The 223,367-nt window shown below is 38.2% G+C and overlaps 4 protein-coding genes across 8 annotated transcripts; 3 read left to right on the top strand and 1 right to left on the bottom strand.

Annotated features, from left to right (window-relative positions):
• Positions 1-3,250: 3,250 nt before the first annotated feature.
• NOP14 (NOP14 nucleolar protein) lies at positions 3,251-30,864 on the bottom strand. The gene is made up of 18 exons (XM_086747366.1): positions 30,430-30,864; positions 28,284-28,418; positions 27,237-27,378; positions 26,539-26,684; positions 25,970-26,107; positions 24,345-24,467; positions 22,390-22,521; positions 20,747-21,059; positions 19,365-19,495; positions 19,076-19,161; positions 17,341-17,476; positions 15,356-15,457; positions 14,352-14,505; positions 9,599-9,758; positions 8,642-8,789; positions 7,550-7,668; positions 5,504-5,659; positions 3,251-5,153 (listed from the first exon to the last, which is right to left on the bottom strand). Exons 1-18 carry the CDS (start codon positions 30,625-30,627, stop codon positions 5,054-5,056), a joined length of 2,619 nt encoding a protein of 872 aa, XP_086603492.1. The 5' UTR covers positions 30,628-30,864; the 3' UTR covers positions 3,251-5,053.
• Positions 30,865-31,275: 411 nt separating this feature from the next.
• On the top strand, positions 31,276-75,948 carry GRK4 (G protein-coupled receptor kinase 4). Of its 2 annotated transcripts, XM_086746497.1 has the most exons (16): positions 31,276-31,450; positions 41,991-42,077; positions 42,752-42,864; positions 48,788-48,865; positions 50,059-50,159; positions 51,478-51,570; positions 53,014-53,077; positions 53,857-53,997; positions 56,691-56,881; positions 62,455-62,492; positions 65,045-65,134; positions 65,671-65,879; positions 66,720-66,857; positions 67,481-67,618; positions 69,765-69,887; positions 71,411-75,948. In XM_086746497.1, exons 1-16 carry the CDS (start codon positions 31,399-31,401, stop codon positions 71,462-71,464), a joined length of 1,710 nt encoding a protein of 569 aa, XP_086602623.1. In that variant the 5' UTR covers positions 31,276-31,398; the 3' UTR covers positions 71,465-75,948. The 2 variants fall into 2 exon arrangements, 1 of the variants encoding a protein (XP_086602623.1); XR_015258408.1 differs by lacking the exon at positions 71,411-75,948 and having other exon boundaries at positions 66,720-66,865; positions 69,765-69,885.
• A 3,433-nt stretch (positions 75,949-79,381) lies between these two features.
• On the top strand, positions 79,382-166,336 carry HTT (huntingtin). Of its 4 annotated transcripts, none has more exons than XM_086747801.1 (67): positions 79,382-79,535; positions 84,995-85,078; positions 85,510-85,630; positions 89,295-89,354; positions 91,345-91,424; positions 91,868-92,006; positions 92,252-92,393; positions 93,807-93,985; positions 94,486-94,690; positions 95,557-95,604; positions 98,850-98,930; positions 99,347-99,711; positions 101,576-101,699; positions 101,984-102,102; positions 103,232-103,343; positions 104,758-104,898; positions 105,566-105,724; positions 105,811-105,908; positions 107,258-107,397; positions 108,241-108,304; positions 108,720-108,820; positions 110,061-110,207; positions 111,257-111,377; positions 111,599-111,675; positions 113,954-114,105; positions 114,546-114,748; positions 115,521-115,647; positions 116,355-116,482; positions 117,178-117,288; positions 117,851-117,928; positions 118,595-118,818; positions 119,380-119,458; positions 119,593-119,754; positions 120,681-120,736; positions 121,557-121,705; positions 122,231-122,367; positions 124,370-124,486; positions 127,403-127,525; positions 128,063-128,301; positions 129,168-129,310; positions 132,677-132,884; positions 134,277-134,418; positions 135,666-135,845; positions 137,347-137,523; positions 137,782-137,858; positions 139,047-139,170; positions 140,802-140,924; positions 141,785-141,998; positions 142,188-142,333; positions 142,811-142,988; positions 143,271-143,363; positions 143,945-144,132; positions 145,408-145,534; positions 146,722-146,822; positions 149,096-149,250; positions 149,624-149,763; positions 149,932-150,014; positions 151,580-151,710; positions 151,892-152,021; positions 152,790-152,945; positions 155,207-155,397; positions 157,125-157,239; positions 157,462-157,675; positions 157,820-157,925; positions 159,282-159,444; positions 160,157-160,317; positions 161,274-166,336. In XM_086747801.1, the coding sequence occupies exons 1-67, from the start codon at positions 79,435-79,437 to the stop codon at positions 161,485-161,487; spliced, it is 9,273 nt and encodes a 3,090-aa protein (XP_086603927.1). In that variant the 5' UTR covers positions 79,382-79,434; the 3' UTR covers positions 161,488-166,336. The 4 variants fall into 4 exon arrangements, with proteins under 4 accessions (XP_086603927.1, XP_086603926.1, XP_086603929.1 ...); XM_086747800.1 differs by having other exon boundaries at positions 139,047-139,185; XM_086747803.1 differs by lacking the exon at positions 89,295-89,354 and having other exon boundaries at positions 139,047-139,185.
• A 12,828-nt stretch (positions 166,337-179,164) lies between these two features.
• Positions 179,165-219,879, top strand: MSANTD1 (Myb/SANT DNA binding domain containing 1). The gene is made up of 5 exons (XM_086747327.1): positions 179,165-179,180; positions 187,861-187,953; positions 202,145-202,409; positions 209,744-210,028; positions 219,087-219,879. The coding sequence occupies exons 1-5, from the start codon at positions 179,165-179,167 to the stop codon at positions 219,325-219,327; spliced, it is 900 nt and encodes a 299-aa protein (XP_086603453.1). The 3' UTR covers positions 219,328-219,879.
• Positions 219,880-223,367: the final 3,488 nt, after the last annotated feature.

Here is a 223,367-nt window from a genome sequence, read left to right as displayed (position 1 = left end):
TTTGCTTGGGTTTTTTTTTGTGGTTTTTTTTTTTTTTGTCAAGACAGCCCCCGTCCTCGTAAATTAACAGTTTAACTGGGTATCTCCTACCTCAGCCCACAGCCGTTCCTTCCTGCGCTGAAGAGTATTTTAGTGAGAACACTTACTCCAAGAAGAGAGGGATGTTCTTTCGTTAGTTGCTACATCGGTGCGTTACAGCAGCAATTAGCTGTGGTTTTCCTAATTGGAAAGTCCCTGGTATCTGACAAACAGAAAAAGGTAGTTGCAAGAGGCATTAACTCTGTTCCTAAAACAAACGGCTCCCTTAAAACAGGAACGTTTTTAACACGGAGAACATGGATACATTTGACAACTGATAGCACTGTTCTGCATTGCTCTCCCGTCCAGCCGGGTCTGCTGTCCAGGCTGCATAATTAAAATGCGAATATATGGCTGCAATCAGAGGAAGCACAAGTATCTTCATAGACTTAAATATATAAGGATCTGCCAACAAAGTGCTTAAAGAAAATTAATACAGGTGTTGGAAGGACTTCTGGCTCCCTTCAAAGTAATACAGTCCTCTCGTGGATTGGATTTATCATTATTAACACCCAGATGAGCACCTTTCACTCAACAGTGACATCTCTGTCATGCATTCCCAGACAGATTAGATTTGGAGGCGGTTATCTAAGCGTAACATCAGGATTAACCCACCAGCCAGATCGAAGAGTCAGCTGCTACTCTCTTGCTTACCTGAGCATTCTATATACTCAGGTTGGTGTGAGAAAAGGAATTTTGTAGACATCGTACATACTCTGAAAACGGAACAATTACACAAGGATCGTTGCTGACTTGCAGGCAAACTTTTGCTTTGAGGTGCTGCAGAGTAAGCTTGAATAATCACTTAATGTCTGGAAAATATACCTAGAAATATTCTTCTAGCTCTGACTCTTTGTATGTAACTGACTAGGCACCATCTGAATTCAGATGCATTGAGAAAAAAAAAAAAAATCCAGCTTTTCCTGTTCCTAAACCTACCAGCTTTTGCAGATCACCGAGCCCAGTGGTGTTATTGCAGTCAACCATGTCATACAATTCCGCATGTGAACACATCGTGCTGTTTCTAGAACTAGATATGTCATTGCCCATCCCTGTCCCAGTGGAAGACCAGTCCAAAACCTTGAAGGTCTGATAGATAACAACTTAAATTTAATTTTTAGACTTAATTTATTACGTGTTCTTTTTTCCTTACATCAGTTTTTTTTTTTTTTTACTCACATAACACCTCTTCCACTCTGGCTTTTACTTCCCTGCTCTGCTAAAGAGCAATAGTTATAAAATATTGTTTGGGTTAAAAGGATTTAATGCCATACAGGGTCTTCATCTTAGTATTTTGTACTCAGCCAGTGTTCAGACTGCATAGAAAATTTTAGTTATACAACCCAGACCTAATTTAGTAAAAAAAAAAAAACAACAACAAAAAAAAAAAAAAAAAACAAACCCACAACCAAACCTTTACAACTAACCAGTCATTTTAATTATGCAAGATAGCATAGTGAATACAACTTAGGACTGAAAAACTTTGTTAGCCTTCTGTCTTAGAACAACTGACAAAATGGGGAAGATCAGTAGAAACATGATGATCATGTCAGTGAACATCAGGGGACTGCTAAACTCCTCTGGACCTTCTCATAAACAGACAATGTACTGTAGCTCAGGCACCAAACTCACGTCAGAGACCAAAAGGAACACATCTTGCGGGAAGGCTTTGGCCCCTTGAATAAACAGCACCTCACAGTCTCAGATTACAGAAAATATCATTATGATAAAGCTGCCAAATGTTTTATGTCATAACTTTTGTTTATCTTTTTCCAAATGCCCAGAAGGCACGTTAGAGGAAAGCAGCCCCACCAGTTCCTATGGCTGAACAGGCTGCACTGCTGAGGATACCAGCCTCTGCCCAGCCTGCTGAGCTCAGGAACAGCCTCAGTACCTCCATACAGCAGAAGCTGATGGCACAAAGTGATGGCTTAACACTGAATATTGTTACACCACGGTACATGGTAACTCCTGCAAGCCACAACTGAGAACATCAAACTGCATACCGGCTTTCAACTGACAACCAAGAAACACCAAACTGACGAGGAAGCTTTTCATGCTGTCACAAGTATGGTAATTTATGCAATTTCTAGCTGAACAGTTTTATTCTCACCCTATTCTTTACAGTATTCATATTCAGGGTAGATATTCTCTGGGATAGCTGATGTTGACAAATTACTTTGAACAGTTAGCTGAACTAAAGGCTACTTTCCTTTTATTGTGTCTCATGCCTTGATTGTAGTTACAAGTTTGTTTTTCTTTTTCTTTGCTAATTAATAACAGATTTATAACTGATAATAGATGTGTCAAAAGGCCTATTATGACAATTTCTGGTTTAACAGCAACATGAATAATTGTTGAATGTGATTGTGTTCAAGAAACTCTTAAGAGAAAGGGTTTGCTGACTCTCAAGCTTGCCTAAGCCCTTTGTAGTCCAAATGTCCAGACCCTCCTACCACCTTCTATGATGTCAGAGCACCACCACTGCCTAGCTACTATGACAGTTAGGCAAAGGCAAAGACTATTTTGATTATTAAGCCAAGGCAAGACTAGATAGTCCTGCTTTTCTAGTCATCTAAAATACCATGTGTTGTCACCATTAATCCCAGGTTTATAATATTAAATCTGATTTTAAATATTGACAATACAATTTGTAAAAATGCACACAGTGCATGATTTCAAATAAAGCTACTTTCAATCTGGTATTAAACAGTCATGAAAGTTTATCGACTGAGGCTTCCTTGTCCTTTATAGTTTTTCACTGGCATTGCAAGATAGCCTTTCTCATTCTCATCTCAAAAAATGTCCTTTCCCACAAACAGTACAATGCCACCTTACTTGTGTCTCTCCCTTCTTTCTTTCTTACCTCCCTTACTGAGGAATAACAGCTGCAAGTGGTACCAAAAATCACTGCCCTAGAATCATGGTGCAGCTGTCAGTCTCTCTGTGATTTCAGTACTTTGCTGGATAAATCCTCTGAAGCTACTTACTATTGGAAAAATAAAGTCAGATAAATAAACAACTACTTTTTTGACAGTTTATTTGTGCAAAGAAGAAATCTACTGGGACTATAACCCCAAACTGAAAGTGCTGATTTATAGCATGAAATAGGAAGTTAGCTCCTTCCTCATTACTTCAATCTTAAGTTCTTGGCTTGAACTATATAAAAAGGTTGTTTTTTTTTTTTTTTAAGAAAAAAAAAAAAATCTCCATACTGTGCCAAAGGAAAATAAAATAGGAGGTATACTAATCTTCTGAGATTCCTTTGAAATTTCAGGAGATGGCTTTACTGATCTTGGAAAGGTTAATTGAAAATATATTTGTTTTCAAAAGCGTGAATAGATTTCAAACATAGAAATACTAATTTTTACATGACATGAGTATCTCCCCCATGCATATTTAGTATCCAGCCCATTTTAACACTTAATACAAATGGTTTTGCAAGCCAAAAAAGCTGATGATAATCACACATTACTTGCATTGCAGCAATCCCACCAAGATTCAATAAAAGTCTTTTTCTTTAAATAAAGTGCTTTTCTCTTTTAAGAAATATACATAGGTAAAACTTTAACAGAACTTACCTTACAAAGATAGTTTTGTCATTAGAGTTGAAATGTAAGCTTAAGGGTTTCACCTCATCCCCTCCTAGTTTTAGTCCTGCTTCCTTTACAAGTTTTATTTGAGAAAAAAAAAAGCCAAAAAACCAAAACCTGACAGAAAAAAAAACAACCCCCACAAACAAAGAGAACATTCAAAGCCAGTCTGAAACAACCAGGTCTAACTGTTAAATCAAGAGTTACTGCCAGCATTGAAGTCTTTCTCCATGAACAGTAGGTAAGCACTACCGTGTCTGCGTTACCTATTGGCCAAAACACAAGACTTCAGATCCAGGAACAATGTTTGAAAATGGAAGAGATTTGGGGGTTTTGTTTGTTTGCTTTTGAAAAGAGCCATGGCCATTAGTTCATTCTTTAGAGAATGTTCTTTACAGTTTCATCTTTAGTCTGAAACTGGAACATATTATGAAAGGGGATTTAATTTTTCCTAAGAGTTTCCCAATAAAATATTACAATTTTCTTCAATGCATAACAACTGTGACTGAACTTATCAAATGGGTAGATTACAGTGAATACCCGAATAGTGAATCTAGTTCAGAGTAGCACCTTTAAATAACTGTGATGCTCTTTACCTCATTGCAATGTTTCTTCAAAAATACCGTATTAAAAAAAAAAAAAAACAGTGCTAGAATTATTTATTGGCTCTTTTTGAAGAGCAGATTTTTTCCAAAATCATGCTAGTCAGTTATCAGTAATTAGACATACATGATAAAATAAGTGGAAGAGAGTTGAGGATTTAACTGTCCACTTAAATCAGTTATGAATACTCTGCGAAATTCTAGTTAACCACTCTAGATTATTAAGAGCTTCAGAGCTGTGCTCAATTCCAAACTTACTGAAGACATGAATGGACATACAGCTTTAACAAAGAACTTCTGCCTGAAAGCTGATTCCATTCCTTCACTGAATATATGAATTAGAATGTCCCAACGCCACAGACTAATGAAAATGTTACTGCTTAAATTGCAAATATACTGCCACTATGGGAGCTGCCTGCAATTACTCAATATTAAAAAGATAACAAAAGGTTTCTGCTGTACAATTTTTTTCTGTGTGTAGTTCAAGTTAGGCTAAAACCTTGTCAGACACACCTAAGAATTCTGATTGTTTATCCAAATATTCTCTAGTATTAAAAGAAACAGAAGTATACCACATAAAAAGTCTTATTTTTATTTTTCTTATGAAAACTTGTGGATTTTTCCAATAAGCAGGTTCACTTTTTCCAGACAGATCCGATGATGTTGTCTCCTCAAAAAGAATGGATCCAAATAATACAATTAAAATCTGTTCAAAAGCCATAGGATTGGGGTGTTTTATATGGCAGTAAAAACAAAGTTTCTTGCTGTAGATAGTCCCAATTAATTTTTCCCTTTTTTCCTTTTCATTGCTTTCCATTCACCTTCCTGTGTAGCAAGGCTACCAAGAAGCTCCTTCACTTTTCTTTTCCTGGCTGAATCTCTGTAAAACAATCAACATATGAAATATTTCAGAAAGCTTGTATAAGGGAAAATAAGTAAGCTTATTTAGACTATCATTTTTATATTTATAAAAAGCTCTCTAACTCTTAAAATTTACCAACACACACTTTAAATAAAAACATTCTGCATATTCTTAAACTGGAGAAATGAAACTGCAAAGTTGAAAGGACTTAACATGATCTCTCTTGAAAATGTTTGTTTTTCCCCAAATTATCCAATTTTCTTTATTTTAGTATGGTTGATCATTATTCTCAGTCTTGGCTCGCGGCAAAGAAATGAACACACAGCAGAACAACCCCAAAACTGGTGCTGAAACAAAGGCTACATTACCTCTCCATGATTTCTGAAAGTTGCATTCTAGCTAGAAACTGGTTATCTTTCCGAATCTCACGGATGGCTCCTTTAAGTTCACGTTTATGCTTCCGAATCAACTGCTTTCTTTCTTGCTCCTTCTTGCTGCCTCCTTGCTTTCTTCCAAACTCTAAACTGAAATGGGAATGTATGTGTGAGCACAGAACACCTTAATAAAACCAACTTTTTAATGTTTAGAATAAGTGAGTTTTTGTATGAATACTAACTGAGTATTTTAATTCCCCACATACGATACAATTAACTTGCAAAACAAGGAGCTCCTCAACAAATACACTGGAAAAACACTCACCAGACCTTCTAACTGCATATCCCCATGCAAACGACAAGCAGACAACACTTAGACTTCAATCCCCCGTATGTAGTCTGCAATTTGAACAGACTGACAAAGCTGGAGTAGAAAAATAAAGGACATCTGGAGAAAGATGGAATCTCCCAATAATATTTTAAAAATTTTCAGACTTTCTCTGCAGATGAATTCTACAGAAAAATTCTGCTCAGTTACTTGAGAGTAAATGTGTACAGCAGAGGAAAGTTGTCCTCTTCAATTACTAGAATAAAGCAGACTACTTATGCCTCTGTAGATAACCAACACAGCTAAGTAAGTCAGCAGCCAATGTAAGGCAGACTTCCTGAATCAGCAAACTGTTCTATTATCCACAAAACCAAACTAGCATTATTAAAATTGAATTCTGAAACAGGATACAAAAATGCACATGGTCATTGCAAGCTCTGTAAAAACGGGGGAAAAAAATCCCATGTTTTTTGTCGTTGCTAATGTTGGAAAGTAGAAAGCTGCTTGGTTGGGGGAAGGAGAGGAATGGGGCAAGTTAAGTATGCTTAAAGGAATGCTTAATCTGATTATTTGTTATGATCTGTGATGCAGAGTACAGGAATAGTCTGCCTTATATTTTGCAATGGTGAAGCATCCATCAAGTACTTTCACCATCCATCCTTACCTTCATGTAGAATCATAGAATTGTTTAGGTTGGAAAAGACCTTTAGGATCAAGTCTAACTGTTAACCAAACACTGCCCAGTCCACCACTAACCCATGGCCCTAAGCACCGTGTCTACACATCTTTTAAATACTTCCAGGGATGGGGACTCAACCACTTCCCCTGGGCAGCCTGTTCCAATGCTTGACAACCCTTTCAGTAAATAAATTTTTCCTAATATCCAATCTAAACCTCCTCTGGCACAACCTGAGGTGATTTCCACTCATAGTATCATTTGTTACTTGGGAAAAGAGACTGACATCCACCTCACTATAACCTCCTTTCAGATAGTTGCAGAAAGAGATAAAGTATCCCCCCTCAGCCTCCTTTTCTCCAGGCTAAACAACCTCAGTTCCCTCAGCTGCTCCTCCTGAGACTTGTTCTCCAGACCCTTCACCAGCATTGTCGCTCTTCTTCGGATGTGCTCCAGCACCTCAATATCTTTCTTCTAGTGACAGCCCAAAACTGAACACAGTATTCAAGGTGCAGCCTCACCAGTGCTGAGTACAGGGGCATGATCACTTCCCTACTCCTGCTGGCCACGCTATTTCTGATACAAGCCAGGATGCTATCGGCCATCTTGGTCACCTGGGCAGGCCAAAGTTCATATATAGTTTTCCGTGTAGTTCATATACATATCAGCTACTCGCTGTTGTTCTTCAGACCTGAATGCTTAACAGAGCATCCGGTAAATCGCCTGACTAGGTAATAACAACCACCTCTTTTCATTTTTAAATGTATTAATTTACACTTTATTATATGGGCATAAGTTGATTTCCAGGGCTATTTTTTCCACAAGATAATATTTGCTCTATTTCTTAGAATTCCTCCTTCCTTTTCCTTTCCCTCCCAACCACCCAAGTAGCTGGTCCCTTGTGATTTGCACACAAAATCTAGCAAGGAAATAAGTGTTATCTCTTGTATGTTCTGTCTTCTGAATCCTTCCAGCTTGCTGAAAACCTTAACGTTTAAATACACTTTTCTTTTGCATCAAGTGTGGCTTTACTTACACTTTTACGATTTTAGGTGTATACTGTTTCAACGGCACTGGCTTCTTTTTCTCACATATCAGTGGGGTATAGTGTTTTACTTTATTCTCTAGCTCTTTCAGAGCAATGTGATACCATTCCTGAAAATGCAAATAAAATTAAAATTTTAAAAGCATATCAAAGACACCATAATTCACAAGCTATTGTAAATTACATCAGCAGTAATGTTTCCCTGGATGTTATTCTTCTGAGTAAAATCACTGCTCTTCATTAGCACATTGCTAACACTGAAATACCGTAAGCGTTCCAGGATGAATAATTTTTAAACGCTTTTGGAAGTCTATTAAGATGGGATCACGGACAGTAAGAAAGGTCTGCAGGTTGTTTCACCTAACAGAAGAAAAAGTAAGACTAAAGCGAGTTTAACTCAGACTCTACCTTTCAGAGTAATTTTAAGAATGACTGTTTTTTCTTTTTCTTTTTTTTTTTTTTTTTTTTCCAAAAAATATAGGCCATTTTCCATCACGTATGTTACAAAATCTTGTTCTCTAAGGATATTTCATGATGCATCTTTGAGGAGAGTACAGTTCTGCTACATTCAGAAGAGATAGATCAAAAATTTGAACCTCATTGCTAGAAAAATAAACTGCCCTGTTTTAAGTAAGGTAGCTGAGCAGGCATATTTATGTTAGGTTTACTTAGATAGTTATAAATATTACCTCATCAATCTGGTACATGTATTTTGTTGTACCAATGTGTTACAGATTAATTACAAAAGCACAAGAGCAACTAGATGACCAGACTACTATTCTTATAATTTAAGTCACTCATGGAATGTTACATTACTAAAAGCTAAGTGCTATTCTCTTAATTAGAGGTCAAAATAAGATACACAATGAAAAAGTATCTTTTCTAGATCTTCTCCGCTCTTTGTTTTTTCCACAAAAACATCAGTATGATTTTTGAAGAGCACAAAAGGCAAATGCCTGATCCTTGAAACAAAATCTCGTTCATGCTTATACATGGTTTTTGTCTGTTTAAGTACAGATTAAGATCTCTGAATTTCTTAATAAAACAATCATATCAATTATTTCAATCTTGAGGAACACATACCTGCATTTGTTCAGGATATTCATTCACTGGCACGTGTTGTGTAAGAAGTATTCTAACAGGATGCATTATTTCATGGAACGATGGTAAAGGCTCATACAGAGATGCACATTTTTTAATAAGGTCAAAACACAGGGCTAGACACGATAACCTGTTAATGTACAAAAGAATTTAATAATTTCACTTGCAAAAACTGTAGTGAATTTTCAAATAAAATGAATAAAATTAATTAAATTTGGGAGCATTATCAGTATCTGTTAGTAAGACTGACTGACAGAACCAGTTACAAGTTTGTTTCTAGCTGTTAATTCAGACTAAAAATTTCACTCCCCTACTAAGCACATACCCAAGAAATCCATTAGCAACAAATCTTTGTGTCAGTGGACAGAGCACAAGCCAGTATGGTCTTTGCCACTTCTGCAGAGAAAGAAGTTTTTTATACTGGTTCTAAAAGTGTTCTGGTACTGGTTCTGAAGTTCTAAAACTTTTTTGAAACAGAACTAGTTATTTTGAGTTTGAGTTTCTTTTTGAACATCGTAACATCGAACTCAGCCCTGAAATAAGTTATACCATAACACATGCACAAGGTGAAAAACGAGGCAGAACATTACCTAAGTTTTACTACTTAAGTGACACTTTCTAACATAGTGTTTGTATGTAAATACAGTTATTTGCTTCTGAAGTAGTTGACAGTTCAAAGAACTGAGCACCTCCTCTGTCTCTACATCATCCAAATCAGTTCACAGTTGTACTGAAAACAAATGGAAGGGCTGAGAACCAATAAGTGCTCTGCATAATGTTCTGGCAAATGATTAGCAATTTCATGTGCTACAGTGTAGTATCATAAAAATAAAGCAGAACAACTCACTACTCCTGTTTTTACTCCTAAAGAGCACTCTCACTGAGATTACCCAAAAGATGGTCTGTTCAGAATTTCTTCTGTTCACGTTCCCTTCATACCTGATATGATTAATTTCTGTTCTGCTGGCTTCCTTTAATCTAGTCACAATACTCAATGGCAGATTCTGCTTCTGCCAGCTTCCCAGATCATTCTTATCACACACCAAAAGCAGTTCTAAATTTTTCCCCACTGGTGTAAATGGATGCACTACAGTATAGCCTAAAAAACAAGAACAAGTACCATTAAACAAGATCAATTCTAAGCATTATTTCTGAAGGAAGACAAACCAATAACTCTTTTTACATTTTTAACCATATTGCCTTAAAAATACTTTATCAGTATTAAATTTCTCTAAAATAATGGAAAACACTGGAGCATGGGTACAATCATAGATAAGTGCTCTAGCCACGCCACCCAATTCACAGAATCCAAAGGCAGGGACTAGGAGAATGAAGTACTGCCCACTGTAAGAGAAAATCAGGCTCAAGACCATCGAAGGAACCTGAAGTCCATGGGACTTGATGAGATGCATCTGAGGGTCCTGAGTGAACTGGCAGATGAAGTTGCTAAGCCACTCTTCATCACATTAGAAAAGTCATGGCAGACTGGTGAAGTTCCCAGTGACTAGGAAGGAGAAAAATAACCCCCATTTTTTTAAAAGGGAAAAAAGGAAGACCCAGGGAACTACAGGCCAGTCAGCCTCACCTCTGTGCCTGGCAAGATCATGGAGCAGATCCTCCTGGAAACTATGCTAAGGCACATGGAAAAGGAGGTGATTAGTGACAGCCAACATGGCGTCAGCAAATCATATCTGACAAATCTGGTGGCCTTCTACAATGGGGTTACAGCGTTGGTGGACAAGGGAAGAATGACTGATATTATCTACCTGGACTTGTGCAAAGCATGTGACACTGTCCCACACGACATCCTTGTCTCTACATGGGAGAGATATCAATTTGATGGGTAGACCACTCAGTGGTTAAGGAACTGGTTGGATGGTCACACTCAGGAGAGCTGCAGTCAACAACTCAGTGTCTGGGTGGAGGCCAGTGATAAGTGACGTCTCTCAGGGGTTGGTATTGGGACCAATACTATTTAACATCTTTGTTGTCAACACAGACAGTGGGATTGAGTGCACCCTCAGCAAGTTTGCAGATGACACCAAGCTGAGTGCAGTGGTTGATACTGTAGAACAAAGGGACGCCATCCAGAAGGACCTTAACAGGCCAGAGAGGTGGCCTGTGTGACCTTCATGAAGTTTAACAAGGCCAAGTGTAAGATCCTGCATCTGGGTTGGGACAATCTCAAACACGGATAAAGGCTGAGCGATAAGTGGATTGAGAGCAGCCCTGCAGAGGAGGACTTGGGGGTACTGGTGGATGAAAAATGGAGTATGAGGCAGCAGTGTGCACTTGCAGCCCAGAAACCCAACTGCATCCTGGGCTGCATCAAAAGAAGAGTGGCCAGCAGGTTGAGGGAGGTGATTCTGCCCCTCCACCTGGCTCTTCTGAGACTCCACCTGGAGTACTACATTCAGCTCTGGGGCCTCCAGAGTAAGACAGACATGGACCAGAGGAGGGCCATGAAGATGATCAGGGGACTGGAGCACTTCCTTTGAGGACAGGCTGAGAGAGTTGGGGTTGTTTAGCCTTGAGAAGAGAAGGCTCTAGGGAGACATTATAGCAGCCTTCTAGTATCTAAAGAGGGCCTACAAGAAAGATGGGGAGAAACTCTTTACCAGGGAGTACAGTGACAGCACAAGGGCTAATGGTTTTAAAGAGGCCAGATTTAGATTAGCTATTAGGAAGAAATTCTTCACTGTGAGGTACTGAGATGATGGAACAGGTTGTCCAGAGAAATTTTGGATGCCCAATCTCTGGCAATGTTCAAGGTCTAGTTGGATGGGGCTTTAAGCACCTTGATCTAGTGGAAAGTGTCCCTGCCCATGTCAGGGGAAGTGGAACTACATTGATCTTGAAGGTCCCTCCCAACTCAAACCATTCTATGATTCTATGGGGAAACAGAAGACATGTAGGTACATGTCTGCCCTGTGAGGAACAGAATGCACAGTTAAACTGCCAGTGAGGATGAAGTATTGCATACACTTAAGAGGAAAGGGCAGGAAAAGGACTTGCCCATGGAGTTACAAATAGCAGGCTTTGACCAGAAAGTGGTCAAGCAGCACAGTGAGCTGGAGCACGTAGAGTCCACAGCTGCAGCACATCACTGAGCCTCTCCTGTGATGTCTCAGCAGGGGCCCTCTGATACATGCTGTAAAATCCTCTCCCACTCTAGCTAAGCAGTGTTAGAACAAGAATAGCATGGAACACGGAATACATACTGGGGAATCGCATACAGAAAACACTTAAGAATCACTGTGCTTCTGATCATAAGCTGATCTGTGAAATGGTACTTATAGAGCAACATGAAAGAAGCATCTGAAGAATTTCATGGCTAAGGGAGAAAGTAATTTGCAGCCTCTGTGCTGGACCTTTTTTCTTCTTCATTTTCCTTACGTCCTGCAAGCTTACAATGGAACTTATTCCAAAACTTTTTCAAACTGTAAGTTAAGATTAGTTACATGCTTTATAACCTGTACATGCCTCTTTACAGACAGGCCAGAAGACAGTATGTTTAAATAACGATTCATAAGGTTTGAGACCCAAAGCTGTAAGATATTATGACATACATACACATACACAAAATCAGCAACTAAGATATCTTAGTTTTTTTATCTGCTTTACTTGTGAGAGGATAGCAGATCTCATTAATAATTCCATTAGCTAAGGCTATCAACACCAACAATTCCTTCCCACTCCCCCCACCTCCAGCTTTTCTCCTTTCTTAAAGTAATTGCTTTTTAAGTCTAAAGCAGACTGTATTTCAGTCTTTTATAAAGTTGTATTTCATATACTTTCTTCCTGTGACAAATTTAATTTTATGAGCTTGATCCATAAAACAATAAAAGTTCTATTTGCTGATTGTACTTACTGTCTGAATTAAACCACCAAAATTTTTTTGGTGTGACAGTATATCAACATTCCAGAGAACTGAATGTGTGCTCATTTTAAAATATTCTGTGTTGACAGCCTAACCATCACATTTATCTGTAATACTTCCACCATGAATACTTAAAAACATTACTGGATATTTTGGTAAGTTCAAGACATCAGTACTGACTGGAAAATTCTCAAAGAGAACACTGCCTCTAATGTATCTTTTATTGAGCTTTTCCTCAATAATAACAGAAGCCAACACCATACAAACTTAACTAGCGCAAAATTACTAACAGAAATACAAAGGAAATTAAAAGAAAAAGTGTTTAACACCTGATCATCAATTACCACTAAATATTTTAAAATAGCTTCTTATCTGATTTTGAAAAATCTTATATTTTAACTGTACCAAAAACCTTTGTAGATCAAACATTCCTAAGAGGCTACACACAGGAGAAAATACTTTAAGTGCTATGTAACCCACCCACTCTGTAACCTCTTTCTACCTCCTTCTAAGAGTTCAGCTGTCTATGTTCTGAGAATTCAGGGTTTAGCTCTGATGCAGCCCAGCTGTGTAACCTTGGCTCACACTTCAGAGGAAGCTGCTAAGCTGTGAGAAGCAGCTAGGAGAAAATCTGTAGGGTACAGCCATACAAGACAATAAAGGTGAAACTGCAGTGCTTAAGCTTATTGAGAAAGCTATTATTAGTAGCTCAAGAATTTAAAAGAAAAAAAAATGTCAGCATAGAAAGGCATAAAAATCCAAAAGGGAAAAAAAAAAAAAAAAAAAAAAAGGAGCTGTAAGAAAACCACTCATATTCCAGATGTATTGGAATACTACAGCAACAGAAGCTGAACCTTCCTCACCAGACTGATGACTACCTAGAGAACAGAGACTCTTCTTATCAAGACTGACAAGCATATTAATATGTATTAATATGTGACCTGCAGTTCATTAAATCACAGATGTCTTGCGAGTTTGCGAATAACTTAATTTTTCAGTTGAGAATATCCTGCCTGCAGAGTCTCTTCACATATGCTAAGTGACACACAGAGTAACCCAGACAGAGATATTAACACATTAATTAGTTACTATGCTCTGACAAAGCTCCTCATAAGTGAACTATTATCACTAATCTTGTCAACAAAACACCCCAGATGTGGAGTAACTTTAAAGCTAGAAATTAATCCAAAATAAGAAGTCAAATAAAGAAGACAACTGGTAAGTAAAAATCATTTGCTAGCATATGGATCAAATTGAAAATTTTATTCTCTCTGTTGTCTGTGCAAGTTGCTAAGTTTACAGTTATGTTACAGCACAGACTAATCCTGCTTGTGGGGACAGCTGCCCTCTGTTACACTACAACAAATCCATGTCAAAGAAATAAAAAGGAGAAATACCAACTTTGTGATATACTTCTCTTATTCATCTCGGTGACACGGCTGTGAGCTGAAGAGGGAGGGTATCTGCAGCATTAGCTGCTGCCTCACTGCGAAGACACAGGGTACTCATTGGGAATCCGTTGGGGACTGTGAGTTTCAGAGCACAGTCCAATCACACAGTCTATTTAGAACAACAATATCGAAAAAATACTGCACTGTGACTTCATTTCCTTTAATAACTTCAGTTCTTTCCTTCCTGACAACAACACTAGAGGATCTAGTTCATAACAAGATGCCCACGAATCAAAGTTGCGTATGGCTAACCTAGCAGACTATTTTGGTCTTTCGTTCAAAACAATAAATTCAGTGTGAAAGATTTTTATTGAAATGTTAATATTAACATTTATTACTCATTTACTCTACACAAACTCACCTTGGGCTTGTTTTTTGGGTAGAGATATGTGAAGTACTCCAAGAAGAAAATTGACGAGTTCTGGTACAAATCTTCTGGAGAGAGATACGTATTCCAGGAACAAACAGCATATAAATAACCCTTTAATAACATCCTGTAATGTTGTGATGCGACACTAAAAGAAAAAACAAAACACAAAATACTAATAATTAAAAGTGTATATATCACAAACAATTATAAGATCTCCCCAAAAGCAGACATATTTAATAAGTTGTACTTTTTAAAAATCTGTCAAATTACACCCTTTGTCTTTCCCTTGCCCTCTCTAAAGAGTATATGCAGAATTGAGTAAGAGGTCTGTCAGAATTGGTTTAGCCACTAGAAGGTGCTAAACCACAAACAATAAGTTCTTTTTGCTTGCTCTGCCATCTGACCTGTTCTTAAGTTTTAGTCCTACTTTTTTTGCTCTCCAGTGCCTCATATCCATCTTCAGAAATGAACCAAGAAAATATAAGGCTCAGAGCAACCTGGATATCTGACAACAATAGAACAACTGGCTCAAGACTTTTGAAACATATAAACAGGATATTTGCATAGAAAAATGAGGTATTTTAACTGCACTGCAATGTGTTCTATTATGCACATTTTCAAGGAAAACAAATACTCTTAATTTTTAAGTAAATATCTTTCTTAAGTAGGAAGAAATGCAATATATGGAAGAGAAATCACTAATGAATGATTTCAGACTGCATTCAGTCTGTTCTATTAGTCCTGTGTAATTTGCCATAAGGAATTCTTTTGTGACAGCTTGAAAAAATGATTAGATATGGTTTTGTGAGTTGGACTGTACTCTGCAAGGGTTTTTTCCTCTTCACTTTTTCTTCCAATTACTGTGACTATACTAAACACAAAGCTGTCCTTGCAGTACATTTCCAACATATACATTAATGCTAACACATATTTTTGGAGTCCTAGGAAGAAGCAAGGAAATGAACATATATTCTGAGATACAACATCAGACATACCTTAGTAAGTAGCTGACTCATGTACATAAAAGCAGGTGTTACAACTGGATGCCAGAAGTCAGAAGTTGGAAACAGCAGAGATGTAATTTTCAAATAAATAATCTGATAGCACATAAAACAGAGGAAGGCAAAATACAATAAGACATTATTCCCAGGATCTTGACTTTACTTTATGTAACTGACGAATAACTGCCATGTAGTGATCTAAAAATACTGCAATATATATAATTTTGAGAAAACGGATATGATACATGACCTATTTATTGAGATGACTGTTTAAGTTACATAAGAAAATGGAATATCCGTTATAGGTCTAAAATTGCACTAATTCAATGAGGCAGCTGAAAGAACAACAAAGAAGGAGCTATGTCCCCCAAGCGCATTTACTCTGTGAGGAAATCTGACCCCCTTCAGCCCACCACAATCACATACACTCATACCACATAAACAAATGAGCAAGTGGCCACGAAGGACCTGTGACACCTTTCAACAGGTCCTCAACACAGGCAATTAAGTGACCAGGATCCTCAGGCACTGGAACACATCAACAAATAACGGGTTGCAGCCAAAAGAATGGAACAGTGATTAGGTGTGCTTTTATTGAAGGGGACTGACCTCCTATCAAGACCATAAGGATGTTAAACATCAGTTGCAAGGTAATTCTGAAAATTATCTAAGTGGATATTTACATACTAAGCTAGATGCAACTAAAGTTTTCGTGTTTCAGCTCTCTTTCTCTCTATGAAGTTTGTCTTAAACAAATATTCTCCTGAAGTGTTTTGGTTACTAAATACCACAGCCCAAATTTCAGGTTAGATTAACTATAGGCACATACAAGGTCTACTAACGCAACTGGTCTAAGGAATGTTCATTCAAACTAGTGCTTTTAGAACAGGAGCATGATATAATTCTACCCTAAAAGATACGGATGGCTTGAAATCTGAAAAAGTCAATTGAAGTGAATGAAAGTCAGAAGTGTGATTGGTGTCATAAGGGTGACAGTGACAAAATAAAAAAAAAAAGTTTAAAGCTCTCTACAATACATTTCCTGCAAAATCCAAAACTTCCTGAATAAAGACTCTTCAAAAGAACTCAATATAAATATTTTCCATGCTGTAAGAACCAAGACTTCTAAGCAAATCCTTCAGTCTATTTCATTTCAACAATCTAGTTGTTCCATTAGGCAACACTGCTTCATCAAGCTGGGAGACAAAAACCGAGTAGCCTCCTTTGAATTGCTGACTTACGATTTATCTTTGAAACTTTTTGCTACAATAAACAAATACTCCTTTTCCATACACTCCATTCTTGAACTCCCTAACAGCTATTTACCTAGCCACTGAAATAAGGAGTCTGTTCACATTTAGCATGGCCACCGAAATTTTGAAATATTACTAATATAAGAAAGAAAGGTCAATTCTGAGTTATTAATTTAGCAATTACCATATATAAAGTACTAAGAAATGTTGTATTTTTATATCTATAATAGAAATTGTTATTTTTGTTAATCTAGGAGACAGTGCACTTCTATGGAGCACTTTTTTGAACATTTGCACCTAAGCAAATTAAAGAAATCAGGACATAACTGACAGTATCACTTCTTCCTAGAACTACCCATTTAAGTTTCATGAGGAAAACAAAGAACGTTCTGCTACGAAAACTGGAGTAGCAATTTCAAGATCTTTTTGCTTTATTAATATTACAGAGTCACACTTCTATTCTGAAGAACGTATCTGGAGGGGGTTTGCATGTTTGGGGTTGTTTGGTTTCTCTGGATTTTTTGTTGTTGTTTTGTTGGGGTTTTTTTGTTACAACTTATCTCCAGAGAGACAACTCAAAATATTGAGAAACTTAAGAAGTCAGATGCCAATAATTCACTACATACTTTGAAATATAAAATTAAATGTAATGTCATCTCGCATTTACTGGCATTTCTGTAGTAATGGAAAGAACAAGGTATTTTCCTAGCAGTATGCATTCGTTACCGTGTCTAAACCTGGAAATGTTGCACGGCCTTTGACTTCAATTACTTCTTCCATGTCATGTGCAGCATCTCGAAGGATAAACTTCATACTGTCACTGGCTGCCTCAGGAAACATCTGGCAAAGGTTGTACAATGGCCTATTAACAAGAAAAGTAAATCATGATCAGGTTACACCATCGATGTTAACAGAAAACTGACTTTTAAAGAGCCTGTGTTCCATCTAAATTATAACAAATTCCCTGAAACAAATTACTCTTTTTTAGAAGTAGCCACTCAGTATACAGATTATTATTGTAATACTTTTAGTTTACAGAGACATGTATTTTTCATTTGCCTTGTGAGATAATATTTGATTTGGTAATTTCTAAATAAAAAACAATTACAAATTTTAAAATACACTCCCAAATCATCTGCTATGGTTAAAACATATGCTCCTGAATCTCCTAACTCTTCATTTTACTGCACTAAAGTATGCTGGCACATATTAGGCAGCCCACTACTCTAAATACTCTTGGGCAATGTTAAACAATATGTGAGGCAAAGTGGTTAGCAAAATTATTACTTAAAACAAGAAAAAAAAAAACAAAACCCAGAAAGTTATGTCAGCTCCTGGTCTGTGGTGTCTACAAGGAGATGCAGTCAGGAATCTGCATCTGTTTGGTCAGAGTTTTTCCAGTATTTTCAGTTAAAAACATCGGTAGTGATATTAATAAATCCCAGTTCTAGAAAACAATCAAAATGTGTTTACGCTTTTTAACAAAGCCTCAGTATATGTGACAGTATCAACAGGCCAGTGCTCTTGCTGACAAATGTAACAGAGCAATGAATGCTAAAGCTGTACATAAGAGTTTTAAAAGTTATTTATTTCAGCATGAAATAAAAAACACATGCTGAAAACTATATACAAATAACTCACTAAGAAAGTTGTCTAGCCTGCAAAGTCAAGATAGGAATCAGACTAATTTGGGTTGGAAGGGACCTTTGGAGATCATCTGATGCAACCCCCTGCTCTAAGCATGGCTAACTTCAAAGCTGGATCAGGTTGCTCATGGCTTTGTCGAGTTTTGTGTATCTTCAAGGGTGGAGATTCCACAGCATCTCTGGGAAACTTGTTTTAATGTTCAGCATCTTTCCTGTGAAGACTTTTTTCCTTACATCTAATTGGAATTCCCCTTCTTGCAGCCTGTGTCCATTGACTCTCATTCTTTGCTGTACACCTCTGAGACAAATTTGGCTCTCTTGTCACTATAACTGCCTGTCAAGTACTTGAAGACAAGAATGTCATATCAACAACTTATTGTTAAGTGTTTATCTGGAACTTTTGTTTGAGCTTACTATAACACTCTTTAATTCCATTTTCATCTAGTTCCCTGAGGGAATTCACAGACTGGAAACCCATAGGAAAAACAAAGATTGCAAAGCTTAAAATCCTTAATCAGCAGTCCAAATAACTTAATATACAGAAGAGTGCAGGCATACGTATTTATCCCCTACCCATGAAAAGTATTTTGCAGATCAAAAATTACATTCTGAGGTTTTGGAAATGTCTTGGTACAATTAATAGCTCAAGCGATACATGAAACAAAGTTAAAACACTATAGAGCTGGAGAGTTACCAATTGACTACAATCCCTACAGAACTATCTGAAACAAACAACATGCTAAATGCTTTTACTCTAGCTAGCTTTTGTCTTTTAAATCATAAAGGAGCAGAAGTCCATAGGATTTATTACTTACAGGACCAGTTTGTCAATTGTTCTGAGCTCCGGTAAATCCAGAGTTGCTAACTCCCCAATATACTCCAAAAGGAAGCCAACCAATTTCTGCAAGAAGCATAGTATGTTAAAATTATTAGGGCTTTTTTTTTTTCATTGTACATAAACAGCACAAAAGAACAATGATACAGAAGTTAGAAAATTAAGAGTAGTATGTTGATTCTACTGCTACTCACAACACAGAAGCATGTATGTTTTATAGTGTTAAATTTTAAACCTTGAAACAACACAAGACAACAAAACCCTCATACTTCCAACTTTGCTTTGTTTCCCACTGCAAGGCTTGGATGATTGCATTTCTGAATTCTCTCCAGTATAATAAGCTGTTGTTCTATTGTTCTTCCAGCCAGTAAAGACTTAAATGTCTCATAGGACTCAGGAACTAGAAATTAAAAACAAAAATTGACTAGACAAAAATCTCAGACTTAACATATTCAAGTGAAAATCTAACAAATTTTCAATTTGAGCATGTTAACATTCAGAAAAAAAGATACCATACAGCTTCTAAATAATCACCTTTTAAAAACTAATAACCTATCAGCATATATGTAACATTATATCTATACGAACATAAGTCAAGAGAACTATGTAAGTGTTTTTCAATTAATCCTGTATTTGCTGCCTAAGCTAAGCACAGCTATGTTGACACACAGAATTAAAGTTAAGTATACATTCAACCATAAATGTACTTTAATACAATTAGCTCTATGTTTAATTCATACCTAACTAGGTTTTGTATGAAGGATATTAAGAAAAGTAAGAACATTGCCACTAATAGAAAATAACTAAAAAAAAAAAAAAAAGCTAAAACCTGGCATACATTTAGTCTTTTGTGTAAGTCCACATGCTAGAAAACTTCCTAACTCGTTAAGTTTTCCGAGTTATTTTAATGTGACTGCTTTCTGATTAAAGCAAAACCCGAATGCAATTTAAAAGGCTTCGTGTAACACAAGTTCTCATTTTGATGGAAAAATGCAAGCACTTCAGGAAGTTGTTTGAAAGGTTGTTTAATCTTGCGACAGATAGTTTTGTTAGAGAAATCTACACTAGGACAATAGTTAGATGATACTATGTACTTTAATATTAATGAATGTTCTGTGTACTATGTGCAATGTGACGCCTCCTTCCTCTTAGGCTCAGACCCAAAAGGACAAACTTTGAGTGTCTCTAACAATACTGTGATGTTACATCACAGGGATTAAACCTCAGAATCCTGCTACTCCAAGCATCTTCCCTGACAAAAATGTCAGTTCAAACACTAGAAAAAGTAAAATACTATTCTGGCTTCCCTTATGCAAAACCCTAGCGCTTTGGATTGGATGTGTTGGTGGCCTTCAGAAAGGAGTACAGATCTTCTCATTTTTCTGCCCAGTATTTACCTTTCAATTCTAAGGCTGCTTGGAGGAGCAGAAACAGCTCTGGGATGAAACAGATCTGGTTCCCACTGCTCATAGCATGACTAGGGCTGATCACTAAGAACAGCAGTTACTGGCTACTCTTGGAATAGAAGACAACTATAAAGCAAAACTTCATAGGATGAACAGGAATACATAAGATCCTACAGGGCTGAGAAAGAGACTGGTTATAAACCCCCTAAAGACAACAGAGATCTCTGGATGAGTCCTTTGCTTACCAGCAAATGTATAGGGAAGCTCTGATTTGGCAGCTTCAATTTTTGGATCTAGTTCCTCCACGTTCTGTGATTGATTTTCATTTTTCTCATGTTTCTTCTGTTCTTTATTCTCTGTAGCTTCCTCTTCACTCTCAAGGTCAGATTCAAGATCAGAGTGGCTATCTGCAGCACTATCCTCCTCATCTTCACTAGCAGATTCTTCCTCATTTTCTTCTTCATTCTCATTATCTTCCTTCCCACTTTCCTCCTCTTCGTCTTCCTCCTCATCTTTTTCCTCCTCCTTCTCTTCATTTTCAATATTAATTTTTCCATCCTGTCAATAGGGACAATAACCCAGTTAAAACACTGATAAAGTAACAGCATCTCACCGGAATCACCATGCAAATCTATTAAATACACGTGGACAGGATCTGAGCCTTGCTACCCTGACCAAGCAGTGAATGGCAGCAGTGCTGGCCAAAAAGGGATTTTAAGGAGATAACATGCATACAGATCCAAGAATAGTAGGGTATTTCCAAGGGGCTGTAAGAAACTGGAAGAACAGGAAGTAGTATATTAGGACTAAAAGAATCAACACAAAAGTAAAAACTACTAGCAAATGACATGAAAAAAAAAGATCAACATCACTTACAGAAGCATTCTTGATTAAAAAAAATGCTGTTTTAACACATAGAAGGAATATATATCAGATAAGTCTTTGTTCTCATCTTGGTTTCATTAATCATCAGTTTAAATTCACATTCACAATCTGTATTCTCCTGTTTGAGGACAACAGCAATTCCCTTGCTACTTACGTGTAAGAGGATGACAGGATCAGTATGCACACACATGCACCACAGTCAAGGTGACTCACTACATAAGCTGTAAGGTTATATTTCTCTGCCACCTTAATCAAGCTACTTCATAGAGGAAGGGTTCTTTCAGAAATCCACTCATCTTCTGGCTGAAATTTGGTGGAAGCTGTATCAAATACAGCAGAAATTTTTAAAAGGACTAGAAAGGCTAAAGCCCTATCTTCAGCCCAATAGGCTAACAGCACAGAAGGCTACTATAATAGCAGGAGTATAGTCAGTAGATTGAGGGAAACAACTATTCCCCTCTACTTGACACTTGTAAGACCACATAAAATACAGCGTCCATTTTTGGGCCTTCAAATACAATAAAGATGTCTATAAATTGCAGCAAGTTCAGCAGAAAGCCACCAAGATTGTCTGGGGCTGGGACACCTGCCCTGTAAGGAGAGATAGACCTAGGCTTGTTCAGCCTGGACCAAATAACTACTTTCCAGTATCTACAAGGGAGACCACTGAGAAGGCAGAGCAACACTCTTGATCAGGGTCCACAGCATGATAATGAGAAGCAACAGCTCTAAGCTGAAACAAGAGATGTTCAGACTGGATACAGAGGGAAACTTTTTCACAGTAAGGACAGTCAGTGGAACAGGCTGCCTAGCGAGATGTGCAGCCTCCGTTCTTGGAGATTTTCCAAGAACAGACTGGATAAACCTGAGCAAACTGGTGATCTGAGAGCTGACTCTGCTTTGGGCAGGAGGTTGGACTGGAGGTCTCCATAGAGGTCACTTCCAAGCTGATTTTCCTATCTTCTTTTCAGAACTCTGAAAATTCGGAAATTTTAAACCTTACCTTGTAAGACAATAAACGCCTGTCATCTTTATCCAGGATGAAGCCATCAGCTAGATCATCAGCTGACACGTGGCTGGGTTTCTTCTTATTCTCCTGTTCATTGATTCCACGCATTCGACGTAGTCGATCTGCCTGTGTTTTAGAAGAAATACCACACACAGAAATGAGCCATCTAGATCCATCAGGTAACTACACCAGAATGGAAGAGCCCTCAAACATTACAGCTAAGAAAATCAAAGGAAAAAGTTAACTGAGATTACTCAACAAGTTGATGAAAGTTAAAAACAGCAACTTGAGAAATTATGGGCAAAAGTTGACGATACCTTATTTTTTGTGGGGACTGCAATCTCATAAGGGCACACACACAATTGGATTAGCTTATTTGGAAGGCTTTTGTCCTGGTTTCAGCAGGGATGGAGGAGCCCCATGTTGGGTGCCAAAAAGACTGCTGTGGTTTAACCCTAGTCACCACACAGTTTCTCGCTCACCCTCCCCCTCCCCACCAGGACAGGGAGAGAACTGGGAAGAAAACTCATGGGTTGAGGTGAAGTCAGTTTACTAGAATAGCAAGGGAAATAAGGATACTACAATATACGAAATGAACAATGCACAATTTCTCACCACCTGATGTCCCAATGACAGATACAGCTGACACACACCATCCCGAGCAGTGATCACGGAAACAAAACCAAGCAGCAAGCAAGGGAGCCAGCAAACAAGGGAGCGAAAGATGCCCCACCCCTCACCCCCAGACAACCCCGACTTATAGATTGAGCATGACGTTTATGGCATGAAATACTCTCTTTGGACAGTCTGGGTCAATTATTCTGGCTATATCCCTCCCAGCTTCCTGCACCTGCACATTAGCGAGACCTGGAAAGCATCCTTGGTCTCACTAGCAACAACTCCTAATATCAGTGCGTTTATCAACATTCTTCACATACAAAATCCAAAACACACCAGCTTCTGAGAGGAAAATTAACTCCATTCCTGCCAAAACCAAAACAGCTTTAAAACTGGGTTTACCAGAAACATTATATTCTCTCATTTTAAAATTTGTTTTGTTTATGAGACAATGCATCCTTACTAGTAAATGCAAGCTTCTAAAGTGTTCTATGATTCTGCAAGTGTTCTACGATTCTGTGTGTCCCATATTTGTAACAAATTTGTAGTAAACACAAGCATATCCTAAGTTTTTTAAGATACCTATCAAGTCTATTTACAAATTTAGTGTAACATCTGAACCAATCAATTACAAAAGGATTTCCACCCAGGCAACCAGACAGACTTTGCATCAAACAAGATGACAAGAACAGAAAAGAAAAAAAAAAAATTTCCTTCTCTTCTGCTACTGAGCTGTTCTAAGGTAACCTGAAGGTATTGAATCCCTGCAGTCCTAAATGTGTCCCTGGTATACCAAAACAAAAAGAAAAAAAAAGGAAAGAAACATTTACCACATTATTCGATCTTTCTGTAAGACTCAGAGCTCCATGTAATAGAAAGAGCACACAACACTTCCCAAGAGAATCCTATTCCTCTGCAGAGCAAAGCTATATAGATACTACCGCTTGAAGACTCTTGCAACATCAGAAGAAAATAAATGACTTGCCAGTGTATTAATTCAACTGCTGTGCAACATGATACTCCCCCTTACTGACTTACAAGCTCTCAACTCTGACTAATGTAGAACATTTAAAGGCAAATTAAAATGATATTGCACTTTTACTGAAGAAAGATAACTCATGTTACAAACCTCAACAGTCATGTACTAAGCCTCTGGTTTATTTTGTTGTAATATCAGATTGCAAACAAAACAAACAGAACATTTTCTGAATTCACCCTCTGATGAACTGTAGTTTAGTACAACCACTTTCAATCTAAGGTCAAGTAATCAATATAAGTGGTCACTCCCAAAAGACAGGCCACAAAAGAACCTAAAACCATAAATGGCATACCTCCAGCTTCTGGAGTCGCGCCTGCTCCTCTTTTGCCAATTCTTCTTCTGTTTTCATCCTTTCTGAAGGTTTTGCTTTCATCTCGAATCCAAGTTCTCGAACAATCATATCATACTCATCAGGCTAAAGAAATATTTATATAGTTGTTTATTATCTTAAGTTTTATTATTCTGCTTTGCAGCCACCCCTCTGCCAAACTAACAGCAAAGAAATAAGACTGTGAAGATACAAGGAAAGGACTGTTTCCAAAGAAAGCTGCAAGAACATTCAAACTCAGTATTAAGACAAGGAATATAATGAACACTTGAATAAAAATTCTCCTGGAATTTCCTCCTCCTTTATTTAAATTACTCAGAAGTTAAAAACTTACAAATAGTATCTTAAAAAGTAGTTTACTTAGAAATTGAAAAACTTGGTTTTTAATGAATAAAATACCGTTTTCTAAAAAAGCAGCTAGAATTAATAAATTTGCAGTTTACATTTCACTTTATACTGTCAGACATGAGATGTCTGTCTTGAAGAAAACAAAAAGGGATGCTGATATGCAGTGAATTTAAGGAGCATACTTGAAATGGTCACTAGCAGAGGGTACATCGGAGTTGTGAATAGGACCTTCCTGATACCTGCTTAAGTTACTAAACCAAACAGCTTCTGTAAAATTCAATTCTAGGAATTTTTCTTCTTACACACAACTAGATAATTTTCTCCAATTCAACATTGATGTTACAGAGCATTACTAATTCACACTTTGCATCCATGACAATTCTTAAATTGAATCTACACATGAAGCAAGGGAATCTAATCTTCCTTTTCACCAAATTATGATGACAAAATTTTTGTGTAAAATACCACATTACCAACATACTAGAGTATTCAGCATGTCATGAAACATCTTAAAAACAAAAATCAATACAGCAAAATATAGACTTTTGATCCAGAATCTTCTGGTTGTTATTTGAGATCAGTTTTAACATAAGACCGGTTCATCAGTTTGATCTTTCAAAACCTGAATTCCACTGCCAAGGAATAAATGGATATTCAGAACATTTTGGAATATAATATAAAATTTCTACAAGGGCAAAAATAGCGCAACACATTACAATATCTATTCCTAGATTTAAAAGTTTATTTCCCTTAGTATAAAATATGAATGACAGGAAAAGCTTTGAGACTATAAGATACCTAGTCAAAAGTTAAATATTTCATTCCCTTTTTGTAGGTACAGTACCCAATTTACAACAAGGCAACATCTGTTGTCAAATAAAAGCTGTTTTATCCAAGGAACACTGCAAAGGCATTCAAACTAAATCAATGTTCTCAACAATCTTAGTTCTTCAAGAAAATGTATTTTTCGTAAAGATAAGTTGTAGCTACAATGTTGTCAACCTTCAACCTCTCTTTGATTTGCTAACTAATGAAAAGCATTTGGTAATTATCAGATAAATAATTTAAAACCTATATTCCTTCAACTAACCAAACTGTACTAAAACTGTAGCATTCCTACAATGTGAACTGAAGCAACATTTTATTTTACAAAGTCATGAACTCTGTCTTATACTTCAGCCACTACGAGTCAGAACCACAAGTTATTAGAACAAAGGAAGGTAGTCTAGCCAAAAGCTTACCTTGGGTTTTTCTGCTTCTTTGTCCTTTTTCTCTGACTTTGGGGTTTTGCGGGCAATAAGGGTTTGGATTTCCTTCCAGTCATTGTCAAGCTTTTCTGTGAGTTCTAATGCACTTTCTCTCCGAGTTTGCCTCTCTTGCTAGAAAAAAACAAACCAGAAACAAATGCAACAGTTACGTTCAGATGAACATGACACAGCATTTACAGCATAAAACCGAAATGCTGTCTTTCACAAATGAATAATTTCAAGTATTTACCATTTTAAAGGTGTAAACATTCTTTGTGGAAGAAGCAGCATAGAGTTATGCTGAATGGCACAAGGGTTGCATATAGAAAACAAGTTAGGAGCCCACAGAAGGGGAGATAAGGGGATACAAAAGAATGACAGATATTCAATGCGTATCCTAAAATGCCTACAAAGCCAGACAGACTTTATTCAAGGAGCTTGGACTCTTCTCCTATACATCTATCTCCTTTGTTTTCTATGCCACTACTACTTTAATCTGCAAAGACAGAAACTGTGACAGCTTCTTAATCATGCTCATTTATACTTCAGATTTAAAAACTCACCTTTTCTTGTTTAGATTTGGCTATCATCTCTTCTATGAGTTCCTTCCTAGACTTAGGTTTTTCCTCCTCTTCATCTTGCTGCCCACTTGATGCTTTTTTACGAAGGAGGCCTCCACCCCCTCCAAAGTGAGCAGCAGTTAACTCAGCTAGGGGAAAAAAAAAAAAAAAAAAGCAGATTGTGAATCCTTTTCAAGTCCATACATGAGTGCTGTAGTGCTGCCTCTGGGACAGTATCTCCCTATTCTTTGAGAATGGAAACAGTATTTAATCAACCATGTACTATTCCCATCTCTATGAAAACAGACACTCCAAAAGAGACAGACGTTAGACACATCATTTACACCGACAAGCATTTTGTATGAGGTAGGAACGAGGTTTTTTCAATATTTTAACTAGTATTTAGGTGCAGAGCAACCAGAAAACTCACACTTCAGATTCTGCCCAAAGGGCGCAAAATACAGGTATGTATGCTGAAAAGCCCACAGATTAAAGAAGCCTACCAGTTAGGTAGTTCTACCTTAACATCTGCTAAAATCCAGAGAGCTGTTGTGCGTGGTTAAGTAGTAATAAAATCTGGCTTAAACACCCCAACCAATTACAATTAATTGGTTCTTTCTCACTGAAAGACTGTACTGAACAAATGATGTACATGTACCAACAATAAAACCAGCAGTGGGATACCTGCTGACATGTCTTACCTGACAGCGTTCCTCTTTCTTCTGTGTCGCTGTCACTATCAATAATGTCATTGAGTTTTTCAATTTCTGCCAAAGATTGGCCATAATGAGTCAATTCCTCATCTTCATTAAGATTATAGATATTCTTCTTTCCATAATTTTGCTAAGAATAGTAAAACAAACCAATTAAATAACAAAAGATTTTAGTTCCCAGGCAACAAATGTTTTTTATGTTTTAAACATATTTTTAATGCCAGTGGAGGATATTCTTATTCCAGTGTTCTGATGGAACAGAATACTGGGAGAAGGGCACTACCAGATCAATACTTTCGTTCAAATACATTAAACCTTAAGTGAGTGGGTATGAGGTCTCTCTTATTCTTATACTAATGTACAAATGCAGTAACTCAGAAAACCTAAGGAAGTTTAAATTTTCTCTCTATATCAGTAACATCAATTCTTAATTACTACATTTTGAGCCTAATGAAACAGACTTTAACCTATAGAAATTATCAGTAGAATAAGATACTACACAGTTCTGGAGACTGAGTATGACGAGGCAGGAAGAACAGTACTGCACATACAATTCTCATTACAGAATGACAGCAAGTTACAGAGTTGTTCTAGGCAGCAAATTAAATTGCTGCTGTTCAACAGCTGTACTGCAATTTCAAAGTGTACTTGATAGTAGTTGCCTTTTCCTAATTAAATTCCCAAACAAAGTAACCAAAGAAGGAAAAAAAAAACCCAATCAATCAATTAATCTGCTTAAAACTAGCTTTCTGGAGTATCAGTACTCAAAAAATTTCTGCTTAAAAAGCTGTCTTGCAAACCCAGAGAGTTTTCATGAAAAATTTTGCATTCCCATAAAAAATTGTTTTTTCATAAAAGTTCCAAACATATAAAATCAAGGAGAAAGCATTACCCTGTGAAATCATCTGTTAAGAGGGACACTCCCAACCTAATAAGTCAAGTGTTCCTTGGGGTTTTTTTAGTGGTTTTTTTTTTTGGTTGGTTGGTTGGTTGGGGTTTGTTTTGTTGTTTTTTTTCAAAATTCCTATACTTTACCTGTCTTTCCAAAGTGAATCGTCTGATCATCTTTTCCTCTGGACTTATTTTGGTGTTATATTCACCAAAACGTTTATCTTTAAACACATTTGTCTTTTCCCTTTCTTTATATTCTTTCAGTAATGTTTGGGTACGCTAGAAGAAAAAAAAAAAAAAAGGGAAATAAAATTAAAAGCCAAAGAGAACAACTACTTTCAAAGCCAAAGCAAAAAAGGCTCCATGGTATCCTGGCAACATAATGCTCACACAATATATTCAGAGTCATTAAGTTCTCTTACAAGCTACTTACAGGAAGACAAAATAATGGTACACTATACCTCACCTTTATTTTATCACATATAAAAACTCTGCATTGCCACTGAAGAATTCTGATTCATCTGAAGCTTAGTATACAAGAATAACATCTTAAAGAAAGAAAAAAAAAGCCCCAGTGTCAGCTGAACCTCTTTTGGTCTTGACATCCAAGACATAAAAAACCCCAAGTGAGTACATACACTTGTCTCTGCTTTAGTGTTGAGCACCGGGAGGTTACACATCAAAGAAGTAAAAGGAAGTTCAGCAGACCTGTATGAGGTAGTATGTGCTGTACTAACGGTAGCATTAAGGAGACAGGCTTACTTTTCAGTGCCAGTGATATAATTCATGACAAGCATTTGATTTATCTTACTATTGAAGAAAATCCAAATACCTTAAACTGTGATATTAAGCATTCATAAAGCTTTTTAAAATCTGGACAAATAGCAATGAAGACTGAAAGCTAACTTAGAATTTCATGCTGAAGATATATAGTTTCTAAATTAATAAAATGCTGGCCGTGTTTAGACTGAAAAAAAAAATACATGTTTATTTAAAACACATTAACTGAATCTTACAGAAAGGTACTGTTGCTATTCACATTACCATGAATATACAAACTGTTGCACTGAAGGAAAAGGCTGAATTTCCTACAACAGGCCGCTACAGCCTCACTGAGCACTCAAAACTTTCAGAGGCTGCTGCAACCGATACCAGAACTCAGGTTTCACTGTGCCAGTACTACCTTGTACTTACTTCCTGCACAGAATATATAAATTATCATGCAGCTTAAACACTGTGCATGAACTTTAGTATCTCTTAATACCTTAGATATAGAAAATTGCTTTTGTTTATCAGTTATTTGTTGTCCTCACTGATAAACATTTAAAACATCACCTCTCACAATGCATGCAAAATGATAAACTATCCATTTCCTTTTGCTGCACTATTTTTAAAAAACAACTTATCTTTATAGTAGGTGCTTTAAATTCTGTTCAACAACAGATGGTATGTAACATGTCAGAGACAATTGCAGGGGCAAAACTTTCAAGTTATGCTTTTTTTTCAGCTTTAACAGGATCAACACAGATTTTCACTTCTTTCCAGGTGTGTTTGAAGCAACAGATCTTTAAAAACGCCACTCAAGGATATGGTAGGTTGCTGGAATCCCAGATGCACAGTATGACACACATGCGTTACAGATTTTGGTCAGATAGCTAGTGATGTCAGCACAGAAAGAAAAAGAGGCAATCTTAAAACGGTGTAAGGGTGGAAAAGATACTCTTCTTATATTGTATGGTCATTCTTACCAGAGCAATGAGGATTTCTACAATGCAACTATTTAACCAGTACAGGAAGAGTCATCTGCACGTTTTCCAAATCAATGGCAGTTTCTTTGTACCTACACATTTCTCACTTCATTCAGACCTTAGTACCCTTTCAAGCTTTCACTATTACAGCAATGTTGCACCATTATCAAGAAACTTAACATCCTGGAGCAACCAGAACTGACCAACATAATGAACACTGACAACCACCTGCACTCTGGCCCAGGATTTGTCTGCGGACAACACGTGCTGTTGTATTCTGGACCTGGGTAATTTGAAAAGGGAGCATTCCCACACGTGTGGCAGGCGAGAGCTGCACTGCCGAACCCTGTGGATTACATCAGAGAGAAACATTGTCAGCAGGCTGCCCGACACCAGCTGAGCAATGGGAGGTGACCAGCCGCTCCCCCCGTGCACGACAGAGGTGGCCTCTCTCACCTGAGATGGCTCCAGGCTTCTCACCTCTCCACCACACCTACATCTATGGACGCCATCCTTCCTCCCAACTTATGATAACCTCTTACCTTCTTGATGGCCTTGGACCGTGAGACACCAGGCAGCCCCACATCATTCTTGGTCTTCCTCCCCAAGATGTTAAACTTCTGCTTGTTGATCTTCACCTCAAAAGGGTTGCTCTTGACCATGGCCATAGCGGACTTCACGGGGCCCCTGGCCGTGGAGGGCGCTGAAGCCTTTCGCTTCCGCTTACCCGCCTTCCCCATTTTGGGTCCGGCTGCCTGCGCGGGCGCGCGTGGGGAACGAGAGACTCAGCACTCAGCGTGCGGGGACCAGGGCTGGAGGTGCAAACAGGCCGAACAAAATGGCGCCGGAGGGGGAGACCCCGAACGGCCCCTCAGGTCTGACCACTGCCCTCCGAAACTCGCAAACCCCGCGAAAGCCGGACAGGACCGCAGAGGAAAGAGTGAACCGGTAACAGCACCGCCTGACACCAGCGTGTCCCGGCCGCTCCACACGCGTACCGGGAGCCTCCCACCTCTCGCGAGAGCTTCGCCCACCTATCGCGAGATTTGCCACTCCTCTCCCCTCCCGCTTTGGGGCGAGCCGGGGGGGAGGCCGGGAAAGGCTTGACGCACTACAAGTCCCAGCAGGCAAGAGCGCAGCAGCGCTGGGGCCTCGTCGGCGCCCGCCGCGCTCTGCCTGCTGAGAGTTGTAGTCCCGGGGAACTGGGGGGCGGGGAGGTGGCACAGGCGCGCAGGGGCGGAGCTGGCTGAGGCGGGCGGAGGAGGGCGGTAGAGCCATGGTCGGGGCGGGCGGTTGCTGCCTGCTCCTTGCCTCCGCCCTCGGGGAGGGGGAGGCCGGTGCCGGGGCGAGCAGCGGGTGATGGGGAAGAGACGAGCGCAGCGCTGAGGTCCTGCGGGGCCGGATGAGCGGAGGCTTGGCTTCGCGGCGGTGGCGGGGCTGGAGGAGGGGGCGAAGGAGGCAGTAGGGGCGGCCTCCACTCCGGCTGCCCTGAGGGGAAGGAGCCCCCGACCATGGAAATCGAGAACATCGTGGCCAACACGGTGCTGCTGAAAGCCCGGGAGGGTGAGAGCGGCGGGGGCGGCGAGGGAGGAGGAGGAGAAGGGAGAGGGCGAGGCGGGGCGGGCTGGGGACGGAGCGAGGGGGAGAAAAAGGGTCTGCGGTGAGGGGGAGCGGGGCCAGCGAGCAGGGGGGAGAGGAAGTGATGGAGGAGGAGAGGGTGGGGAGGCTGCCGGGCAGGGGGGTCCGGGCGGGGCGGAGGACCCCTCGGGGGTGCTGGCAGGAGCTCTCTCCGCCGCGGCGGGGCGGGCGGCCGGTCCCGGGCAGTGCCCTGAGGCACCTGCCCCGCTCCTCCCGCGGGATGAGTCTGGAGTTGCTGGCTTGTGGCTTGCTTTAAAAAAAACAAAACAAAACAAAAAAACCCCCAAAAAACTAAAAAACAACCCAACACCCAGCCCTTTCCTCCTTCCCCCTTCGGGCTCTTGATGCAAGTGGTGTTTGTACCGGATGTTTTAAGAAGATCGTTCATCTGTAGGTCTCAGTTTATTTATGAATACATATACATACGGATGTAAAGGGCAAAGTGGCATAAATCTTCTCTGGAAGAACCTTGCACTCTGTCTTGCTGAAATTCCTACCTGTGAAAAACATAGCTGGTGAATGCTACCTGTATTTTGCAGTCAAATATTTTTGCATTAACCTGATATTAAAGTGTGCTGTTTTCCGTTAGAGTAATACTTACAGTTTGATTCCCCAGAACATCTTGACTTGAAGACTTGTCCCCCAACTAACAAACATTTTGGATAGATAATGAAATTTAGCTTAGCACGTGGTTGCTGTTAAAAAAAAAAAAAAAGTCCTGAAATGAGATTGTCGTACTGCTTTTTCATGTATGTAACTGTCCATTAAATGGCCACTTGAAAGCCTCCACAGATTGCCGCTGTACTCAGTGCAAGTATGTTTTTCAGCTATGAAATGTGCATATTCTTTTTGGATAGGATCCTACTTTTCTTAATTGTGTTGAGAAGTCCCATTAGTTTAGCTGGAGCTGTTTAAAGTGAGTAAGAACAACAGAATCTGCCCCTGTATGTTTTGCAAGTTCCTCCAACTCTAAATGGGTTTGGCACTTACGCCATATGTGTATCCAGTTAAATTTGCCTTAAGCAGCGAGAGAGGAAAATCAGCTTTTTGCCTTTGAAGTGGAGTTTGAAAACCAGAACAGTGATCGTGATTTTGAGCCATTTCCCAACCTTAGCTGAAAGACCACCTCAAACTAGAGGACATGTTTTGGCTGGTTTCACTGACGGTAACATGTCTGTGGTGGTGCTGCCTCAATTTGGAGTTTGCATTGAAGTGATCTGAGAAGCAAAGGAAAAGTGGAATCTGGCTCAAAACTTTACTGTGCACAAACCCTCACCACAAAGAGTGGAGTGGTAATCTGGAGAGGCTTTTAAGTGGCTTCTTAATGTCAGGTTGCCTCTTTAGTTAAGGTTTCACTATGTTTAAAATAAATTATAGTGGTAGAACTGACCAAACAAGATATTTTAATGAACTAAGTGAAAGTCTGACAGCAGCTGATGTGAAGAAGATCAGTTCTGTTGGATATGAAGCTTATAAAAGTAATGGTAAAAAGCTGTGACTCTGTGGTACTTTTAATTGGCCTGGGCTCTTTTGTGTAAGCATGCACAGAAATATGATTTCTGGCTTTGAAACTCTACAACTCCGTTGATGAATTGGTAGAAGGTCTCCTATCTTTTCAGGTCTGAGTTCCTGTGTGTGGGGTACTTTTTACATCACATTTTTCAAAATGCTTATTGAAATGAAAGTATTTTCTGTCTGTTGCATGCTGTGGCTGGTCTGGGAATGTCTGGTTTACTCCACCTGTTAGGACCATTCCATAAAATCCCTGTCCTAGCTCTATTCTTATGTGACAGGTAGACTCTAAGGGAATGGAATTTGCAAAGTTAGTATTTTACTGAAATATATTCTTTGCTAAAAAGGCCTCACAGTTGAGACGGAAGAGCAAACTTTCAATTGACATTTTCCTTCCCACATTCCTATTATCTCGTTGTATAGTGTATGGAGAGATGGGACAGCATGGAAGAGTGCACAATTACCGTTTCTCATGGAAAAAGGTGAAATCCTAAGCTAGTATAAAATAGCAGCTTCACTTATTTTCATGTATAGGTTTGAGCCACATGAGTAATTCTTTTTCCAATTCCTCAGTGTGTTAAAGATTGGATAAGAGAAGGTGTTGATGTGGATAAATACTTAAGTTGTAAAAGCAAAAGAAATAATATGTAGAATACTGTGATCTTATTTTATAGTTTTCAGTGTCCTGTTGAAAAATCAATGCAGGATTACCTATGGCTTGCATGGGTCAGTCTCAGTGTAACTTGAGATTCCTTCGTGATGAAGATGAGAGTAGAAAAAGATAGTCTTGAAAGCATCTTGCAAAGTATGTTAACCCTAGAGATATTTAAGCTTCATTTTGCAAATATAGTGCTTGTCAGCATCTGCTGAAAGGGTATGGCAGAGGCTTAATGAGAGTTCAGAAATGCCTGGTAAATAGCACTAAGCCTAAACAAATCATACCTGAGCACATAAACCAGATCTAACAGTCAAAATTATGATCCCATATTTGTGCTCATCATTTTCCTCTAATTTTAGGTACTCTGCTACTTTTGGATGTGAATATTGTTAGGATGTGAACATTATTTGGGTTTTATGTTTGTAGGTGTGCAGAATTAGCACACCTTGAACAGCTAGATTCATGTCTATTGTTTAAATCTGATTTGATATGTAGTAAGTGTGATCTATGTAATTAGAGAGCCAGGAACTAACTAGTGTGCTTAGACCAAATGCATCTTTTACTGCTACTTTCTTCTCCTGCAGAATAAAACCGAAGTAGTATTGCTGTCTATTTCTAGACTAACTACCTTTTCATTAATAGTCTTACTGTTGATTTATTTCATTAAGAGGCATGAATCTTCTAATTCAATTTGCACTACGATAACAACAGTTTATAAGAGTTTACTAGTCCCATTTTTCAGGCCAGATCAAACCCCAGCTTCCTCCAGCCTCAAAACTTGAAATTTTGTCTTATAATGCTATACTCTAAGAGGATTTTTCAATCCTTTGCATAAAATAGATTCTTTTAATAGAAGCCCGTCTCTTTCCAATAGACTTGTAATATCTCAGTAGCAACTACAACACTTCTTTATGTGAAGAAGGAAAGCTATAAGGATTCCTTATCTTCTTTTAATGTGACTTTGTAAACAATCACATGTCAGTTCTTCACACATGTGGGTGTTAGTGATGGCTCATAATATATAACTCTTAATGTACCTACTACTAGAAAGTATTGTGATGACACAAAGTACCCTATGGTACTTTATGGATGAAGGATTAAGGAGTCAGGAGCTGTATTGGGAGTTTTTTCTTTCCTCTTCCACTTTTCCAGTTAACCTGCTTGTGCTGAGAGCTGACCTGTCCATAGAGGGATTTGACTCTGTGTGAAAATTGTAGTGCAATGTGTTCTGGGATTCCCTGTCTCAGTTTCCTAGGATAAGCGGCTTTCTGTGCCACTTACCTCTTTCCTCTTGTCCATACATTACTTTTTGAGGAAAATCTGTATGTGAGAAAGAAAAATGAAAAACTTCCTCTTAAGGTAGAACCCAATGGTGGAACAAGCACAAGTGACTTGGTAGAAAAACAAGAGATTACAAAGCAAACTCAAAATTGATCATATGAGCACTGAAATGCAGCAACTGAGACAGATAGAAAACCAGGTAAGTAGTAACTGATAGTGATGTATGAACTGTGAGATAGATGATGTGAAAGCTTGCAATTTCAGGATCTCCTTACTCAGATTTTCAGGGAAAAAAAGAATAATACACAGCAATATGACTTCTAGTTTTGTGTAAGAGCAGAGGAATTAACACATTCATTTTTTCCTAGCAGAAATATCTTTGAAATGAGTATCTCTTTAAGGACATTGAAGAATTTATCCCATAAATAATAAATATAAACTAGATTATTCTGAAAAAAATCTGAAAGTTCAGAAAAATATTTTTATTTTATATTCACTTTCTCTTTATTTATACTTTTGTCTTCTGTTTTTCATAGTTATTTCAATCACTCTCAATAAATCCTCTGAGTATATGTAAGCTCCAAATTCATTTCAGCATCCCACACATAGTCTGTGATGTTTTGAAGGAAAGAAATTAATCACTGTATGTTTTAAACTGCATAGGAGCCTTGCTTTTTTCATTGCCTAAAGTAATAGTCTCCAAAAATATGTCTAAAGGGTAGATCTGTAGTTCCTTTGAAGTCAATGGCAGTTTACTCCAGCTGAGGATCTGTGCCAAGAGTACGTTTTAAACATACCTGGTCTATTTGCATCCACTTTAAAATTAATTTGTACTGCTCTGGCAGGAGCAGTTTGTGAGTGAGAACTGGGTCTGCTCTTAGGCATATAATATCCTCTGTGTCATGATTGATTTAGGCTAAATTAAGATAATACCTCAAGCAGATTTTCCCCCAAGCCCTTGGTTGTATTGGTTCTGGCCTGTGGTTGCAGAATGGGCAAGACAGTTTCCAGTTGGATCCGTGAACCAATTTAGGGTGTGTGGGTTGTGGTGGTGGTTTTTGGGTTGGGGTGTTGTTGGGTGTTTTGGGTTTGGGGTTTTATTCCCCAAATTAGTTTTCAGAGGGATCAGCAAGCTCCTGCAGATTTGATAATTGCTAGGTGCAGCCCAAGGATGGAGTTTCAGTAACAGAATGGGATCAGAGTTTGGCTTAAGCGAATCCTGAAAGATACTTGTTTCAGAATTGAAGTTGTGTTAGTGTAGCACTCATCACAAAAACTAAGCCGTCCACTCAGATTGTTTGTTTTATCTGTCTAGATTTAAAAAGAACTGTAATAATTCTGCAAGTGAAATACATCCTACTTCTGCTTGTAGTATAAGGTAATAATTCAGTATGGTATTGGTGATGATACATAGGCAGATATCCTATAATGTGTCTGTTTGTAACTTGGAAGAAAATTCTGAGGAGATTGCTCAGGTCACTGCAGTTTGGCTATTGAACTGAACTAAAATCTTCAATTATTTAAGAAGTATGGACAAGTGGGAAAGCAAGGCACACTCATACCCAGAAAGTCCATTCACCGGCAGCAAATATGAATTTTAACGTGAGAGTGCTGTGAATTTTTGCAGTTGCTGTTATTTTTGTCTATTCTTCCCTTATTTGCCTCTTATGTTCTGTTGCACTCCCTTATTGCATTGTGCTTTAAATTGCTGTAAACTCATTGTGGCAGGAAACATGTCTTCCTGTGTTTGTACAGAATTATGCACAATGTCTGCCTTTTTGTCCTTTATTTAATGAACTGTAAGAAGAATGCATGTGGGCATGTTGGAATCTAAATAATTACATTTACTAAATAAACACGAGAGGTCTAGTTATTGATATACACTGGTGCTTTGGTTATTTCAAATGTGGCAATTATACCTAGAGGTTTCACAATCTACTTGAAGGAATTTTACTTCTATCTATTGCAGTCTTGATGTACCATAATGATAAAAAAAAAAATCCTTGTTTGTCAAGGAGTCATCTGTAAAATTGGAGTTTTCTTACTGGTTTTCTTTCTTGTTTGTGTTTGTTTTTTTCTCTAGTAAACCCTGTTCATTAAGTTGTTACAGTCATACTGAAATAAAATGTATACACAGATGTTATATTGTTTGACTGCAAGATTAAAGTAATAACTTCTGGTTCAGATTAGTTACATTTACTTGAGTTGATACAAGACTCCCATACCTAATTTCTGAAGAAGTGCAGAAGCTGTTCAGCATGTATGCACTAGCATTCTTAACGTGATTACTGGAATTATATATACAGCTGATGTGAAGAACCAGTTGTTCAAGTGGTTGTAGCTGTGGGAACAATAAATGATTGTGCACATAAACAACCTGCACAAATGTTCGCGTAGCTACCTGGGGGTTTTAACTGCTTACAGTGTTACTGCTCTAACAGTCAGATGAGCAAGAGAACTTGAGCGTTACCTTGCTGAAGTCCAGCTCTAGGCACTTGAATCCAGGAGCATGAGGAATATTACCTTAAAAATGCCATAACAATCTGTAATCTATTTTTATCTTTTATGTGTTTGTTTACTGAACTGCTTGCATGTTGGCTTCTGTTTGTGTTCCGAAGTGCCTCGGCCTTTGTAATGCTGAACAGTTAGGTGCCTACCTTGTTCTGAAACCTGAATTTTCAGCTAGGTGATTCTGGTAAGCTTGCTGAGAGCCAATTTATAAGTATCATTCTTCTGGAAAAAAAAAAAATCTTTCTCCATACAAAAGAGATACCACTCTGTTAAACTTAGTTGTTAAACTGTGACTAGGCTTGTTTTTCAAGGAACTGAGATGTCAAAAAATGTATCTGATCTGTGCAGTGGAGAAGGTTGCAGAGACCCTGCAAAGCAATACTGTATGAGCTGTCTGTAGAACTGGAAGCATGACAGCCTTCCGCAAGTGATGGTGTGTGTGAACTTGTCTCCTAGCCTGAAGTTAGTTCTACTTCAGTGTTACCATTCTGATCTGAGAACCTGAGCTATTAATTCCACAGTGTTTTGTGTCTCGAAGCTGGATCTTGCACAGTAAAGGCACACCATCAAAATCTGTTACTTAGTGGGCAGTATTTACAAATGTCTTTGTAGGATAAGGCCATAGTTAAACAGGAATGTTTTGATTTTTTGGTGAAAGGTTTTAATCCTTGTTGTGAGTGGTTTGAAGGAAAATGTGTCTGGAAGTGGAAGAAGATTTGAATTCATATGAGTTTAAAGTCTTTTAGGAAACTTCCCTGCAATTTTCTCTGCTGTGGGAAAGATGTATTGTAAGACAGTGTATATACCCAAATTATTCTCATGCATCTCAGCATAGAGGATGTAAAGCTTCTGCATCAATTCTTCTGCATTTTTCATTGAACCAATTGATTTATACAGTTAAAGGCATGCTGTAGGTCATCTTCTTGTTGCAGTTTTATGCTTTCAGAGCTTATCTGGGTGTGGTCTAGTATGACTTTCTCATCTGGTATCTGGCAATCTGGTTTGTGGAATCAGTTTTGCAAGAATGATGTTGTAGCAATCATGCACCCCAGTGCTACGTAGCCATGTGCTTCTCAACCACAGAGATACGTTACTTGCCTTTACAGGCAGGAGAGCTGAAGCACAGAGGTCCCTGAGCAACTCAATGGCAAAATACCACTGTCAGTGTAGTGGCCACTGAATCTTATCACGTATAGTCTGTGTACATTTATTAACCAAAGATAGTACAATGCTTCCCACTATTTTAATTCTGTAGGACTGAATCCAAGTTTTCTTTCTCAAGGAAGACTGACTAATAATGTTCAGTGAACATTGTGCTCAGTGAAATGAGAGTCATGCTACAAATCCTGTCTGTGAGGAAGATCTCTGTGGCTGTGGGAAGTCCATCTGATGACCTGAAAAATATTCTTACTTGTCCAAATCTGTTTCTATACCAGACTACTCTGCTTTGCCACAGCAGGGTTGGGGGTTTTGTTGTTGTTGTTGTTGGGTTTTTTGTTGTTTTTTTTTTTTTTTTTTTTCAATTTATTGTGGTTTCACCGATGAATAAGCCAACCACCTTGCCTTACGTAAGTTTATCAAACATTTCTCTGAAGTTTAGAAAAAAAAAAGTTGAAAAATGAAAACATCTAAACCTCTTTCCCATACCATATCCTAATGTAATAACCTAACTGAATTTAGTATGTATCTTTTTAAGAAGCAAAAACATGTAAAGAAGTAAATGCTGCAATTCTAACTCTAAGAAGTAATTTGAGGAGGAGAAGGTAAGGTTCTCGTGTACCTGAAAATGTAATTGCAGGGTTTCCTCCCTGTAATGGTGTATTGCTGCATCCACCCTTCTCTTTGTAAAAGACGAGTCGCTTCAAGTTGGACATTGTTCTAGCCAGCAATTACATCTGAAAGCCAAAAGTGGTAATTCATCTGAACCACATAGGTCAACCGTAAAGCAGATTAATGTAACGGCTTTGTTGCTGCTGTATTGGAAAGTAAGCTGTTGGTCTTTCTGGAAGAATTTTATCTGAAGTATTTTAGAATGAGATCCAGAATAGGAGCTCTGAAATCAATATGAAGACACTTACAAACCACAACTATTATAATTTGATTTGATACTTCTTTTAAACTGCCTCAGAAATGGAAAAAGAATTCACAATTAGGGAGTAATATGGCAAACAAATTGGCCTTCTCCTATAACTTTTACCAGAAATGTCTAAGTTATCTGTAAATTATATAGGTCATGCGTTCTCTTTACATTATTGGGACATAAAGACTTTTTCTGTGCATTTGCTGTAAATAGAAGAACAGTCAGTTCAGAGAAAAGAGAAAGCATGTTGATTTAGTTGATACTCCTAAGCACTTGATTCTTGTGTATAATTAATAAATTATATGTGGTCTTTATTGACTTCTATAGGATGGTGAAGTCAATTGCATTTTAGCATGTGATCTCTTTTTGTAAAGTGAAGTTCATAATGGTTACATCATAAGCAACTGGCCAAATATTTGGGATAAAATACAGCAGGCTTCCTTGTGTTGGACTTCAAGTATAATGCACCGGTGATCCTCTTTTTTTGGTTTGGGTTTCTTGGTGGTTGTTGTTTTTGGTTTTTTTTTTTGTTGGTTGGGTATTTTATAATTCTTGGTCAATACTGATTGTACCATGTCATGCACAAATGAGTCTTTCTGAGCAGTTTCTAACAGAAGAAATTTAACTTCTATGGACATTGCAGCTTAATGTATTTTTCAGTTGCATGGTTGAAAATTAAGCTGACACCTCTGTTCATTGCTTGTCATGATCACATATTAATCTACAGCCAGTCCTTTCCTGTCCAATGTATGTGTACAGGCTGTCTACATTAGTATTGCTTGATTTTGTTTGTGTTCAGCTCTGTTAGAAATGCTCTTTGCTCTATATGGTTTGATTTTCTTCAAGCATAGATTCAACTTTTTTTAACATAAAAAATATTTTATTAAAATAGTTGGAGTTTGTTTTAATGATGCTGGTAATTACAGCTCCATGTTTAGTTCTGGTACTGCAGGAAGCATGAGGGGAGAAGTAGATTCGATATATTTGTATTAAGAAATATTTTGGAAGGCGAATGACTGACAAAGTAACATTACGAAATAAAGTGCAGAAGAAGGTATTTTAGAGAGTAGGCGTGAGTTCAAGGAGTCTCTGCAAGCCAACTTTTTAATGTTTTGTATTCCTTATTTGTTTACCTTTGTAGTGATACTAGAGCTGAGAGTGTTTTGTTGCAGCAGCACAGTGAGATGTCAGTGCTGCGGGTAGCAAAGATGGTGTAAATTTGACATGAGCTAAGGTGCGCTACGCTGGAGCTGCTCTGACTGCAGCGGTGGAACTGTTCACGAAGCTGTATGTTCGAGTCAAGAGGGGTTTTTAAAATATGTGTTTTATCATTCTGAAGGTGTTAGTTCCTTTCTCCCTAATTTAATTCTGAAAGAGTTGAGTACAGTTTGCTGCTTGGTTTCTATTCGGGTTACATAGGGTAACTCCCTTCCTTTCTCTCCCATTGTGGTTAACAGCACTTACTGTTAGAAAGTTTCTGTGCAGTTTTGCTACTGTTCTGTCATGTGGAAACGCATCTGGGCATATCACTTAGTAAAATCTGCTTTTAAAATATTTTGCAGCACAAAAATTACTCTTCCGCTGAAGTGTTTTGCAATTAAATATATATGTGTGTTCCTGTATCTATCTCTCTGCTTTTTTGATAGCTATGCATATCTTCTATAAATGGAATTGGCTTCTTCAGGTCAAAAAAATGTACTAAAATTCCAATTTAACATAGAAAATGGAGCACAGATATTTTTTATAAACAATAGGAAAAATACTGTAGTAGTTTAAAATATCAGTTTAATATTAGTGCTATGAAATCTGAAGCATTGAAAATATTTGAATTCTACAACAATGAAGTTCTTTCTGATACCTGTATCCTCCTATAGTCCAGAATAAATGTGTGTATTGAGCAGTGCCCACTCATTTATTAGTGGGGTCTACTCTTATTACTATTATTGCCCTTTAAAAAGGAAGGAGAATATTTATGTACAACTTGATCATCCAAAACTGCGTTTAAGAAGCTTGTTCTGTGTATTTTGTTACTCAACTTCAACGTCTTCTGTTCTTCACTATGGTTGAGAGAGAATTCTCAAGTTTTTTTTTTTGTTTCGGTCTTTGATGTTTCAGTTTTGTTGGTAATTTTCAGAATACCTAGATATTTGCCTTGTCTCTGCAGAGATATTCTGTCTGCACAGCCAAAATGTGAAATATTTGTCTTGCACAAGACTTCTGCATTTTTTAGTGTTTCATACAAAAGTTCTTCTGTATCAAGTTTGTTATTGGTTTGGATATCCTTGTAAATGGATTTCTTTCTAGGCATGAAAAGCAGTGTGACAGATCTGTGCAGAAGTGATCTAATTTTATGCTGTTAATGTTATGTTTAATTTTATTCTGACATAGTGTTGTGTTTTATATTACTCATGTTTTTCTTCTAGGCAAACGGAGTGGGCGTAGTAAAAAATGGAGAGAGATGCTGAAGTTGCCACCCATTAGTCATTGTGAAGGTATTAGATGCTCAATCGGTAGGTGTCCTGTAGAATGGTCTGTCTGATTTTTTTGAGAAGGAAGGGTAAGAGTTTGGTGGTGTTAAGTGAAAGGATTCTGTCTTGCTTCTGAATGCCAATTTGCAAAAAAAAAAAAAAAAAGCTGTTAAACTTTTAATGTGATGGAGAATTTATGAGAAGATAAACTTATGGGAAGATAAAAGCTGTATCACAGCTCCTTGTTTGTTAAAGGAAACTGCTCCTAAAGGAAAAATTTACAACACCATCAATCAGAAAAAGGAATCCTGTTGTAATTTGAATGATGTCATAATCTATTTCACTTTTTTTTCAATGTCTTGTAATAATTTTTTAACCTTTTCTGTTGTGATTTTGTATTCCTTCTTTCCAAATAATCTTGTTTGCTTTGGGATCGTTATTTCACAGTATTGTTGCTTTCCACCCCCTAACCTAAATGGAACTTAATCATATCATTCAATTTGTTATTAATAAATGTGATAGTCTATAAGAGACAAATGTGGCTGAAAGTGACTGTTTTACTATTTTGAGGGATCATTGCACATTTTTTGTCTTTGCTAGATATGCCAATGAAAGATCTTCACGTTTTAGTGATGTTTTTCTGACCTGTTCTCAAATGGGAGTAAGGACCATGCTATGACAAAGATAAAGATATATACTTATTATTTCTTTCTCAGAAAGAGACTATAACCAGCTTTGTGACAAACAGCCAATAGGAAGACTTCTCTTCAGACAGTTCTGTGATTCCAGACCAGATTTGAAAAGATGCATTGAATTTCTGGATGCAGTGGTAAGCAGTGAGAAACTGAAGATGGATATCAGTAGGCAATAGCTTATGCTTTTTTGTTTGTAAAAAGTTTGATTTTTGTGCAGGTTTTGGCTGGGATAGTGTTAACTTTCTTCATTGCAGAGTGTGCTGTGCTATGTTTTGGACTTTTGACCAAAACAGTGTTGATAACAAGGATGTTTTAGATATTGTTGAATAGTGATTACACAGCGTCAAGGCCTTCTGTGTTTCTCACGCTGCCTCACCAACAAGAGGCTGGAGATGCACAAGAACCTGGGAGGGGATAAAGCCAGGACAGCTGATCCCAACTGACCAAAGGGATATCCCATACCATTCAACACCATGCTTAGCAATAAAAGCTGGGGGAAAGAAGGAGGAAGGGGAGAAGTTAAAGTTGTAGTGTTTGTCTTGTCAAGTAACCGTTACACATGATGATAAAGCCCTGCTTTCCTGGAAATGGCTAAACCTACCTGCCGATGGGAAGAAGTGAATTAATTTCTTATTTTCTTTTGCTTGTGCATGCAGCTTTCCTTTATCCATTAAACTGTCTCTACCTCAGCTCACAAGTTTTCTCACTTCTGCCCTTCTGATTATTTGAGAAGTCATGGCAGTCCAGTGAAGTTCCCACTGACTGGAAAAGGGGAAACATAACCCCCATTTATAAAAAGGGAAAAAGGGAAGACCCAGGGAACTACAGGTCAGGCAGCATGGCAAGATCATGGAGCAGATCGTCCTGGAAACTATGCTAAGGCACATGGAAAATAAGGAAGTGATTGGTGACCGCCAACATGGCTTCTCTAAGGGCAAATCGTGCCTGACCAATTTGGTGGCCCCTTATGAGAGGATTGCGGACATTGTGGATAAGGAATGAGTAACTGACGTCATTTGCTTGGACTTGTGCAAAGCATTCAACACTGTCCTAAATGACATCCTTGTCTCTAAACTGGAGAGACATGGATTTGACAGATGGACCACTCAGTGGATAAGGAATTGGCTGGATGGTCGCACTCAGAGAGTGGTGTTCAACGGCTCAATGTCCAAATGGAGGCCAGTGATGAGTGGTGTTCCTCAGGGGTTGGTATTGGGACCGCCCCTGTTTAACATCTTTATTCCACTGCCCATGTCACTGATAGAGTGCACCCTAAGCAAGTTTGCCAATGACACCACACTGTGTGGTGCAGTTGATGTGCTGGAGGGAAGGGATGCCATCCAGAGGGACCTTGACAGGCTGGAGAGGTGGGCCCATGCAAACCTCATGAAGTTCAGCAAGGCCAAGTGCTAGGTCCTGCACATGGGTCAGGGCAATCCCAGGCACAAACACAGGCTGGGCAGAGAATGGATTGAGAGCAGCCCTGAGGAGAAGGACTTGGGTGTATTGGTGGATGAGAAGCTCAACATGAGTCGGCAATGCATGCTTGCAGCCTGGAAAGCCAACTGCATCCTGGGCTGCATCAAGAGGAGTGTGGCCAGCAGGTCGAGGGAGGTGATTCTGCCCTTCTACTCTGCTCTGGTGAGTCCCCACCTGCAGTACTGTGTCCAGCTCTGGAGCCCCCAACATAAGAAGGGCATGGACCTGTTGGAGAGAGTCCAGAGGAGGCCATGAAGATAAGAGGGCTGGAGCACCTTTCCTATGAGGACAGGCTGAGACAGTTGGGGGCTGTTCAGCCTGGAGAAGGGAAGGCTCTGGGGAGACCTATTGTGGCTTTCCAGTACCTAAAGGGGGCCTACAGGAAAGATGGGGAGAAAATCTTTAGCAGGGCCTGTAGCGATAGGGTAAGGGTTAATGGTTTTGAACTAAAAGAGGGTAGATTTAGACTGGATGTAAGGAAGAAATTATTTACTGTGAGGATGGTGAGACACTGGAGCAGGTTGCCCAGAGAAGTTGTGGATGCCCCATCCCTGGAAGCGCTCAAGGCCAGGTTGATTGAGCTTTGAGCCTCCTGGTCTAGTGGAAGGTGTCCCTGCCCAGGGCAAGGGGATTGTAACCAGGTGATCTTTAAAGTCCCTTCCAACCCAAACTATTCTATGATTCTGTGATCATTGAGGGGGACTGAGCGAGCGGCTGTATGGGGCTTAGCTGCCTGCCAAGGTTAACACACAATTTTATAAAATATTACTTTTCTCCAAATGTGTCTCTTCACTAATGCTGCATACATGAAAATATAGTGCAATTTACTCTTTTCCAACTGTAAAACTGTAACTTCTGATGAATGTAAAAAATATCTGGCGCTGTTACTTCAAGGAAGATGTTTAATATTTACTATATAATCTCTACCATCTTGGTATGGTCAGAGCTACAAAAATCAGCATGATGGGAATGAGAGAAATAATTTTAGAAAGATGTGCTGCTTGTCTTCTTTACCCTAAAAGGATGTGCATACAATGAATGTTACTTATGATAGTCAGACTTGAAAATGTTGCAACTTGCATGGAAGCCCTAGGATAGACAGAATGTGCTAATTAAAAAAAAATACAATGGAGATTGAAATTTAGGGAACCGTCTATGGAAGGAGGGAAACCAGATTTTAGACTAAGGGGAAAGGAAGTGTTTTATCTTGATACATTTGCATTTGGTATCTAACACTAAAGAATGAAGGGAGGAAGAAAGTGTGCCCACAGCCATGTTTTGTAAAAAAATCCTGAGACAATGCCCTCATAAGGAGGAGGAAAGTAATGAGAAGAGTAGGCAGGCACACAAGAGGAGTCCTTAAGAGGAGAGAATAATAGCTCAGAGCTTTTCATTCGTTGTCCTTCACAGTTAATCCAAGTGCAGTAAGATACAGGCTTAAACTGCGATTGCTGCCAAAAGAACAGTTTTCTTCATCCCAACCACTTTTCTTCTTATATTCAGGGCACAAATGACCAAAGAAGAAGTAGGGTAGTGCTGCTGTTACCTGCGTCTCAAAACACGGTCTCAGAATGCAAGGCAGCTCTCAAAGGTGCAGAGTGTAAGGAAGGGCATGGGATTATTACTGTGCTCCCCACTGCACCGGACCTTTCTTCCTCCTACGAGAGTATAAACAGAAGCACTTGATCAGCTAAAAAGGAACTTCAGTCTCAAATAAATAGAATTGCCTTATATTTGTCAGTGAATCTTTGTGCAATTAGATTTAGTCCCCAAGTGCATTTCACCATACTTTTATGACTCTTAGGAGCTGTTCTAGCATCAAATTCCAGAGATCAGTTTGACAGTTGGAGACATAAAATGGTTTGAATGAAAATGAAGAACAGTGGAGTTAAATACCCTGAAGTAAATGTAAACCAGAGCCTTTAATAAGCATCACACAACTGGGAGACCACTGACAATTGTGGAAGTCTCTTAATGGTTACAACTTCTGTACATATTTTTAATCCTTAAAAGTTTAGATAAGGAGTAGCAGAATCCTAGGCAGCACAAAGGAGAAAAAAAATCTTAGGCATGACTGTAAGGCATGTCTTTGCTCTACCGATGTAATTTTTTCAGGTGATGTTGTCTCTAAGAAGTAACTATGTTTTACACCAACTGAAAATGTTGAATTGTTTTGAAATATGCAACCTATAACGTTTATGTGGATTGCAACACTTCTATGAATTAATAGACTGTCATAGTTGAGGTATTCTGTTGTAAGGGATGATTTCACAATTGACTTTAAAAAAAAAAATTAACTTCCATTTGAAAAATGATGGTGAAGAACTATGTTTGGGAATCCCTGAAACAGAAGTCTCTTCAGAGCCGAGACAACCGGTGACTCTCATGATCTGAAAGTTAGCGAGTTGTCCTGATGACAGAAGTGAGATAAAATACCTACTATCTCTTAGAGATGGTTCCTGAGTTAGCCTGATGCCCTTTTCTGGACGGGCTTCAGCAAGCTTGTTCAGGCTTTTTTTTTTTTTTTTTTTGGGGGGTGTTTTGTTGGTTTTGCTTGTGAGGGAAAGGCTAAGATTGTGGAACTTTTACCTTGGGTTTTGCCAATATATTTTTTAATTATTTTAAATTAATTTTAGACTTAATCTTTCTGAAAATAAACTTTCTGGCATAAAATGCCATAGTCTTAAGAGCCTTGCAGCTTAATTAAAATAATTTTCTAACTCTCTTATATGGAGCAATGTGATTTCAGCAGCATGATTATTTCAGGAGGCCAAAATGGCAAACTCCAAGGTAGTACAATGTTATGTTGTCTATCTCTACTGAATACTAAGACTGGTAAGCTTTAACTCTTGAGAAAGTGTGACCTTCAAGTCTAGAGTTAGCTCGGCTTTACAGAAAGGAGTGTTGTGAAATAATTGAATAAAAGTGACAGAAATTGAAGTGAGGAATTAACAGTTATCCAGTCATCTAGTGACTCATTTCACTAGCTGGAGACAAGGTTATTCAAGTATGAAAAAGAATGGGTGACAGCTCAAACTTCCCTCTTAAGCTCTGTGAGTAACAGAAATTAGTTGACAAGGCTGTCTCTTAAACTTCCTTTAAAATTACAGTATCTGCGTAAAACAGTATGCCTGTTTGTATCAAATTAGTGGCTACTTTGGCATAATTGAAAATGTTAAAGGTGGTAAATGCACTGCTGTGGTCGATTAATTTTTCTGACCCGCTCAGGTTGTTTGGTAGTTGCAGAAGAATTCCTTACAATTAGACTGGTTATTGTGGAATTAAAGTAGCAAAAACTACGGCTTGCAGTTGTTTATGGATTGGAGTACTGTCCTGAAGTGGTTGATACCATAATGTTTCAGCAGAAAAAGATGTTGATGACTTAGCAGTGACTAAGTGTGGGTTTGTTGCAACTGATTGCAGAACTGGAGTTCAGGGATTCTGTTATTTTCAGTATTGTGTGCGTGTGTGGTTCTTGAACGGTCATTTTTCAGTCTTCTAGTTTTCTTTATAAAGGCATGTAACTTCTCTTCTGATTAGTTCAATCACTTGGGACTTTCTATGAGGTTCTTAATGATTGTTGACCCAATATGCCCAACTGTTGTTTTGCATGATGCAGTCCTCCATTCTGGAGGTCTGCCATATATTCTTTGTGCCTAGGTGCCTGCATTTACATTCTGAGATACGAAATAAGTTGAGTTGGCCCAGCTTACGAAGCAAGTGCAGGTTACTGGTTGAGATTGCTCTTTTCTAATTTATGTTTCACCAGATTCTGTGTTATCTTTAGATGTTGTAACTTCTGATATCTGCTTCTAGATTATTCCTTAAAATTATTAATAGTAAGTAGTCCTTGGCTTTTTGAATACCAGTATCTATTGATGGCTTGGGTGTTTGGTTTTTGTCTGTTTTGGGTGGGGTTTTTTTGTTTTTTTTTTTTTTGTTTGTTTGTTTGTTTTTTTTCCCCTGGAGGTAGCTACCTCTGGAGCTCTGTTAAGCTACCAGTTGTTTGCTGCAAAATGCACTATATTGCCCAATAGTCCTTTTCTACATCACAGTACCATATATTACTAAGTCAAAAACCTCAAAATTTTTTATCTATTCAGTTTTATTTTCTCAAAGAATGAAGTAGGGTTTGGTTTAGATCTCAATTGTTTCCAGTTAACATGACCTTGTAGAAAGTAGTGGTTTTATCCTGCTTTTAACCGAAAATGCATGAAGAAAAAGCTAATGATTGTATTCTTATTTATTTTTCCATCTGGATCATTCTGTCATGCAATACTACATAAATACTATTTAATTGTAATTGATCTAATTTAACCTGTAGGATGCAGCTTCTGTAATTGCATTTAGACTAATTGTTAGTTTTTGTATGTTTTCCAAAAGTTAAATTCCATGTGCTTTTTTCCTTAAGACTGTTCTTCATACGTGTTTCACTGTGTAGCCTAAAAATAAGAGCCTTCAATTCCTTTTATATTAGGACATCGTGTTATTCATGATAAAATTTACCTAGCATCATGTAAAAGACTGAAAATTTTGTTCAGAGCTATTTGGCACTAATTTTCAATTCCATTCTTCTAGGCCGAATATGAGGTATCTTCAGATGAAAAGCGTATAGACTGTGGCCTGAAAGTTTTAGAGACTTACTTCACTAATGGGGTAAATATATTATATTGCAAAATATTGTCTCAAGTGTTTTGTAAATGTCAGATAAATACAGATCTAAGTAGTAGCATTGTTTTTAGTAAATTGACTTTCAAATGTCATTAGTCTTATTTTTGTAAGTCTTTCTGAAAGGTATACTTCCTTCTAAAATTGTGAAACTCTTACCAGCTTGAGCATAAACCTTGACTGATCTCTGCTTTTAAGACAACTACCATTACAATTTATTCTCCTGTGTTTTTTAATTAAAATACTGGTCTCAAGTAAAGATTTATTTTTTAAAAAAACAAATGCATTTAGCATTTAAAGAAAACTTATTAACAAATTAACTCAGAGTTTTGTAGTCTGAAGACATGAGAATGAGGAATTATTGAAGTTTTCAGACTTCTTACACACTCCTGTGTGGCCTTGCTTGTTTTGCTGTAAATTTTCAAATTGCTCCAGGTTTTCACAAAGTGAAATGCTGTTTTGTTTTGTTCTGTTCTAGAGCATTCTGTTTTTTGTATTTTGCACGGAGATCATTAATAGCTGACCTTTTGCATATATTAGCTCTTACTGACTGACTTTTAAGCATCTATTCTTTGGTATCCAATATCCTTTTCTGTGGATATGTAACTAGGTGTTTGCTTTCTCTGAATAGATGCTCCTTCTGCTTCTCTTACTTTGGTCATCTTGAGAATACTTTACTCCAAATGAAGGTCTTCCAGATGCCTTAAAAGCAGATAGAATCAAAGTTTGCTGCATCTCTTCTGATAATTTCTTTGGGACTAACATGTCACATGCAGTTTTTGGAAAGGAAAAAAAAAAAAAAAAATTTGGTCTGCTTTGAAAGTTGCCCAGATTCTGTGTGTGTTTCTTCCGCCTTCTATCCATTCTGCCAAACCAAATAGATAACTTGCTTTTGTGGTGGTATACTTATGGAAAGAAAAAAAACATTGACTTGCTGCCAAGTTTGTTTCCCTGGATACTGAAACAGTAAATAACTGCAATAGCTTTCAATGCATTTTTCTGTAACAGGGAACAAATAAAAATTTTGCCTGACTCTGACTTTCTTGGTTTTCTCTTTAGCCAAACCATTTTCCTTTTCCTGTATTAGCAGATTTCACTTCACTTTGAATACAGAACTTTTACTCATTCTATTGATTTACAAAATTACACTCATTGTTGCCTTTTTAAAAAATTATGTAAAGTCTGCAGCACACTTGCCAGAAATACCTCAGGAAACAGTAACTGAATGTAAAGCAAGACTGGAAAAGAACCCTTCTAAGGATCTTTTTATGGACTGTACTAGGTAAGTTGAAAATGCATAGTGCAAAGTTTGAGTATCACAAGAGAAATATGTTTGTTTCTGAGAGAAATGGGAGGTGAAGTTATTACACCCAGGGGTATTCTGAAATTATTGTAGGTAAAAAATTTGGAACAGATTTATTAAAAGTTTAGGTTTCCCTCGGATGTGATTTAGATGTTTGGCACTTGTGGAGCTTTTTCTTTAATGCTGTTTTTTTTGCATAAAATCACACTATTATCTGCTATCAAGTATTCTTTAAGTTAGAACAGTATTTCTTTTTATTATATTCTTACACTTTGAGTGATTTTTTTCTTCCGTGATGAAGGTACATGGAAAAATATGAAGGTATAAACTGGAGCTTGAGAAGTTTCTGAACACAATTTATGGTTCTTGAAAATGGGTTGAACTGAGGCCAACAGTTATATTCTGTAAAGATGACTGATTAGAGGATTGATTGTGATAGTTAACAGAAACAAACACAACTTGGTTTTGTTCTGAAGACATGAGGTGATACTTCAAACAACAGCAGCAGGGAAGGCTTTTCTTGGAGGGATGGTACATATTTACCAGTGTTGCATGTCTTTCTAAAGCCTTGATGTTTCTAATATTACTGGTTCTTCAAGGCATGCTTGATCATGTCTGAAGGATTACAACATGTTTTGTCACTGCTTGGGTCATCTCCCTAACAACAAAAATAAGCATACTTTATAACAGCCTGAAATTATACAATTGAAAGGGATGTGTGAGAACACCTAATAAAGGATCTGTCCAATAAATATCTAAATACAGGTTGAATAACTTGTTTTCCTCTCCCGCTGCCCCCACCTTGGTGTGTTTAGTTGAAGGGGAATGATAAGGTACCTGGTCTACAGTTTTGGATATGGCATTTAGTATTTCAATTTCAAATCCTAGAATAAAATTTTACGTACCAGTCTCCAAAGAATGTATGAAAACTTGTAGGTACTTTCCTGTAAGTAAGTCTCAGAGGCCCTATTTGTGGGGTCGCATGTGCATTGCGTAGCTACTGAGAGACTGATGTTTAGAGGGGCTTAAAGACACTTAATGAGAATGCAGAGGTCAAACTTCCTAGTTACTGTAATTAATGCCAGTTTGGCATTCACTAGTGTTTTGACAGGAACAGCTGTCTGTGACAGGCACTCACTTTGTCAGACATCTGGATTAAAACCATTGTGGAGCACAGTGACAATGTTTTTTCTGCCTAAAGCTTCATTGATATGTTTAATTACATTTTAATAGATTGATAGCACCTCCTTCTCCAGTTTCTTTTTGTATAAGATTGATTTTATTTTCCTGCTGCTAGAATTGTCCATGAATATCTAAGCAGAAGACCTTTTGAAGCTTACCAAGAAAGTGTGTATTTTTCCCGGTTTTTACAGTGGAAATGGCTGGAAAAGTAAGTTTATTTATAATGTTTGCTATAATTTTGCTTTGTGGCCGATTCTGCTTGTCAAGTTAGAAATGCTGTAGAGCCCTAATGAATGACATTGCCTGTCTAAGAAATTACAATCTGAAAGACAAGATGTAAAGGATGATGTTAATGGAACAGCGAGAGAGCCAGTACTCCAATGGAAGTATCTGTCCAGGAGTCTTTAAGTGTTAAATTTATGTTAGGTAAATGCAAATTTATTATCATATGGATATATGTTTGACTGTCAAGTGTGCAGTGGGATACCAATCTTTCTTGGGAATGCTATCATCCTTTATTTTCAAACTTGGTCTAATTAATGGTTAATAAGGAGATTAATCTAGTTTTATAACCCACTGGGTGACTGGGTAACATCAGTTTTTCAAGGTGGTGCAGACACAGATCTAGTAATTACAAGAAAGCAAGATTCGTATATGTCAGAATCTAGCTTGGGCTTTTAAATCAATACTAAATTAATGTCCAAACTTTTGTTGCAAGGCTGAAATTGGTACAAATGAATTCTAATTCAGCAGTACTGGGTATCATGATCATCCACTGAAACACTAAGGTGCTTGAGCGTTAATTTTATGGTTAATTCCAATTATTCAGTGACTTTGACTGAATTAGTAGCAAAAGCCAGGAAGAGAACTAGGGAAGTTACTCAAACAGTTAAATCAAATTCTCTACCAAATGAACCTGCATTTCTTGTCCTGAGAACAAAGCTGCATTAACAATGAATGCTTTGTTTTCTTAAAAAAAAAAAACAAAAACAAAAAAACAACCAACAAACAAACAAACAAAAAAAAAACCCCAAAAAACCCAACCCAGCTCAGCACCATGAAATAGTCCTGCTCTGATGCATGTTTAGGAGTGTTGCAGTACAGAATGGCTGACACCTTTACTGCCCCCAGTTATCTGTTCCTCTTCCACTACACCAATACCTTAACAATTCAGCTCTTGAACTGCTGTTACATACCACAACTCTTCCTTTTTTAAAAAAGCCAAACAAGCAAAGCAAAATCAGAAATGAGTTACCTTTTAAATGCTGCATTGTAAGCATGATCTCATTGAAACACAGCCTACATGTCAGCCTACCGCAACTGAGGGAAACTACTGGAGGTGATAAATTGACCTTTGATGAGAACAGATAAGGCTGTAACCATAAACAGCACAGGGCCTAATTGATCAACTTTTGTTCCTGCTATTGTGAATCTCTGGTGACCACATGAGGGAGCCGATGCTTCTAACCAGAGCACCCCTTTCATTTGCAATTGGCTTATGGTAATATTGTCTTCAGGAGGTCAAGGCAACTGTTGTTCAGTAAGATGTCATAGAACAGGAAGCAGAAAAAGAAGACAGACCTCGAGGTGGGGAGAGGATTATGAACTCTTGTAATTCCCGTTGCAGTAATTGTTTCTTTCTATTAATCAGGCAGCCAGTAACCAAACACACATTCAGGCATTACCGAGTACTAGGCAAAGGTGGATTTGGAGAGGTGAGTACAGAAGTATCTTCTTGCGAGGCAATCCTTAAGGGCAGGGGCGGGGGGGAGTTTAATACAGAGGAGGAGCAGTTTTTTAACTCTTGACTCTAAACAATCTACATTTGACACTTCACCTGGCAAACCGTCCTCAATCCAAACTGTTTTATTTGAATGTGTTCGTTTCAGTATTCTAAGTCACACACAAAATTGGAGAAAACTTCCACTGACTGACAACAGTTGCTTCTGTTTACAAATTTAGTTTGGCAATGAGAATGTGTAGTTTCTACTTAATTGCTATGTAGAATATTCTTGAACCTAATAGGAAAATCTATAGATTTTATTAATTCTGTTTGTAATTCATTGGGCTTTTTTTTTCCCTCTACATGTTTTAACCTGAGCCCTATATTGAAGGGGAAGGAGGGTTACTAAATTATTATTATCTTTCTTCCGCTTGATTATTTGTCCTCTGTCCTGCTTGCCTAGATGTATACTGTTACCACAGTCAGGTGCTTCACCAACACAAGATCCATAGTTTTACTGAACTATTGAACCCAAACAAAAATGAGTTTGCTCCTGTATGATCACTTTTTCTACTTCTGTAACAACTTTGTGACCCTTTAAAGTTGTTTCATTGGTGAAAGCTCTGTACTGATGCTTACAGACGTTCATTTTATGAGAACATTTGAGAGTTTCAGAAAAGAAAAAAAAAAAATGTTCTTTAAAAAAGAATTCTAAAAAAACCCTAGCATCTCTGATACCTTCCTTTTTTTTCTTTTTTTTTTTTTTTTAAGGTGTGTGCCTGTCAAGTACGGGCAACAGGAAAAATGTATGCTTGTAAAAAGCTAGAAAAAAAGAGAATAAAGAAGAGGAAAGGAGAATCAATGGCTCTAAATGAAAAAAGAATTCTAGAAAAAGTGAATAGTAGGTTTGTAGTAAGTATCTACTTCTGATCTTATTCTCAGAAGTTTGTCTTGCTTTGTTTGCTTCATTGCAGTCTCAGGAGCTTGTGGGCACAAGATATTTTTTAATAGATTTAGAGAATGCGTGACTGCTGAGAGAAATTATTGATATAAATGTTTTGTGTGATTGTGAGTAGTTCTGTGCAGAGAACTTTTAAAATCCAATATTGAATTGCTTTTAGTCTGCCTGCTTTATTTCTCACTTAGAACTAAAACATTAGGTTGTGTATCAGCATGCTGATGCCACTGAATTTTTTGTCCTCTGTTTAAAGGTGAATAGATTATTCTGTAGTACTCAGACTCGAATAATCACTTAAATTCTATTTCTGCTGCAGCCTATGACTGAGTATGTTTGCCTGTGTTTAATAAAGAGGATATTCCATATACTTTATTCCATTTTATTTTTCCCTTTTCTGTTTCTCTGTTCTGTCTCTTCTTCCAATGCATTGCGCTCTGTTTTCTTTTGTCTCCTTCTTCCCTCCCATACATCTGTTTTCTTATAATTAATGCTGATTTCTAATTTCATTTTTGGAGGTCATTCATAAATGCAATTACAAAGGAGTGACTTCATGAGAGTCTCCATTTAACTGCCATTAGAAGTTGCATATCCTGCATTTCTGTGACTTTGGATTGTAGAGTTTTTATATCCTTAGGTTAGCATTCGTTACTCTACTACGTGAAATTTGACTAGTATATCGATTCTGGTTAGTCATATTGCTTTGCTGTGCACTAAGGCTTATAGAGGTATCCTTGATGTGAACCAATTAACATAACGTTTTAATAGAAATTTTACAGAATGAAAATCTTAGTCTTAATACTTTAACCTGGTGCTGTCATGTAAATTATGGTCTGTTAGTAGCTCTAACTACTAACCAGTGAAATAACTTAGAATGATCAAAGATATACCAAGAAAACTTTCCCCCAGGTAATGTTTATTTTTTAATTCAATTGTTGTCATTTAAATGTTAATCTTAAATACATTTTGCTTTGTTTTTAAACCCATTATCTGGTAAATTTTCTGTCGCTGTTAAGAGAGGATTTTAAAGTACCTCTATTAGAGGATAGTGGATGTTATTTATAAATATGTATATGTGAGTTTGTATAAAATATGTATGTATGTATTTTCTGATAAGTTCTATGGATTTTAAAAAACCCTGTAGAGTACTGCCAGCTAAAAGAAAATTAAGAACTTACTGGCCAGGTACATTCATGTATTTTAAGCTATTATAAATAACGTTTTTGTATAAATGTGCTAATGTTATTTTCTCACAAGGCTCATGGGCTTGAATTGATTGAAATTAAATCCAGAAATTATCTGAATTGATCCAGAAATTACTAGTTGTAGAGATATGTGAGATAAGAATGAAACTTCTGAGTAATATTTAATCAATCAATAATTCATCAAAGTTGAATTTGAAATCACTTTATAGGATTGAGCATAAGTTATTTTCCTCTTGCCATACAGCGTTGTTTTTTTAATGCAACAGAGAAGAGCTAGGATCTCCAGTAATACTGGGTTGGAAGTGGGGAGACAATTTGTCATGCCTGTGTCACAAGTAAAGCCATTAATAGCCGGACAGGTCTGTTTAAAACCACCACATAGCTACTCAGGGCAAAGGTTCACAATTCGTATATTTATTTCATTTTATTACTTAGTATTGGATTGATGCTTCTGAAGGAAGATTTTGGGCTTATTACTGAATTATAGCCTTTATGTACTTGTACTGCATTTAAAAATATATTTATTGAGTCAAAATAATCCTACTGATTTTTATCTAGGTTACTTAGCTAATGTCAACTAAGTATATGCTTAAATCCCATTACTTTTAGTACAAGTTAGTTAATCTCCATAGGTAATTTTGAAGATCCTGCTAGATGATCATCAGCATAGTATATCTTTTTCTGTTGAAGCTGAGTTTGTAACTTAAACAATAGATGTTAAATTTTGCAGTATGTTACATTGTTTTAAAATTGGATTTTTTTTTTTTCATTTACAAGTCTACTTTAAAACTTTAAATGCATTTTTAAAACATTTACCTAAAACCTGAAGGGGAAAAAAAAAAAGTTATGTTCTTCCTTCCCTATCAGCACCGCATTCCAAATACAGTGAGAAGAAAAGCTATAAAGAGCTATACTAAGTTTTTACTTTTGGCGGGTTCTAAGCAAGGGAAATATGTGGTTATCTGAGGGAGGCAGCGGGAGGAATAGAAACAACACATTTAAACTTAAATAACTTTTTTAGTTTCTGTAATGTAGGCAAACTTCGAGTCTTGTAGAAGTTCAGGAAGATGGTTTTACCATCATAATTCCTGAGATATTAATAAAATAAGGTATATGTGCACATCATCTTTACAAAGAGTAATACATGTGCAGCTGAGGGGCATCATTAATAAATCTATTGTCTGAACGGAGCTCTATGGTATCTAAATAGATATGTCACTAAAGTTTTGTGTGGTGATGTAGGTTTTGTGTATACATGCAAATGAGTCTGAATTCCTTTATGTCTTCAAGTACTCCACAGGAGCTATTCTCTACTTGGCTGTTTTCTTCTTTTTTGTTTTAAAAAAAGGATTTATATGTTGCTTGTATTGGAAAAAAAGAGCTGTGAATCGTATTGGGGTTTATGAATGAATAATGGTCGTCTTCTCCCCCTGCCCCATTTTTAGGTTAGTTTATCCTATACATATGAGACGAAAGATGCCCTGTGTTTAGTATTAACCATAATGAATGGAGGGGATTTGAAGTTTCACATATATAACATGGGAAATCCTGGCTTTGATGAAGAAAGGGCTATTTTCTATGCTGCAGAACTGTGCTGTGGTCTAGAGGATTTGCAGAAGGAGAGAATTGTTTACAGGTGAGTGTCATCTACAGTCACTGTACTTTCAAGTTTCTATGTCTGTTCAGCACTGAATGTATGTATTGTTTTCTACTACACCAAGTTTATACTTCAACTTCACAGTAAAAGAAGAGAAAAAAAAAAAAGTTTAGTTGTCCTTTTCATGTCGTGTCCTTCAGAGTTACAGATCTTATTTGTTGTCTTACTGTTAATTTAGGTCTAGATACTTGATATATTCTAAAACATTATAAAGTTGATTCAAAATTTGTTTGTAAAATTATACATATATGTAAATTATGATTTACAAAGCAAATTCATTAGTAATTCAAATAAATAAATAAGTTTTAGGATCATGGGCTTTATTCCTGCCCACTCTAAAGTAGAAGTTCACAGAAGGCTGTAGAAGTCTCTTGCTGCTGTATTTGTTACACCCAAGAGGGTAAAAAGTCAGTTATAAACCATATTGCCCTCATGCTTCTGTTTTTTTTATTTCAGGTTCCTCCCACAAACACTTTATTGCTTCTGCATTAATGAAACTGTCGGGAGCCTCATGCATTGTACTTGAGATTGTATGATCTTACTGCTATTTTCTATCTCTGTACATACATCATTTAACCCCTGGCATGCATTAATATTACAGAACAAGTGAAACAAAGTGGTGGACTAAGAATGCTTTCTTTATAATTCTGGTGTGTCACACCAAGTACAACTTGCTCTCAAAGAGGATTTAGAGTATAATCTTGCGTAAATTTAATGTAAAGAGTCTTTTTTTTTTTCTCCCCAATATAGAAGACTGACATACACACAGCAGAAAGTGGCAGAACCACAGAGTAAATCCGGCTTACGCTGGTCATTGTATGTGGTTCCCTAAAGAATTTGGGCAATCTTGCAATGTTACACAGTGTGTTTTGGCATGCATGTAGGAGGGAATCAAGGATGAATGGTTTTGCTCATTATTCTCCTCGTATGGATCAGCTACAAGTTAGGTCATTTTACATTGCCCAAGTGAAAACAAAACTGATTGTTTAAAATACAAAACAAAGACCAAAAAAACCCAAACAAAACAAAATCAACAAAAACCCCACAGCCCTTGTGTTTAAGCCTAACTTGTTAGCTATTTGCCTACAAGACAACCTTCAATCACATATGTCAAATCCTCGTGGTGTTTGCCTGTACTTCCAGATCTTGGAGTGGTTGTGGTTTCTTCTGGAGCGATCTTAGTGTCTAGATCTGTGCTTTGTTTACTGCTATTGCATAATCAGTTTCCAATTATTAAGAATTTGCATGGCCTTAAATGTATGAACAAGGAAAAAAGTAGTTTCACAGCCAACTCTGAGTAAAATTGCCTCTTAATTAAAAGAATGGGAATTATTTTTAGTGCCCTGTTCATAACAAAATGAAGGCCCAGGAGACAGTTACCTTTCTGTGTGTTAATAACTGGATAAATTGTAAGATTGGAGGAAAAAGAAGGGCTTAAATTTAATCATAATACCTGAAGGCGTTATTTAAACAGTTCAGTATAGGACATACTAAGCGAGTTCCTGCCCAGTATGTAAACAGCTGAAAAGAGACTCCAATTATACCATGTCAGCTCAACTATGTTTGAGTACTAAAACTAGAAAATGTTTGGATAATTTTATGGTCTCCGTAGAATCACGTTGTCCTGTGCTTTTTAGTCTCAAATTAGCAACTTTTTTGTAGAACAAAGTTTTGTCTCTTTTGCTAACGTTATTTTTTTTTCCTGATTGTCTTGATTTATTTTTTCCAATTGTACTTATTTTTGTATCATGTATTTAGGGGTATAGTTTTAAATTTTCCAGTTTTAAAGTCAAGAAGCCAAAACAGGGGGCATGGAAGTCTTCAGAATGTCACCAATTACAGTGATATGGTACATGATCAAAATTCTCTATCAGGCATCTTAATGGAAATGCATTTAAGCAGCAATACAGTGATTATATACTGTTAGTGAAATAGAAAGCTTGGGAAAATTTGCCATAATTCTTTTATTCTCAGCAAAGAAGTTATGATGACAATCTCCAGCTTTAATGTTGTTGTGAGAGGAGAACATAATGAAGCACACTTTCATTGATTCAATTATTTATTTTTCCAAATTATGGTAACTAATATTTTTCATTCTCCAGGGCAAGAAAATACAGAAGGAATGTTTTTCTTATTTTGCTGTCATTTTGAAAGCATTAATAGTTGTAGGACTACTGAATTTCTGAAATTGGAGCTAGTTCTTTTTCTTGTTCCCATATCTCAAGATCTATTACTGTATTTATTTTCCAGCTTTAAAGGAGGAGTTTAAAACTCTCTTTTTAGACAAATAGCTTAAACTATTAAAGCAGACTTTAATTCTGTAACATATGGTTATATACTGTTTTCTTGAGAATGTCTTTTTGTGGCTATCGATCTGAATATTCACAGTGAAGTGGACTGTAGAGGCACTGGAAGAAGAGAAACTCGGAAGTTCTGAAAACAGAAATCCTCGGTGCAGATAGCAGTAAAATCAGTTCATCTTGTCTGTTTGTTCAGTTCTAGAATGTGCTGCTAGTCAGCTCTGTTAAAATTTTTTAATAAATTCATTATATTTGGGATGTGTTGCCATCAGTAGCAAAACGCCTCAAAGTAGAAAAACTAGACCTAACTTTCCATTAACACCAATCTTTATTGTGTGTTTCATATGTCTTCATACCAGTTATTAGTGAATTCCAAGCAGTGGCTTGGAATTAGTTAGTGCTGTCTGTAGGACCCTGGAGTCAATTGTGCCATTTTGTGAGTGGGGTTCCCACTGGATTAAAAGAACAGGTGTGGAGCTGGGAGGAGGGCCCCACGCTGCCCTGTGATTGAGCCAGTTTGCTTGTTCAATGGGAGCTTGTGAAACTACCTGTAACTTGCCATATGGTGCTGATGTTAGAAAAATAAGCAAGCAGACAGGAACAGGCAGGAGTAGAGCTATTCATCCGTCTGCTACATAGAAAGCCTGATAATACTTAGAGCAAAGTCAGGTTTTGCGTGAGACAGAGTGGGGAACAAGTGCCTGCTTTCCAAAAGGGACTTCATTGCTGGAGTTTTCCTGCAGGAGTTACCTGACTTGTCATGGGTGGCAGCATTTTTTATCAGATAAACTGCTTGAATACATAGATTCTCCCGAACTCACAAACTCAGATAGGTGCCCATAGCACCACTGAATGTGCCTGGAACTTCGACGATCAGGCTGAAAGACCTGTTGGAGCTGTAGTGGATAAAACCAAGTAGCTCTTCGCCTGCCTTGTGCCTAAGCTCAGAGCAGACATCGTTACAGTTAAATCCTCAGAAGGATTTTTATTTAGAAATTTTCTCTGTAAGAAGGCTGGTGTAAGCTATAGCACCAAGTGACTAGTGCTTGTTTAGTCCAATTTAAAATAAATATGTAATCTATATATCTATATAAAATATATAATTTAATATAAATAAATATATAATATATAATTTTCTTTAACTTTTTAAATGAACCTCTTAATTTTGTGAGCTTTGTAGTCCTTCTGCAAGCCTTTCTCTGCTCCATAGGGGAAACCTGCTGCCTCTGCTAGAATTGCATCGCTAGCTCTCCTCCTGAGCGTGGTTTCCAGCTCAAGCAGCCTGTTATCCAGTGCAGGACTAGTGTCGGTGTATTCCAACAGAAACTGTGACTTCGGCCTCTGTCATGGTGGAAGAAGGGAAGAGGGAGAAGGCCGATACCCCAAAGCTAGCATCCCAGAGCTAGAATTTATAGCTGAATGCTTCTAAAAGCTGACTTCCTTCAGAACTGTTAGGCCTAGAAACTAAGAGCATTAAAGAGATGGAATTTTGGCTAGAAACAAGGTTTACTATTGAGTGACCAAAATTGTATCAGAATAGAATTAGCTTCTAATAAACAGCAGAAGTTGCTAGTAAGTATTAGATTTGGCTTTAATCAGCCTTCTTGGAGATGGAACTCCTTAAACTTGTTTACGTATGTTAACCTGCACATATTTTATGGGCTTTCAAGTTGTTTCTACCTAAAGTTTGAGCTGAATTTTCTTTTGCTTTTTTTTTATATTGGTGGGGTGGTTTTTTTGGTTTTTGGTTTTTTGGTTTTTTTTTTTTTACTCTGGTCTCTCCTGATTTCTCTAGTATTGTAATCTCATATCTAGCATCAAATGATTAACATTATGAGGACTGGATAAACATAAAAGTATTAGAAGCAAACCACCTTGCTGAATACTTTATACAGTTAATCTCATGAAATAACGAAAGTTTAACATGAATACACATACTTCAGAGCATCAATTTGTCAATATTTTGGAAAAAATAGCATACAGATTTCTTGGTGAACTGTGTGTGTGTGTTTCTCTCTCATTTTGAATTTGAATTCTGGAGTTGCTCTTCCTAAAATTACTTCTTTTACATTATTTAGTCTTTTCTACTTGTATATGAATAACTGTTCTTGTCACAACAGTGCATAGACCCATATATGTACATATTGGTTTTAATAATTTATTCCAATAATAACTGAATATTTGGCCAAGTACTGATTTTTGCTTGTCCGTTTCTGGACTTATGATATTTATGGTGGAATAAATCTAAGAGACTGTATTGCAGTCCACAGACTTTCTGATGCATATCACAATTACATATATCATATACTTTATATCTTTCATACATATATTCCATGCATATACATATTATATATATATAAATATAAATGTGTATATTCTCAGTAGAATCTGCTAGAGGATAAATCCTAGAAGTAACCTCTCAACAGCTTCTGGTTCAGCTTCAGTGACTCCCCAAATTTTCCTTGGGGTGGGAATCCAAATTATCCCATTGAGTTTCTTCTTTTGTTCTTAAAGAAAAAATGTACAAGAAGATGCCTATAAAATTGCAGAATTACAGCACTGAATTAATTGCCCTTTTACTACTTCCTGAGTCTTATTAGCATTTAATAACTAAAAAAATAATGCACATGAAACTTTGATGTTTATAGAAAAGTAGTAGGGACTCTTAGAAAGCTGATTGCAAAGAATCCTAGCTAGTGGAAGTGCCTAGTACACTTTAGAAGCTGAATGTCCAAATTAAAGGAATGGATTCTGAATGGATGATATTAAGCCTATGCTTACTCTTGGGGAATATTACCTTCTGTTGATATTCTGACAGCCTGATGTGGAATATAGCGAGGTGTCAGCATCAAACTGCAGCAAGCACTGATGTGTTTTGCCATTGTGGAGCTGTATGGCTGATACTCTCAGGAGAAATGTCTTTCACTTGTGAGCACAAATGTGGATGTAAGTTGATGGTTCCTCATAGCAGGATTTAGTGTTGTGTAGAGGAAGCTTCTCATCTATGAAATATGAATTGCTGTTGTTAATATAAATGGGTCAGAGAGTTGGGAAAAAATGGATCTCAAGTTCTGTGGTTAAACTATTTGTATTATAGATCCTCAACTTCACAACTTTTTTTGATATAGGTGGAAACTGGAAAAAATTGCTTTAATCAGAATCAAGAAGTCTTACGTTGCCTCAGTTGCACTTGATGATGGCTAATAACTTTGCCTTTGTATAATTCACACTTCCATTCTGTTTAATTTGTAGAGACCTGAAGCCTGAGAATATACTCCTTGATGACTGTGGTAAGTAAAAATTAAAATTAATTTTGAAATTGGGAATTACAAATCTAATTAATACTGTACTAGAGATCAAAGGGATTTCTTCATGATAAAAGACCTTATTGACAAATGTTAACTTTAATTAATAAAGAAAAAACTGTCCTTTCTTTTTTGAAACTAGGGGGGAAATACTGCATCTTTGGGGGGATGACAATGACGATGTTTTGATGGGTCGATTTCCCACCTTGAAAAAGCTACTCTTCCCCTTTTGATCCTCCTTCTCCTCCCTCCTCTTGATTTAAGATGGCTAAAACTTTTATATGGATTTGTTCTGTGTTTGTCTTTTCTTCAGCTATGGAAACATGATCTGTTAGATGTGAGGCCAGAATTTTATTTAGGGAACTATAATGTATAAGTAATAAAGAAGAAAAAGAAAATCTGAAGCTTCTCTGTTTGTTTTAACATTTCAACTAAAACAGGTCTGATGGTCACTGATGCATATGTGGCTGAAAGGAATCAAGGAAATCCAAACAGTATGAAGAAATGTTTGTAGGTTTTTTTTGTTTTTTAAAAGCCAAATTTTCTTTAATGACTTCATATGAAACTTATCAGAATCTTTTGAATTCACTGTAGAATATGTGCAGCAATTACATTCTTCTAAGCTGTGGATGAATATTACCAGTTTGTTCTTGTAATTGCTGGGTATTTTAGGTAAGGAAAAACTGTTTTTGAAGTCATTAGTGCATTTTTTTTTTTTTTTGAAGTCAGCATGTTCTGACTGATAAATTTATAAAAAGGTGAAACTTGGAAGAAGTGACTTTGCAAGAACTAAAGCTCTGCTAGACATCAAATGGCATTCTTTAATTTTTCTCTCCAGCAATGTCTTGCAAAAGCTGAAGGCTTCTTTGAGGAAAAATGTAGCCTTGCAGGACTGCACTAGAATGCTTTCTTTTTGCCAGGGATTTTCTGATCTTGTTCCAGAGAGCAGAGGGGACTAATAAGAAAATCGCTTCAGGAGCTCAGATCCTGCACTTGAAAAGGAGTTCATCAGAAGTCAGGGAATAGAAGAACATCTGAATGTATTTAAAATAGCACTTGCTGCTCAAGAGCATTTAGTTGTTTCCAACCAGTATATGGAGTGGTACTTGACTTTCTCTGCTCTCTCTCCCCACACCTTGATTATCTATCACATGTAAATAAGAAATTAATATGCTATTAGCTAATATTGATGCTGTAGAGCTTTTTGAATGACAGGATATATGCACAAAGGACACTCAGGCATTGGTGTGGGCTACCCAGAGAGGTGATACAGTATCTACTCTTGGAGGCTTTCTAGACAAGAATTTAAAAAACCTTGAACACTTTGGGCTGACTGCTTTCTCAGAAGGTTGTACTAGAGACCTTCTGAAGTCTATTCCAGCGTGAATTATTCTGTGAATCTGTGATGTTTCTGTAAAGGACAGTGTCCCTGTCCTTATATCCACTATTAGACAGAAGTGTGGGTTTGGTTTGGTTTGTTTTTTTACACCCTACATATGATTGGCAATTTTCTGTTTTAAAATTGCATTGAAAATGCAATTGTCCTTCCTTCTGTCTAGCCTTTTATTAAGAAAGTAACTTATCTGTTTTTAAATTGGGATAATGTAAATACAATTCTTGCCTTGAATTGGCTTGAATCATTTGCTGTTGAGTCTGTCCAGCAAAGAACTGTATCTGTCCATGAGAATGTAAGGGAGGGTGGGGTGAATTTATTCCCATTGCCCTTCTTGGATTGTCTCCCTATCTGAGCAGTTTTGTTCATGACAAATAATAGTCTTCCACCATACTACCTAGACATTATAGGTACTAGAGGAAATGCCATGCATAATAGGAAAAGTAGTCAACTTGAGAAGTTTGGCTAATAAAGTGAAATAGCTGTTACCTACATTAGACTGATTCATGACAAGGGGAAATCCTAATATTGAACTGGCATGTTACAATATAAAGAATTCTAAGTAGGTTATGGCTGGGCTGCTTTTCTTTTGAGGTGGGAGTGGTGATAGCAATTCCAATTACTTGTGCTTAGCATTATTATGATGCTTTGTTAAAAGAAACCTAGTGTGTCCATAGAGGCTACAGTTTTCTCATATATGGAATAAATTGAGTAAATTTGGATGTTTTGTTAGGCAGTCAGAAAGCTAAGTGTTTGTGGTGGGAATACAGAATGGAAAAATACAAGTGTCTGATGCACAGATACAGAATTTGAAATGAGCAGTCATCATTTCTATTTGTCCTAGAGTAGTAGCCTATGCCAAAGCTAGGAATTAGAGTACTTAACTCTTAGCAATTTTTTTTTTTATGACCTTCAGGAAACCCCTTAGATCTGTGCCTCTCTTCCTTTATATATTTAAGGAGAAGTTGAATAATGATGATCACTCCTTTCTAGTTAAGTTAAATAAACGTAGTGCTATGAGTATATTAATCTTTTGATATTTTGGGGTGTTTTTTGATGAGGTATGCTACAGAAATCTTTTGTTTTAAAAGTGATGATACTTTATTATTTGCTGACTATATATAGTTTCTGTTCACATAAATAGGACATATCAGAATTTCAGATCTTGGATTAGCTGTGCAGATTCCAGAAGGAGAAACAGTTCGAGGACGAGTTGGGACTGTTGGTTACATGGGTATGTAAAGTATCCTTTGTTAGTTATATTTTACTGGAAAATTTGCTTCTGTGAACATATGAATGATGTCCAAAGAACCATTTTGGGCCTGGACTAGACATTTTATGGGAAGAAAGGTGGTAGATGTTAATACTCAATTATAAGCCTACTAATAAACTTGAAAACTTAACGCTGGAAATTCCAGCTTTAGGTAGAACTTTAACAAAGCACTTAATTTTTTTCTGAGGTTCAAACAGACTTAGGGTCACAGGTAAGCAGACAAATTTCTACCACACCACATTTCTTTCCATGCTTTGGAAAAACATCATTCTCAGTTTGTAAACAATACTGATCTTAAGTGTTAAAGAGCTTAAATGCTTCTCTTGGATATAAACAGAGTCCTCACTGTAGAAATTAACTTTTCTTCAAAGTACAGAGAGAGGAGTTATGCAAAGATCTCTGCACAGAGCCAAAAGAGTACGTGACAGTTTTTACAATATTTAATTAGTCAATTTAAAGTGAATTGTCATGGGAGTGTCTTTGTTTTTGTTTTGTAGCTCCAGAAGTGCTCAAAAACGAAAAGTATACATTCAGCCCAGATTGGTGGGGTCTTGGGTGCTTGATTTATGAAATGATTGAAGGACAGTCCCCATTCAGGAAGCATAAGGAAAGGGTCAAACGGGATGAGATTGACCGGAGAGTAAAGGAAGACCAGGAAACATACTCAGACAAGTTCTCAGAGGAGGCAAAATCCATCTGCAGGATGGTGGGTGAAGAGACGTAGAGGTTTGAAAATTAAATATCTAATCCTTTTAATGTCTTTTATTGAAAATTTTTCAAAACTGGAGTTCTTATATCTTTCTTTGGTTCAAATGGAAGTTTGTGATTGTCCATTAATTGTTCAATTATCAAACTTTGAGAATTCAGAACTTTTTTCAAGATGAAGGAAGGCTGCATAAATTGATTTTTCATCACATAAATGAAAAGGTACTCCTTGGACCACATGTAATTATAGGTAGAGTACGATAGCATGCTTAGCTTTGATACTGCACGGTGAGAAATGGCAAAGTAGTATACTAGTTTCCTTGCCTAAAAGAGTCTGTACAAGACAACAGCTTTTTTTTTTTTTTTTTTTATCTTGCATGTTCTTAAATTTAATAAGAGACACAATCTATTCCGAAAGCTTCAAAAGTTTTCTTTACTAGTTTTTGCAAATTATGTGCATTACTTAATCCCAGTGGAAAAAAAAAAAGTCTTTATTTTCTAAAAGTAAAGTCTACTGCAAAGTTCATGCTGTAAAATCTATTCAGCATGGCATCAATTAAAATATTTTCATATAACTTTGGGTATAATCTTCAAATGGTCTGCTTTCAGGGATTCTTTTGTCTTCTGAAAATCTTTTTGCTCCTGGAATGTTGTAGTTTGAATTTCCAGTTCATTTTGATACCATGATAAAGTTCATCTAATAAAAGGCCAAGTAACAAAATAAACTTATTGAAAGACATTGTATATAGCTGCTTTTTCTTTTTTTTTTTTTTCTTTTTTTTTTTTTTTAATTATGAGATTATATCATTGGATCAGCTTTTTTTTTCCTGTATCTTTGTAGTTACTTGCTAAAAATCCAGGGGAACGACTGGGTTGCACTGAAGATGGAGCTGCTATGGTAAAGCAACATCCTATTTTCAAGAATATTAACTTCAAGAGGCTGGAAGCTAACATGTTAGAACCTCCGTTCTTGCCAGATGTAAGTAGGTGAGACAGATTTGATTAGTATCTAAAAAGGCAAGAACTGCTATAATTCTATGTTAGCAATCATGTGAACGCCAGAGAAACCTTCAAACTTAGTTAAAGGGGCAGGAGAATGTCATTGTAACTATTGATCGCTAGTTGTTTTGTGGCATTTCATCTGAGATCACAAAACAATTTCCAATAGTGGTATTGCTCTAGGGAGCTTTCTAGCTGATTTCTTAGCCTTGAAAAGTCTACTTCCATAGCTCAGATGCTGAACAAATGAAGATTAGCTTTGAAGAAATTACTCTGGAGTTGAAAAGAGGGTGACAGAAGATGAGTGAATTCTGATAACCATAAAGAAATCCAGAGAAGTTGCATACTGTTTCTGGTTTTGATATTTCTTTTCTGTTACTTGCAGGATGGATGGAATTGCTCAGGTGCCTTATGATTACAGTCTTTTAAGTTTTTGCATTTCTGTTTTGCAGTATAGTGCAATTTGGTGATTAGCAATGTGAAATATAAAATTGTAGACATTTCACTCCCCCTTTGCTCATTGTGAAAGAAAAAAAAAAAAACAAAAACCTGCCAAACCCAAGCCCCAAAACCTTAATGAAGCAATCTTGTATTGTACTGCAGCCACGTGCCGTATATTGTAAAGATGTCCTGGACATAGAGCAATTTTCAACAGTAAAAGGAGTGAACCTGGATACAACAGATGATGACTTCTATTCCAAATTTGTTACGGGTTGTGTCTCAATCCCTTGGCAAAATGAGGTATTGTATATTTCATAAAATATTATTTTATTTGGCACAGCAATATAGAAGATTTAATAAGGGATATAACTACAGTATTAACTTTCTGTGAGATGTAAAGAAGTTTCAGCTTTAGACTTCTTTGCTGAGAGACTTCAGAAAAAGGTTTCTCCTGAAACAGAAACAACTTTCTAAAATGGTAAATGTGCATAAACAGAACCTGGCATTATGCCATCATAGATACAGCATACAGAACAGTATTTACCATCAGTATAACCACATTTTTTTTGTTCTTCTATCACATTATTCAATATTGCTGTTCATAGGAGAGGGAAAGAATGCTGTTCAAAGTATTCAAAAGCAAATAGGCACAGTGCAAGCTGTTTGTGTGTCATGTCTGTATATCAGTAGACAATCCAAGTGACAATAGTAATACAGATCTGCAGATTCACCTTTTCTAAGGTTTCAAAACAAACAATTCAATATCAGTTGAGTCAGACTTTCTCTTAAAGCTTTTTCATCTGCCTAGTGAATGAGTATTCTATTATTCTGCATAGAATACTAGAATTTTGCTACATCTGTGTGCAGTTCAGTCTGTATTTTGGAAATTCAAATCTTATTTCAGGAAGAGCATTCAGTACCAATTATTTAAATTTTAGTTTTTGTTAGGAATGCCTTCCCCCTATTATAAGGTGTTAATAACTTTCTGAAATTAGTGTTGTCTTCAATTTTACTAGTATAGTTTTTTTTTTCCCAGTATGATTTTTTTAACATTTTATTTAAAGCTTGAACATGAAAGATAAGCAATTTCTGAACAACTCAGAGAAAAAAAGTACATTCCCTCTTGTTTCCCTTTTGCCTTTTTTTTTTTTTTTTTTTCATCGCACTAAGAAGGAGATTTGAAAGGTGTCATTTGACATAGAAAGTCTTCACTAAGAAACAATGAACCATAGGCTGTTGGAGAAATTAATATTTCCTCTGCTGTGTTGCAATTCTGAACTTCAGAAGATGATCCAGTCATTAAGCTGCAGTGCATTTCTTAATAACTCTAACCCCACATAGAGGGATAAAGTTGAAAGTAGTTGTGGAATTCTGGTGATTGTAATTCCTTCTCTTCAGTTAATAACTGCAAACTTCATTTTACATTTCTGCTTATTTTTTCTTTTAATTCATGTTACTGAGCTTTCCCTCAAATCTTTGTGCTCAGTCTCTCTAGAATTCCACCTCCTCTCCCGTAATTTACCGAATGTCATGGTTTACAACAGAAGCTCATTTATATACTCTTTTGGTTACATGCCCATTATGATAGATGTGTATCAGTGGCACTCACCGATAAATGACAACTACACGTGGGCATTAGCCACTCTCCCCCTTCTGACCGTGCCGGTTTGTTACATTTTGACATTTATTTTTTCTGCTGTCCTTTCTGCACCTAGTAATTGTGGTTTTAATTACTTTGTTTTCTATACACACAAACACAGATTATTTCAAAATCCATCACTTCTCTACAGAGACCAGTCTTCATGGTAGTTTTGTTTTGTTCTTTCCCTTGTGAAGTATTACCTTCTCTATCTCATTGCCTTATTTCTAATTATGGTATGTGTTAGTTGTGTTTTGATAGACGGTTGCCAAAACCACCAGAATGATGATTAAATTACTGTGGTCAGACATCAGCTGTTTTTTCCCCAAGAGTGCAATTCATTCCCTTTGTAAAAAGTATCCCCCCCAATACTATGCAAGTACCACTATTCTGCATAGAATAATAATTTCTCCTACTCAGTGTCTTGTTTATTAATTAAATTCAATTCAGAGTATAGAGATATTACATTTGTTAGACTAGACTGCTCTGAAATGAGCAGAAGAGATGAAAGGAAAATGAAATTCTTTTTCTAAAAACTGCTTATTACATCATGAGCAGAACTGCCTTGCCAAAGTGAGGGAGCATCTGTCTACTTGCCTGCGTGGCAGCGCGCTCATTGCTATTCCTTAGTTCATTGGGTACACAAGGAGAGGTAATGTGGACTTTGTGCCCTCCTTCGTGGAGCTCTGCGAGTGGTGTAGTTTGGCTCATGAATTTCTAAGTTGTTAGGAGTACCCAGCCAGAGTAAATGGAACTTGTTTGAGAGGCTTGTATGGATATTTCATTTATGTTTCATGTGTTTCAAAGATGATTGAAACAGGATGCTTTGAAGATATCAATGCATATGAAACTGATGGTACTGAGTCACCAGAGAGAGAGAGGTCTCCTAAACCAAAGAGAGGCTTCTTTCACAGACTTTTTAGTGGAGAGGTAAGGGTATTTCTTTTCTTTCATAAGAAAAACACCAATAAGACATCCATTAATTTTTTTTATATTATTTTATGATAGGAAAAACAAGTTGTTCACTGAATACTGAAACTAATGAAATCTGGTTTATTATGGCTTTGCCCCTGCACTGCATTTCAGAAACTGTGGCAGTACCTATAACTCCAGGAGTTTTTCCTCCCTCAGCATTCTGTCTTCCTCTAGTGACTGCTAGCTGTTACCTGGGGAAAATGTAGTGTGTATGTGCTGTTAACAGCTTTCCTAAAGATAGTATTTTGGGTTTTGCTCCTTATGTATTTTGCCAGTTTTTTACTGGGGAGATGACTTCAGAGATGACCGAGGCCTACTCTGTAAAAACTTAAATAAAATTGACTAATTACTCAGAAGTGAGTGTGCTGGAGCAATGCAACCCCTAGGCCTTGCTCCTTTAGAAAGTTTGGCTCTCCCAATGAATCATTCCAGTATATTAACTGAATAAGTAAAAATATCCCCATAATGAATGAGTGTGAAGAAGTTTCACGAAACAAATGTTAAAATATCTTTGGTAGTTTAATGCCTTTACCAAAATAACAACATAATATATGTTTACATAGCTGATAATGCACAGCCTTCTCCTACACACATAACTTCTACACTTAGTAAACATTTAGAGGTATTTGAATTGAGTATTTACCACCTAAAAGACACACTGCATATTGTGCTTGTTTATAGGTCATGAGAAATAGGCTATTTGTCAAGGTTTTCAGTTGAAGATGTGGTACACAATTCTGCTTGCTCAGTATGCCTGCACTTAGAGTGGAATTATCTTGAGAAGCATGAGTATATTCCAGTAGAGAACACTTCTGTAGAAATTACTTTTGCTTTCAAGCAGAAAGGGAATTCTAAAATTGCTAGGAGCATGTCATTAAGTAGCCACAACAGGGCCATGTATTAAAATTGCATGATTTTTTTTTTTTTTTTTGTCATCAGCTGGTAATTCACCTCTCTAAAATTGTACAATGCTAATGGAATGTATAATGGTTCTGTTATTTTTAGGTCACCTTTTCAAATTCACTTTTCCCCCACTTACAGTAATAGAATAGAAGAAATGGTTTAGTGTACTAATAATCTCACTGAGCTAAAGTTAAAGCTTTTGTGTCTTACTGTAGTCTTTTCTGGCTAAATCAGCAGGGTTCATGGTGTCCCAAGATATGGTTCTATGTATTGAGAAACAGTCCTGAAAAAATTAATACAGCTTGAGAGCCTTCAGTTGGTTTTGAAGTAATACGACTACAGTTAATTGTCCTGTGAAGTTAAAAGAAGGAAAGAAATTAAGGTTAAATGAAACTTTAATGACTTGAGATTTGGGGTTATGTTGTGGTTTCCTTTGATATTCCCAAAGCATTTAGTTAGTATGGTGTAAAAAGAGCCACCTCTCACCCCTCAGCCTTTCTGTGCACCGCAAAACATACAAACCAACAAAAAGTGTCAGTTCTGCAGCTGAGTTGTCTTTTTATCTTCTCTTGCAGGTCTGCTTTAAATCTGATTGCAGTGATGATGAGCAGGAGTCCTCCAGACTTTAAATCATTTTACTCTCATCGGAAAGGATGAGCAAACTTTAAATGTTTTATATCTCTGTAGCAAAGTGTATTATATATATTTTTTATCTGAGTTCAAGGATTTTTGTACATTTGTACTTCATTTGTTTTAAGATGTATATTTTCACTAAAACTTAATTGTACAAAAAGCAATGAGTGCCATTTGAGTGAGTGTGTTTCTGTATGTATTTGATTTATCTCGATTTTTTTTTTTTTTTTTTTTTTCTTTCCCCAGTGGAATGAATCTTGAAATACTAAAAGGATTTTAAAGCACAGAGATAATATCTATGGGCATAAATCTAACTTGTCTTTGTATGCTCCTGGTAAAACTCTTCTTGTTCATTAGTATCTTTATTAGCAGTTTTCCTAACAGTAAAATTGCTGTACTGATAAACTTCATAATTCTGATATTATCCGGCAGCATGGCAGTGCTATTACCTAATGCAGCTCTCAAGCAACTACTAAGGAAAAAAAGGAAGCCAGTGCACTGTAGCCAGCTATTACAAATTGCTCTTTATTATCTGGCTCTGTAAAATGTCTTTCTGTATTTCTATGTATGGAGAATTCTGAACATTTAGCTTAATCCTGTAACAAACTGTAACAAGCCCCTTCTCTTTTCTACCCATCTTGCACATCTTCTCCATACAGTTTCTTGGCACAGACGATGCAAGTAGACCTATGTCAAAATGCTATAACTACATTTTAAGTACTTTGTTGTCTTTACTGAAAAGATTTCTTTTTACTTATGGGGACACATTTTTTTTTTTCTGTAAATGAAATTGTTTACAACTCCATATAGGATGTTGTAGTTTTATAATGGGTTAAGAAACAAAGCATGGGCTCTTCTTACTAACCTCTTCTCTGCTTATTATGTTGTAATATGCAGTGTTGTAGGGTTAACAGCGATCACTGCCACTGAGGGACGGACAAAGTAGTATTACATATCAATTTTAATTATGTAAATAATCTTTCCTTATAACCTTTAAAAACTTAAACATTAAAACCTGCCTTTAATGATTGCTTGAAGCAGATGTGGAGCTCATATTGAAATTTTAGTTATGATTACCTGATGTTCATTAGTAAAACTGTTTCCAGCTACTTGAAAGCTTGTCAAACTTCCATTCTTCTGGACTCAAAGTATGTCACACTTTCTTTTTATTTTGTAAAGTTTCCGGTAAAACTATTAATCTGTGTATGAGAATGAATTTAGGGAACACATTTCATTAAGAGCCTCTTCTGTTTTCAAAATTTGAGTTAGGGACTTGAAATATAATGGAATGCTCTTGGAGACATGACTTTTGTTACATATTTTGTTCTGTATTCTGAAGATTTGTCTCCACTGAGCATGCATTTTTTTTTTTTTAATCTCAAATCACTAGGGCACCGACCAGACCACACATGTATTGTACACACAGAACAACTGAATAGCCCTCTACCTCAGAGAGATTTCTGCTTGTGATCTGCAGACCCACTGAAAGAAACTTAAGCTGCTTCTGAGAAACTCACGAGATACATTTTATACTCAAGCCTCTTACCAGGTGTTAAGTCATGGTATTTTATCTGTGACAAATGTCGTAATGGGTTAGAATTTGAAAAAAAGTTGGAAAACTAGAGTGCTACAGAATCCTCCTGGGGCTGAGCTGGTGTCTGTCTGAAACTGTTCCTCTTGGTTACTGTGCCACAGAAATGAGGAGTGAGACTTTTCCTGTGTTTTCAGTGCATTTTTCCTGATGTCTAAAACAGCACAGAGAAAGCAAAACGACTGCTGTAGAAAGTACAAAGGGAGAAACTGGCAGAGGGAGACTTTGAATGAATTGCTAGAAGATAGTCTGATGCAATAGTGAAGGGATGGGAGGCTTGACAGAAAGAGAAATATTCTAAGTAAGGGTGTTGGCTTGAACTGTTACATGTGAGACAGTGAGCTGGCATAGTCTGACCTGACCCTCTTTATTATGTACCACAATAATATAAGGACTCTAAAAAGATGGGAATGGAGAAACAGGGAAGTAACAGAAGTGTTACATAAATACCTACCTGCTTGGAGAAGTCGTCATGTTTCTCTGATTGAGGGGTTTAATTTTTTAAGATCTTACGTTTGCTGTTATGAGACAAAGGTGACTGTAATAACACTGGACATATGGGGTGGCAGTCTGGATTTAATGCTTGCTTAGAGCAACTTGAAATTTGGTCAAGAATACCACGCACACAAGCTGAGTAATTTTTATGAAGAAAATACAAGAATTTGCTTTAACAAATAAAAAAAAAATCTGAAAGTCTATTTATCATGTATTTCAAATTTTCTTTCCATATTGGAGGGGGAGGGATTTTAATTAATAAAAAAAAATAAAAATAATCAAGTCCTCTATTTTGGAGGGCTAAGACTTAACACTTATTGTCCAGGGACCTGTGAAGAAAAAAGGCTAGATAAAAAGGGAAGTTATTCCTAAGAAGTGGTTATTTATATGTCTGCTTCTTTGAACAAGGAACTCCAGCCGTGAAAAAAAGTTGTTCATTTTTATGAAGCTTTATTTAGTTTCATTTCACAAAGTTTTTCTTATATTCCGAATAATAATATTGAATTGTTTTTGAAAAACTACGTGTCTGCAGCATTAGAAGCTAAATTCTGTTGCTTTTGTTGGGTTTTTTGTTCAGTTGGGTTTTTTTTTCCATAGTAGGCTCAAAATGGCATTTTTCTACTATAAATTTTTCCCTTTTGTCTAGAAATATAACCACATAATAATGACTAGATGTTATCTAATGTGAATCCCTAATGAATTAGAAAAGACAAGAAACTGGAAGGATCAGCATAACTCTCATTATACGGTACATGGATATTACACCATTTAATCTAAGATGACTAACATTGGTTAAATGTCTTTACTGGACTATTAGTAGCTTGGAGATGCAATTTGAAAGCAGGGAAAGGATAATGAGAGGGGAGAACACCTGTGATGTGGTGTGATTAAATTTAATAGGAACTTTACTGTTGATTGTTGTAGGAGACAACTGAGAAAAAGAAGGGGGAAGGCAGGAGGTTGTTTTTATTTATTATGTAGCCTTTTATTTTCATTAAGCTGTTTAAAAAAGACAAAAAAAAAACCAAAGCCAAGGTAAATTCTTGCATTCAGTATGACTTAATTATACTTCCATGAATTCAGATTCTAGATCCATGTGTTAGACTGCTTTAGTAGCAGTGAGACAATCCAACAGCCCAACTGCTTTCTTCTACTGATGTAAGATATGGAAAGATCTATGGAATTCCATGGAGTTACTTGCATGAGATCAACCCACCTTTTCTGTGGCTTGTGTTTCCAAGCATTTGTGTATGTAAGTCTTTATGTCTGCTTTACCTCATGACTCTATATATTTAGCTCAAAATTCAGAAACTGTGAAACAATGTACCAGTATCTTACTGTTTTACTTAATACTTTTAAATGTTGTGACCAACAGAATAGAATCTTCATGCCTCAGGGTTCTTCTCAATTGAAAAAAAAAAAAAAAAAGTTGGCTTTTTTTTTTCCAGAGGTGTAGTGTTCATAATGGAGATGGTGGTATGTTTCTGGATTATAACAACAAAACAGTCTCAGTTGAAAAAAGGAACACTTCAAAATAATTACTGTATAGTAATATATAGTGTGGTATTTCCATAACAGAAAGCGCTATTGACAAATCAGCCCTTCATAGAAGATGCTATATGGCACTTCCCTTACCCCCCCCCCCCAAATCTTTCTTAAAGCAATCGATCTTGAAGGGGTTTGATTATGAAAGAGAATTATCTCCATCTCAGAATAAAATTATTACTATTTTGAGAAAACATGATAGAAGCTATTAAAAACAAATAAAAATCCATTTTTTAGAATGCACTTCAATTATTCAATTGTTTTTCAAACAATACTGATGGAATATATTTCTCATTGCCATTTGTACAAACAGAGAATACTTGTTTACAAGTTACTAAAAAAAGTCAACAGAAGTAATATTATTTTGCTTTGGTTTGCAATTTAGTTCTACACTAATTTAACACTGGAATTATCACCTTCACTTAGTATCAATTTTCAGAAAATACTTCTCTTTAGGAAGTACTCAAAAAAATAATGTAAATTAAAAAATTAATGGAAAGCATCTTTAAGCTGAATTTACATTTACTTTTATTTTAATTATGTGCCTGGCTCATTTTGGTGATGATGGATGTCTCTTCTGCTGAATGGACAATTATTTTTTTATTTCGTAATTGTTCTTATGGTGTAACTTAAGTTTTGCACATGAGATGTAAGTAACTTCTCTCATGTTGCACATGTCCCAAACACAAGAATTCTTTCCAAGTATAGAGAAGCTGACTGTTACATGTGATGTGCTAGTTCCAGTATCTCCAAACCACTGAAGTGTTCTTGTATGAGCTGTTTTCCTGGATATTCTAGCATTGTTATTCCTGAAATAAAAGCAAAACACTGCCATATATCTCAACCACATGTATTGCTGTCTAATGTGATTTATTTACCATGTCTATCATGGTAGCTGGGATAGATAAAAGAAAAATTGTAATTTGAAAACGAATCACAATTTGTTGAAGCAGAAAATGTGTATTACATGCTGTAAGTTCTTTACCAATGTAAGATTGACAGATCCAGGAAAAAGTGCCCTTAGCCCTGTTGTGTTTGCTCAATTGATACCTTATCTCATGGCCTGAATCTGGATTTCTACATAAATTTATGTGTGAAAAGACAGAATTATCAGGATGGGCTGTTTTTCATTAGCACATTTACTGTGATAACACTGTGAATGTGAGTGCAAGATTGGTCAGTAGTAGTTGTAGCTCTACTTGTCATCAGCCTTATTGTGCATATTAAATTTTATAGTATCGCCAGAGGAAATTAACCAGACTTCACTCTCCTTGAGAGAATTTATACCTTGGTATTAGTTAGATTTGAGAGGTTTTTATATGTGAAATACTTTTCAATAGTAGGCTGCTTGTACTTTCAATGTTTTGCCCTATTTATGCAAAGGCTTTCACTGTAATTTTATTACATGTGTTCAAGGGTTAAGCACTCAATTACTACACAAAACAGCTTCAACTTAGGTGATTGTAACAATGATATAACGATGCTACAGCCTGTTGCAGATTATCTGTGCTGAACTACATGGACCAGCAGTCTCATGAAGTCTATTGGATTATTTGAGTAGTACCAATTACCTGATTAATTGTTTGTGGAAATGCAGAAATGATGGCCTAAGTGTGACTTCGGAACAGAGCAAAAATTATTCTTCTTGTGCTTGTCCAACCTCTTCTTTAAAACATTAAATCAAGAGGCAACTTATGCCTAGGTAGCCTGTTTTCAAGAAACCTTTCCACATTCATGAGGTTCATGTCTGTCTGATAGGCAAGGTTAAGCGCATTTTTCTTCTTTTTTTTTTCCTCCTGGAGGTTGATATGAATTCATCGTCATTCACTAAATTACATAATAACCTTTTAGGTATTCACTGATACTTCACTGAGATTTTTTACTTTATTTTTCTTTGTGGTAACAACAGCTTTACAGAACTGCCTGTTCTCTAACCCTGCCTGCTTGTTCTTGCCCCTTGTCAGTTTTACATCACTTTATTTTTGCCAGTGCAGCTGTTTGTGGGGCTGCTGTTTTGAAGAGGATCAGTGACGTGATACATGGAAAACCATGGAGCAGTAAATTTGAATTGGGAGAACCTACCGATAAGGTATTTGCCAAAGAAAAACCTGATGTCCCTGAGTTCTCTTCCAGGTATCCCAACTCATGGTTAATGAACCAGAGGGCTCCCACTGCCAATGCAACTGGGAAGGAGAACAAAGAGGAGTGTGCTTGTGGGCAGGCATCGCCTTGGCATTCCTGCCGGTGAGTCAGCAGCCCTTAGGGGCCTGGCACACATTTTGAGCAAAAGCTTCAAAACAGGTCTGCAAGGACTGACTTGGCTGGTGGCTTGTTTCCTTAGTCTTTGCTAAGAGCTAATGCTCTTTTTAATGTGCTTAAGTGTATTTCAAAGTGTGGAGTGGCACATGCAATTATCACATAGTGTATGCAGCATTCCAGCTACGCTGTCATCTTTTTTTTCATGTCTCATTTGTTAAATAAAAAATTCATGATCATCCATATGTTCCAGAGAAAACTCTGCAAGCTTTATCATAAAATAATCTGGAAAAAATAGTCTTTTTATGTTAAAAGCTGACACTTTGTTACCTATTTAAAATGAAATGGAGGTTTTGCTATAAGTTGAATTGCTTTCAGTGCTGTAGATAAGTTCACTTTCTGAGGAATGTTTCAAAAGGGTTAATCTTTTTTATTAACATGCTAATTAAGTTAACTGGCAAAGCAGTGTTTCACTGAGTATTTGGGAAGAATGTGGTCAGTAAGGCTGTTCATAGTTTTCCAGCATTTACTTCATAGCAGAAGTGGTTCTGTCATGACTTAAGTTGGCCTCAGTATCCAAGGACCTGAGTTTCTTTTCATTTGCCTTTCCACCAAGTCAAATATTCACTCATTACTGGCAGTTTCTTTTCTTAAAAGTTCAAAGAGGTGTTCTCCACTTCCATTGCTGGAACCACTTTCATGCGTTTCTGAGATAAGTTGAGTGGCCAGTTCTTATCAGCTGTTGTTTAAAACGTGTATCAGCAACTAGAAATTTTAACATCAGTGGCTGCAATTGGGAAGTTCACAATAGTGTTGATTTTTTTTAAGTGCTTAGTAATATAATTACTGATTTAAGTATTGTATACTACATGTTTAATATGTGCCTAAGGGATCCTGCGAGGAAGCAAGCCCGGCATCGCCCGAGGAGCGCAGAAAGGCTGGCGGGTACGCTGCCACGTCCCGAGTGTGCTGCTCCTGTAAGCGCTTCCTCTTTTCTACGGGCGGCCTAAAATAAAACTGCACTGCCGGCAGCACCTTTGGCAGGCACCTGCGTGCTAAGTGGGCTTGCTGGGAACGCGAGGTGGGGAGCTGCAGGGGTTACCTGTCGATGTGTAGGCGGAGAGCGGGACGGCGACGGGTTACGGCGAGAGCCTGGCTCCCGCTTGTGCCATTTCGGGTTTTTACCGGGCCGGCGCGGTGGGCGCTCGGCCCAGTGGAGGGGCAGCAGCATCTGCTGCCGTCTGGCTTCCCGAGAAATGGGAGCCCTGGCCCAGCCCCTGCCAGGTACGGAGCCGAGGATGGAAGAGCAGGGCTTTCCTCTGCCAGGGCCTTTTTTGGGGCCGTGCCGCCCTCCGCGCAAACCGAGCCCGCCACCGCTCCGGGGCCCGGCCGCTGGCTGCCTCCCAGCCCGCAGGGGGCGCCGCGGTGCTGCCGGCCGGCCGGCGGGCTCTAGGACCCAGCGACCCCTCTGCGCTCAGCCGCGGCGGGAGCGCCCTTGGTCCTCCTCACTCGCTGGCGCCTGCCTGGTCCACATTCTGGAAGGGGTGGAGCCTTCTTTCTGATTGGAGAGGACGCTTGTCGCTCTCCCTGCTGCTCTGCCCCTTACCTAGCCCGCGTGCCTGTGTGTGTACCTACGTAAAGGGTGCGCGTGACACCGGGCCGGGGCTTGCGGCGGGCGCATGCGCGTCCCGCCTGGCTGAGTCCAGCTCTGGGACTTTGCTCCGCGGTGGGCGGGGCGACCCGGCGAGGGGGCGGGCCCGCGGCGTGGGGGCTGATGGGACGGTTTCAAGATGGCGGCGGGGCGGCTGGGGAGCGCTCGCGGCCCCCTGCGGCGTCTCCCTCATTCATTGCGGCAGTGACGGGCGGCGCGGCGTGAGCGGGCGGCGGCGCCTCGGCCGGCTGCAGCGCGCCCAGCCAGCGGGAGAGAGCCAGTCCGGGAGCTTGAGGAGGAGGAGGAGGAGGAGGAGAGCCGGGCCGGGCCGGGCCGGGCCCGCGAAGAGGAAGGCGGGCGCCGCTGGGTGCCTGTGAGAGGGCGGGGAGAAGCGGTGGGTCGGTGCCGCCGGCGCGGGCGGAGCGGACATGGCCACCATGGAGAAACTGATGAAGGCCTTCGAGTCGTTGCGGTCCTTCCAGCAGCAGCAGGGTCCGGCTGCCATCCCCGAGGAGCCGCCTCAGAGACCGTGAGTGACCCGCACCCGGGGACCGGGAGGGCTCCCGAAACGCTGGGGCAGCAGGCAGTGCCCGGAGGAGTTAGCCCCGGGGTTCATCCCTGTCCTTGGCAGGCGGCTGTTCCTGTGGATGTACGTGGGAGTGCTGCCTGCTCTCCAAGTTTAAGCTAAGAGTAACTTTCTGGGCAAGCACATTTGAAAATGTGGCAGTGTGTGTATACGCTGGAGAGAAGGAGAAGATAGAAGGAGAGATAGAAGATTTTTATATGAGTTTCACAGGCTGGTTCTAGGAAGGAAAACTTTATTTTCAGCCAATACACTACTGAAAAAAGACAGAAACCCCTAAGCATAACTTAAAGCACAGAGCCTAGTAAAGTGTGAGCTGTTAGGCATCTGTGGGGAGTTGATGTGGATGTCTGTTTATGACAACCTTCATTTTAAATGTATTGTGCTGGGACTTACTGTGCAGAGAACTCAGAGAAATTAGTTTAAATATTTCTGATACCCTTTTGCTTTTTTAAACAGCAGGGGCACATGCGTTATGTCCATGCGATATTCAGCTTTCCCCTCCAGAGGCGTTACTAGAGGAGGAGGGCGAGGAGCTGTTCAGTACCACAGTGCTGCCCCTCACATTTGCGTCCTCTAAAAATAACTTATTGAGCGGGTGAAAAGACACTAAGATTTTTATGGGATAAATTAATGAGTCACAGTATTTATTTTTCTCCAGCTTTTAGGGAGACAGGAGAAGCAGAAGGGTTGAGGGGCAGGTAACTTCAAAATTGGCAGTTTCATAGTGTTTTGGCAGAGGACCTAAGCAGTGGAGCTAGGCTCTTGGCCACCTGCTCCCACAGTACGTTCTGATATGGATGCCAACTAAACTGTCATGGTTGATACTGTTTGGCAAGTGTGATCTCAGACAAACTGAATGCATTTTCACACTTTTGGGGCATAATAGATGAAAAAACTCATTGTCTTCATGAGCTAATTGTTTTTAGATGCCTTACTGATCTGCAGGGACTGATTGCTCTGTTATGTGTGGGTTTTTTTGTGCTACTACTTTGTGTGACATGGAGAATAGATGGCCATGTATTTCCAATCTTTTCTATATGTAGTTGGAAAAAATCTGTCTAGTAAGTTGCTGATGAGATAGATCACAGTATTTCAAGAGAAAGTCCTGAAAATTATTTGTGATGCTTGCTAAGGGATGTTGTGCTTGGTTTGGCGGTTGGAATTTAGGCATACTCAACTCAAAACATAAAAAACCCTAGGGTTGCAGTTGTCCTTGCTGACTTTGTTTTATGTTTAAAAATAGGCTGTCTGTTTCCAGAAAGCTGATAGCATTGCATGCCTCCAGGAGCTATACAAATTCAGCAGCAGCACTAAGCCTCACAAAAACCTAGGAAAGGCTATTGTGGCAGTCTTTGCTGAAGTTTCCAAAACTTTTAGTGAAATATCAGGTGACATCTTGAATGTAATTCACTGTACTGTCTACCTTTTTTTTTTTTTTTTTTTTTTTTTCTTTCACTGTTTGTAATGGACTGGAAAGGTAAATTGCCTCTGTGTTTTCTTTGTGTTTGGGGAGAAGTGTTCATCTTCATTGTGGTTCTGTACAAATAGTGCTTAAATATTTTGTAGTTCTGTGCAGTAACTTCCTATTGTTCTGCCTGTTTATTGTTGTAAAAGGATGCAAGCTTACCTGTCAGTAATGAAAGAATAAATTAATTGGTGAATGTCATAGCATAAATGCTACTGACTTGCTCTTTAATAGTTGCATTAGATATCTATTTGATATTGTCTGTTAGATCAGAGTTGTCCTGTTGCCTAAATTAGACAAGTGAGAAGCTATCATTGCTTGAGTTGTAGAGTAATTTCGTTATTACAGCTGGTGGTAGACATTTCTTATTGGACTTTTTTTGTTACAGTGAAAGTAAAACTAACTACACATCTCTACTTTTTTTTCTCTTGCAAAATAAGCTGCCTTAAATTACAACAGTGCAATATTATCTCTATATGATTAAAAATTATAATTAAAAAAAGTCTTCCTTGTTGGAGTAGGCAAAAATGACCTTTTAAATATTTTTTTTTGTAGAAGCTGAGCATTGTACATCTGGTTAGTGAATGAGTCTTACTAAGGACTATCTGTCTCCTGCTGTGAAATATTTTAAGATCACAGAGACTGGGATAGAGAAGACTTATTTGTTTGCACAACATGTATTGAAGTTTTTATTCACTTTGTTGTAAGACAGTGACTTCTGAACTCTATAAAACTGATATTCTGACTTTACTTTTTAAAATTAAAATCTTAATTAAATTCAAGCTTTTACCAAGAAGGTAAGAGCTTTCTCTGTTTTGAGAGATTTTAATTAGCAATAATCATGTGTTATGCTTTTATTATGCATTACAGTCAGATGTCAGTTTCTGGCCCCTCTTCTTATCTCTTGCTGGTGGGTTGTTTTTTGTTGGTGTTTTGTTTTGGTTTGGTTTTTTTTTTTCTTTTATGAAAACTTAAGTTGAGCTCTTTGTCATCATATTGCTTCTATACAGTTCTTCCATATGAATTTTTTAGCTTTTTCAGACCCTTAAATTTTGTTTGGAGTTGGGTATTTTGTTTTGGATTACAAAGCTCCTACTAACTTAAAATTTGATTAGTATGATGTAAAAATTCAGAGTTTACTCAGTGAAACTAAAAGGAAAATCTGCTGTCACACAACATCCTATAATTTATATTGTATTCATTTTTTTACATCTTAGCATGTCATTCCCTCAACTGATTGATAATGTTTCTTCTGGAAAACTTCTGAATTTATTAAATCAAAGCTTTGAATTGATTAATCCAAACGTGGATTCTTCACCTTTTCTCATGTTAACTTTGTTCTAACTGTTAATTATTGTAATTTTTTTTGTAATTGTGCCCTATTTCTGATTTTATTTTTTATTTACATTTGGTTTTAACCATTACCGTTATAGCGAAAGGTGCTGCAAGAGCCAAAGAGCTTTCTAGCAATATCAGTTTTTCTATACTTGCAAATTTTTCTGGATTTTTTGTTTGACTAAAGCTGCTGTTTTAGATTGATTTCATTAGTGCTATATGTAGAGGCATAATGAATATTTTGCTTAACTGAAGTCCATGTGAACTGTGTGCGTAATAGCTGTTGCCCTGCTTGTCAGCGGTGATTCCTAGACGTTTTTTTTGAGTTGCCATTTCTAGGGTGTGTTGTACACACCCTGTTCCACTTTGTTTCACTATCCATTATTGTCTGTGTAACTACACATTGTTTGAAGTGTCCACCATGCTTGGGCTTAATTTATTCTTGATCTACTCATATTTCTGTATGTTATAAATACAATCTTTTTTGAGTTTCCAATTACTTGTCTCATATTTAATGTCAAGCTGTTGAGTTTGGCCCTTTTTCTTGATGCTGCTTCAGCTTTACAGTGTCTGTTTTCTTTTTACACCTCCAGTTTGCCTGAGGATTTCATAGTACTTCTGAATAGAGTGTTTGGTTGTTTTTGGTTTTTTTTTTTTTTCTAATTTTCAAAGTGAAAAAATCGTATGTTTTATCTCGAGATTCTGTTTTGTTAGCCTTCTCTCTCTGTAGGCACAGTAAATATGTGTGTGTGCATCATGTACATTTAAGTGCTTGTCTTCCATCTTTAATTCCTTCAGAGACTGTTTATGTTTTTTGGAAATTGAATAATCAAATGGCAGATGAAAGATTTAGTACAACGAACTCAGTTGAATGTTCTTCTTTACCTTGGGTAGTAACTGATAGTCTTCAACTCTGATTTCTGTTATTTCCATGTAAATGGTAACTTGTAAACTATATGCATTCCTTCTAAATTTTCACATTAAATTTTCTCTGTTCAGGCCTTTTAATTTTTTTTTTAAGTTATTTGTCTCAGTGAGGTGGTAGATTCAGAGTTAGGTGAGTTCTCTGTTTACAGAAATCTGCTGAAGAGATTGATCTGTACTAGTCTGGGTAGTATTGAACACTACTGCCTGCCTTGGTCAGGGCTATAGCATGTGTAGATAATTAAGAACTTTATTCTGAAAGCAGCTCATTCAGCAATATCGTTTAATGGGGTTTGTGTCCAAAATAGTGAGCTTGTGGGCGAGTTCAGATGTGCCGGTTCTGTTCTTGGGTTGAATGCACACTGAAAGTGGTTGTGATAAGAGTTGTGGCCAATGCTAGGTAAAATTATAATAGAAGTTGAAATTACCTATTCAGTTTCTTAGGTGCCTGTTCACATCAATGGTAATTAAGTTGCAAAATGAGTTGGACATCTTAGAAAGTGTTTGCTGTTTTGTTAGAAGTGGTCTGAAAGTGCTGTTAAAGTCTCTGTGGTGCTTTTTCAAGATAAAGAGAAATACGTTGTGTATCTTGATCCAGTTCAGGTTGGCTACTCATATTCTACCAGTTGCTTAAGAACACAAACCGAAGAAAAGATCTTCTTTGAGGAATGCTGAAGCTTACCTAAACAAAATATTGCTAAATTATAATGGGAAAAATGGTTTTGTTAGAACTATTCCTTAAACTTTTAAAAAGGGAAAACATTTCTGTAATGAGAAAAACTGAAATCTTGGGAATAAACAGTTTTCACCCCGCCACCTCCAACCTGACAGGAAAAAAAAAAATAACAGGAGTACTTGCAAAGAATGACTTATTTTCAAAAGCTGTACTGTTATTTGAGCTGAAGCTCTTGAATATTGCAGCTTAATTCTTCAAAATTTTTGTCTAACAATGTATTTTGAGTTAGCTTAATTTAATGTGCTTATTGGCTACTTGCGTTGGTCCTTAATGTTATGTTAACCATATTAAAGTATGTCAAGGCAGTTCACATGGTTTTCCAACTTCTAGTTCAGAAACATTTTTGCTAAGACAGAAAATTAAATGCTAAAAATAGATTATCAATTTTCACTTGGAAAACAAAAGGGAAGATTCTCTGTGAATGTGAGCAGAGAAGCAGGTACTTCTGTGTTGTGAAACAGACCTGGGAGAGCTGCCTTTGGATATGCAACTTGTCTCCATTGTTGCTGATGGTTAATTATTTAAAAGTAATGTCTGCTTTCCTAGAAGTGATCCTGTGTCAGTAAAGTTAAGAGTAGCAGACACTATGTACAATAAAATAAAATTTCACAGTCATAGTTGGGAATCTCTTGTACTGTCTTTTTTTTTTTTTTGGAGGTGGAGCAGGGAAGCAGCTGCTGTTCTAGACTCAGCTGTAAGGGGTTATAGGAGCTTATAGCGTGCTGAAGTGAATGTTAAACAAATTTTGCAAAGCAGAAACTTCTCATATTGTGCTCTGCATTGCTTGTATATATGCATTCTTTGATTCTGTGAATTTTATCTTCTTTGTTTTACACTTCATTTGCTGCAATTTCACTGATACCCTAGCAAGAGTATTTAAATGGTCACTGCTCACTTTTGAAGTCTTATATCAAACTGAGTATCATTGTGTTCTTCTTCTAGAAAGAAAGAACTTTCAACTACCAAGAAAGATCGAGTGAATCATTGCCTAACAATATGTGAAAACATAGTTGCTCAGTCTTTAAGGTAAGACAATGTCTTTAATTTATTGCATTAATATGAATAGGTACTTAGGAGTGTTAGTTATTTGGAGGCTTCCTGATAATTGTTGATTTTTAAATGCTCAACTTCTATTTAAAACTGAAATGGCACCTTTTTTTTTTACCAATGTGAAATCTAAAAAGTAATTTTAAGCATTGGTACAATTGGCATTATCCTTCTACCTCAGAGAGAGAAACTGAGGTACAGAGGTCAAATACCTTGCCAGATTATGTAGGAAAGAGCAGGGAGGTGATCTCCCAACTCCTGATGAAATGCTTTAATCCATTGAATGCTTTCTCGTCTTGTTTAACTGTGTATAGTGTATGTGTAGTTGTATTCTGAAACCCCCTCAAAAGTAGCGTTGGTGTTCCCTTTTCATAATGCATATTGTAATTTTCTAATGCTTGTTTATTTAGGAATTCTCCAGAATTTCAGAAACTGCTGGGGATTGCTATGGAACTCTTTCTCCTCTGCAGTGAGGATGCAGAATCTGATGTCCGGATGGTTGCTGATGAATGCCTTAATAAAGTTATTAAAGTAAGAACTTCTATATACAGTACTGCCAGATTTTACCTCTTACCTGCAGTGTCCTGTGTGTATTTCCATTGATGCTCTTTCAATCTCTTTTCTTCTTGTTGATAATATCTCACAATGTAAGAGGTGAAGTAACCTTCTTTACTAAATTCTCTGTGTGCTCTTATGAGAGCTTTTTATGCCCAGATAAGATACTTAACTTGTGTTCTTTCATTCATCATTCTAATCCGTTATTTTCTACAGTCATTCATTAACTTTGTTCTTTTCAAGTTAACCGAAACAAGAACATGGGCTTTTCAAAAACAATCTTGTATGGGAGGAATAATCTGTTATTGTTCTGTAAATGTACAGATACCTAACATGAGGAAAGGTAAAAATAACATTAAAAAACTGATTGAAAGATGTAGTGGTGTTTCATTCCAGACTAGTAGTATGCTGTAACTCAGGTAGTGTGATTTACTGAGAGTTGAAGGACGAGCTTTTAGGCAATAATTAGGAAAATACGGTGTTCTGGAGATTGTTTGTTATCCTACTGTGATCCAGAATGAAGGGCTTGTGGGAAAACCAGCAGGCAGACATTGATATGAGGTCAGGCAAGATCTAAATCTTGATTCACAGTATCTTAAAATGAACCTCTTGAGTAATTGGTGTGAGCTGCTGCTTCCGGAACAGGTTTACCTTCACCTGCCTTTTTCTTTTTCTTTTTTTTTTTTCCCCTATATTCTGAAGTACTTGACCTTTGAGTCAATGTCATGTACCTGTATAATTCATCTAGCTGATGCAAAGTTTAAGTGCTTTAGAAGTAGGCAAGTAATAATTTTCTTTAGCATGAAGGAGTGTGTAGAAGCAAGCAAAACAAAACATCCCTGTTTCTGTAGGATGTTTGGTATCTGAATCAGCTAAGTTTTTGGGGGTTGAGTTTGTGACTGAAAGTAGTGTGGAGGAAGTTTACTGATTATGTAGTGTAGCTGATAATGATAAGGAATAAGGAAGTGTAAATGTCTTTTGCTTTTTTTGTTTTGCACTGTAGCACTTTGTTCATTCTGATTTAAATGTTTTTCCGTTTACAGGAGTTTAGCACTCTATGAAATGTGTACACAATTATGTAACTTAATTTGCTTTAAAAGATGCTCTGAAACAGTTCTGAAGAATGCAAACATCTTTTTTTTTCCACCAAACTTCTGTAGGCTTGGTATAAAATTGACCTCTTTAATTCATTGATCTATTTGATATTGTTGCTTTCCGGCATGTTTCAAGGTAACTTGAAAAACTTTAGGTTTTTTTCAAATCTTTATTTGGTAGTTTGTTTTGGTTTAAAGATTAAGGTGACTTTAAGTGTGGAGTCTTCTATCAATCATTAAGCTTGCCAGTTGGTCACAGCTGTGAAATGATAGTAGTTGTGATAGATTCCAACCACGTGTATGTATCAGACTTATTGAAACTGGTCATACTCTGTATTCTGTTTTTATACTTATACTGTGTTGAAGCAACTTAGTCTTCAGGCACATGTGCTCTCATGTGTAACTGCAGAGACAAAAAGATACTCAGTTTTATTTTTGGTCGTGGAAGTAGCAGTGTTACTTGTGATGAGTGGAACAGATATCAGGCCCCTAAGCTTGCATATTAGTCAATATTCAGTTTTTTTAGTACCTTAGACATTTTAGAGACTAAATTCTGTTGCTAAAGATGCTTTATATTTTCTCTCTTTAAATATAAGAATATAGGTGTAGGCGTTGCTTGTGTAACTGTGTGTCTGTCTGGAGTTTATGCTCATTAATGTAATTGAAGTGTTAACACTTCTGTGTAGAGAAGGCTGTAAACTGAAAGAGCAAATAAGTTTAGATAAACACTCTATAGGTCATCTTGAAGTGTCACTGCAATTACCTGTCAGAACCTCAGAGACAACATGAATGCCTCAAAAGTTTAAATAGCTTTGATACCTTTGTTTAACAGAAAAAAATAACAATTTGGGAGTTGCCAAGTTTCTGCAGGTAAAGTGTTACTGAAGCTGTCGTCTTTCTGAAGCTGATATACAATGTTGTAGTATTCACTGTGCTAATGATACTAGTGGGACTGTTCACGCAGATTGGAAAACAGTTGGTCTTAGTAATTGGGATGTGTTATTTGTAGTAATTAAGAGTTGACTATGCTTATAACTTTTTTTTTCTCATTGTGATGACTTTTTAGATTCTAGCCTGCTAAAAATGTAGATATGTACTAGTAAAAAAGTTACTCAGTTGAGTGTGTTGTAAAGACAGCTTACCCTTGAAGCCAAAATAGTAGCTGGTGCCTTTTTGTGTTGCTTGATATCCTTATATACAGAGGCAGTGAACTTCCCATAAAAAAAATAAGTTTTGTGAAGTGAGATTTATCCATACTGTTATCTCTGCACATGCAGTTAATCGTTGGGGTGCTTATGACAATATAAAGATACAAGCCTGGTAAGATTTTTCTGGGGAAGGTAATAGCATTTTATTATAATGGCTGGTATAATTGGGGGGACTGAAGTTTTGGGGCATACAGCTTCAGACTAGGGGATTCGTGCTCTGGAGGAGCCACGGGAACTTCACTGACCATGCTTATGCCATTGTGGCCTCTACATCAGTATGTGCCATGTGAGAGTAATCCTGTGAAGATGTGAGCTTAATGGTTGGTGGTCAAGAAGGTAGATAGAAGACTAGAGATTACTAAATTATTGGGAAAGGAATAAAGAATGAAATACTAAACATTATAGCACTGTATAAATCCATAATGTAGGCACTTGCATGTTGTGTGAAGCTTTAATTTCATCTGAGGACGTGGTGGTGGAAATGTTCAATAGTAGTATGCACTATAGGAAAGAAATGGAAGAGAAAGGGTAATCGTATGTATACCAAATTTTCCGTAGGAAGAGATTATATGTAGCGGGACTATTTTGGTTTTTTTTTTCTTTTCTGCATTTTCAAGATGGAGGGAGAATGATCGAGATGAACAGAAAATTACTACTTCTTGGTGCTTACCTTCATTTCATATACCCTAGTTCTTAGCCAGACTGCAGGTTCAAACTACAATGTACTGCAGATACAAACTACAAAATACTGTGTCACAGTGTGCTCGATTAGATCCTGGGATGCAGTACTTCCGGTGTCCAGAACAACTTGTGGTAATAAATGGATGCAGAAAATAGGCTGATTCATGAAAGAAGGGTTTTTAAAGGGTTGTTAAACGTGATGGTACAAATACAGCCTCACTTTGAGAAATAATAGGAGGCTACTTGGTGATGGGGATGTATGGCAGGGAATACCTCTTGCTGCTTGTGAATGCTATTTTAGTGTTTTAATATTCTGTTCATGAGTATCTATTCCTGGCGATTGCCAGAAAGCACATGAGGTTTGCTCTGCATGTAGTCTGATCCCATATGACCTTTTTTAGGTAGAAGGGGTAAAGCAGTCAGTATTAACTGCAAATAACTATTGGAGTTTGCAGAATTTGTCCACATTTCTGTTTTGTGTTCGTGTGAAAGATAAAGGTGTCTGTCTTCAATATTTAGCACTTTCCTGGTTATACACCAAATATAGGGGCAGTTAGTTCTGTGCCTCTTCTGAAGCTGTTTTATTGCAAGTGTAGCATTGTTCCTGTAAAGTGCCTCCCCTCTAATACAGTACATTCTCAATGCGTTTTATTGCAGGCTTTGATGGATTCCAATCTTCCTAGGTTACAATTAGAACTGTATAAAGAGATTAAAAAGGTGAGTTTCCTTCTTTTATGTCCTTTTGAGATACAGTATTTAGTAAGTGTATTGGAATGTAGCATTAGTGCAAATAAATAGTGTCTGTCTTTTAAGATCAGGGTCAAAGCTTCACTTGGAGTGGATTTGTGACTGTTTAACGTATTGTTCTACCCAGTTCCTCACTATTGACCCCCTTGTTTGGATTTAACCACTCCTGAAAGCTTATCTGGCAGAAAATATGTGAGCATTTGACATGAACAGCAATCTGAGTTAACCTTAGTGACTCTGCATCCAAATGAATAAGGCATATTCGTGATGTTTGCTCCACTGACTAAGCTGGAAAGAATAACTTCGAGCAAAAAGGTGGTGAAAAGTAGGTGGAAGACAGTGGTATTCGTAATTTGACATAACTTCTTGGAGGAATCATTTGATCAAGACCTGATTAAAGTTTTAACTACTCTGTGAATGTGTGATGTGAATGTGCAGCTTCTGTAAGAAGCATGGGTAAAAATACTGAAGCATCTCTCTTTGCACCAAAAGTCATGATTTAATTATGTCCATGGGAAGAATTTTAGTAATAGACTTTTTGAAGTATATGTCTAAAAAAAATGCTGCGTTTGGGACAGTATCGCTGAAATCATGTCTCTTGCGTCTGTAAACATAGAGCAAGGCTTATACGGAGAGAAAAATATAGGTGTTATTTGTCAGACAGTAATGCTATTGCTTTTTGTTATATTTCTTTGGGAATAATAGAACTCTAGAAAATAAAATAAATAACAAAAGTAATGTGGATAACTTTTCTTCTGTCAGATGTCAACTGCTTGCGGGCCCTGTGTGACTAACTTACCGTATTGTGGTACCTTAATGTCATGCAAAATTTTGCGGAGTATAGAAATGGATGTCTATCTAATTAACAAAAAACAGCCAACATAAACAAAAATTGCTCTGAAGTTTCTGCACATTACAACCAGATGCAGGAGGAAATATTTTGTTGTTCAGGTGGCATCTGCTTCTTGAGTAGTTGCTCTCAGATTCACGATAGAGGCGAGAGAGAGAGGTAGCAGGCATAGCAGAAACACCTAGCAGACTGAATTTTGTTTGTACATCAGTTATATCAATTTAGGTGCAGTGCCGAAATCTGTTCTTTGGCTCTGAACCTGAAAAATGCACATTTTGTAATTCAGATGCAATATTTTTTTACTTGTCATGTTAACAGAACCATGAGCCTTTGATATAATAGCTAAAGAAAATAAGAAAGAAATGACACTTTCTAAATATCTCAGCTCTATCTTCAGAGGGGCTTAATTAGAGAAGCATTTTTGGTTATATTCAAACTACAGTAGGTACACAATTTCTTCTAGACATCTATTGACTTCCATAGTCTTCTGTATTTCCAACAACTTTACTGTATCCTTAGACACTCGATCTCACAGCCTTCTGGGTCAAGCCAACTGAAGGTGTCGATACGTCTATCTGTCCATCGATAGATACTAAACTTCAGGATGCAAGCTGTTAATGAAGTGATACAGATGAATACATGGGTTGTTGGTTTGGGTTTGTTTTTTTTTTTGTGTTGTGCTCGGGAGCTGAACACTATTTATTTGCATATCTCCACTGCTGTCAATTTTATGCTACATTTATCTCTCTGCAAATGTTCCAGTGATTTTTAGACTCTCGTATCATCAGTGTTTCTTTGTTGGTTGATGACTTTGTGGTATTTTAAGCTGATTTCAGCAGAGTGGAGATCTCAGGCATTTCCTTCTCTTTCTTCCTGTTCCTTATTATTCATTTTATATCACTCAGAAAATTCCTAATACCAGCTAGAAAAATGAAGGCAGTCGTGGAGCTGACTTGACTTCCTTTTGGCTAAAGGGAATTTATGTCTTCCAGACCCCTTACCTTTTTATGTTTAAGTAAAATGGTATAAAATTATCTACTATTGTATATTATAGGTATTTTTTAGGAAATTATTTTGCTTGATGAAAAATAAGTTATATACTCTGTCTAGAATGGCGCTTCCCGAAGTCTACGTGCTGCACTCTGGAGATTTGCTGAGCTTGCCCATCTAGTTCGACCTCAAAAGTGCAGGTAAACACATCCTAGTAATGAACTTTCCAAAGAACATTTAACAAAATAGAGATGTTAACAAAATTTTACTGTTCTCACGTTTTAATTGTATAATTGGGACGTTGGAACAATTCCTATCACATTAGTCTCTCTGAAGTAACTGTTTTGATGAGCTGGTTTTTCTTTTAGTGGAGTTTTACTTCTGTACTATATGTGACTTTTGGGGAATGGGGGGAAAAACTTGTGAAGACAATGCCTTCTGTTTTTTTTTAAGTGTGTCCTTGTCTTTAGTTCCATCTTAATGTCTGCAAACTGTATTCAGAAGACTATTGTCTTTTTTTTTTCCTACATTCTGCAGGTACATGGGTTTTTATTTAGTAATACCACTGAATTTGAGTATTAATTAAAAATGTTTAGATGGGTACAGTTGTTCTGATCTCGTTTTTCTTCTTTGCCATACTTAGGCCATACTTAGTGAACCTTTTGCCCTGTCTAACGCGAATAAGTAAGAGACCCGAAGAATCAGTACAAGAGACACTAGCTGCGGCAATACCAAAAATCATGGCAGCCTTTGGCAATTTTGCAAACGACAATGAGATTAAGGTATCTTTCTTTAACCTCTTTGTACTCCCTGTTATATCTCAAAGCACAGTAAACTATCAGCATTATCAGTCAAATGTTACAGAAAGCAGTGTTACAGCTCCATGTATGGGTTAAGGCAAAAGTTGCCCTTGCCTGATGTACGTTAACTAATGCTTTGAGAGGAAAATACGTTTACTGACTTCTTAATTCACTTCTACCTCTTTTTCTTTACCGTAAAAAGTGAAGTAAGATATCTTTGTTTTCAGGTTTTGTTGAAAGCTTTCATAGCTAATCTTAAATCCAGTTCCCCTACTATCCGTCGAACAGCGGCAGGATCAGCAGTAAGCATCTGTCAACATTCACGAAGAATGCAGTATTTTTATGCCTGGTTATTGAATGTACTTTTAGGTAAGATTCATATGTTAATATGTAAGAGGTTTTCAGGCAAAGCAAAGATGCCTGGACTACCAATTACACTGCTAATGCTTTCTCTATTTTGTATTAAGTTATGTGAAGATATTACTGAATCTATTTGTGTATCTGGATGTGCTGCAATGCTAATTCGGTAATGTTGAAAAGAAACAGACAAAGCTAGGGAAGAAAGTAGCCTGTTGGAAAATGAGGAATTCAGGAAGAACTTCTTCAGGAGTCTGTGAAGACCTCCGTTGTTCAGCAGCTTGGCTGTTTATGCAGCAGGTCTGAGGTGGAGGTTGTGACTGCTGTTCTGAGTCATGAACACATACCCTGTAACTTTTTTTTAGAAGTACCACCGTGTGGGTTCTTTGTTGAAAACCTAACTTAGACCAGGAATTGCTTTTTTTTGTCTTAATTTAAAAGCGTGCAGCTTGGCGTTGGGTGTTGCTTTCATATGTCTTTAGCTGGGAAGTTTGCTTGGTCTTTTGGGCGTTCTGCCACTCATGAGACTCTCTGGATTGTAGTGGTAACTTTTGCTTCAGTTTTGTTACTAACGAGACGTTCTTTACTATGTAGACTATATTGCAAAAGGAGAGGTGAGGAGGACCAACAGATACATAAAGCATTGTCCTGTTAGCCCTGCTTCTTTTAAGAACAGGTGAAAAATTCAAATGCCACAGAGTGACTTTGCTCACTCTGTGTGACTTGAAAATGGTGTACTTTTGTGCACACATTGTTCTTTCTCCCTCAGAGGTGATAACATCCTGTCGATGGTACTGAATTCAGACAGGAGCACTAATATGAACTCCATGAATTGATTCTGAATATTTTTTATTTTTATTTTACCTCCTCTATCTAGGAGGTTGTGTTTTCTTACTTAACTTATATTTGTTCTTAATATATTCTGGGCTTGACTTTGTGATTACAGGTAGGTATATGGAACAAGGTTCCCAATACTTGAGGGAGGAGGCAAAAGTATAAATGTCAGTCATTAGGATAGTAGAGTGTGTGTGTGTGTGTGCATGAGGGAGTTGTTTGGCCTTAATTAAACTGCCAAGTGGAGAGAGGAGGCAGGTTAGGGGAGCAAGAGAGCCAAGATTACTGGGTGAAAGCATCAGGTGAGACAGGGTCCTCTGTCCATTCTCCCACATAGCTTAGATGATTGTCAGGAATAATAAACACTGCATATTTTCAAGTGTCAGGAATATTAAACACTGGATGTTTTCAAGTGTTTCTACAGCTAGAAAACATTTCGAAGTTGCTGCTAGGGTGTTTTTTTTTTTTTTTGCCTTTTTTTTCTTTTTTTTTTCTTTTTATAAGGTATTATATGGACTACATTAAATAACGTTTGTTTTGAAACTAACCACTGTCAGTAAGTGATTTGGCTGTTTCTTTTGTAACCTGCAGGCTTGTTGGTTCCTGTAGAAGATGATCATCCTACTCTCTTAATTCTGGGTGTTTTACTTACACTGCGGTATCTCACACCTTTATTGCAACAACAAGTAAAGGATACCAGCCTGAAAGGCAGTTTTGGTGTAACAAGAAAAGAAACAGAGATTTCACCTTCTCCAGAACAACTTATACAGGTAAAGTATGAATAATAACCCTGAAAAGTACTAATCGGAAGGAAAAGAAATAAAATATATAGTATATATAGTATGATACAGGACCAGTTTGATGTTGAACTGGAATGAACAGGAATTATTTTCTCAAATTCCTGTTCATCTGGGTAAATGACAGTTGGTCCAGTGACTGGAGTTATTGATAAATAATGTTAATGACCAGAAATAGGCATCAGCAGTGCTTTTTAAGTGTTCTTAAAGGAGCTAAGGAATTTCATAATAATTATGTTCTTTGATGTAATTTCTCTGTTTATAACAATAAACAGAAACAACAGACTGCCAAAAAGGCAGATGAATGGCAACAATTAATTGACATTTTCCCCTTGGAAGAGGGTAGTGAAGATTAAATGTAGCGTATGTCAGTCATTTTTAATGCATCACTGAAACTTAATGTGGTGTATGAGAAGAGTATATAGTATGTTATGTCTTCATAGAGACTTACATCAGTACTTTGTTGGTTTTAGGTTTATGAGTTGACTCTGCATTACACCCAGCACCAGGACCATAATGTTGTGACTGGAGCTTTAGAATTATTACAACAGCTCTTTAGAACACCACCACCTGAGCTTCTCCATGCCCTGACTGCTTCAGGGGGCATTGCACAGGTCAGTGTATCCAAAGATGAATCTGCCAGCAGGAACCGCAGTGGGAGCATAGTGGAACTTATAGGTAAGCTATATTTTTGGTAATTCGAGTAAAAGGACATTAACATACATTACCAGTTCTGTTTCTCAGTGTTAGCCAAAAGTGCGAAGGATAAACTGAAATGTGTAAAGTTATGCATGATTTCCCCCCCGCCCCCCCACAGGTAAAGTAAAAGTCTCTTTTTCCCTCGTTCCTTTAAGTGGGTATACATTCATTGAGTCATGACAAACTCCAGAGTATTTTTTTTTTTTTTTTTTTACCATTTATGTTGATTTTTTTTTTTGTGTTACACAGAGCAAGTTAACTGTGGTGACAGATATGATTCCCCACCCCCAAAACAATGTTCTTCTCACCAAGCATATGACAATAGTGATTGTGATTCATAAAAAGCTGATCTAATCAGAATTTGTATTAACTGAGAGCTCCTTGATGCATACCAAAACCAGCATGATATTAAAGCATGACTTAAGTTTATCCATAACTTTTAAAATCGGCTACCAGTGTTCTTGTCTGAAGTGCATGTTCTTAAAATTGTCTCTTAACTGCTACTTACCTCTTTCAAAAGAATCGGTTTCTGAATGGCTTTCTGTAAGGACTTCTGTATTGAACTAACCAATCGTTCTGATATTGCTGCTATTAGAAGGTAATTCATTAGCCAGAAGCAATCATAGCAGTGAAATTTAGACCATGTTTTTTAAAAGCAAACTTTACACAAGTGGCATAAGAAAAAGCCATTTGATGGCAAATGATTTGAAAAACTTGGACTTCCAAAGCAACAAGTTTGCTGTTTCTTGTGGGCTTTTTTTTTTCCTTCCCATTTGTGGCTATTAGAATTCCTTCATGATTTCAGCAGCTCTTTGCCCTGATGTGTTACTTTCTGTGATTTGCAGCTGGAGGGGGGTCTTCATGCAGCCCTGTTCTTGCGAGAAAGCATAAAGGTGATTATTTTCAAAAACAAATCTGTAATTGCATTCCTTTCTGATTTTTTTTTTTCTTCCCCCTCCCCACTTCATTGTCTTGCTGAACTTTGCTCTTCATTCACAATTGCCTTTATCAGCTGAGGTTAATCACTGTAAATCTTAAAGAATTCTGACGCCATTCCTGATATTGCAATCAAGATATTCTAAAATTATTCAAAGCGGTATAATTGTTGTTTTTGCTGTAGTTCACTGGCAAAATTATGGTGATGAATATTGATGCAATTTTCACTTTTAAAAAGCACATCTAAAAATAATTTCTCTGAACAGGACGTTCTTCGTTTTAATGGTAATACCTAACCTTTAATATAACTCACAAAATAGTTAATCTTCCTGGTTTTGTTATGCCTGTTTTTTTTTCTTCTTCTTTCACTAATGCATGTGTATGTTTGCATGCTTTAATACAATGCTTTCTTATTTCTTTTCCTGTTTTTGATGATTAATGCTATTCATTTGTGTCTTTCTGTGTATATTGTCATGTATTTCTTCAATAGGTAGTTCTTTTAGCAGGATTTTTAAAAATACAATTTGCTCTGAAATATTATTTTCCCAGTTTGTGCATGAATGTACTTAATGTCTAGTTATACATTCACACTTTGCTTGAAACTGGTCATATCAGTACTAGAATCACTCGATACAGCTACGGAACAGCTTCATTGCCTGTTTTAGGTGAGCAAAATGTTGCTGCTGCAGTGGAGCTACATGTGAATGTAGTCCAGTCAGTGCAAGCATAGCAAGCAGAGATGTGCAGTACTGAAAAGAGAAACTTCAAGGATAAATAGTTTAAGAATAAATAAGATTGTACAAACTTTAAAGACCATTATAGAAACTAGCTTACACATCTTCTAAATATGTCCTCCCATCTTTGTGTGCTTTAATGCTTAAAGGATATACCAATATGCTTTAAGAATATACCGAAATGTGAAATAGTGGGTAGAGCTGAATGAAATATGGGTAATTTATAGTTTAGAATGAATGTTTAGAAATGGAGTGAAAGAAAGGGTCGTCTGAAAGTAAATATGGTTGCAGCATCTAAAAGTCAGACTGAGTGCAACAAATCGGAATAACAACTCATAGAACAGTTAAATGAAAAATCGTAAATCATAATTTTGATACTTTGAATTAGTAGTCTTCAGTGTAACTTTGAAGTATTAATAATAGTGTAAATTCAATTAAAGTACTTGTTAAAACGCTAACCTTTCCTTCACTCAGTGGGAAATGTGTATGAGTCATCAGCTTCTATCCTTTTTTGAGATCACAATATGAAGATTTTGTGGACTGAAAAAATGGCATAAACTAATTTGAAGAAATCTGTTCATTATTTTGTTTTATACAGGTTTAATTGTGAGTTGTTCATTTCCTACTGCTTTTAATTTTTCCTTCGTTTCTACAATGAAGCCTATTGCCAGATCCTACTTGAAGTTGTTTTGCAGTCTACTGCTATATAGAGTAGTAGGCTTCTGCTGTTTCCATGGGTGAAACTTCTCTAGCTGTAATACTCCTTCGTACGCAGGAGTGTGAAGTGAGGCTGATCTACAGAAACCTGTGACCCTGACCTCAGAGCTCAGATATTCATGTCTTCTCAGTCTTATGGCTTCAGACCAACTTCAGTTTTGAGCAGCTGGCCTATGTTGGTTTGTTTGTTTCAGCTTCAGAAAATTATTTGCCAAAAAGACTGAAAACTCATTTTGAAATGAAGACCTATGCTCTGCATTTTAACTGAATATTTTTCTAAGTAGTGGAAGAGTATCCTGCAGCTTATTTTACATACTCCTTCAAATATATAAAGCCTACTATGCCTAATAAGTCTTTTTCAGTGTCCTTCCTCTTTCACTTACTTTTAAAGGTGCTCAGCTCTGGAAAACAGAATTATCCTGGTTCGTTTCAGAGAAATGGATGTAAATGTGGGAAAGAACAGAGAAGAGTATACTATCTTTCATGGATTTTCTTGGCTACTCTTAGCAGGATTTTACTCACTCTTTTGTAGGAATGTGTAGTTCTCCGTTACTGTTATTTTACATAGAACATACATGGAAATGTCATGGTTTCCTTTCTGCCTCACTTACGGATTTGAATAGCGTAAAACATACTTTTGGAGGAAGCCAATTCTACAGTGTTACTGCTGTGTATGAAGGCAGTTGTGGTAGAGAAATTTAATACAAAAGTCTGTCAGTGCTTTTTTTACCCCCTGGTAACTTAAATGAGATGCAGAGGATGTCACCTAGAGTTATCAAAACGTTGGTATCTTGCATGGTGAATCTTAGACTACCAGCGAAGCTTACTCTAAATGGCAAAACAGGCTTATTACAAAGCAGTTACCGTGAATCCCTCTGTCTCAGCAAGTGACTTGTGAGCTCCAGAAGAATGAGCTCAGTAGCTCCCTCTGCACTCTGTATCCTGTCCCATTTACAGACTTTTCAGTGCAGTTTTGTCCTTGGTTTGCTCCCAGGTGGTATGCATCTGCAGGTATCTTTCACTTTCTACTGCCACTATTTTAAATAGATACTGCTCTGTGAGCAAGAGAACTCTATGATGATCATGTTAGGTTGTAAGTGGTTCTCATTTTTCCTATGGCAAAAGCCTCTCTGAAGGTTTTTGCCTTGGTAGTCCCTGGATCTTGATGGCTGTTGTCCATGGTTCGTCACCCTGTCCCACTTATGTTGTCTTGTGCTTCTAGTCTGTGCTGCTCTTCAACCTAGACGTTTTTCATTCTGTTGTCATGGGAGTTCCAAGCCCCAGTCTGCAGCTAACCTTTGATAAGTTTCATAGCCTTACAGAGGAAGAGGTTATTTATTCTATTACTTGCGGTGCTCTAATGTCCTTATGAGTTGAGGGTAGACATCCAGATGCCAGGTATCCATTCCCTTAGTAAAAGGCTGTACTTGATGAAATTAGTGGGATCTTAAACACAGTCCACAAAATAAATTGAATTAATAAGGTTATATGTAGTTTCTTGAATGGTTACTTAACTGTGTGTTTCTTTGTCACTGCTGTCTGTTTCTCTCTTGATCAGATAGTGAGGGACTGGATATTAACTTTCTTCATTCCTTTCTCTTTTCTATATGTTGCCTGCTATAGCTTTGGAAAATTATTTGGATAAACTTTTTAAAAATAGATTTCACATCTAACTGGCTTCATCTGTTCAGCATTTCAGGGTGACTGTAATTTTGGAAAACTGTAAGGGTTTTTCTTGTATCTCTTCTCAGGTAAAATACTTCTTGGTGAAGAAGAAGGTTTGGAGGATGATTCTGAAACTCGATCAGATGTCAGCGCTGCATCGTTTGCAGGTAACTGTCTTTCCCTCTAGCAGTGCAATCAACCTGTGTACTATACATTACAAATCCATTTTTCTGTTGCCCTTTACAAAATATGGAAGTGATGTGTTACGGTGACTGGTAATTAGATGGGCACTCAAAAGACATGCTATTAAACTGAGACCATAAATACTTCTGGGTACAAAACTTACACTTACCCAATGAAGTTTACTGCGTGTTTTTTTTAATGGAAAGGCTGTGATATTGAGCTACTGGTATAGATGGAATGGCATCTCACAGATGCTTATTTCCCTACCTGTAGTTATAACTGTACAGTTATGCGTTTTCCTTAACCTAATTTAATATGTGGCTTAGTATGTACTGTCCATATAAAGAGTGAAACACACATTTAAACCCTTGATTAACTCATAAATGTCTGTGTTTTGCAGCTTCTATGAAGGGCGAGATATCCAGTGAACTAGCTTCTTCATCAGGTGTATCGACAGCTGGGTCAGTAGGGAGTTCAGCTGCTGATCCTACAGGACATGATATCATTACCGAGCAGCCACGTTCTCAACATACGTTGCAGTCAGACTCTGTAGACCTGACAAGCTGTGATTTAACAAGTACAGCTACTGAAGGGGAAGAAGATGATGTGCTTAGTCGAAGCTCCAGCCAGATCAGTGCTGTCCAGTCAGATCCCACTATGGACTTGAATGATGGTACACAGGCTTCCTCACCGATTAGTGATAGCTCTCAGACTACTACAGAAGGTCCAGACTCTGCTGTAACCCCTTCCGACAGTTCTGAAATTGTAAGTGTGCAACGGGCAGAGGGGGGATCCCCTTCTACTGAGGGGCCCGACATATCTCAGAGTTCTTCCATGGAGGGCCCAGACTTGGATTCAGCTACTTACTCGTCTTCTACTTTTCCATCCTCAGCTAGTAACAATGGAAAGGTCAGCAGCTCACCCCCTCCGTTGGAGAGCTTGACCTCCTTTTAACACTTTCACTTCAGCAGTAATTAAAAACTACAAAGCTGTAATCAGTGTGTTCACTGGATAGGTCATATGAAGGCATTAACAGATTGTCACTCACTGGAAGAATGTCAATATCAAAGACTTGACATAAATATATCCTCTTAGTAGCACATTCTTCATATTGTATAGATATATTAATAATTTATTTAGTGCAGGAGGACTAATGGAAGTGTTAAAGGGTGAACAATCTGTTTGGAATGATAGAGGAATACTTTTGAAACCTAATGCTTCACGTTATCCTCTGCCTGTGCTTTTTCACTTGGCAACACAACTCATTATTTTTTCCTTTTTATTCCATCTTAAATATTTCTCCTATACTGAGCAAATACTGCATGATTTACTAATGTAGCAGTTACATATCTAATAAACACCTGAAATGTGCAGACAATATAGCTATTTTAGGAAATTTATCTCTTAGGCAAGTGTAATATGAGATTGTAATAAAACCAGCAAAAATATAATTACTGAGCGCTAGAGTAGAAAATGGAAAAAAAAAAAGGGAAAACTTAAGAAATTCATAAGTTCTTTTTTTTTTTTCGAGCATTATAAAACTTTTGACTTAAGTTTACTGATAGTAACTTTGAAAGAGTAATAGTCTCTTACCACTACAAAAAAATGGTAAATTTATAATTATGATAAGCAAATATTCTTGCAAGTGTGAGAATTTGAGAACCAAAGGAGTGATAATTGCACTGTCTCTGGAGGAAATGTAGGCAGCACAGAGCCCGAACTGAGCAGGCATTTATTGATGTGTTGCGTTTATGACAAGATACATTTCTTGCAAATTCTTGTCAGGATGTTGTATACATCAGGTTGCATACTGTTTACAAGCAGTAATTACAAGTAAAATTGTTTTTTTCATAATTGACAGACAAAGTGGTTGTCCCACTTACCCACACATGGGCTTTTTAATGAGTGATTTGCAGGTGCTTATAAGGTCAGGGAGTAGCTGAAGGAGTATCTTATGTCTTCTGATAGATTTGAAATGAAATGTTTTTTACTTTTACTGTCTTTTATTATCACTATTGATTTTTTTTTTTTCTTTGTCTCTTATGTTTTTTTTTCTGTATACGTACTGCCTATATGTTGCGTTCTTACCAAGGGTCAAACTCTCTTCTAGAAGTGTCCATTTTAGTAGTATCTTGTTTAGAATGAAGGAATTACAATACGTTCAGACTTGTTTGTCTATTTTTTTCCTACACAGTATGTTCTTAGTTTGACTTTACATGTCCACGATAAGTGAGATAATGGGAGTTTGACAGCAAGGAACAAGTTCAGTCTGTGACAGTAAAGATGTTGGTTGTGATTTTTAACTGCTGAGATAGAGGGACAGTTGTGTTTGGGATAAGGGAGCAAGGAGAGCTGCAGGGGAGGCAGTGCACCAGATGTACGACTTTCTTACTGTTCATGGCCAAGCTCATGACTCAAGTAGGAGACGGTCAGATGTAACTGTGGCCCCTAGTAGTGCAGATGCTGGAGGAGGAGAGGAACAGCTTTGAGGCCTGCATGCAACTGTACACTAACATTTATCGGACTCATATTTGCTTTCAAATTATTTCTAGTTTACTAACACTGCATGTCTGAGATTTAATACTGTGTGTTAAGCTAAGTTATTTTAAGTCCTGTCCTTGCACTGTAGGTTTTGGAGGGTGCTGAAGGACAGTATTCTGGAATGCAGATTGGGCAGCTGCAGGATGAGGAAGATGAAGCTGCAAATATTCTCCAAGATGATTCATCAGAGTCTTTCAGAAATTCTTCTATTGGTATGTTGATAAAATGGGGTGGGGGCAACAGAACTGGTGACACCTTTAAGGCAGGTGCTACAGGTGCATCTGCTGTCTCACTTCCAAGGGACTAAAGACTCATGTAATGGATATGAAAAATAACTAGATTGAAATGTCAAACAAGGAATATATTTCAACACTTCTAATGAATCACTTGTTTTGATCACTGCTAATTTATTTTTCATGTTTGTATAATTAAGTTCAGTTAAAGTGCTTTTAATTTGCATCTGAAATGGTATTTCATGAACTGCTTTTTTCTAAAGCTCTTCAACAGCCTCATCTGTTGAAAACCATGAGCCATAGTAGGCAACCTTCTGATAGCAGCGTAGATAGATTTACATCAAAAGAAGATGCAGCAGATCCTGGTGATCACGAAAATAAGGTGAGAATTAGTCACAGTCTCATCTGGTTTAAAGTTTAAAAAAACTGAATTTAAAAAAAAAAAAAATCATGTAAATTAGTGGTAAACGTGAGTAGCCTGTATATGTGGTGGACTTGATTATAGGTCAAAATAACTAAGGTTGAGTAGTAAATCTGAGTTATAGCCTGAATTTCCTTTCACGTAAGGTGAATACACAAGTGTTGGTATCTTGGATGCAGTCACCAGGAAAACCACAAGAACACAAACACCTTTTGTCTGTGCATTAGTAGGGTACACTGATACTTCACCCAAAGTATCTTTGTGCTGATTGCTACCTATGTAGGTAACTTTATGATCTCCTCAGAAGTTATGATGTCTTACTCTTTGAGCCTCTCTTTCTGCAGAGGGGTTCGTGCCCTGCTAACCACAGGTTACTGATTTATTCTTATGATTTTCTGACATTAGCTTTGGGCCTTGTTCTGAGGTGGGGCAAAAGGAATTTGGTTTGTGACAGGCAGAGTTAAATAAGCTTGTGCTGCTGGGGAACTGTAAATGTTGAAACTACAGAAGGTTATCAGCATTCTTTGGAAACAACTTAGGAATTAATTGCTTCTTATGCTAAGTTTCCAAAGATCATTGCTTGGTAACAAAAAGTGCTTCATCAGACTCCTTCAGATGCAAACAGCAAATCTGAGTAATTTAGAAAATCTACAGAGTGATTGTTGTTTCTGTGATTAATTAAACCAATTATGATACTGGATACAAACTTCCCCAAAGCATTACATTTTTTACAATGCGAGTTATAGAACACTGGAACAGGTTGCCCAGAGAGGTGGTGGATGCCCCCTCCCTCGAAATGTTCAAGGCCAGGTTGGATGAGGCTCTGAGCAACCTGATCTAGTTGGGGATGTCCCTGCCCCTTGCAGGGGGGTTGGACTAGATGACCTTTGAAGGTCCCTTCCAACTCTAACCATTCTATGATTCTATGATTACATTTTGAGGCATTCTTTTTTAATATGTATTAAACACATTTTGTATTACAACCTTTATATCTTTGGAGATATGCAGTATTTCTAAATCTTGTTGTGCTTAGTATTAAGTTGAAGATTAATTTTTATCTATATAAAAAATTGTGATTTGCCTTCAATAGCCTTCCAGGGTAAAGGGAGACATAGGTCACTATACCGATGGAAATTGTGCTCCTTTAGTGCACTGCGTTAGACTTCTGTCAGCCTCTTTTCTACTTACTGGGGAGAGAGGAGGTAAGTTTCTGTTCAAGACTCATTGGTTCATTGTGTCTCTCAGTGTACAAAGTTGGAAATGTGATCAATTTATTCTGTGTGGTTTTTAATTTCACTTTATTGGAGATTTGAGGAGTAGGTTTTTTTTCTGTGACAGTCCTGATTTAAATGATCACACCAGGGTACAGAAAAACGTAAAAATACTTTAAAATTTATGCCATTTTACAGTGAACCCCATTTGAACCATTGGGCATCTAAAGAAGTGTTATAGTAACTTGACCCTTAAGTCAAATACTTTCATTATATTTACACTTTGTGAATTCTTATGAGAAGACCTGTCGGGCTGTGACAGTTTATGGATTGTATGAAGCTATGAAGACAATCTAGTATCAGTATTTCTTTTTATCAGTGTTGGGGGTCCAGTTTGTCTACTGTAAAAGTATCGATACCTCAGTAAAAGCTAAGGAAACAATTCTACCAGTTGCAGTCCATACTGTGGAAACTCATAAAACTAAGTTCAGAAGAACTTTCAAGTATTTGTCTTAATATTTTTATTATTTATTTTGTTTACAATGCCTCATTTGTTTTGATTAAAACAAGATCTAAAGTATCTTTTTTTAGCTTTATGACTCACTTGTGTTTGAATTCAGTGTTAATTTTTCTGAACGTACTTCAGGTAGAGGAAGTGCTGTTGCACCCACTTGTGTTTGGGAAATGTACCTTCAGGTTTTTAATGATTCAGCTGTACTAAAGTAGAGAATTGACCTAAGGTTTTCAAAGACCTAGCAGAAATCTCAAGTTGAATTTTTTTTCTCCACTTCTAACATCTTACAGCATTGGCATAAGTTAATGTGGCTGTTTTTCATGTGTGATAGTCAAAGAGAAGCTTTTTGATAGTAAGTGATTGTTAGAGGCAGCTATTGGGGCTCAAAAGAGGAGTTATTTACCTTTTCAGCATAGTAATAAAATGTCAGTAGGGATTTTCCAGAAAGCCTTTAAGACTTACGCTGCTGCTTCCATTTTTTTTTCCACTGGGAAGTCCATGTCCCAGGCATGTGTGTATATGTCATTATATATGACTGAAGTGAGCATTTAAGACCTTTGTTATTTTTCCCTTTTCTAACCTGTTGTTTGTTCATGTGCTCTGCTGATGTGATGTTCTTGGAAAGTCAGTGTAGTAGCTGTATTCTCAGCAATGGTGGGAGTTAGTTGGAAGTGTGTGAGTTTATTTTGATTTTTGCAGGGTGGAGGGGGGGAGCCATGTATGACTGCTACCTGTGATAAACTGGAACTACTTCCTCTGCCTTCATATTTTTTGTGCAGGCTAAGCTATTTATATCCTACAGAGTTTTTAATTAACTGAAAAACAATTCAAGAAGCTTTTAAATACTCTTTTTTTTTTTTTTTTTTTTTCCCTCCCCGCCCTCCTTCCCAGCTCTAGTTCCTGATAGAGATGTCAGAGTTAGCGTAAAAGCCTTGGCAGTAAGTTGTGTTGGAGCAGCCGTTGCCCTTCACCCTGAGTCTTTCTTCAGCAAACTGTACAAAGCACCCCTTGAAGCAATGGGAGAAGAGTATGGTATGTTGCAGTTCACGTATTCCATTTTAATAGTGTGTTTGGGTTTTCAAATAAACGAGGCAGCATCTATAGTGAAGACACTAAATCCAATTTAATACTTGCAAACAAATATTGCACCAATTAGAATGAACGCACTGTCTACGCTAGTAGCGCATGTGGTGAGATTATTTTTTTTTGTAGTAAGAGTTAAGTTGATGAGCTTGTACAGTTTCTGAGAAGCTGAAGCTGTTTTACTAAAACTACTATATAGAAGTGGTTTGTTTATCTTATAAATTATTTCTTCTGGTTTATTTCAGACCATCTTATAGATGGTTTCTAAGCCATTAGCTTTATTTTTATGAATGCTACAATATGATCAGCAGGGACCAGGAGTATTCAACTGGTCTGACACTGATAGTGATAAAGATGGGGTGTTGACCGAAGCAGCTTTTAGATTTCCACAGAGCATTTTGTGTATAACTGAAAAGAATCACTAGTGTTTTTGTATGAGATCATTGGTCTGGATGGTGTGAATGATCTGTAGATTATCATCTTCAGATGATCTTCAGAACTAAGACGGGTGTATTGATTTTACAATAATTGGTACCGCCACTGAAACATTTTTAGGGATCAGTTAAGTCTAAAAGTAGTATTTTTAAAATAAAGTAGCTGTAACTTATTTTCTTAGAGGAGCAGTATGTATCAGATATTCTGAACTACATTGACCATGGAGATCCTCAGATTAGAGGTGCTACTGCCATTCTGTGTGGAACAATTGTCAACTCCATTCTAATTAAATCCCGCTTTGATGTGGAAAAATGGCTAATAAACGTCAGAAGCTCAACAGGTAAGTTTATTTTAAGAATGTCTTTTTTAATGTAACCAAAATGTCCTTTTGTTTCATTGCTCTAAAATATTTTTTTTTTTTGTTAGGAAATCTCTTTTCCTTGGTAGACTGCATACCTCTGTTACAGAAAACGCTGAAAGATGAGTCCTCTGTTACGTGCAAACTGGCTTGTACAGCTGTGAGGGTAAGCAGAAGTAATGGTTTTTAGGAATGAGGAAAATCACAGGAAAAACGTGTTTGAAATTGGGTGAAAGGTCCAACAGGCAATTGTTAAAATAGGGATGATAGCTGAGCTTGAGTGGAACTTAGAGCGTGTGTATCTTATTTCTGTGTTGAAGTCTGTGGAAGGTGTTCTGTGAAAAAGTAGGAGTGAAGGAGTGAGCTTTTCCTTGGGGAATTTTCCAAAAAAGTAGAAGAACAAGGACAAATTGGAGACTAAGGGAAATTAGTTCATTGGGGAGAGGTACAAGGTGGCTGACTGTATTGCAGTTTGAGTCACCGTAGCTTTTAGTAAAATGTGGATAGTTAATGTATGGAAAGTATGATTTCATGTGCTAAGAAGAGGGCTCTGTGATGTGCTGAGGGAAGGAAGTCCAGTTAATTAAATGATGCTATCTTTTCAACCTTCTATTCTGTGATCTTATTGTTTGTATATAGAGGTTTCATATATGATTTACACTTATGATTATAGCTTTTTAGAAGAATTCACTAGAATTGTTCAGTTCAGGCAACTTGCACTGATCGATTTTGACTCTTTCTTTCTTTCAATATATAATGTAGCCTGACTTCACACCTTTTGGCAGGAATATTCAAAATCATTTTGGGTTAATCTCCGAACAAGAAAGTACATTTTTGTGTTGTTAAATAAGACAGAAGTGTAGAGTTAGAATCATAGAATCACTTAGGTTGGAAAAGACCTTTAAGGTCATCTAGTCCAACTGCAAACCTAACACTGCCCAGTCCACTAAACCATGTCCCGAAGTGCTGCATCTGCATGTCTTTTAAATACATCGAGGGATAGTGACGCAATCACTTCTCTGGCAGCCTGTTCCAATGCTTGAGTCCTGTAACTTCTTCCAAAGATCACACATTCTGCATATAGTTTGAACAGTCCTTAAAATGAGGAGGTATGACTATCTGAAAAACTTTTGGAAATCAGAACCAGGTCTGTAAAAATATCCTTTGGAAATTAGGAGAGACTGTTTTAGAACAAATAAGAATATAGTGCTTGTGGTGTTGAAGCCCCGTGAATTTTAGAATTTACTCTTTGGAGGATTGTCCTCTTGTCTTTGAGGCTTGTGCTCCTCTCCAGAGTTTAAATTCAGCAGCAGATTTTAGCAGTTGACATGGAGCTAGTGTCCTAACCTTGCAAAGTACCTAGGTCTAGTTCTTTCTCCTAGCTCTTAAACAGTAACTACTTTTAGTATTCTAAATAAACCAGACTTTTATGATTACTTACATATTTTGATTCGGAGAACCTCTTCTGTAATGTAACTGAAAGTTTTGGTTTGGGTTTTTTTTTTCTTTTCTCAGCATTGCATCATGAGCTTATGTAGTAGCAGTTACAGTGAACTAGGTTTACAGTTAATTGTTGACCTCCTTGCGCTGAAGAATAGCTCATATTGGCTAGTAAGGACGGAACTTCTGGAAACACTTGCAGAGGTAGATTTTCGGTAAGTACTTATGTTTTTCCATGGGTATTGTAGCTGCAGTGCAAAGATGCTGTGCGTAGGAGACTGCAACCGTAATGGAGCAGTTTCTTCTGAAACATTAACAAGTTCTATAAAAGTACTTCAGACCAGTCATTTATATAAGGAATATATGAATTCCTTTGTCAAGTTACCGTTGACTTCACTATCAAGCCCAATCCTAGTAACACTGTATAGGAGTTGCTAGTTCAGTGTTCTGCTTTATCAAGTCTTCTGTAGATCTGTGATTAGAGAAATGTAATCAGAGATACAATCTGGAAACCTGGGGTTTATGTCCAGTTGTGTATGTTTTTAAAGAAAAAGACCTGACTCATTCACCATTATTGTCAGCTCTCTCCTATTGCTCGTTTTCTGTTACACTGAAATGAATGTGACTTTACTTGCCTTGTCTTGCATTCCCTCATTCTCTACAGGTTCTTCTAAGCTGAAGGACAAAAGGTGGTTATATGAAAATTCTTCAAGTTATACTTAGTCTTGCAAAATTAGACTCTTTCTGAATAATGATATTTGGAATGTGTTACCACCTCTTCAAAACAGTCCGATTTTTACGTGTATGGGAAAAAAAATGCAGTTGCAGTGTGTAAATAATATTTTTAACTAAAGCAAAGTAATTCTTCTGTTACACTAGCTGGATAGTAGTTTAGCAAATAGCTTACCTTTTCTAAAGGTAGCCAAAAGCTTGTTTACTTCTTATATTTTCCCTGCAGTGGTGTTTTTAAAAAATAAACAATAAGAACCCTCAGAGCACTGAAGGGATAAATAACCTTCGATGTTAACTACTGTACTCTGAATTCTGTTTTACCATAGGCTGGTCAGCTTCTTGGAGGGAAAAACTGAGAGCTTGCACAGAGGCGTTCATCACTATACTGGTGTAAGTAAATTACTCAATCAGTATGTTATGTTTCTGGATTAAGGTACCAGTGCCCTTTTGGCACTTCACATTTAAATTCTGTGAGCACTGATAGTTGTTTTAAGTATATTTTGTATAAGTAGGCTCATGTTCTGAATCTTGTTACAATTAGGAAGTTAATTTACTACTGAGATTCAAATATCTTGATGTTCTCTGGTGTGTGTGGGTGTGTGTGCGGTTGTTTTGTTTGGTTTTTTTAAACTTCAAAAAAATTTTGCCCTTTATGTATTTAAATTGCTTATTTGGCAACGTTGAGGTAAAAATTATCTTACAGACTTGTATGATAGATGAAATCTCACTTGTTGACTATCTTTTAACAGTCTGGTCAAATGATGAAAATATTCTCTGAACTTTATTGTGCTAACTTATTTTCTAGCTACTAAAACTTCAGGAGAGAGTGCTTAATAATGTTGTAATATGTCTGCTTGGAGATGAAGATCCAAGAGTGAGACATGTAGCTGCAGCTTCATTAATGAGGTATATATGGTTTTAAAAATTTCTTTTGCATGTAACTAAAATAATGGGGTTTTGGGTTTTTTTTGTTTGTTTGTTTAAGTGAGGAATGGGAAACAAATGCAGCTTTATGGTACCTAGAGCATGCATGATTCTGAATCAGCAGGCAATTTTGCTTCTTATTAGTGTTACAACTACATTTAACTTATTGCATTCTGAGGGTCACTTTCAGTTTCAACTTCAAGTTTTCTGCATGCTGAAGTGATTTATTGAGTATCTTGATAGTAGTTGATGGACTTAAAATGTTGCGATTCTACTGAGTTGTCCTAGCTCCCGAACGTGGTTATGAATAGTGTCTCTTAAAACTTTCACGCTCACTGATTATAGTAAAGTAGTTAATCTTGTTTAAAAAGCAGCTGTTTGCTGTAACCTACTACAGTTAACATTGCTGTCCAGATAAATGCACCAAACAGTAAGGGTTAGTTGGTAGTTTGTTCGTTTAGAAGTTGGGAGCATCTAATACTGAATTCCTGGAATATTTTATTGTCAGAGGAATCTCTTTCCTAGTTTTACAGACTGTTAATTGCAGTCCATTCTTAATAAAGGACAATGAAACCTTAAATTCTGCCACTTAAAAGCATTTGTATGACAGAAGCAGCTCAGCAGAGAAAGTCGTTAGCTGAGTGGTGGCAAATTGAAGTTTTTCTTTATCTTTGTGTTGACTTAGTGACAGCACGTGTGCTAAGGTTGGAAAAGACTTAACTGCCCAAGAAATTTTTTAAAAGCTTGCAGAAGCCCCTTGAAAAATCCAGTATGGGCATTCATTGGAAGTACTATCAGTGAACTTTATAAAAATTATGTGTTGTAGTTTTTCACTGTTGTCTAAGTTGAAAATGTTGTTATTCAAGAAGACTTGATCTTACTGTATGTTAAAGTTTTGCTGTGTAGAAGTCAGATGTCCTTTTCACGTAGAAGTTAGTTTACAGTTGACAGAGTTACCTGTGGGGAAAGTATCTGGGGAGATAGTATTTGTCTCTGTACTCCACTCTCTAGTGAAGTGGTCATTGTAGTGTGTGTCTATAAAAGACAGGTTTTTTAACTAGCATGTGTCTAGAGCTGTTCCTGTGTTGAATTCCACTTAACAGTGTGAGTTTTAGTAACAGTTTTTATTTACAAGTTGATATGTCTAGTATATGCAACTTTCTGTATTGTATATTAAATAATTTCTGAATAAGCCTTTTTCTTTTTGACAATTATCATTAAGGCTTGTTCCAAAGCTATTTTATAACTGTGATCAAGGACAGGCTGATCCAGTTGTGGCAGTAGCAAGAGACCAAAGCAGTGTCTACTTGAAACTACTAATGCATGAAACGCAACCTCCATCTCACTTTGCGGTGAGCACTATCACCAGGTATGTTATGTGACTTGTCTTGCTTTAACAGGAATGTGGACCCAAATTTCGATTCATAATGCCTAGAATCATATTTAAGTCCTGCAAATCCATATGCTTATGAATTCTTTTTCCAGTCTGTAGGAGCATCTGTGGTAGTTTTAGACTCCACAGAAACAGGTTCGTGTTTAAAGAATAAGCTGGTGTGTGAGTTACTAGTGATGTGCTCACACATGAGTTGGAGGGAGTCGTTCTGTGATAAACTTATCTTCTCTTCATTGTGAGATCACCCTATTTGTCCATTAAATTGCACAACTAAGTGCAGCTTTGCAAGCTAACCATATGTATACATTATTCTTTAGGTACGCTAATCGGTATTTATGACTCCTTGCATCTTGTTTAATGATTGTGGTTGCAGAAGTCTGTATTGATTCCTAATTTTGATAGTGTGTTCTTGTTGCTGTATTTCTTCTGTGAGCTTATACATTCCTAAACTGTTCTGCTTAGATACCTTGACTTATAGACAGTATGAGTTGTATATATTTATGGGGAGGTCTTTGCTTCTTTCAGTTTGTCATCCAAATTTTTAATTACGTACCTTTCCCATACCTGATCTTGATTGTGTCACTGAAGATTTATATATTGTAATATGGAAACAATAGAACTTTGCGGACACTGTTATTTCAAATATGAAATGGTTATTTTTCTACAGCAATAATCTTTTTACAGCAATAATACAAAGTTTGTAAACATGCAAAAATGTTAGATGGATTTGAGCAAAAGTAAAGACTAATGCTAAACTGGTGGTGGTTTCTAGAGCACCTAGGTGGGTGTTTAGAGTTGATCTCCTGTTTCTGTTTGCTAACAGAGATTTGATTTTATAATTTAAATTGCTTTTGCTAGTACAGAAGCAAAAATACTGAAATATCATAAGGTGGTATTTTGAGTGTTCTTAGATTTTTGTATTTTGAGTGGCCTGTGAAATATGTAGTAGTAATTTAAGCCATAATCATTTTTGATGTTTCTTTTTTTTAGTGTATGTTTTAGTCATATAAATATTTTTATTTCAGAACATACAGAGGTTACAATATGCTGCAAAGTCCAACAGATGTCACTATGGAAAACAATCTCTCAAGGGTTATTGCAGCAATTTCCCATGCATTGACAATATCCACTACAAGAGCACTTACAGTGAGTTTTCTTAGTTGCTATAGTGGCTGACTTTTTTCTCTTTTCTCTTTTTTGCTTACTTGCTTTGTTTTTAATTATTTCTTGACTATATTGGTATCTGTGGATTCGGTACTGTGGCAATGGCAATAGTAATGTATTTAATTCTCACTCTTAAGATACTTTGTTGTTGTTAACTCTTCCAGTGATTGAACTGTTTCAGTTATTGGTGTTCACTTTTTCAGTTTGGGTGCTGTGAAGCTTTGTGTCTTCTCTCCACAACATTTCCAGTCTGCACCTGGAGCATGGGATGGCACTGTGGGTATGTTCCCTCATTTGTTATCCAAGCTTCTAAAAGTCATGTTTGCAAAACAGAAGTACACTTATGTAGGTATCAGAAATCCTGGTTTAGATGTATGCTGTAATGCTTATCTTAGCAGTTATTAAAGAACTTTATACAGAAGAGTGTAATATTAGGTTGTCATGATATTAAGTGTCAGCACTTAGTCACCTCTGGAACCCCAGTGTGTATCACAGGGATTGGCTGCAACTGCTGTAATCAAGGGTCTTTATGGTCAGTGCCTGTCAAAATGAGTAATAGGAGAAAATTTTCCGTGCTTTTGAATGTTTATTTTCAGGATATTGTGTCTTGTAGTGTCTCTTTTTAAAATCACAACATAATAATTTTCTGTAATTCTGTGATTTTTCACTTTGATCTCACGTTTATGTTGAAAAACAGTGGGTAAAGGAAGCTGGTTCAGAATTGTTTTTATAACGATAAAGGCGTCAGGTGCATTTAAATTGTTCTAACTTGGCACACTGATTTGGAGCGGCAAATGAGACATCTGTAATACTTAAGTGTTATGTAGATAATACATGACAGCCCCAAAGTGCTTATGTTCTGAAGAAACTCTTCAGAACCTATCTGTACAGTTGGCAACTCTAAGGCTTTGATCTTGCCTCTGATTATCTATGTGCTGTATCATGTGAGCTGTAAAACGAGCTACTGAAGATGTGCATGCGTAGACCTGGTTAGATTTTAAATACATTTACCACAATTTGCATTGATTTTCTTCACTGCTATCTTTGTGTCTGTACTCTTATTTTACTCTTCTGGTATCCTGAAACTTGTGCAAAATTTCGTCTTACTTTAAAAACAAAGCAAAACCCAAAAACCTGACAAAAAACCAACCCTTTCCTGGCTGCTTTTCTTGTTGGCATTCCCTCTCTTTCCTTGCTGGCTGTAAGTGTGGTGTGCTCTGCATATGCATTCTGAAAGATGTCGTTTGAGCTATAGATCCAGTTTTAACAAATGAAGTAGGTTAAGATGTGAGCAGTTCTAAGCTGGAAAATAAAATCAATGCAGAATTGCAACAATGTATCTTTGCTCTACCCAGCTTAAAAAATGCTATTTTTAAGATGCATGTAGTATTTATTAGAGATGTAATGACATAGCCTTTACCCTTTTCTCTCACTCCTTCTTTGCAAATTTTCAGCCCATGTTCATACCAATTTGGATTGTAGGGGTTTTTTTTGTGGAATGATACAAACATTTATCATTCTGGTTAATAAGCATGTAATAACAGGGATAATAACATGATAATTTTGCCGAAATTATTTTCTAACTTAAGTATTGTCGTTCTTATGATTAAAAAGCTATTGGAATTGCTGCATTCCAACTCCGTACACCTCAACATGGATTAATTAATGGGTTTCTAGTTGTATGTAGAGTAAACAACACTTGCATATGAAAATACTTTCTTTTTTTTAAAAAAAAAAAAAGGCACTGTAATTACTGGTGTAGCTTTGTCAAAATGGTAGCTATATTTAGTGTGATTTGTATTTTCTGAAATTGCTCTAGTATTAGACCAGAGTGACTACATTAGAAGAGTTGTTTGTTTTTTTTTTTTAATTAAAAAAATATTCTGAAAGAATCCCTTTACTTAGAGATTGCTTAAAGTCTTTTCCTGAAAGAAAATTAATAGTATTGTGCAAGTCTTAGAGCTTTGAAATGATGTTTGTAATTCACATAGTATTCTGACAGTTTTTGGTAATCTCTGCCAGCTCTTTTTGAAACTTGAGTTGTGTGGGAAAATCTATTTTAACATTATTGTAAAGGAAAATATGGAATGCGGCAACAAATTGCAATCTTAGATAGAGTCTACCCAAAAATCTGGATGATTTAATGGATTATAATAATTAAATTATTGTCACTTTAAAGCAATATCTTGTTATATTGTGATACTACAGCTTATGTCTCCCATCCCTGCCTGGCATATGTGCAAGAATTGTAACTCGAGATAGTTCAGGACTAGTGTCTCTCTGGATAGCAATAAAATACAAAATTCTTCAGTTTATCAGTAGATGTCACTATCAGCTTTGATATTTGCTATTTAAAAAAAAAGTAACAACTCTTCAAGAATACAGAGTATTGTCAGATCACTGCTGCAGATGTTTAAAGTCCTACTTGAGTGTTAAATGTGTATTGTAGTAGAATTTTTTTTATATTAGTATTCTACTTAACTGTTAGTTTTCTTAAGACTTTAAACTTACCGAAAGGAGAGAAGAGAAGTCATAACATTCCAAAATTAAACTTCCAGTGTTTCCCAGCCAAGTCCTTCAGATGAAGCTCAGAAGGGCTGCACCATTGGAATGGCTGGCATGGTCCTGTCTCTCCTTTCATCAGTATGGTTCCCACTGGACCTCTCTGCACATCAGGATGCTTTAATTTTGACTGGAAACTTGCTGGCAGGTAGGGCAAAGCAAGAAAAGTAGAATTGTTGTGTTATTTTTGCCATTAGCATCAGAAGGCCTGTATCTTGCCATGTTCTAGTTGCATGCAACAAAATACTTGCAAGATTGAGCAGAAGAACTGAAGAAAGAGCTTCTTGCACCCAGGAGGTTTGAAAAGATACTACCTCCAAGTTGCAAATTTCTCTAGTTGCGAAAGGGAATGTGTGGTATGCTTAGTACAGGCTGGGTACAAAGAACTAATTGTTGTTGTTGTCAAAAACTCTGCACTACTGCTGGTTTTGAAAATATAGGCTCACTTTTCCCTGTTTATATGACTCGGAAACTTTCTGAGAATTAATTCCAAGGGGTGGGGATTTTCTGAGGTTTTTCTGTTTGTTTTTTTTTTTTGTTGTTGTTGTTCGGTTGGTTTTTTTCGAAATAATGTGATTCCTGTTGCAGCAAGTGCTCCGAAGTGCTTAAAGAATCCCTGGAGTGCTGAAGAAGAGTCCAACCAAGGTGCTGCAAAGCAGGAGGAACCCTGGCCGGCTCTGGCAGATCGAACTCTTGTTACTTTAGTAGAACAGCTCTTTTCTCATCTGCTAAAGGTCATTAATATTTGTGCACATGTAATGGATGATGTTGCTCCTGGCCCAGCAGTAAAGGTAAGTATTAAAAATAAATAAATGTGTGGCTTAAATATTGTTGCAATACAAACATCTGCAAGGCTCCACGTTTTAGAGCTTATACAGATAACTGTCTGATACCTCGATAATATGATTCCACTATGTGAAAGAAAGCAATAATATTACCTTAAATTTTGAACCTTTTATTCCTGATGACTTCACTTGAGATATTAATTCAGTGAGGAGTGTATACAGTAAATGGGAGTATTGGATTGCGTACTTCAGCATACATGTTGACTTTTGGGTTGCTTGGCTGACTAATGCACTGAGCCCTTTTAGGGCTTAAAATAATTCTTCTGACTTTTGAATATCCTGCAAAATACTTTGACTTCTGAAACAGCTCGTATGAGATACTTTTGAGTTTGCGTTTTTGTTTTGTTCTGAGGTATCTGCATTTTGAGACTTATTTACTGACTGTAAGACTATGTTATTAGGATTAGTAATTTCTTCATATTTTAAAACTGTGCATTTTTTTGACACTCCTTTGTCTGGAATCACACGAAACTTTAATCGTTGAGCTCTGATTCCATTTCATTGACTTATACTGAAGTTGAGAAGGAAAGTAGGGAATAGATTCAATTTCTTCCTTTTCACTTGGGAAATTCATGTCCTTAACCTGAGAGTTGCGACGTTTTAATTTAACTGACAGTCAAATAAAGGAGAGTTTAAACAAAAGATGAATATGCTTGTAGTTGTGTAGAAGAAAAGCTACTTGTGCATACAAAATGAATAAAGCTTCTTTTAATTCCAGGCAGCATTACCTTCTCTCACAAACCCACCGTCTCTTAGTCCAATTCGGAGGAAGGGGAAAGAGAGAGAGTCTGTCGAACAAGCATCTGTGCCAATGAGCCCTAAAAAGGGTGGTGAAACTAGTCCAGGTAAGCACACTTACTCCTGTTAACCCTCCCACCTACTATCTCCGTCTAAGTATGGTTACAACATAAAGAGAAGAAATAAAACTGAGTAACTTATTTTCTGAAGTTTTAATTCAAAAGGCTGGCAGACCTACTATCAGAAGTTATTTTCAGTACTGCATTGCAGGAAAGGTAGCTGTGAGTGGGGGCTTCTTTTCTTTTTTGTTTTTTATCAAAATTAACTGTACTTTTCAGAAGCAAGATACTTCTCAATCCTTTTCCTCACTCTTTTTCTGAGTCTACTCAGCTATTGGCCAAAATTAAAAGTAATTTTTGCATGTATTTTACTTTAAAAAACTTTGAAAGTTGCTTTGCAACTTTTGGCAGGAGTAGCTTATATTGCTCTTGGAAACAAGATTCTGAATCTTAATTTTTTTTTTCTCTGTAGTAATGAATGAAAGAAATGGATGTTAATTCCATTTGTAAGCTTGTAAGTTTTACTTGCACTTCAGTAATAATCCCTCTGGGTTAATTTCTCTTATCTGAGGGGGCTAGTTTCTTGGAATGCTAGTTCACTTTCTAGTTGTACAGTATGTGTTTTTGCAATTTAAAATACATATGCAGGTCAAAAAATGCATACTGTCTGATAATTCAGATATTGCAAATTGAGTGTACATGTCATGAGCACCCTGGAAAAAGTATATTGTTCTAATCTATGATAAATTTCTTAGCTCCTAGGCAAACTGATGCTACTGGGCCTGTTCCAACAAGTAAATCGTCTTCAGTAGGAAGCTTTTATCATCTTCCATCATATCTGAAGTTATATGATGTCTTGAAAGCAACCCATGCTAACTATAAGGTACTGTGTGATATTTGACTGAATTAGAATGTGGTTGGGCAGTCACTTTGTGATTCTTTTAGACATGGTTCTTCTCATATCAAGTCAGTTGTTTGCCTGTGTGAGCCATTTATCCACCAAAAAAAAAAAAATACAACCACCATCAAACAAAAACCAACCAAACAGAAACCCCTGATAGGCACTGTCACCCTGTTGCGTGTTTCTCTGCTGTCACTGTTGCTGGTACCAAATGACGCTTCACTGGCTTGGCAATGCCAAAAGGATCCCAATGTCTGTTCTCTCTGCAGTTTGTTCCAGGATGGATAAGCTTTTGCCCATTAGTTTGGGTAGTAGAAGATGTATTCCCTAGGGGCCTGGTGATCTGATTTGTATGCCTCGGGGGGTGTATTCTTGTTACACCTACTGTGTTTCTGAGAAACACATTATCCCTTCTCCATTACTTGTCAGCATCCTAGGCCTTCCTGGATGCTGTAACTTCCTCAGGCTAGAGGATGGCTTTCTTTTTCTTAGTCAAAATGAAGTCCTGCCTTTCCAGCAATTCATAAAGGAGTCTAAGCTGTCAGTGGCGCTGACTGAACTATGCTGAAATTTTAGGCAAAAGATCATTTTGTGTCAGTACCCACTTCTTTCTGTAGTTTTTATCTCCTTACCAAGTAATTGTTAAGAAAAAGTGTGTTTTTACTTTCTTGGACCAGGTTACTTTGGATCTCCAGAACAGTAATGAAAAGTTTGGATGTTTCTTACGGTCTGCCTTAGATGTTCTGTCTCAAATCTTGGAACTTGCTACTCTTCAAGACATTGGAAAGGTATAAGATTTCTGTGTGCTTTCTTTTGTAGTGAAGTTGTCGAATATCTGTGGCTCTTTACTGGGAAAAAGCACATATCATTGATTTTAAAATTTGTACTGTTGCAAGAGAAAGTAGTCTTAGAAGTGTTGTGCTGCTACAATGTTGGGTAAAGTGCTAAAGCAGATTTTCCGGGTTAAATTGCTGCTGTTGAAAACTGGAGTAATTCTTTAAAACTGTTTAAATTTCATGTGGAGATTGTTCTTTCCAGTTATTCTTACTATATTAATGTGTTTAAATATACTAATGATAAATGTACAAAATGTCAGAAGGCATACTGCTCTCCTTTGTCTCCTGTATCTTGATATTTTTTTCTTCGTAACTGTGCTGTTAGGCATTGTGGTATTTTAAGACTAGGAGGCAGATCTTGCATTTTTATTTCTTTACATAATTCCATGATATCCCTTGAATTAGTGTCTTTCTACTTAGTAAAAAAACGGTGCTATTGTTCATTTTTCATAGTTATGCTTTATATAATAAAGAAAAATGTAATTAGGTGCACTTGTTTTTCTGCTTTTTCTAGTGTGTAGAAGAAATTTTGGGATACTTAAAATCATGTTTCAACAGAGAACCAACAATGGCAACAGTTTGTGTACAGCAGGTAAGGAGGTAATTTTTTGTGTGTTAAGGAAGATTAATCCTGATGTTACTGCTTGTATACTAAGAGTGGTCATTCTTTTAAGGGAAGTGGTGTGAGGAAACTGTAGCCTAAGTGGAGCAAACAGAGTACAGTTTCTTTAATTTTCATTTCTTGTTGTGAAACTTGATACCATCTGAATAATACAGTTTTTTTTTCTTGAACTGCTTCCAATTCGAAGAACTATTTTAGCTAATGCTCAGAAAAACAAGTTTGTTTCCTACCTTCCCAGATGTGTTCTGTAACCAGTTAACTACATCAGAAACTTAGAAAGCAAGGAACTGCCTTACTGATGGATCTCTTGCAGGCTTCCAGTTAAACATTTGGGTTCAAGTCATCAAAGCTTAATTTTGGTGGGAGGTGAGCTTTGGTATACTATTTTGAGTTGTCACACGGAAGTAGCTTCAGTTGCAAAAACAATCATATGCTTTTGGGCAAGATTTGGATTGTTTCTTTTTCACAGGTTTTTTTTGTCATCTTGTATTTGACTACGTGATCCACAATTTGCACTTTGACCTTTTATTTTAAGTCCTTTGGGAGGATAAGGAGTCTTTTTTTTTTTTTTTTTTTTTTTTTTTTTTTTTTTTGAAATGTTAACTTTTTGGTTTTCCTTCCAATTTTCTTCTCTAGTTGTTGAAAACATTGTTCGGAACAAATCTGGCTTCTCAGTACGATGGCTTATCTTCAAACCCCAACAAAGCTCAAGGCAAAGCTCAACGCTTAGGCTCTTCCAGTTTGAGACCTGGTCTCTATCACTATTGCTTCATGGCACCATACACACATTTTACACAGGCCCTTGCTGATGCTAGTCTAAGGAACATGGTTCAGGCTGAGCAGGAACACGATGCATCAGGGTAACTTTCTTGCCTTATGATATAATGTTAACTTGAACTAGAATATCTTTTTATTGTTTTTTTCCTAAATGCAAGTATTGTAGGGGAGCTAAGTAACTTGAAATTACAGTATTGTGTATTATTTATTTCTTGTAGATCAAAGCAGAGTAATTTCTCTTGGTAGTGAGATCCTGAATCCAACGCTGTATTGATTATTACTAATGTGTTTCCAAAGCAAAGCTGAATCATTAAAATGGATATCACTAGAGTTTTTTAAAAAGCATGACAGTTTTCAATGCTTGTGTTCAAAACTATTTCATTGATTTCGTTAATTATAGTAAATAGTCAGTAGCCTTAAAGGAAAGGCAGAAGGATGACTAAGCAAAGACAGGAAATTCTCTCCTAGATTTTTTTGTTCATACATCTATGTGATCTGATCCAAGTGTACTGTAGACTCTCTCTGCTGCTTTTTTGTTTTACTAAGATTCTTGAAGCAGTCAAGTAGATAAAGAAAATGTGTCCCTCCATATTTTTTAAAATGTGTATGGGTTGTTGGTGTTTTGTTTTTTTTTTTTTTGACAGATGGTTTGATGTGCTGCAAAAAGTTTCAACACAGCTGAAAACTAGCATTAGCAGTGCAGCAAAACATCGTGCTGATAAGGTACTTGTATCTGTGTACTCCTGAAAGAGCTGTACCTTAGATATAAAATGTTTTTCCTCCTTTTAAAACGTAATTTGGTTTTGAATCAGAAACCTGTTGAGATATTAGGTTACTTTGAAATCTCTCTGTTACAGAATGCTATTCACAATCACATTCGTTTATTTGAACCCCTTGTCATAAAAGCATTGAAACAATATACTACAACAACATCGGTACAGCTGCAGAGACAAGTTCTAGACTTGCTTGCTCAACTGGTTCAACTACGAGTTAACTACTGTCTTCTGGATTCAGATCAGGTTAGTACCTCACTATTTGGACAAATTTGTGATAGAGAAATCTCACCAGCAGGCTTAATATTTGCAACAAAAATAACTTGCAACAATCCATTCATTGTACTGTAGGTGAAAACAAAGTCTTAAAGGAGGGTGAGACTCAATTCCCTCCCCGCCCCCACCACAAAGAGCTTCAGATTTTTGATTTTCTATTGCGTATGAATTACTTTCTGAGCTCTACAACAACTATTTAATAACTATTTATCAGACTGACTTTAAGAGTAAGATAATGTGGGCAGTTAAATAAAACTTCATTTACAAATAGAAATACTTACTTTCTATATTGACACTGTGGACTTCCGAATGACTGGTAGTGGTGAGCATCATGGCTGACAACTATTATTTGATTTTAATGGCAGGGAGAAGCTAGTGACAAATACTGTAGTCCAATTGTTCACTTAAGCAGTATATTTGTAACATAAAATTTAAGTGGTTTATTTACTACAGTATTTTCGGGTTTATAAACTAGTGTCAGTTGCAATACAGAACTTTCCTGTAAGTTTACATAGACAAATCTTTCAGTGCAGGAATCCTTGGATTTTTTCCTGGTTTAGAGAGAGATTTTTGGTTGATTTTTAACCTCTTGACTGTAATGTCTCAAATAATGTGTATTACATGAGTGACAGAGAAAATTATACTAAAATATATATAGGCTATAGGTTAACTGTAGCATAAGTTCATGCAAACCATAATAAGCTCTAACATCAGCAAGATTCTTGGTCTTCTGTGACTGTAGAGAGAACACTTCATATTAGAATGAATTACACGTATAAATGATTTTCAGTGCCTGTTTTTCCTTTCTCTCCTTCTGAACCATGCACTTTTGTAACTGTCAAAATTATTTCAAATGGGAATTAATGTCTCTGTTCTACACTTTATTCTCTCTTTAGGTGTTTATTGGATTTGTGCTAAAGCAGTTTGAATACATCGAAGTAGGACAGTTCAGGTATGACATAAGCAAAGATCCTTTGAACAGTGCAGGTTTACAACTGTCGTATTCTGAAGCATGTAGTGTTTAGTTTTGCTGGTTATTTCTGCCTTATGAGAAAGGTAGAGTTACATTCTTGTAACTCTAGTTACAATAAGCTGTGTGTGCTTAAACAAGTGTGCTTGTTTATTCTCTGGCTCCAGTGGTAGTCCTTTCAGTTGATTTAGGTTTCATATGGCTGAAGAAGTTGGGAAGTAGCATGGGGGGAAAAAAAAAAATCTTCAGCTGTGTTTTGCTGTTTTTCCCATTGGGTATTGTAAAACCATTTTTTTGGGACCCATCCCCAAAGCTATGCTTTCTGGAATCAGCACTTCATTGCTAGGATTCAGTTGCTGAAGGGAGAGCTACTGCTTCCCATTGTGGACTCAGTGTGAATCTGTTTGTATTCTGATCACCTGGTACATTTTGTGTAGTAACTAATAGACGATAAGCAATGCAATGGAATTCTTATCGTCAGCAATGTCTGGTTTTTTTCACACTTGAGTTTGTATGAAGAGATAAATGTGGTTTTTGCTTTGTGGATCTCCTACATAATACTTCAGTGTGTATCACGTGCATTACATAGTATGTTATAATATTAGTAACTGTGTAATGGTCAGCTTGAAAGATATTCCTTGGAAAAAAACCCATAGAAAAGAACAGGGCACAAAAATTATAGAAGTACTGTATGAAAGCAGAATAACACATTCTTTAAAAAAAAATCTTGTGTAAAAAGATTCATTTTTACAGAACAGAGTTGTGCAACTCAAATTTGACACTTCTAATTTTTTGTTTTCAGGGAGTCTGAAGCAATTATTCCTAATATCTTTTTCTTCCTGGTGTTGCTGTCTTATGAGCGGTATCATTCCAAACAGATAATTGGAATTCCTAAGATCATTCAGCTGTGTGATGGTATCATGGCCAGTGGGAGGAAAGCTGTTACGCATGGTAATTATTTAAAAAAAAAAAAAAATTGATACATTAAATAAGTCTTGCTTAATTCCTTCAGATAGTTTATTGTACCCTACTGACACTGCTACTGTGTATTTTGCATCATACATAATAGCAACAAAGCTTTTATTTGAAGCTTTATTAGGTAATAGGTTAACAGATTCACAGTATAGTGGCACTTTACTTAGACTTTGATTTTAATTTTTAGTCCCCTTCCTTTTCACTCCACTTTCAGCCTTTAAGTAGAAGCGTCTCTCATACTTTGCAGTGATTCTGCTGAGAAACACTTTATAAAAATGTGTTTTAGCTCTATGAGAATGGGAAAATGTGTCCATAATACAAATTTTCTACTAGAAGTAAAAAGATAGACATGATTGTGCATTATAAGTTTAGGTTTTGATTTTGGGGTTTTTTTAGGGATAGGTAAAACCTTTAATAAAGTGAAGCACAGTTTAGTGTTTGAACAAGAAAACACTGTTCAGGAGTGACTTCTCATGCTAAAACAAACACATCTCATTTCAGCAATACCAGCTCTGCAACCCATTGTTCATGATCTCTTTGTCTTAAGAGGAACAAATAAAGCTGATGCTGGAAAAGAGTTGGAAACACAAAAGGAGGTGGTAGTGTCAATGCTGCTGAGACTTATTCAATACCATCAGGTAAGAAAAGAGGACAAAGTGTCCCTGTCTACGGTCTATGAAAGGGTAACATTGCTTTGCTAAAAATGCTTCAGGTAATATTAATGATTTTCTGTACAAAACTTGAATAGCTGGACTATGCATGTGAGTATGCAAAATTTTTTTGGGGGTGAGGCAAAGGTTCTGCACTACAAATCAGTATTTCAAGTCAGATAAGGTATCTGTGGGATTTTATAGTCAAGCCTAGGTAACAAAGCACTGAAAAGCTTCAGTTAAGATCGTGATCTTGATTGTGTTGCAGACCGAATAAGCAGCAGGTTAGTAGAAGAGTTGTAATAAATTAAGATTCGAGAAACTTAAAAGAATCGGAGCAAAAGTGGAAGAGAAGACAGGATTAAAAGCAGGACGTGTGCTGCATAGAGATGATTTAGGTACTGCTGTATAATAGCAGTATCTTCAATAACATTTACAAATATTGGTTATTTGAATAAGGTAATGAAAATGGTAGTTGGACAATTGTTAGCACTTACTACTTTGCCCCAGATCTCATGGGTCTGGAAAACATGTTTCTGCCTTGTAGGAGTATAAGAAGAACTTTCTTCAATACACTTTGTTTAAAAGAAAAACATAAAAGTTGTTTTGATTAACATGGGATCTTATTGCTTATTCAGGTGCTTATCAAACTTAATATGCTTTGCCTTTCATCATGTGAAAATGCAGTTCTAGTGTATGCTAATGTAAGCAGTGTATTTTCTGAGAATAATTGGAAAAAAGTCAGTACAACTTGTCAAAATAATTTGTTAGAACTGCATGTTCAGATTAGGGTAATTTTGTGTATCCACACTTTCTTTTCAATTTGTAGTTTTATAATCATAAAATGACTAAGATAACTATATGGAATGACACCTTGTAGACACATGATGTGAAACAGGGAATAACTTTGTGTTACATAAGGTACTGCAATCACTAGCAGATCCCCTTCTGTCACACTTAACCTATTAAAGACCACCCATGCACTGCTCTTCCCACACCATTCCATTTGTAGTTCTGGTTCTGTCCTGTTCTGCTAGTGCGGTGCATATAAACTAATCCATGAGCAGTTCTGTTGTTCCCTGGCTGTGACTGGGATGTTCTGCAGTGGTGTCCCTGTAATTTGAGAGGCTCTAAGAGCTGCAACCGTTAACTTTTTTCTGTTAACGGTTCTGTTTTTCTCCAGCCATGGAGCTCCAGAGTTCAAGTCATTCAGCCAAGAATCACTGCTGTCTCCTCTTTCATGAGAGAGCCTTTAGGGAAGGAAGTAATCTAGTGATGTAATCTCTCTTTTCCTTTTTTTTTTTTTTTTTTTGGTTGCATATCTGAATCTGAACTACTTGATTTTTTTTTTTTTTTTTTTACAAGTGCTCTGTCTAACTTGTTTTCTGAACCAATTATTCTGTCTCACTTCTCAGTCTTATATTACCATTCCTGCTTGGCCTGTCTGTCCTTGCAAGTGTGCTCTCTATAACCCTCAAACCAGTAGTACATTCAGGTGCTAGAGGGATCCTTGCTGTTGGTGTGTTCCATTATATGCTCTCCTGTGCACTTTTATATGAAAGTGACAAGTCTCAGGTGAATGAGCTCCATAAAAATGTCTGTTCTGTTTTCCTTGGCCAAATTTAATTTTTTTGAACTTTCTTCCTTCCTCCTCTTTCTGTTGAGTGTGCAGTGTGGCATTTAGATTTACTATCCTTTTTCCAGTTACTTGAGTAGTCTTTTTCAAAAAGTCATTTAAAAAGGACCAAGAAAGTTTGAAGAAATGCTTTCTAGTTTGTAAAAGTAACAAAAACCCCTCATAACTAAGAACAAGCTTTTAACCTGAAAATGGGTTTTTAAAAATGTTGCATGATTTCTTATTTGAGTTTTCTTTTCCTTTTTGCTTTTTGGTAGATGGATGAAACAGTAAATATTTGTCCCACTATGGTATTACTTAAATGTTTCCTATTTGTGTGGGTTTTTACTTGCTTTCTTTTGGACTCTTCTGCAGGTGCTAGAAATGTTCATCTTGGTATTGCAACAGTGTCATAAAGAAAACGAAGACAAATGGAAAAGATTGTCCCGGCAAATAGCTGACATTATTCTCCCAATGCTTGCAAAACAACAGGTTATTATATTAATTTTTAATGTGTAAACATCTAACATAATTGTTATAATGTATGTATCAGTAATGGCTTTGAGTATGGGATTATTGTTTTGTTTTTTTTAACATGAAGACAGATTTTCTTGAAAGTGTGGTTATCATATCTGAAAAAAACAATTTCTGCAAGGTAAGCTAAGTCTTTGAAGTGATGAAGGTCATATTTAAATGCATAAAGTATGTGCAGTATCTTCAAGGCTGTTTCCGGAGGAAGCTCATTCTACTTCTCGTACATACATGATTATATCAGAGCTCTTAGTAAATCATGTGAAGATTGTCCCTTGTTTATAAAACATCAAAAATATATTTTCATAACTGCAGTGGCTCTCATTGCATTTTTCCATAGTGAGGAGAATGAAGAGTCGTAGTCTGAAGCTACATTAATAAATGACAGAATCATGGAATAGTGACAAAATCATAGAATAGTTTGGATTAGAAGGGGCCTTTAAAGGTCATCCAGTCCAACCGCCCTGCAAGGAACAGGGACCTCTTCAACCAGGTCAGGTTGCTCAGAGCCCCATCCAACCTGGCCTTGAATGTTTCCAAGGATGGGGCATCCACCACCTTTCTGGGCAACCTGGTCCAATGTTTCACCACCCTCATTGTAAAAAAACTTCTTCCTTATATCTAGTTTGAATCTACCTCCTTCTAGTTTAAAACCATTATCCCTTGTCCTGTCACAACAAGCCCTGCTAAAAAGTTTGTCCCCGCCTTCCTCATAAGCCCCAATTAAGTATTGCAAGGCCGCTATAAGGTCTCCCCGGAGCCTCTGCTTCTCCAGGCAGAACAGGCCCAACTCTCTCAGCCTGTCCTCATAGGAAAGGTGCTCCAGCCCTCTGATCATCTTCGTGGCCCTCCTCTGGACCTTCTCCAACTGGTCCATATTCTTCTTATGTTGGGGGCTCCAGAACTGGACGCAGTACTGGTGGTGTCTCAGCAGAGCAGAGTAGAGGGGCAGAATCACCTTCCTGGACCTGCTGGCCACACACTTCTGATGCAGCTCAGGAGGCGGTTGGCTTTCTGGGCTGTGAGCACACATTGCAAACTCATGTTGAGCTTCTCATCCACCAGTTATCCCCAAGTCCTTCTCCTCAAGACTGCTCTCAGTTACAGTTGAAGTGGACATCTAGATATTGTCTTTCCCTCAAAGCAGAGTCTAGTGGAGCAGGTTGCTTAGGGCCATGTTCAGTCAAGTTTTGACAGTTTCTGTGATAGAGCCTCCATAATCCCTCTGGGCAGCTCTTCCAGTGTCTGAGCACCCTCATAGGCGTAAAACAAATAAATAAAAAATACATTTACATGGAATTTCCTGTATTTGAACGTGTGCCTTTTGTATTTCATCCTGGTACTGAATACCACTGAAAAGATTCTGACTATGTTCTGTACTTGTGTCGTCTTCTCCTCCCACTTCTGGTCTGATACTTGTGCACACTGATAAAAATCCCCCTGAGCCTTCTCCAGGCAGAACAATCTCAACTACCTCCTGTACGGCAGATGCTTCAAGCCTGTAACCATCCATATGGCTTTCTGCTGGACTTCCTCCAAGTGTGTGCGTATGTCTCTTACTGGACTGCGTGTTGGAGAAGGAGACTAGGCCCCTTGTATCTGGGAAGGAAAAAAGACTCCTTTTATGAGAGGTTTTTCAGTGCTGCTCCCTAAGCAATAAAGGACTTGTCGTCAATACGGCTTTCCTGGGTAAAAACTAAAACTTCAAGGATAAAAAGTAAAACGAGTGAAATTGTGTCCTTCATGTTCTTTCCTCCGTGATGGCAGAGTTCCACTCCCATGAGGAATTCTCATGGCTGGGGAGAGTGAGCAGTTATTGCAGGTCAGACAACAGGTTTTTTTGAGCAAAGCTGAAATGCTAGTAAATCAAAATTGCTGTTGTTTTGTATGAATCTGTGCGCGTGCTCAACTATCAAATTACTTAAGCAAGATGGAGTTGTTCAGATTTTGAGTTCAGTGCTGTGTTTTTTGCATTTGATTGTTTTATAATTTATTGAAAAAACTGATCAAGTGTCCTACCTCTGTAGCAGCAGTGTAGCTGTTTACTTTTCTGATGATCAGGAATTTTTTTTTTTCTCCTAGTTACCTGCTTAAGTTTATTCACAACCAGCATTGCTCTCTATAAATATACCTGGTAGGATGTGGAGGGAGGAGAAGAGATATTTTTTAAGTTTTATGACAAGTCAATCTTCTGGTCTCATTCTCTGAATATGTCAAATTTCTCCTAATAAAATATTTCATACAATCATAGAATGGTTTGGGTTGGAAGGGACCTTAAAGATCACCTAGTTCCAACCTCCTACCCTGGGCAGAGACACCTTGCACTAGACCAGGTCACTCAAAGCCCCATCCAGCCTGGGTTGAACGCTTCCAGGGATGGGGCATCCGCAGCTTCTCTGGGCAACCTGCTCCAGTGTTTCACCACCCTCACAGTGAAGAATTTCTTCCTAATATCTAATCTAAACCTACCTTCTTCTAGTTTAAAGCCATTGCCCCTTGTCCTGTCACTACCTGTCCTTGTCAAAAGTCCCTCCCTTGTTTTCTTGTAGGCCCCCTTTAGGTACTGGAAGACTGCTGGAAGATCTCCCTGGAGCCTTCTCTTTTGCAGGCTGTATGTATATTGAATTTCACATGATAGATTTTTTTTTTTTTCTTTTTTTTTTGGTCCATGTTCTCAACACTCCTGTGTAGGAAGGCCTGCAATGAAACTTTAATTTACCTTTCATGGCTTTTGGTTGCTCTGAATTTTGTACTGTAAAGGACAACTTTATTACACAGAGATTGTTGTGGAAATGTTTAAAACATGAAATGGTAATTTTGTATTGCACTTCCCTGTAGTGGATAGATACAATTTAGTTTTGTATTTTTCTTTTGCAGATGCATATAGACTCTCATGATGCTCTGGGAGTATTGAACACATTGTTTGAAATTTTGGCCCCTTCATCCCTTCGCCCCGTGGACATGCTTTTAAGGAGTATGTTTGTTACTCCTAAAACAATGGTAAGGAATTGTTTCCAGAGAAGAGAGAATCTAATGTCTTTCATGCGAAACAAAAGAGCGTATGTTTCTCTTTTTTTAATTTGCAGTGTGGTATTGAAGTACCTGCAGCAGATTTTAGGAAAGAATTGGTTAGAACTAATATGAGATACCAACTAGGAGCACTTTATACAAGAATGTTCTGCTTATGGATTACTTGCCTTAATTTTATATTTTGAGGATCAGGAATGTAGAGGAAAGTACTGTTATAATAAATTCTAGAATACTATTTAATAGATCACATTTTTCTTATGCGAGTATTAGTACTATTTTTATAATTGAGAGATTGTTTAACAGAGTAAATAGAAGCTTGACAGTTACAACAAGAATCGCGTTTTGGAAGACCTGGACATAAAAGTTATTTCCTGCTTGCTCCATTCTCAAAAGGGTCTGATTTTATACAACAGTTAATGAAAATCTTAGTATTTTTTAATACATTCCTATGTTGTGTTTTTTAACTTCAAAAGTATTCAGTCTTATGCATTTTTGTGTTTATGTTAGGCATCAGTGAGCACTGTCCAGCTATGGATTTCTGGAATTTTAGCTATCCTTAGAGTTCTGATTTCACAGTCAACAGAAGACATTGTTCTATCCCGTATACAAGAGCTTTCCTTCTCTCCATATTTGATTTCGTGTCAAGCAATTAACAAACTGAGACACGGAGAAAGTAACGTATCTGCACCAGAGGATCGCACTGAGATTAAACAGACTAAATATCTGCCTGAAGAGACATTTTCTAGGTATGTTGTATTTTGAATAACTTATGGGAAAGATGAATATTTCTGAGAAATCATGAATATATTGTGCAATATGTACACATTTACAGAACTGTTATCTGATAGGAATAAAGTCTGTTAAGAAGTTGATACGGGAGAGGGGTGTGTAGAGGAAGGAATAATAGATGATCAGTAGAGGGAGCAGATGAGCAGTTTGTAGCAGAGACTTTGGACTGTTCTGATACCCATTTTAACAGCTTCATTAAGTCCTTCAATTGGCTTGAGAAGAGGTGAGTCTGACTTATTAAAATCAGGTCCAAAAACTTAACCCTTTTCTTTCTCCCTCTGGGAACTGAAAGATGAATCATCCCCTTAGTAGAAGCTCAGGTTCTGTACTAGAATCTTGGCAGCAGATATATTCAAATCTTTAAGTTAGTCCTACTCTTTATTTCCTATTCTTAAGGAGCTGGCTTTGTCTAGTTAGCTTCCCATGCTGAGTGACTGCTCCTCAGCTGAGCTTTGGTGACTGTAATGGTGTCTTTTTAGCTTGTTGCAAATCACTGTAAAGACAACATAGCATTTTGAATGTTTGCTGTGTAAGTGAGGTGGGCTGGTCGAAGCACGCTTTCACGACTTCAGCTGATGATTAGGTAACACAGATCCAATATGTAATTACTGAAGTGCTTGTGATCATCTCTCCATACCTACAGCATCATATTTGGTTTAGGTCAACCTGCTCTATAGCACTTAATTTAGCATCCTGTTTACAATGAATAGACAAGCACTTGGTATTTTATTTTTCAAACCTAACTGAGTTTTGTAGGCAAACCTTATTCTGAAAGATGTTGCATTGATAGTTTTTCTGTTGATTGTGTACATGATTTTTCAAGGTTCTTATTACAACTGGTTGGTATTCTACTCGAAGATATTGTTACCAAACAATTGAAAGTGGACATGAATGAGCAGCAACATACTTTCTACTGCCAGGAGCTGGGCACACTACTTATGTGCTTAATACATATCTTCAAATCAGGTAATACTTTAACAATGCCTTGTGTTGTAGCATGCAGTGGCAGGGTGTTTTTTCAGTTCTGAGACAATTGTTGAATGCGTTGAACTACTGAGAAGGAATATGTAGTTGCTGAAGACATTCTATCCTACTCAGTATAAAGAACTTCCTAAACTTTGTGCTCGTGCATGCAGGGCACATTTTTCACATTTCTTCTGTCTGTATGAAACAAAATGTAACTAGTGACTTCTCATCTCTCCTTTTAACTGTCTTAAATTTTTCCACTTTATGCAAAGCATTCTATGTCTGTGGCTGTATTTCTCATGGTTTCTCTCTATTTAGAGGTTGATAGGAATGTCCAGGCTTAAAATACCAAGTTACACACCATTGGTTCAGACTCATGACAAGGCAGGTTCTTATTCTTTGCCATAATTAATAAAAACATACCAAACTCCACCTCCTAAACAAACAACCTAAAACCAAAACCAGAACAGTAGGAAAGGTAGTACTCTTCCAGCTAGCTGGTCCTGAGCTCCTTTCTTCAGGTTTGGGAATTCTGTCTTAAGTCCTTTGCTAGGTATCCCAATCTCTGGCCCTTTAATAATTCCTTAGTCTTATTTTCCTCATAGAGGCACTATCTTCCCATTCTTTTATTCTTTCTTTAGCATGACTGTCCTTTTTGCCTTCTGATTTTCAGCCTGCAGCTGAAATCCAACTGTGCATTACAGTAGTTGGGTGCAATTTAAAAGGTCTTGGCACAAGTTGCTGGTTCTTCATAGACTTCCTTACAGATACGGGACAAGCAGCTCTACCCTACATTCCATGGCCCCATCTGCAAAGTGGGAGTTAAAGCACTTCACTATTTAGTAGTTGTGAATAACAAAAAAAAAGTGCACACAGAATACTGTTGTTAGGCATTTAACATTATTCTGTGTTCCACTGTGTCCCAACAACTTGTAATCTTTTTTTTCTTTTTAAGCTCTTCCTACAAAATTCAGTTATAAAGCCCTTTCTTGGGGGGGGGAACAACTTAGTTCTGTTACTGTCAATACTAACAACTGCTTCTTGCAAACATAAGTATTGTAGGTGTAGACTTCAAATAAATGCATAAAGTGCTATGAAAGTGTTCTGGGTCTTCAGCTGGTTCTCTATCAAAGCTCAAAGCTTGTTCATTACTTTGGTTTAACTTCCAGTAGCTTTGCTCCTCCTAGTATTCAGTAACAGATAGAGAAGTGAACGGGAAACAAATAGAATTGTTGTGAGAGTTTGTGCAGCCATGGTGGATGATGTTTTGTCTTTTGACTTGTCAGAAGAGAGCTTCAGTTTAAGAAATAGTCATCCAAACCTAGGTTCTTGCCACAAAGACTCCAGGGTTGTGAAAGAAGAGGCACAAAATACGGTGATAGTTACCAGAGCTTGCCTTGATCTTTGTTTTAAGCCTGCTCTGGGGCACAGGAGTCTGGATGTAGTGAGTGATACTTCTCTTCTCCCATGTATCTGTTAATAGTATACACATTTTCATGATTATTGTTAATTGCTGTTATGGAGAAATGTTTGAAACAAATGTAATAAATAAGTTATACCAAGGTGATTTGGAGTAAGGGATTAAATGGTGTCAAGCCACTACTGATGAAAATCAAGCTGGTAATTGAAATCAGAGGAGTGCGTTCTTCCACAGTGGCAGGTGGGGATAATGGAAAAGGGAAGGCTCAACTAGTTCTGCTGCAGTGACTGGCTTACAAGCTGTGTTGTGAGTCTTGCCAGGATCTATGTAGAAATTTTTATGCAAAATTAAAACTAAATATTAAAGTAGTCGTGCAGAGCACTGGGATATGTGTGTTGCATGACCTCTAGGAATTAATTTAATGCAAGACTACAAGTACTAAGTACTTCAGCTCTAAGTACTAGTATTAATGTGGTTGCCTTATATGGTGTAACAGAGAAGAAGGAAAGTTGTTCACACACCTGGGCTGTATTTTCATATTGTAGCATTTTCTTTCAGGTTTAGGCTTAGGATTAACTAAGTGCCTGGTTTTGCAATACTTTTATTTTGTTCAGTTAAAACTTTATTTTTTTTTTTTTCTCTAAGTTATATTCTCCTAAGTAGAGATGTAGCTTGTGGCTTTTGTCTGGGAACATAAACTAAGGTCTTCTGTCATTTTTAACCACTATTCTACTTGGATGTTTTGTTTTCTCACCCATTATAGTTTTTTTCAAAATGTGAGCGTTGCTGACTCCTATGTATTCAGCTATAGGAAGATACCAGATTAGAAATGAACATTTTCAGTGTGCTACTTTGAAGTTAGTAGAAATAAGACACAGACAAAGTGAAAAGATGAGCATGCAATGGCTTTAATGACTGTAGAAAGTCACTAGATGGTGCAGTTACTGCAGATGCAGGAAGCTGGAATGGCAATAGCACTGGTTTGTTAGTAAGTGGAACCCCAGTTTTGAAACTCAGTTATTTTTCCCATTCTTTGCTGTTTACATTGTGTATTGATCAGTCCTGGGGTCAGCTTAAACTGGTCCACGTGGCTGTGGAATTTACAGCTTCATTCTTCTGTATATTTGGCAATGCAAGCAAGCGACACTACAGATCTCCTTCATTGTTCTGATTAGCTTCTGGTTTCTAACTGGTTTTGAAGAAACACTTTTTTCCCCTGATCTTATATTCTCATAGAAACTCAAGAAGTCCTGTATCTTCAGACAACTTGAAGTTTGTCCATTTTCCTTGTTTTCCCACCCTTTGTTTTGGCATATGAATATAGAATCAGCAAGTCAGAAAGCAAAATTCAGCTTTTGTGCCAAGTGTTCAGTATGCAGGCTAATAACTTTTCTCCACTTAAAAACATTTACTTTTTGCACTTTAGAAATTGTGTGCAAGGGTGTCAGTTTAGTATCAACTAAATGTATTTGGGAAGCCCTCATCTGAAGTAGGGTACTTGTAAGTGATCTTCCTTAACATTTAGAATACTAGTTACAGCGTAGTTTTTCATTAGAACATCGTGTTTTACTTGATAAAACAAACAAACAAAACCCCCCAAGTGCTGGTCTATAATAAAAAAAATTAAATTTGGTAAAGATTTTCACGTATCAGAAACTTTTTGTGCATGACAGAGAAAAAGTTTAGAAGATAGACTAGAATTGTAATAAAACCTAAAGTGTTACTTATTCAGTCTGGGAGTTGGTCATTACTGGTTTACACACTGCCCTTGGACAAACTCCATGATTTGCCTTACATTTGTAAAACCACTTAGGATATACCTTTCTTCCAGGAATGGTAGTGGCTTATGACACAAGATTTGTATTCTCAAGGCACCCTGAATAATTTTAAAACTTCAGAATTCAGGCTAGAGCATAGTTATTCTAACGTGCTTTTATTGTTTTCAGGGACGTTTAGAAGAATCACAGCTGCAGCCACCAGACTTTTTACGGGAGATGGATCTGATGGTAGTTTCTATACCCTTGAAAGTTTGAGTGACCTTGTTCAGTCCATGATTCCCACACATCCTTCTTTAGTTCTCCTCTGGTGTCAAATCCTGCTTCTTGTCAATTATACCAACTACAACTGGTGGTCAGAAGTGCATCAAACCCCAAAGTAAGATTTGGTTTTGATCCCTAGTAGTAGTAGTATGTCTCATAAATATATTTGCTAAAATTACATTTTTAAAATCTAGGTTTTTTTTTTTTTTTTCCTGCTAAGCCTATCAGCCTGTTGAGTAGTACTGTATGGGTTCTGAAATAAATAGGTCTGCATTTACTTTACATGTATACATATTGTCTATTCTGATCTCAGTATGTCTTTCAAACTAAGGAAATGTGTCCTGTATTCAGTTGTTCCTCAAAAGAACTGTCAGGTAATCTCTCTACTTTTACGGCAAGAAAGCTTCATCTGTGTACTACTTTTAATTAAAATTATGGAAATAACAATTACAAAATAATCAGTATTTCATATTTCATGTTCATTTGGAGACTTTGTATTTCACCTTCCAGCAGTGCAGACAGTATACATTATTGTGTTTATGAAAATGCAGTTGGATCAGTGTAACTATAACTGTACCTGTAGTTATATCTGTTCTCAGTGGGTCTATTACTAAATGCTATCAAAATGTAGTATTGGCACCAAGCTGATTGATTAGCATCAGCCACCATAGTAACATCACTTAACATTGTCTGAAATCTGGAGATTTGGTCTAAAATGAGTGTTCTTTTGGTCTGAAATTAGTTCATCCCACCTGTCAGGCATTTGAATGATTCATCCTTTGGGGTAAGGAAGATACTGCCTATGTGGGTGGGTATTCCTCTGTGTTAACTGTAGAGGGAGATTAACAACTAATTTGAGAGACAATTCTGGTGCTTGTGCAGTGAATGTTAAAGACTAGTCTTGCTCTAATGTAAGTGGATCAATACATGCTCAAATGTGCAATTCTTGGCTCAGTTCAGCCTCATGATGTAAAAATATGTTTCTCCGATTTGAGGAAGCATGAAATTACGAGGCTTATGAGCAAAGTAGGGCAATTAAAATAGCTAATGTGACATCTGCTATTTGTTGCAGTTATCTTTTTTGATTTACCAGTATCACCTCTGTTTTTTCTGGGTTGAGCATCACTTTCAATCTGACACTAGATTCAGTGCTCAAGAACACTGATTTGGCTTGAGAAGAAAATACAGTATTAGGTTCTGTTGTCCTAATAGAGATGCAGTAGCCCATGTTTTTCTTACAGATAACCTGTTCAGTTCTTCAAAAGTTCTTCAGACTGTCCAAGGAGGTAATAAGCATGAAACAAAAAAGTGATACTACAGTAGTTAGAAAGTGAAGAGCTGATGGAAAATAAAGTGTCTGCTTCAAAGCAGGATAATGTTTGAATGAAGTTTCTAGGAAAATAAATATTATGTAAGGATGTTGGCAGGACATTCCAAGCCATTTGATTGTTAATATTTCAGTAGCCATATAATAAAATAGTAACAAAATATAATGTGCTTCTTGCAGGAGACACAGTCTTTCTACTACTAAATTACTTAGCCCTCAGATATCTGGAGACAGTGATGAATCCGATTCAGAATCTAAACGTGGCATGTGCAATCGAGAGATAGTGAGAAGAGGAGCACTCATTCTTTTTTGTGACTATGTTGTAAGTTTTGAATTGTGGATTTTGTAGCTATAGTTTTGAGTTATTATGTTGACACTCTTTCATTACTGATGTGCATTAACTGAACCTGTCTGGTTCACGAGTGAAAAATGAAGACTTGTGAAACAAGTAATTTTATTTTCAAGTGGTGCTTCTGTAAGCTTAGGTATGACCTCATTTGTCATCTGTTTTCTATTCTGAACTGAGAATTCTCTTGGCTTGTAAAGAATTCCTGGTGGGTAATAGAATTATCTGCTGGGTATCATATCCCTTGCTTGTTAGCTGCTAGGGGTGCAGTCGGTAATGTTAAACTTCCCAATGTCAGTAGCAGTGCACAGTGTCTAGGAGACAACAAAATTGTCTCTATACCTTAAGAGGAGAGGTTTTACGTTAACATTTAACTTCCATTTTGGTTCTCTGATGAGAGCGATTCCTGTGGCTTTGGCCTCTTGCTGCTTCAATAATAGCATTTCAATTCATTGGGAAATTTTGAGGTGAATCTTCCCATAATATCTAGTATTGCACTTTGGTTTGCATTACAGAGCAGTTTTGGGGCAAGCAAACTGTGTTCCTTTCAGAATCAACTAAACAAAAAAAATATGTTTAAGCAGCGCTTCAAGTACTAATGGGTGTTCAGTCACCAGAGTCAGATCAGAGGTAGTCCAAGGTAAAACCCTCCAAAACCTTTTTAGTGGGTAGTGTCAGCCTCTCAGCATCATCTGGTTAGTTCTGCAGTTCTTTTCATGTTACATTGCACTGCTTGTTGTTATATACATAGCCTCTGTAGGTTTAAAATTAATTCTTGACAGATCTCTTTGGATTGCTATCCAGAAATTACTAATCTTGTGTTTAAGGCCAGTAGTAAGAAGAAATCTTTTAAAAAAGAACCCTAAATGAAAATCATATTTTACAAGAAGACTATGTTTATTTCAAACAGCATTTCATTAAAAGTGGTATCTTTGAATTGACCTCAATTTACTTGTTTCTGACCTGGATTTTCACTGTTTTAAAAAAAAAAATTACAAATTAATTATAAATCTCTTAACTTGTAACAAGACCAAAAGCATTTGTGAGTTTTGTCATGTAAAAATAATGATGGTGATATTAAAATATAGACATTTCATGCCATTATTTCAAAATAGCTATGAATTATAAATTAAATACTTCATGTTGTGTCAGATAAAGTTTTTAGTAGTTAAACACTCAACATGAGTATTACTGGAATCAAATCTTAATTTTTTCCACTTTAGTGTCAAAACCTACATGACTCAGAACACTTGACCTGGCTTATTGTGAATCATGTTCAGGACTTGATTAATCTGTCCCATGAGCCTCCAGTACAAGACTTTATTAGTGCTGTTCACAGGAATTCAGCAGCCAGTGGTCTCTTCATCCAGGCCATTCAATCACGGTGTGAGAATCTTGCAGCGGTAAGTTTAACTTTTTAACTTTTTTTTTAAAGAATAAAGTTGCTTATATTTCAGCATAAGTTTAACTGATAAGTATGCAAATTCTGACATTTCCAGGTCATTTATCAACTTCTAATTTAATTTTTAAAGTTACTTCTTTAAAAATGCAAACAACATATCTTATATTAGCAATTTCAGTATCAGATGTGTTCCAGTCCATCAGATCTATGAACTCAAGTAGAGTTGGTTAAGTTGCTTTTCTTCCTTCCTTCCTATTACCCCTGCATAATAAATATCTGAAGGGTGAATTAAAGCTGTAACTTTCATCTTTGATTTCAGTACCTTGGTAGCATAAATAACAGAACTGCTAACTACAGAGTCAGGAATAGGAACCAGTCCATCTTCATAGGCCCTAGCAACATGAAAATGATTTCCAAGCTCATGCCTTCCCCGTTTATCTGCTCCACAAGTTGTAGTCTCCTGACAAGGGAAATACTGTTTCAGAAATGCAGTGTATGATTTCTGTTGATTATTTTAGTTTTCAAATTAAAAGGAGTGGATGATTTATAGGGATGTACGGTTGTATGCATCCATCTTAATCTTGGGAACTCGCTAAGTGGGAAATGTCATTTCCTGGACCTCCTCTAGAGCTAGTGAGTGGACAGATGGTACCACAACCTGAGTAGCCTGGTAACCCTTCCTGTCTCTTCCTATTGTCTCTGTGCAAAGCTAGTGCAACTGCATTAGTGCTTTAGGCATGTCACTAAAACACTTTAAAGTTAGTTGAGATTAATCTGGTCTTCAGTGTCAGTACCAATCAGTAGAATGAACTCAGCTAAACGTGTTTGAGTGGAAAACGTGTTTGAATGGAAGATGCAGTAATTCTGTGAAATACCTGGTGATTATCAGAAAAGTTGGTAAATTAAAATAGCTGGTATTTACAATCCACTCTAAAATAAGATCGGTTTAATGAGTCAAACTAGTTTGTGTTTCTCCCTTTAGATTATTGGTGCTCCTGTTAAAAAAAAAAAAAAAAGTTATTTGCACCCACTTTTAATCCTGAGTAGCCATCACTATTTCCATGACTAAACATGTGCTCAAAAAATCCCTAATGCTTATCTGGATTTCTGTACTGTCTCTTCTCTTGATTATGCTACCTTCTTGATTCCTACCTTCTTCCAGCAAGAGTTCAAGCTTGTCACTCTTTTCAAAGCTTTCTACAGTTCCACCTATATCTCTCTGGCTTTTTTCCCTAAAAGTTTTGTTCCCTACTTTTGGCTTACTCTTTGTAAGAGTAAGCTTTTGCAGTTAAACATTGAATGACTTAGTGTTCATATTAATTAAATAAGACAGTAACTCAGACCTATTCATATACAGATTGTTATATTGATCACCTAATTGTCTGCTATAGGTTTGGGTTTTTTTCTAAATGCCTTTCCCTTTAGCTTTAAGATCTTTGTATTCCAATTGATTGCTCTTTTTTTTTGTATGTTTATTTGTTTTGTTTTGTTTCAACATCTAGCCCACAACTCTGAAGAAGACGTTACAGTGCTTAGAGGGAATACATCTCAGCCAGTCTGGGGCTGTGTTAACATTATATGTTGATAAGCTTCTGTGTACTCCATTCCGCGTGCTTGCTCGCATGGTTGACACCCTGGCTTGCCGTCGGGTAGAAATGCTGTTGGCTGCAACTTTACAGGTAAAGATAAATATATTCATTTGTACAGAAAACTGAGTAGTGCTAGCAATATAATCAAATGTAATAATGTTCAAGTACATCAAAATATGATTATGTTTAAGTTAATTCATTGGAAATGAAAATTTTTATTTAATGTATAGATACATAAATGTTTACATTTCACTTCATCTGCCTATGATTTTCCTAATCTGTTTAAACTACTTACGGGTATTTTACTAATTTTTGTTCTATACAAATTCTTGTGACTCTTTCCTATAGAACAGCATTACTCAGTTACCAGTTGAAGAACTGGATAGGATTCAGGAATACCTTCAAAACAGCGGATTAGCAACAAGGTAAATAATACAAATATGTGTTAAAATGTGTTAATTGCATTTTCCTATGTTTGAGTTTTTTTCTTAAAGATAAGGTAGTGGGTCCTTTTTGGAGGTAAAACAAGAGTGAAGTGTTTCTTACAAGATGCAGGCGTATTCTGGCGCAAGGACAGTTGTGTTGGATGAGTTGAATTTGCAATATACGTAAGAATTAAAGCAAGCTAAAGGCTCGAAGGCATCAAATACTCTCTCCCACATCCCACTCAGTATTTAACTTTTGAGAGATGGCAACTGCAAATTAATTCCTTGTTTAAAACTACATTAGTGAGAACAACTTTATTTTCCTCAAAGTTTTTTAGAATTTTGTGAGTTCAAGTTGAGTAGGCTTGATTTTTGGTTGGTTTGTGGGTTTTTTTTTTTTCTGAGACAACTGTGTTGAAAGTTTTAACTCTTTATTCTCCCGGCTTTTTAAAAGTAAATTGCTATTACAAAAGATAAAATTACTCCGTTCTTAAAAAAGTTTTCTTTAATGTTGGAAAGAGCATAATTTGCTCCTCTTGGTGTCATTGCTGTTTAAGGTTAATATCTTTTGACTGAAATAAGAAAGAAGTAGGGGGAAAGAATCTAAAGCCCAAGCCTGCAGTAGATTGATAGTCATGTGCCTTCATAGGTAGTGTTACACTTGAAGTTTGAAAAAACTCCAAAATCTCCGAAAGACTTTATACAAATTCTTGATAGCAGTAGTGGAATTAAAAAAAAAAAAAAAAAAAAAACCCAAACAAAAACACCCGACAAACAAACCAAGCCTCTGACACTGACAAAAATTTGCAAACTGGAATTCTTAATTTTTTTTTTTTGTAAGTTTGGTTTTAGTGGAGTTTTATTTGGTGTCTTTAGCATGTATTTGTCTGCTATTAAATCCTCTGTACACTGACTTTAATTGTTTTTACTCATTAAAAAGATGTACTGCATAAAGAAAACTGAACAGCTTGCATTTTATAATGTTTACACTTTTTAAACTTAAATTTAAATCTTCATTGTTGGTGGTGCTGAGTTCATTTGTTTTGGGTACTGATAGCTGGTGAAATTTGTGAAAGACTAATGCTTTTCTCTCCCAGGATTAGAATTGGCTCACTGGATGTCTTTCTGATTTTAAATGATTGCAAAACTCAGTGTTAGCTTTTTACTGATGTGTTCTTCTATTTTCAGACACCAAAGACTTTACTCACTCTTGGATAGGTTTCGTCTTATGGTAGCACCAGACACAACTAGTCCTTCACCTCTGGTTACCTCACACCCACTAGATGGAGAAGACCAACCAGCTTTAGAGAATGTAATTCTAGACAAAGTAAGATTATGTTTAAAAAGAGTCACTAAAAGTGCCTTGGCTCTAAAAAAGCTTTTGCTCATTACAAAATATTTAAATACAGCTTATTTTTACTATGCAGTTAATGTTCTCAAAATTGTCAATGAATCTCAAACACAGATCAGTGAATGATTTTGTGTGTGTTGACTAGGGATGAATAATTAGCATGTGCATACATTTGTTCTGGTGACAGTGCTGTGAAAAATATCAAATTTTGTTTCTTTGCATAACTTTAATGCATGATTTAGATAAGGTTTAGTAGAGACGGATATATACTCTTGTTTTCTTGATATGTTTACTGCAGTGATCAGTTTTATTCATTTGCTGAAAACTGTTTGTCTGTTGGAAATTATGCCTTACTTCTTGGTTACCACTTCTCAGCTTTAAATTACTTTCAGAGAACAAACATGACTACTTAATTGTTCCTGTCTTTCATGTACTTAGATGTGTTTATTTCAAAGTGGGGTGAGAGGCTAAGAGCGAGCCTTTTGGGGCCTGTGTCTGTCTTTCTAGTTTGTCCTGTGGCACACATCATTTCTCCTTTTGATTCCTTCATGTTCTACAGCGATACACAGTAATATAAAACATGTCTAACTGAGATGGCAAAAATTATTTGATTAGCTGACAGTGTGGAGGAGACTGATAGGTAATTGAGGAACTCATGGGCTTAGGAGAGAGGTTGAGAGCTACTTAGACAGCAGGAGGAAACACTGTTTGTGCCTGGAAACTGTTTACCCATGGCTTTGTCTTCAGATTAACTAAAGAAATCATATTCTGTAACAGTAAATCCTGCTTTGGATGCTTCCTCTACAGCTCTTGTGTTGTTTATAGAATCATAGAATATAATCAAGTTAAAGGGACTTATCATTGAGTTCCACTCCCTGCTTCTCACAGGACAACCTAAAACTAAACCATATGACTAAGAGCATTGTCCACATGCTCCTTGAATTCTGACAGCCTTAGTCACATTCAAATTAATATCAGCAACTTCAGGATGCCCAGTTATGAGAAAGAAAACCCAGAAAAGGGATAACCGAGCGTCTTTATATTCCTTAGTTATATTAGTTATTAACTAATTCCTGTAGGTTCATCACTAATAACTTAAGCAGTAAATTTGTATGATGGTCTTTATTTCTTTCAGTGAGTGTTAAAAGACAGATGTTATCTTCAGATTTATTTGAATCTGAAGGCTTTTCTTCATTGATTATAGTATTGGGTTTTTTTGCTATTACTGTTACATTTGTGTGACCACCAGGTATTCTGGGATTTCTTCTAGATATTCTCTTCAACTTTAGAATCCTAATACGTGTACTTGTGCTAAATGTTAAGCTGCTTTTTTCATTGCTTCTTGTTTAGACTCTATGGAAATAGACAACTTGCCAGTGAACATCCATTGGTCTATTTTAAGATGGTCTGTTCACCAGTTGTCTGTTTTGCCTTGCTTTTTTTGTTTGGGTTTTCTTGACATTAAAGTGGCCTAGTGATCTCTTAAACGGACCACAATTCAGTGCCAATGAGCAATTCTCCCTCTGCTCCCATGGACTGTATTATTTTCTGAAAACAAATATGTAATAAATTTCTTTCTTTAATTATTAAAGGACTGGTATGTGTCACTAGTGAGGTCGCAGTGTTGCATCAAGTCTGACTCCGCACTGCTAGAAGGCGCAGAGCTGGTAAATAGGATTCCTCAGCCTGACCTGAACTCCTTTATGACCAGCAAGGTAACTTTTTTGTCAGAGGAAACAGTCAGCTGAAGAGGATGTAATTATTTCTAATGTGCTTATTGGTAGTATTAATAGATTAGAATCTTAAATGTAAGCACTTCAGATTTATAATACTGGTAGTTCACTTCTTGAATTTAACTTCATTTTGGAAACTAAAATAGTAGATATGTTTCATTTCTATGTCTAGCAATGCTGCTAATATTAGCTTTCTACTAGTACAGATTGGGTGTGTAAAGTGGAAGTGAAGGTTAGTTTATGTATTACAATCACAAAAATCCAGTTTTACCATTTTATCTAATCTTCTCATTTTGCCATACAGTCTCTTACAAGGCCAGATCTTTCTGTAACCTTTTAAATATTTGTGCTAGATGACTTGTAATATGCTACTAACAGGCCACACATAGTAAATTTGGTGTAAAGGACAACTTATATCTATTACTTTGTTTTCTAAGAACGTATTTTGTTAACATTCTCTACATTATATTTGCTGTTGGTATGCAGAAATAATAGTGGAATCTTTTTAAAGACTTTTGTTTGACTTATTTGTTTGAGAACTTATTGCTTGAAGATTCATCCTTAAGCTTTATTCACATATTGTTCTGAAAAATTGGAATAAGCACATTGTTTTTTTTCTTTCCAGTACAGTAGTGTTTGGAATTTAAATGTGGAACAAATAGTGTCTTAATTATGGTATTGTTACACTATAATAGAGCAGAGGTCATAATAATAAGCGAGTTAGTTAATAAACTGTTAATTTACCACCATATTAAAATACCAGAGTAGTTCACTGAGATACTTAGCTTCTCTTTAAAGGCAATTTTGTTTCGTTTTGTTTTTTATTTACTGTTTGATTTCAGGAATTCAACCTAAGCTTGTTAGCGCCTTGTTTAAGCCTTGGCATGAATGAAATCTCTAGAGACCAGAAGAGTAGCTTCTTCGAAACAGCTCGAAGGGTAACTCTGGATCATGTGTCTACCATTGTACAAAACCTTCCTGCCAGCCACCAGGTTATTCAACCACTATTGCCACCTGAGCCATCAGCCTACTGGAAAAAACTAAGCGATATCTTTGGTAATAGAAATAATGATCTTTTTAAGTTTATTCTCTCCTCTGCAAAGGAGATGTCTTGTGAATACGTGAACTTACTATTTTAAAAAATCAAGATACATGGCATAAAAGTGCTTATGAAATAATTCTGAAAAGCACTTATTGAGTGGAAAAAATGGAAACTGCTAGATTTCATCCAGTCTTATTTTATAGGAGATGAGGTGATGTATCAGTCTATGATGACACTTTGTCGTGCACTGGCTCAGTATTTGTTGTTACTCGCAAAACTACCAGCTGGTCTCCATGTTCCTTCTGACAAAGAGGATGATATCCTGAAGTTCGTAGTTACCTCAGTAGAGGTAAGAAACTACAGCATAACTAAAGATGTGATGAAATGTTGGGAGAGGGAACAACTTTGACTTGAACTGATCACCATTGAGTAACTTCGGATCTGGGCAATTTTGTCGTCCTAACTGTAGAAATTTCTTCAGTGGTTTTTTTATTTGACCTATGCTAGTAAATCAGAGGGGCTTATAAGACAAGGGCAGCTTTTTACAAGAAGAGGTTGACTGAATGATGGAATGACCTTGGCATTTGGGAGAATGGCCCTGAACTGATTTTTAGGGCACTGAATAGGAAGTATATAATTCTCATAATTTTCTTGTAGTTAAATTCTCTTCTCAAGAAAAAAAAAAAAAATCAATACAACTTGCTAATAAGACTTTACATATTGCTGAGTAAAAACCAAAGAAGCAAACCCCCCAAAACCACCTTTGGTTATAATTTCTTCTGTTGCAAGAATTTGCTATTAATGGGAAATTTTTATTTTTGAACAGGCAGTATCATGGCATTTAATGCATGACCGGCTTCCATTAAGTATAGATCTTCAAGCCGCTCTGAATTGTTGCTGTCTGATGTTACAGCAGCCTAGTCTCTGGAATTTGCTGGCTTCTGCAGTTAATGTGACATATGCTTGTTCCTTAATTAACTGCATTAGATTTATCATAGAAGCAGGTGAGTCCAATTTGAACAGCTATGAGAAAATTTTCTTAATAAATTGTCAATTATAGCTGATCAAATGCTAGGTGTTTGGAATATTTGCTCTGAGTCTTTTTTAATTATTTCTTCTACAAATTTATTTTTAGTGTTTTAATTTCTCATTTTAAATTTGATGTTTACTTTTGAACTTGGCAGATGACTTAGAGATGTAAATAGTTTTACTATGTGATTTTTGAGGAGAAAAATAGAATATGAGAACTATGGCTCTATCTATTAAATATTCTTTGTCTAATTCAGTTGCAGTTGAACCTGGCAATCAACTACTTAGTCCTGAAAGAAAGAATACCTCAAAAGGCTTAAATGAGTGTGAAGTTGATTCAAACACACAGAGTAAGTAAACAGTGAATTACATGTTTGTCTTAAACTTTCACTAAAGAAATATTTGTAGGTATTCTTTCCATTATTGAGTTTTGGTTTTTTGGTGTTGTGTTTTTGTGTTTGTTTTGTTTTTTAACAATGGGAGTTCATCTGAGACCTTATTTGTATTTGATAAATGTTTATTAAATACAGGTGGACATATTTTTAACAGGTATAGTTGGGTCTTTTTGGAAGTTAAGCATTAATGAAGATTTTTCTTTTGGGGGATTCTGTTCGCTGTGCAGCATGCTGCAGACTGAGCTTTTTCAAGTATTGCGGAATTTTAAAATTTGATGTGGAGGAGAGAGGATTTGTTACTATTCTCTATTTCTCTATTTCTATTTGTTACTATTCTCTATTTCTTGATTTGTTACTGTTCTCTTCAACTAGCTGAAATATTCTACAATATTTCTTTGTCTACATCCTTATTGTGGTTTTGTCCTTTTCAGTTGACATACTCTTTCATTAAGCATTTCTTGGTTTTCTGATTCTTTTTAAATTATGTGTCTTTTGAATAGATTAATAAAACAGAATTTCTTTTTCTCCCAACAAAGAACCTAAACACGTTACTGCAGCTTGTGAAATGATAGCCGAGATGGTGGAATGCTTGCAGACTGTCTTGTCACTGGGGCACAAGAGAAACAGCAGTATCCCAGCGTTTCTTACTCCTGTCCTCAAGAACATTATCATCAGTTTAGCAAGGCTGCCTCTAGTGAACAGTTACACAAGAGTACCTCCCTTGGTATGTTCATTATGCTTTGTTTTCAAGACTTTAAAAGCTATTGAGCAACTTCTTGACAACCAAATATGCTTGCATCTTAAGTTTTGTGTCAGTGTGACTTCAACCTTTAGCTAGTTTGATCAGCCAGTTTGTACTTTTTAAACACCGACTAGCAAAACGTTGTAAAGATATCAAATAAGAGTTCAGCTTGGAATCAGAGATTTGCTTCGAAAGCAGTGTAGTCACTCTTTACGTTCTTACGGGAAAGATTACCCAAGCAGTAGTTAAAGGAAAAGCAAGCAGTGACTTGGGTGCTTTGTTAGGGCTAATACTTCTTCCTCCTCAGTGGGATTGCTTGCCCTGGAAAGTGTGCAAAATCTGCAGTGCTATATTCTTTATGACACCTGACTTGACATATTCATTTTTTTTGTTATGCTAAGTATGACAACGATGCAATAGTGCTGAGGTGTCTGAAGTAGTGTCTGAACTAAGAACTAACTCAAGTATCTGTGTGTGGTACCATACTGTGGTATGCCACACAGATACTTTCAGATTATGTGTTACCATGCATTCTTAATTCATCTTAGATCCTTTGGACAAGGTATTTCTACCTTTTCTTTTTGGCCACTGTAACATTGATTTAAGAACACCTTGTTATTACCTCCATGTATCGATAGTACTATGAAATTACTTTGTTTTGATAAACTTGAAAACCGTTATCAGAAATGTATCTAGATGCTTATTAGGCAGAGCAAAAGGGAGTTTCCTCAGATGTGCAAGGCCATTTCTCTGGCCTTTCTTTGTTTCTCAGCACTCTGTTTTTGAGGAGATGTCAAAAGATACTGGTTTTATGTTTTGTTTTGGTTTGGTTTTTTGATTGAGACATTTTTTGCCACTCTTGGATGTATCTTTGTACTTTTTGAGCCATCAATAGTATGTGAACTATTTTTCCTGAATTACCTTTCAGCATCATTTCTGCACAGTGTAGGAGTCACTTGGCAATTAAATTCTAAACTGAAATACATGACAGGAACCTAATTTGCTTTCATGTCCAGACTTGGACAGTAGGACTGAATAATTAATTCGTAGTGAGAAATATGAAAAAAAAAAACCCACAAAGTTAGAAGTACAGCTGTGTTATATATTTAATCTTTCTGTAAATGTTTTTGCATCTAGAGAATTACTTTATTTAATGATGTCTCATTGCTTTTGAATGGTGCATATATATATATTTATAGCTGTCATGTTAATACTATTTCTGGTTTGGATAAGTAGTCTGTCTTTATATTTCTTCAGGTCTGGAAATTAGGCTGGTCACCAAAGCCTGCAGGTGACTTTGGCACAGTTTTTCCTGAAATCCCAGTAGAATTTCTTCAGGAGAAAGAAATCTTTAAGGAATTCATCTATCGCATTAATACACTTGGTACGTACGAAACTTAAAATTAATACAGTTGGCTTTTATTGGGCATTTACCTGAGTTGTGAAGTTACTGGATAACTGAATCTGGTACCATTTGTTTACTTTTGTTGCTTATATGGAAGAGAAATAATATTTCAGAGCAGGTTAGTAATTGTGCTGCAGTAATTCTTACATTTTGCTCAATGCAGAGAAAAAGATGATAAATTATAGAAATAAAGCCAAAAACTTTTCCAGCTCAGGGAGGTGAATTTCATTGTGCTCTATAGAATGACCACTTGTTTTCTGACAGTATGGTCTGTACAGAACAGCCATTTGACAGTATGTTGGAGAATATTTTGCTTCCTGTCTTTTTTTATTTATGTGTAATCCATAAATAGAATTTAGTGCCACACTCTCATGAGTTGCTGTCACTTTAAAGCTTCTGCATATGTCAGGGTTTACTGAACAAGAGGAGTGAGGCTTAAGTGGTCAAGTCTTTGTCAATCAATAAGACTGTCAAGAGTTATGCAGCAAATTTTCCAGACACTTACAGAAATCTGTCTCCTTTCCCCAACTCCCCTCCTTCCTCACCTACAGGGTAATATTTGACTGACTCGTGTAGCACTAATTTCTGTTTGATCACTTTAATGCCTAAAATGAGATTCTCACTTTTAATTCTTTAGATACCATTAGTAAAAACTGCAGAGTATTATTCAGGAATCCTCTGCAGTCTTCTATAGGTAAAAATCTGTTTGGAAAAACTTTTTGAGAAGTGCTTGAATTTCAATGGCCTATTTCTAGGCAATTCAGCCATGTCACTTCTAAGGCATGAAGATTTCTTGGGTCATTGTGGGATTCTCCACGACTTTCTTTCCTGTGAGAACTGGCCAATTTTCTGTATTATTTTCTGTGTTGTGAGAACTTGATAGATCTCAGTGCTTCAAAAGTTGGACAATAAATATATTTAAGTGTATATAAGAAACAACCCAAACAGGACCATTTAAAAAAATAATATTCAGAACCCTTCTAAGGGATTCGTCACTTCTTAAGATAGATCAGTTTTAATTTAAGCTGTAGTGATAACAAAAAATGTTGAATTGAATAGGAAATGGTATGAAATTAAATCTATGGAAAAAATGTATGATTTTTAATACTGTTCCATGCTTATATTTGTATTAAGACATAAATGGCTATCTCTGAGTGTTTCCATAGGATGGACCAGCCGTACTCAGTTTGAAGAGACTTGGGCTACTTTACTTGGTGTGCTTGTATCTCAGCCTATTGTGATGGACCAAGAGGAGAACCAGCAAGAGGTAATGTCATTCACTGAATTTCTTTAAACTAAATTTTAATTAAACTAAGGAAATTGTTTCTATTAATAAACCCATAAAGCAGAAAAATAGTGACTAAAACTAAGAAATTCTTTCCGGTTTTGTATTTTCTTGTCTTCATATTCCTGTGAGTTCAGACACATCCATCTTCTGACTCAAAGCTTCTGCAAACATGTAAATAGTATGGAAAAATTTTAGTAAGGCTGTTTAAACTTTATTTTGGTAAGTCACTCCGCACACACACACACATGGTTCAAAGTTTGCTTGATTAGATGTTTGGCTTTAGCCACAACAGGAACTCTAAAAGCTTTGAAAGAAACAACGTGTGAGAGAACTGTGCCTTTAGGAAATACACTAGTTGACTGTAACTAGCCATAGTATGTATACATAATAATATGTATTACTGCAATTATCGATGCTACCTAATAATCAAACTTCAAGGGGAGTTTCTTTTGTAAGATGTTTTTGCAAGATTCTTGACTAGAAATTAATTGACCTGGAGATCCATGCCTATGTCTCTTGCTCCAATTGTAGACTGTATATTGGACTTCTAACTTGGATGCCTCAGGTAGGTGTTCAGAATTCAATGAGGACATTTGGGGATCAGAGCCAAAGAAATGTATGTATTCCAAAAGTGAAGATGAGAGTGAACTTAGCTATCATGAAAGAGACTTTCCCTCTTCAGATGTTGTAACCTACTGGTGAACTGAATTTACTGTGTTTGAGCTCTTTGACCTGAAAGGTTTTTTCCTAGGCTCATATACTGTTTATTCCCAAGTCATGAGTGGCCCTGAGTGGCCCTGATGGTAGGTGCAGAGCCTTAAGCATTTTGAAGAATCCAGAGGGTGGATGCCTACAAATAGTGGATCCTGGGTAGTGGACAAAGGAGTTTTTCCCTTGCTTCCTAGGTGTCAGATTCCAAAAAAAGAGTAGGGCATCATCATCCCCCTTCCCTCAGTTAGCATCTTCTGTTAGCTAGACTGACTTGGAGACTGCAGAATTTTTAATTTTGGCCACGTTGGATGAGATGTAAGGCAACCTAGCCTTTGGTAGTTCCTTATTTATCACATAGCATGCCTTGATTTGTAGAATGGGAGTAATACTGCTCCTTTACTTTCCAAGGATATCTAGTATATTCAAAACTGCAAACATTTTAAGCAGTCTTATAAATTTCAGTATGTTAATATTTTCTGAAATAAAAATACAAGATTCTTTTTTTAAAAAAAGTTGAAAAATTGTTACCGTCTTACATTTTCTAAAAAGGTTTAGACTGTCTGGTGGTCTGATACTTTCAAGAAGGAATTAGAATCTATACAACCAAAGCAAAAACTGAAAAGCATCCTACCACTTCAGAATCTGCAAGTTTTTGTGCCATTGTTCTAATTTTAGTTTGTAAAAAAAACTGATTTAGTCGAAGTACTGATGATAAACAATTACGAGCAAAAGAAGTTAAATATACTGTGAAAGTTCTTGCTACCTTCAGCACAAGGAGGATTAGTTACAACCCACAGTGCCAGAAGTTTATTTTGAGTTTTTTTGTTTGGTTGGGTTTTTTTAAGGGTACGAAACAGACTGCTACAGTGATGATGATTTATAGAGGCAAGGTACTTGATGCAATGTGTATAGTTCCAAATATTTCTATTGGGGAAAAATGTCAGTGCCTCAAGTATGAATAATGGATTGAATCTAACCAAATACTTTAAGAAAGTTGTGTTACAGTTTTCTCACACTTTTACAATGGTGGTAAATACTGGATGTGTAGCATCTTGGTTTAGAAGAAACATTGGATGCATCTGGATAATGATACCCAGAAAAATGTTGCTGAAAATTCATGGTTGAGTTTTGTTCCTTAATAAGCAGTTTCTAAAAACAGTGAACATGGATTCTTCTCTGAAGAGTTTGATCTTATTCGATGCTTTGTTTCAATAGGTGACTAATGGGTAGATGCAAATAAAGAAACTAAACACTTGCTAAGCTCCAAAATGGACGTTTTGAGGTTTTAATGCTGTTGGGATAAGAGAGGATGCATGTAGAATGGCTGATGATGTGGAAGGATGCGTTGCAGCTACAGTCACCGTGCTTTCTGTGCACTGCTTATGTCAGCTAGATTTCTGGATGGGAGGAAGTCCAGATGTCAGACTTATTAATGATAATTTAATGGAAGGTGACAAACTGATTCAAAGCTTTCAGGATTCTTTTTTTTTTTTTTTTTTTTTTTTTTTGACAATTCAAATTACAGTAAGTTCATTTTACAGGAAGATACAGAGAGGACCCAAATTAATGTTCTTGCAGTACAAGCCATAACTTCCTTGGTGCTGAGTGCAATGACAATACCTGTTGCAGGCAATCCAGCAGTTAGCTGTTTGGAACAGCAGCCCCGCAACAAAGCTTTAAAAGCTCTGGACACAAGGTATTTTTTTACTTGCTCTGAAATTCATTAAAGTTATAACTGTGATTAATACATAATTACAATTGCCTAACCTAGCTGTAGCAAAAATATGTATAGACTTTTTCTAAGCAAGCGTGTATATGGATGGATCTGTTTACATAGAAGTTACATGGACTTGGCATCATGAACCTGCTGAGTTAAGACAGTATCCGAAAAAGACAGCATCTTATTAAAATCTAGTAAAAAATGTGCAGAATATATTTTTCAATATTTCTCATTATCCCTGTTAACGAAAATAAGCATAGGCACATAACATTGTAGAGTAAGCTAGTCAGACTGGCACAAAAATGTGAAAGGGAAAATCTTCTTAAATTGATTTCTGTTGGGCTTTCAGGTTTGGGAGGAAGCTAAGTGTTATCAGGGGAATTGTTGAACAGGAAATCCAGGCAATGGTATCTAAGAGAGATAATATTGCTACTCATCACTTATATCAAGCTTGGGACCCTGTTCCATCACTTTCTCCTGCTACTACAGGTAAGTACTTCTGTTTGAGGGGAAGAGGGAGAATGAATTTTTTACATTTAAAAAGTAAAAATGATACTCTAAGAATTTATTTGCAAATCCAGTTTGCAGAATATGAAGCTGTCTTCACATCTACTTTGTTATGCATGTTTTAAAAACTTGTCTTCTGTTTTGTTATAGGTGCTCTTATCAGCCATGAAAAACTCTTACTGCAGATCAATACTGAACGAGAAATAGGAGATATGGATTATAAACTGGGACAGGTTTGTGAAGGTTTTCACTTTGAGCTTGACTTCTATTACATTTCTTCCACATTGTGAAAATTCAGTTGAGAGGCATTTCTTAATATCAAACATAAACTAAAAGCAGGGTAGATCATAACTGGGTGAGTCCTCTTAGCCAGCCATCCCACCTCTCATGGTATTTTTGCTTGTGTGTGTGTGAGATCTACTTCTGAGACAGCTATTGAGTTGCACTTTTCAGCCTTGCTTGTTAAAGAGCCCTTGTGGTGTTAGCTCCCACTTTAACTACTGGATTTTAATTTGCTGTTGTGTTCTTGCAATAGCCCTTAGGAAATGAAAAATCACTGAGCATAAAATAAGCAATGTTGTTTTAATTTCAAATCAGTGTAGGGACATAAATTTCACTGGATGGTGTTAGTTGGAAAATTAGCACTATGAATAGAAAAGTAGTCCTTATCCAGTTATTTATCTTCTTGAAAAATTAGTCTTTATATAAAATTACATATAAGTTTTAAATGTAATATGTTTCATTATTTGAATAGTATATATTAGTGGGGAAAAAAATCTTAAATGATGACTTTCTTTTTCTTGAGGAATCTTTTGCATTCAGCAGACTAAATGGTCATTTGTCTGTCTCTAGGCTCTGTATGTTCTCGTCAGACCCCAAATGGCTTGAACATACAGTGATTTGCAGGTTTACAGACCCTGTGTGTTAATTACAGAAACTGTTAACTCTGTAACAATACTTGGCATTAGAAATCTTGCTTGAAAAAAAATAAATGTGTATATTTTTGTTTACCATGAAAAAGAATTCTATGTAAGGGTGAATTTTTGTCTAAAAAGCAAGTCTTGAGCTGTGTAAAATAAGTAACTTAAAAGAAAAAGTAGTATCTGTGTTAAAACACAGGAAGTGCTGCTTTTGTTTTGAAATCTTTCAACAGATCACTTCAACAGGTCTTATTGTTCTCAAACTTTAATTTTATTAAGAAAGCTTAAAGAAGACCTAAGAAGTTTTCTTCTTTGTAGAGAATTGTTTATCTAGCCTGAGTCAAAGGACTTTAAATCTTAGGCCTTTCTAGTTTCAGAAGAAAGGTTATATTGCAATCAAATATGCTGAGTAATGATTTGAGAAGAGTTAGGAATGTGTTTTCTGTTGAACTGCAGTCATTACAGCTCTTTCTAAATTATTTTCTTACTTGATATGAACTGTAAATATTTACACTTTGCTTTAGATTTTAAATCTGGTAAGTTGACTTTGGGATGATGCATGTACATTGTTAGTGTATCCTTACAGGTTATAGCCAAATGCTACTTTCAGCATCACCTATATTGCTGCACTAAGCATGTGGTGCTGCTGGTTTTGCTGTGCCATACAGCTTGAAGTGAGCTAAATGAAAATATTGAAAAAGGTTTAAAAAAAAAATTGTGCAGTTCATGTAAATGTTATTTGAAGCTGTGTGTTCATTGCCTGTCATTTAAGTGAAAGATGTATTGGACTTCTAAGATTTTCTGATCTGACTGCGAAGGTGTTAAATGTTGTCCTTCTTTTCTATTTGTTTTGTTGTTTGTTTTTTGTTTTCCCCAAGGTCTCTATACACTCCATATGGCTAGGAAATAATATCACTCCGTTGAGAGAAGAAGAGTGGGGTGAGGACGAAGAAGATGAGAATGACATACCAGCTCCTTCCTCACCGCCAACCTCTCCTATAAACACCAGGTGTCTTATTTTTTTTCTTGTCTCTCCTTTGATTTATCAGTAAGCTACTATCTCTTCATGCTGAGTTCAATAAGCTGGCTTTATAAATTGGATGCTGGTAAATAACTGCGTTATTTCAGATCAAGTATTTTAGCAGGGCTTAAGAACAGCCATTCTAACACCTGCTTCTTGTGCCTTGCAGGAAACACCGGGCTGGTGTAGATATACATTCTTGTTCTCAGTTCTTGCTTGAGCTGTATAGTCAGTGGATATTGCCATCAAACCCCAGCAAGAGAACACCGGTCATTTTGATTAGCGAAGTGGTGCGATCAGTAAGTCTAAACTGTTATTCAGAGTTTTAATTGAGTAAGTTACCACATGGTCAGAGCTAAGCAGCATTTGTAAAGCATCTTTTAATATATCGAAACACTGATTATTCTTGGCAGTGCTATTATATGGGCAGTACGGAAATAGAACTTAAGCAACTATAACATTATACTAATTTAAACTATGTAAGCATCTGGATTGCATATTCTGCTACTACACTACAAACACTTCATTGTTACTTAATGATAGTCGCTGTTTTACTGGACTACTTGCTAGAAGTAAGATGTTAGGATTTTGCTTATCCTCTCTCTTTGTAAGAAAATGAAATTAGAACAACTATGTATTAGAGGATTAAATTGGCTGCTGAAGTGTAGAAGCAAAACTAAAGAACACAGGTGTGGAATGTGTCTTGATAGCCATTATTCACTTATAAAAGTCTTAAAATGAAACTATCCTTACAAGAGAGTATGTATTATGTGTTTTGGAGTGTTTTTGTACATTGTAAATGGCAACATTTGTTCATTTTCCAGAATTACTTACTATAGTGGATTTGATTTTGTAAACCTATTGGAAAAAAGGACCATTTGGAGGTAATAGTTATCTGAGATGGATAGTGGAATTAATTCTGGACAACAATAGTTATTCTAGACACTTGAGTTCATGTTTACACATTTAATAGATCGAGGAATCTTTTGCTGACAATTAGAAGGGAGAGTCAATTTTTGGCTGTCTGCTAATGAGCTTTTTAATATTCAATTTTCATTTGTGTACAGCTTCTGGCAGTATCCGACTTATTTACAGAAAGGAATCAGTTTGAGATGATGTATACAACATTGATGGAATTGCGAAAGGTGCATCCGTCAGAAGATGAGATTCTTGTACAGTATTTGATTCCAGCCACTTGTAAAGCTGCTGCTGTTCTCGGAATGGTAAGAAATTCTCATTGAAGTTTATTGCAAATTTGTGAGTGTCTAGGTTAACTCATCCTTACCTTCTGCTGCAAAATCTGATGTTTTTGGTAAGAGTGGTTTGTCTCTAAGAAAATCCCGTAGCTGATCTGCATGGCTATAAGAAGTAATAGGACAGGTGTTCTGAGCTTTCAGAGGTTGCAAACATCATCTCCAGTTGCTCCATATTCAAACAGATTGTTTGGTTTGGGTTTTCTTTCTTTTTTTTTTTTTTTTTTTTTTTTGAGGTTGAGCTTAATTTCATGTGCTTTTTGGTGTATCTTATTCAGTTGAATGTTACCTTTGCCCCGTACACATTTGTTACCTTTCAGGCCAGAAATGAGGACTGAGGAACAGCTATTGCTAGGTTTGTGTTACAGACTGTAATCTCACAAGAGGCTGAGACACAGTGCATGTGATGCATATGTAGCTTGATAGTCAGGTATCTATTTTCTTTCCTTCACTTTTCCCTCCATTGCATCATTCTGCATTTAGGGAATGAGCATTATTGATGCAAGTTATTTAATGAAACATATTGCTGTCTTTAAATCAGTAGACCAGGGAGCAGTAGTATTTTCCAGTGAACATTTCGGAGTGGAAACTTGGGGAAAAAAATTACAAATTCATTTGGAGGAAGTTAGCATTTCTAGAAACTCTGAGACTAATATAAAACTATATGGGTAATAGTAATAAGAAAAGTTTTGAAAGACGTTTGATAGCTATTGTAGCAGAAACTGTGCAAGGGAAGGCTGTGAAAGTGATGCCAAACATGCGGAAGGAGTTTTAAAGATCAGCTTGTTCTGACTATGCTGATACCAGCTTGATGTTTGAAGACTAAACATAGAATCATTTAGGTTGGTAAAGACCCTTAAGGTCATTGAGTCCAACTGTTAACCTAAAACTACCAAGTCCATCACTAAACCATGTCTGTAAGCACCGCGTCTACATGGCTATACCTCCACAGATGGTGACTCCACCACTTCCCTAGGCAGCCTGTTCCAATACTTGACAACCCTTTCAGTGGAGATTTTTTTCCTAATATCCAATGTAAACCTCCCCTGGCGGAACTTGAGGCTGTTTCCTCTTATCCTGTCACTTTTTATTTGGAAAAAGAGACCGACACCCACCTCGCAACAATAGCCTTTCAGGTTGTTGTAGGGTAGAGAGTAATAAGGCCTCCCTTCAGCCTCCTTTTCTCCAGAATAAATAAGCCAAATTCCCTCAGCGGCTCCTCACAGGACTTGTTCTCTAGACCTTTCACCAGCTTCATTGCTCTGCTTTGGATGTGCTTCAGCACCTCAATGTCTGTCTTGTACTGAATGGCTCAAAACTGAGCACAGTATTTGAGGTGCAGCCTCACCAGTGCTGAGTACAGGGGGACAATCACTTCCCTAGTGCTGCTGGCCACACTATTTCTGATACAAGCCAGGATGCTGTTGGCCTTCTTGGCCACCTGGGCACACTTCTGGCTCACATTCAGCTGGCTGTCAGCCAACATCCCCAGATCCTTTTCCACTGGGCATCTTTGCAGCCACTCTTCTCCAAGCCTGTAGCATTGCATGGGGTAGTTGTGACCCAAGTGCAGGACCTGGCACTTGGCCTTGCTGAACCTCTTACGATTTGCCTTGGCCCATCGATCCAGCCTGTCCAGATTCTGCTGTACCGCCTTTCTACCCTCAAGCAGATCAACATTACACCCAATTTGCTGTCATCTGTAAACTTATTGAGCGTGCACTTGATTCCCTCATGCAGATCATAGGAATGGTGGAGAGAAAGATGTGTCAGTCTGAGTGCCAGTGGTCCTAGAGAAAAATAAGTGGAATGCTGTACTATTGCTTGAGTGGATGGCAGAGTATTCTTTTGGATGCAGACAGAGGCATCTACCAGCCAGAAGCATCGTTTGAGGCTAGCTGGAAGGCCAGAAAATCCCAACCATCCAAGTCCTATATGTAGGGGATTCTTAATAGCACATATTATTTATTGAACTAATGCTTATCTTGGTTTTATTTGGTTTTAAATCATGAGATGATTTCTTACAGGTAAAACAAAGTAGCATCTGTTTACTAGTTAATCTGCAAATCATCTCTTATCTGGTGACACTGATTCAAAGTCGTTTTAAGCTCAGCTCTGGTTCATGCCATATTTTCTGCTCTTTAATTTGTTCCAAGTATTTCCAGATTACAGGAGTCATCAGTATTGAACCAGTGTTGACTTCTAATGAATACTCTCGTTGGATGTTTTAGGATAAAGCTGTGGCTGAACCAGTAAGTAGACTTCTGGAATCAACCCTCAGAAGCACCCATATGCCAAGTCGGATTGGAGCTCTACATGGAATTCTTTATATCCTTGAGTGTGACTTGCTTGATGAGACAGCAAAGCAACTCATTCCAATTATCAGCGAGTATCTACTCTCCAATTTGAGAGGAGTAGCACAGTAAGAATCTTCCCCCCTCCCCAACTGTTGCATACTTACGTGTGAATAAAAGGACTCTTTATAGTTTGCTGTTGTCAGTACATTTACATTTTAGAGCAGGCTGTTGTATCAAGCAGATTTTGATATTTTCATTGAAATCTTACAAATGAAGATTATCAGCCAATTTTAGATTTGATTTATAGAAGCAAAAGGATATTTGAGGGTGAGAAAACTGTTTGATAGCTCAGACTTTTTTCTCTTTGGTAAATTTTTCTCTTTGGTAAACTTTATTTTTTTCTATCAATAAGCACACTCTTTGAGTAAGACTTGCAGGATCAATAATGAAGTTTTTCCCCTGAACAAGTCAGGCAATGATAACTTGTAATTATACTACTGTAAAATTTCTTATGTTGCACCGGATTTCCGTGATAACCAATGCTCTCTTACGGCATTGTCGTAGTTCAGCCCCGATCGGACCAGACTACGCAGTCTCTCTCTCACTCCCCCCACACTCCGAGAGAACAGGGAGAGAAAATATAAGGAAAAACGGCTCGAGGTTTGAGATAAGGACAGGGAGAAATCCTTAAAGTTACCGTCACGGGCAAAACAGACTCAACTTGGGGAAAACTATTCATTTATTACTACAAACAGCAGGAGAATGAGACCGAAAACAAGATAACCTCCCCCCACCCCTCCCTCTTCCCAAGCTTAACATTATCTCTACTACCTTCCCCTCCTGAGCGGCACAGGGGGGAAGAGGGAATGGGGGTTGCAGTCAGTTCATCATACGTTGTTTTACGCCGCTGCTTCATGGTTGGGGGAAGAACTCCTCACATTCCTCCCCTGCTCCATTGTGGGGTCCCTCCCACAGGCCACAGTCCTTCGTGGAACTGCTCCGGCATGGGTCATCTCTTCCACGGGTGCAGTCCCTCCAGAACAGCTGTCCCAGCGGGCCCTCCACGGGCCACAGCTGCCTTCAGGCATCCACCTCCCCCGGTGTGGGGTCCTTCACGGGCTCCAGGTGGATCTCTGCTCCTCCGTGGACCTCCATGGGCTGCAGGGGGACAACCTGCTCCACCATGGTCGTCACCACAGGCTGCAGGGGAATCTTGGCCAGGAGCCACATTACACCTCCCCCTCCTTCTTCACTGACCTTGGCATCTGCAGCCGTTCCTCACAACAGGCTGGTGGATGTCTCTCAGGATCTTTTTTTACATCTTATTCACTTCTCATCTCCTCTCCACTTCTTGCAGCCGGGCTGGACCGAGTCGGGCCCAGTCGGCTGCCTGGCGAGAGGCCAGAGGGTGAGGCCTGCAAGGCCCATGAGGCCTGCGCCTCCCCCTCTGCGCCTCTGCCCCTGCTCAGCTTCTTCACATCTTCTCTTCTCTCTCTCTTTTTTTTTCTGTTTTCCCCTTCTTAAATACGTTATCGCAGAGGCGTTATCACGGGACATTCTGCTACCAATCGGCTTGGCCTTGGCCAGCAGCAGGTCTGCCCTAGGCCCGGCCGAGTCCACTGAACAAAGGGGAGCGACTTCTAGCAGTTTCCTACAGAAGCTACCACCTTAAGCCCCCCCTTACTAACAAAACCACGACAGGCATCTTGATGATACTTTGTGTGATTATAAAAACTGTGTAAATTTAATGTGGGGAAAAAAAAAAACCTTCTAAAGATTGTTTGTATTGTCTCTATTTGTGACCTAGACAGCTTTGACATAAGTGCCCACTGGTGCTTTTGCTTATTTGCAGTTGTGTGAATATCCATAACCAACAGCACATCTTGGTAATGTGTGCAGCTGCTTTCTATTTGATTGAGAATTACCCACTTGATGTAGGACCTGAATTTTCTGCAGGAATTATACAGGTATGTTGTGATGCCTCCAATCACAGGTGGCCATGTAACTTGGTATCACCACATAGCTATCTTTAACACTTGATAATTGTGGTGTAGGTATGCTTTTGGGTTGAGGTGCATCAGATTTTCTTAATGCCTGATGCAGTTCCATACTAGCTGCAGTGGTATGGTGCTAAAAGATGACATAAATACACCCCAAAAACAGGTAGTGGGCTTTTTTCTTTATTTCAGATGTGTGGAGTCATGGTATCTGGAAGTGATGAATCAACGCCATCCATTATTTATCATTGTGTCCTGAGAGGATTAGAACGACTCCTTCTTTCAGAGCAACTTTCTAGGCTGGATAGTGAGTCGCTAGTTAAACTGAGTGTTGACAGAGTGAATGTGCAGAGCCCCCACAGAGCAATGGCAGCACTTGGATTAATGCTGACTTGCATGTACACAGGTATTTATTTTTTTTATACCTTTGATGTGCTGAGAGACTAGCTTACTAACAGTGCTAATTTTCCACATTTATTTTTATTACCAAGGATAAAAAGGTCTTATTTTAGCATTCACAATAAACTTGTAACAAATTATTTTGGTTTAGGAAAGGAAAAAATCAGCCCCAGTCGTACCACAGATGCAAATCCTGCTGCTCCTGACAGTGAATCTGTGATCGTAGCTATGGAACGAGTATCTGTCCTTTTTGATAGGTAAGGGAATAAAATGTGTAATGGGGCACCGGGAGGGACATTATTGTCTGGCACTGTGTGGTCACTTCTCTATTTGACAGATCTAATATGTAATTAATTATGTTTCTCTACTTACCATTGCTTAACATTGATAGTTCTAGTATACGCAGTAACACTGATGGAATTGCTGAAGGCAGAACAAACGTACAGGAATGTAAATGGAAAACAGACATGTTCTAACCAATACTGTGTTGCACAGCCATACTTTATACATGTATTTCCAACTCGCTTCAGGTCAGACTCTTAAGTGCTTTTCAGGATGTCTTCTGCATAATGAAGGATATAAATTCAGTTTACAGGAAGTAATCTTTCAAACCACCCTAAGAGTTTAAGACCTTTTTCCCTTTCTCCCATCCAAGTGTTGCTCTTTCCAAGGCTGTTAAGTAATTGCAGTGGCAGGGTACAGTAAAACTTCTGTATTCACATGGAACTCATTTAATGGAAATGTTTCAAAACCCCTGTTTTTGATCTGACAGTCTCAAGCTGTCTTAAGTGAGCATAGCATGTTAGATTTTGCATAGTAGTTTATGCGATAATGGTTTACATTTTTTTAAAGTGTTCAGTATTTTTTCCATAAAACTGGATGAAGGTTTCACTTCTGCACTCAGTGGGAACAGAACTGGAGCAGTGCTTGAGTGCTTTTGAAAATACCACTCCTAAGAGTTAGCAAAACAAACATGAATGCTACAAGCAGAAATTAACTTTTGCAGGGAGTAGTCACGTGGTGGTAACTTGATCTTGACACATCAGCAGATGCAGCCTTTATGAGGAAGATTTTTCCAGTCAGTGTTACTTAGTAAAATTGTCTTTAAGTTGGAGTAGCTTTTCCCCTCTTTACAGTGCAGCGCCACTTGCTTTTCCTGTTTGATATATTGGTCATCCTGGTCTTGAATAAAAAAAATATGCAAAGAAGTTATGAATGGAAATGAGTGTTCTGCTTATAAATGGTCTTTTCTCTGATAACTAGGAGTAGTGATCTCCCTGTCCTTTTTTGGTTTGGTTTAATTTTTTTCAGCATTCTTATTAAATCTTCTCTGATGCAATTCCAGAGCTTCAGAAAATGTTGACTGTTTAAAAAAAAAAGGAAGGGAGAGGGAGAAGGCACGACACCTGTAACAATTGCTAATAGCTTTGATAGACCTCTTTGGGTAGACAGAGTAAGATTACATGAAGACTTGGATTCCTGAGTGCTGAAGACTCTTTTGCCTATCTGTAGATGAAAGGAAAATGTTCTTTCTATTGCCAATTAAATTAGAAAAGAATGAAATATTTACTGGAATTCGATCATAAAATATGTTCTTTTTTTATTATTTTCAGGATCAGGAAGGGATTTCCTTTTGAAGCCAGAGTAGTGGCTCGAATCCTTCCACAGTTCCTTGATGACTTTTTCCCCCCACAAGATGTAATGAATAAAGTTATTGGAGAATTTTTATCCAACCAACAGCCTTACCCACAGTTTATGGCAACAGTAGTTTATAAGGTAATGTTTTTTTGTATATATATAATTTTTTTTTCCTTGTATGTTTCAGAAGACCTCTTAAATGACAGCTCAGTCAGAGGGGCAAATATCAATTTTGTTAGATGTAACAAACTGTTTCCAGTCATTGAGCTGTACTGCTGTGAGTTTTGTCTTCTGGGCAACATGGAGGGCCCAAATTGTCGCATCACCCATGAGACAAAGCTCACAGCAGTACAGTGCAGTCACTGATAATGGGGAAAATAAAGAGAAAATTAATAGTTGGGATCCTGGTGCTCAGACATATTAGATCTCAAGGGCCTAGCCCAGGCCCTCCGGCCTTGTGAACTCTACAGTCAAGCTCCTGTGGACTCACTTGGGCTTCTGGGTATTTTGCTCTTCAGCACCTACTTATTGGACTCATGCATCATTTTAGAGCGTATGTGCACACCACATTAGATCTATGAAAACTGAGACACCAGACAAGTCTTGCATTTCTGTATGTTTACTTCAGTTTGGCACAGGTATCATGAGTCCAGTTGGATCTGGCTGACTTCTGCAGAATCTCTTTTTCTAGGCATTGTGTTCATTAATTCCTTAGACTCAGAGCTGTCTTCAGGAATCTGGTTTGTGAACCTTAGAGCTTTGTAGCTGGAGAGAACCTTTACAAGAGAAACTAAATTCTTTCCCATGTCCATCTACCATGACTTTATTCCTGTGTGAACTGTTTTTGCAGGTATTTCAGACACTACATAGCACTGGACAGTCCTCAATGGTCCGTGACTGGGTGATGCTGTCTCTTTCTAATTTCACACAAAGAACACCTGTGGCAATGGCAATGTGGAGTCTTTCCTGTTTTTTTGTCAGTGCTTCCACCAGTCAATGGATTTCAGCAATGTATCCTAAAAAGACTGAATGTGTGTTATTTCTGGGTAAATACAGTGATTCTGTAAAGCACTTGATAGACTTGAAGGATAAGAGTACAAGTTTAACACACCAAAAAAGCAGATTTACTGCAGTTAGTAGTAGTGCATATCATTTTGTGCTATTGGTGCCTCAAGTTTGAGGGGGCGAAAAAAAGAGAACTCCTAAACAGACTGTGAGACTGAAGTTACCTAAAACTACTGTTTTAGTATCTGTTCCTTGTGACTCTGCAAGACTATTGGGAAAGTCTTTATTTTGAAGGACTTTTTAAAAGCTTCACCAGATAGCTTTGTAGTGACCTTTAACAGCTTTGTTATATCTTCCTTCTGCAAGATAAAATATATTAAAAAAAAAAAAAAGATAACAAACTCAAAGAAAATTGTCCTCTACATACAAACTGTATTTTGCAAGTGTCCCCCTGGAGGTGTCCATAGCTTTGGCAATGGAGTGACACCAGCCAAATAAGTTGGAACAGCCAGAAGAAATAGGTGGTATCTGTGCTGGGTTTATTTAAAAACAAACAAACAAACAAAAACCCAAACCCAAACAAACAGAAAAGTAACTGTTTCATTTCATGATCAGGCAAGGAAGTGGCCATATGTCATGTTTGAAACTTCCCAATGACTCTTAATCTCAGCAGTGCTCTTTGGCTATCAGCAGTTGTGACTGTGGAGCTGATTGCATTGTTTGCTCCAGTGGATAAAGAAAACTACTGCTAGGTTAAAATGAATTTCTGGGGATAAGAAATTGCATTTAGTGAAGAAATAGGACTCCTGTAGTAGCACTTTAGTTGCTACATTACAGTATTTTGAACTTTAACATTGTTGGTGAACAGAAAAATACACTGTTTTGTTGGAGAAGAGTGTTTAAAGTGCTGTACCAAAAGATGAGCAACTTCTGGCGTATTATGACCTTAACTTATGTTTCAGTCTTCCACATATTATCAGCAGAATGGGAAAATCTGAGCAAGTGGATGTTAACATCTTCTGTTTGGTGGCCATAGACTTTTACCGACATCAGATAGATGAAGAATTAGATCGGAGGGCCTTTCAGTCAGTGTTTGAGGTGGTAGCATCCCCAGGAACCCCATATCATCGCCTACTAACTTGTCTGCAAAATGTCCACAAGGTCACAGCATGTTGAACATCCTGATGTGTAATGTAACTGCATGACCAGTGCTGGAATTTGATATGAATTCTGCGGAATGCAAGATCAAGAAGGTATCTGGGGTTGCATTTGTGATAAACACGGAGCTGCCAGTTTTACTTCCAGAATGCATGGACAAGTGCTCTGCAGCACTGAAAATCCCCTGAAAAGTCTTGAGTAGTTCTTGTTGTTGACACGAGGCACCTTGAGGGGAAAGAAATCTGTCAACGTTTTTCAAGTGATGTTTGGGACTAACTTGAGAAACATTTACTGACTGTAAAATATGAGCAAGTACTACATGCAAGGTAACTGGTATTACTCTTCTTCCTAATATTCAGCTGAAACCACTGTGTTGCGGCTGGTAAGAAACTGACAGAAACACTGTTACTGCAAGCTGCAGTCATTAGAAAACATCATCGTTTTATGTACCTATATATACTGTTGTGTAGTACAGAATAGAAATTGTTTCCTCATGTCTCTCCCAAACAAGGAAAAGAGAAAATGGCTTTCATGAGTTACACTTCCAGCATGTAGTTCCTCTCTCTGGACTTTCTGATACCCTGTGGTGTACGTGTTGGTGATATCGGAGATATAGTGCACATACGTAACCACATGTTTTTCTTTTTTCTTCTCAGGATTTAAAATTTGAGTACACTATATCAGTAAAAGAAATTTTAACTTAAATATTTCTATATCATGTACAGTATGTAAAATTGTAAGATGTGTGGTGCATGAGCTGTGCTGTAATTTGGGATGAACAGAAGCCACGCTACTGAATGTCTTGACATCTGTATTGTCCTCATTTTTTTCCCTTGTGCTCAAATTCATGTTCCTTTTGGAAATCCATCTTAATGTACAGATTACACCTGTTTTGCATCTCACTTTTTCTTAAAGTGCTTTAAAACTGGAATATGTTGATTAATTTGTCCATAATTTAAACCGTACTAAGGAGGCATTCTTGTGATCCACTTTACTGTAGCTTCTTTTGAATTCCTTTGTTTTGATATGTAACGGTAAAAGAGAGGACTAGTTACTTTGGATTAGCCTTTTGTATACTTAAACTGCTCTTATCTGCTGCACAGCATTTTAAGAGACAAAATGGTGCAAGCTTCCCAGTAGTCAGTAACCATTTGACCTTACCTGAGACCATGGAGTCATCTGGATTCAAACCACTCTCATTTAACCAAGTTTATGCTGGCAGTTAAGAATCAGAAGGCTGTCGTGGTCTACTTTGGAACTGGCTAAGGTGTTAGATTACACAACCTCTTTTATTACCTGTTGTATACATAACGCTTTAGACACAAACGGAGTACAAATATCCATGAATTTTAGGACACTACACAGGGCCAGATTTAGCTTTTACTTGCTACCCAGGGAACCCATTGATTCCTAAGCATTACATGGGGAAATGTAGCGCAGCATTTCTCTTCAGTTGTATTTGTTGTAGTTCTTTAATTATAGAGAAATTATACCTTGGTTCTCAGTCACATGCTATATTTAACCTCTCTTCATTTTCTTATCACACCTTTTGGTGACACTTGAAAAAAATGAGATAGTGTTGTCAGGAGGAGCATGTACTGTATGTATTTCTGTATATAATGTATATGTTGAAATTATACACGTGACAACATTTAATGTATACAGATGTGTATATTTGTATTTATTAAACCCATGTATTTAAACTGATTCCAATCTAGACCAAAAATTGTTGCTTCTGCCCATAAATTGATTACAAAGGAATTGTCCGCTGGTGTCACTGCCTCTTACAGTAGACAGAACCAATAGTATGGGCAGTAGAAACAACTGTAGATGTTGCTGTATTTAGCTCTCTACAGATCTTACTATCTAGAGCAACTATTTCTGCCCTTAGTTGGGTTACTCTTCTTTCTTGGGCCACAGCACTGTGGTGATTTTTAAAAGAAACTGAACAGGAGTTCAGAAGAAGGTTTAATAAAATAGGTACTGTTTAACAGTTTTTGAGTTATATTGGAAATTATCTTAATTCTGATAAGAGACTAATTCAAGGCAGTGAGATATAATGCCCTGTGCTTTCATTAAGGGTAGTATAGATCACTCTTCCCTTTTGTAACCACCAGTAATCGTTTTGTACTGTAAACCCACACCCCAGTCAGTTTTTGTATGATATATATAATTTAAGTGAAGATATTTTTGTAAGCTATTTTCCAAAATTTAAAATAGATTTTAATATATTTTTTAAGCATCACGTTAGTCATATTCTCACCATATAACAGTATATATTGTGTTAAAAACTGTTAAAGTCTTCATCATTTTAAGCTCCTCATGATTAACAGAGAATAACTGGTTACTTTATCTTGGGATAGTGGGAGCTAGCCCCTTTCTGAAACTTTGCAAACCAATTTGGGACTTGCCGTAGAATCTTTCCAGCCAGTGAAGGAATACATAGAATTAAGCAGTATGCGTGGCTGGATGGAAATCATCAGATGTGACAGACTCACTTTTCCTTAAATGCCTGTTGCTGGACTTAAAGCAAATATTTGAATTACCCATTTCTAGTGAAGCTGTAGAGCTGCTGCAGTCGGTTCTAACATCACGCAGATTCACTGGCAGTAGTAACTCCATCTGTTTAACCTCCCTTGGAGACTTGTCGTAGTGTACCTCCTGAAACGTGTGTCCGAAGTGTCTAAAGGGCACCTCCTGTTGGGACGTTCCCTTCGGATCACTGAGAATTTAACTGAAGGGTCTTCCTAGCGTGGAAACACACTGGTAGTGCTTCAAATCGAACGCTTCATCTGCAGCGCACTCTTCTGTCTACTTCCTAGACACGCTTTCCCCACCCTCACTTCTTCTGTATTGAATTCTCATTTAAAATTACTCCTGCCTGCTTCTAGTGACAAGAGCCAAGAGACGTGGGGTGGAGAGAGTAACAGCAAAACAATGGCCACTAAGAAATACCACTGTTGGATTTAAAAGGAGAAAAAAAAAAAAAATCACTTGTCCCTTGAAATTTACTTAAGGCGAAGTTTTATTTCCCAGAATGTTTTAAACTTTTGTAGACAGAAAGCTAATTCTGAAAATCAGTGTTTAGTTTTTCACTGAGAACAGGGTAGAAGTGTGTTTGGGTTTAAGACTTACATTTGCTGTCCTGGCTAACCAAAGCAGTTTCTTTAATGTGCTCTGCAGCGGAGCTGGCTTCTTTACAACCTTACAAGATTAGAGGTATGGCATGATTGGGAGCATACTTAAGACAGATTAATGTTTAAAACTTCATTTACAATTCAGTTGTCAAAGAATCTACTTTACTAAATCTATAATGTGGCCCTCCTTTAGGAACACTGCATGCTAGCCAACTTTTTATAAATAGTTTTTGGGCCAGCTACCCGCTGGCCCATTAAAGAAAGTTTGATTGCATTTCATTTCAGCATGCGCCCTCCCTTGCACTGAGCGCAAGAGTGAGGAGTTGGAAACTACAACCCATTGTAAAGCAGTTCTTATTAGTGGGATTTGTAAAGTATTTTCCTTACTATTTATGCTTTTTGCCAGTTGAAACTGAATGTGAGTTTATTTAAATCTTCTCTAAAGTGTTTACTCAGATGTAATTTCTTGCCTAAAGCATCTAGTAAATGATTGTGTATTACTTTTGCTTCAGTAGGAATGCCTTCTCAGCACCAAGATATTGCTTGTTTCTTAACCACCAGCAGCATTCCTGAAGCACTGAGTAATGAATGAACAGATTTAGATCAAACGAAGTGGAGAACAAGTGGAACCTTTTGGGTTAAAAGTAATTTGTTGATATTTAGTAGATTGGCCTTAAGAGCATTCTGTCTTGCCATTGTCCTTTTTAAATGGCTGTTAACTTTATATAGCAGATAAGGAGGTTGTGTCAAAAACACTGCAAAGGCAGTTCTCCAAGAGCAGCAGACCTGGTTTGTCTTAAGATTTTGTGGAGCTGTCATAGCTAAGCATTTATGCTTCCTAAATAATATAAATTTTAGAGTATAATGAGCAATAAATATAGCAATAAGCAGTTTAACTAAATTTTATTATTCAAGATCTTACCCAGTTGTTGGAAGGGATGGGGTGGGAGAAAAAGGGGAACTGATTCAAGTACATTCATTGCATAAAGCAGACTTTTTCTATGTACAATCCCAACTAAACTTTCTACTAAAGGTAGGAATCAACTAAGTGACAATGGTAGGTGCTTTGCTCTTTTACTTTTAAAACAATTTTGGTTATAAGGATACAATTGATGAAAATTATAAGAGAGCAAAGTACTTCGGTAGTTTTTACGTAGTTTAATTATTTTAAAGTGAAAGCAAGCTGCTGCAAGAACTAGAGTAAAGCAATGTAGCAAAATTTGGGGGAAGTCCAGAATGCTAATTTACCCAGTATTGAGATTTCAGGTGAACTCTCTGTGCATGCTACCTTGAAGTATCCATTGAAAAAAATCTTGAGAATCCCACAGTCATACCCAGGAGAGCTTCTATCCTATGTCAAGTTTTAGCTGTATGCAAGTTAACTGGGTATAAATGCTGCAGAGCATTTGTGAAGCATGCGCTGCTTTTTGTCACGTGCATTTTGTGTGAGCTTATCATCCCCATCGGTCTGTGTATGCATACCATCAAGCTGGATCAGCCTGAGGAGGGATAAGGTAAACAGCATGCGACACGCACTCTGTGGTGTTGTCTTGTATAGTTTAAGGGCAATGATGAGCAAAAGCTTGGAGCTCCAACCCCAAAAGCAATTGTACTGAAAGGAAAAGGAAAGCATATAATTTTAGATGTATGTTTAAGTTTTAAAAAAAAAATGCTGAAAATACTGCACATTGAAACTTAAAAGAGAAAATAAAATATAACTATTACTGTAAGTGATTTTTTTTTTCTGGTTATTTAAAAAAGATCTTGGTGCATTCTCACTATCGTTTTTTTTTTTTTTCCCTGGTCTCTCTTCTTTTCAGCAACAGTCAAATATGGAGTGTTTTAAAAATATGCGAGAATACTTGGATTACTCTGCAAATGTAGATATGCTTCACAATCACAGTGCTGTTTGCAATTAACAAAGTAGTATCACAGTTGAGCTTTGAATTGTATGTAATAGTCATGCCTGCCAAAACTTCTCTAAGATTCTAGATGAGATCAGAAAACACAAAATTTAAGCGTACAGCTGTATTTGTGAATGAGGGTGTATTTATCTCCAACAGTCCTATGGGGGGGGATAATGTTACACAGGAGAAGAAATGGTTGAACTTGCCTAAGCTGAGTCTCCCAGCTGTTAGTCTTACATCTTAAAAGAAATTTCTGGGTGGTCCCGCTGCTGAACACTGAAGGATCTCTTGCAGTACTCAACTGCACAGAGACATCTTGTTTTGATTAGCTTTGCAGTGCTCGGCTGTTCTCTGGAAATTCTGGAATAAGCTTTAAAGTAGTAGCTTAATGTACAAAGCACGTGCTGGTTTCATTCTTAGTCAAAATGATTTTTTTTTTTTTTTTTTTTTTTACATCTTGTTTTTCTGTGTCAGCATTAATAGTGAATGATCAGCTGCTCTTGTCACCTTTTAGTTTAGCTGTGGAGCCAAGGAACAGAACTGTACTGTGGTAAGTTTCTTTGTCTTCAGAGTTGAAGACTTGTTTGGATAATGAAGTCTTCATCTTTTTGCACTCAGAGAAGAATACCCATTTAATTTTTTGAAAGATTATTCCTAAAGATGAATTGCCAGGCAGAGGGAGATGGTGCATTGCACTTAAAAGATTAGAACTTTTTAACTTGCTATAACTTTTCTACTTTCCCCACTGCCTCTCCTGTCCTGTGTAGGTATTGTTTTGTTTCTTCTTTTTAGTTAGTGCAGCTGTAAGAGTATTACAGCCATAATTTTGGAATTGGCTTGGTTCCACCTCAGTTACAAGACAGCCATAATTTTGGAATTGGCTTGGTTCCACCTCAGTTACAAGACAAAAAGCTTTGATTGCTTGTAGAATTATACTGTAATTATACCATAACTTTTGCATAACTGTTTGAAGAGATGAAAAGATTTGTAGGTCTGTTAAAAAGTTGGAAGTAGGAACATGAAAAAGTTTATACAGTATATGGAATGGTATCTTCTGAGCCAAACCTCCTGCTCTTCTCTCGCAGCCATAATTCTGCCTTAATTTTGTTTCTGTTCTTTCCCATGGCATACATATCCAAGTATGGCAGAGTAATCCTCACCCCAGGTGCTATTTTCATATCCTTCAAACTGCAAATGTCATGGGTAGATTTTGATCAAGTGCAACTTGATTTGTTTTACCTCATTATTTACATTTTGGAGTTCTTTCAACCAGCCTGCAGCATTTGGGCTCCAAGTAAAATGCATCCCTGAGGGCTGGATTTGACCATGCCCCAGATGCCTACAGAGTTGTGAGCCAGGTTAAGTCTGACCATTTAAATAGTGGTTTTTAGCTAATCTAGCTCATCTTGAATTACGTGCACTGTAAAACTTCAAGTCAGTGTACCCCTTGAAATTAGAGTCTTGAATGTCTTTTCTGCCACCTTCTCCTCTTGAGGAAGAGGCACTAAGTGTGTTTTCATACCTGTGTTTCTGTTAAATGTCTCTAGGATTGAAGTATCTGTCTTGACATTCAATGGCCGTGCAAGGGTAAAGCTTCTAACTTTACTTTTCTTGATACTTCTTGTTAATGTTGACATTTCAAATACCATCTTTGGCATTTGATTTAACATCTATGAAAATAACACAATTCATCTTTTAACTTTTGTTTCAGGCAAGTTTGGGCATATAGTCTTTTAATTATACTTTGTTCATACTCTTTTTTTTTTTTAAACCTTCATAACTGCTTCAAACTAACAGTTTTAAACGAACACGATGCTGGAGAGCTGGGAGGTATTTATGTGCTTTCGAGGCATCTGATCCTTACATCTCTTGGCAATGTGGCTTAAGCTCATTCTTTCTCCTCCAACCTTCTTTCCTCTGCCCTGACCTCTAGAATAAATATTTCACCTGGCTAATGCTTTAAAATAAAAGTTTTGTGTCACTGGTAGGTTGGTTTGTGACTAGGTAACATAGATAAGACTGAGTGATTCACAGTACCTGGAGTTTATGAACTAATTTTGGGTCCTGAAGGAGCAAATCAGTACCTTCATCAGTACCAAAATCAAATGCTTTCACAAATGACATTTCTGTCTGTACTTTTGCTTCATTACTGCTATTATGGTTTTATCTATGTTTGCTTAAGCAACACATTTATATACTGCTGAGTTACCTCAATGTGAGGTTGTGAATAATACCTGTTTCCATTGCAGTGTGATTTGATAATATTAAAAAAAAAAAAATGTGAGAAACATGATCTGGCACCTGGAAAACCTGGAGGCAGCACTAATAGTGAAAGTGAAAGGAACCTGCTGCTTCAGAAAACATTATCTGGGACCAAGTTATGTTATCAATGGTAAAACAGAGGCTTATATTATACTGACAGGTTAATTTTCCAGTTCTACCACTGGCCTGCTGTGGGGTTTGAGAGTATCCCTGCGTGGGAACAATACAGAAAACTTGGCCTGATTTGAGTTGAGTTGTCTCAGATGACTAGATTAAGCAAATCTATGTTTCCTAGATCCATAAAAATCCAAACTGCATATTATACCTTTGAAATTGATGATGAATCTGGTGGTGATGACAGAATGTTGCAAGAAGTCATGTTGAGTTCTGTTGCACTTGAAAAGATTACTAGACCATGTGTACTGGTGGAAAATATGAGGAACTCAATTTCTTGCAGTGAGATTTATAGTGCTTAAAGTTCTTTCTCATTTTTGCTGATGGGTTAAATATCATCAAAGTGATTATTAATTATTAACTTACTGAGGTCTGACTCTCTTTTGCATACACTGCTTTTGTTCTCAGTTTGACTGCATTAACTCCAGATAAAACATAAATGCTAGTCCCAAATTAATGATGATTAAACTGCATTGTTCCCCGTAGCTTGATTACATGAAAAAAAAAAAAAAACTCAGAACAGGAGAGCAAATTTGATTATTACTTCACATACACTCAGTCATGCTTTACTGGCTATAAAGTTGTTGTCTCACATGGTTTTTTTTGTTGGTTTTTTGGTTTGTTTTGTTTTTTTTTTTCCCCTGTGCTTTTCTACCCTGAAGCTCCAGGACGTGATGCAGGAAGCAGTGATAGGATTCTATGCAGCAGCCTTGTGTGTGCTACATATGAGCAAGCAACCTTTTTGTCTGGTGAGGCCAGTGACACCCCAGCTGGTGAGGGCATAGAATACCACCGCCGTTTCCTTGGTCACCAGGTCCCTTACCCTGTTCAGCACTGAGCCCACGTTTTCCCTTGTCTGCCTTCTGCTGCTGGTACACTGCTAGAAGCTCTTCTTGTCCTTCATGTTCTTCACCAGGTTCAGCTCCAAGTGGGGACTGGCTTTCTTAAGCCTATCCCTGCGTGCTCAGACAGGATGGCTGCAACTGGGCATCTAAAACAATGTTTGTGAATCCGAAAGAAGTATGATACGAAGTTAGGGGGAAGCAAGCTGAAAGCAAGCAAAAGGACATGTTTTTTCACTTAGCAATTAATTACGCTGAAAAACTTGCCAAAATTGTGTATGTTTGGATGCTAAGAGTTTAGATGGCTTCTAAAGGAGACTAGACAAGATGAAAGAGTGCAGTATTGAGGATTACTGAATACATAGGAAGCACATCTCTCTTGGGAAGTCCCTGAGCTGTTAACAGTTGAAGGCTGAGAGAATGCTTTGGGGAAATTTTCCTATATGTTCTGCTCTTGTACACATCTCCAGGTGACCACTCTCAGCCTTTGTGAGGGACAGGACACTGGTCGTGGACTTTTTCTTTTCTTGACACAGTAACATCTGACTCCTTTGTGCTTGAGAGTGAAAGTTTGGATATCTGGGAAGCACCTTCCAGTTCTTTGTTCTATTGAAATAATCCGATTTCCCTAGAGTTTTGCTTTTTGACTTGTTGTCATAGTTTAGCCCCACTCAGGACCAATCTACACAGTCTCTCTCTCACTCCCCCCACTCTCCAAGGCAATAGGGACAGAGAATAGAAGAAAAAAAAGGCTCGAGGTTTGACATAAGTACAGGGAGAGATTCTTAAAGTTACCATTATGGGCAAAACAGACTTGACTTGGGGAAAACTATTTATTAATGAAAACAAAGCAGGATACTGAGAAAGAGAACAAGATAACCTCCCCCCACCCCTCCCTCTTCCTGGGCTTAACATTATCATCTTCCCCCCCGCCTGACCCCACCCAAGCAGCACAGGAGGGAAGAGGGAATGGCGGTTGTAGTCAGTTCATCACACGTTGTTTTATGCTGCTCCTTCACCGTCAAGGGAAGAACTCCTCACATCCTTCCCCTGCTCCAGCGTGGGGTCTCTCCCATGTCTACAGTCCTTCATGAAACTGCTCTGAAGTGCGTCATCTCTTCCACAGGGTGCAGTCCCTTCAGAACAGCTGCCCCGGTGTGGGGTCCTCCACAGGCTGCAGGTGGATCTGTGCTCCTCCATGGGCTGCAGGGGGACAACCTGCTCCACCATGGTCATCACCACAGGCTGCAGGGGAATCTTGGCCAGGAGCCGCATTACTCCTCCCCCTCCTTCTGGACTGACCTTGGCGTCTGCAGCCGTTCCTCTCACAAGAAATTCTTCACAATTGGCTCAGGCAGATGCCTCTCGAGATCTTTTTACATCTCATTTACATCTCATCTCCTCTCAACTTCTTGCAGCTGGGCCGGGCTGAGTTGGGCCCAGTTGGCTGCCTGGCGGGAGGCCAGAAGGTGAGGCCTGCAAGGCGCACAAGGCTCGCGCCTCCCCCTCTCTGCTCCACTTCAGCTTCTTCACATCTCTACTTCTTTTTTTTTTTTTTTTTTCTGTTTTCCCCTTCTTAAATACATTATCGCAGAGCTGTTGTCACGGGACATTCTGCTACCAATTGGCTCAACCCTGGCCAGCAGCAGGTTCGCCCTAGGCCTGTCCGAGTCCACTGAACAAAGGGGAAACTTCTGGCAGCTTCTTACAGAAGCTGCCATCGTAGCCTTCCCTGCCCCCCACCCCCCCCCCTCTCCCCCCAAATAAAACCAACACACTTGTGTATTTAGTGTATCTTTGGCCAGAGGCAGTCATACAGTGGTGGCGTCAAGAAGCTCCAGGCCCCTTTGTGCTAAATGTTGTCCATATTAATCACTGAAATACACAGAGCTGAACTTAAATTTGGCCAGTTCAGCCTTGTCAGCTGGAAGAGGGGAGGGTGGGAGAATTGCACATCTAATCAGCATATAGCTGTGCCTACTAGAACACTTCTCTGGAGATGTAATTTTTTTTTTTTTTCCCCCTGATCTAGCTAATTGTTTCTTTAAGAAACAGAAACACTAAACTGCTGTGAGAGGTTTGTTCTAGAAGGGAATGTTTGCTGGCATATTTACATCTGCAAGCTCTTTTTATTATGGACAAAGAACAACACAAGGCTACAGCATTAGTGAAAAGGAAATTTAAAGAATTCTTTTTTTCAGAATAATGTTCTAGTGTAAGACTTTTTCTGGAACTTGCATGATGGAAAATATATGAAATTTTTATGGCTACACCTAGATTCATGCCTAAGTTGAAAGTTTTGCTATTTGTCCCTTGACCAAAAACTATCAAGGATCCAGAACGCAACGTAAATGTTCATGTGTGTGCTGACCTAGTAGTGCTCCTGGACAATCCAATAAGAAATCTTATTCCTCTGCTCGCAATCATCTTTTCCTCCGATCTTCCATCATGTGAGAAATTGGATCTTTAAAAAGATTCTGGAGACCAACTGCAATACAAATCAGAGTATGTCAAAATAATTTTTAAAAAATTAAGACTATTGTGAGTCTTCAGATATGTTTTTATATCAACCCTGAACAAAGTGATATTTGAATAATTTTGCAGAGTCATTCCTTCTCCGCCGACTTTGACGCTAGTTTGGACCTGAGATTTTGCTTTTGAAAACATGCTTTTATTATGCTTTTAGTACCCAATAAGGATGCTGAAACCAAGTGGTTTTTTTTGTTTTTTGTTTTTTTTTTTTTTATAGTAACTTGAAATGAAACCCAGCACAGTCCAAGCATGGCCTTGTCAGTACAGCGGAGGGCTGTATGTCCTGCTGCTCCCCACAGCACCTGCTGGCCACGCGGACTTCTCATCCGTGGAGAGGTCCGCTCTGCGCTGGGCTCATTAGAGTGGACACAGCCCCTTTCAGGCATGGGGAGGGAGAGGCTGTCAGGGCACTATTGGCGGCAGATAAAAACCCTGATTCACAGCCAGGTTCTGAAGTAATCTCTTCCCGAGGTAAAGGTTTTTGTAGCTTTTTCACTTAATTTTGAGCACCCCTGCCTTTCCTCTCACACGGTTTAGCTTTGACTTTCTTCTCCGTATCCGTCACTAGAGAGTAATTGTCCCCTTCATAAGGACCTTGCTTTAACCTTGAACAGCAGTTTCTGTGGCACCCGATGTGCATCGTGTACTATATATACTGATGAAAGAGCGAGGTACAGTCCTAATGTCTTCCTTGATAGTTTCTTTTTTAATCTGTTTCAAGGAGCCCTTTCAGAATGGACATGAAAGCTTTCGCAATTATTATAAATTTCTGTGTGAAATATTTTTGTTTGACATGTAGACTTATATTTAGAATAGCGGGGGGAGGGGGCAAGTCTTAGCAGGCTGAAGCTCAGCAATATCCAAACTGTTACAAATTGCTGTTGTCTGTCCTTTAGTCTGGGTCTAAACGTGAAATGAGTATTTTGTTATTAAATGCGTACAGAGCTTTTCATTCTAGGGGATACCTGTGTACATGCTGCATTGGGGCATGTTGCATTATGTGATGTCTTACAGTTTTTTATGACAATACTCTGACAGGGAGCACTGCAAAAGGATTATCTGTTGGAGAGGGAGAACTCTCCTTATCGCTCTCTACAACTCCCTGAAAAGAGGTTGTAGCGAGGTGAGTGTTGGTCTCTCCTCCCAAGTAACAAGTGACAGGATGAGAGGAAATGGCCTCAAGTTGCACCAGGGGAGGTTTAGATTGGGTATTAGGAAAAATTTCTTCACTGAAAGGGTGGTTGAGCACTGGAACAGGCTGCCCAGGGAAATGATTGAGTCACCATCCCTGAAGGTGTTTAAAAGGCACTTAGGAACATGGTTTTGTGATGGACTTGGCAGTGTTAGGTTTACAATTGGACTCAACAATCTTAAAGATCTTTTCCAACCTAAATGATTCCATGACTCTCTTCAGGACGTGGTTGAGGAGAGTCAAAGGAGTAAAACCGAGGAATTGTTCTGCAGCAGGTACTTTATTGTGCTTGCACCCAGTGGTAGACATGAGCTGGTTGTGGCAAGTGGACGCAACCAGAAATTAAGAATTGCTGTGTAAATGGAGGGGATAGTGAGGGCTCTTAGGCTTTCTGCTTCAGCTGGATGTGTAGGAAAGGAAACTGGTGCAGAAACTGGGTTTTACTAAGCTCACAGGAGGAAAGCTACAAAACTGCCAGATATGCAGAAAAAGGAAAAGAAAAAAAAAAGAGTAGATGTGTTGTTAAGGGTAATGAGCAATGCACATTCTCTAGCAGGATTAGGATGAGAACAGGAACAGACTTGCCAAGCTAAGGTAAAATCCTATTTTTGAAAAATGAAGGGGAAAAATAAAGCCTCGAGGTTTGATAGGAAAAGTATTGATAAGTGTTACCAAGAATCAGGAAAAGTAAGTTTATATGGCCAAGCTATGCAAGATAGCTGATGTTCACAAATCTCCAAAGATGAATTCAGCAGCAATGGGAATAAAAACCTGAGCCAAAATGCTGGAGGGTACTTGAACTTGTTCTTAGCTTACTAGTGTCTGTGATCCTTGCTGACAGTGTTTGTATAAGTGTAAGCTGGGCAGCTGTGCACCCAGTGATCACTGCAAGTGCTGCCCTTCTTGTGGGATCAAGCCCAGGGTAAGAATTCCCAGTGCAGAGCAGGGCGTCTGAGCTCTGCCCCAGCATTGTACTAATGCAGTTATTTGCTGTTCTGGTGGGGCACGGTAAACTTTCTTCTGCCCAGATGCTCCTGTCCATCTCCCACAGGCTGCAGGACATATGTAAAACTTCTGGAAAGGAAGCAAGCAAGCAAAGAACATTTATGAGCTAGCTTAGAGACATAATGAAAAGCAATTTGAAAAGTGCCCCTATGTTTGTGCAAAGGCAAGACGTAAAGATGCAAAGAGGAGATAAAATGCAGTGAGAAAAGTCAGCAGACAAGAGAAACGTAGGGAGATGGAAAGCACTGTGTTGAGACACAAGTGGTGACTCAGAGAATGAGATTTTACAGGTATGACTAGTGCAAAGCAGGAAAAATGATTTGTGAAGTGCAGAGCAGCATTGCTCCCCCAAACAGCACTGGGATGCAGTGATGAGCCCGTGGGGCTACTGAGACTTCAGCCTCATCTGAGAGCAGAGAAACTTGCAGCAAGCCAAATGAAAATCGAAAGAAAACATGATTGCAGCATGGCAAGGACAAAGGAAATGGCATACAGGGTGCTTTGGAAATCAAGTACACTGGGATTACAGGTCATGCAGAAAACACGGGACTATGTAACACTAGTGAATGCAGAAACCTACCCGTATCAAACTGTAGGCAAATTGTTCTAATAATACATACCCAAACGAAACAAATCCAAGCAATTAATACAATAGGGAAAATAGCATCATGGATTCACTAGTTCCTTTAGGCTGAAAGTTCTTTCAGCCGTCTCCCACGGGATGCAATAGCTGTACTCAATTACCAAAAAATAAATGCAGAGGGAAGGAAGCAGCACAGGGAAACAGATCCAGCCACAGCCCTCAGCAGGCACAGAGGCGAAGGTGGCTACAGAGAATGGGGTTTTATGCAAGTTCTCCAGGGAACTGCAGGGCTTTCCCTTGAAAAGCCTTCTTGACCTGAGGCCAAGGGCTTCAACAAAGAGGAGACTTCTGCTCCTGATACTACCTTTTTTTTTTTTTTTTTTTCCCCCTCCTTCTTTTCTTCCCTGAAGAAAAAGAGGACTGGTGAGTGATCTAAGATTAAAGGTGCAGTGTTGCAATTTTGGGGCATTGCATCAGTTGTGAGAGAGCAGACTGTGATTTAGGGGTGAAGAAAAAGTAAGTTCAGAGGCATTACTAGAAACCCCATTATTAGAAAACCCAGAAATAATCCTTGATAAACCCGTGAACGTTCACCAAGCCAAGGAAATTACCCAGTGCATATGAAAACTTAAGAGAAGAGACAGCAGGCAGTGCTCTGAGCATGATAAAAAATTTAAACCATTACAAGATGGAGACCTGGGGTAGTATGTCCTGCAGAGCTAAAAAGCTGATCCCCAGGGAGCTGCAATGCAAGCTAAGCAGCAGCCTAGTTCTGGGGGGAGAAAAGAGGTAAAATCTGCAGCAGATTGTGTCATTTTCCTGCAGGTGTGCAGCGTGGGCTGGGAGAGGAGGGCTGGTGCGGACGACTTCTTCACAGGGGGAGCTGATGCTGCTGCAGCGGGAGATCATCAGCCTGAAAGGAAAATTGGGCTCTTGTGGAGCTGGATGCTGTGTGCAAGCCAGTGTGAAGCTAGCAATACTGAAAGAGAGTCACAGTCAGGAGAAGGTAAATTGATTAAATTCAGGGTTAGAGTTGTACGTTTATCCTTGCGGAGGGAAGATGGGAACCAAGCACACGTAGCAAATGGGGAAAGTTACAGTTTGGAGCATATGCTGCTAGGATGTTCAGACTGTGTGTTGCCCTCCTAAATCAATAGGGGCAAAATGATTGCTGCTTTTGGAGATGTCTAAGGAGAAAAAAGATTGCCTAGCAAGGCAGCAAAAAGAATTCAGAGGCCCCAGTTTTGCTGTAGTTTCCCCAGAGGCTGAAAAGTGTGGTCAGAAGACTCCCAGCTCTGGCAAGTGAAGTGCTCAGAGCTGAGAGAGTACATCCTAAGCACAACAGGGCAAATACCACGCTTCAGTCTGTGGTTCCCACCGGAGGAGTTTCCAATTTTACTTATCTATCTATCTCTATATATATATATCCCCACTAACATTGGATTATCACTATAAGGCATCCCTATATGTATACTAGATATATGTATACATATACATATATAGGCTTATGCCTATATATGCATTGGCATGAGCCAATGATAGTTTTGGTCCAACATCTTTGTTGTTTGGTTTTTTTTGTTTGTGTTTTTTTCCCCCTAAAATGAGTACAATACAGTGAGACGTCAGCACAGCATGTTAAAGGTGCTCATCAAAGTACTTGTCTTGTAGACAAGAGGGATAGAGAAACTGGAACACTGAGCTATACTGGGAATTGCTTGTCTAGCTTAACTTGTGCCACGGCCAACTGCAGAGCTCTGCTGTCCAAGTATGTCTATTGGGCATGAAGTGTCCTGATAAAGAGCTTGAGAAACTGAAAAAGAACTTGAGGAAAGCATGGAAACCAAAGGCCAAAGGTAATCTGGTGAAAGCCAAGTTTAGCAAGCATTTTCAGGTACCTTTCATTTCACAGAAATGGGTGGTCCTTGTGTTCCCCCATAGACTCTGATTGTGTATGATGAGCCAGTATGGAGCGGTAGATGGAAAGGCTCGAGTGGCACTTGAGACAGATGAACATGGCTCCCAGTAACACAGGCGGGTGCTTTCTGATCCTGGCTTTAGGGCTGACCTGGGCTGTGCCCAGGCTGATAAGGTTTTGGGGTCAGGGCACATTTGCCCAGTTGCAGCACTGGCAGGGCAGGCACTGTTGTGGTCCTCCGCTATCAGCAAAGGCACTATCACTGGTGCCAAGCAAGCTAAGCATGAATGTGCTCAAGTAGAGAAAAACCAACATGGCCTGCTAACTGTGAGAAAATCTCAGTAATATAGCTAAACTGACATTTTAAGTACAGGTATGTACTTTTCATTGTCAACTCAGGCACTGGAATAGCTGTCCACCACTCTTTGGAGATATCATATCCCACAGACGATGCTGTGTCTGATACCAGCAGCCCACAGCCTTCTGCTCCAGGCACTGTGGTCACGGAACGAGGACAGACACAAATATGTCTAGAGCCAAATCTGAGCTCTGCCCAGCTGGGCGAGTGGCTGGACCTGCTTGCTCTCAGTGACACAAACCCTGGAAGCACCTGTGGCCTTGCCCCAGTTTGCTTCCAGTTGGGGCTGCAACTCTGGGAAGGTTGCTTCCATAAAGTTCTTTGATATGGGGAAAATCTACCAGAAGTACTAAGCGATGTGGGGGCGGAGGGAATAAGCCCTGAGAAGGAGAGGAAGGCAGCTGCCTTTCATCTCTGTGCCATGCTGGCTAGATCGCGTCTAGGACCTGTGCCAGCTTGGGAGCAGTTTGCTAGGACAGTCTGAGAGGTATCATGATGTATACCTGTAGTTCCCCACTAGGAAATCTTCCCTGCAGCGTTAATACAAGTTACCTGCATTTAAATCTTTTCTGTTTCTTTTATTTAGCCTGGTTTGAGTTGCCAAGCAGCTTATTTCGCTTTGCACTGAGCACAGAGCGGCTGTGCAAGGTGCTGAGCAAGGGGACCCCCAGCCGGTGCTTCCAGCCAGCTCGGGGATCGCGGGCAGCAGCTGCAGGTGAGTTTGGATTTGAGAAATGCCTTTGTCAAACCCACGAGCGTCTCCTCGTCACCGCTGCACTGCTGTCTGCTGAGCCAAGGCGTTTGGATTGTGGCTGGGACGATTCTCCAGTGAGCTGCTGGTGGTCAAGCCCAGAGCTACATCACTTTGGTGTTTGGGGAATTTTGCCTCTAGCTTCACTCAGCATTTACGAGTCCTGTTAAACCTGAATAACCACAATCCGGGGCTGTTGCTTCAAAAAGATCGGGTGAAAATGATGGTTCCCAAAGCTTTAATGAATTAAATTTGTCTCTTCGAAATATTGCTTATGCACGGGGATTTTTTTATTTTTATTTTTATTTTTTTTAAGAAATGGATGGCTTTATGGATTATAGTTGCCAGTGTTAATGTTAACTCTTTATTCTTTGTACTTTCACACACTTTCCACTGCAGATACTGAAAAGCTTGTGTGAAGGGTGTATTTACACTTATTCACTCCCAGGACTCTCGCAGGGAGGTTTCAGTCTGCTGAGTTCCTCATCCTCTCGCACGCCCTCAGCCAGTGACTGCGAGGTCACATCTGCATTAAAAGTCACATTTGTTTAGCTAAAGTTAATCTTTGAAATCTATTTAATTACATTGGTGTCAAATCGTTTGTGGGTGCTCTTCTGTGTGCTTTAATTGAAATCTGCCTGGCATTGTTTTTTCTTTTGGAAAGCTGAATCTGTTTAAGAGTATCCACATGGCTTTGCAATTGGTTTCAATAAACAGAATTAAAACCAGATTTTGCTTAAATCACACCAAGTTTTCAATGCAAACAGGGCCTTGGTGAAACTGAAAATCCCCTTGATTCTTCGGGAGTGTTTCTCTCCCCTGTGACATGTTTCTTGTGCGTTCAAATGCGCTGTGAACCGGTCTGCAGGTTCTCCAGTATCCAATCTTTTCCTGAAACAAGCAACCTACTTTGAGTTTAGCAGCCTCTCCCCTGCCCCTGACTGGCTCTTGCGCTTCCAATCAGGCACAGAGGAAACATTTGAACACGCAGCCCCTCTGCTTTGCCTCCCTGGCTCTGCTCAGAGCAGGAATCAGCCATGCAACTCAGCCCAGGTAAGGCCACACTTCATGATCCCCACAGCAGTGATGCTACGTTTAACAGATTTATTTTTTTTCCTTTTTTTTTTCTCCCCCTCGAAGTGCCTCAACTTACTCTTTGCCTTGTCGCTGTACAGATTAGAGGAGAGTAAAACCCTCCCATGCCCTGGGAAGGCAGAGGCATGGTGGGAGCAACTCGCACACGGCTGCTGCTTGGCCCTGGTACGGCTGACCCCAGCAGCTTTCCCCAGCTGGGACGGGTGAGGTTAGTGGGTGGGATAGGAAGGCTGTCGGGGCTGTTGAACCAGCCCAGGTCCTTGTCCTGCTCCCGCACACGACTGGTGTGGATGTTTGGAGTGCACAGCAGCCCACCAGTTCACCCTCTTGTGCCACTGGGCGCCGTTCTCACCAGGCAGTGTAAACGGCAGCGCCTAATGTGGCACCAGGCTTGCCACCAATGAACAGAACTGTCGCTGAAAATCCAGGAGGGCACGCGCCTCCTAAAAGCCTCCTGTCTACCTTTTCCACATGCTGTTAAATTACCCTGATGCCTGAGTGTAATTTTCCGGCTGTTCCCGTGCCCATGAATTACCCAAGGTGGCATGCTGGATCCTTAGCTGCAGGACAGTTTTTCCAGTTGTTTGTTTTGAAAGCTCTTAAGAGCAATATACTATCAGCTGAGGTTTCTAATTAACTCTGAATAGCTAGTCTGCTGCCACTCAAGTATAATTCTCATTAGCATCTCAACTAACAAGCTTCAGTGTTTGCCCTCCTAATTAGCTTCTAGTTAGAAGCCTTTCCATATCCTAAGATGTGCTGCTGTTAATTGCAGTTCCAATTGCTTTTACAGCAAACTCCTGAGAGGCTGCTAAAACTGCTGGTTTATGTAGCCGGATAGAGATCAATATCTGGGATCCATACAGCTGCGGGGTCCTTATTCTCCTGTAAGTGTGTGTCTAGATGGCGTGTTATGCAAAGGGGGTAGGGGGGCAGAGCTGCAGCTTTAACATGAATGAGGAAATATTTTGCCTTTCAGACAGGTGGTGCGATCTCGAAACGAGTCTGCTTCAGGCAAAGTACAACTTTCACAGCTAACATTGCATGAGCCACTTTCCAGGGTGGGTTTTTTTTTTGTTTTGTTTTGGTTTTTTTTTGTTTGGTTTGTTTTTTTTTTCCCCATGCAATTGTCCATCCAAGGGCTGATTTTCTCTGCCCAGGGGTTTCTAAGGGTTCATGAGCACCCCGCAAAGCGCCCCATTGATGCCGAGTTTAAAAAGCAAGTGTATTTGTCTGTTGCCCGGGACGGAGCATGTGTCAGGTTAGCTATTCCTTCTAGGCTGCTAGCTCAGGATGGTATTTCTGTGGAATGCTCTTAGCATGGTTTAATGTGTGCCTGCTGGATTAACCCCTTAGTCCCTGCAGCTGGGGATTTACTGGGAGCAGGTTTGGTGTGGCTGTGTGGGACAGGCGGATGGAGTGAGCGGAGCGGGGTGTGTGGTTGTGCAGGTTTCCACTGCAGCTGGGGAAAGGTGAGTCCTACAGGTCTCACAAAATACCTTAAGCTGTCAATGGAATCGTCCCATGGAAGTAAGTCTGTTCAGACTTTCAAATCACACATTTACTTCTCAAAGAGAGGAGAAATATTGCTCAGCTTGTGAAGCTTACCAGCGGGCTTCTTCCTCCAGACATGTCCAGAGTCCTCCTGTTATCGCTTTCTAAACTGAAACCCACTGTTTGCTGAGGGTTCCGAAATCGCTTTGATCAATCAGCTCCCATGTATCCCACTGCTCTGAGTAGGATAAGAAGAGGGCAGCACTGAAACCAAATACTGAATTTTAGCTTAGGAAGCCTGGAGCCCTCTATCTTGATAACTGCTTCCTGCTTTTCCCTCTCTAAATTGAGGGGTAAGGTCTTGGATGTTGCCAATACAAACTAACTTAGAAGATAAAGATGAGTCTTTTTTTTTTTTATTTGTCTTAGGAAAACTACTATAATCCTGCAGTGCTTTACTATGCCATGACTGAAGGCTCTGGTTCTAGAGGACCCACGGGCCTGAGCAGAGTCCACTTAAAAAAAACATATAGGTGTAAGGAGGTGCCCAGTCGGATCCAGTGGTACCATCATCAGGCTTGTAGAAAGGGAGAAATTCTGGTAATGAATATGCTTTGATTCATAACCCATTGAAAAATGGAGTTTAAATATGGTCTCAGACTAATAGCAATAGATTTAATTAGTCATAGATCTTTCAAATGTGATTGCTTTAGAAAAAGTAAGGTGACTGGGCAAGTTGAAAGGGTGGGACTATCTTTACACAATATTGTCTATATGTCTGGTTTTGTTCATATAAGATTTAATCTTTCGCTCATAAATTATTCATTACCTTTTTTTAGCTGTTAGAAAAAAAAAAATCAGAATTTAGAACACAGCCCTCGATGAGAAGATGATTTTCTTGATTTGACTGCCTATATCCAGTTAATGTGTTGGAAAATAGGAGTAATGGTGGTGAGCAAATCTCAGTGTTTGAATCTATTTCAGTTACATATCAAAGAGACATATTTAAATGAACTGTTTAACCTCTTTTATCTGCAAAACTGGATTCCAAATCACAAATATGCCATTTACTGTACCTATACTTTAGTTACAGATGGCAGCATAAAGTGAAGCACATTCTAATGATAAAACTTCTAAAGAAGCTTTAAAGTAAATCTTGAGTTTGGGTTTGGGGAAAGAAAAAAAAAAAAAGATTTCAAGTGAGGGATCTGTAGTGTAAGTATTAAATACAGATTAAGACAGGGAATTAATCAAAGGTAGCGGAAAGAAGAATTCAGAACAAAGGGTTCTATTGGTAAAGCAGAGAAAGACCCAAAGCACTTAAGTGAAAGTTTGTAGATAGACAGTCCTTGTCCAGCTACTGAGGGGCTTTGCCCTAAGAAAAACTAACCCTTTTAGATAAAAATGATGGAGATGCTACCAACATGTTAGTGTGAGCCATCGGACATGAATTTGCATGTCCTGCAATGCAGGGAAGATGCTGACTATTTTATCAATTTGCAATAATATATTTATTTTTCTTGTTGGACATTTCTTCTTATATGTCCGATTTGTGAGGACTTTAGTGCTCTTAGTGTTTAAGGGGTTGGGGGGGACACGGACCTCCAAAGAAGACCAGAGCTTGAACTGTAACAACTGTACTGCCTTTGCAAGTTTTTTGCACAGATCAAGCTAAGTGTGATCTCCATCCTCTTTAACATGGTTTGCCCAAAGTACTTTTGTCATTAAACGAATTTATATAGTGCTGGCTTACTGCCAAATCTGTCATGTAAAGTATTTTTCTTGATGTGATTGTAAGCTAAATTGATGTCATGATCTTTTTGTGAAGGCAAGCAATAAATTATGTTCCGGGATAGAAATATGGTGATAAAGTACCATCTATGCTGACAATGTAGAAAGAATAGTGTTGAAATAACTCATAAACATACTGATTGAGTAGGTTCCTTTATAGATCAGGTAGAACCTTGACTCCATCTGGTTCAGTAAATGTTCATGAGGTTTTTTTAAATCTGAAACCGGGGAGGATCTCATAACCTTAACACGTTCTTTTAATAAGACTATGATCCAGGCACTTCTTAGAGCAGAACAGTCTTTCTGCATAGATCGTCAGAGAGGGCATCCCCTTAATTATTTATACTATACATACCAGGTGCGCTGATTATGAAATTTCCCTTGAGGCTCCAGAAGGAAATGAAATCCTAATAAATGGATGAGATAGTGGAACAATGCTAGAATCTCCTGGATGAAAATCAGTCATCTGTGTCGGTGATCCTCCTTACAGTGGTTTTTAGGAAATACTACAGAAGGTAATCTTCTTAGCCTTGTCATCCAAACTGTCCTGGAGGTGTGGAGAAACTGCCCTTCGAGAGAACTTAAGTGCTCTTGTGGGAAACAAAGGAAGAGTAACGCTAGAGGAATAATTTCTTATCTCGGAGAGATGCGGAGGTGGCAGTGTTAATATTGGTGTTGATTGTGTTCATAATTAGTATTGTTGCACAGTGATGACTGAAACATGGTCCTAAAACTGTCTGGAAGATTCTCCTTATCAAAATGCTGGCTGAGAAAACCAGAGGACTCTGTTTTGGAAATATGGGCTACTCTCATCTTAGCAAATGGAGGAATTCCATTTGGAGGAGAGACTTGTATTTGTTTGCGACACTTGTTACCAAGAGAGTATTCAGTGAAGTACAAGGGAAGAAAGGGACCTTCTCTGCAGAAGTAAATGGAGAAATACCGATGACACTAAAAGAAGGAGAAAGAGCTTGATGTGAGAGACAACAGGAAAAACAATGTATGGATGTGAAACAACTTAACAGGAAGAAGACAACTCTGGTTTAAACCCGGAGCAATGTGCAATGACCTGGACAAACTCCATTTTCTTGTCTCCGTGCAAACAAACAAACAAATCTAAGAGGTGGAATACATAAATGGAATTGTTATTCTTACAGTTTTGTAGTTTGAAGGAACAGCTAAGAGAGTAAGATACTTGGAGAGAACATGCAGCCAGTCAAAAAAAGTTGTAATATGAGCTTAAGGAAGTGTAGATCGCTCTTCTATCAAAAGGCTGGAGCAGAACTCTCTCAAAAGCTATTATTGTTCAATGGAAGAGCAGAGAGATGTTAGCAGTAAGAAGACATCTTTCAAAAGTGGAGGTCATGTTTAAACAGAGAAAATAGAAAAGAGCATACATTCAAGTTAAATAAGGCAAGTTAAACAAACCAGGTAAAATCAATTTTGAGGAACAACTTGCTAAACTCACAGAAACAATGAGAAAACCCCTTCAAACACATGAAGGGGGGGAAGCCTGTCCATCAGCAGGCTTGCTTGTGATTGTGGTGTAATAAGAACACTCAAAGTACACAGGGCTGTTACAGGAAGGCTTTTGCTTTGCTGTTCGTTATAAAGGATCTCCGGGAGCTTTCTCTTGTGGAGCATTTTGGTATCTGAAAGAGTCCAAAGGAGTGTTTTAAATTGAAGTGTCAGCAGAATAGGTTGAGAAAAATTGGATAAAATATGATAAAATATTGATAAAAATAGGTGGCAGCCATGGTAGCCACCCAAGAGTCCCAAGTGTGGAGTTGTAGACTTAATGGTTTCGTTTGATATGAATTAAATAATTGCTGTGGCAAATGTGATTGATGTTTAAAGGGCCACATACACTGGTAAATCTATTCTTCCTTGGGCAAATTTATGGAAACTAAAATGAAGACATGAATTCATAGAGTAAATATGATATACTGGGCAAATGTCAAAATGGATTTTGTAGATTTTCTTCTCCTTTGTAGAAGGAAGCTGTCACAAACCTGTGTACTTTGAAGCCCAGCAGCCAGTGGGTGGAGGTGATTCAATTGATAGTTGGACTTCCAAGGTCCCTTACCAATAGCTATCAACTCCCCTAAATTTTCAAGAAATAAAAGGGAAAGCGCTCCTGTAGTTTTGAACTGGTTATGGTTCTAATTATCTAAAGGTAATAAAACAAGATGGGGAGAAGCTGTTCAGTAGGGCCTGTTGTGATAGAACAAGGGGTAATGGGTTTAAATTAGAAGGAGGTAGGTTTAGATTAGATATGAGAAAAAAATTTTTTACAATGAGAGTTGTAGAGCACTGGAACAGGTTGCCCAGAGAGGTGGTGGATGCCCCATCCCTGGAATCGTTCAAGGCCAGGCTGGATGAGGCTCTGAGCAACCTGATCTAGTCAGGGATGTCCCTGCTTCTTGCAGGGGGGTTGGACTAGATGACCATTGAAGGTCCCTTCCAACTCTAACTATTCTATGATTCTATGATTCTAAGATTTCCTGAGGCTCTGGATACAGGATATCAGATCCCACCAGCAGGTATCTTCAGAGCTGTGGGAGTCCAGCGAGGAGGCTGTATTCCTTGGCAGAGATTTTTAAATTATCACCTTGTTAGGATGAGTGGGAAAGTCTGTCTAAAAATCACCAATGTGGAATGACGCAGAATTTTAGCTGTAATTTTCTTATTCTGTGGGAGGTTTAGGGGCACTTGTTAGCTTTTAATGCTATTGGATAAATGAATTGCTATGTTGCTGAGATGAGTCTGAAATACAAATCAAAATCTTGTGCCAGACTTTCTTGAACATGCCCAAAACAAATTCTGCAGCTGTTGCACACATCTAGCTACAAAATTATCTTGACAAATGTCTAAAATGAATTGCAAATATTTCCATTTACTCAGCCTACTCATCTATCCCTATTTAGAGGGATCCCACCTCTAAATACCTCCTATTTTGTCAAAAAGTGCTGCTTTTCTAGTGCATAGCTCCTATTTTTATGGATAGTACATTTCAGTGAGATTAAAATGTTAAAATACTTATTTTCTCAAAAGACTTATTTGCAACTTCCCAATAGTGCTACTTGTCCTTCCACTTCTTTCAAATACATATTTAAAGAATTGGAAGAAACAACAAATTTGAAGAACATCGGACTCAGTATTTACAACCACATGTATAGACTTGCTCTTTAATTACAAACATACTCTTTTCTAACAATTAAACATAGAGCTAGCTGTTACTGACTTTATTGTGTTGGTTTGTGATAAAAACACATCGACTAACAGCTACTTTAGAAATTCCTTTAGGAAACCCCATTAGTTAAATTTCTGCAGCTAAACTTAGTTTGAGGATGAAGAAGGTGCGGGAAGCTGACGAGGCACACAATAGCTGGTAAAACTACAGAAACTTCCTACAGCCTGTTGGGCCACAGAGCTTTATGATCTGCTTAACAGTTAAGGAGCCCAGACTATTTCTAACCTCAGCTTAAACAAACACTTAAAAATTCAAGGTAAAAGCACTTTGGTGATAAAAGAGAATTTAGTTTGACATTTTAACCTTAAAGTAATAGCTTAGGACTTTGAATGGTGGGAACTGATGTGTCTCTGGTGATTTCAAGAGGGCTTGTTTGCAGGATCTTGTTCCCTCCCCAGTACTTGTTCCTTGAGTTCTCTGCACTGATGCCTGCTTCGGCTCCTGGGTACCTTTTCCCACATGCATCCCCGTGCCAGCTCTCATGCTGCGTCCCACGAGTGGCTCCCACATTCTGCAAGCTCCAAACCCAGCCAGGGGAGTCAAACCTGTCCCTGTCCCGAGGCCTCGGCTCACAGCCTTGCACTCGCTGCTTAAGATACAAATGATTGGTTTGGTGGTTTTCATAGAATAACTTAATGGTTATAATACTCGTCTCAGAAGTGGTCGAACTTGGGTTTGGGTCCTCCTTCTCCCAAGGGATATTCAAATCCACTTGTCCCTTCCCAGGCTGTAGGCAACCTCTCAATCTTTCTTATTGAAGTTGTGCCATGGTGTGGAGAAAGATTCGCAGAGCTGGAGAGGAGAAGCAAGTGGGAGCCTGACTGTGGCCTACCAGTTGGGACCTCCCCTGAAGGGAGGTGGGGAGCAGGTATCTGGCAGCACTCCCAAGGCTGCTTACTACACGCTTTGCATGAAAACATCACTGGATAAAAATCAAAATCAGCCCTGGAGGCAGAGTCCAAACCCAGCACCTTTCTCCACAGGGAGAGGTTGCAACCACCTTGCCCTGACGGCGGGTACTATTTTTGTGCCACCCCAACCACACCCTCTTCCTCCAGCCGTGTCTTTAATTGAAAGTTGGAGCAGTTGCTCCCTCATACCGATGCCAGAGCCGTGCTGAGGAGCGTTAGCTGTGCTCACGGCTTTCCAATCTCCAGTGGGCTTTCACGGGCTTAAGTGCTAAGAGGTTCAGCTTGGCCAAAATGGTGGGATCTCTGTACAGAGGAAGAAGAACTTGAGGTACCCAAATATCTTCCTTTGGTGAAAAAATGGGTTTCTGTGGACTGTTACGCACCTGATCAGTTATTGTCTTGGAGAAGGGGAGAAGTCATGGCTAATTTAGCTGTGAGTCTTAGAGATGGAAATAATTTCCCATTGCAGTGCTCTTTGGGTACCTCTGTGGCTTTGAGGACCTTGCCTTAAGTGAATTGAGAGCATGTTTCATTTTGAGATGTGACTGAAGGACGTGCAAGGTCAACTTCAGCTCTGGAGTGTCCAATTCTCTTCTGAAAATTACTTCAGTTTCATTTGGAAGCTTTTGAATTTTTTTTGCTCTTGCTATCTCTGGCTGCTCCTAGTGTAAAATAGAGATAACAATACCTTCAGAACCCACTATGTTTTTTAAAAAGGACTTGCGATCCTCTGAAGGACAGCATGCCGAGCACTGAGCATTAACTCACTAATGGAAGAGTTTGGCAGATGAGAGAAAAGTCGGGAAAAATTATGTCCGTTGGTGGCCTGGAGGAGGCTGGGATGTCTTCTAAAGAGACAACTTTTGCTGGCAGTGGTAAGATGTGTAGGTGAGGATGTTTGTCATACTGGCTTAAAGTGAGTATCTTTCAGCACACAGGAATGAGGATGTTGAGGGCTTACGGGCCTTCATTATAATCATTTACGATGGGACTATATAACGTGGGGAATATATTTGTCCGCACTGTTTGAAAGGCTAGAGTTTGCAAACTAAACAAAACCCACCTCATCTAGATATGACAAGATAACCTTGCCTCAGTACAGCTGACCTTCCTCCTGAATTGTTCTGAAATGTTTCCTCGCTCCCCTCCCTGCACGGTGCATTGTTCTGCCAAACTCTTTCTCCCCCAGATACGAAGTTCTGCTCTGGGTCGGTGATCTGCTGCGAAGACTCCTGCATTGACTTCAAGGCTCATGGAGGATCTTCTGTTCCTAGGACAGCAGGTACCAAAGGCTTTCTTACATACCATGAAACTCCCAAAGCTATAAGTGTGCGGGTTTGTATGTTGAGCAGGACAAAGGAATGGGGCAGAGTGTTTCAGGGCTGCAATTTCTGAGTGCGGAGAAGTTGCTGTGTTCTGTTCTCTTCAGCCAGAGGAGGGCAAGTTGGTCATTATTTCAGTCTCTTGTACGGAGTCACTTCACAGGTTTGTACCTTGTGGAGTCCGCATTATAATACCTGCTTTCTGTGGTGATTTCTGATTTGGGTTTTTATAGGGTTTAACTGATCAATACTTTGTCCTTGAACCCATCTGCTTTCTTCTGATGCACTGGCCCTGAGGTCGCTGTGTGACTGGACCATTTGAGAGATGTTACCTAGTTAGGTGTATTTTAAAATTTGTTGACTTAAGATTTCTTCATGGTTTTGAGACTCCAACAACTTTTTGCGTCTCATGGTGGACGTGCCTTTCTACAATCCCGTATTGGACTGGCAGTTGGTCTCATTAGACAATGAGACTCAACCTTTTACATGCAGAATTTTCTTACAAGAATATTGCTTAAAGAAAGACAAACTAATATATCTTTTTGGTGATTCTTATGTAAAACTACAGCACATAGGAAAACAACTTGTGGCATCCAAGCACATTCTTGATTTGTCCTGAGACGGTGCAGAGTCTGTAGGGACATGCAATACATTTCACAATTTTTGGAGGGAAAATACAATGCTCTTCCACTTTCTGAAGAGGGTTATTGAGGTGATGGTCTGGTCTTCCTTCAGCACTCTCTTCCTCTTCTCTTCCAAGACTTACGTTAGAGTAGTTGCTATTAGAAATCAGGCAGAGAAAGTAATGCATGTGTGTAATATATATACACACACACACACACATATATATATATAAAAGATATAAAAAACGTGTGTGTATGTGTATATATATGTGTCTGTATAAATAAAATAGGCAGCAGCACGAATGTTGGCTCTCTGACAATAATTAACACAGTCAAATGTACATGAAAACCTTATTCACAAGATTTACTATTTTACTTTGGTTTCATGCAGAATTGAGCATTTGGGAATGAAAGAGAAATTATTTTTTTTTTTTTTGTTACCATTTCTGAGTGCACTGCAATCATATGTTAATAATCTAAACCAAAGCTGATCTTTCTTTCCCATATTGAAGCATGTTGAAAGTAGTGGGAAGCATCTAAATTATCTTAAAAGTGAGAGTGATTCCAGAAAATTTGACTGGTAGCTCACACCACCTGTAATATTTTAAATGCTTAGATGGGATCTTGCATGCGATCCCTGCCTGAAGGAGTTCTCATTTGTAAGATAAAAATGACATTGAGAGGCAGAGTAGAATACAGCCCAATAATGTTTCTAAAATATTTACAATAATGAGATATATAAAATACTCTGAAAATATTCCCAATAGTTGTAGTGACCAGTGTTCAGGATTCTCTTCTGCCTTTATAGCAGAATAAACCTGTAAATGTGTGTTTCTGTCAAAGCAAACACCAGTAGATATATCTGATCCTTCTTTGGGGACCATGAATTTTACTACTGAGTGAAGCGTCTGGTTCTGACATTCCAGGGAGTATTTTCTGTTACTTCGAAACCTTTTTGGACCTTTCTTTCAGCTTTCATCTCTGATTAAATGACTTCTTAACCCTGCAAGTCACTGCAGAAAAAGCACGTTAATTTTTTCGTCTGGAGGTCTGCCATGACCCAGCATTACAGCTTTTACCGAGAGGCTGGTGGAAGTCTGGATGTCAGTTGTCGTTATCTGATAGCGATCTACAATACCCAGAAAGATGCTGTGCAGATCAGAGGTCAGGGATGGAGCTGCAGATCAGTCGATGAAAGAATTTGGTTATTGTGGAAGCAGGTTAAAGCAGGGATCAACATGAGTTACAGTAAGCTGGGTTTTGGCTTGGCGTCATGGTATTCTCCAGATTTCAGGAGGCAGAGAAGATCAGAGAGCTTGTCCGGAATATTTCATGTGATGACAAACAGCTCTTGTCAGACTTGCTCCTTTGCTTTCAGAAAGGCAGGATGATATTTTGGACAACATTTACTATCTTGATTTTGCTAGACTGGTTTTCACAGGCAGAAGAAACTCATAAAGGTTTGTGTTGTCCCATTTATCAAGGATGTCTCAAGTCCTCATTTCCCCGATACGTGTTGGGTTGTCCACCCACTCCAGCTCGTGTGTTCAATGGTCCTGCCAGATCAGCACTTCACTGAAGTTCTCCATAATGTATTCACAAAAAGTGATAAAACACTCTGTAAGAGGCCTCAAGGAATGATTAATTTAATCTTCAATTAGTTCCCGCTGAGACTTGATGAGAAATCATTTGAGAAGGTACGCATGAGCTTTAGTATAATCTGCCTGTCCAGTTATCGTGAAGCATAGTGTGCAGAGAGGAAAGATGTTGCAAATGGAGAAAACCATGACGCTAGCATTGTATATTTTAGACTGCTGCCTGTGATGTGTTTTTGGTCTGCTTGAGTGACTTAAGCCACTGGGATGTCGCTACGGGGCATTAAAGACAGCATGGGGCAAGAGTCAGTGCAAACAGTATGTTCGAGCATGCAAGCCATCACCATTGGGTTAAAGTTGCAGTCTATGGGCAGAGAAGGATATTTTCATTTATATGGCTAGTGTGATGCTGGCAAGAAGCAGTCATACTTGTTCTGCCCTTGGTTGGGGAGGTTTGTGGAGCTCTTTTTAAATCACCAGCAAAACAAGAGCTAAAGCCAGCCCAAGTAGTTTTTACAAAACCCTTTTACAGGACGGTGAGTGGGGCACGGGGAGAAGAGGACTGACTTCTTAAGGCCTTTGGAGTTGGCTGATTGCCTCTAGTAAACAGTTGCACAAGCGTGCCTCCCTTGGGAAACGCACTATTGCTTTCTGTTTGCACAGCAAATGAAAAACACTGGCCACTTTAATAAAAGAGAATGAGATACTGTGTGGTGAACTGGCTTGGTTTTTTTGTAAATTGTTTAGTCTTGCATCTCTGCAATCAGATGGTGGTTCCTCATTGCTTTGTTTAGAAGGTCTCTGATCCTACAGTTATTAAAGCTGTTTTATATAACCCCAAAATTCCAACCTTCTGAGCAACTGAAGATTTCCTTCAAACATGGGGATCCAGAAGTGCTCCTTTTGGCTATGCAGAAACCTGTCACTGGAATTCTTAGGGCTGAAACAAGATAAGAATTCCCTAGTGCCATTCACATCTGCCGTGGACTCCCTTTGGACGGCTTGTCCGTACTTGCATCTTCAGGCTGGATGTCTCCCGCATCTGTGTGGCTTTAGGTTCCGTACATTTTCTGTCCAAATTCCTCCTCAGACATCTGGGTTGGGTTTCTCATTTATGCTGAGTATGCTGAGCCCCCTGTGGAGTTTGGCTGGAAACAGGTAGGTTCTGCAGTACTGGAAATCAGGTCTGTAGCTCTTCAGTTTTGTTACTATTCAGAATCTTTGCTTACTTACTGGAGGCAGCTTTGCTGCCGAAAATAAAGAGTCATTTGAGTGCTCGCTAATCTGCTGCAGGCAAACTGAGTCCAGTTAATCCATAATTTAAACTAATCTTTCTGATTGAGCTCACATGGTCTACTGGGCAGAGAAATTGGGTGGAGGCAGTTGGTAGTGTTAGCTTTGCTTGCCTCCCAGTCTGCATCAAGGGAAGTTCAGGTTGGACATTTGGAAAAGGTTTTCCACTGAGCGGGTGGTCGGTCACTGGAGTAGGCTCCCCAGGGAAGTGGTCACGGCACCAAGCCTGTCAGAATTCAAGGAGCATCTGGACAATGCTCTTCATGATATGGTTTAGTTTTAGGTAGTCCTGTGAGAAGCAAGGAGTTAGACTTCATGATCCTTATGGTTCCCTTCCAGCTATGATTTGATGAATACCAGCACTGTGGTGGGTATTTATAGGCAAGCAAATCACGCAGCTTTTCCCTGCACAGACCTACACTTACTCAAGGCACCTCCTCTGGTTTACAATAAGGAATGCCACTTTGTATGAAAAGTACCAGGGAAGGATTTAAAAATCACTGGTGGTATTGGACAGCTGGGGTTGGACGTGGAAAAGTCTGCATCCAGAAGTGGTTTGTGGGTGTGCATTAGTTCAGGAGAACTTACGAAAGGAGGCAGACAGACTCCCTCTGGCTGGCCAGAATGCTCCTGTATGTGATGGCTAGAGAGTATTTCTTTGATCCATGGGCTGATGGGTTGGCTGGCAGCACTTCACTGAGGCCAAGAGAGGAAGCAAATACTCCTTGTTTTAGTGATAGCTGAAACAATAGGAGCTAATGCCCAGATCAGAGGAGCATGCTCAGGCTGGAACACAAACTGAACTGTGGTGGCTGGAGAGCGGTTGGAGCAGAGCAGTGTCTAGTAAAGAGCAGAGAGCCATGGAGAGGGGAAAAAACAGCTGGGAAAAGCCAGGAGTCAATGAGGAACATAAAAGCAATTGCAGTACAGGGTTATGGTGAAGGTGGTGAGAGGAGATGGGCATCCCTGGGCAGAGGGCCGGGTGGAGGAGCACGCTTAGATGTGGGAGAGGGATGATGACCCCTCCTGGCTTATTCCTGGGATGTCCAGGGAGCAGGACACTGCATGCTGTAAACGAAGAGGAGTCACAAGACTCCAAATACTGGCAGACCACTCGGTGTTAAAAGGGGCAATGTTATATGCATATCACCATAAACCTTCCTATGCTGAGAGGGGACATCCTCCTGCCTATCACGAGATGTGAGAGCTAGCGCTTAAGCTCCCCATACTGTGTTTGTCTTGGAGCTGCAACTCAACGCCCTGGTAGCTTGCTGCTTGCACAGATCAGCTGCACAAAGGCAGAAGCCCTCCTTTCGGGGGAAGCATTTGGAAACACAGACCATGCAGGGCATCGCAGGCCATATGACCACACAGTCTCCATGAGATGACATGGGAACACACGCTTCTACTGGAAACCCTGTGTGTTTTCACTGGGGAATAGCTTTTTTTTTTTTTCATGTAGCTCTCTGACCGGATACTAATCACCTCTGAAACACTTTGAGCATGGCATTGGGAATGACGTCAGGACCAACCACAACCTGCTGTGTGATAATTCCAGTTCAGTCCCTTGCAAGGACAGGGAGGTGCTGTGGGATGGTTGACATCACTGGCAGCCTGTCCCAGAAATGGCAGCTATGTCTTGTATGGTCTCAGCTTCCATTAGCCACCACTGTGCTGGTTTAGCCCGAATCACCACACAGTTTCTCGCTCACCCTCCCCCTCCCCAGGGGGATGGGGGAGAGAATTGGGAAGGAAGGAGAACTCGTGGGTTGAGATAAAGATAATTTACTAAAATAAAAAGGGAAAACTACAATAATAACAGAATATAAGGATATTAAAAATATACAAAGTGAACAATATGTGTTTTCTCACCACCCGATGTCCCAATGACCGATACAGCCCGTCCCGAGCAGCGATCACAGAAACAAAACCGAGCAGCAAGCAAAGGGGCAAAAGGGAGCCAGCAAGGTAGGGGGAACGATGCCAGCAAAACAAGCAGGAAAGATGGATGCCAGGAAGGCAGATACCCACCCTCGCCTGCCCCCATGAGCATGACGTTTATGGCATGGAATATTCTCTTTGGCCAGTTTGGGTCAATTATTCTGTCTGTCTTTCTCCTAGCTTCCTGCATCTGCAAATTAGCGAGACTTGGAAAGCAGGACGGTGTCCTTGGTCTCATTCACAACAACTGGTATCATCAGGGTGTTTATCAACATTCTTCACACACGAAATCCAAAACACACCAGCTACTGAGAGGAAAAGTTAACTCCATCCCTGCCAAAACCAGGACAACCACTTAAGCAGATAAGCTCTTTGGCTGTAAGCAATTTGGCTATCATAGCAGTGCTGGTGAATTTGGTTTCACTTATCTTTTTGGCAGCTCTAAAGTCAGACAGTCTTTTACGAGTATCATCTGAACTTTATAGGTTGAAACACTTTTCTTGAATTTCCATTCCTGAGGCTGCCTCACAATAATACCCCAAACACCATTTACATGTTAGTATTTAAATCTTTTATGAACTGATACGAAAATCTCCTGTGCCCTAAATATTTTATCTGAAATATATATTTTTTTAATGTTGTAAATTTTCCTCTGCGGGTGTGGAGAGCTGAGTGAACCCTTGTCAGGGAAAAGGTCCATGGCTGGGGATAGTCCGCGGTCTCCAAGCAGAAGCGTGGAAGGAGAGTCAGAGAAGCTCCTACCTTTCTTGACTTGGCAGACATCTTTGATCTTTAAGGCCTTTTATTTTCAAAACATGTGGCTGCTTAAACTGCAAAACAGCAGGACCTGATCCCATGGCCATCTCCCACTGAGACGAGTGGGCGAAAGGTGTTCCTGGGCCGCACTGGCGTAATGACCGGAGCGTGGCTGCGGGCAGAGAGCAGTGTACGGCGAGGGACCGCAGCCTCCTCGCGTCCATCGTGGGTCTTGGCGGGGAGTCAGGGAGCGACAGCGCGCGATGCAAACAGCTGCTAGGTGGATGCAGCAGGCTGCCAAGCTAGTAGCGAGCTCCGCGCAGCGAGGCTGGGCTTCTGGCAGGGAACTGCCAGCGACTTTTACTGCTGTTTCTCTGAGGCTGCTGGAAAAGGGCCTAAACCGCTCTCCCTTCTGGAAGAACAGCAAGCTAGAACCCATTTATTCAATGAAGCTCTAATGCTTGCCACCACAATGACGCAAAAAAACTTGCTTAGCTGGAGTTCTGTGCCAGTGCCAAGCTCCCTGCGCTTGGCTCGTTCTCATCTGTTCGAATTTGGGGGATGGCCTCTCGCTAATGGCCCAATGAATTGATAACCTTCTTCAAGCATTTCTTTAAATATTGCTACTTTTTACACTGCTGGTAGCAAGGGGTGACACCAGCAGCATGAATTCTTGCTGGGAAACGATGCTGCATGCATCCCCAGCACCACCACGGTCAAACCAGCTGCTATCATCTGGTTTTTCGTGGCACGGCGTTTTTCTCCCGCCCTGCTGAGTCGTGGGAATGGTGCTCAGGCACAGGGCAGACTTCTGCGCAACGGGGATTATTTTTCTTCTTTTGTGACAGATCTCAAATCCAAACTGGGTTAAATCATGGTCTACGTCTGAAGTGAGCTGTTTAGAACAGGTTCTCAGAAGAATTTGCTTCTCAAAGAGAAATATTTGCATAGCATTTTAGGAGCAGTTTTTAATGACCTAGACACTTTCCAGCACGTAGCTTGCTAAAATGTGCTGAAAACCAAACATGGGCAGGAGGACTTATTGACTAACCCCTGTAAGTAAGCAGGGCCACAATACTTTCATTCAAGCAGGATTCCGGAAACCATTCACTGGGAATGGAGCGATTTTCATTGTAATCTGGTTTGTTGCTTCAGCAAAGGTGTGTGTCTGATGCTACGTACTGCAGGGTTGTTCCATATGCTGAGGACCTGCAAATGATTTCTCTAAGAGTAAGCAAATCTCAGAAGTGTGCCGTTTGCTATAAATTGAACTGGAAGTACGACACATGTGGAACTTAAGTCTTTGCTCTCTATACTATGTAACTCTATTTTAAAGAATATTGCCTGTCTCTCTCTGTATGCCTGAAAATTTAGGACTGTGTGTGACTGAAAGCCCATCTAGTCTGGCATCCTGCCTCCATGTATTGTAAGTGCCAGACACTTTAGGAGTGGTTACTTGTAACTTCTGGACATAAAGAATTTTTTTTGTTTCCCCCAAAATGCTAAACTAGGGTCTGTAACATGCATGTCTGTGTCTCTGCAAAACTTAAAAAAAAATACAAAGTAATAAAAAAGATAATTCTTAGTACTGTTACTTTTAATTTAATTACTACCAACATACCAGTCTATACCTGGTTTCCCCAAGCAGTGCATTCCTTGGTTTCCCTGATGTCCATGAGCTTCTCCTGAAGCCCCACAGAATTCCAGTTCTCCCTTTTGTCTGTGCTAACGCTTCCTGCTCTGACCACAAAAACTGCTGAAGCCCCATTTCCCGGCTTGTCTGTGTTCACCTCTCTGTCTCTTGCCATCCGTCTCTCTCTGACTGAACGTCTGTGTAAAGCTGGCTTCCATGGTTACTACTAAAATAGGCAAAGGAGATATTTTTGGTCAGAATCTGCCAGTTCAGCAAGATCAAAATGCTTTTGGGAAATGGTCTGATTACAGTGAAATTCAAGCAGGCTGTGGTCTACCAAAATGAAATAAAAAACCTCTCTAGTTTGCTCGAGCTCACCTGCACTTCCTCAGCTGCCTGGTGCCCCACTCCACCCTCAGGGAAACCTGCCCCACAGATGGCCCCATGTAGGGTGTTTGGGTGGGAACGTCCATTTTTCTCGTTCTTTTTGTTCGAAGCTTTGACACAAAAAAATCTCCTCTGCCCTGTGTCACCCAGGAACCCTTTCCCTCAGCCAGCTTCCTCCAGGGTGCCCATTTCTGTTGTCAGACTTTTTTGCAGGTATTATTTTTTTTTAAATGTTCATGAAAGCTATTCAGCTGTGCGCTGGCCTTTGCTCAGTAATACGTTGCTGTCACTCGTCCCTCATGGTCTATCCTATTTGTTTCCCCTGTGACATGTCCCAGTTAGGTGGCAGACCCGATGAAAGGGACTGCCACCCTATTTTTTTATATACCGTGAGATACCTACTGTACTTCCTCAACCGGAATAATTTTTCTTTTTGTCTTTGTAACAGGACCTCCTGCAGTTCAGGTAGCTTTTTGCTTCTCTTACAAACAGTGTTGTACTGTTTCTCTGTTAAACTTCCCTCACAGCTATGAGGACAGCATGAGCTGTGGTTCGTGCGCAGTTTTACAGCACTGACCTGGTGGTTCTGTCTTCACAACGCTTATGGTCTTCTAAAGCTTCTGAGCGTTTACAAACCCACACAACTCCATCACCCAAGGAGACCGGCAGACCAAAGGGTGCATGGACCTTATCAGAGCTCCCAAGCTCAACTCTGCCCTCTGCAAGGCGCTTCCCTGCCTTAGGACGAGCTCCTGGTTTCCAGCACTCTCCTCAGCACAACAGCTTTGCTGTTTCGGACGCGTTGTTTCAGTGGAGGAGAAAAGAAGGCAGCTTCTCCCTGATCTCCTGTTTCCTTTGGCCAAGCTTTTCAGAAGCAGTGTAAGAGTACTTCTTCTCTCATTGCATTTATCCCTCTTAGTGAATTGCCGTGTGCAGTGATCAGAGACATTAAACACATAATTTTTAGTAAGACTTTAGAAATTGGGCTTTTTAACCTGGTGGACAGAAAAATGTGGGGCAGGAGACAGCCTCCCAGCACATGCAGACAGCTTTTTTGAACTTAAAACGTAGCATCCCGTTGTAATACAAAACCCAAATGCCTTTCTTTTTAAACAGACACGTACCTACTTCTACATCTTTTAAACAGAGTTACCCAGGTGTGCCTGCACTCACATAACCAGAGGATGAACGCGTGCTTTGCAGCCGCTATCCAGTTTCATGATTCGTTATTGCCCACACGTGTTACGCTGCTGGTGGGCCAGGCGGAGAGCTGCAAGGAGCAGTGGCAAGCCCGCACTTTGGTTGACCTTACTTTCAACAGCTTGCCTAAAACACGAGAGAGTGCAAGCAGCTTTGTTTTTTGAGTTATATGTAATCAAGACATTATGGCATGCTCTACTGAAATACCCATGTATTTCAGAGAGTCAGACCTGTGTCTTTGAGGGGTCGTGTATATTTATGACGGCCCTTCAGCAAGCACCTCCACCTCCTGGTGTCACTGCTCAGAGTCGCTGCCGAAAATGGTGCTTGCTGCCAGTAGCACTAAAAGTGGGAGCAGACCAACTGGTCTCAAGACTTACCTGAACCAAAACCAAGGTACTTCCCTTTCTGAAATTCAAATAGGCAGCGACATGTGTATCAGCGCCTCTCTACAGGCAGCTGCCCGTATGGATTTCAGAAACAGAAGTACCTTTAGGAGAAGTTGAAGAAATTTCTTGTGTCCTAATGGAATAAGTTCTGATTAGTCAAGCAGGTGCTGCCTGACCTCTCCTACCACAATCCCCATCAGCAGGATCAGACGTGCTCTTCTGTAATCAGAGTTTAATGGCTTACAGTTTGTGGGGAGAGCTTTGGTAATTGACTGACTACAGCCGTTATCTCCCTGAAATGCAAGGGAAAACCCCTTTCCCTAAAACTTGGCTGAAGTTTTATTTGGCATGTGTTAGCCCACACTTACAAAGCTGAAGGCTGTATATGCAGTTGGTTAGCACAGAACTCGAAGTATAGCCAACAGATATGTTAGGATTAATGGAGTTGTCTGAACTCTGTGATAGAATATCTATAGGCGAACTTCATTAGATCCACAACTGCAAATTAGAAACCCTTCTACCCTGTTTGGGGTTTGTTATCTTTAGCAATCACCATGAAAGGTGGAACAGCTGTGAGAACTATTATTCAAGCTGATACATAATTATTGCAAAAAAAGGTAGAGTGTTTAGACACGTGATATAAAGAACAGATTTGTGAGAGGCTCATCAAATTCCTCTGAGCTCTTCTGGAGCAGGTGTGCATTGAAAGGAAGGGCATGAGTGAGATCCTCAAGCCCAATGAGGCCAATGAGGATCTTCTAGATCGTCATTGCAGTGCCCATCAGAGGAGGGACTGGGGTGATGAGAAGACTGGAGGAGAATGAGGGAAGTCCTGTACAAAGGTGTCCTCAGAGGCACCATTATGTACTTCTGTGGTTTCCAAGAGAAGTAACATCCCTATTGAGCAGGACAGTAACAGCTTCAGTTGTGTGTGAGGCACTTGGTGCCAGGCTGATCCTCAGTCTGAAGGGCTCTGCTGTCAGCAAAGATGTCCAAGCAGAGCGTGAGGGACGTCAGTGCCAGGTGCATCAGTGCCTTGGGTCTGGAAGGGCTGCAGCTCATCACGCCAGCAGTTATTCTGGGTTTGGTGACCAGCCAGTTTTGAGATAGATGACAGATCTTGTCTGGCCTCTAGCTTGAGAGGGCCATGAAGCAGCCAAGTGCTAACGCAGTTCCTCTTCTGAATGCCCCAGTCCTGGGGCGGGAGAGCTCTCCTGCCATCACAGGGCAGCTCTTCCCCCAAAGGCCCTGTCTTAGCTGCTCCTCCTGACTCAGGGGCCAGGATCAAGGGTTAGCGACTCCCACGGGCCGTGCAGATCGGCAGAACATCAGCAGAGAGGCATGGCCTGAAAAGGTGGTTTTTTTTTTTTTCCTCCTCCGGCTCTGGTGAGGACTGCAGGGAGTGTTTGGGAGTAAAATAGCTTTCCTTGAGTTCAGCTCTGCGTAGGAAAACAGTCACTTTATCAAAGCCCTCTGCACCTGTGCTTCACTGAGGCAGAGGAGGTGTGCGGAGTCTCCAGAATTCACATCAGCGACTTTCTAAGAGGAAAGGATAAAACCTGGAGACTTAGATTCCCTTCTGGTGCTGAGGGGAGGGGAATGAGGGAGGTATTACTCGAAAGCATTTCTTTCATTTAACAGATGTTAAATAGCACTATACCACTATATCAGTCTGTCAGTTACGCTAATCAGAAACAGCGTATAGGAAAGTTAAGAGACGTGAATTGTGCGGGGAAACAACCGCTCCCTCTCTGCAGGATCCCGGGCCCAGGGCCTTGGGTCGGCCCCAGCAGACGGTGCGGAGCGCAAGGAGCAGCGGCACACGTCAGGCACATGTGGGTGAAAAGGGGAAGGAATAGCTGCGGGCTATAGCTCACGGAAAGAAGCTGGACAGGTTGTCGCCCACCCTGTCCTGGTTGTCGTGCTTGAAACTGGGTTTAAAAACCTTCAAAGCAGAGACCATCTTTGGTTTTTTTTTATGATGTACATGTATCATGCTGTAGGTTTCAGCAGTGTTAATCAGCATTTTCAGAACCTGGGTGGATTAAAGTCTGGAGGGGAGAAGCAAACCTCTAACGGCTGATGAAAGGTTGAAAAAGAAGGTTTGCTTCGCAGTAGCGTGCATTGGTCCCAAGTCAGCGCCAGCGCCATAACAAGAGAGACCGGCAGTGTTTTTCTCTCGGACACCGCCTCGCTTCCTTAAACTTGTCCTGGTGATCCCCAGCCCTGCAGCCAGCCGCCTTCGGCACGGTTTTATTAACATAGCTGCGTGGAGCCCAAGGTTAAGTGATGGGAATTTCAAAGCAAAACAAAACGATAAATTAATAAAATGAACATGTCACCAGCTGATCCTCTTCTGACCACCATCTGTCCCCTGATCATGTGATGTCTCCCAGCTGGCCACCCAAGAGACAAACCATGCAAGATCATCATCACAACATATGCTGCTATTTACACATTTTTAAAGGTAATAGTTGCTAGGCTGTCATGATAGTAGTTAAAAGTAGTGGTTTGGAAGCTAGGGGTTTTTTTCTTTCCTTTTTCTTTTTTTTTTTCTCTTTGAGGAAGCCAGTGACTCAGCAGGTATATTTCTGACAGAGACATGTTCAGGGTTGGAGCAGTGGAAGTTCCTGTGTGCAGTGTATGTGATATCCCCCTCCCTCCCCTCATTCTGTGGTATGCTGTTGTGCCTTTTGTAATAAACAATAGGATAAATAAACTAGAAAAAAGGCAACAATGCTACAAATTTTACCTTTTAGGAACATTATGTGCTCTCTTTGCCATCTCCAGGATGCAAACCAAGCTGTGCATTTTTAAACTATTGTTAAGACCAAGGATGTGGTTATGAGAAGACTTACAATTTATAGGATACTTAAGCATTAAGGATTGAGGCACAGAACATTTCCTGGGGATTAACGACTGACTGGGTGAGCCTCAGGCCATTAACCCCTGCCTGCCATTAATCTTCAGGAAATGCCCTGCAGTGAGGTCGTTATTGCTGTTATATGCTGAAACAGAAAATAATATTAAGAAAGGTCCGTGGTTTATTTATTTATATTTTACGTAACACAGCTATCTTGGGACTGTAGGAAATAAGCATCTTTCTCTTTAGCTGGTTGTACTGCATGAATTAATGCAGTTTGTGCATCTCGCTGTTTTGTGGAAGATTATTGTCAGATTGCAAGGGTGTAAGCAGGGGCAGAATTTGGCCCTCTGCTTGTATTGCACAAGATTTAACACCATGAATAAGCGGTGCTCCTCTGCTGTAACTGTTGGCAGAATTTAGCCCTATATAGAAACCAGCTCGAAATGCTTGTTTTACAGCAAAGCAATTTATTCACAGTTCTAAGCATCTCGCAGCCTTCTTAAAACTCATTGAATAATCCTTTTAGATTCCCCATAAAGCAGGTGAAATGCTTCTGCTGCAGTCCTAAGGCACAACACAGGCTGCATAAATAGCACCGAAATTACCAGGAATACAAAATACACATACAGTAATACATACCTACAAAGGCAAATTCATACTGACAGGACTGCAGTGTGTGCTTATCAGCAGCAAAGCATCTCAGGAAAAAAAAGAAAAGTGGCTTTATATTGAGATTGTGTATACATTTCTCTCTCTATTTAAACACTTAAATGCTATTTTGTGCATGTTCCTGAACCCAGATGCAGGCTCCTTTTTAATGAGCCAGCCTGCTTAAACATTTATTAGCTTAGAGATGTATAGTTTTCATAAAGCTGGCTGAAGCTTTTTGCAGAATATCTGTGCAAAAAAAAAAAAAAAGCTTTTTTTTTTTTTTTTTGTGTACATGGCCTCAGTCCTTGCAACCTCCTAGAGAGTCTGTCAAGGCGCAACTTAAAAGCTCGTTCAGGCGACCATGACCCCCTGCTAGCAGATTGTCTGCCTAAAAGGTAAGGGAGAGCTAAAAAAGAAGTAGAAACTTAAAAGTAGCTTCTCAAAGGCTGCATAGATCTTTTTTTTTTTGTTAAACCTAAAGTGTTTAAAAGCTTTAATATTGATGGCCTGTCAACTTTGTCCTGATTCTTTGGCTTTCAGTTAAAAGGTTTTTGTTGTTGTAGCTTATGCAGTTGCTCTGTTGCTATGGAAACGTGACATCAAAATGACGTTTCTCTGTTTAAAAGCTTTTAACTAAATTCCTGCCTGTCAGATGTAGGCCCCATTTTGTGCACTCAAGCTTCAAGCTGTTGCAAAAAGGTTTCATATGTTCTGTTGTCATTCAAATTCTTTATCCACATATGCATGTCTTGCACTACAAAAAACCTAAACTAAAAACTCAATCTATATTAAGTGTCCTCTTTTAAAACCCTTTTAGGTCAGTCAGCAATGGCTGCAGCAGAAATTCCCAGTTACATTGTCTCTTCTCAGACTGAGAAACACAGGAGGGCCAGAAACTGGACTGATGCAGAAATGAGAGGTTTAATGCTGGTTTGGGAAGAATTTTTTGATGAGCTGAAACAAACTAAAAGGAATGCCAAAGTTTATGAGAAAATGGCTAACAAACTCTTTGAAATGACTGGAGAAATTCGCCACGGAGAGGAAATAAAGATAAAAATTACAAATATGACATTCCAGTACAGGTAAGCTTCAGTTAATTCTTTTTATTTTAAGAGATTTTAGCAGGGACAACGCAGTGATTTTTGCCTTTCAGAAAGAAGTCTCCTACAGGAAATCTGTCGATAAAAGATTGAAGATTGTTCATATCGCTTTTAAAATTCTCTCTTGCCAGTGCTGTTACGTCATTGTTAATTTTTTCGCCCATTTCATGTCAAACTCCGGGACAACTTTGTTTCTTTATAACGAGCTAGCGTTGTTATGATGCAGAGGGATGGAAATGTATTTAGTGGGAAAAGAGATTTATTTTTTTTTTTTCCTCTTTGCTGAGGGGACTGATTGTGTTAGCTTGGCAGCAGCTCCTTGCAGTGAAACTCTGCAGTTTGAAGTGGCCAGTGAGAATCTGTATTACAAGGCAAAGTTTTAAAAAAATAAAAATACAGAATAATTTGGGGGTGGGGGGTGTATGCTGAAGCTCCTGGATTTTGTTCTCATGAGTTGAAGGGTTACACTTCACGGGGCCAAGAATAATTGAATGTCTTATTACTGAGTGACACACATTGCTATAATTATAAGCAGCAGAAGCGAAAGAACTGTTCTATCTGCAGAGGGAGAATCGATGTGCACCGTCAATAGTGCTCCAGAGGGGCCGGGGGGAGGGCGGAGGTGTCTGCGAGGGGATGCTGAGGAACAGGCAGCGTCAGTCGGGAGGGGAAGTTGGCTTTAGAAAATGCGAGGCGTTTGGGCATTTGTTGTTTGCAGGGGAAAAAAATAATTAGAACTTAACAGAAATATTTGCATATCTTCCCCCCACCCTTTTTTTTTTTTTTCAAATTCTTATCTCTGTGAGGCACAAACTGCTTCATACTGGAAATCCTGAGTGGTGATTTTAGCTATGTGCTTGTAATGCAAGAAAATCAAATATGTGACTCTTTTATTTAAGCTCTCCTCAAAGCTTGTATTAATAATAAAAAAGGTTATTACAGCAGGCAACCATGTTAAAACTGCTCGCTTTTCTGTAAGGCACCCTGACTGTATTTAATGCAGAGACTCCTCATCAATAGAAAACGAGCAAAAATTCCTGTAAACCCCTTAACTTTGAATGTCCTTCTTCTACATTTCTGTGATCCACAAGCATAATCTTTAACATCATTTCCCATAAGATTTAACTTTATATTTTCTAGCAAATGCGAATGTCTCCAAAACGTTGTGCTAACCCTGCTGTAATCCTTACAATTGTCTTCACCCAGACTGTAAAGGGGAAAGCTGGAAGTAAGATAAAATTTTGCCCAGCATCACCCAGCACTTCACACTGGGATGCTGATTTAGAAGTCGGGAGTTGTTGGCTCCCAGGCCTTTGCTCAGTCTGCTAAATCTGCAGTCCTCCTTGCTGAGAATTAACACATCTCGTGGCACTGAGATTTTACAGGTGTCTAGCAACGCCGCACGATATTTAAGTGCCATAATTGCCAAGTGGAATAGGTTATTTCTGTCAGCCTTTGTTCTAAATTTTCAGTGTTGTCATCAATCAGTGCGTCTCAGTTTTTCCAATGAGTGTTTTTTACTTTAAAGTTGCATTGGAGGAAGGGAAGAAATCAAATCACTCACCTATGTGCCCTGTGTGTGTGGAGGGGGAAACACAGCACTTTCAAAAACAAAATTATTCTTGCCTTTTTGTGAACTTCTAAGATTGCTTCTGCTTCTGCTGCTTTTCTATTTTGCAGTGCATTGCAGCTCCCTGCTTATTAAGATGCTAATTTAGGAGAGTTAGCAAACTGCCTTGCACTGTCACGGTGCTGTTTCATTTCGTACTCCTGAATATGAAACGCATCTCACCCATTGTTTGTTCTTATCCAAAGCACGCCTGTGTGCTTTGCTTTCAAGGCGAGGTGGTAGAGAGAACAGGGACAAACAAAAGCGATGACTTACAATTTCTGGTTTTCTGGGTACTTTTTGTTGGTGTGTGAGGCTAGGAGACGTTGTGATGAAACTGTAAATGCTGTGAGCTGAGTTGCCACCGACTGCTGGCTTTGCTGTGAGGCAGCTGAGTTTTAACCCATGTTCTGGTGCCTGGAGGATGCTTGAGGAAGATGCTTTACCTCGCTGTATCTCTGTGCATCATCCCTGCACTGTGGCATAAACTGAAAAGGAAGATCCTGCGAGTGGGAAAACACTCTATTTTGAGATAATACCAGGTTATGATTACGTAGGGTTGGTGGGTGTGACGTGGGAGAACGTAGCACCAGCCGCAGGAACGAGGAGGGTTCTGCACCCGAGCAGTGATTTCTTCCCATCGCTTCAGGACCCTTCACTTTTTTAGGCAACTGTTGACAATGTTGCAAAGGTGCTATGGTCTACAGCCTTACTTTGATAGTCAGAAATTAGCTGGATTGGAATATTTAATCAGATAATAGTATTATGGAGCGATGTGCCACAATTTCGTAAAAGAAAATAAAATTTCTGTCCTACAAATTGCTATACATATGTATATGCATGTACACATAATTTTTTTTCTAGAAAAGAAAAAGCAGTACTTGAATATTTCTACTAGTCCTTTTAACCAAGTTCATAGTTAAAAGTGGCATGTCTTGTCTTGGGACAACTCTTGGAACAGAAATTAAAGATCTGAAACATTAAAGGATCTAAAATAGAAAGCAGTGAACACATTTATAATGGTGCTTTCCAGTCCGAGGATCTCATGGCACTTTAAGATGCAGTTCCGCAAATGTTGTTTTGCTTATTTTGCTCAGTGAAAGCCATTACTCATTGTGCAGAAGGAGTCAAAGTCAGCCAAACATATACATAGGCAGGGGAGGAGCGTTTCATAGCCAGTGGTTATTGCAGTTGTGGCAGCTGATACAGCGACGTGCAGGCTGACGGTGGCACGGAGCACAGTACGGGCTCAGCACCCCAGTATTCACCCTGCTTCTAGGTCCGAATGGATCCCACGTGGAATTTTCTGCTGGCAGATAAAGTTAGTTCAGATGTAGTTCAGTGCACGTGAGCATCCGTCACAAAAGCAGTTTTAGGGTGATCGCATCCCATTCCTCCACGTCTGAGGTGAAAACATAATTCAAATGTTGAAATGCCATGATATAAATCTATTTTATGTCATTATTTCCTCCCTGAATTTTTGTGTTTATTTCTGCCTGCCCTATATTTCAACGAGGTGACAAGAGAATGGGAAGATGTTTAGAAAACACAATTAGGCTGAGATGGGGAAAAGCTTTCTTTATTAGGAGAAATGGAAAAGTTTGTGACTCACTTGGAAAGAAGGCAGAGAAATACAAAGGAGCTCTAGGGGTGCATAAAAATATACAGTACTGTTTTTCAGAATATAAAGCAGATATTTCTTTTGCTGTAATACAAGAAGTTATTTATTGGAATTGCAAGGCAAGAAATGTAGAACTAGTTAAGGTCATATAAATTTGTATTACACTGCATAATAAGCGTGTGGAACCCATTACCACTGAAAATCATTGACACCAAGAGAGGAATAGGTTATTATTATTATTATTATTATTATTATTATTATTATTATTATTATTATTTACTAAAGATTAGATTTATTAAATAAAAATACAGACATTCTTTGTCCTCAAATTAGGTAGATTTATAAAAAGACAATGGATTTCTGTTGATGGGAAAGGAAGCAAGTGTCTTTATGGGCGAATGTCCCCTCAAAACTTGTCCGTCAGAATTATTTTTGAAGTATTTAGCACCGACCTTTGTCTGAAGGGAGGCAGCGGGACGGTGAGCTGATCTGGGAGTGGTTCCTGTATTCCTCGGCATTACCGTGGTCCAAGTGCATTTGGAAGAAACTATTTAGGGAGAAAAATATATTGTGAGCTGAAGCAGTTCTTACCGGAGTCTCAGTATATTAAAGGACCATTTCATCCACAGTGGAAATTGGCTGGGTGGAAAGTTCTGCACAGCACCACAGGTGGAAGGAAAAATTTTTTGCAGGTGCATTTGAGTAAAATTCTGCTTTTAGGAATTGCAGTAGAATCGGAAATATCTGCTGTGGATAGATCAGCCACCAGGTTTTTCATGTTCAGTTTTAAAGACACCTGCGCGGTGAGCTGTGTGAACCTCCCTATTTATCCGCCTTGGAAGAAGGTCGGGCTGAGTCAAGGCTGCTGGAATTCAAAGTGAAGCTTTCTGATGCGCTGGTCATCAAAAGTTTTGCTGAGATGAGCATGTCAGCTCTTGCAGTTTAGCATCACTTAGAGTATGTGCTGAATTCTATTATGTAGGCTACTTGGGGCATTCGGCACATAAAAACCTATAATTAGTCCTTCTTCAAGAAAGCACTGTCCTGTCACAGCTAATATGCTGATCTTAATGTGTGACAGTGCACTGTATCTGTTCCTGTAATATTTCCACTGCCATAATACACACTGGCTTATAAAGGGGAGGTAGGGTTTGTAAAGCTTGCGCAGTGGTCCGCAGTTTTGGCTGATTGCTTCTGATGTTTAAAAAGAAGAGCTGTGTGAATGCAAATGTATTATTTTCAAAAACACCACCCTCCCCAAAGCCTAGGAAACAGGATGCAGCTGTTGCGTTTTGATTTGAATTGCAGTCAATTAATGTTAATGATTGGTAGATTTGAATCAGTCTCATGATTTGAATAAAAGATTAGTCTAATTTTTTATTTTCATGTGTACATGATAGCAATTAAACATTGCTGCCTGTGTAATGTGTTGCTATAGCCTTTGACATTAAGAAACGGGAATATTTGACCTCTGCTCAACAAATGATAAAATATAAGTGCAGCCAAATTACTGCAGAAACTTAAATTTGAATATTTTACCAGCTTTCTCTTTAATTTCAATAATTTATAGCAGATGCACAACTTAGTACTGTACTGTCATACATCTTCCTTTTCCTCACCATTGATTGGTTCATGAACACTTGCTATTTATTATTTATTTTGAAAGCTTTTCTCAGAAACCCCAGGAGATAGATCTTGTATCTATTCCTTAAGGCAAGTAGTAATACCAAATACTGTAATAATAATAAAAAAGCAATTGTGTTTTGAACAAAGACTAAAGAAAAAGGCAAGTTATAGATAGCTTGCTTTTTACTGACTAATAATGACGATTTAAAAAAACCTCTTTAGAATATAATATTGTAATAATTTTATTTTAGAAGGTGGATTAATAGGCACAGAGAATAAAGTCTGAGGAAAGGTCAACGGAGGCAGGAATTACTCAACCAGTGTCTCAAGACTGTTCAGTGGAGCGTTTTGGCAGTAGGGTCTCAAAGCCCATTAATTTCTTCACTTCTCTGCAATAAGACAAGCAACCACCTTTGAGATTAACCGGGTTGATAATGTTTTTCATACTTCAGATATTTGTCCACTGGAAACACGACTTTGATCCCTGAGTTTTTGGAGAGAGGTGTCAGTTGCCTCTGCTCTCAGCTGGATTTTAATAGAGCCTCGTGAAACAGCAACAGGTCTCGATAAAGTCAGCGTGAATTTATTTTGCAAGCTCTGCTGACTTTCTCACTTAGCCCTGTTTCTTACCCAATTTTTCTGCCTGGCTTGTTCACTTAGGCAGTGATTTGCCCAGTTTCAGAGTACTGAATGTTTGGCTCATCTTCCTTTCTCATTTCTGGACTGTTGCATCCCAGCCTTACTATTGTCCTGGTTCTTTTTAGCTTCTTCATTTTTCATTAAAACAAACAAACCAACCAAAACCACAGAGAAGCAAAACAAATAAGAAACCCAACTTTACATTTTGGAGGCCACTAAGACCTGCTGTGGTGTCAGCCCGGTATTTAGTTGTTTTGGGCCTGTGCTTGATGGATATGTATGTATTTGTAGGTTGTGCTAGATAGTCTCTGACTATGAAATTGCAGCGGCAGGTTGTGAAACATGTATGAAATTAAAATTTTGAATGCATAGAGGGCATAAAGATAAGGATGGCTGTGGAGGCTTTGCTGTGCAGGCCTATGATGTGCATTCCTAAATAGCTGGAAAAGCTCATCAGACCTTGCAAAGATGAGAAAAAGAAAGAAGAATCCTTAAATGGCTCAAACCTAAGCAAATCTTTCTGCCTTCTTTCCTCACTGGTGGATTTCCCCTTACCCTAGGCTGAGGGCTGTTTAAAAGGAAGAAATTCAAGTTCTCACTTTCAAGTTCAACACAATTTTTATCTGTTTACGTGTTATTTAATTCCATCCTTTGCAGGACTGCTGTGGGCAGGATGGATTCCCAGCAAGAAAAACCTGAGAGACTTCAAGAAAAGGGGGTGGGCCAGGTGTCCAGGAATAGTTTTTATCCTTTTTTTTTTTTTTTTTCCCCACAAATGGAAATCTCTTGCTAGCTGGGAGAATCAGATTTGGTTCAGCTTTTTATTCATTTGAATGAAATCTGGTCTATGAAAATGGAGCATTTGGCATTGGTCTTGCCTTTCCTGTTTTGTTCCCTTGCTGCATTTTGATTTAAAGTAACAAGATCCCAACAGGGAAAGGCAAATTAAAAGAAAGTCTGGGATTCTAGCTGGGCACTGGAGTTTCTTTGAGATGTATAATTCATTTGTACACCTTGGTTTTATATTTCTCAGAAAAAGTAAATAAAATAACAAGGAGTACCAAGAGGGATAGCAGTGAACTTTGCATTAGGACTAAATAATCGATCTCGTAATAAGATGCATGTGAAAGACAAGGTCATGGCTGATTGTCCTTTCACTGTAATATTTTTGTGCATGCTGTTTATAATGCATTGTTAACCATTTTTATTGAGGTTTTTTGTAAATTAATGAAATTCTGTACTTCTTCCTACACTGATCTTTATTCTGTAACAGATGAACAGACATCTACATCTCATGGTTGTTACCAGGATGTTTACCTGGGAAATTCAGAGCTTTTAGACAATATTAGGAGAAGGATATGAATTATCTTTATAGCCACTTTTATTCATCGTGGAAGATGATTATTCATTCTTCAAAGCCTGGAAGGACAGCGCTGGCCATAGTTTGGTAAAGTCTGTGGTGTGTTGCCTACTCTAGTTGTCAGGGACCACTGCCAGATTGGTTAGTCTGGCACTCTGAAAGGGGAAGAAAAATTATTCTATGACCACCGTAGTACTGTTTCTATTAGATGTTGTAATGGTCCTTGTATTGAATTTCATTTGGGGTTTGTATGCGACTTTTAATCACAGGTCAAAACTAGGAAAAGAAACTGAAAGGCTTCATTGGAGATTAAAAGAAAGAAGTGTCTAATTTTATTCTCATTAAAAGCATTCACTCCGACTCCTGAATGCGACCAGAACAAATGTTTTGAGCTAGAAGATCTGTATGAAAAGTACTTTTATAGGAAAACAAGCTTTAATGTTGTATGCCTTTTCTTACAGGAAATTAAAATGCATGACTGACAGTGAAACGGTTGCACCTGACTGGCCTTACTACAAAACCATTGATAGGATCTTATCCAAAGTCACAGACCACAGCGATGTGAAAATGCACGAAAATCAGCAACCAGGTCCTTCTACATCACAGACGGAGGCCTCGCAGTCTCCATCAGCTAAGTCCACACCTCTGTATTTGCCATATAACCAGTTTACATATGAAGGAAGGGAAGAGTGCTTTGAAGATGAACATTCAGAGAGCTCGTCAAGCTTGCTTTCTTACAAGCTGAGGTAGCATCTGTTTTTCCCCCTTTCTTGTATTTCACAGAATTAACTGGATCTCTCTGTGAAGGGGACGCCCTAGCAGATTTTTCTCTAACAGCTGTTGTATCTTTTCTGTAAATCACAAATGAGATCTGTTCCCCACTCTCAGCCACTTTGCTGAATTAGGGCATTTTTTTTTATTCCTTTATGAGAGACTGGAAGGGAGTAGGAGGACTGAGCAAAAAGTCATATAATATTGCCAAAACTCAGCATGCATGTCACTGCTCACATGAGGTAGAGTGTTTGTAATAGAAGTAGAGGCATGTTCAAGAGAGTCCTGCAGTGCAATCAGAGACATAACATACTGCTTAGATGATTTTTGGCTTGCTGTAGTTTTGCTTTTGGTATCAGTATGAAATTTCTCTGGCTTCAGCTATTATTAAAATGGTGAAAAGATGCAAACGAAATATTTCTGTGGACACTGAAATGCTACTCATGCAGTTTGAGAGTACATTGCAACATTTTAAATACAATTCGGAATGTCACTTTTTCAAAGTAAATGCTAGTTTGAGGATGGAAATGTGTTTCCTTTTTTGATAAGATTGAAGTTCTCTGGAAAGCAGCATTTTAACAAAAGGCAGAGTTGTACACTTGATACAAATTTTAGACTTCACTGGTCTCATTTTTCATCCAGAGTGGGGTGAAATAAGAGTTGATTACAGTTTTCTGGCAGGAAGAAAAGTTGATCCTAGAGATCCTTATCATGACTCTGTGCGGCTTTAACTGTAACAATTATCTGTCGGTCATGCAACTGAGAAGGTGTTGAGCTGGAAGAAGAACCAAACTAACAAGTTCAGATTATTGTTTCCAGGCCTGCTCTTGAATGAATAAAACCAGGGTAAATTCATTCAATCGTTCAAGCCAATAGCCCTTGAATAGCTGATTATTTTTTAAAACTTTTTTTTTAATTGAATATATATTATGGTGTATAATTCTTGAACTGTAGCAACCTTTTAGTTCACAAGCTACAGTTTTTTTCTTCATAGTTCGTTGTAAGTAGTTGATATCCCTGATACACAGTCTCTCTTGATTTTAGGATCTGCATACTCCAAGGCCACGCTTCTGATGCAATAACATTTTCCCCAATGCATAATTTGATTTCCAATAATATTATTTAATATTTCATTAGAAGGTCACTTTTCCACAAACATGAGGTATAGTTTAGTCATTAGATTATTTGAAAACATCAGACTTTGTAAAAATGCCAGATATTAAATTTCTTCAGTTTAAGGATAATTGCAGGACAACACAGATTTTGTAGTATAGGTGGCTGGTGGGGGAGGACAGAGGTCGCCACACCAGGTTTCATTACGGAGTGTAGACAGAAGTCAAGCTGATCAACCACAAATGCGTGTCGATTGTGCTTACAGTTTGCACGTGGACTCCTACATTCGTGTAGATGCTTTCATTCACAGCTAAAGCGGACTTAAGCCATTCCAACTGCATTATTTCCATAGTGATAAGATCTGGAAAATTTAGGCTGTATTACATTTTAGCCAGCTTTGGGTTCAGTGGTTTTTTACTTTGTCCAAGATAATTACCTAATCTATTTTAGTAAAAAATATTTTAGCTTTCCTTGGCCAGTTTAGAAATTGCAGATCATTTAAACCTAGCCTTTAGTGGCACAGGCTGGCTTTCAATCGGCTGCAAGTCTGTGTGGCGGGTAACGAGGCTTTGTCCTTGCAGCAGCTCAGGCTGCAGTGCCGCTGTTGCCTGCTAAGGATGGCTGGGCAACAGGGTTTGAGAGCTGGAGGGAAGGGCAGGTCAGCTGTCAGTGTGGTGGGACCCCCATAATACGTTGTTCCCTAACTTATGAATGCAGCCATCCTCTCACAGTCCCTACTGTAAAAGCATTTTATGCAGTATAATATTGTGCATATCATTTAACTGCAAGCTATGTATGTATTCACAAGCGAAATACGGTTCTGCTGTGTTTAAAAAAAGAAAAAGTTGAGGGGTAGACAGCGCTCGAGAGAGCAGTATAACATTTAGGTGAGCATCATGATCAGATTAAAAATTAGAAGGCATTTCTGATATTAATGGGGCATGTATCTGGTATTACAATAGACATGGGGGTTTTGAAAAGCTTGTCCAGCTTTGATCCGTTTCGTTTAGCCTGATGAATGAAGAGTAGGGAACCCTTTTTTGGCCAGAAGGAAATACAGCGCTTGCTAATGATATCAGATGGGTTAAAATCACTTAAAGCTGCCATGGTGGGACAAGGAAGAGAATTCTTCTAGAGTAACTAATGGAAAACTACAAACTGAGAAGCAATTTTCAGCTTTAGCAATTAGTGTATCATCCTGCATTTGAAAAACACTTTGAAAATGCCAACAAGAGAAAAAATAATTAGCATACAAAATTTGGGTCCATCCTGGCGTTTTTCTAAATGCCCTGGCCTCTAAACTGCACACAGTTGATCTAACAGATTCAAAAAATGAACTAAAGACAATACTGGGATTTGAAATTAAAATAATGCTTCAGGTCCTCCATTTCCCTCTCAATTTTTGTACTTTATGGCTATGCAAAACAATTATTTTTATACATATTTTAAAAAATATACAAATACATCTATATGTAAAATACAGATGCATTTTACAGCTGTATCTTTTACAACTGTATATTCCTTATTTTTCTGTGAAGCAGACTATGCACAGAGCAGACAAGTGTGCAAAGGAAGCTTACACTATGGGATTTTTTTCTTCAGTAATAAAAATCATGATGTGATGGCAACAGTGGATAGCAGAAAAACCCCCAAACAGTACTTTTGTTGTAGTAAACTTTTAAACTCCTGAAAACTTTACTGTTATTCCCTTAAACTCTCAAACACAGCTTTTAAGTGTCAGCTTTGTATTTTCTACAGTATCCTTAAACTTAGCAGGAGGCTACTTGGCTATAAAAGCTGAAAAAAAATATTGAATTTTATGTTTAGCTTTCATGATAAAGAAAAATGTCAAGATTTGTACTTCAATCAATAATACATACTCTCAAGCTAAAAATAGTTGAAACTGGGTTTCTTTGCATTTTATTTGAAATTCTTGGAGTGTAGGACCTTCTTACAAAAACCAACTTTTGCTAGTTAGTGTTAATATAATTAACGTGGGATAAAATTAATTTTTTTTTTTGGTTGCAGTTTGCAGATGAGAAAAACATTTGGAATCCCTATTTCCCTTTAATGGGTCGCCTGCTATTTGTTTAATATTGTTCTAACACTGCTCTTGGGCTTCAACAAAGCCTGTATTACACTGCAATGTCCATAAAACATCTGACAATAATAGAATTGTTCTATTATGATCGGATAATATAATGCAATGTGGTGGAGTCTGCTACTGCACCTTAAATTTTTAAAATCAAAATTCCTGACACCGCTATAAATGACTTTTTATCTAATTGAAAACAGTATTTTTCCACCCTGTGGACTAATTTATAGTCTTTATTTTCATTGTTAAAGTAATGACAGAACATAATTATACAGACTGTGAACGTGGTTCAGACTTCATCTATCCTGCCATGTCTATCATACTGAAAATGGGGGTGAAAGGGTTACTTTCCTAGATGAACAGACCATAATAAAACCACTATGTCATCTGGTCTGACTGCCTGTTAACCACCATCCATGTACTTGAATTCAGTTATCCTGGTGTGGAGCCCAGAAGTGTTGTGGAGGGGGTTCTGCGACATGCTTCCCTTCAGCAGAGGACTACTGCACTCAGGAGCCCCATGCCTCTGTTGTCCTCCACTTCTTTGTTCCTGTGATTTGTTAATTTTTTACTAGATATCCAGCCTAGACCTAATATATTCAGAAGATGGAGAATTCAGTCTTCTGTAGAGGGATCTGTTCCAGTGATTAATCCCTCGCTTAAACCAATGTCTTGTTTCTGATGTGAATATAGTGAATTAAACTTTCAGATGTTACTTCTATTTATGTTTATTTTCACTGGATAGGAGACTCTCTCAGTATTTTTCACTTTTTGCCTCAAGGTAGTTGCGTACCACGATCATGCCATCTTTGGTATCCTTTAATTTTTAAATGTAGATTAAATAATTTGGTACAGAACGTTTGCACATGGAGGAAGAGTAAGAATTGATAACATGAATTAACCAAGATAGGAATTGTTTAATAGAAGTGCATTAAAACATCGTGAGGATGCTAATTCAGGAAACAGCAGTTTTGGCAAAGCCTTTAATCTTTCTGAAATTATGCCATGACTATTTCAAATCTGAATGGGCAGCATCTACAAAGAAGTTTGAGCTTTAGGCTATGCGCATTATGTAGTGCATCTCAACTCATTATGCAGACTTGCTATCATAGCAAGATGCTTTGCCCAGGCTCCAAGCCATTTTTGTGGTTCTTTTCTACACTTTACTTCAAGGATGAGCCTCATTAATTCCTGAATGCATTTGGCTGTATTTGAATGAGCCTAGTTTACCAGAAGATCCAGGCTGCCCAATTCTCAGTCCTCAAATTCTGAAGATCTTTGTGCCGTCTCTAATATTAATATTATTTATTTCCAGATCATTGTTAATTGTTTTCCATAAAGGTATGGGTTATGGAGATCTACTCAGATTTGTACACAGCTAAAAAAGCACAACAAAGCTAGAAACAGCTGTTAGTAGTTGAAAGCCATAAATTCCAGAAGCTGATGGTACTAGAGACCCATTTGCCATGAAGTAGTCAGAAAGGAAGAATTGTTTTTATGGTTTTTGTGGAGGTAGCACATTTTGGTAGACAGATTACTCTTTGTATTCAACCCGTTTCATTAATTATTCACACACATCCCTGAAATGAGCCTTATTGGATAAATGTAGGCAATAAATCAAGGAACTTTTTTAATTGAACAGTGAATTAAATTGATCTTAGACAGGCAGACAGTAAATACATTTGAGACTTACCTAATATCTTGCCTAACTATGTCTGGAGGTTTTGCGTTGTTTCCCTGTGGTCCTCAATACACAGAATCATTTCTGCTCAGTGTCCTAGATGACAGGGAACATTTTCTTTCCCTTGGTTTGCTTCATTTGAACCCTGCCTGTCTGTTTTGGAGCATAGTGTGGAAGTAGCTTTGCAAGGTCCTGCTTGGAATACGGTCCCAATGCCAGAGCTCTTCCACACTTCATTTGTGTGGTCAAGGGAATACCAGTGCCAATTCTCTTGGAGGCTCCCTGCCCTAGACACTGGAGGCCCAAGAGTATAATCAGATTGTATTTGAGATCTTGGATTTCTTAGGCCCCTCTTTCCTCTAGATCTCAAAATCCACCTTCAGCGACTAGGCTTGGCAAAGAGTGGAGACGCTTCTTTGGCAAAGGTTGTGGATGCTGTCAGGATCTGTTGCCCCCCTGTTGTCACAGAAGTGTTGGCTGCCTAGGAATGCAACATGGAGAATCAGCAACAGGAACTAATTGGTGTTTGCTACAGGAAACATTGATAATTTCTTATGCTCATGCCTATAGATCGCCAAGCTAGACATACTCCTAGCTGAGACTATCTGAGGATACTGATGCTGGTGGGTTACTTGGTGCTGAACCCATATTCCTATCCCTGCTTCCCTCTTGACTTTCTTTTATAAAAAGTTACTGACATGCCTCTCTGGCGTGGTACCTAGGAGACCTAGAACTTCTCAAGAAAGATGGCTCAGTATCTGAGAAAACACTTCAGTGTTCAAGTAACTCCTTGGGGTACCAATGGACATTTTACATGGTTTCATTTTGCTGAGGGTTCTTTACAATTGTTAATTGCAAACAAACATAGAGAGTACTTAGAAGACCATGAAGAATCCTTGTGGCCTGGCTTTTGGGGAGACTTCTCTGGGCGGAAACCTGATTTTGAGCAAGCACTTGTCAGTGGGTGCTTTCTCAGTTATTAGCAGACTGCAGATGCTGCTGATACAGTTCCCCAGGTAGCTGCCAGAGGTTTTGCCTCTTTTTTTTTTTGTGTCTGGAGCTGCACAAGACAGTCTTGGACATATGGTTATGTCTTACAGGTTTTTGATGGACCAGATAAAATCCTGTACGGGCTCTAGGACAACACTTCAAAGATTTTTCTTCTCTTAAAAATAAGGCTTATTTTAGATCTTTCAATCCAAATCACTCCATCTCCTTTTTTTTTTTTTTTTTTTCATTGAAATGAAAAAAAAAAACGGCAGCCACAATTGCCAGGAAAGTCAGGCAATACTTGGTGCAGCTCAGTACCATTGACGCGCCTCAGATTTTCTCTCGTTCCTTATTAAGCACTGTTCTCACCAGGGCTTAAGCCCTCTTGTGGCTCTAGGAGCCAGTTCTTACCATAGCTACTTTCTAGTACTTTATGGGGAAAAGGCTAGAGATCCATCGAGTTTTCAATAATTAAATCCTCTGTGAAGTTTAAATTCTCAAGTCTAAATTAAAAAGGTGACTTTGGCTAAAATAATATCATAGTTTCATTAAGTTTCTTGCTCTTCCTGCCAGAAGGCAAGCATTCTTTGTGAATGTGAATGCAGTGATGGGAACCTTGGAATAACGGAATCAGTGTTGTCCTTGGACTGCTGTAGACCTTTTCCACTTGCTTGACCTCTTTGAGAACCACATTTCAAATAATTTTGGCCCTTAAGAGTTAATGGGCAAACAGAATTTGCTGTCAGCCAAGACGCGTTCTTGCAGGACTGTCTGGCTATGATAGTAGTGATCAGTTGCAAGCTTGACCCCCAGTTTGAGCAGAGCAGCATGTATTTATTTTAAGCACATTTATCTGATGTCCAGAATCAAATATGATATATAAGATCTGCAAAGGTGAGTTTACTTTGTATACCTTCCAAAGTTTTGTTTAGCGTAAAGATTACTTCTCTTTTCCCTTAGCGTCATTGTAGCAGTGTAATGGTGATAAAGCCCTTTTGAATTGTACAAGTAACTTTAAGTTCTTGGATAATTTGAAAGCCAGTGGTCTTTGTTCACCATGTTAGTGTATGTTTAGAAAAGAAGATAGTTGTTCTTTCTTACCTGTGCACAGGGGGTCAGCACATTTAAATGACTAAACAGTACTCAAACCGTTTCCCTCAATGCCAATTCTATTTTTTCTCTAAGATTTTAATAGCATTTAATTTAATCCACTTGTTTGTTTTCATAGACCTCATCCTTTTTAGGTCATTGCACTCTTAAATATCAAGGGCTTGTGTCTTTTTGTTATATTTGCATTAAGTCTTTCAGGTGCTTAGGATTGTTTATTTCTCTTGCTGTGAGATCTGAATGTCATAGTCACTGTTACACAAAGCCTGTCAAGTAGGATAAGAACATGAATGAAATTATGATACAAATCTGCCACAGCTGAGTGACCTCCCTCCCCACTCTCTTTTTTCACATTAATAAAGCACATTCCTCAAGACTTCAAGTTCTCTGTATTCAAGGATGTCTTGAAATCTGCAAGGTGTTGACATGACATACTACTCACAACTGTGCTATCTCATTATTGCATTTCACCCAGAAGGGATACTGCGCTTGGCAGAACATGACTGAGATCGCTGTTTGTGTGAAGGGACTTCAAGACCCATCATCAGACAACTTTGATGTGGGACTCCAGTCTGGAGTGACAAAGATTGTGAATAAACACGTGGACTGTCACTTTAAATTAGAAAATAAGTTAGTCAGCTGTAACTGGAGATTTTTAAGATGTGTAGTTCACTTGCACATTTGCCTTCCACTTGCCTTTCTTCCTTCTTCACAATTCAGCATGCTTCTTTCTTAGATTACAGTTTAAAAGAAACAGATCCATGTGGGTGTGTTCTGACTGGTATGCCATGTACGCTGGTTTTGAATTAATGGGTTGCGCTGTCACCCCAAGTTAGGACGGCCATGTGCACTACACATCTTGAGAGCACTGTATTGCTAGGCTTATCTCTTCTAAAACAAACTTAGCATGATGCAGCATAGAGGAAATTCTTAAAATATTAACTTGATTGCACACGGCAGTTCTGCAGATGACAGATGAGGATATGTGTTTGTCTAACTTTTATACCCTGAAGGAGCTTAGAGATGTTTCGCTAGAGGAACATCAACGTGACCAGGTACATAGACAGCCTTAGATTTGGCAATCTGGTGTTCTCCAAGGGCTACAAATACTCTCTTGGAATTTCAGAAGAATTTTTTCTTTAATCCAAATAGCAATTAATTACTATATCAAATACAGAGTCTTGCCTCTATATTATGGTGAAAACAAAAGTATAGACAGAGGGTTATAGTGTGCTTGAAATTTTGGTTAAAATGTTAGAGGAGTTTGAAGGGAAGTATGGTTTGTTATGTTAGTTGTCCTACTTGGCAAAACTTGTTATTAACCTAAATATGAGAAGGTAGCCATGGTATCCTATGTTTGTGACAAATACATTTAATTAATTAATAATAAAAAGAAAATCTTAAAGTGCAACTGGCAGATGCCTCTGAAAGCAAATATGAAATGTGATCTAATCTGTGACTTGTAAGAAAAGAGGGAATCTTGTAAGCTGTATCCTGCTAAATTTTTATATTGTTTATAAGGTTGTGTGATGGAATAGAGAAATAAGTGGTCAGTGCAACTGCTGTGTCTCAGTGCAAAGGCAAATTCTGAGAGTAGTATGCTGTAGTGGGATCTGCCTTACGGATGCGATGCTTTAAAAAACGAGCTGTAACTTAGCACCACACATAACAGTGCTGCGCTTTCTCCAGATGGGATGGTTACTGCAGCTTTAGAATGGGAGTTTTAATGGCCAGATGAGCAAAATCTCTCTCCCAATACAGTTTATAAATTCAATGTGTAAGAAACGCTTAAGATTAAAAAAAAAGATGCTTGGTATTCTGCAGGGAAAATTCTCATTTAAAAAAAAAAGAGATTTAAAACCTTTTACAGTAAATATGTATGTTTTGGCATGCACCTGAGAGGGAATTTATTGGAGAACACAGAAGGGTTTAAAAATAGGACTAGGTTGTAGCTTGGCCAAAAATGTAGTAAAGAATTTTAGGTTCTAAAATATATATTTTTTAAAATAAATATGAGTTTAATTGTTAACAAATATTCACATTTCAGAGCGGAAGAAAGACCAGTTAAGAAAAGAAAAATGCAAAGCTGCAGCTTCCAAAAGAAGAAGCTAAAATTAATGGAGGCCATGTTGGAAGAACAAAAGAAGTTGAGTAGAGCTATGGAAGAAACCTGTAGAGAAGTGCGCAGGATTCTGGATCAGCAAAACATCATTCAAGTTCAAAGCTTACAGTTACAGGAGAGAATGATGAATCTACTGGAGAAAATGATCTCCAAATCTAATGTGTAGTTTCCTTTGTGAATGCCTCTGAGATTACTGTTGATATTATAGCTATCCCTTTATTGCACACCATATGTGTGTCTGTTGCCCTATTCCCAGGTTTTCCTTGGAGATTAAAAACCTTAGTGTAATCTTAGTTAAGCAAAGAGAACAGATAATGCAGAGTGAGAGTTGTCCAGTATGATAAAATTAGTGCAATATATGCCTGAGTTGAATTATTTTTATACGGAAAGGTTAAGGGATCAATAGCTCTGGGAACTTCAGTACTATTTATGCTTAGGTCAGGTATTGTTTTACAAACAGTCGTGTTGTATATTGCTTCACATCTAGGACTATAGCTCGACCTGTTGTAGGAGAACGCAATAGTGCGTTACATGGTAATTGCATCTTGACTTTGCTGATGATTAAACCCTGTTTTGAAACATATGCTGTGATTGTACGAGTGACCTATGGTTCTTGTGAAGAGCTAGCTGGGACCATGAGATCCATTAATTTTAAACTCCATGCCTGATATGAATAGTACTCTAAAGTATTAGGGTAAAAATAGTCTATTCAAATACACTTTTGATATAAAAAGAAACCCCCAAACCCACCTTACTATATACTGAATACTAAAATGTATAGAAGATACTTGAAATTGCTTTTGATATTAAATGTTTAATTTTTTTTCATTATTAACTGGAATCTGTTGACTTAATGAACAATCAGCAATGAAAACTCTCATTTATTCTCTATCACAAAAGAAAAATATTGTACTGTGTGTATATACATATATATAAAATCTATCAAATGAAATAAAGAAAAAGAAGAAACTTATTTATTATTGCTGGGCAGGTAGTATGCTTTGAGACAGTGAAAAATACTGGGAGAGAGAACCCCGGTCAAAGGTTTCTGATTCTTAATTGCAGTGTAAAGATCTCCTATACCGATGCCCAAAATGTAGAGATGGAAGTGACGAAGAAGAGTCAGCACCCCTGCAGCAGCGTTTGCTGGCGGCACCGCGGGGGATGCAGTCGATGTTTCGAGGTGCGGTGTGTGAGGCGCATCCACGTCGGTGCACCACCAGAGGGAGCCGGAGGCACAGGGGAGCACATTTAGGTCGCGAAGAGGAAGGACCCGCGTTTGGTTCTTCAGTGAAATATGACATTGAAATAACCTTTAACAGAAATTCAAGAATTCGTCAGCTGAATTTCCTATATACCACTTCGTTTTCCGTTCTCCTTGAAAAACATATTTCTGTGGCTTTCGCAGTGTTTGCAGGACAGACGGTTAGATTCAGATACAAAGTATAGCGAGCATAGAATTTATGTTAGTGCTAGGAACCTGGGCCATTTTCTGTTCTCACTATTGAACAATGTCTCCTATTGAAACTTTGTTTTTGAAGGTGTTTGCATTTCCCTGTATAATTTAATGTATTGTTGCCTGGGCTAATGTTGGCTAAACTACTTTAAAACCCAGACCCAACCAATCAATCTGTAATTATGCTCGGTGAACAGGATAAAGCTTATACTCGCCTAGCAAATTAATAACATGTGGAAATATCTCTTAGAAGATTCTGCAGGTATGAAGATTAAGGATGATTAAGTATGTAAATGTGGCCTACAAAGCTTAATTCGTGATAACAGTATAATGCAAATGTAGTAGAAGACTGAACCTGCAGAAAATGGTGGCTGCTGAAGTAGAAATCAAATAACTTTTCTTCACCTTTACTACATTGATGGGGTGATTGGAAAAAGGGCAAGTGTCTGCTCTGGTTCTGCAAAGATAGAGTGATAGCTGACATTTAGCAAAAGTGAAATTCCAAATACTTTTTTGTATCTAAATTACATTAGTCCTATCTGAAAGAGAATCACGAAACCTTATTATATCTCTGCCTGCAGAACTGCTGGTAAAAGCAGGACTGTTCCTAATGTCATATACTTGCAAGAACATTGTCATACAAACATATAAGAGAGAGGGAATATATATTGTGTGCTTTGTCATGGTTTTGCACGTTCCAAATGTAGACCTGTCACAGGTTTGGGTAGGCTGATGTACCCATGTTGTAGTGCTTCCTGACACTTTAACTTGTTTACAATAAGATATAAAGAACATCTCCGTGAGAATTTATAATATTTACTGATATTATCTACTTGAACCTTATAGCAATTAAATCCAATTAATCAGCAATAACAGTGGCAGCATATTTGAACCTTGTACTGTAGGGTAGGTAGCCCCTCTCCTTGCATGGTATGAGAATTATAACTCCAGAGCTGTAGGAACACAGGAATGGATGAAATCCACTAATTCCTTGCCTGCTACCACAAGCAACCATGTCATACAATCCCTTTTGTTAATGTGTGGACCTGTCCCGTAAAATGAATTAGGTGTTTTGTCCACAGAATTATAAGAGCTGCATTACAGATGGGTAAGCTGCCATTTACAGAATTGCTTCCAGGCTTACTTCTGGTTAATTTATACCAATTTCTTACTCTAGCAACACTGTGATTTTTGCTGCTTTCTGTAGCATTTACTCTTGAGAGTCAGAGGTCGTGTCCCATGCAGTCCTTCAGAAGAATAACACTCTCTTATGAGGTAGGGATTATTCTGATGGCTGTTTTGCTAATTTTGCTCTTTGGGTTCATCCTTTTTAAAGATGAATGACCAGAATGATATATGGCATTCTAGGTGAGACTCTGAACATTGACTTACATAACTGCATTAAAGGAAGTGGTGTTTTCTGGAAGTTGTGAGATTTTATTTCTATATAAAATATCTTATTTTTTAGTAGTTAAATTTAGAAGTTCAATTTTAAAACCTCATATCTTTAACAAAAGCCTTTATTCCCATCCTTCCAGATTATCTCTGTTCTAGCCCTGTTTTTTTTTCCAGAGAGTGAACGCAGCACTGCTGTAGACAAATATAACTAGTTTTATGTATGACAGAATTTTTCTAATGCTCTTTTGGACAAGAGGTTGAAAAGTTCCTACCTACCCATAGTTTCTTTTTGCTGCTGTTTCTTATGTTTTAGTAAAGACTAAACATTTACTTAAAAAAATAGTTGGAGCGACTTTTCTGGTGGTGGTTTTTTTTTTTTTCCTAAGGTAGGCACAGATTTCTCATCTATATGGGACAGTTAGCTGCAGGTAAAGATATTTGAATGTTTGAGATATTCAGACTAATTATAACTCAAAAGGCCTGCCTAGAATTAAAATGCTTGGTAGAATTCCTGGTTTTGCAAAACTGAGACACTGCTTCTGTGTCTGTATGAGCAGGGAGTTTAGAGTCTAGTAAGTGTTCAAGGAGAGCAGATCAGGGGTTACTCAAGTTTATGATTGTAACTGTGACATTAAAAGAACTCCCTCATGGCTTGTGTGATCAACAAATAAACTGCAGCACAGAAAAACAAATGTCTTCTTTTCAGGGCAGTAACGGGGTCAACACAGTATGCTATCACTTTCACTAAATGAAGTGCCTCTATTACGTACACACACACAGATGGTGCAAATGGAAAAAATAAATAGGGGAGGAAATACACTTCCTGGAGGCTGATGATTTTGTAAGTGATGTAAAAATAGAATGAAAAGCAACCTGAGGAGGCAGATGAGAAAATGAGACATTGAGGAACATGCAAACAATTGAGGAGAAGTGGATTGTGATGAAAGGAAAGATGGGAAAAAATATGGTGGGCAAAGATGCAAAGTAAATGCTTCCAAACAAAGATAGTAATGACAGGGATGAGAAGGAACACAACACTTTAACAGACAGGAAAGTGAAAATGAAGAAAAAACATCATGTTGAAAGAGAAAAGTTACGGTATGAAGAGCTAACACTAGTGAAATTCTGTGCATTTTGAATAGACAGCTCCTACAGATAACTCAGACAAGTTATAAATAGCGTACAGCAAGTAGTGATGGTTTTTTTCCCACCAGAGAAAAATAAGTTGCTGGGCAAATATTTGTAAGCAAAAATATTTTTCACAGACTACAGAGGTTAAGTAATTTGTAAGAAGATTCCATTATCATTAAACAGCATTTTCTCCTGTTGGTAGTAACAATTTGCTGGTTAAA

Source organism: Chlamydotis macqueenii, chromosome 4 (assembly GCF_036417535.1).
Source record: "Chlamydotis macqueenii isolate bChlMac1 chromosome 4, bChlMac1.mat, whole genome shotgun sequence".
Taxonomy (NCBI): domain Eukaryota; kingdom Metazoa; phylum Chordata; class Aves; order Otidiformes; family Otididae; genus Chlamydotis; species Chlamydotis macqueenii.
This window is presented reverse-complemented; position numbering and strand designations above follow the sequence as displayed.

Coding starts and splice junctions, on each gene's coding strand:
- HTT (XM_086747800.1), top strand. CDS start 79,435: ATGGCCACCATGGAGAAACTGATGAAGGCCTTCGAGTCGTTGCGGTCC. Junction 102,103..103,231: donor CTGGTGATCACGAAAATAAG/GTGAGAATTAGT, acceptor TGCCTTCAATAG/CCTTCCAGGGTAAAGGGAGA. Junction 152,946..155,206: donor CTGCTGCTGTTCTCGGAATG/GTAAGAAATTCT, acceptor TGGATGTTTTAG/GATAAAGCTGTGGCTGAACC.
- GRK4 (XM_086746497.1), top strand. CDS start 31,399: ATGGAAATCGAGAACATCGTGGCCAACACGGTGCTGCTGAAAGCCCGG. Junction 42,865..48,787: donor TTGAATTTCTGGATGCAGTG/GTAAGCAGTGAG, acceptor CCATTCTTCTAG/GCCGAATATGAGGTATCTTC. Junction 62,493..65,044: donor TATACTCCTTGATGACTGTG/GTAAGTAAAAAT, acceptor TCACATAAATAG/GACATATCAGAATTTCAGAT.
- NOP14 (XM_086747366.1), bottom strand. CDS start 30,627: ATGGGGAAGGCGGGTAAGCGGAAGCGAAAGGCTTCAGCGCCCTCCACG. Junction 21,060..22,389: donor GGCGTTTATTGTCTTACAAG/GTAAGGTTTAAA, acceptor CCCTATTGACAG/GATGGAAAAATTAATATTGA. Junction 9,759..14,351: donor ACCCAAAAAACAAGCCCAAG/GTGAGTTTGTGT, acceptor CTTGTTTTTTAG/GCTATACTGTAGTGCATCCA.
- MSANTD1 (XM_086747327.1), top strand. Junction 202,410..209,743: donor AATATGACATTCCAGTACAG/GTAAGCTTCAGT, acceptor CTTTTCTTACAG/GAAATTAAAATGCATGACTG. Junction 210,029..219,086: donor TTGCTTTCTTACAAGCTGAG/GTAGCATCTGTT, acceptor TTCACATTTCAG/AGCGGAAGAAAGACCAGTTA.